At 41.6% G+C, this 252,774-nt stretch overlaps 1 protein-coding gene across 3 annotated transcripts; it reads left to right on the top strand.

Moving 5' to 3' along the window:
- Positions 1-30,257: 30,257 nt before the first annotated feature.
- Positions 30,258-246,370, top strand: SAMD5 (sterile alpha motif domain containing 5). 3 transcript variants are annotated; one of them, XM_054021825.1, is made up of 3 exons: positions 30,258-32,193; positions 113,416-113,494; positions 185,167-186,236. In XM_054021825.1, the coding sequence occupies exons 1-2, from the start codon at positions 31,711-31,713 to the stop codon at positions 113,446-113,448; spliced, it is 516 nt and encodes a 171-aa protein (XP_053877800.1). In that variant the 5' UTR covers positions 30,258-31,710; the 3' UTR covers positions 113,449-113,494; positions 185,167-186,236. The 3 variants fall into 3 exon arrangements, with proteins under 3 accessions (XP_053877800.1, XP_053877798.1, XP_053877799.1); XM_054021823.1 differs by lacking the exons at positions 113,416-113,494; positions 185,167-186,236 and adding an exon at positions 246,281-246,370; XM_054021824.1 differs by lacking the exon at positions 113,416-113,494.
- The last annotated feature ends 6,404 nt before the right edge of the window (positions 246,371-252,774 follow it).

Here is a 252,774-nt window from a genome sequence, read left to right as displayed (position 1 = left end):
GACTCCATTTAAAAAATCTCTTAACATAAAAAGTTCTCTCTGCGAACAGTGGCAGTTCCCCCCCGCCCCTTTTAATCAGCAGATATGTATCAGTGACCAGGATGTGGGTGATCATGCCCAGTGGTCAGAACAGGTGTCAGTGGCCCAGTGGTTGGAGACAAGGGTCACAGCCAAAGTCAGGAATCTGAGCTGTGGGTCAGAACCGGGTTATCAGGACCAAGACCAGGAACAAGCAGGAGCTGTCACAGCCACTTTGAGCAGCCACTGAATTGCTGCTGGGCTTAAGAGCCGGTCTGCTGACTCTTTCAATAAGTCAGGTGCAAGTAGGAAGCCTACTACAGGCCAGCTGCACTCATTAGGTTATCCAGAGATTGGTTCTGCTGCACGCCATGATTTCTGACAATATGTCCCAGGCTATGTAGCTAAAATATTGAACTGTGGTAAGCTTGGAACCCTTGACATAAAGGTTATATCTATGCACTTTCTTCAAACAGTACACCAAATTAAATGTAAATTTAACTACTAATCTGCTCCCCCTACCTGATTCTTTGTTCTCCTTTTCCCCACTGTTGATGATCCTCTAGAAATCTGGTGGCTGCTAAGATAGCGGCAAATAGAAAATAAATTATTTTTGCCACAGACTTGTCTGGGTCTCTGCAGATCATATTGGGCAAATCCTTTGGGGGAAAATTAAAGATGGCCTAGAGCAGAATAGACACTTTTGTTTTCTTTTAAACAGAGAACAGGAGTAATGAGTTTGCTGCTGCTAGGAAAAGCTGAAGTTGTTTATATAAAATAAGTAATCCAAACGTGCACCTACAACATAATGGACAAGACAGGCCAATCCACGCGCATGTGTGTGTGTGTCCCCCTTTTTTTAAAAATTCCAATTTCTATTTCAGGTAAGTTAAAACTCAGGCTTTTAAAACAACAGACGTTTTGTTTTTACACATGTTCTGAAGATCCAGGCCAGGGCATAATTGTGCCCAGGATGTTGGCAGGGGACAACCCTCCTCCTTGATCCCATGAGGCCCCCAACCCCATGAAGTTTCCAGTAGTATAATTCTGCTTCTACCCCATCCACTATCATGGGCAATCCAGCACTTAATCTGGTTGTGCTGCTTTGGTCTTATTCATACTACCCAATGGGTAGAGCCCTCCCAAATTCACAGTCATAGGATTTTAAAAATAATAAATTTCATGACTTCAGATATTTAAATCTGAAATTTCACAGTGTTGTAATTGTAGGGGTCCTGATCCAAAAAAGAGTTGGTTTTTTTTGGGGTCGGGGGGTCACAAGGTTATTGTAGTGGGGGGTTGTGGTACTGCTACCCTTACTTCTGTGCTGTTGCTGGCAGCAGCACTGCCTTCAGAGCTGGGTGGATGGAAAATGGCGGCTGCTGGCCAGGAACCCAGCTCGGAAGTCCCCGTGAAATCTGTATAGCAGGGGTCGGCAACATTTGGCACGCGGCTCGCCAGGGTAAGCACCCTAGCGGGCCGGGCCAGTTTATTTACCTGCTGACGCGGCAGGTTCAGCCGATCACGGCCCCCACTGGCCGCGGCCAGTTTTCACGGTCCACGATGCGTTTTTCCTGGCTGTGACTTTGGAAGGGGCCCTCCAATGGGACTCAATCTTTCCCAGAAACAGATTTTTGCTGGTGTTTTTAGTCTCAAAGGCCCCCTTCCCCATAAATCCCTACATTCCGTCTACACTTCTCCTCCCCGCTCATCCCACTAGCTCACTGTCTCTTCCTGAATTCTCTCTTTCCTCCTACCTCCACTCTCCATTCCCCATTCCCACACTATCCATCAACCCACCGCTTTCCCCCACCCTCCTCAGCCTTTGCCCCCACCACTCCCTCTTATTCACCCAGTTGCCCCTCATCCCTCCTAGTGACAGCCTCACAGTGCTCCTCCAGTTCCCTCTGCCTCCAGCCCGTTGCTCCCTAGCTCCTTCTGCACCGTCAGATTCTGCAGGTCCCCTGGGCCGCCCTCAGCTTCTGTGGCCCCAAGCTTCCTTGTCCACAGGAATGTCTACACTTCAGTGGCACAGTTGCAGCACTACAGCTACACCACTGTAGTGTAGTCACTTCCTACAGTGACAGAAAAGGTTTTTCCATTGCTGTAGTAAATCCATACCCTGGAGAGGCAGCACACAGGTCAACAGAAGAATTCTTCCATCTACCTAGTTGCATCTACAGTGGGGGTCAGATTGAGGTAACTATGTCACAGACGATCTGACATTTTTCACAGCACAATATAGCTAGGTTGACCTAAGTTTTAGGTGTAGACCAGGCCCATGTTCACGTCCCCTGCTTCCCACAAATTTTAGTGATTCTTGTAACAGCCCCCAAAAGGACCAAATGCAATCATTTTCTCCCTGTAACCAAATACTCCTAGATCAATATTTGCTAAAGTAAATATACATGATTTACAAAATTATTTCCTCCCCAAGGATTCCCCACCCTGGATCTGAGGGCATAAAAAGGAGAGAACCGCTCTTAAAAGCCCTGCATATAGCAATACTTCACTGGTTGGAGGACCTGCTCTTGAGAAGTATGAAATACTACTTTTCCACCCCAACCCTTCGTCCTCTACATCTCTGTTCTAGGGTCTAAGCCAACTGCCTCCAGGAAAATCTGCTTTTTGTTCACTCTAATGAACTATCATTATTGCCCTGTCCAATCAGCCTCCAAGCCATAAAATTGCTTTTGTTATTTATGTTGAAAGATTACCTTGCGTGCATGTTCAGCAGAGATTTCTGTGCTATTCTTTGGCCATATCATGCTATTTACTGATCAAGGTTCTTATAAGATACTTATCACGGTGGCATAAAGAGTCTTAAGTGTACACATAAAGATGTATTTAGCTCTCTTCCCTACTTCAGTCCACAGGTCAAAGAAGTAGTTTTGCATTTTCCTATGAAGATGCAGAGGTTTGTGGTCATCTTGGTATATTCCAAGTACAGAGTTCCAGATTCCTGGACCACTTGCCAAGAAAGTTCTGTGTCTCTCTCTCTCTCTCACACACACACACACACACAAGTTTCAGTCTAAAGGTTGGCACTTCCATTGTTTCACTGGAATGTACAATAGATATAATAGGAGGTCCTGATCACACAGGGTGAGGCTGTCTCAGATAATTTGAGCCAGTCAGACAGAGGGCTTTGAAGATGAATGAAACCTTGTATTTGATTTGGTATTTTGAATACAGGGTCAGGAAAGAATGCAGTGCTGGGGCGACGTGTTCTTGGCAGCCCGTGCTGCCAAGCACACATTTTAAATACAAGGAATTACAAGTGAGTGAGTGCTGAGGTCACAAGTGAATGAGGAAAGTCCAAATCCAGAAGGAAAAGGTGCAGTCTTCTTGTCACCCATAGATGGAAAATAAATCTTGATACCTAATAATTTTGTTAGTATCTAGGTTCCTACACTCCCACTGCTCTGCAACTTCAAAAGGCAGGCTCAGACCTTTCAAACAATATGGAGGGACACGGCTCCCCATTTGGGAAAACTCCACAATAAGACTGCTTCCAAAGGTGAAAAATACCTTAAGAACTTTTAGAAACAAGTTAGAATAACACTAATAATAATTTTCTCTCCATTCTACTCATCTGTTGAGTATGATAGAGGCATATCTTAGTCCAAAATGTCTTTAATTCTAATTATCTATCACAAATTGGTGAGCCTGGAATTCAGAAAAGAAAAATCACCAGATACAAACCTTTAATTTCTACGTTCTCTCTTGTGTCCAGGTCTGTTGTTCCTATAGTAGGATAATTACAGCAGTGGAATCCATGGCTGGGCTTTTCACATTCATTTATAGTCTACACAGTATTTAGAAATTTTACTGAGGTACCATAATGTGCAGGGCTTTCCAGCTTTTCCTGCTGAGGCCTGGATATGTAGGATGGGATTTTCAAAAGCAGCTAAGGAAGTTAGGCTCTCAATACCTTAGGTGCTTTTAAAAATCCTACCCTTAATTTGACTAATGTGCTGGAGATGACCAAGCTGCTGTCTTTCCAGATTTCTTTGTATGATGTAAAGGAACTCTCAGCCCATGCTCTACCACTGATGAGTTTTAATCTCATCTGGAGGTTTCAGACCTTTGGTTTTGGAGATGTCACAACAGGACTGACCCCTTGAAGAGGAGATGGGCCCAGGCCCATATCCATCTCTCACTAATTAGTTGCTCCCTGCTTAGGCTCTGAAGTTAGGGGGTCAGGTGATAACCAGTATCCAATTCCATATTGGCTGTGGGCATCTTACCATTATGACACTGTATGGCTCCACCAACACAAAGACTAATGATGAAGCAGATAATTTTTACCAACAAAGGCCGTCAGTCCTTAATGAAATTCTGAGAAGAGATGTCATTATGATCCTATTCAACTTTCATGCTTAGGTAGGAAAGGGGAAGTATGCTTGGAAGGTTGGCAACTGCTGGGAATTTGTAGCTGCCAATGATGCAGTGATTGCTGACGTGCTCTTCTTCCACCCACAGTTTCAGAAGCAGACCTGGTACACTCCAGATACTTTCACTAGGATTGTTATTGATCATGTCCTCTTGAACAATTGTTGGCGGTCAACAGTCATGATGTACAAATCCAGAGTCGGATGAAAGAATCCAATTAGTAGGTGACTCCCAGGTAGATGGCCTGGAAGTGGGAACTATAGGAAGTCCAAAGGCTTTTCTAGGACTCTGTGCTCAGGGCTCCTGGATGAGAGAGGTGATGGAAAGGCCTCTGGGAATGTAGCCTATATTGGACAGAGGAACCACTTTAATTTGGTATTTTGTCTACGTTTCTGTTCGACCAATAAATTGTTCAGCGAGGCAAGGCATAGCACCGATCTTCCCTGGGCCACAGAGCTAGGTCACTGGTTTGCAGGAAGTCTCCTGGATGCTAAATTTCAGTCTCCTTACACTCAGTCCTTTAAATCTTACCTAGGGTAATGGAAATGGCATTTCTACATGACTGTGTACCTACATGATAGAGTCTGATCACCTGAAGGATGTGCCACTCCCTTTATTTTGTGTATTTTATAGAGGTATAAGATTGTCAGTACCAGGAAAAATCATGGTCAAAGTAATTGTCACCAGATTAAGGCCAATTTTAGAGAAAGTAGCAGGCGAGGAAGAGTGCAGCAACAGACCAGGCCAATATCACATTGATTCATGCTCCAACAGTTGAAAAAGAGTGAGAATAGGGATTAAAGATTTTTGCTGTTTTCATCAACTTTTCGAAGGCATTTGATTTGGGTTGGAGGGAAGCATTATGGAAAGTAGCAAAATCAGATGGAGTTCCAGATAAGATAATAGCAATTATGAAAGCTATGTACAAAGACTCCAGCAGTGCCATAAGAATTGCTGGAAAATTGAGCAATTGGGTCAAGTCAAAGTTGGTGTTAGATAAGGGGGCATGAAATCACCATTGCTTTTCATCAAGTTCTTAAGTGGGACATAGAGAATGTTATCAGTTGGAGGGCATGACTCCTTATCTTATGCAGATGACCTTATTCAGCTGGCAAACACATTTGAATTAATGATGGCTGTGGGCATCTTACTGCCATCACAGCATATGATCCTACCAACATGAAAGATAATGATGAAGCAGATAATTTTTACAAGCAAAAATCAATCAGTCCTTAATGAAATTCTGAGAAGAGATGTCACTGGGATCCTATGCAACTTTCATGAATAAGTAGGAAAGTTTGCTACTTTGAAAAATATCTGAAGTCGACTTGGACTTACAATAAATGCCAACAAGATAAAGTGGTTGCATCTTGGAAAAGTGACAATAGATCTAAGTGTTGAAATGCAACAGCAGTGAAGTCATAGAAAAGCAGAAACTTATGTCTACCTAGGAAGCTTGATCAGTGCTGACGGTTCCATTAAGGATGAGGTTAAAAGGAGACATGCCTTAGTCCCAAGTGCTGCACAGAAATTGACGAAAGTATGGAATGATCAAAACATTGTGTTACCAAAGTGAAAATTTATCAAAGCTGTGTGCTAGCAGTATTACTCTGTGGCCTGGAATCAGCTGCATTAAATGAAACAGATATCAGAAAGTTGAAGGCAATAGAGATGAGAGTTCTTCAAAAGATGGAAAGTACAAAGTGAAATTATTTTTAAGACAAATTAAGAAGTTAGGCAAGTAGGATGTAAAATCAGGGCACTGTATTGGCTACAGTTGAAAAGATTGCAATGATGGGAACACTGCAAAAGATAAACAGATGATAGGATGTCAAAGAAAATAACGCAAATACACCCAAGATCAATCTGAACTAGAGGCTGATTACCAACTAGATGGTGGGTTGTCATACACAAGGACTTGACCCAGGTTAGGCTTACTAAGGGAATAAGACAAGGGCAGGAATGAATGGTGATGCTGCACTGCTCCCTGTGTCTGCAAAGATGCTCCAGGATGAAAAAAAGAATAATGGTATAAACCAAGATTAAAGCTAAACTGTTACCAGTGGCCAGTTTTCAAATATGAGAAAAATATTAAAATATGTTAATTTTCTATAGAACTTAACATCCAAGGATCTTTAATTATTATTACTATTATTTGTATTGCAGTGATGCCAAAAGGTGCTGAGGCCATTCATACCACTGCTAGGAGAGGAATTCTTCCTAGCTCACTGTTTCAGTAATCATACCCTGCTCTTTGAGTCCCTCCTGTTCTCCTTTGCATCACATATAAGCTTTTCCTAATCCTCTTCTCTAAGGTCCTTCATAATTCAGCACTCTCCTCCCTAGAAAATCCATTGTTTTATTAGATTATTTTTTTTTTTACTGCTGACTTTGGTCCACTAAAAAAGAAAACCTTTACAAACATTTAGTTTCCCACAAGGAAAGCATCTCCATGCATTCTTGCATGGCACAAACTCCCCCAAAACACCAGAAACCCACTATTTTATTCTTCAACTCTCTGTTGAAGACTTGGTTCTGTTGTGAGGCCTACAGAACTCTACCTGATGATAAAAGGCAGGTAACCTGGTGTGCTACATTAGACCACATGAAAATGTGCTTGTATTACTGCTATCTTATCTTTCCTTTTCCCCTCTCCAACCCATCTGTTTGTATCATGAATTTTGTCAGTTGCTAAGATTGTAAGAGCTTTTGGGCAGGGATCGTCTTTTTCACTACATGTTTGTACAGTGACAACCCCAGCTCCTGACTGAGGCCTCAAGGCACTACTGTAATACAAATAATAATAGTCAGAACTGGAACTCCTTATGCAAAGTGTGGAAAACACACCATAGAATACATGGTTCCTGAAGTGCTTAGTCTTATTTAAGAGAAAATGAAACAAATGAATATGGAAAAGCATTTAAGTCTCACAACACAAGATCCCTATGTTTGAACATAAGCAGTATTTTTTTATGAAGAGAGTCACCACCTAGTGCTGCTAAACACAGTTATGAAAGTTCTTTTCCTTAGCAGACAAGCAATGAACTTTTTTTTTTTTTTTTTAAAGAAATGTTATATCATTGCTTTTGTGTTGCAGGTTCTTTGAGAACAAGCATTGGTGTTTGTGCTGGGTACCTGAAAGGGGAGTGATGGTTTGTGCGCCATTTGTTATCACCTCTGTTCAGGGACCGATGATTATAGTGTAAATAAGTTACACTAAATAAATACCCACATTCCATATCACTGATTTCCCCTCTACTGGTAAACCAATCTGCAAGACCCTGAAATCTGCCATTACATGTCAAAGAAGGTGGCAATACTATAGGGAAGTTAAGATAGAGAGAGCCTAAGGCTAAAATTTTCAAAATTGGCCACTGGTTTTGACTCTCTTTATTTTTGGCTACTTAATTTGAGACACTTTGGTCCTGATTTTCAGAAGTGCTAAGCACTCACCACTCCCATTGACACCAATAAATTAGTGGCAGAGCTGAGAATAAAATCTAGAACTTCTGATTCCCAGTCCTGTTCTCTATCCACTTTACACTACTCCTCCCTTAGAAACGATGCATAAATCAAATCAAATTTTAACTCTTTAAAGCTAAAGTAGATTCACTAGTTTAAAATACTTTTTAAAAAAAACTACTATATGGATTTCAAAATTATTTTAGTGGGTAGTTGCTTGCCTATTTCTCCAGACAAGGAAAATCATACACTGGCTGCATTTACTGAAAGGGATAGGTGCTGTTAAGGCAAACACTCTATTCCCTGCTGAGCTTCTATGAATCATAATGCACAATGTAATTTGAGTGAAGTTTTTATTCCGTTGTAGAAATACATGCGTGATTGGGTGGCCTTAAAGTAATGAACTGTAGTGAGACTATGAAATACCTTACTCTGCTGCTTGCCAGCATAATACATTTTAGATTGTTTTCCATTATATTACCTCAGACTGCTAGACATTTGAGTTAATGTAGGTTTATCCTATTTCATAATTAAAAGGAGTTTATTTTGAGATATTTTCTTTCCAGCGCTGCAAAGGGTTATTTTATTCTCCTGGTTTTGTTTTTGCTTCTCCTGTGCATCTCTTTCACTGACTTTACATTTGAACACCTCTTGCTTTTCATGGGTCTTTAGTTCCATTAAGTGTCTAGCACTAATTAGGCTCTGTTGTCTAAACTGCACCCAACACTTCACTCAAATCAAAGAGCATTTAATTAGTTAGGCTGTAACCTGCAGTCTATCTTGCAATGTTAAACTCAAATAAACAGTTGAAATGCTTGCTCCAGCCTCATGTGAATATAAAAAAGTCTGTTTAATAGAGGACAATATTTCCATTTCATTGCTGCTGTACTATAGTGTGATGGAGTGACAAGGCCTCTCCACCCACTGCTGTTAGGGACTCAGTGTGTTAGTAGGGTGTTGGGAGGCCAAATCAGTACTTAGCCTAGCTCCTGCAAGGCATACCACATGGGCAGACAGCTCCACAAGGCTGAGCTCCTTACAGTATCAGGGCCTTAGACTGGCAGCTGCAGAATACTCTATACACCTAGGAGTTCCCATTGTGATGTTTATGGCCACCATTTCAAAAAATCTCAGAGCCTAACCTTTTTTGAAAATCTGGCCACTTATTCTGGTCCTTAAATGGGAGTTGAGCAATTCTGAACATCTGGTTCTAATTGTGGATGCTGAGCATCTTTGGAAATTGTGCCCCAATTGTGCCTCAGTTTCCTCGTTTATAATATTGAGATATCATCTGCTATGTTGCCTACTCTCACATTTCTTCATGAGTCTCATCGGGTTGCCAACTTTCTAACTGCAGAAAACCAAACACCCTTGCCCCGCCTCTGCCCCACCCCTTCTCCAAGGCCCTCCACCCACTCACTCTGTGCCCCCTCCCTCCGTTCCTCGCTCTCCCCCAACCTTGCTCACTCACTCATTTTCACTAGGTGGGGTTTGGGGTGTTGGAGGGTGTACAGGCACTGGGCTGGGGGTGTGAGTTTGGGAGTGGGGACAGAAATGAGGGGTTGAAGGTGCAGGAGGGAGCACCAGGCTGGAACAGGGGTGCAGGAGAGGGCTCCAGACTAGGGCCAAGTGGTTCGGAGTGCAGGAGGCGGCTCAGGACTGGGGCAGGCAATTGGGATGCGGGAGGAGGTGTGGACTCCAGGAAGGAGTTTGGGTACAACAGGGGGTTCCAAGCTGGGGCAGGAGGTTGGGGAGCAGTAGGGGCTTCAGGGTGTGGACTCTGAGTGGCGTTGACCTCAGGCGGCCCCGGCATTTCCCAGGGACGGAGGAAGTCCACATGGCTCAGGGAAGTGGCGACATGTACCGCCGGCTCCTAGGTGAAGGGGCGGTCAGGGGGGCTCCACGCGCTGCCCCCGCCCACAGGCGCTGCCCCCGCAGCTCCCATTGGCCAGAAACTGGTGCTTGGGGCAGCACCTGCAGGTGGGGACAGTGCGTAGAGCCCCCCGACCGCCCCTTTGTCTAGAAGGCAGAGGGACATGCCGCCACTTCCTGAGAGCCGCGCAGAGCTGGGCATGCAGCCTGCCTGTCCTGCTGGCATTGCGGCCAACTGGATTTTAATGGCCCAGACAGCTGTGCTGACCAGAGCAGCCAGCTTCTTCTTTTGACCAGGCGGTCGGGTTGAAAACCAGATGCCTGACAACCCTAGTGTCTCATGAATTTGGCTGGGACGTGAGTGAGTCTTGTGATGATGGAGAAACTTCAGGCCTCTGGTGAATTGCAGCTCTGCCTGGGGGGAACGTCTGCTTTGCCTGTTAGCCTGCCTCCTGGGAAAGAGCAGCCAATCAGAGCTGCTGTGAGAGACAGTCAGAGCTCTCTCCTGCCCACCCTCCAAGTGCCTATACCATTCTCACTGGAATGGAGCAGGTATCTCTCCTCCCTCCCTGCAATACCTGGCCTGAGGAGAGGGGTAAAGAACCCCTGGAGATACCCACCCAGACAAATAAAAAGACCTTCATTATTTATTATTATTTATTTATTTATTTACCATTCCCTCAATTTGTGTGTCATCTGCAAATATTATCAGGGAGGATTTTATGCTTTCCTTCCGGTCATAAAGATGTAGATATTTAATAGCATAGGGCCAAGAACTGACCCCTGAGGGACTCCATTGGAAACAGACCCACTTGACGACAGTTCCCCATTTACAGTTACATTTTGAGACATATCAGTTAGCCAGTTTTTAAATTACTTGGTATGTGCCAGGTTAGTTTTGTATCTTTCTAGTTTTTTAACCAAAATGTCGTGCAGTACCAAGTCAAAGTATATTACATCAACACCATTACCTTTATCAAACTTCTCATCTCATTAAAAAATACATATATCAAGTTAGTTTGACAGGATCTATTTTCCATAAACCCCTGTTGATTTGCATTAATTACATTACCTTCCTTAGATTCATAGATTCATAGATTCTAGGACTGGAAGGGACCTCGAGAGGTCATCGAGTCCAATCCCCTGCCCGCATGGCAGGACCAAATACTGTCTAGACCATCCCTGATAGACATTTATCTAACCTACTCTTAAATATCTCCAGAGCGGACATTCCACAACCTCCCTAGGCAATTTGTTCCAGTGTTTAACCACCCTGACAGTTAGGAACTTTTTCCTAATGTCCAACCTAGACCTCCCTTGCTGCAGTTTAAACCCATTGTTTCTGGTTCTATCCTTAGAGGCTAAGGTGAACAAGTTCTCTCCCTCCTCCTTATGACACCCTTTTAGATACCTGAAAACTGCTATCATGTCCCCTCTCAGTCGTCTCTTTTCCAAACTAAACAAACCCAATTCTTTCAGCCTTCCTTCATAGGTCATGTTCTCAAGACCTTTAATCATTCTTGTTGCTCTTCTTTGGACCCTTTCCAATTTCTCCACATCTTTTTTAAAATGCGGCGCCCAGAACTGGACACAATACTCTAGCTGAGGCCTAACCAGAGCAGAGTAGAGCGGAAGAATGACTTCTCGTGTCTTGCTCACAACACACCTGTTAATGCATCCCAGAATCATGTTTGCTTTTTTTGCAACAGCATCACACTGTTGACTCATATTTAGCTTGTGGTCCACTATAACCCCTAGATCCCTTTCTGCCGTACTCCTTCCTAGACAGTCTTTTCCCATTCTGTATGTGTGAAATTGATTTTTCCTTCCTAAGTGGAGCACTTTGCATTTGCCTTTGTTAAACTTCATCCTGTTTACCTCAGACCATTTCTCCAATTTGTCCAGATCATTTTGAATTATGACCCTGTCCTCCAAAGTAGTTGCAATCCCTCCTAGTTTGGTATCATCCGCAAACTTAATAAGCGTACTTTCTATGCCAATATCTAAGTCGTTGATGAAGATATTGAACAGAGCCGGTCCCAAAACAGACCCCTGCGGTACCCCACTCGTTACGCCTTTCCAGCAGGATTGGGAACCATTAATAACAACTCTCTGAGTACGGTTATCCAGCCAGTTATGCACCCACCTTATAGTAGCCCCATCTAAATTGTATTTGCCTAGTTTATCGATAAGAATATCATGCGAGACCGTATCAAATGCCTTACTAAAGTCTAGGTATACCACATCCACCGCTTCACCCTTATCCACAAGGCTCGTTATCCTATCAAAGAAAGCTATCAGATTGGTTTGACATGATTTGTTCTTCACAAATCCATGCTGGCTGTTCCCTATCACCTTACCACCTTCCAAGTGTTTGCAGATGATTTCCTTAATTACTTGCTCCATTATCTTCCCTGGCACAGAAGTTAAACTAACTGGTCTGTAGTTTCCTGGGTTGTTTTTATTTCCCTTTTTATAGATGGGCACTATATTTGCCCTTTTCCAGTCTTCTGGAATCTCTCCCTTCTCCCATGACTTTCCAAAGATAATAGCTAGAGGCTCAGATACTTCCTCTATTAGATCCTTGAGTATTCTAGGATGCATTTCATCAGGCCCAGGTGACTTGCAGGCATCTAACTTTTCTAAGTGATTTTTAACTTGGTCTTTTGTTATTTTATCCGCTAAACCTACCCCCTTCCCATTAGTATTCACTATGTTAGGCATTCCTTCAGACTTCTCGGTGAAGACTGAAACAAAGAAGTCATTAAGCATCTCCGCCATTTCCAAGTTTCCTGTTACTGTTTCTCCCTCTTCACTAAGCAGTGGGGCTACCCTGTCTTTGGTCTTCCTCTTGCTTCTAATGTATTGATAAAAAGTCTTCTTGTTTCCTTTTATTCCCGTAGCTAGTTTGAGCTCATTTTGTGCCTTTGCCTTTCTAATCTTGCCCCTGCATTCCTGTGTTGTTTGCCTATATTCATCCTTTGTAATCTGTCCTAGTTTCCATTTTTTATATGACTCCTTTTTATTTTTTAGATCGTGCAAGATCTCGTGGTTAAGCCAAGGTGGTCTTTTGCCACATTTTCTATCTTTCCTAACCAGCGGAATAGCTTGCTTTTGGGCCCTTAATAGTGTCCCTTTGAAAAACTGCCAACTCTCCTCAGTTGTTTTTCCCCTCAGTCTTGATTCCCATGGGACCTTACCTATCAGCTCTCTGAGCTTCCCAAAATCTGCCTTCCTGAAATCCATTGTCTCTATTTTGCTGTTCTCCCTTCTACCCTTCCTTAGAATTGCAAACTCTATGATTTCATAATCACTTTCACCCAGGCTGCCTTTTACTTTCACATTCTCAACGAGTTCCTCCCTATTTGTTAAAATCAAGTCTAGAACAGCTTCCCCCCTAGTAGCTTTTTCAACCTTCTGAAATAAAAAGTTGTCTCCAATGCAGTCCAAGAATTTGTTGGATAGATCTTTGCTTTACTTAGTCTTTAAGGCCAAAATTCTGCATTCAAATGAAATGTAAGACTTCTAAATATCTGTTAATCAACAAAACCCACAGAAGGATGTTCCTCAATTGATTTGTCTACATAAATCAGCCTTTTCAGAGAGAAACTATGCTGAAATCTGAAGACTTGCTCAAAATGTAGTTGCAATGGTTGGCTAACAGCTTCAGAATTGGCCTATTAGTTTGCAAAAGCAGGTTCTGCAACATAACAAGGAAAATAAATTAGCTAGCGTGTTAGATTCCCCTTTTAAAAAAATGGAAAAGCGCAAGTTCTGAGGTAGGGAAGAAAATTAATGCAAGCAAAACAGAATCCAATTTATAATGCTTAAATCAATTTATTCCAGTGGCATGCAGAACACTGCAATTCTCAAATAGCTTTGGTCCATTAGCATAGTTGAATATTAAAAGAAGCAGATATATTCATAGGGATTCCATTGAAAAGTACAAGAACAATATCAACACTGTAGCTTTTGTGCCCTGTGCCATTTTATAGTCCATTGCTGTTAGGACTGATTGCAGGAAGCCCTACTGCATTACAGAATGTTTTACTAGTCCTTCCCAGTAATGAAATCTGAGGAGGTAGTGCAACATAAGACATCACGTCTCCCCACCCAAGTAAAGCAAAGATCTCCCAAATTTGGTGGGACTGCATCATTAAAAAAAAATATTACTATTTTTTTGATCGATGGTAATCCCCCCGTCACAGGATGGCTGGTGCTTCAAGGGGATATGGGCCTCATCCCACCCATGACAAGGTCTGCTCACCTCCCCGGTTGGAATGATTTTGGTCACATGACAGGAAGGACATGTGACTAGCTTAAGCCAAGCACAGAGATATAAGGGAGAGGTCTGACAATGAGTAAGGAGCTTGAGTGGGGGTGTGAGGTCAGGTTACCAACTTCCTAATGGAACAAAACCCAACACCCCTGCCCTGCCCCTTTCCCGAGGCCCTGCCCCCACTTGCTCCATCCCCCTCTCATTTACTCCTTCTCATAACACAAGAACTAGGGGTCACCAAATGAAATTAATAGGCAACAGATTTAAAACAAAAAAAATGAAGTATTTTTTCACACAATGCACACTCAACCTGTAAAACTCCTTGACAGAGGATGTTGTGAAGGCCAAGACTATAACAGGGTTCAAAAAAGAACTGGATAAGTTCATGGAGGATAGGTCCATCAATGGCTATTAGCCAGGATGGGCAGGGATGGTGTCCCCAGCCTCTGTTTGCCAGAAGCTGGGAATGGGTGACAGGGGATGGATCACTTGATGATTACCTGTTCTGTTCATTCCCTCTGGGGAACCTGGCATGGTGGGGCCAGGGATAAGGGATTTGGGGTGCAGCAGGGAGCTCTGGGCTGGGGCAGGGGGTTGGGGTGTGGGCTCTGGGGTGGCACTGGGGATGAGGAGTTTGGGCTGCAGGAGGGGGCTCTGGGCTGGGGCCGAGGGGTATGGAGTACAGGAGAGGGTGCATGCTTTGGAGTGGGGCTGAGGGGTTTGGAGTGCAGGAGGGGGCTCCGGGCTGGGGCAGGGGGTTGTGGTGCAGGAGGGTGAGGGCTCCAGCTGGGGGTGTGGGTTCTGGGGTGGTGCTGGGGATGAGGTGTTTGGGGTGCAGGAGGGGGTTGGTGCCGGGTGTTGGGGGGGCAGGCTCCAAGAGGGAGTTTGGGTGCATGAGGTTTGGGATGTGGGGTCCCCGGGAGCCATGGTAAACACCACCGGAAGTGGCCGCCAGATCCCTGCAACTCTAGATGCATGGGCGGCCAGAGAGGCTCCTCATGCTTCCCTCGCATCCACAGGCACTGCCCCTGCAGCTCTCATTGGTTGCAATTCCCGGCCAACGGGAGCTGCAGAGTGGCCCTGGGGACGGGGCAGCACGCGGAGCCTCTCTGGTCGCCCATGCATCTAGGGGTTGCAGGGACCTGGCGGCCGCATCTGGGAGCCACGCGGAGCTAGGGCGGGCAGGGATCCAGCCTTGGCCCTGAGCCCCTGCTGCACTGTCAGCTGGACTTTTAACAGCCTGGTTGGTGGTGCCGACAGGAGCTGCCAGGGTTCCTTTTCAACCAGGTGTTCCAGTTGAAAACCGGATGCCTGGCAACCCTAGTGCCAGGCAGGACAGAAGCCTGAAGCTGCAGCTGACCTGAGTCAGAGGGGAGAGACTGAAGAGTGAGAGAGGCTCCTGCAGAGAAGATGCTGAGACACCAGGGTAGTTACTCCAGCTAGGAAGGGCTGGGAGTGGACTGCTATAGCAGGGAACTGATTTGAACATTGTAGATTTTATTTTGGGACTTGGAGTTTAGTTCTAAATTTCTGTGTTGTTAAATCCCTTCCAGACCCGAAGGAGGGGTGTTTGAAGCCAGTGTGTACAGCTAATTGAGGAGGGCGAGAACGGACCCCAGGTCATGAGGGTGTGCTCAGGAGGGAGACACCCTTTTACATTTGTCATAGTTCGCAGGATTGCCTGCGGCTGCCTTTCTTGCACTGCCAGCAGGTGGAAAACGTCTTCTACTCCTTTACCTTTCTAGACCCTTGCTCTAGAGCTGAACACTTTTGAACTTGGGAACTTGAAATACAGATTTGAATCTAACCTTTCAGAAAGCTCAACGTGTTCAGATTCAGATCATTATCAAAACAGGTTCTCATTGCCATGTATAACCCAAACCTTGATCCAGACTTGGATTAATGAGTTTGGTTCTGGAGCATCTCATTTATATACAGTAACTTTGCAAATGTAAAACAGCTAACTCCTTCCCCCTACTCTGAGCCTCAGTGACTGGAAAAAGATCACATGAAAGGCAAGAGCTGACATGAAGCACTGTCTTTTGGGAGATCTAGCTGGAAGGCTGACAAACTATTGTAGAGCTGGAAAAGGGTAGAGCATGACAGTAAGGTCACGGATGATTTATTTCTCATTCCTTCTCTGAAATAGGAACTTCTACTGGGGATTTTGGGAAATATTTGATTATTTAAAATGTTGATTATTTGGAGAGGAGCTTTCAGAAAAACACAACATGCTTTAAAATACCTTTGTTTTGACCTGGTCTGGTGATAGTTCAAGTTCAAGGTCAGAAGCCAGTTTCTAATCTGGTATAAATGGGCCAAACTCCACTGATATGGCACCCTTTCACACCAGCTGCCCAATATATTTTGCTTCCAAGGCTAACAGATGCATTGTGCTCAGTCCTGTGGGCAACTGATCAGTAATACTGACTGCTCTGAAGGAAGTTTTATCTGGTACTCCTTTGGAGAATCACCTTGACTCATTCTTGCAAAGAGGATGCCTAAACTTTTGACAGACATAAAGTCACAGAATGTACATTCTCGACCTTCTTTCTGTTGGTTGCTACTATATGTGGTTTGTGCTAGCATTTCCTATCTCTCTGTTGGGGGACAAGAAACATTAGATATAGTGTATAGAAGGTGAGCTATGGAAGATAGTAAGAGTCTTGCAGGGATGGTGCTCATCCCATTCACTACTGAATGCTTTTGTGTACGTGAATTCAGAAATGGGGGTTAGAGGAAAATCAATGACAGCGGAGGGGATAAAGTGGAGGTGGTGTCATGGAACAGCAAGGGGAGGATGATCAGCAGGGAGGTGAAGCTGTAGGGCTAGAGAGGGTAAAAAGCAAACGGGAAGGGGATGAAGGGACAGACAGGAGGTGATGAACAGGGTAAGTAATGAGGCACAGTGGTTCAGGTAAATATGGGTGGGAGACAGAGCAATGGCGACAGAGCAGACTGGGGGTGGGGTGGAGCAAGGAGAGTTAGGGGAGATAGATGAGGGGAGTAGAGCGTATGTTCAGGGGGAACTGAGAAGGGCCTCTCTTTGGCAGTAGCTGCAGTTGTGTCTAGTACCCAAGTGTAGGAGTGGCAGAAGTTAAGGGCCAGATTTCTAAAGGTATTTAGGTGCCTAAAGATGCAAATAGGCACCTCGTGAGATATTCAAAAGCCCCTAGGTGCCTAACTCCTGATTGAAATCAATGAAGGGTTTTCCATTGACTTCATTGGGACCAGGATTTCACCCTTTGATTTTACAAAGGTTCTGTCATACTCCTAAAAGTACCAAGAAGCTAATTTCTGTAGGTCTGAAAAGCCAGAAAGGGACATCTCGCTGGAAGAGGCAGCTTCTCTACTATCCCCACCCTCCATTAAGGGAGTTGGGATTTAGCACCACAATTGTTAGATCAGGCAGCATAACCTAATGAAGGAAACCATACCTCCAGTTTTATCAGGACAGTCTTTTTTTTTTTTTTTTCATATAACATCTTCTTTAAGAATGCCTAGCATGAAATGACAATCTCAACATGTTTATTCAAGACCTGTTCCTGTGCTTTCATATAATGCGTTCATTCATATCATGTGGTGAGTGTGTGTTCTAACTGAAACTCTGTTCCTCACTGGAAAAAAATGGAAAGCTGCTGAAATATTGTTGTTTATATATTTGTAATATGTGAGCTTGATAGATTACTCTCTGATGAAGTGACCAGCATGAAGAAGTTTGTATACGAGAAGATAGATAAGCAGAAAGTGAACACAGGTAATTGTGTGAGTGAACACTGTGTTGAGCTATTTAACTACTATGCTTCTGACATGATTTCTTGTGGAAATACTAGATTGTAAACTCTCTCTAGTAGAGAGTTTCTGCAAAGTACCTAGCAGAACAGAGCCATGATCCTCAGTTGGAATTCCTAGATTCTACCACAAAATAAATAAAGTCGAATTTTCCCTGTGTTTACCAGAAACAACGGCCCAATGGAATAAGCATTCAATTTGATGAAAAGTGTTTGGAATAAAGAAAAAAACTGCAGCAGTGTACATACTATCAACACTGTCTTTTTGCTCAAAGTGAATATTAAGTCACTTTTTTAGTGTTTCAAGACAACCCATTCAGAAAATACAGGTTTTCTTCCAGACAGGAGGGAAGGAAGCTATCTACTGGTCTTCAATGAAATAAAACAAGGCATGACCAAACATAATGGAAGCCCAATTTACATACAGATCAGCAGGGGGATGGGAAGACCACAGGAAGGGAAAAACAGGATGCAGTCATCCTGAATCTGGGGACAATACAAAGAGTTTGGAAAGATATTAGACGAGAGGAGAAGCCATCTTGGCACCCAGCACTATACAGACACAGGGGATTAGAGCTCTTGCAAACATAGAAAGAGGAGTTCTTCAACTAAAGAGGATGAAGTCTCTGTGAATGGAAGATTGGTAAGAAAATTACCATGAAGAAAGACTGCAGCTGGTTAAAGTAGGCCTTAGCCTTTAGAAAGTTTATTTTTATTTTTGTTTGCAATCCTTTCAAACTTTATACCTTCTACTTCGTATCACTTATGTGCTTTTGTTAATAAATTTGATTTATGTTTACAATAAACTAACTCAGTGCTCTGCTTGAATGGAATTTACTCCAATTAAGTTAAGAAATTTACTCCAGGGGGAATTCTGCGCCATTGCGCAATGCAGAAATTAATGGATTTTGTGCATAATTTCCTTTCCCTGACTGAAATGGGCTGCAGTGCTGCTGGCTATCACCAGGGGTCGCTGGACCTGGCAGAGCCCAGCTCACATATAGAAGACACTGGAGGTCGGGGGTGGGTGGGTGAGTGGGGAGGAAGAGGAGAGTAGAGAGTTCACGGCTGGGCTCAGGGAGGGATGCTGCAGGTGTCTGGCCTGGGGGGAGGCACAACTGGGCTTGGGGTGGGGAAAGGGCAGGTGTCTGGCCTGGTGGGACCACAGCTGCGGGGGGGAGGAAGGTGGGTGTCTGGCCTGGGGGGACCATGGCTGGGCTCTGATGGGAGGAGGAGGGCAGTGTCTGAGCTCAGGGGGTGGGTGTCTGGGCTGGGGGGCCCCTGCAGCTGGACTCAGGGGGAGGGGTTGTGGATGTTTTGCCCCCTGGCTGGGCTCTGGGGGGAGCTGGGTTTTCATAGGGGTTTCTTTAACTCTCTGCTCCTGGAGGAATTTTTGTGTATGTGTCTAGATTGTTACAGACACATACTGTGTGCAGAATTTGTATTTCTTTGGTGCAGAATTTTTAATTATTTGTCACAGAATTCTCCTAGGAATAGAAATTGCAATGTGCTTTTGTCTCTTTAAAGGAGCAAACAAACCTCATTATACTTCTCTGAGTGTTCCAGGAGAGGACAGGATCCTTCAGGACAGACAGTTTTGAGGAAATTCAAGACTGGAAGTGTGTTGGGGTGACTTGGCTAATGATAACCAAGGCTGGTGGAGACCAGAGCAGGGCTGCAGTGTAACAAGCACGCTGCTGGAGTCAGAGCTGCTGAAATCAGTGAATGGTTGTATGCTAGCTGGGAGTGTCCAGATAGGAAGCTGCAGCAGCGGAGGATTTTAAGGCACTCAGGGTTACAGGACAAGCAGTAACACAATTTCTCACCAGGCTGAGTTGAACCCCAGAACATGACAACCCCATCCTGCATCACGGAAAAGGACATTTCCAGTCACGTAATATGTTCCCTGCACCATCCATACTGTATGAGATCCAACAGATATTACATGCCTCTCTCACGGCAATAAGGATTGTATCCACACTCTTATAAGGAGCAACAGCAGGCATAAAATTATGACGAGATTGAGATAAATATGTGACAATACAGAAAAATCCTTAACATTAAAAATATCTTTTAAAATGTGTTAAGTCATGTCTCTCAAACAGCACCATAAACAAATTCCCTTATCCCTTATAAAACAATCTGAAATAATGCACTTTAACAGAAATAAATTGACTGATATGCTGTTTGGAAATTTCCCCAAGGGTCCAGCCAGGATGAACCCTTGGTCACTTATTGGTATACCGAGACAGTGAACTTCTGTTTAAAGTATATATAAATAAATGCTTTACATCCTTTACATTTTCTGAGCCAACCTGTCATTGCTTTGAAACATCCTTTCTGACAACATCAATCATAGTATATTGCATTATATCAATAATAGAGCCTGACATGGTGAGACTGGCCAAGAATTGCCTCCACTCTGGCAGTTTTCAAAATAGCACAGCTTACAGAAAAAAATAGTAAGAAAATAATTTAAGACATTGCATTTTCTTTTCCTTCCACCCTAATTTTGGGGCCAGATTCTCCTGGCACAGAATATTAATAACTTCCATTGACTCTTCTATGGCTACACATATCTTGCAGTGGAGAATCTGGACCCTACTGTTTGGTACCAACTTGTTTATAGGTTAAAAACTCAGTTATTGCTTTAACGGTGAATATTAAGTACTTGCTATCTACAACAGGCCTAACCAGACATGTGCAGGTTTTGGAACTTAGTACATCATCTAAAAGGTTACTAGAATTTCCAGCACAAATTCCAATTAATTTTCCCACCTTCATGACCTAATGAAGATTTGAAGAATAAAGTTGAAATTTTCCCTACAAACTTAAAAAATAAATATAATAAGCTATCAATCAACCTACAAATATTCAGTAGAATAATCTCTCTTTTTATTCAATTATAGATAAAATATGTAAGCTTTATGGTCCTGATAGTGCAAACACTTACACACATACTTAACTACTGTGAGTAGCTCCATTGATTTTAGGCTATTCACAGTATAAAGTTAAACATATGTATTAATGTTTGCAGAATCAGTTCCTATGTAAGTATTAAAGTATGTATACAATTCTGGATTGTGAGCTCTCTGTCCTTGGGCTGGATTTTATGCCCTCAAACATGAAGACGCTTGTCAAAATCACTGAGCGGTCTGTAATATAGGAGTGAAAGTTTGTTCCCTCAATCTGCACACATGAAGGACCCACTAGAAGACTCCAAATATGCAATTTTCCTCCGTCTACCTGGTTCTGGTGGGGTTCATATCAAACTGCAGCTTCAATCACCCTCTGATCAGAGAGAGTGCTCTCAATTCCCTTTCTGAAATTCCTGTTGAGCACCATAAGGGGAGAGGCCCCTTTGTTCTCTTTTATTTATAAAAACTAGGTGGTATTATTGTTTTCTTTCTATCTCCCTTCCAGGATGAGCCATCTCTAGCACTCTCATAGATGTTCAGCTTCTGGTTCCTGCCTACATTGGCAATGTCAGAAACAAAGGCACCCATTTCACATGTTGTGCACTTGTATAATCCTCCTTTTTACTGGACTAAGTTATCTGCATGCCATGTGTAGTTTTTAAATTGGGTTGAGGGAGCCAGGATGGAAAGAGCGTAGCCTTTTGACTCATTGTGCCCTCTTTCTGTTGTGCATCCTGGGAATTGTATAAAACATGTAGATGTGCCTGCTCTTAAATCTCAACTCATTTCTAATTTGTTATTTGGAAAGGCCCTAGATGTGAGGCCAAATTCTGCCCTTGTGGTATATGCAGAGCTGAAGTAATATATATTATATTACTTTAAAGTAAAATTTGACCCATAGTGCATAGCATAGATAGATGGATATTGAAATTAATGTGAAAAATTTGTATTTAATTCCTAAAAATTGCATCTAGCTATATGACTTTATTAATCCTTTGAGTACTAGACTAAAGCCCTGATCCTGAAACACTTATACATTTGCTTAATTTTACTACTATGCCTAGTCCCATTGAAATCAATGGGACTACTGAAAGTAGTGAAGTTAAGCATGTGCTCAAGTGTTTGCAGGATCAAGATCTCAGGGTACATCAGAATCTGCTCTGATCTCAGGAAGTGTGATGTCTTTGGGATGTGAGGTTATATAGCACACAACAGCAGGGCCATACAAGTGCCATTTCTATCATATATGCTAAACATCCATATAGCCTCAAATGGCTCAAAGTAAATTTAAGGTTTGGACTTAAACTGGCAAAAGCAATTAGCAGGTAGGATTTTCAGATGTGCTTATTGACCCAACTCTGTTCCCAGTGACACTGATGAGAATTTTACAATTGACTTCAATGGGAGCCATTAAGCCAAGCTGAGTGCATTTAAAAATCCCATCTGTATAGCATGTACTGCATTGCACAGGTGGAAACATTTACCATTTTTTTCATCCATAGACAGTTCTCCAAAATGCCATCTTGTCTGGGGGGTTCTAAGGCCCTTTGAAACTGAGGTTTGTTTGTTTTTTTAAATGAGAACCCTAATGAATATGGATTGTTAATGTGACTACCTTAACTATTATGGCTTCTGAAGGTTGGAGATTCAGATAAGCAGGCAGAATTTTAAACCTATGGAAGCCTGCCTTCCCCAGTCCCCTGCATTCTACTGATGACTCCCTCAAAAGATTCCCACTACCTGTAGTTGTCTTGTTCGAAGGAAGCTAACAAACCTGTTTTCTTTGCCTTCCTCCCTCCCTCACACTCTAGAATCTTCAGTGGTTATTTATCTTCTCAGAGAATGGGGACAGCACAAGCCTATGGGATATCTACTTCATTCTCTCTTTCTAGGGGAATGGTGGGCAGGAGGAAGTAAGGGAGTTCTTTTTCTCCTCATGTGGCATTTGCATACATGCTTGGAGTGGAAAATTGAACCGCCTGTGACCTTTTCATTCTGGCTACTCCCTACACTCTTGTCCGTATTGCCATATAACAAAAACGCTCTTGAGGAAGGGCAGACAAACAGAAATGCTGAACATACCATTGGACAACCTGGTCCCTTTGCACCTGGAAGAGCTGGTGTTCTCCTTCCTACTCTAAGGCTGGAGTGCTACAGCTGTCTGAGAAGCAGCACCTCCCTGTTGGTTCTGCAACTGCTCTGGCTCTTCCAGTCCACCCCATCCTCCTTGTCTGAGAAGAGAAGATCATGCTGCTGAAACACCTTTCCCAGGCCTGGGCAGGAGGTTTAAAATCTTCTCTGTGCTTCCCTTTCCGCTGCTTCTGAAAGGTAAGGGAAACCTAACATGCTGGGAGAAGGGACAGGGAGGGAAATCAGAAATGCTGTGAGAGGGAATGAATGCTGGCTTCTCTCCAGTCATCTTTTGCTGTAAGTAAATTTGTGATCTGCTGCTTTGTGCCATCTGTACCTTGGTAGGTTTGCAATTGTTTGTACAATGTAGCTCTGTAAAGTTTTCTGACATGTAATACCTCTCATAAAAACTGGGCTACCTTGAATTACCTTGCACTGGAAATGTTGTGTGCTGCCATCAGCTCAGAGCCTTGGAATAAAGGCATTGCAGAAAACTTGTGTTACACTTTCCAGAATAACAGGAGTACTTGTGGCACCTTAGGCCTGGTCTACACTAGGCGTTTATGTCGAAGTTAGCGCCGTTACATCGAATTAACCCTGCACCCGTCCACACCGCGAAGGTATTTAGTTCGACATAGAGGTCTCTTTAATTCGACTTCTGTACTCCTCCCCGACGAGGGGAGTAGCGCTAAATTCGACATGGCCATGTCGAATTAGGCTAGGTGTGGATGGAAATCGACGCTAATAGCTCCGGGAGCTATCCCACAGTGCACCACTCTGTTGACGCTCTGGACAGCAGTACGAGCTCGGATGCTCTGAACTGCCACACAGGAAAAGCCCCGGGAAAATTTGAATTTGAATTCCTTTTCCTGTCTGGCCAGTTTGAATCTCATTTCCTGTCTGGACATCGTGGCGAGCTCAGCAGCACTGGCAACGATGCAGAGCTCTCCAGCAGTGATGGCCGTGCAATCTCAGAATAGAAAGAGGGCCCCAGCATGGACTGATCGGGAAGTCTTGGATCTCATCGCTGTGTGGGGCGATGAGTCCGTGCTTTCCGAGCTGCGATCCAAAAGACGGAATGCAAAGATCTACGAGAAGATCTCTAAAGACATGGCAGAGAGAGGATACAGCCGGGATGTAACGCAGTGCCGCGTGAAAATCAAGGAGCTGAGACAAGGCTACCAGAAGACCAAAGAGGCAAACGGACGCTCCGGATCCCATCCCCAGACATCCCGTTTCTACGAGGCACTGCATTCCATCCTCGGTGCGGCCGCCACCACTACCCCACCAGTGACCGTGGACTCTGAGGATGGGATAGTGTCCACGGCTGGATCCTCGGACATGTTAGCGGACGGGGAAGATGAGGAAGGAGATGAGGAGGACGAGGCAGTCGACAGCGCTCACAACGCTGATTTCCCCGACAGCCAGGATCTCTTCATCACCCTTACAGAGATCCCCTACCAACCCTCCCCAGCCGTTACCCCGGACACAGAATCTGGGGAAGGATCAGCCAGTAAGTGTTGTAAAAATCTAAACATTTATTTGTAACAGAACAGGAATATTAACAATTTAAAAAATGGGTTTCTCATGATTAGTTTGATTAGCTTAACGGTTCAGTCATGGGCAGTGCAACTATTGAAAAAAAATCTAGCAATGTCCGGTTTTGCATGATTGTCCTGCCCAAGCCGCTCTACTGGTTAGTCACTGCTACAGCAGCTACAGTAAAATGCGGTCTATATGTCCGGGGATGGAGCAGAAATCCTCCTGTGACATCTCGAGGAAGCTCTCCTGGAGGTAATTGGAAATCCGCTGCATTAGGTTCTTGGGGAGAGCGGCCTTATTGGGTCCTCCGTAGTAGGACACGTTGCCACGCCACGAGACAAGCAAGTACTCTGGAATCATTGCTCTGCACAGCATGGCGGCATACGGCCCTGGTCTTTGCAGGCTTTCCCGGAGCATTCGCTCTTTCTCGCTGTCAGAGATCCTCATGAGGGTGATGTCGCTCATGATGACCTGCTTTGAATGAGGTAGGGGAATGTTAGTGTTGGGACTGCTTTGCCGTTCCTTTACAGAACTGTAACCGCTGGTTTGCAGCCACGCGGTGGAGGCGGGAGAGGGGCAGCCGAAAAGGATCGTTCCCGGGGACAGCCGCGAGGGTGTGGGACAGGAGCAGACTTCCTGCTTGCCGAATTGCTGGCAGCAGGGACCGACATTGATTTCAATGTGAAATGAGGCCATTGCTAATATTAAAGTTTTAAGCTGCCACAAGTCTACGGCTTACCATGTCTGCCTGCAACAGAAATTCCGTTCTCCTGAGAGGCTTCTCAAATGTGCTGTAGAAGACCCCAGGCACTGAATGCGAAGGCCGAGAATTCGACCTTGTGCTGAGTGCGCATGTGATAGGTGCTGTGCATGGTCTTGTTAACAGAGAAAGACTATGTTCTTTGTTCACAACTACATTTATCTTTCTGAGGAATTCACTCCCTTTTTCCCATTCCCACAGCCCCATCTGCGACTGTCTCACAACCTAGCCTGTCATCACACTCCCAGAGGCTAGCGCGGATTAGGCATAAGAAGAAGAGGACACGGGAGGACATGTTCTCGGAGCTTATAGCCTGCTCCAGAGCCCAGGCAGCACAGCAGACCCAGTGGCGGGAGAACTTGACCCGAATGCACCAAGCCAACATGGATCGGGAGGAGAGGTGGCGTCAGGAAGACCAGCAGGCGACTCAAACCCTGCTTGGACTAATGAGGGAGCAAACGGACACGCTCCGGCGCCTTGTGGATGTTCTGCAGGAACGGAGGCAGGAGGACAGAGCCCCGCTGCAGTCCATCTCTAACCGCCCTCCCCCGCCACCAAGTCCCATACTCCCCTCACCCAAAGTGCACAGAAGGAGAGGCGGCAGAGTCCCTGCTAACTCTCACTCCACCCCTGCAGAGAGCTCGAGCAGCAGAAGGCTCTCATTCCCCAAAATTTGACAAGTTCTTTCCTTCCCGCCTGACACAAGCCCCCGTCCAAGTTTCACTTTCCCAGTTCCATGTTTGGTTGATAATAAAAAATACGTTTCTGTTAACTACTGTTTCCATCATGTTCTTTTGGAGGAGGGGGGGATAGGGGGTTGGTAATTCGACAGGACAGTCACCTTTGGCAGGGTATATAGTCGGGGGCAGGCACAGCAGCAGGGCACATACATAGTGCAGTGATGCAGTGACTAGTTACCCTGGTTAGTCTGGGAGGTTGTTTTCATGTTATGTGGTGTGCGGGGGGGTGGGTTGCTCTGTGACTTTGTGGCAGGGGAGGGCAGTTACAGATCTTAAGCGGCGGTCCTTAGGCAGGATCACAGAGCCACACAGCAGGGGATCTGTAACCGTCCTCCCCCTGCCACAAAGTCACATAGACCCCCCCATACACACAGTCCCTATCAGGAGGGGTGACAGGCTCCGTTGAAACAACCATCCCACCGCAGCGGAGCCTGTCAATCCTTGAGTTTAGAAGCTGCATTCGCGCCACTACAGTACACCCGCTCCGCACCACAGTCTGCGTCCCAGTTTTAAAAAATTCCCGCGAATACAGTATTAAAGAAAACGGTGTGCTTTAACAAAGTAGAACTATTTTTATTTTGAAACGTGTGTTGGAAGTGGGGTGAAGGGGGTATGTAACTGGATAGGATAGTCAACATTAACTGGGTAAAGAAACGGGGGCAGGTTTAGCTTCTCAATACACAAACTTTAAAGTCACAGGTTACCCTGCTCACTCAGGAACTTTGCTTTCAAAGCCTTCCGGATGCACAGCGCTTCCCGCTGGTCTCTTCTAATCGCCCGGCTGTCTGGCTGTGAGTAATCAGCAGCCAGGCTATTTTCCTCAACCTCCCACCCCGCCATAAAGGTCTCCCCCTTGCTCTCACAGAGATTGTGGAGCACACAGCAAGCTGCAATAACAATGGGGATATTGGTTTCGCTGAGATCACAGCGAGTCAGTAAGCTTCTCCATCTCCCCTTGAGACGTCCAAAAGCACACTCCACCACCATTCTGCACTTGCTCAGCCGGTAGTTGAAGAGTTCTTTTTCAGTGTCCAGGGCGCCAGTATAGGGCTTCATGAGCCAGGGCATTAGCGGGTAGGCTGGGTCCCCGAGGATGACTATAGGCATCTCCACATCCCCAAGAGTTATTTTGTGGTCCGGGAAGTAAATACCTTGCTGCAGCCGTCTAAACAGACCAGAGTTCCTGAAAACACGAGCGTCATGAACCTTGCCCGGCCATCCCACGTAGATGTTGGTAAAACGTCCCCTGTGGTCCACCAGTGCTTGCAGCACCATGGAAAAGTAGCCCTTTCTGTTAATGTACTGGCTGGCCTGGTGTTCCGGTGCCAGGATAGGGATGTGAGTTCCATCTATGGCCCCACCGCAGTTTGGGAATCCCATCGCTGCGAAGCCATCTATGATCGCCTCCACGTTTCCCAGGGTCACTACCTTTGGCAGCAGTACATCAACGATTGCCTTGGCTACTTGCATCACAACAACCCCCACGGTAGATTTGCCCACCCCAAACTGGTTCGCGACTGACCGGTAGCTGTCTGGCGTTGCAAGCTTCCACAGGGCTATGGCCACTCGCTTCTGGACAGTCAGGGCTGCTCGCATCCGGGTGTCATTGCGCTTCAGGGCAGGGGACAGCAACTCACAAAGTTCCAGGAAAGTTCCCTTCCGCATGCGAAAGTTTCGCAGCCACTGGGATTCATCCCAGACCTGCAGCACTATGCGGTCCCACCACTCAGTGCTTGTTTCCCGTGCCCAGAATCTCCTTTCCACGGCATCAACATGACCCATTGCCACCGTGATGTTCTCGGCGCTGGGTCCCCTGCTTTCTGAGAGGTCTGTGCTACTCTCAGACTTCAGGACATCACCGCGTTGACGTAGCCTCCTCGCCTGACTTTTCTGCATCTGCCTCAGGGAAAGGTGTATGATAAGTTGCGAGGCGTTGAGAGCGGCCACAACTGCAGTGATGGTTGCAGCAGGCTCCATGCTCGCAGTGCTGTGGCGTCCGCGCTGTCACTGACTAGAAAAGTGCGCGAACTGATTTCCCGCCGGCGCTTTCAGGGAGGGAGGGCGGGAGTGATGGACGGATGACGACAGTTACCCAAAAGCACCCTGGACACATTTTTTTTACCCAGAAGGCATTTGCGGCTCCACCCAGAATTCCAATGGGCAGCGGGGACTCCGGGAACTGTGGGATAGCTGACCACAGTGCACCACTTCCAATGTCGACGCTTTCCCCGTTAGTGTGGACTCACAAAGTCGAATTACTGTCCTTAGTGTGGACACACACGTTCGACTTTGCAATATCGATTCCAAAAATTCGATTTAAGTAAAATCGAACTACTCTCGTAGTGTAGACAAGGCCTTAGAGACTAACAAATTTATTAGAGCATAAGCTTTCGTGGACTACAGCCCACTTCTTCGGATGAAGTGGGCTGTAGTTCACGAAAGCTTATGCTCTAATAAATTTGTTAGTCTCTAAGGTGCCACAAGTACTCCTGTTCTTCTTTTTGCGGATACAGACTAACACGGCTGTTACTCTGAAAACTTTCCAGAATGAAACATTGCTGTTGTCAAGAACAAGCTTCATTAAACTCAGTTATGACTTAAAAAAAAAAAAGCTTAAACAGGCTGAGTTTTTGTACTCTGAGCTCCAGGCTACACCCCTCCCCTTTTACACAGGGCTCACTGTGACAGAGGGCCCTGACCCATTGTTAAAGGGACAGCTCACATTTCTGTGCTTACATAACCAAATAGCTGTTCCCAAAAGCTCAACAGAAACAGAACTATTGGGACACCATTCAGAGGTACTATTAGACACCTAATAGAAATAATCTATTGCTCGATTCATGCTGGGTCCTCCCACGTGTGAGTTCTACCTGAGCCCTTCAAGTACAGAAGACTTTCACAAGACTCAGTAAATTTTTGCCCCGCAGCTGCACGTCCTTTCTGTGCAAGGGGGGTAGCCAAGTGCAAATAGCCGGTGTCTGACTGCGCCCTAGCCAATATGGAAACCACTGTAAAAAGCAACAGAGAGTCCTGTAGCACCTTTAAGACTAACAGACGTATTGGAGCATGTCGACAAAGTGGGCATTCACCCACGAAAGCTTATGCTCCAATACATCTGTTAGTCTTAAAGCTGGTACAGGACTCTGTAGCTTTTTACAGATCCAGACTAACACGGCTACCCAGGGCCGGCTCCAGGGTTTTTGCCACCCCAAGAGGTGCAAAAAAAAAAAAAAAAACTGCATTCGCAATCTGCATTGGCAATTCGGCGGGAGGTCCTTCGCTCCCAGCGAGAGTGAGGGACCGTCCACCGAATTGCCGCCGAACAGCTGGACCTGCCGCCCCTCTCCAGAGTGGCCGCCCAAAGCACCTGCTTGGCAAGCTGGTGCCTGGAGCCGACCCTGCGGCTACCACTCTGATACTGGAAATCACTATGTGCATGTCCTTCCAGCTCTAAACCGCTCCCCCCCACGAAGAGCTCTTAAATGCACTGCTGGCTTAGTCTATCTAAGGGCAGAACCCAGCCCTAGGCAGGGGAGACTTGCCGAAAGCCCCAGCACTGGGCTGCGAGAGTGACTGGTTGGAAGGGTACTAGGCGTCAGCACGGGGTGTGCGGTGGGGGAAGGGAGGTAGCTAGAATGGTTTGGGGATGGCTCTGGGCTGCATTTACACCAGAGGGCTTGAGAGGGCGCTGCCGGTCTAGAGTTGGAGAGAGCTGGAGAAGCGCTGGGGAAGACCCTGAGAGAAACAGACTGAAGCAGCAGGCCGGCTTCCCAGCGCCCATAGCCACTGACACAGAGGCACCCGCTGGCGGGGGAGAGCGCAAGAGGCGGCTGAAGCATGGGGACTTTCCTCTCCTCTACCCCCAAATTCCTAGAGGAAAGTTCACAGACTCCTCCAAAAAAACTCCCCACCCACCCGTGAGCATCCCTCTGCAGCTGCTTCCCGGGTGCAAAGAGACCCAAACCCACCAGCAGACAATGATAGTGTCACGGCTTCACCTCGGCTTCTAATTCCTGCCGGTAGCCGCTGCTCTCGGGAGAAGGGGGAACAGGAAAGAGAGGGGAGCAGCAGCAAGACCAGCTGGGGCCCCTAGCGCTGCCGCTTCTCTGCCTTGCACAGATCTCAACGTGTTTCTTCTTCCAAGCCTGGGGATCAAGTTTGGGGCTCCAACAGACGCCCAAACTCCTGCGAGCCGGGGAGACATTTTCAACCCCTTAGCACCCTGCTCCCTTCCCCGCCCGCAGCACACCCAGAGCCCACGCAGGGCGCTACATGTTTCCAGCTGGGGCTGTTGCTGCTACCATGCAAACGCGTGGATGACCTACCCCGCTGTCCCTCTCCGGCCCCGCCTCTGTTCCGGCAGTCCCGGGCCCTTGGCTCCTGGCGCTGGAGGAGCCCGGCGGCGCAGCTGACTGGGTCACTGCCTCAGGCGGGTCTGCTCCAGGGCGTGGAAGTTGGGGCTGGTTTGGAGCGAGGGGGGCGCAGGAGGCAGGTGTGGGCACAGACAGACGGGGAAGGGGGGGAGAAGAGAGGGCCGGCAACAGCTAGTGGTAGGAGGGGGCGAAAACCCCTCTGAGTGCCCGGGGTAGAGAGGAAATCTGCTCCCCTTGCTTCGGAGAGCTCCGGGCTGGGGAGGGAGACAAGCCCGAAGGGCGGTATCCGAGGAGCCCAGCGGGTGTCTCTCACACACACAGGGAAAACAAAACCCGTTAGAAACAAGAAGACAGCGGGGTGAGGCGAGTAACCTGCTGCAGCTCAGCTCATCCACCGCGAAGACAAATTGTAGCGGCCGCCGCTCGTGAATGCACCGGGCTGGCGGGCCGCCTTCGCCACCCAAACAAACCCTCAGCAGCGCCGCGTGCGGCTCCCTCGCCGACTCCTGCCTTTCTGGTGCCCGGCAACCTCGCCTCCTCCGCGGCTCCCCAAGCCACCCGGCGTCACAGTGCCATCCCAGGCACGAGAAAGTTGGGAGTGGAGTGAGCGTGGGGGCTGAAGAAGAGACTCCCCCTCCCCAGGACTGCGCGGGGAAGGTGGGATTAAAGGCGGAAAAGGAGGAGAGGGAGGGTGGAAAACTGTTGAATTTCTGGGTTTGCGCTAGCGACGCGTCTTGGTCATCCTTGCAGAGGTGAAGAAGAAGCGGGGAAAGTAACTCGGGGAAGTGACCGGGATTATTTTTTAATCCGAGAAGAGTCTTTTGAAAAGGAAAAGCAACAATTTGCACGCCCTGAAGAGCGAGCTAGTGGGAAGCCTTGCACAGACACATGCTGCTGGGCGAGCGGGCAGGATCGTCCTCTTCCTCAAGTCAACAGGGTACTTACTACATTTAAAAAAAAAGCACATAGTAAACAGAGACGCGTCATGCAACAGAAAAAAAGGAAGATGGGAATGAAGGAAAAAGGAAACTAAAATCAGGAGGAGGCGGAGAAAACACAGTGACAGCAAATTACTTCCAACAGAGAGTGTATGTCTGCCGTGACCCGGGATTTTAGGGGGTGCGCCCTTACGAATCACCCCTTTATCCAACCCAAGTCTCTCTTCTCCACTGACACAGGCTCCTCTGCTTGGTTGTAGGAGAGACGAAGGAATAAGAGGATTCGTTCAGCAGCGCCTGCGATTTGCGGCTGCTGCTTCTTTGGAGATTTGTTTTGTTCCTGGGGGATGTTGGTTTCCAGACCTTGACTTGTGCATGTTGCTCTTTTAATTTGATCGCAGATTTTGGTCTGCTGGTTGCTTGTTTTGCAAGAGAAGGAAAGGGGAGCCTGGCTTCGGTGTTAAAAGTTGCAGTTATTATTTTGCAGCTAACATGTGCACCAACATAGTCTATGAGTGGCTGAAGACCCTGCAGCTTTCCCAGTACGCGGAGTCCTTCGTAGATAATGGCTATGATGACCTGGAGGTTTGCAAGCAAATAGGGGACCCAGACCTGGATGCCATTGGGGTGTTGGTGCCCCACCACAGGCGCCGAATTCTTGAAGCAGTGATGAGGTTGAAAGAAGAGGATGAGACCGCTGCTGGTCTCTATTTCACCTTGGAGCCTCAGCAGCAGCAGCAGGGCTCGCCCTCTCCCTCCCCAGAGATCTACACTAGCCACCTGGTGGAGCAGTATGAGGCTAAGGCTTGGAGGGAGACTAGCCCTCGCCATCGTCAGGGGACCCCCAGGAGCCAGAAACTTGGGCCCCGCAACAGGGAGCTGGTGATTTACCCAAAACTGAAACTGAAAATCATGATTAGGGATAAACTCATCCGGGATGGGATCAACCTGAGCAAGCCCCCTTACTCCAACAAGGTAAGGGAATCCTGTATCTTTCCCTTCTCCCTATCCCTTGCATCAGTAATTCGTCTCAGCTTGGGTGCATCGGGGTCAAGAGTCCTAAACTGTTGTAGGAGCTAAACGTATTCCCCGTATTTAAGCAGTGGAATTGGAGAGTTAGGTGCCAATATTGATTAACTCTGTTTGGATCCAGGTACCAAATCTGCTTGAGTTACCTTCGTTTGTAGTTGGGATTTCTGGGCACAATAAGAGTGGATAAACCTGTTCACTGCCTAAATACAGGAACTTAAAGCAGTGGGGCCAAAAATTGGCTGGTTCTAGCAGGATCCAAATGCTTAGTTTAGGTTTCTGTGGTGCTGTTGTGGTGGGATGTATTGAGATCTTGGTTTAGTTTATTTATTTATTCTCTGTGGTAAAAGTGGCTAGACTAGTTCTCTAATAAAGTTTGGGGCTTGAGTTCAAAAATAGGCACAATCCAGTTTTATCCTCTATAATTCCCATATATAATGGGGGGAAAAATAGAGATCATCCATATTGGTGAAGGTAATTTTTTGGTGTCCGTTTCTGTTGGTTAATATTTTATGAAACGCCGTGTAAGGATGCTAGAAAATAATTCCTTCCGTTAACTTTCTTGCTAACTAGAGAGTGGTATGATTATTCATCAACCATTCCAGGAGTAATTTAGTCTGTGCACAGGGGGCTAACTCTATTTGAAAGGATAGAAAAGTACGGGTCTTGGAAAAGTACATTCCAATTTGGTGAAATCGCATTCTGTGAAAACTGTGGCTGTAACCCACTCAAGTTCCTTGAAAAAGTTAATATATTAAAGGAAGGTGAGTTGGCAGATATAAATTACTTGGATTGCATAAAGCCTTTGATAGTCTGTACTGAAAATATGATAAGAAAAATAAATACTCATGTAGTTAAGTGAAAGGTCATTCCATTGTTTTCTTTCACTGAACCAGTTTTTTTTAATCTAAGTGTTGTGATGTATGTTTACTTCACAGTTAAGAGAAAGGTCAGTGGTGAGTGCCTCGGGGAATGTATTTGGACCAGTGCTAGTAAATATCTTATTTAATGATTTCGGTTCTGATTTTCAGAAATACTGAGCACTTGCAATTCACATTTACTTCTGTTAGAGTTGTGGGTGCTCAGTGCCTCTGAAAAGCCTTTATTGGGAAAAAAAAACTGGCAGCTAGTTGTTGAAGCTTGCTGAAGAGTCTAAATTGGTTTGGTTAGTGAAAGCTATTAAGGATTGTGAAAAGCAACAGAGGGTCCTGTAGCACCTTTAAGACTAACAGAAGTATTGGGAGCATAAGCTTTCGTGGGTAAGCTCTCTATGAATGTAACTGCCACTGGGGCATTGGACATGAGGATGCTAAGTGAGACTCAACTATGGTAAGTGTAGGCTAATGCACACGATTAAAAATAATCTAAACTTCTCATATACATTGATGGACTCTGAGCTTGTGGTATTCTGTGGGTGGAAAAGACTTCACAGATGTCAAAGATAGCTCAATGAAGATGTTTGGCAAGTATGCAGCAGAAACAGTTAAAAAGCAAACAGGATGTCTAGTGAAGTGAGGTTCTTACCCACGAAAGCTTATGCTCCCAATACATCTGTTAGTCTTAAAGGTGCCACAGGACCCTCTCTTGCTTTTTACAGATTCAAACTAACACAGCTACCCCTCTGATAGGATGTCTAGATACATTTAAAAAGGAGTAGAAAATGTAATACTATATCTAACAGTATACACCCTCATGTGGAGAACTGTGTCAAGACTGGGTCACCTCATACTAAAATTTAGTTGAAATTGAAAGGCTCCAACTCACCTTCCTTTAATATTTTAACTTTTTCAAGGAACTTGAGCAGGTTACAGCCACAGTTTTCACGGTGATCAGAGATGTGTCACAATTTACAGATGAATGGAGATTGCTAAAACTAGACTGGAAAGAAGAGTTACTAGAAAGGAAACTTGTTATTCTGAAGTGTAAAAGGATGACTTTATGACCATTAAGTTGCAGTTATACATGCTAAGACTGAAAGGATCTTAAGCTTCAGGACTTAAATTGATCACTTGCTGGGGTCTGGAAGGAAGGCCTCTCCTTGTTTTTCCCATGTATAGTATTGAACAGTTGGCTAGCTCTATCGTGGTGTTGGCTTATTTTTATTCACCTTCTTCTGAAACATCAGGTATTGGCCCGCTCCTTGAGGCAGCATATCAAATTTGATGGACCAATGGTATGATCTGACATGGCAAAGCCTATATGAATTCTTGTATCGTGTGTAAATACATCATCTTCTGAAAACTTATTAACTGTGATTTGGGATGAGAGTGATATTTCTCTCATAAATTATGATTTGCCTGACTCTTCTTGTTTTCTAAACTGCCATCAAAGGTCGGTCTCTCTCTTTCTTAATCCTTCACTTGAATCTAGAACTTTTAAATAGTTGTCACAGAAAGTGTCACTGGAGCTGCATGCTGTCCATTTCCGCGATTATATTTGATCTTTACGAGCAGACAACATTTTCGCAATGTTCTATCTTCATATTATGTGGCCCATTTCTTACAAATAGAGCTTTTACTATATCTGTGTTGTTGGAACATTAAAATACTAATATACTAACACACACACAGCATCAAGGAAGTTCAAATCAATGGTTGCTGTTTCTTCTTTCATTCTCTCTTTATTTATGTGTGATGGGGTGCAGGTTAACTACTTGAGACCAAACCCTGCTCACCTTGTGCAAGTAGTATCATTGACTTTAATGGGAATACTTGTATAGTTGTATGATTAAATTGGTAGGGTTTTAGCCTCAAATGCAACATACTGAAGTATAAAGCGGTAGGTGATGAACAGAATAACAGCCTTAAGTTTAAATTTCCTAGATTTACGTCAGCTTGTCTCCCAACTTATTTACTCTTGGATGATATTTTTAGACTAGGAAAAGCCTCTTGGTTTTATAAATCCTCTTCATGAACCAGTTCATATCATATAATGTTAAAAGAAAGTATAGCATTGGCATGATTTAAGTGTATGTTATTCAACATGTTCCAAGTGTCCTCCATTAATACAATCAGTCTTCGCTATTCCCTTTGAGCCATTTGAAAAAAAACACGTTGTGGTGTATTACTCTGAACAACACCCATTGAATATCAGAAAATAATATGCTGCATCATACCTAATGTGGCAAATGGACTACTTATGACCGTAATTTTTTTTGGAAGTTTATTACTTTAGAAGAAGAAAATCTGATGTGCCTTTAGCAAAATTTGTGCTATATTTTTTGTAGATGATATATACAGTCTGCATTTCAGAAGAAATTGCAAGTATCATCTTCTAAACTAAACATACATTTTGCTGAATGAGTAATAAAACACAACTTTTCATGTGTTTTGTATGCTTATTTATTGCATATTCATCAAAAGGTGTGCCAATCTACAAGTAAATATGACCTGGTGGGTAGGGCACTGGCCATCAGGCAATTTGAAGTCTCTTCACAGCTCTCCCATTGTTCTGCTATGTGACATTGTGCGAGTCACTTCCTCTTGGTTTACCCAATTGTAAATGGAGGATAAAATATACTTACCTTTCCTAAGTGTTTTGTCATCTGTGGATGAAAAATGCTATATAAGAATATATTTATTTTTTGGATTTCTATTTGTTTCCTGAGAATACCTACTGCCTCCATTAAAAATGTTTTAGGAGGACCAAACATAAAATTTTATGCAGGCTGTTTTATAGGATTTTATTTTTAAATGTCTCTGGGAACTGGAAACACTACCACCACCTCTAGTTTATGTCCTTTAGCTTTTTTAGTGAACTGTGGACTTGGAAGACCCAAATTGAATATATATCTTATATGGCAATGTAGAGATGAGGGACTGTAAAGCCATCACTTGTGATATTTTTGTTTTTGTGTTTCAGGTGAAATATGTATCTGCACATCAGTAGAGATAAAGAATCTGGATGGTATTTCTTTTGAATCTGAACAAACAAAATTAGCCTCAAATTAAAAGTAGCAGTCATGACTACTTGACATAATTTAATATGACTTGCTTTAAGAAGAGTGTATTTTGAATTCAAGCCATCTGCCTAGGGTGATTTCAGCCATGCAGGTCTATCACTAACCATATTGTGGATTTACATGGGAGTTAGAGCAAGGAAGCACTTTTTCTAATTATTTCTTTATTTTTCAGAGATAAACTAACTGAGGAAAACTTCATAGAAGTAAAATTTTTGCTCTTGCTAATAATGCTCTTGAATTTTGAAGGCTACCTATTTTATTTTCAAGTCCCCTGTATCTGACTGATCACGTTCAGAAGTCACAAGTATCAGTGAGATTCTTAAAGAGGTGGTGGATTTCTAGTTTACAGTTGGGGCCCAATCCTGCAGCTGCTTTATACATGAAAACCTCACTGAGATCAATGGGGGTTTCCATGTATGGAGTAGCTGCCAAGTAGGGCAGTTGATTTGTGTGAAAACATGTCACTGGTTTAAAAAAAACAATTCTGAGAAATCTTTCTCTTCACAGAATTCACAACTGCAGTTTTTAAATTAATTTTGTTTTGATTGATGAGGGAATTACATGTGATACAAAACAACTATTGGGAGATGGCGCTAATAGTGAAAAGGAGCCCTAATGAATTGAAGCCCTGGAATCCATTACAGATTCATGAAATGAAGCTTGTTACTGACTTAACTTGCCTACCTTACAGGACTCAAAGAACCAAAAGCAGGCTCTGCAAGGAATCTGCCTTATGAAAGACAGGAAGGAAAAGTACAAAGTCCTTTTTTGAGGAGATAAAGGGGAGACGAATATCTTCTCTGGGGAGAGGGAAGAGTGCTAGCAACAACTAAATGAGATTAAATAAAGAAGATAGGACCTTTGCTTCATTAAATCCTTTTGGTGATATCAGTGCAAACCAGACTATTTCAACACTGTGTTTTGAGGAGTAGATTCATAGATTCTAGGACTGGAAGGGACCTCGAGAGTTCATCAAGTCCAATCCCCTGCCCTCATGGCAGGACCAAATACTCTAGACCATCCCTTATAGACATTTATCTAACCTACTCTTAAATATCTCCAGAGATGGAGATTCCACAACCTCCCTAGGCAGTGTATTCCAGTGTTTAACCACCCTGACAGTTAGGAACTTTTTCCTAATGTCCAACCTAAACCTCCCTTGCTGCAGTTTAAGCCCATTGCTTCTTGCTCTATCCTTAGAGGCTAAGGTGAACAAGTTTTCTCCCTCCTCCTTATGACACCCTTTTAGATACCTGAAAACTGCTATCATGTCCCCTCTCAGTTTTCTCTTTTCCAAACTAAACAAACCGAATTCTTTCAGCCTTCCTTCGTAGGTCATGTTCTCAAGACCTTTAATCATTCTTGTTGCTCTTCTCTGGACCCGCTCCAGTTTCTCCACATCTTTCTTGAAATGCGGTGCCCAGCACTGGACACAATACTCCAGTTGAGGCCTAACCAGCGCAGAGTAGAGCGGAAGAATGACTTCTCGTGTCTTGCTTACAACACACCTGTTAATGCATCCCAGAATCACGTTTGCTTTTTTTGCAACAGCATCACACTGTTGACTCATATTTAGCTTGTGGTCAACTATAACCCCTAGATCCCTTTCTGCCGTACTCCTTCCTAGACAGTCTCTTCCCATTCTGTATGTGTGAAACTGATTGTTCCTTCCTACGTGGAGCACTTTGCATTTGTCTTTGTTAAACTTCATCCTGTTTACCTCAGACCATTTCTCCAATTTGTCCAGATTATTTTGAATTATGACCCTGTACTCCAAAGCAGTTGCAATCCCTCCCAGTTTAGTATCACTGCAAACTTAATAAGCGTACTTTCTATGCCAATATCTAAGTCGTTAGTGAAGATATTGAACAGAGCCGGTCCCAAAACATACCCCTGTGGAACCCCACTTGTTATGCCTTTCTAGCAGGATTGGGAACCATTAACAACAATTCTCTGAGTACGGTTATCCAGCCAGTTATGCACCCACCTTATAGTAGCCCCATCTAAATTGTATTTGCCTAGTTTATCGATAAGAATATCATGCGAGACCGTATCAAATGCCTTACTAAAGTCTAGGTATACCACATCCACAGCTTCTCCCTTATCCACAAGGCTCGTTATCCTATCAAAGAAAGCTATCAGATTGGTTTGACATGATTTGTTCTTTACAAAGTAGTAGTGCTAGAGCAGATTTGTTAGTCTATATCTAATCTCCTAGAGTTTGTGAACAATTCTGCTTAATGGCTACTAAAATGTTACTTTGGTATGGGACAGGGGAGTCACCACTTTGTCAATATAAAGACAAGTGGGGACATATAACTGTGGAACACGTCAAGAGTAATTAAGTAGTCTATTTATCTTTTGTATAGTCTAAGTGACATCTAATAGTATAGTGAAATTTCATTACTGCTTCTAATTGAAATGAATGACCTGACCTGTTCTTGAGCAACTTTATTGAATTTTTCTTCCACTGAGAATTGCAAATACATAAAAAAATAAATTCTTTAAAACATACATACATTATTAAAAAATAATCCAAGCAATTAAGATGATTTGCTTAGCAGCAATAAACTTGTACTGATGTAGATTTCAATATTTATTAGAGTTCTCCTAAAACCATGTACTGTGACATAGGCCTATGTGACCTCATCTTGATTCACAATATTATTCCTGAATGTGATTATCAGCATGCTTGGAAGTGTATACTAAAAATAATATAACATTTGAGGTCATAACATTGGGAGTGCATACAAATGTTCAAAATCAATAAACTAGATTCAAATGAGCATCTTCGCAGACATCTACCCACATTTCCCACCGAAGTTTAAGATCTATGCTAATAATACTCAACTCTTCAATTATGCTATCCTATAATTAGAATTGTGAGTTAATCACTGTGATATTAGTTTCAATATGTTTAAGTCCTTGGTATTATAGAATATTTTTAGATATATAATATCTAATAGGTAAGGTTACTAACTATACACCTTTAAATTAAACAACTGTACTGGGTCCAGAAACTGAAAATTTGGTCAATGCTTTATAAAGAAGCAAATGCAATATTGTGCTTTGCAGAAGTGGGAACACTCACCCATGCTAGATTTAAACATGAATCTTCCTCTAAAGATCTGGTTGCTTTGGAATACCTGTATCAACTATGAGTAGTGGAATGTTCTGAAATATACCTTAGGGAAAGCTGCCCATTGACAAATGTAGTAGTGCATTAAGTAGTAACAATGTTTTCCTGGCAATAAATTAACAAAGCTGTAGGCAATGTTTATGAAATGAAAAGAAACCTCTGAACTTCCCTTTGACTTCTTGTTCACGCCAAGTGTGTGTAAGAATGTCAAATATATCACCTCACATGTATGGTATTAGATTCAGAACCATAATTCATAAAATTACAGCAAACATACTGGAAAAATGTTGACTTCCGTATCCTCCTAAAGCATAAAGGTAACAAGTTACAGTATATGAGTATGTAGTACACCTCTACCCCGATATAACGCAACCCAATATAACACAAATTCGGATAGAACATGGTAAAGCAATGCTCCGGGGGGGCAGGGCTGTGCACTCCAGTGTATCAAAGCAAGTTCGATATAACGTGGTTTCATCTATAACGCGGTAAGATTTTTTGGCTCCTGAGGACAGCGTTATATCGAGGTAGAGGTGTACTAGGCTGTACTTGAATTTAGCCTCTTTCTCAATATTGGTCAGCATAATCAGGCCTTTAGTATCCTTTGAAAATGTTTAACATGCAGTAAAACTTAATGGCTCTGATTATTCTATCTGCTTCAGGGGTGGGGACCTGGATAGGGTACATCAAGGTTGGATGGGGCATGAAAGAGAGGAAGTACTAATTCTGCAACATCCTGCCTCCTTTACTTCAATCCTGTGGTAGTCCCAGTTCCCGTAGTACATCAATAGTGGGCTCTCTGAAGCAGGAGAGGAAGAGAGAAGACATATGGGTAGTTCTATATTATATGGCATCATCCCCCACTTCCCTATGTCCCAGGGGTTTACCAAGTTTTTAAAAAAAACGCTAATCCCATCAGTGGGAAAGAATGGAGGATATGGAAGTAGTGTGGAGACACTCAGGGTGAAATCCTGGCTCTATTGGAGTCAATGGGAGTTTTCCATTGATTTCAATGGAGCCAGGAATTTACTCTCCAGATGTGTCTGAATCCCATGACATGTACATATTTAGGGGATACAAATCTGCTGCCTGTTCTGTGAGAGGAGGTGTGGTGCAAATCTCTGTATCTGATAAAATAATTCATAGGAGTAGTCCTCACAACTATCCTAGTATTCAAGCCCTAATGAATTCAACAAAAATTCATCCTTCGGGTATCCATCAACATCCAGGCCTTAGGAGCACTGACAGTCTCAGGGCATAGTAATCATGTCTCCTTTATGGAGAACTGTTAGACAGCCCCATTGGCATCAATACATAAGTTCACCAAATTTTGCATATTGGTCATCCAATCTTAGCTAATGCCATTTCCTTTCTTTTGGCAGAAGTCTCTCCAGATCTTCGTGCCTAGAGGAAGATAGAGAAGCTATTTATATAAAATTTATCTTGTTTTGCATTTTCCCATTTAAAGGGTGAACCCGCTTCCCACCCTGGAGCCACACTGCTATGAAAATCCTATTGTAATGGATCTGAGGAGCTTAGTACAAAAGAATAGGAAAAATTATCTGTATTTACCTGAAATTTTCCTTTTTATTACTAAAAAAAATTTTAAAAAAATGTGGAGATAAATGGATCATCCAGAGTAGAGATGGAAATTGCCATTCAAGGGTTTGGATTTGTTGTTGGTAGTTGGAATTTACTAAGACATTGTTGTGCTTTTTTCTCAAAATATATTTAACACACGATGTTATTTAGAAGAATAGATTTGAATTATTTTGGCATTGCAAGTTATCTCATTTAGAGGGAACTTCAAGAGGCAAGTAATTTCCCTGCTGCCAGTGACTGACAATTCTGGTCCTGCCCCCAAGCTGCAAGCTGGCAAGTACCCTGTGGTGACGACGCAGGAAAGGAAACAGAACGCCAGGTCTGTGGTAGCTAGAGAGCTTTACAAGCCTCTTGCAAAAAGCCTCCCAGGAAAACTTTTCCTGGGGTTTTTATTTCTCTCCTTACTTTGTTTACAACTCTTCTTAGTGGTTACATTCTTGCGCATAGAAGAGCCAGGCAGTATACATGCACATAAGATAACGAACCCATCTCTTGAGCGCGTGAACACCAGCTGCGAGGGTACAATCAAATCAGCCAAATAAGTTTCCCAAACACAAACGCTGGATTGAAGGTCACTCCTGCCTCGTAGCCATGGGAGCAGTTTGCCGCGCCTGTGGACTGGCGATTCGGGAGCTATGCATCTCTACATCTCCCCCTGTTTTATTTTATAAATGCGGTGTTTAAACAAAACACTCTCGCAGGGTAGCATACACAATGCCACTAGATTGGGTATACATTAAACAAAGCAGCAAAGTAAAACGTCAAACATCAAAACTAGGACCCCATACTATAAAAGGGTCTTCATCCACTCTAAGGGTGGCTATAACTAAATATAATCCTACCAAGGAAGAAAAACGTCTTGGCGGATGACTTAAGCATAGCATTTCAGCATATCAATTTGCTATTGCATACAAAACTATTATCAGCAAGCTTAAAACAGCACATTTCTTTCACTGTCTCACACCCCAGATGTTGCTGGGTGGTTTACAGACAGGAACAAGGCAGGTACTTAACAGACCTTGCATTTCCGGGGCAACGGCCAGGCAGAAATCAGATTGATTTAATACTTTTGCCAGGTGGACCCAGGTGTTAAACTGCAGCCGCTGCTCCATCTGGGGTTCGCCTTGGCAGCTAGGGGCCAACAGGAAACTCCCCAATACACACAAAATAAGGAGTGAATTAGCATTAAGGCAAGCTAACAATGTCACAAGGTGATTTTCTGCGGTAGGTTCTAGCTGCTGCTGCACTCGCAGCTGCTCGGCCTGCAATGAAAGGGCTTTAACCTGTCCCCAGGTTATGCGCTGCGGGGGCCCCCGCGGGGGGCGCTGGCAAGGACGCTCGGGATCTTGCAGATGTAGGTTGAACTGTGGAATGGGGTTCGATAGTCCCTGGTGTCAGGCCATCGCCGTGCCACGGGCGGACGTTACGCGCCGGGACCCACAACGGACCTGTAGGAAGAGAAACGGCAGCATGCCCTCGTCCCCATGTTATAAGGGGCACTGGGCCATGCCACTGAGGGTCTGGGGCCTTGCGATATTTAACAAAGGGGCGGGGCAAGGCCTGGTAGCTGCGAAAATGACATTCTGCTGCAGAGTAGTTGTCAGTCAAATTCAAATGATTCAGGGTAAAAAGCACTGCAGCCAGCCATTCCTGGCGGGGAGGAAGGCCTACGGGAATCTCCCCTTTCTGTTTTTGGCGGACCAGGGCTTGTTTGAGCGCACGATTGGCTCGTTCCACAATGGCCTGGCCTGTGGGGTTATACGGGATACCAAACGTGTGGACAATGTCCCACGTGGTACAGAAGGAGGCAAAGGCCGAGCTACAGTAGGCGGGGCCGTTGTCGGTCTTAAGATGGGATGGGTGACCCATGATTGCCATAGCGCGAATCATGTGATTAATAACATGACGAGAGGCCTCACCCTTCTGGGGGGTGACCCACACATAATGGGAAAAGGTATCTACACACACGTGAAGATACTGCCAGGGGGCAAAGGGAGGGAAATGTGTAACATCCATTTGCCAGAGCTGGTTGGCCGAGGTTCCACGAGGGTTAACCCCTACCTCCGGGCTATTGGAGAGAGAAGCGCAAAGGTCACACTGGCGAACAATGGCCTGCGCCTGATACAATGGGAGAGTGAACTGCTTGGCAAGGGCCTTGGCGGATTGATGAAAAAAGGCGTGGCTTTCGATTGGGGAGGAAAAAATTGAGGCCACCGATTTGACCGCCTGGTCGGCCACCGTGTTGCCTTCTGTTAATAGGCCCGGTAGTGTGGTGTGACTGCGAATGTGTGCCACAAACAGTGGGCTAGAGCGGGAGGAAAGGAGCTGTTGCAGGGTAAGAAAAAGGGCCAACAAATTGTCATCACAGGAGGGCGACACATAGGAACCTGGAAGAGACTTAAGAACATTAGTAACATAAAGACTGTCAGTAATCAAATTAAAAGGGTCATCCTGGAAGCATCGGCAGGCCAGGATGACAGCAGCCAACTCTGCGCGCTGTGGGGAGCGCTGAGGCAGGGTAAAGCGGACTTGCCAAGTGCCTTGCACCTGCCAGCTGACCGCACCTCGTGTTGGGCCGCCGTCCGTAAAAAGGGTAAGTGCATCCTTAATGGGGACGGTTGACAAGGACGGCCGGAGGTGAAGGCAACGTTGTTGTAGGAATGAAAGACGGGGGTCAGGGGGAATGTGATATTTAACTTCCCCAACATAGTCAGCAAGAGACAATTGGAGGGTGGCACTGCAAGAGACAGTGCGTTCCCAGTCTTTAGCCGGGATGGGGACAATAATGGCAACGGGGTCCCAACCCAAGAGGGTACGGGACCGTTCTCGCACTTTAAAAATCAGCTCTGCGGCCTGTTGAGGGAGTGTCTGAATAGTATGCGGAGGGGAGTGGGTCAAATAAATCCATTCAATTAAACGAAGACGCGCTGCCGCCCCCTCCTGGGCGAGGACAGCTGTCGGTTGTGAGAGTGTGGGAAGCAAAATGGCAAAAAGGGGCTGTTCCCTTTCTCGGCGGTCGACCCACACCTGGGCCAGGGTCTGGTTAATGAGGGTGACCGCTTGGCGCTGTTCCTGGGAAACGGGAATGATATCTCCGGGGAGACGGCCCTGCCGAAGGCCAGAAAAAAGAGGGGACAGCATGGAGGTAGTCAGAGGGCAAAAAGGACGAATCCAATTAAGGGACCCCAATAACTGTTGAAGCTGTACAAACGTAAGAGGGTTGGGCAATACCAACTCGGGACAAACTGGACGGGCATATGACTGGAGCATGCGGTGACCAAGATACAAAAAGGGTGGCTGACGCTGGATCTTGTCCGGTGCCACAACCAGGCCACACGCCGCAAGCTGGTGGCGCAGTTCGTCCAGCCAGTCATCAGGGAGGACGGGGTGAGCCACCAGGATGTCATCCATGTAGTGGTAAATTAAGGCATCTGGGTGTGCTGCGCGGAAGGGCCGTAGGGCCTGCGCAACAAAATGCTGACACAAGGTGGGGCTATTCAACATGCCTTGAGGGAGCACATTCCACTGATAGCGTGGAGTGGGCTGGGAGTGATTCAAAACCGGAACAGTGAAGGCAAAGTGCACCCGGTCCTCAGGGTGCAAGGGGATGGTAAAAAAACAATCCTTTAAATCTATTACAAATAACCGGTAATCACAGGGAATAAGGTTGGGATTAGGGGTACCACACTGCAGGGGACCCATAGGCTGTATAATTTTGTTAATGGCGCGAAGGTCCTGCAGGAGGCGCCACTTGCCAGATTTCTTTTTAATCACAAACACGGGGGTATTAAAGGGGCTAGTGGACTCCTCCAAACGTCCTGCCTTCAGCTGGTCATTAACCAAGTGCTGGAGGGCCTCCAGCTTTTCTAAAGGAAGCGGCCACTGCGCAACCCATACGGGTTCGTCAGTGAGCCAACGGAGGGGGAGGGCCGTATGCCTAATCATTGATATGGATGGTGGCAGTGAACTGTGTCAATAAATCACGGCCCCACAGGTTGAGGTGGACGGGGAGAATGATAGGCCGGATACGGGCGCGGCGGATGCCTTGGGGCGCCCTAACCTCCAACCATCGGGCACTTCGTTGTGAGTCCTGTGCCCCGCCCACACCCCAAACTGCCGGAGCCTGCTCTGTGGGCCAATGGGCGGGCCACTGCGCAGCGGCAATGACGGTAATGTCTGCCCCAGAGTTGATAACACCCTCGAACGGCTGATCGTTGAGGCAGTAAATGCGTTTGGGTTGGGGTGCTCCAATGTCTTTAACAACTGCTGCCACTTGTGGGTGAATAGTGCGCTGGTCGGTGGACCCGAAGCCTCCGGTTCGGGGAACGTTTCTTCCCCCTGCCGGAAGGGAGTAGGGCACAAGTATGAGTTGCGCCCAGGCATCTCCCTGAAACAGCCGTTTCGGGAGATGACTCCACAGTTGAACATGGATAATTCCACCATAGTCCGAATCCACCACCCCAGGCACCACAAACAGGCCCTGCTTGCTGGCGGACGAGCGGGGTAGGACAAGGCCCACCATGCCCTCCGGCAGCGGGCCCTGAATCTGGGACGGCATGAGGAGGACCTCCCCGGGGAGAGTGATATCCATATTTTCCTGATTAACAAGGTCAATCCCCGCACTGCCCCTTGTGGCGGCGGGGGCGTCGTGCACGGAGAGGGGCGCGGCCTTGGGTCTCGGGCTGGTCGCAGGCCCGCCTACTAGTTTCCCGGGGGGTTGTCTCGGTTAGCAGCCAAGACCCGGCTGTCACCCCCGGCCAAGCGACACTGCGCAGCCCAATGGTAGCCCTTTTTGCATTTCGGACACAGCGTGCGGGGCCTCTGGTCTGTCCGGGGCTTGGGTTTGTTTTTACACATGCCCCCCGCAGGGGCCCGACACTCCCGCCAAAAATGTCCGGGCTTCTGGCAGTTAAAGCAGTTCCCCTGAGGCTTCTGCCCCTTGTGCAGGGCAGCTGCCAGCAGGGCCATCTGATGGGTCTGAGTGCCTACGTCAGCACACGCCTGCAGCAATTCTGCCAGGGTATACCCGGGGCGCCCGACCACTGCCTGCATGGCACGGCGGCAGTCTGCATTGGCATTTTCGTAAGCCAATTTTATCATTAGTTCAGTCTGGGCTTGCGGGTTATCAATCTGCCTCTGGACTGCCTCTTGGAGGCGGTCAATAAACTGGTGGAATGGTTCGGTGGCACCCTGCCGAGTAACCGCAAAGGACTTAAAGGACTCGCCTGCAGCGGGGACCCTGCGGAACGCGCGACGGACACACTGGCCAATGATGGGAAAAGCTACCCGGGGCGTGCCCGCCGCCTGCTCGGGGATGCTCGAAAACTGCCCTGTGCCATATAACTGCTCAGCAAGATAAGCCCCCCCACCTTGCGCTGCTGCTGCAAGCGCCTCTCGCTGGTACTCGCTATCCCACACAACGTATTGCGCGGGAGACAGCACCATGCGACACATGTCTTTCCAATCTTGGGGGAGCAAGAAGTAACCGTTTGACACACCTTCCAAGATCCCCAGGGTGAAAGTGGACCGCACCCCGGTCTCACGAACTGCCTTGCGGAGCTCGCGCAGAACTGAGTAGGGGAGAGCCTCCCAGTCCACTATCTGCCCCCCATTTCCATTATCCCGCCAAGAGACGGGAAACGCCTCGAACCCACACTTGGATTCCTCATCGGTCAAGAGACCGGCCTCACGCGCTTGCCGCACCGCCGCGGCGACAGCGCCCCCCTGCCCGACCGGTAGGCAGGGGGGCGCCGCCACGGGCGGCGGCGCAGGGAGGGTCAGCTGTGGGCAGGAGGGGGGTGGCCCATCACCTGGGGGCAAAAGGGGGACCGGCTTGGGGCTGTTGGGGCCGATCCCCTCCAGTGCCTCCTTACAACACTGCCAGAGCAGCAGGCACTGAACTGGGGCACGGGGTTTACTATACAAGGTGATCCCAATCTGTATCCAATCAAAAAGCTGCAATGACCCGCAGTCTGGATACCAGGGGCACTGGCGATCTATTTCCCTTAGGAGGTCCTCAATATGAGCGACCGGGACAGCGACACATGATCGCTGTCGTATAATCTCTTGTAACTCTCTTGCGTGCTCCTTCTGGGCACTGGAAAGTTTCCCCCCCATACTCACGAATAAGGGGCGGCAAACAGCCGCGGGCGCGCTCGGCGTATCCAGCCGGTGAGTAGAGGGGTATCACGTCGGGGTCACCAGCTGTGGTGACGACGCAGGAAAGGAAACAGAACGCCAGGTCTGTGGTAGCTAGAGAGCTTTACAAGCCTCTTGCAAAAAGCCTCCCAGGAAAACTTTTCCTGGGGTTTTTATTTCTCTCCTTACTTTGTTTACAACTCTTCTTAGTGGTTACATTCTTGCGCATAGAAGAGCCAGGCAGTATACATGCACATAAGATAACGAACCCATCTCTTGAGCGCGTGAACACCAGCTGCGAGGGTACAATCAAATCAGCCAAATAAGTTTCCCAAACACAAACGCTGGATTGAAGGTCACTCCTGCCTCGTAGCCATGGGAGCAGTTTGCCGCGCCTGTGGACTGGCGATTCGGGAGCTATGCATCTCTACAGTACCCATTATAATGGATCTGTGAATCTTATTACTTGAAGAAGGAAAATGTTCAGATAGGCACAGATAAATTTTTCCTATTTCTCTCTCCTGAGAGTTTTTTCTTCCACGTGTAGGAGAATTTAGGACATTAGTATTACTACTATCATATACAGACTGAAAAAATTAAAGAGGAAAGCTTCCATTAAACAATTTGTGATTTAACAATTATAAAGCTTTAACTTTTAGAATCTCAATTTATACTATTATTAAATAATTGCCCAAACCCCCATTGTCTGACATCCCGTCTATAATTTCATGCAACTGTGACAAATGCTTAAAAATAAACCATCTTATCCATTAAAACGATAAAAAAATGTATGTAGGAACTGAAGGAAATTACAGGCTCAGTTCTAATCTGAGGCATATCCACATGCATCACTGCACTACTTGAAATGTGCAGTGGGAGATTGTTCAGTAGACAGGAATATCATTTATCACACATTAGAAATGAATATGTAATATCCCTTACATAAGATTTACTTACTGTTTTGAGAGCCCTACTATATCTAGGGAGAATGGAGTGAGCTAAGAATAGATTGGTAGCTTTAACTTTTGAAATTCTTTGTGTTGTCAGTTTAAATTAGACCCTTTACTCTGTTTTTAACATTGCTATCTGGGTCAATTTCTTTGTCTAGGATAATATGACATTTTACACTGATACACTTATCTTGACAAATGTGGTGTACTATATACTCTGCAGGGATCTCCATTTATTAAAATAGTGTGGCAGCATGATGTTTAGCATTGCCATGTTATTTTAAAAACTGCTCTGCAATAGGAAGTGGTGCATGGGCAAGTCATCCCCAATACTGCCACTCTGCTGGTGTGCAAGCTGAACTAACCTGAAGTAATGCTGATGGTTTAGGTTTTTAATACAGTATATTAACGTTACCTGTAGACACTAAAAGGTTTGTATTATTATTCAAATAAATTGCAGATTCTCTCTGGTATCTCGTTTGCGAATCCTCCACTCTTGACAGTTTCAGTGGGAATTGTGGGCAGTAGAAACTGTCAGCTGAGTAGTGAGGACTGTTCCTCTGATCTCATTCTGAAAATAGTCAAAATTACAGATGATTAAAACACACAACAAACACCAGTCCATCAAATGCCAATGAATGTGTTTTCTTCCTTATCCTGTCGGACACTAGACTCTGTCTGTGACAGGCTATCAATGTTCCAAGGATGGGGGACTCTCAGCTGAGTCCTGCTGCCAGATTTGGAGGGCCAATTTCAATGGGTTTGAGACAAGAAGTCCATGGGAGTTTTTCCAGTGATTTCACTGGGAACCAAGGTTTTCTCTGGAGCATTCAAACTGATATCTAATAACAAGCATATCCCAACCAACTGTAGCTGCTGTGGTGGGGCACAGGGAGAGAAATGAGATGATGATGATGATAACCGCAGCAACAAAAAAACCACTGCCAACCAACTCTGAAAGGTCTGAAACCCATAAACAACAACACCTCGAGTTGAACCAAGAAGAAAAGACAATAGCAATGTAGAGTCTTGACCATATTTCATATGTTCACACCAGGGTGGATTGATTTAAATCAGTCATATAAATAATTGATTTAAATCATGATTAAAATCAGCAAGCAGCAAACTGTGATTTAAATAATTGATTAATTGTTTTGCATTTTTACCTTTTTAGTTATTTTCCTAAAGAAAAGTTGATTTTCATTGGTTGATAACCATGAAACTTGTTGATTTGCAAGTAAATATAGCCTTTATACTAAACTTGGTACTTCTTTTTGCTAGCCAGAAGGATGCATTTTATCTATACCATGTACAGGAATTTAAATTTCACTGCTTTTGGAGGACCATGTTCTGTGCTCCTGCCATGGCCCCAGGCTGGAGGAGCTGTCAGCTCCCCACATAGCCCCGGAAGCCTGAGGAGCATGCTTTTCCCGACGTGATCTTGGGGCCCGAGGAGCTATCAGGAGGAGTTCTGTGCCTCTGCCAATTATGGGGGGGGGGCTGCCCTTTCTTGCCCTCCCTTGTGCATACCTCTGATCGATACACATTTATTTAAGCTATTGTGTAGCTTAAATTTTTGCTAGATTAATTTTTTACTTGTGATCTGTATCAAGTACTTATTGGATAGAAATTCAAATTCAATTAAAATGCACAGAAGTAGGATTTTTTTATTAAATAAAACTACCTTAGATGTACTGGATACATAAGAAAGAAGTTTATCAAACCATGTTTTGCATTGAAAGCAAACTAATTTACTAAACAAAGTAGTTGTTAGTGAACTGAACTGATCATTTCTGGTCACAATGTACTTCAAGATTTAGAACTAGTAGATTTTATCCTCTCACATCTAGTTATTTATTCTTCGATTGGAACAGAAATAAAAAGCTTTCCTGCTTTTTCAACTCTCATTTGACTTCTTAACTTTGAGTAAACTGTCATTGAATCGAAACTGGTTAAATAAACTGAAATAAAGAAAATATTGTCTCTGTACCTGCAGAAGAGGCCACTGCAGCCAAAAGTTGGTTTAGCCACTTGACAAACTCTGGTTCCAGGTGCTTATAGGTGACTTCCCCCCAGTTGAGTGGTTTGACTTTCTTTAAAACTTGGCAGCAAATGTCTATTACTCTAATTTTTTTGTATTTAATTTACATTATTTTAATAGTTTAACAAGTAGTTTAGGCCTTAACATGTGTTGTCAATTTCAAATTATATTTTAAATAGATTTATTTTTTAAGAAAACATGCATTTAATTTCAATAAACTGATTTAAATAAATCTGATTTTTTTTATCCACCTTGGTTCACACGTTAATAAACACATGAATAAGTTTCTGCAAAGTTTGCATTAGAGAGTTATGCTTGCAGTCTCCTAACTAGCTGTTGACAGTGGACGTGTGCTAATGATATCTGAAAATCCAGAAGCAGTGAGACATCTGATAGAATCCAGGACCTGTGAGCCAGTTTAAATTGCACAGTCATTCAAATGCTTCCCTTTACTGACAAGGATTGTTTTTGTTTTATTCATTGTTGAGTCACAGGCTGACATAGGGAGGTTGGATTACCCCCGAATGGGGAATTAGGGAGATCATTACTGGAATACAGTGTCCTCTTCTGGTGACCGTGTTTTTAAAAGGATGTTGTTAAATTGGAAACAATGTTCAGAAAACAGCTACAAGTTTAAATCTAAGATCTGAAAAGAGATTTTCATGAAAATTTGTTAGGTTTTTTTTAATTGGAATTCAAAAACATTTCACAGAAGTTGTAGAGTTGCAAAAGTTAGGAAATTTTCAGTCATCTCCAGTGAGAAATGTTTGCTTTGTACCAAGAAATCTAGTAGCAATGTTTCTCCCTTCTGACTCAATGGAGATGCTACAGGGCATGGATAAGTCTCCCTGTAAAGTTCCACAAGCAGATCCCATGGCGGGGAGGGATAGCTAGCCCGCTCAGTGGTTTGAGCATTGGCCTGCTAAATGCAGGTTTGTGAGTTCAATCCTTGAGGGGGCCAGTTAGGGATCTGGGGCAAAAATCCGTACTTGGCCCCCGCTAGTGAAGGCAGGGGGCTGGTCTCGATGACCTTTTGGGGTCCCTTCCAGTTCTATGAGATAGGTATATTTCCATATATTTATTTATTTTATTTAGTCCAGCAAAGTCTCTTCCATACTGACCAGAAAATGTCAGAACAAAGTGCCATAGGACAGGCAATACTTGTCCTTGAGAAGATCTATTAAAGGGGCTCATGTATCTGTTCTGTTCTAAAATAAATTTGAGAGGCATTAGGAGAGTCAGTACCCTTAATGTAATGCAATGGTTGCTCTTTAATCCCAGCCTCCATGGCTCAAATTCCATCTCTTGCCTCAGGCCAAACTTCACAAGCAGCTCATTTTAAAACTCTTCCTCTTGGAGGAACCATAGGTTTAATAAAAAGAAAACCCAGCAGTGGCCATGGTTCCTCAAAAACCAGTCAAGAAAGATCTGAAAAGCTTGTCATATTTAGGTATTAACATTTTGAAAAAGGAAAACAGTAAAAAAAGCTTAGGAAATATGGCTGAAATGATTTATATTGAAGAATCAAGAAAATATAGACAATTCTTTCCATTGTTTGTCCTGTTCAATGGAAATTGTCAGACTCTCCTTCGGAGGATCGGGGGGGAGATGAGGAGAGGCTGTTTTGAAATGGAAGATTTTTTATTTCTTTTTGTACAATGTTAAAAAGAATGATTTATACCTCAGGGATTAAGGTGAAACAGGAAGAAGTTGAAAAGGATACAGTTAAATATTTTCCATCCATTTCTAACACATAAACCTGCTTCATGCAGCCAGTGACAAGAAATTATAAAAAACAAATGGGATGTTTCCAGGAACGAGAGGCCTCTACATAGGCTACATCTGTCTTGTCCTTTTGGTCTTTCTCTAAAATGAAAGTGGCTCTAGTGTTTCCAGTATGGTGAAATCCTTAAAAGGATTATTTTCCTCCTCTTTGTGATTAAAAAACAAACAAAAACCAGAGAATTGAAGCAGTATTCCATAGCATATTTTAACTTCACAGATACCTTGTGTGCTAGTCTGATTACTCTCTGGGAACAGTTTTCAATACCCCTTCTTCCCCCCCATCGCCCCATAAAAAACCGATTCCCTCCTGTCCCCCCTCACCCTCCAAAACTTGTATCTTAATTTGCTGCACAGTTAAAGGAAATGGACTAAATTCACTGCTGACGTGAAAGGTTGCAACTCGGAAGAAATCAGTGGAATTTCACCCATTTAACCTGTGATGTATTGGGGTCCAAGGATTTTTCTTTCTCGCGCTCTCTCTCTCTCTCCGGTGCAGTGGGGCACTCAATAAATCATGATGGGTTTAGAAGGTTTTCCATTTGAATTTATTTAATTTGTGATACCATGATAATATGCGGTCTTATTGCCTGTGGAAAAGCTCATGCTGAGTTGAGTGGAAAAAAGATTATCATAATTATGGATTGTCCAGCTCCCTCACTGAAAGTAATGCCCTTAACATTGCTAGAAGTACTCAAATAGTATATTATAGCAGCTGTATTACACTAGTGTAACTTGTAATAAAATCAGGTTCTTTGTGTCATTTAGTTTTAAACTGTGGGGCTTATGTATCACCATAGGAATTTTTCAGGGACCAGAAATTAGCCCTAAGTAACTATAGTGTCTGAACTATGCAAAGTGTCAGAAGTATGTACAAAAGAGAATTTACATTACAAGGTTATTCATACAGTATGTTCCTTTAATTCGTGATCCTATGTAACAGGTAACAGTATTCTCTCCCTGTGTGTGTGGAGGGGTGGGGCTGGGGGCTTTATGTTGGCTTAAGGAACAAGCAGAAGACCTTTATTAGAGAACAAATTCATTTGATTGAACTTGCTTTATAAATCTTTAAAGTGACTACAGATGATGCAGCTGTTAATAGTATTGACTAGTGTTTTGAAAACAATGAAAAGGATGTAGTGCTATGACCCTTCTTACTTCCTGGATAAGAAAAAAATCTGTCTTTTAATACATAATGCCTGTGTATTAATGGAGCCTTAAGTTTAATATAGTTTATACAAGGCAAATGTAGGTTTCAGAGTAGCAGCGGTGATAGTCTGTATCCACAAAAAGAACAGGAGTACTTGTGGCAACTTAGAGACTAACAAATTTATTTGAGCATAAGCTTTCGTGGGCTACAGCTCACTTCATCAGATGAATAGAATGGAACATATAGTAAGAAGATATATATGCATACAGAGAACATGAAAAAGTGGAAGTAGCCATACCAACTGTAAGAGGCTAATTCATTAAGATGAGCTAGTGAAGGAATTTCAAGAGCCTTTTTCCACCAAGTTTTAATTTGATCATGGAAGAATTTTTCTCACTAATGTGACATATGTCATAAGATTTCTAAAATGTCACAAAGTTGGATTGAAACAACCAAATCTTTTAAATTAGCATCGCTTGCTACAGCAGTCAGATACTGTTTGTGACCCAGACACCCCCTTCTGCCAGCTGGCAGAATGTATAGGGTTTTACTGGGATCCTTTGGTCAGAGAGATGCATAGCATATCATTGAATGGTGTCATATAAGGTCTCTCTTCTACCGAGAGCCAGTAGCCCACTGGTCATCATCGTAATTACAAAATATATCCATGGATAATATTTAGAGAGTTATGTTTCTATACTAAAATTTATGTTGTTAAGGTCTTGAAATTAATCCGGTTATCAGGAGGTGACATACCTTGGAAATGTTCCTTTCAGGAGGAGGTAGCAGACACCTGTCTCCCTGTCTAGCTGTTTGTGTATTGACTGCCTCACACTGTGTGCCTATTTGCATACTGAGCCATAGGCAAAAGAAAAGTTGGTTCAAATCTACAAGAAAGGAAATCTACAAAATGAAACAAACAGCAGGGGATGTCCTGTTTATGAATAAAGACAAAGGATGGGAGTGTTTTACCTGGGGGGGAGGGAAAGAAACACACAATACCATTCACCTAGGGAGCAAGCAGATCACATGGCTGTGATCCTCCTTTCATGAGACAGACAACCTGTCTGTAAACCAATGCAAGGATTTTGTGTGAGCATTATTCTACAAGATATGAGTTTCTTGTTAATTAAATTTAGGCTCTAGAATGTGTTATGATTTTATTTCATATGTGACCATTTGTTTCCAATAGTTCTATTTGCTGCTACTTGACTCTCTATGCTTTGTTAAATAAATAACTATTTGATTTCATTATATACATATCCGAGTGCTGTGTCTGAAGCAGAGCAGTGATCTGAGGTGGATTTAGTAGGCTGAGGTGTACTGTTTCTTTGGAAGCAGTGAATTTGTGACTGTTGCAGGTGCCCAATGGAACAGGGGCTGGACACTCCAGGGAGAGGCTCAGAGGATTTGAGGGTTGTAGTGTGCCTGTTGCTAACAGAGAATGGGGCTTGTGCTGGTGGAGTCAGGGAGCTGACCCCCAACAGGTACAGACACATGAAGGGCCGGTGGTAGCAAGGTGTCTCACAGTCCTGGGTACTCTGGAAAGTGTCACACTCTTCTAAATTTTTAATTTTTTTACTAAGTATGTTTTCAGTTGTATCTATATGTCCTATCCATGATTAAATTACAATACACACAAAATAAAAAAATTAATTTCTTCACTTTAGTGTGGGATTTTTTTCCACTTTAATTAATTTGTAGTGCTGTTGGTAAATGCCATCGTACCGATATTCAGAGACTGAGGTAATCTATTCATAAACTGGCATGGTACAATATAGTAACAGTGCAAGTCTCTCTACTCCATCCCACCTATACACCAGAAAAGATGATCAAATGTCTAGGTGATATATAAGATTTAAATAGACAGCTAACCTGCAGGCAAACCTCTATGTGCTTGAGAGGATAGTTCATACCTCTTTGTGCCGTTTTAATCCTTGGCATTTCTGCTTAGACTACCAGAAAAGATACTGATAAATGTATGTATGTGGAAAGAGCTGCATGTAGCATGCCCTTTGTGATTGCCGCAATTATATAGAAGTATAGATGATATGTAATAATGTTATCCATACTGAGACCTTATCATTTTGTGAACACTGTGACCAGGTTAGTGAGGGAAAATGCTAGGAAATTCTTTAACTCAATATACATTTTGGTGGTCTTGATCTAACTTATATTTGGGGGCTATGGGAAGAATAAACAGGGAAGAAACACAATGGTTTCCCCAGATAAGAACACCCCAGCACATACTTGAAAGACAGGGGGCCAAACTGTCAGCTTCAAGGACCTTACCTCCTGTCTCCAAGGAAGGTGCAAGTTTGTTTTGCCAGTCTGTGAACTTAGAGATCAAAAGGATGCTAAACAATTAAAATGCCTCTGAGCAGTGGAAGGAGGTCACTGGTCAGAAGCAGTCTAAGGGGATAGCCTAAGGCAGAGAGAGACTGTGGAGGGAATCTAAAGAAATTGGTCGTTCCCAGGTCCAGGGGATTGTAAGATTTAGGGAAAAGGTAGGTATGAGTACAGCCTGGTTTAATGTTTTTAAAGTATATTTTCTTTTAAATGCTTTTTGTTCTAATAAATGATCCTTTGCTTTAAGGAGGCTGTTTGTTTGGTGGTTCCCACTGTCATTGCCCTAGAGTGAACAGAGCTACAGGGTCAGAGCCTAAGTCAGTCCTGCTCAGGCAATCCCTGTTAGTATAAGGGGACTGCAATCAGGGGCCTGATCTGAGAGCGGGAGGATCATATGAATCCACCCAGAGCCAGTTGACAGCCTGAGACTTGGGAAGGGGGTGCACTCAATGAGACCAGAGAGGGTCAGAGGCGCAGTTCACTCAGTAACTGTGATAACTTAGCAACTGGAAATCAAAAAGTTTAACCCTGAAAAAATAATCCTTTTTTTTTTCATTTATTTCCTCTGCTTGTAAGACATTCATTTGCTATTAGAGTAATAAAAATCACACTCTGAAATAGTCCTTTTCTGGATTTTAATGAATCTATTTTTTGTGAGTGGAGTTTGAAGCATTTCTCTTCTAGTATTTTTCAATTTTTTTTTTAAAATTCCACCTGAGACTAACCAAATTGGTGATAGATGGGGCTTGCCTTCCCTTTACTAGTTTAGAAGAATATGTTTGTGTTTTAAGGATTGTCCTGCACTCAACTATAACTGTCTTGGTTGATTCAGTTACAATCCAGCTGTCAGCTAACACAACTAAAAAGTTCTTTTGTAATGTAGACAGGACTTTAAACTGGGACTGTCCAAAATTTTAGCAGTTTGGGGAAACTGGTAAGATCCTGCCTTTACAGCAAACTAAAACTGTGCTTTACCTGTGTCTGAGAATAGCAATTTTTCCCTTAGCAATTGTTATAGTGTAAGTGTTGTGTCTCGAAATATGCATCACTTTTGTTTTCAGTAGATTGCAACTGACTTTGTTTTGTTATGTATTTTACAAGACTAGATAACTCAAATGAAAACTTGCATGCTTTCACCTGTAGCGTTACTGGTTCAACTCTATTTTAAATTGGAAGGAACTGAAAGTCATTGCCATCAGACATAAATTTTGGGGAAATGGAAGGAGCAGTGTGTGTCTCCTGGTTCCTAATGTAAGTGCCCACATTACAAAACCCAATAGCACAGCTGGTGCCTTTGTTGATAATTTCAGTACAGATGCTAGGAATGGAAATAAACCCAATTATTTGATTTCTTCTAATTAGGTCCTTTCATGTCAAGGTTACAGTGCTTTTTCAGGTCAATGAGAGGAAGTTTACAGTTCAATTTCTTATTCTGCTTCTGTCCTGTAGGTAAGGTTTTCAGACTCCAAGGCTATTAATTAGTATTAAATTCACCTAATACAGCAGTGGTTCTCAACCAGGGGTTTGAGGCCTCTTGGGGGGCTGCGAGCATGTTTCAGGGCTGCAAAGCATGGCTGTCATTTAGACTCATTAGGGCCCAGGTCAGAAAGCCGAAGTCCTGCCATGTGGGACTGAGCTCAGGGCTCCGAGTCTCACCACCTGGGGATGAAGCTGAAGCCTGAGCAACTTAGCTTCACAGTGTCCCCTATGCCATGGGGCCCTGAGCAATTGCCTTCCTTGCTACCTAACACGGGCCCTGGATTTTATATGTAGAAAAACAGTTGTTGTGGCACAGCTGGCCGTGGCATTTTTAGAGGTGGGGAGGAGTGCTCAGAAAGAAAAAGATTGAGAACTCCTGGTGTAGAAAATGCAGCCTCTGACTTATTGGGAAAAATAAAGGCAGATTGCCTCCACAGGCCTGATTGGTAATGATGTAAATTTGTGTGTGCCCAAAATGTGAATTTGGAAGCCATTATCTTGATTTCTGTACATGTATAAATGTCAATATCTAAATAGTGCTTTCATGTCTAGGTTGAAATTTCTATGCATTACTGTTTGTGCTTTTTATTGTTTTATCTGTTATGATAGTTTTGTATTTAAATACATCAACAGTTGTGTGTTTATACTTTAACTTCAAATACAGACAATAATTTGATTATGTTTTTACATTGTGTTAGGGATAATATTATGAGGCTGTCTGTCAGAAGATTTGCATAAAGAAGCAAATAAACTGAATAAATTCTAAATTTGCTGAATAAACCCCATTAATTTTCCTGGACCTTTTGTAATATGAAACTGAAGATGTTTAGAGTACCAAACTGAGCTTATTAAAAAAAAATTACTGTTCTGTTGTTTACATTGAAAGATTGTGAGGGGAGAAGGGAATGCCTTCCTGGAAGAATGTATTGCTATTGTCTAAACTGTTTAATTTATTGCAGGGATGTCTTATTAATTAAAAAAACTTTTTCTGAAACTTTTTTTGTTGTTTTAAATAATTATATGAATTACAAATAGCATGTTTATGGTGAGCAGTACACTGTAAGACCATTTTCACAGGTTCACATGTTGTACATTAACAGGTTTTAGGGATACAGTGTTAGTGGTAGAGAATTTTGAATACCATGGTTTATTCGACTGTAATTCTGTAGCAATATAAAATGTATCTTAACACTGATCCTGTTAACATGTGACTTCTGCATTACACATACATAGTCAGAGTTGATGAAATAAAGAACACTATGCAAACCACAGATGTGCCTCAGATGGTTCCCCACCCCCTGTCATCAACTAAATTTTCCGTTTATAAGATGATGTCCATATGCTTAATCATTGATAGACCTTGGTGTTTCATTAATTACCATGGTTAGAAAATATGGTAGGATTTAAACAGAGATAGTGTTGTGTTACAGAAATGTGTACTGATGCATGCAACAGGAGAAATTCATGTTTTCTTTGTGTTTTTTATCCTTTTTTAATGTATTTCATAAGCAGATTATAAAATTTGTTTTATTTTTTAAAAAGAATCTATTTCCAAGGGGTTTGAAAGTGATACTGTCAGAATATATGACTGACTGAAATGGTTCTCTGTCAGAGTGGGCTGCTCCTGAAACACCTGGTTGATGAATCAGCGAAGGCTACTATGGCTTCAGAGTTAAGTGCTACCTGTTTATTTTGCCTCCCTCCTGTGGTAGGATTTTCAAAACCAGGAGAGAAACTGCTCTAATCTATTTTGGGTATTTGGAACCTGACCCTGTATTACTGAAGTCAATACAAGTTTTGCCATTGATTTCAGTGGGAACAGATGAGGGAACAGACTGCACAGCACCAGTCAATCTAATGCCACTGTTCTAAATGCAATAATTTAGGATTGCATAATGCTGTCTGAAGAAGACATCTTTGTGGATGCTGCTCTTTGCCTCCCTCTGATTCTAGGAGGCTTTGCTTAGTATTTTAAAAATGTATGAATGCGAGGTGTTAGTCCCTGGTTATATGAGTTTATATCTGGAAGAGGGCTTGAGTCTTCTCACATTTCTTTGAAAAATGAGTTCTCTTCAGGGTGCCAGAACAAGGGATGCTCTGCAGACTGAGGAGCTATAGCTCCTCTTGCATTACAAGATTAGCAAGGCCCTCTCCTCTCCCACTTTATTTTTCTTCCAAAAGATCACTTCACAGAATTGTTGAGCAGCATGCTATCAAACAATGTGCCATGGCTGCGGCTGCTTTTGTACTTTTGTTTGTGAGGTAAGGGAGACAGAGTGAAACCATTACATGCGAGAAATCTTTAAGGGAATAAAGTTTGAGAGAGTGTCTCAAAAGACTATATGTAACAAGGCTGGCACCTGTACCCTGGTTATTTACTGTCACTGGGCAATTTTTCCTTATGCCAAGTCTAAAATAGCATAAAACATAGCAGAAGTCCCATGTCCTAGCAGCTGCTTTCTAATTTTCAGGACTCTGTTTAGGATGCTGTTATTCATACAGAATATAGTATGTACTGTGGTCCGACAGATTGTTCCCAGGTGAAGACCTTTTAAATCAGACAGACAATCAAGCTAGGATGAGACACTTCAACCTGTCTTTTGAAAATAAACATCACCAATCACTAGACCAAAAATAGCTGATGATGCAAAAAGCTCTACAGGTGATTTTGACAGTGATGGACTATTCAAAGAACAGTCACTGACAGGTTCACTTAATTGTCCTCTTATGAATAATGAAATGTCTCATAATTTAAAAAATAAATTGTAATAAATCAGATTTTTAAAAAAATATTATTTGAATTTTTAATACTTTTTTTCTAATATTCACAGCTTTTAAAAACTAAACACATAGCATCTTTTTCTGTTTGCACCAATTTATTTCTCATGTGCAAGCCAGTATTTGGGGACTGGGAGGGGAAGTGCAGGAAGGAGGGGTTGGTTTTATTTTCCATTATGAGCTGCAGAAATGTGCTGTCATGCTAATCTAATGTTTCTGTAACAGGGTGTCAGGATTTTCCTGTTGCCCCATCGTGTTAAGAGGTGTTGGAACCCTACGGGTTAATTACTGCTATCTCACTGGGGCAGGCATGAATCATTGGACCTCCCCCTAAATTGCCCTCTGGTAGAGGGAGCCGGAGGCAGACCCTGAGGGATGCAATAGTAGGAGATGCCAAGCTTGAAGAAAAGGCATAGGTTAGGATAAAGGAACTACAAGAGCAGCCAGGCTTGAGGAGAAGGTTTAGGCTGGGGGTTAACACTGTATTATTTTGGAGTGATGTACTTCCAGGAGAGGTGACTTTTTGACTCTAAAATGTGATGGTAGATTTTGTTTGGAGATGTGTGGTAGTTCAGGCCCATTTACTTGTCCTTTCAGTGCCAAATGGGAAATTCGTCAGACATTAGAGCTAAAACATTCACATTTCCTCTTTATTAGTAGTGTGATGACAGGAGTTAAATGGCCTCCTGCCAAAGAATCCGTTTTCTCTCCAGAGTTTCTGGTTTATTGCAAGAACGGCAGATGTAATTGTAACTTTGAGACCCTATGAGCTTAATTTTTATTTACACTGATGCCACTTTACATCACTCTAGAAGTGTAAAAGCACCTTAGTGGAGGAGCAAGTAACATTTACATTTACTTTAAGGCCCCTTTTTTGCTTCCAGAGCAGTGTAAAGTAGTATTAACGTAAATGAGAATTGGGCCCCTAGTTTCCCAAGTATTGTCAGTGGCTTTCAAATGCTGGAAAAATTTGAACAGACTTGTGTTTCCTTATATTAGCTTTGCATTTAAATCATAGAGCTGGATGTTGCTGGCAGCTAGTATCTGAAGGAGATGTCGGGGGTGGGGTGGAGGGGATGGTGAAGCGGGAGACTTATACAGTTTTATGGAGCCTCCTTGTCCATGGTATGGTACTATATGAAAACATGTTGTTTACCCTGGCATTGGCTGTGCAAGTTTCCCACACTTCCCCCTCAGTATGCCTAAACTATGACCAAGAGGGTATCACCACAAGGTATGTGAGAGCATGTTTCTATGACACTAAATTATTGGCCTCTCTGCTGAGACAATCAATAAACGTATCAACTGTTTCAATAGCTTTTTGTGCCAGGGACACTATTCCAAGGAATGTGACCACCAAGTTGTTCCACATAGGCCACCAAACAGCTCCAAGATGGTAAGGATTTTCAGTCACTTTCACCTCAAATCTGAGCTGGATTTTGAATGGCTCACTTGATAGGTTGGGCTCTTGCGTATTGTAATGATTCATGCAATGAATTGTGCAAGAGGAAGGGGTAGATTTCTTCCAACATTTTCATTCTGACAACTTTAGGTTATTGTGAAACTCTGTTGCCAGTTTTGTGCCTCTGATGATCTGATCTGAATGGTGCTGGTAAAGTGCTGATTTTTACTGTTATGATAAAAACACCAGTGCCAAATGCGAGCACAGTGCCCAGTGGGCCACTTCCTCAGAAGCAGTGTGACTGCTCTGTCATCACCAGTATAATATGGCCATAAACCTAGTTTCAGCTGTCCAGGTAGGTTTTCCCCTGTGTAAGGCTGATCCTGCACTGATGTAGAGCAGACATAGTAGCTTGCGCCTCACACACCCTTCTTGCTGCTAATTTAGTAGTGAAAAAAGAGCAGGGGTAGGGAAAAGAGGATCACACTATGCTGCACTTTCAGCACCCTGAACTTGTTAAAAGCTAGTGTAAGGTAGCACTGGAAAATGTCATGCACAGAAAACCACCAAAAGGAGGGCAATGTAAAGGAGGGCTTTAAGCAACTCATACGCACTATCTCCTGATTTGTGCTATAAGCATTTTGACCATTCCCAAGGATCTGACCTAATATGTATTGAATATAGTAGACTGCGCCATGTCCGTTCTAGCATTGCTGGCACAGTTGGAGCTGAAAAAAACAGAAATTCTCCTGGGTCACAGACAAATCACAATTAAGTCTCTTAACATTCAGACATACCCTCATTTGATCAAAACAACAAGGAGTCTGGTGGCACCTTAAAGACTAACTGATTTATTTCGGCATAAGCTTTCATGGGTAAAAACCTCACTTCTTCAGATGCATAGAGTGAAAGTTACAGATGCAGGCATTATATACTGACACATGGAGAGCAGGGAGTTACTTCGCAAGTGGAGAACCAGTGTTGACAGGGCCAATTCAATCAGGGTGGATGTAGTCCACTCCCAATAATTGATGAGGAGTCAATTCCAGGAGAGGAAAAGCTGCTTCTGTAATGAGCCAGCCACTCCCAGTCCCTATTCAAGCCCAGATTAATGGTGTTAAATTTTTAAATGAATTTTAGTTCTGCTGTTTCTCTTTGAAGTCTGTTTCTGAAGTTTTTTTGTTCAATGATAGTGACTTTTAAATCTGTAATAGAATGACCAGGGAGATTGAAGTGTTCACTTACTGGCTTATGTATGTTACCATTCCTGATGTCCGATTTGTGTCCATTTGTTCTTTTGCGGAGGGACTGTCCGGTTTGGCCAATGTACATGGCAGAGGGGCATTGCTCATTTGATATTAGTAAGACACAAATGTGTAAACCTTTGAAAAATTTCCCCCCGTTAGGCATGTCCCTGTAAAAACAAATGTCTGTGTTGCATCTCCCTTTAGACATATTGACTTAATACAGAGTCATTGGGAATAAGACTATCACATATTTTAATCCTAGCCTTGTTTTTTTTTTTTTTTTTTTCTGTGCATGTATGAATTCTGTGTTTTTGTTCTCTTCGCTCACTGGATGTGTAACTTGATGAGACAACTGCTTCCAGGCAATTGAAATACTTTACTAAATAATAACAATAGTTTGCACTTCTATGGCCTTTTTTAGCCCAGGATTGCAAGGTGATTTACAAACATTAAGGCCTGGTTCACACTAGAAAATTAGGTTGGTTTAACTATGTCAGTCAAGGGTATGAAAAATCCACCTCCCCGCGAGCTGTAGTTAAGCTCACCAAACTCCCTGTGTAGACAGCATTAGGTTGACTTAGCTACTGCCTCTCAGGTAGGCGGATTACCTATGCTTATGGGGGAATTCCTCACATCGGCATAGTGGTGTCTACACTGAAGCAGCTGTAGTGGCGCAATTGTGTCGCCGTTATGTGTTAAGTGTAGACAAGCCCTGAGGCCTGGTCTACACTGGGGTCAATGTAAGATACGCCACTTCAGCTACGGGAATAGCGTAGCTAAAGTCGACATATCTTATTTCGATTTATCTCCCATCCTCACGATGCGGTATTGACGGCCGCGGCTCCCCCCGTCAACTCCGCTACCGCCGCTTGCCCTGGTGGAGTTCCAGAGTCGACGAGAGCGCATTCAGGGATCGATATATCGCGTCTAGACGAGACGTGATATATCGATCCCCGATAGATCGATCGTTACCCGCCGATCCAGTGGGTAGTCTGGACCTACCCTAAGTCTCACTAGTGGCAGGGAAGTATTATTCTATCTGTTTTAGAGATGGGTAAACTGATGTAAAAAGAAGTTGAGTGATTTGTCCCAGGATATGCAGCAAGATAGAGTCAGAGCCAGGAGTAGAACTCAGGGTTCATCATGTCTCTGAGTTGCCTGCTCTTACCTGTGGTGCAAGAATGGTATTTGATCTTAACATGCAGGTGAATGAATGCCAGACACAAGTATGGATTTAAGCAGCAGCCTGCAACTTTACCAATTTAAATTTGGGAGGTGTGGGGGGGGAAAGCTATATACCTCCTACCACTCTTGCGTAAAGGTATTTAACTGAGCCCTGGGATTACTGAGCTCCTGCCACATAACTAATAACTCAAGGTAGACACTCCTTTCCCCACCACTAGGACTCTGCTCTCTTCTGAATCCTCCTGCTGTCCCCCATGAGAGGGGTAGTGGGTACCAAGGGAGGGACCTCAGTCCATAGAGACTTTTTCTCCCCTTTTCCTATAGGCACAAGATCCACCTCGGTGTCGTGTACCTCCGGAAGCTGGCTTTTTTTTTAGCTTTTATTCACACTGGACATTAGCTGCAAGTTGTGACAACCTAAACAGTCTCATCTTTCCTAATATTAAACTTTCTAATTCTTTTCCTTTCAATCCAGCTCTGCCTCTACAACAGTGCGAGGAAGGCAATAACACCCACTACATCATGGTCAATTTGGCCCAACAGGAAAAATTCTTTTCAGAACCCGAAACAGGTGATCAGTCAGACCTGAACACTTTTTCTTTAAACACTATTAAGTGGTGTTCAAGGCCAGTGAGTATTTCTAACCTTTCACAAGTTTTGAGCTGAGAATAATCATGAACAATATCTGCCCTAAAAGTAATGTAGGAAAGTTTGTAAGCCAGTGAAAATGGAGGCTGTGACCAGTAAGCCTCAGCGTGTTTCGGTAGGACCCCCCTGCTGAGCCAGCAGTAAGGTCCTACTGCCCTGTAATGGGGGCTTGCTCTATGGACTCCGGCCACTAGGCTGTGCTGCCCTGTAACGAGGGGTGCAAACCCTCACACCCTGAGTGATCACAGGAGGCTCCTTGGATGAAGAATAGGTAATACATATTGTTGCTTTGAAGTAAATCTCTATTTCCTAGGCATACACAGCTAACTAGTTGCATTGATTAGCATAAGGCAATTAACCATTCAAACGATTCACAGGTAGTTTACTACAAACATCAAACAGAAATAGAGACAATGGTATTACACCACAAGTTTCATCTAAAAGTTAATATCCTCTTTTGATGTCTGAATCAATAGAATATAGTAATGAAATATTACAGACAGGAACCAAAGTTTAGCATCTACAAGCTAATTAGATCACATTGTTGAACTTCTAATAAGATATAGGTAAACACAGACAAATACAGTTAGTATCTACTTCTGATTCTCTGATAAAATACAGGCTTACATTTCAAGAACTCTAGACTATGTATCATGGCTTTCCTAACTGTCTAAGGAATGGACCTGTTTACCATTTCAATACTTTTCTAACACATCCTTAAAGGTTGATTTTGGGTCACTTAGCCTGCTGGTTGCTTAACCCTCGCTGGCTCAGGGTGATAGAGGCTTAGAATAAAAATTTCTTCTCAACTTTAACTAAGGTATCACTAACATGTCATTTATAATCTCTAACCTTACTGTGATAATCATTCGTGTGGAATTTCTATTTCATACTATAAAATAATAGACAAGGCATAATTTTAACTGACATTGGTCATATTCTATTTCTAAAGACCTTTAGAGTAAACCTGCAAATCACAATTTACTTATCAGACAGTGTTAGAAGTTATGTTCCATAAAAAACATACCTGGAATGAAAAATATATTTCTTACAGATGTTAAAATAAACTTAAGGAGACAATGGAAACTGGAGAGAGCTGGAAATGGTTATCTAATAGGTTTTTTTTCTTCTCTAACATGTTTCCTCTTCCAGTAATTTGTACAAAACAGAAATTCATAAATGTGTATCTTACTAATATTTATGGCCCTCTTAACATCAACATCAACTGTCTAACACTCTGATATGATAAAACTCTTGCTTACTACCGGTGGAACACAGTAGGTCAGCCAAAAATAAGTTGTGTTTTTTAAATATATTTTGTCATTCGGCCAGAGGATTTTGCTAGATCCATTTGTTTAAAAAATTTACATTTTCCCTATCAAATAGGCTGTCCTACTAATATTCAAAATCTCCTTTTGAAGATATTTTGAGTGGTAATTACTAGCAGGTATTAGTCCTTACACATGGGTCCAAGTTGCATGTATATTGTTGTTGGCTTTTTGAAATTGTCAGTTGTTGCAGATTTTTTAATTGTAATTTGGAAACCCAGATGCATTAAATAAACAAGCAAGAATGCCAAGGCTACTCCTGGACCTGGCTTTTCTAAACCACAAGGCAAAGTGCGGCTGCTGCCACAACCACTCTGGCAGATAAAGTAAATGTTTTTAAAGTCATTTTGCTGGGCTACAATTCTTGGCAACAAAGTAGTTTTGAATACTAGTAAGGAAATTTATGGATTTCAATTATAGCTCGTAGTGTGTCATAATTTCAATTTTATACCCTGTGCAGTTCAGTGTTTTGGATTTTTAATGGATCTAGAGCCGTAATCATAAAAGTGATTCAGAATGCACCCAGTAATTACAGAGATTTGCTGTTGCTTTTGCATTAAAAATGATGATGATTTACAATCAACAAAATTGCAGTCTGTGGATGTAGTTAGGATACTCTTGCCATTATGCTGCTTATTAGTTATGGTCAGTGATTTAAGGCATAAGAGCTGCACATTAGAAAGCTGTAAAATTATTTATTCTTTAATAGATAACAGTAAATTTGAAACAGACGTTATATTAATTATAATCTTGTACATTAAAGAATACATATGTATTCTTTTGTCTCCTCTTCCAGTGTTTTAAATTAATTTCAAGTTAAAATGAAGTGATTGCATTATAACAAGCAATGCAATATAAATTTCATTCTTTTGATTTCTACTACTTTCTACAAATTTTAAGATTAGCTGCAAGAGTCACAGCAGTCTCAGAAAATAGAGTAGTAAGTCAAGTCCTTGCTCCTTTTCTCTTCCCCAAAATATATATTTCTAGTCTTTATATTAGGTTAGTTAATATGCTTTAAGCATGTGCATTTAAAAGTCATACCCAATTAACTGAAAGGTAGCATGTTAGATTTGTAAGCATAAATTGGTGTGATACTTTTTGGACCTCTTCTGGAGATCTTTACACTCAGTCAGGGAGAAACAGAAATATTTAAACAGCAAACTTTCTTTCAGTGGGTTTGGAGTAAGTCACAGAATACATAAGTTTTCTTCACCCTTCTCCTGCCTTGCTTCCTAAATATTCTTCTGCTCTGTTTTGGTCTCATTTTCCTCTGATATAACAAACTAAGGCCACCTTTAAGAACTGTTATTTCTATACTGGTACATTTTTGAATCCTAAACTGAAGTGAGTCAATGTTATTTTCCCAGAACATTTTAAAATTTTAGCATTAAACAAAGGCACCTTTCTCTTCTTGTTGAACTTGGTAAGATTAGGTGGCGATCTGATCGCTAACAGTTGAGTCACAAAATAAATCACACTGGTATAGTCATTGTTTAGACAACTATTCAGTAGAGACATTGACCAAAAAATACCATAACAGGAAAAATTCACAATTGTTGAATGACAGAAGCTTGTTTCTACAAAATTCTCATATTAGGAATGTCCTTTTTACTTTGGCCAATAACATCAAATACAACAATATTTACAGCACTTTCTTTTAGCCTACATTTTATTTTTGTAAAATCCAGAGTATATGAATAGTTTAAAAATTTACGATTATCCTAGTGGGACATTCCTGTACTTCTATCTTACTGTGAAAGCTTCCAAAATAAAGTCTATCTGTTTTCCTTCTAAGGGTATGTCTGCTCTACGGGATTACTCCAATTTTACAGAATTCGATTTTTGGCAACAGATTGTATAAAGTCGAGTGCATGCAGCCACACTAAGCACATTAATTCGGCAGTGTGCGTCCATGTACCGAGGCTACCATCGACTTTCGGAGTGTTACACTGTGGGTAGTTATCCCATAGTTCCTGCAGTCTCCCCTGCCCATTGGAATTATGGGTTGAGCTCCCAATGCCTGATGCGGCCAAAAATTTGTCATGGGTGGCTATGGGTAAATGTCGTCAGTCAATCCTCCCTCCGTGAAAGCAACGGCAGACAATCATTTCGCACCCTTTTCCCTGGATTGCCCAGGCAGATGCCATAGCACGGCAACCATGGAGCCCGTTCAGCCTTTTTTCACTGTCACCGTATGTCTACTGGATACTGCTGACAGATGCGGCACTGCAGCGCTACACAGCAGCATCCCCTTGTCTTTGCAAGTTAGCAAAGACGGTTACCAGCCATACTGTACCGTCTGCTGCTTTGCAAGTTGGCAAAGACGGTTACCAGCCATACTGTACCGTCTGCTGCTTTGCAAGTTGGCAAAGACGGTTACCAGTCATACTGTACCGTCTGCTGCTTTGCAAGTTGGCAAAGACGGTTACCAGTCATACTGTACCATCTGCTGCTGTCATGGGTGCTCCTGGCCGGCCTCGGTGAGGTCGGTCGGGGGCGCCTGGACAAAAATGGGAATGACTCCCCAGGTCATTCTCTTCTTTAAGTTTTGTCTATTGGAGAGTCAGTCCTGTCTAGAATATCAGGCAAGCCTACTAAAGAACCAGAGAGGCAAACGGCCGCTCCGGGTCAGAACCCCAGACATCCCGCAGAAATGATGAGCTGCATGCCATTCTAGGGGGTGCCCCTACTTTCTCTCCTCCCCCATCCCTCCCGGGCTACCTTGGCAGTTATCCCCCCATTTGTGTGATGAAGTAATAAAGAATGCATGAATTTGAAACAGTGACTTTATTGCCTCTGCAAGCAGAGATCAAAGGGGGGAGGGGAGGGGAAGGCGATTGGCTTACAGCAAAGTAGACTGAACCACCATTCTGCACTTGCTCAGCCTATAGCTGAAAATGGGAATCTGTGATAAGCACTAGGATAGAAGCACAGGCAGGACTGAATCTCCCTTTGTGTGTGGGCCTTTGGTTGACACTGACAAAATACAAAATGTCCCAGGATATGTATGTTGGGGGACAGTTCTGAACGGCAGCTTTATTTTTTTTTTATTTGCAGCAAAATGTAGAGGTCTAAGTATCTGATTGTGAGCCCTGGGAGCAAGGGGTAGGCTGGGGTAGGTGCGACCGCGCGGTGCTGCCGACTGGGAGAGCAGCCTGAGCAGAAGCCTCCAGATGGCATGATATTCCAAGTAGGACTGAATCTCCATTACACAAAACTTAAAGAAGAGAATGACCTGGAGTCATTCCCACTTTTGTCCAGGCGCCCCCGACCGACCTCACCGAGGCCAGCCAGGAGCACCCACGGGACGATGACGATGGTTACCAGTCATACTGCACCGTCTGCCGTCCGCAAGGCAAGACAAGGGGATGCTGCTGTGTAGCGCTGCAGCACCGCGTCTGCCAGCAGCATCCAGTAGACATACGATGACAGTGAAAAAAGGCGAGAAATGATTTTTTCCCCTTTGCTTTCACAGAGGGAGGGGGGGAGGGCTGACGACATATACCCTGAACCACCCGCAACAATGTTTTTGACCCTTCAGGCATTGGGAGCTCAACCCAGAATTCAAATGGTGTTCGGAGCGTGCGGGAACTGTGGAATAGCTACAGTCGTCAGTCGCCCCTCCCTCTGTGAGTGTCCATATGATTCTTTGGCTTTCTGGTACGTTTGTCTCAGCTCCTTAAGTTTCACGCAGCACTGTGTTGAGTCCCTGTTGTGGCCTCTGTCCATCATGACCTTGGAGATTTTTTCAAATGTTTTGGCATTTCGTCTTTTGGAACGGAGTTCTGATAGAACAGATTCATCTCCCCATACAGAGATCAGATTCAGTATCTCCTGTACGGTCTGTGCTGGAGCTCTTTTTTGATTCTGGGACTGCATGGTCACCTGTGCTGATCAGCGCTCCACGTTGGGCAAACAGGAAATGAAATTCAAAAGTTCGCGGGGCTTTTCCTGTCTACCTGACCAGTGCATCCGAGTTCAGATTGCTGTCCAGAGTGGTCACAATGGTGCACTGTGGGATAGCTCCCGGAGGCCAATACCGTCGAATTGTGTCCACACTAACCTTAATTTGAACCGGCAATGTTGATTTCAGCGCTACTCCCCTTGTCAGGGAGGAGTACAGAAATCAATTTTAAGAGCCCTTTATGTCGACAAAAATGGCTTCGTTGTGTGGACGGTGCAGGGTTAATTCAATGTAACACTGCTAAATTCGACCTAAACTCATAGTGTAGACCAGGCGTAAAGTTCCGAACACAGGGATTGTCCATCCAAGATGACAGAACACTTTAGAAACACACTTGGATCAGTCATATCTTCATTTAAATCTCTTTGGGAGTTTTGCACGAACACAAAGGGCCTGATTGTCCAGTGCTTTGCACCTTATTTATTCAATTACACCAATGCAAAGTGGGTATAAAAACATTACTAAATTAGAATACAGCATTTTATACCCATTTTGCATGGGGGGAAGTGACTTGACAAATTGCAAGGCAGGAGAGAATCGGGCCTCAACCCCTCACTTAGCCTCTCCCAACTATGTTTTCCATATGGTAAGAAAGGCGTGTTGGCTACACAGTGTTCAGGAATATAATATCCGTTCAAAACATGCAAATGTGCACTGTGTATCTGAACATGAATTTCAATACAGACACAAGGATTTCTTCCTTTTTGACCATGAATTAGAATTTTGTAAGGATCAAAGATGAGAGGAACTCCTATAACAGCAAAGATGAAATAAAAATTCAGGATATAGCTAACCACTTGTTGCCTGGGTTTAGGATGAAATTTTCATCATAGGCTTGGTATTGCATCATTGTAAGTGACCATTATGGCTGTTTAAATACTTTGGAAACGTTTGGCCACTAAGTGTACAGAATGGCAACTGTTGGAGACAGAATACTAGATTAGACAGACAGGTCACTAGTCTGAGTTATTGTAGGTCTTCAGTTACTTAAATCTATGGAACTTCTATTGAAGAAAGATATATAAAATACATTAGCAAAATTAGTGAAGAAGAGTTCATTTCTAAAATAAAACATTGCCCCTGTAATGTTTTATAGGCCAGGTTTTTGCTCGACCACCTGAGGATGAGTTGTTTTGTTTAGTTGTTGAATTAGTGCTACTTGTTTGTTGAGGCTCCTTCCTCCTCATACCAAAGATGATTACACTTGCTGAAAAATTGGTGTTCAATGTGTCAGAACATAACTCTCTCATATTTCTTACTCAGATATTTTTAACGCTTTATTTTCTGATCCCAGTAACAGTACATGCTGTCTGATTATAGAGATGGCTTACTAGTTACTGGCACAGGGCAACTACACTTGTAATTCCCCCTTATGGTCCACTAAGGGCATTTGCTCTTAGGCTTTCGGCTCCCCAGTTATCATCTCTCTTGGGTGGAGACACACATCCCTCTCTCTTCTGACCAGGGATTTTCCAGGTTGCACAGTTCCTTGCCTACAGTGAGTTCCCCAGCAAGTCAGACCATCTAAGCAGGACTGCTTTGCTTTCTCCTCAAAGGCTTGAAACAGTGTATAAGCTATAAGGTATCACACAGCTCTTCCTAAGCAAGCACATTTATTCTTAAGGTAAAAGCATTATAGAGAAAACATATTGAAAACCAATAAAAAAAATTACACACGTGTTATTAAGCTTACCAGAGATCACTCTTAATTCGAACAAGGGCTCTGGCAGGTGATTAGTCCTTCAAACCTCACATAGACATTTTTCTATGATTACAAGTTCATAACACCTTTTGCTCAGAACAAGCACTCCATGAATCTGCGAGTCCCTCCTTTATACAGTTTGGGCCTCCTATCCTTTCCTTGTATAACAGGTGATTTGTAGACAAAGGTCCCCTCCTCAGGGCGAAGCTTCAAAAGGCTGAGTTCTTGCATAAGCGGAGGGGGCACAATTGCATACACCTCCCTTCCCCTATTGATTTTCCTGACAAGCTAATTCTTGTCTGGAATGTTGTTTCAGATAGTCCTCTGAAGCTCATACCATTTCCCAGAGTCATGGCTCCAGTACTAGGGGTGCTACACACAATTACGCAATAATACGTAAACTTGCACCTTGAATATAGTGAACTCCCAAGATATATAAGGTTTAACTTAATTCAGTAAGGTTAGTCCAGGATATTCCAGGAAATTGCCATATCTGTCACCTTAAGCTTACGGTATAATAAACTTGAATCAGAAAGGATTAATAATGATGCTAGAACTGTAGGCAGACTTATGAATCTAAGTAGTTTCTGACATGTGTCAAACAAGTACTGTCAGGACAGATTTCAAGTCCATGAACATAGTGCCTCTGTCTTGTGCTTATGCATGGCCTTGGAATATTGCCATTCTATTGACTTGGGTTTCATTATATCATTTTGGGACTCTGTTTCTGGCTGGATATTAGTAGCTGATAGATGAAAAAGATTCACTAGGTCATAAAGGTCATTCCCATGTAAGTGAAAAATATACATAGCTGTGTGATGGGGTGTATAAACCAGACACTGGAACTGATGACCCAGATGACTCTGCCCCCCTGCACCCGCACAGCTGGACAGCTTAGAAGGGGGTAGACAGAGTAGGAGGACAGATCTATCCTGAGAGCTTTGACTGCAGAACTCTCTGCTGCTTGGAAGGGGCTACCAGTTGAGCTGAAGGTGTAGGTATTGTCTTTTTGCTACCTTATGTTGGGCTTTGAGACTTCGGGGAGAGGTGAATGATAGGAAGTAGCCCATGGAGGTAGCCTTGATGCTCCAGGTTGCTTGATATTATTGCCTCTCATGGAGCCCTGGGTCAGAGCACAGTGGAGTGGAAGGGCCTGGGCTCCCCTACCAACCACCCTTGTGGCAGACAGGGCATAAACCTGCCTTCCACGCAGCGCTCTCAGAAGTAAGGAAAGAGTAGAGGTGCTGAAAGCCCTGAGCCGAGGGTGAGCCACCTAGAGGAGTCAGGAAATGGACTTAAGGCTACAGGCACTGGCTTCTTCCTTGCCCCAGGGGTGCTCAACCCCCGCTCTGCCCAAGGCACAAAGGCCCCAACTTCATCCCTAGTGTCATTAAGGATGAATTTGACCGAATCTGTTTTTAATTATCACAGACAGTCCTTTGGATTTGAATTGGTGTATCAAACGTGCAGGATGTTAGAAATTGAATCATTCATAAACAGTATACCTGAGATACTGAAAGACAAGTAAATTATTGATTGTTATACAGTATTAAGATAATTTGTCAGCAGGATAATTTCAGCTCTGGAAAGGAAAGTGAATGCAGAAAGAAGAGTAGTTAACAATATTGGCAAAATTCTCCTGATCAGAAATTTGCTGTTGCTAATACTTGCCTAGAGAGAGCACAAACTTATTAGTTATGAAATAATTATGGAGATACAGCAATCTGGTTATTGGTTGTTTTGCACAGCAGATTGTGCTGGATGGGTCAATACTACTAATATTCTCTTGATTTCTCTGTTCACACTACACTTCTTATGTACCCTGTTTCCCTGAAAATAAGACAGTGTCTTATATTAATTTTTGCTCCCAAAGATGCGCTAGGTCTTATTTTCAGGGGATGTCTTATTTTTCAGAAATGAAAAATGCCTTATTATCGGTGGATGCCTTATTATCGGGGAGGTCTTATTATCGGGGGGATGCCTTATATTACAACGAGAGGCAAAACTGTAAGTAGGCCTTATTTTCGGAGGATGTCTTATTTTCGGGGAAACAGGGTAGTATAGGAAGGACAGAAAACAAACAAACAAACCCTTAAAGTTCTTACTGCTCTGTACAGCGGGAACATCTGTTGGAGTCATGAACTGCTTACTGATTGCATTTTGTAGCAGGGCAAAGGCAGATGATCTGATCATCCTCTTCTTAATTAGCTTGTCAAGTGTCACTGCAGTTTCAGTTAAGAAAAAGAGGTAGGGATGATTTTACTTTCAAAACAGCAAAAATAGCTGCTCAGATGTTCTTTTCACAGGTTAAGTAGGGTGACCTGTTTATTTGGTCTAACTTAATTTTATCCTGCTTAGTGCTTTCTAGTTAAGTTTTATATTAACAGCAGTTTTATGGCAGTCTGTTCAGCAGTCACGTCTTAGGTTTAATGACTGTTGTTTTTATTCCTCTGGTAATAATGGATGTGAGTAAGGGTACAAAATTTCAATCTGGATAGAATGTCATAACATTTGAGTTTTTCAAAACTTTTCCTGTATGTGACTCTTGTGAATTTGTGACTCTTTTTATCCAAATGTGAAACGATCAAACTTTGTCTGAATCTGTTATTTGAAACTCAGCTCGCTGTAGAAGTTATCCTTTGTAACTCTGGTCTTCAGAGTTTGTGATTAGGCTGGGAAGCTCCAAGGTGCATAAGTACTTTTCACTTTTGTGTTTAACACACATGTGTTTACAGCATTCAACTACCAAGTGGATGAAAACAGGAAACCGAGGAGCATAATGTATTATAATGATTCTGTGCTGCTCATGGCGTTTGTAGAGCTAACAATATAAAACGCTAATGATCTGAAAAGCAAGACAAAGTGTCTCTCTAGTAGCACTGCTTCTCTCCTGTAGTTGGAAGTTGCACTGAATCCTTCAGATCTGCTGAATGTTGGCAAGTTTGCAGTATGCAAACTGCTTTCTCCTTTTACCACCAAGTCCGTCAATTCCCCCTCTCCCTCGCCTCTAAGTGACAGATTGTGAGATATCAACAATTTGATGTTTTTATAGAAAAATAAGTCCGATATTTGTAACGATCACTACCACTGTTCGTTAACAGTGGGGGGGAGGGATAGCTCAGTGGTTTGAGCATTGGCCTGCTAAACCCAGGGTTGTGAGTTCAATCCTTGAGGGGGCCACCTAGGGATCTGGGGCAAAAAATCAGTACTTGGTCCTGCTAGTGAAGGCAGGGGGCTGGACTCAATGACCTTTCAAGGTCCCTTTCAGTTCTGGGAGATAGGATATCTCCATTAATTTATTTATAATGTAACATTTAAATTAGAGTTATCAATTAATCACAGTTTTAATCACACTGTTAAACAATAGAATACCAATTAAAATTTGTTAAATATTTTGGATGTTTTTCTACATTTTCATATATGTTGTATTGTGTTGTAATTTAAATCAAAGTGTAATTATTTTTTATTACAAATATTTGCACTGTAAAAATGATAAAAGAAATAGTATTTTTCAATTCACCTCATACAAATACTGTAGTGCAATCTTTTTGTTGTGAAAGTGCAACTTATGAATGTAGATTTTGTTTGTTTTGTTTTTGAGTGCAGTTATATAACAATGTAAAACTTCAGAGTCTACAGGTTCATTCAGTCCAGTTCAGCCACTCACTCAGACAACCAAGTTTGCTTACATTTACAGGAGGTAGTGCTGCCCTCTTCTCACTTTCTGGTGGCATTGTAAATAAGAACAGGCATTTGCATGGCACTTTGTAGCTGGCGTTGTAAGGTATTTACGTGCCAGACAGGCCAAACACTGGTATGCTCTGGCCACCATTCCAGAAGTCATGCTTCCATGCTGATGAAGCACGTTAAAAAAAATGTGTTAATTACATTTGTGACTCAACTCCTTGGGGCAGAATTGTATGTCCCCTGCTCTGTTTTACCCGCATTCTGATGCATTTCTGTCACCTTCACTAGCGTTGAATTTGGCTCATTTTATCCCTCTTTATTTCTTTTAAATTAATAGCAACAGCAACACCTTGATCACTTTTCAAAACAAAGTTGTTTCTTTCAGTTGTATGGATCCTATTATAAATTGTAATGTATAATAAATACTTTTTTGGAAGAGGAAATGTCACAAAATGGAATTACTAGGGCTCATCAGGAATTCCAGCAACACATTATTTACATTAGGGTTCTTTCTTTAATTATTGTTCATCTAGTCATATTAATGTCCCCTCCTCTGTTTCCCAGCTAATCAAAATTTTCATTTTTCTGCCCTAAAATGTGTCCTATAATATAGCCATTAGTCCTGTATGTATATGTGCATAAACCTGCAAAAATGGTCTAAACCACACCCCAGCATGTGTGTAGAAAGATAATTGCATGCAAGAATGAGTGTGCCTCCTGAGTTATTTTTCTCAGTTTACTGGTTAAACTATTGCTTGCAACAGAGTTTGTGAGTCATTTGTCTATTTATACTTATTTTCTAAATTTGTTACTGCACATAAGTGTATTATCTCAGAAAAATGTTCAATAGCACACTGATGATAAAACAAAAGATGAGCTTAATATATAAAAAGTTACGAGTTATGGCAAGAATAAATTTTTGTGCCGATTTAAAAGTCTTCAAAATTTATTAAAAGGGAATTCACACAATAAAGACCATATGTGTGAAATAATTGCAACTGGCATGAACTGTCTTGTAATTGTAGCTAAAAATAAAGGTTTACCTTATTAATGTGTGGAATATTAATTGTACATGAGTAGGAATGTAATTTGTCTGTAAGGCATGGTATTAGGTACAACTTCAGTGATTGGCCTCAGAAAACAAAACAAAAAAACAGCATGCAAATTTATGGGGCCTTCTGTAAGGGCTTTGATCAACCACAAGCACTCATGGTTGATCAGTTCTAAGACCAGTTCAGTACTGAAGATTTTAACTTGTGCATTTATTATTAGTTTAGTTTCACCACTCGTTAAAAAGTGGGAACATTATTTTACTGTATGAGCAATAAGCTTCACCAGCACATCTTTCATCAGAGGAACCTGGTAGATAAGTGATGTGTAGACCAGGAGTGATAAGGGTGGAAAAGTGATGAAAGGCAAAGTAATTTATTACAATCAATTAAATTTGTTCCTTTGGTTCTGGGAACAGGTGTAATAAATCATTAGTTGCTGAGGACATGCCACGAATGAGGACAGCGATGATATATTAAGTGGAGAAAAGCAGGCCAAACTTTAACACAGTCCCAAATATAAACAAACAGGACATAGGCAGATAGTCATTGTATAAACAAAATATTACCTGCTCTGTGAAGACTAGAAAAAAATCTCTAGGTTCCTAAAGTCCCATGACATGACAAGTACAGATTGCTATGAGTAACTAAGTACATTTTTGTGTCTAGAAATTTTGTTGACACACAGGTAGATCCTTCAGCATCTGTACTTGATGAATGAACTTCTCTTTTGCTCTCCAGATGTTATCTTCATCTGTTAGGTTCCTTGCATAGGATTAAGCCTATAACCTGCAAGTCTGAATTATCTGACAATTTTTTACTGCATGCTATCTGAATATTCCCTTGCTAAGCTCAGTGGGGGTTAGCTATCATCAGAGGTGACTGGAGTGCCACTTACTCTAGTATGGTTAACAGAAATTCTCCAAAACTCATTGGCTCACCCAGATGACAGATGTCTGTTCCCAAATCTGAGTTGCACTTCACCATGCCAGGAAAAACCTAGGCCATCACATGGAATGTCTCCATACCCTAAACTCTCTTCAAACTTCCTACTCTCCTTTTGCTCCTGATCTGCTGCACTATGGCGGCTAGTGGAACCTCTTCAGGCTTGTGTGTTGAAGTGTGAGCCATGGTTCATGAGTACCTGCATGTCCTAGTCCCTTCCTTCCTTCACCAATGCTCCTGTCCTCATATTTGAAACTAAATCTCTGCGGCTTACAAGTGAAATTTACCTTGGAGTGGAAAGCCTACTCAGAGCCTTTTACCTAAGCTCCATTCAAATGTGTAACACAGAGTTTAACTGGTGCATAGGACCCTTTGTGTGTTCTCTCCACTGGGGTGAATTTCATCTGAAAGAAAAAAAATTACAGCAGGAAAAAGAGCATTTTAAGTTGCACATCAGAAGCAGGAGCTGTTCCCTCTGATGGTTTTCTTTCCAAGCTACAAGATGTTCAAATTGACTGCCTTTCTGGGCTGTACAGAAAAAAATTCCAGATATTACACCCTTTAAATCATTTTCCTATGGTCTTTATCAAAAGAGACTCCAGTCCTGTATGTGCCAGTTTTGCAATTTGTTGACATCAGATTTTTTGTTTGTTGGAGATATTTTTGTCCCCTGAAAATGTACAATGTATCTGAGAAGCATGACCCCTTTCTCTCACCTGTTCTGCTGGAGTCAAATTTTCATACATCCCTCCAGACTGATGGAGAAACCCTTTCCAGCGCAGGTGGCTCTGGCTGAGGACAGCTTAGACTTAGGCCTTCCAGCCTTCAATCTGTTTACATAGACTGGTATATCCTGAGATGGTGCCCACCACTGGATCCTCAAGTCCCACTGAGTAGGCATGGGGAAGATGACAGATAATAGCACCCATATGAATTCTCCAATCATTGTTATGCCCATCTGCATAGCATGTTATGCTCTCTCCCCATAGTAGCAATCCGAAAAACTTATCTTTCCTTGAAGCCCCATTTGTATTACTCACTCTCTTTTACCTCAACTTCACTTGTCTCATAAGACATTAGTGTGAACTAATACATAACCCACTTGTATCTCCTTCTTACTCTGTGTAATCATCCTGTTTCTTGAAATCCAGATATCAGAAGCCAGCCATGTTTGGCTGTCTCTTCTGGGCCATTTGGCTCTCCTCTGAGCTGCTCAGCCAGTGCTTGTCTGCTACAGTATAAGATAGGAAATGTAATCTCTCATTAGTAACCTGTCAAGTAGATACAGAATCCTGAGGGTTCTCTCATTAGTCTCCCTCTGTGCCCTGAAATAAGAAGATTTTCTTCATAGTGGAAAAATATCAGCTATGAAGAGCTAACACATGAAATAAGCCACCTCTTGATGATGAATTCAAGACATATGATATGTCATATGGTGGAAGGAATGTAATAGAGATAAATAGATGGTGTTAAATTCTATATTAAATATATGAAATCTTCAGAATGGAAGACCCAAACATTAACTCCTCAAAGCCACATATGTGAAAATGCAAAGCATTTTTTGGGGAAAGGGTTAAAATAAAACCTTGAAAACATCAAAAATAGACATTGGTATTTATTTTTACTATATCCTAAATGTGCCTTATGATAAATACCAATTCAGTTTTTATTAGAGAAATTATAGCCCCAACAACAAGGAGCATTTAAAGAACTGAACAGAAAAAAAAAAAAAAAGAATTCTAGGGATGGGGGAAGCAGCAAAAATAGCAAATATAAGTGCAAGAATAGTGGATAACATATAATTTGTACGTGACCTTTTTTAAAATGGGACATCCTGTAAAACCTTTAAGTGCTGCGTGTTTAGAGCAGGAAAATGGGAGTTGTATATCTACTAAATGAAATGTAAGTCCCATGCACTGCTTAAGTCCTCAGTTGCATCCACTTGCATAGTAGGACTTAAGTGGTACACGGGACTTGTGCTGGCTCTCTGAATAAGACTGGCTTTCATCCACTGCACACATTAGGCGTGTTTTCTGCCCACCCACTCCCTGCCTGACAATAGCAGTCTTTACTTTTATGTCTGAGGCATGACCGGCTTGTAACAGGGAGAATGGAAGGAAGAAACTGAGGAGGAGAGTGAAAAGTAGCTAAGTAGGGAAAGGCTGTGAAAGCCCTAGGGAGAAGCATGTGCTACAGTTTAGCTTTGCGCTAATTGGCTGTTTAAGTGAGAGAAATTAATGCAGGTTTGGTCTTTTTTATTGGTAACTAAAAATAACTAAGTTTAAAGCCATATTGTCCCACTTATATAGAAAAGTGGGGGGAGGGATAGCTCAGTGGTCTGAGCACTGGCCTGCCAAACCCAGGGTTATGAGTTCAATCCTTGAGGGAGCCACTTAGGGATCTGGGGCAAAATCAGTACTTCATCCTGCTAGTGAAGGCAGGGGGCTGAACTTGATGACCTTTCAGGGTCCCTTCCAGCTCTAAGAGATAAGTATAAAATCTGACTTAGTAAATGGAATTGTGGTATTTGATGATGACAGTATTATGTATGTACCTGGAGGCACCAACTGAGACTAGGCACCATACAAATGCATAGTAAGAACTTACAGTCTAAATAGACAAGACAAAGTGTCATAGGTGCTGGAACTAGCACCCCATGGCTTGAAGTGGTTTCCATCAGATATGGGGTTTACAGTTTGGTTCAATGGCTCTCAGCACCCCCACTATGCAAATTATTCCAGCCCCCCTGCAAAGCATGGGAGAGGCACAGAAGTGAAAAGTGATTGAGCTGGAAATAGAACCCAAACCTCCTTCCTGTCTTCAAGTCAAGTGGCTTGTCAACCAGATCATGCTGCCTCTCTATGAAGCTTATAGAGCTAACTCATATGTGCTGTTAACCCCTCTCCCAGTTGAACAGCGCTGCGATTCCTTTCTGAGAATTGTTTATTTTATTTTTTGGCCAATGGGCCAATCTCCTGGATAGGTTGCCAGGATGTACAGCCAGCATTTGGGGTCTTCTGGGGCTTGCATCCCATCAAGTCACATAATGTTTATCTTGCTTGGATCCTATTGAAGCACTATAGGAAGAGAGATGTTTTCTGCCTTGGTCTGCACAAAATTAACTGGTCATATGCATTGCGTAGTGAGCTGACATGTTCCTTCCATTCCTATTTACTTAATATTATAATAAATATGGAGATAGGTGTATATATATCTGATAGAACTGGAAGGGACCTTGAAAGGTCATCAAGTCCAGTCTCCTGCCTTCACTACCAGGACCAAGTACTGTCCCTGACAGTTCCCCACATCCCATCCCATCCCTAAATGGGCCCCTCAAGGATTGAACTCACAACCCTGGGTTTAGCAGGCCAATGCTCAAACCACTGAGCTATCCCTTATATATGACATATTTTTTCTTATCAGGAACAAAGCCATTAAGCCACTATTCTCATTTTATGTTCACAAAATTTTTGAGCAAAGCCGAATGTATTTTTAGTGATAGTGCAATATAAACATTATGAGAGCATTTATGTTAATTAGGCTTTTTTATTTATGTTTTCAGGTGGGCAGAGGTTTATTAGTGCTTCCCCAGACAAAGATGGAAGTGCTATAGAACATAATTATAAGCTGTTCTGCTTGAGTTCTTGTCTGTGGTTTTGGCATTTGTTTTTGATAAACACAGATTTTTTTTTTAACTACTCTAGTGCTCAAAACCTGTGGTTTCAAGCTAGTATTTAGTGTTCCAGCAGTTGGATTTCATGGGATTTGAGAGAGGGCTAGTCCAGAGTTAATTAGGTTCCTGGCTTTTCAGACCAATCATATTTCTGAAGCAGAAAAATATACGCAAATTGTCCAAATTAATATTTTCTTTGGCTGAATGAAGAAAGAGCTTTTTTCTTTTAGGGGAATTGAAGATGATTTTAGAAATAAATTGTACTCTGTAAAAAATGTGTCTTTTTCACGAGGGGGGATTTCTGTTATTGCAAGGGTTTGGATATTTTGTGTAAAATAATTATTTCAGGAGTTATCCCCTAAAGGCTGCTAGAGTACTTTTTCACATCACACATACTCATTTCTATTCCACTGATGGAGTAGAATCTTCTGAGTCAGGACTTTAATATTTTAGTGGCAAACAGATTGAAAGATTCTAATGTATTTAATAATACCTAACTTTTATGTAGTGCTTTTTTATCAGTAGATCTCAAAACACTTTACACAAAGGCGGTCAGCATCATTTTACAGATGAGGAAACTGGGGCACAGAGGAGAGATGTGATTTGCTCAAAGTCATCCAGCAGCCAGTGGCAGAGCTGGAAAAAGAACCCAGTCTCCTGAGTCCCAGTCCAGTGCTGTATCCACTAGCCAATGCTGCCTCCAGCAGCTAGGTTTTTGATTAAAATTATACTAATAACTGGTAGTACCTGAAATGGTAATAGTTAGCACCAAGGTTGTCTCTCCTCCTGTTCAGAGCGCTTTGCAAACATTAATTATTCTAATTATCTGCAAGGTTAATATAATTATCTACAAGGTTATATTTTATTATACATTATAAGTATCATTAATATGCTTAATTACCTACAATGTTAATATAACTTTCAAATTCATCCAGAGATCAAGCTGTCCTTCCCCAACCACAACAAAGATATTAATGTTATGATTTGAAAAATATGAATAAAATCATGATGGAGTACGAAAGTAATTTCACTCGGCAGCAAATGTAGACTATCCTATTTCTGTTAAATAAATAAAATAAAGTTACCATTAAGGTTTGTCAGAGCTTTGCCAACTTGTGAAAGCAATGTACTTGTTTACTTATTCCAAGAACAACCTTAGGCGCTGCTCCTGCAAGTACTTAATTATGTGTCTATCGCTGCTCAAATGCATGGTCCCCTTTGACTTCGACTATTCACATGAGCAAAGTTACATGTGTTTAGTTACATGTGTTTGGAGAAGCAGGCCCTCAGTTAAGTGCCTTTTGTGATACTTGCAAATAGCTGGATCGTTGCCCCAAATGAGGGCTCCTGGAAGAAAGAAAGCTCAGTGAAATTTCCTGAAGCCACCTGTGAGAGCTGAACCACCGCTTATGTACAGATTTTCCAAGATCTGTAAGAGCTCGGCAAACCACTCAAAGTGTAGCACTATCTATGCAGAGGCTGTAAGACTGCATCAGCTGTGGTATTGGTTATCTTAGGGCTGGTGTACTCTACCATTTAAGACAATGTAACTTACGTCACTTAGGGGTGTGAAAAAGACACCCCCTCCTCCCCCGAGTGATGTAAGTTAGATCTACCTAAGCACTGTCCACACCACTACTCTGTCAGTGGGAGACACTCCCCCGCCAACATAGCTTCCACCTCTCATGGAGGTGGAATAATTATGCCAACGGAAGAGCGCTCTTTCTAGAACTTGCTTTTTTTGGGACAATTATTTTTATTTGTATAAATGTCCATTTTATTTAATGTTGGAAACAAATGGCTTAAAGTCTACATTTAGATCTGGTTTTTACTTTCCAGCTAGTTTTGCCAAAAGCCATTTCACTGGAACATTAGGAAGGAAATAAACTTTTAAACATAATTTAAGACCGGAAGAGTCTTTTTATGAATGTATTTTTATATCATGCTTTTTGTAAAAATGACATTATTTCAAAAATGAAATGCTTTTTAAAATACATACAGTATAAAATAGTGTATTACTGGGGCCAAATGTCAGGAATTTCATTGTTCTCTATATGTGTTCTATTTGTTCTACGCATTTAATATTTTTTGTAACCAGTTTAAATACTAATGGCTTAATTCAGTAAAATCTTTTAACAGTGCCGAAATCTGCCCAACCCCTGAAAAATCATTTCAGGTCTTGTACAACAATGCAAGTGCTTATATAATATTGCTTTGGGTTCCACAGTTTTATTTTAATACATTCCTGAAAGTATTTCTCTGTATGAGAGTTTCTTCTGTGGAAAATAGGATAGATGGACCTATAATTGAAAAAGTGATTCATTCATGCTTTACAGGCAGTTTTTTACTGAAATGTTTAAAAATGCTATTGCTGCCCTAGGGCCAGATGGGGATACCATTATTCCTGCTAAGTATCACCTCATTCCACAATTACTTCTGTTGACTTCAGTGGGCCTTCCAGTGGAGTAAATAACTATTCAGCAAGAATGGGAGGGGCCCTCAGAGGGTAAAAAACTGGGTAATTGAAATGCGTACAGGTGAGAAGCAGAATCACCATTTATTTTGAATATAGACTTAGTTTGTACTATCTTTACCCAATGCTATGGCTGAAAATTTTAATTCCTGCTCACCAAGAAATTGTTCCTGTGTCAGTGGCAATTCTAGTCCCTCCCTTCTTGGAAAGAACCCCTGTGTTGCAGACAACAGACACAACTACTATAAAAATAACATACTTGGGACAGCTGCAACTAGAACATCAGACATTCAGATTCCAAAACACACAATAGACAGTGATCATGTGAACTAAAGGAAAGCTCCTTTAGCTGGAGAATTAGCAGGTCCCTTAGCCTTCTGCTGGGATATCAACTAGAGGTCAACGTCACTCACTTGTACACACAAACCAAGTATACTACATCCTATGAACAGAGAGGATCAGACTCAGCAAAGCTGGTAAAGAGTTACACTCCTGCTCCAGCTAAGCTAATTGTACCCCAGTACAGATTTACTCCTACAGGCCTTGTCTTCACCAAGCAAAAAGGTGTATTTTTAACATGTTAATTAATGCATTAAAATCTTAGTGTACACAAGGCAATTTGTAGTTTTAATATGTGTTAACTAGTCAAGGTAAACCCTAGACTCCTCCATAGGCGTTGACTCGACCAGCTTACCGTGTGTGAAAGGTTCTGTGCCTTGTCTACATTAGACTTTTAAAATGTGTTAGTAACATGTTCTAACACACCTTGAAATTCTAGTCTAGACAAGGCCAAATTGGAGTTACTGGATCCGCAGGATTCCTAACCACCCTGACCATGTCTACTTATAGGTTATCGCTGCCTACTTGTTCCTTACACCATTTTCTGCTCCCTTGCCACTCTGATAATGAAGTTACATCTATTTTGTTTCAGTGGAATACAGGGTGACTGGCCCCTTTAAGGGGTGATGGGGGCCAGCTGCACCCTGTGCCATAATTATCTGCTTCCCAGCCTAAGTAGTGGGACTATGGAGAGTCAAGTGATAGCTGATAGATACCTGGCTTTATTAGAGGGCTGAGAGAGATCATTCTGGCAGTTGTAACCCCAGTGAGTGGGAAGGCTGCTGTGAAAGACCCTAGGCCAGGGGCTGAGAATGGTACTCCAGGGAAAACGGACTGAGGGGGGCAAGTACTCTGTACTGGAGCAGAAAAAACTCAGCCCATAAAGGGGCTGGGTACAGGGCCCAGAGAGTGAGCTTAAGAGAAGCCCCAATGGGCAGAGAAACCTGTTTTGCTTATTTGGGACTTTTTTGCTACCCTGGAAGGGGTTATGTTTGTCTGTGACTAGGCTAAGCCACATCTCCAGCACAGACCAGTGTGAGGAGAACTAAGGAGACTCACCTCAGGGTAGGGAACTGAGGCAGTGTGTGCCAGCAGTGCCACACTTGGCCAGCAGGGGGGCACTACAGGGCACTCATGTCCCGTGACAGCCACACATTGACAATCATTTTGGCATTGCATACTTGCATACCTTAGTATATATGTGCAATATGGCTGAGTTATGGTTACTGTGGAAACCATAACTTTTGTCCATATAAATTCTAAGCTTTAGGTTGCTTTAATGTTGTTTGCTATTAATTTCCTTTATCTTTTAAAAGAGAGAAAAAGAAATGTTCTTGCTTTTATTTGAATGTGTGAATCTCACTGCATGTTTTTATTTTAATGTTTTCCTTTAAGATTACACATTGAAATAAATCCAGTAGCCTTAGACTGACCTCTGAACTTAAGCATGTTAAAAATGAGCAGATATAAAAAGTCTCTCACAGTACAACATTTTCAAACCCTCATAACTTTCTTAGTATACCAGTATCAAAGGCATCTTTCTCCTTTGGACCTAGTCCTGGAAACATTTAGCACATTCTTATTGTTATGCACGTGAGAAGTCCCATTAAAGTAAAGTTTAGAGGATTGGGGCCTAAGTGTGTTGCAAGTCTGAAGTATTAAAATAACTCATTTATTAATTATCCATGTGTGTATGCATGGAGTGGGGGGAGCATCTGGAAAATATGAAGTGTGAAAAATTCCATTTTCCCCACAGTCTTATAACTCAAAACATCCCAAAAGAATTGTACTGAATTAACAGAAGAAAATGTATCTTCTGGATGAAAGCAAACATGAGAGATTTCAACCCAAACGACAACTTTTCCAGAAAGCTGTAGGAGCCTAAAAAACAGGAGTTAAGAATGAAACTGCCTCCTCAACCATAACTATAGAGTCAGTCATATATATATTTGATAAAGTTGGGAAGTTAATTATGGCATGTCAAACTCCATCCCTAACTCACACTGTTGAATAAAAGGAAAAGGAATAAGTGGTAGAATATCCTGAGTTGCAGCACGAACATCAGCCTTAATTCTAATGTCTTAGCTTCTTTATTTATTTAACACAGTGTAGTTTTCTTTGTACTTCAAAATTTGTTTTTATTGTAAAAACCTTCATAGCTGGAGCCTAAGTCTGCACAGGAATGTGGCTATTTCATGTTTCCACCTTCATCCCACCATGACCCTTTCTAGCCTAAATTTTAATGAACTGCTAGGGGTGATGGTCCTGCAAAGACAGATGATGCCATGGCTACTGCTCTTGCACGCAGATGTTTCCCCAGCAGTTTGGCCAACAGAAGCATCCTTAGGTTGAAACTGACCAGAGCTTATTTTAAAGCGTCTGGGCCTGTGAAAGAAAAAGAAGAGGCATGAAAGTGTGACTGGCCATACATGTTACTCTACATGCTGTGATCTTGGACAAGGTGAGCAGACGGAAGGAGAGCAGATGATATGCAATAGTGGAGAGTTGGGACTAAAAAAATCTCAAGGGGGAGGGAGAGGAAAAACATAAGTAAAATAATTTCAGCAAACCCCAAAGGACCCAAACTAAATGTTGAGGGAGACAATTGTATTTTAAAAAAGACCATATTGCTTAATTTTAAGTTTATGCTGTAGAGTGTAGGTTTATTTTGGTGACTAGTCTAAACAGTAGCAATAGTTAATTGGATAATTAATTGAAAGGAACTTGGAAATAAAATCTCTCTTCTTCAAAAGTTTGAATACTGTCTCTCCCCGCCCCCCCTTTGACAAATGGACAAGGGGAAAAAATCTTCTACCCACAAAATGAGAAATTAAAACACTCCATGGAAGACCACAGAATGTTTTATTTACCCCAGCGACCGGAATGGAATTAAACATATCAGAGGCTTATGACAGTGAATTTTGCATAATTTTTCACCAAGCTGATGATGTATCTGGAATGCATGAATTAGGGAGTGATTGATTCTGCTAAATTTGCATCTTTGCACCCTTCTGTGCCCATCCTGAACAGCTGTAAAGTTGAATGGATGCTATTATGTTAAATAACCTGTAGCAATGCTGCTTGCGGCTTACTAGCCATATTTAGTGCATCCTCTACTAGCTAGCTGAAACTGAAGTTTTGCCAGTAAATCATACTCTGATGGCCTTAAACCAAATAGCAGCTGCTATAAAGGCCATTTTGTAATCAGAGAGTAAAATGTGCTTATAATTTGGCTGGTTGGAACTTTTAAGTAGGAAATCAAATCACCCACCCCTTTTTATAGGGCTTTTCTCCGGTGGAATGCATCAGTTTCTTAATGGTTGATGTTTACAGATCAGATTAGATTTTGCTTTAGTACTCCAAAGAAAAAAGAACAAACTGTTAAGAGGGAGGAATAAGCTGATTTGCATTGTTGAAATAAATTGTGTGTCAGAGAAACAATTTTAAGCCTGAGCTTGAATATGTAATAACAAAGCATTCAAGTATTATATTGTTCTATGGGCAAAACTGTTGTTGTTGTTTGTTTTTAATTTAAAAAGACAAACCTTGAACAATTTTAAACGTGATTGTAGATTTTCCCTTCAGAATGCCCTACAGGCATTGTGCGTTTGTGTAATTAAGGGTGCGCCTATAACTAAGGCATGAAAAATACATCAGAGCCCCTAATATCAGATCTGAGACCACCTTTGTTTCTGACATGAGTTATGAATGCCAAAATGTAAAGTTATTGCATCAAATAAAAATCTCAAATCCTTTCTACTCCAGTATTTTAATTTCAGTTGCATTGTTTTTATAAATGAGTTTTCACTGTGGAAGTGCAAGCAAACACCTGAACTGTGTTACACAAAGATATTTGTGCACAATACTGCTCAAAAATATCAGGTAAAACATGATAGTCCTTAAAGGACAGTTCTTAGGAAGTGTTCAGGAGCAGGGCCTTGACTTTGGAGAAAGAGAAAATGTGCTTTACAGCTTGGTAGTTGGAGGACAAAAGAGAGCATTACATATTTTCAACTGTGTTTTTTCTTGGAAAACCTCCACCTTTTCCCTTATATTGCCATAGTGATATTTTGAAAGGCACACGCCGCCCAGTATGGTAGCTTTGAATATCCAGACATAGCCCCCATTCCTGATAAATTAATGGGAGCTGTGTGTTTCTGCATCCAAATCTGGAATTTGGCCCATAAAGCACTGCAGTAACAAAACAGAACAATCCACTGGCTTTCACCTTGCTTAAGACCTTATCTTTTTCTTTAAAGTGAGGAAATTTTACATTCTCTGGACAACTTGCCGGTAGTTGCACTGGCTTTGCATGCTTTCTTATTTTAGTGATGTAATGAAAGTAAGTACTGTATGTTCCAAATCCTCCCAAGCAAGTGTGATCGTATGTCCTATGCCATTAGATCTTTTCTTGGGGTCCTCTGGTAAGCCAATACAAGTTAGATTGGAATGTCTACTTCAGTTTTTATAGATCACTATCTTGGTGTTTTAACTGATCAAGTTTTGTAGCTTTATTATAAAAGAGCATTTCCTTTTGGTTGTTCTAATTTGGTTTTTCAACTCTTCATTCTTTATGTTTAATAGATTAATTATAATTTTCTTAATGGAGTGGAGATTATTATATTGGTTCATATAGGTGTCCTTTATTTGCTGTCTCTGAAGACTTTCTTTAGGATCATAGGTTTAATAATGCAGAGCTTAGCAAGCCATATCTCTGCTCCAGTGGATATACTAGACAGCCCTTTAGCAAAATGCTGTCAATGAACTGATATAATCCTTATATGCAAATGCATTCAGAAATCTTGAAATGCTTGTTCCTACCATTATATTGGCCAACATTAATTCAGGAGATCTATTTATTTACTTTTAGTTAAAAATCATTTTAGTGTGAAAACAAAAAATGTGGTTGAATTTGAAACCATCATGAAAAAGAACAGTGCACAGTTGAACATGATGCTGCAGTTGCATATGCTGTACTTAAAATGCTAAAAATATATAAAGCCTTCACTACTCTAATCCCCCTCTTTCACATGCACACAAAAATATCTCTAGCCAAGAAAAGCTAGTTGAGCTTTCAGTAACATATATTTTCCTGCTTTTGTGAAGTACACACTGTACTAAAAATTCTAAGCTGTGACTTTGATATAAAGGGCCATTTCATGTAAAAGGAAAGTAATTTGAATGTCTTGCCAAGCCATAGTAAAAGGAGAATGTAACGTGCATTTGTGTATTTAAAACTATATGTATTTTAAAAATAATTCAAAAGTCTATAGTAAGCTGTACAAATAGCCCAGAACAGAGTTAGTCATGAGAGCTACACACACGTATTAAATAAATTATTACAAAAGGCAAATTCATCAAACTAATAGACCTATTAAATGGATGGAGTTTCAGGAGAGAATCTATGTATTTGACAGCTCTTTACTACATACAGCATTTTGAAATAGTTACTTACACAACACTCTACATGGTGTGTTATACATTAGAGTATTTTAAAAAATACCTATAAAATGTTATGCTCTTAGTTTACTGCTTGTCAAAATGTGCTGCTTTGCACATAGCTTCCTTTAAGATTTCTGAACCTGGCCAGGTTACTTTAAGATTTTGTTGACACTAATTAATAGGGAGACTTACAATTTAATTAGTATTACATTTCATTTCATGTTGCATTACAATGGTTTGCACACTGTGTTGTTAAATAGATCATTCTGGACTTTCTTTTTTTAAATATACCATTTAGTTTGTTTCAGAGAAGATGATAAAGAATGCTAATTAAGGAGATGAAAAGCAGAGTTAACTGATTAATATGATAATCCCATGATTTGATTGAGGTCAGCAGTCACTTGGGAATAAACCAAGTGCTGCTAAATCCTGCATTATTTTAATAAGGGCTGACACATTAATATTGAGGTCCAGTTCAGATGGACTGACAATTTTTGTTAGTTTTAAACTTCAGTTTATACAAAAACAAACAAAGCTGTCCCTCCCTTACTTTGCTCCAATATCAGTTTAATGAATATTAATTTACCTGCTTACCAGAAAGTATCCCTTTGTAAGAGAGTGCTGGCATCTCAAAATGAGTGGTGTTGGGAAGATTTGGGAATAAAGGTGAACATGCACACATTTCTCCAAGAAAAAAGAGAAATGCAGTGTCCTACATTTACCAGTAGCTTTCTCCTCTTGACAATATCTTGCTCCCACGAATTCATGTCAAAACTCACTTTAGTTTCAGGAGGAGAAAGATTGGGGTGGTGGAGCAGCAGGCTTCTTGGCTGTTTTAAAAGCCAAAGTTCTTGAGCAAACCATGTTTCTCTGCTTTCCTTGCTGGTGGAAGCTATTTATTATAGAGAAGTGCTCTTCATCTTGGTAGGATTGAGGCGTGGGGGAGTGTCACCTTGTACAACATTGCATTGTACTACTTCCTGATAGCAACACAATCTATAGGGTAATGTTCCTGGGAGAGGATGGTTGTCCTGACCAGAGCTGGTCAACATTTTTAAGCTAAAACTTTTTTTTCCACCAAAATATTTCAAATTTGGGTCAAGCAAAAGATTTTGTGAATTTGTGTCGATATCACCAAATTGTTTCAGTCAGGGGGAAAAAAAACCCTGAAAAAGTTGAAATGTTTCATTTTGACATTTTCAAAACAAAACATCTCAATTTTTCCTTTCAAAATGACTTCATTTCAAAATTTCCTTCAATTTCATTTTAAAAAGAACAGTTAAACAAAGCTCAAAATTGAAATGAAATGTTTTGTTTTGGCTAGAACTATGGTAAATGTTTCATTTGCCTTGAAACACATTTTTTCCCTTATTGCTAGTGAACCAACAAATCAATTATTCACACAGCTCTAGTCCTAACCTCCACATGGAGGATAGCGATTGCAATGGTGGCCAGCTAGAGTGGGAATGATGGCATGAAAGAGAGGCAATGTGGAAAAAACATGACTGACTGCAAATCAGAGAGAGCCATACAAATGTTAAATGTTATTTAATGTGGTGACAATTTTACTACAGTGTTACACGTGGTTTGCTGTGCTACTGAGATCATCTCTGAGGTGCTCTGCATGTGTCTTGGGTTCCCAGATTGTTTGCCTCTGATTATGAGTCTCTGTCTTAAAGATATTTTGAAGACCAATATGTTAAACCAGTTCAACTTTGGCCCATGTTGGTAGTGAGAGGAATGTCGTTACCATTAAAGGATTGTTTGATGAACTGTGTGAAAGGAGTATATGATCTCAGTTTGGTTTTTAATAGACTTAGACCCACTCCTCAAAAATACACCATCAGACTTCCCCTCTTATCATTAGACATTGTCCCTCCAGGGCAGGGCGGAAGCACATGGAAGGAGTATTGTGGGGAAAGCATGCATTGTTTTCCCTGTGTGCCATTTGTTTTGTGGATAAATAGAAGATTCTGCTTTTCAAGGCTGTGGAGCCAGCATCTCTCATAAGCACTAAATTCACTTTAAAAAGGACAAACTCTCTAGTTGCTAAGTTTGCCTATAAATCTCATTTAAAAAAAAATTGTAGGGGGAAAAAGAAAGTCTAATCTCCTCTCACACAGAGTATCAGTGGGGAAAATGATTTCTCATTAGTAGGTCTGTTTTTAAAGTCCCACAAAATAGGGGAAATTGCACATACCCCTTTAAACTAAAAGGATATAACAAACAGAGTAATTGATTTAGTCTCCTCTCTGGTGGAGCAAAGTATAGCGAGCTACATCTCTTTAATGAAAAATCTATGAATCCTTGTCCTTGCACATCTTAAATGCACAGGGATGAGGGCGGGCAGGGAATCAAGTTAAGATGAAACAGGCAGTGTTCTATTACCCTTGATGATGTTTGGTTTGGCAGAGAGTTGCTCGTGTAGATTGATACTGAGGTTTGTTCTGTCCCGTTGTACTCTGTAACTAAGATGTTTTATTTGGAGGTGATAGAAAAGGGGTCGCCATAGGGCATGTTTGGCATATTGGGTTTGTACCAACCTTTCCCCATAAGGCCTGATTATGCAAAGTGAAAATAGATGTAAAATATTTTTAAAAATAATATGCCCTCTTGTTAAATTTTTGAAAAGTGCAAAATTTATAATTCTTAACATGAGTATAGCATTTATACTCTGCATTATAGAATAGGAAATGGAACAGATGTTGCAACAGATGTCACATTAGGGCTCTGAGGGGGGGAATAGTTATTCAGTTCAGTACTACCATGAGCCTATTGAAGGGAAAAAAATCCTACAAAATGTACGTCGTCTAGGGCCCAGTTAACTAAAAACTTAAATATGGTAGGCTTTGATTTTTGCAGTCACCCAGAGAGCAACAAGTTTCAGATTTATTCCAGCCTCAGAGTTCAAACCTATAATCCCTCATCACAGAAGGCCTGCCCCACATCTTCAGCTTGCTTCAACAGCTCCCAGATGGCCCACGAGGACTCTGCTTTCCCTCTGCATATGTCTGCAAAATGCTTCTCTGCAGCATCTCTAACCGGGAGCTATCTAGGGATAAAGCCTCTGTTTTGTGGGACAAGAAATCCTTATCAGAGGCACTGCAGAGAGGTGCTCTCTTCATGAGCTGGCAGAGGGTGGACAGGTGGACCTAGGTGCTGAAGGCTGAAGGGTGAATGCAATGGAGAGAAAAGGTCATGGGATAATGGAAATTAAAAGGGTGTAAAAGGAAGGTGGTAGGAGCCCCCAGAATTTACAATTTCCTGCCACGCATTCAGCAGTGCGGGTCACAGAATTCTTTCAGCTCTAACTAGAGGCTAATTTGCTTACTTAAGGGCTGGTCTACACTGGGGGGGGGGATCAATCTAAGATACGCAACTTCAGCTATGAGAATAGCCTAGCTGAAGTCGACGTATCTTAGATCGACTTACCTCCCATCCTCACGGCGCGGAATCGATGGCCGCGGCTCCCCCGTCGACTCCGCTTCTGCCTCTCGCCCTGGTGGAGTTCCGGGGTCGACGGGGAGCACGTTTGGGATCAATTTATCACATCTAGACGAGACGTGATAAATCGATCCCCGATAGATCGATTGCTACCCGCCGATCCGGTGGGTAGTGAAGACGTACCCTTAGTAAGGAAGAATTACATTGACCTCCATCTTTAGTTTTGTGTTATTTAGGTAATTTCCTTCCCATTCTTGTTTTACTGTATTTTTCTTGGTTCTTATTTGCATGACATGAGTAAAACACTTTGGGGTAAAAACTGAAATTATAATAGCTACACTTACATCCCTTCTATTTTATATTGAAGTGTATGCACACAGTATAAATACTTACATTGGCTCCAGCAGTCCTGGAAAGCCATGGGCTTTCATGACTCATGATATGCACTGGGTTATGCATGCGAGTTCTGGGGGGAAAGGTTCTTGAGCAAAAGGCAAAAATAAAAAAATATATTTTTAAAAATCTTGAATTGGGGAGGTGGGAAATTGCCCCCAGGGAGAAAGAGTTTGTTTGAATGAGCCCCGTGACTCCTATTCTCTGCCAAATATTCAATCTGAACTGCACAAAACTAGAGGAGGAAGTGAAGAAAATGTATTTTATTTCTGAAAGTTTAGCCATAAAAATGCAAAACATACCTTTGTGTTTTTAATTACCCACAATTGGTCATCAGAAGGGCATTGGTGTTGGAGATGGTGAGGGTTAAGGGAAGCTGCGAGTATTCTCACATAGAGCTGAACATGCCTGATTCTGGAGGAGCAGGAAGCAGGCAGCATTCTGATTAATTAAAAGCAGCTAGCTGTCAATTAGATGGTTATGAGCCAACTCTGTTGAGAAAGGGCACATGATTTGGTTGTTTATATAGAGATCATATGATTGCAACCAGCACACTTTCACAGCTGCTATTGGCAGCACTGAGCACAGTGGCACGTATCTCCAATTTTGGGCAAATGACCCATTTTCCATATCATCTCAAATCAGCTAGGAAGGAGATGGGAGAAACTATGATACTTAAATTTTGCATCTAAAATATTTAAGTAAAATGCACACTTCTAAATAAAACTGTGGTATAAATTAGACACTGACAAGATGAATTTATGAGTCTTGTGCCATGTATTAGTGAGAGCTATCAGGCAAAATGAAGAGTAGTGGAATATTTCTACATAACAGCTGAAAACTATTTCAAGTGTTTGCATTTTTTCATAAATCAAATATCCCAAGAAGTATGATATCACCATAATCTTCTGTATTAGATCCTTAAACTCGTTCCTTGCAAAGGCAGTATATGACCCTCAGAATAGGGGATGTGGCTGATATTAAATTGATGCTCGTTATTGATCACTTGTTGAGTACAGTTTAATTACATAAGCTAATTAGCTCTCAAGCCTTCCTTTATAATATCAAAAATATGCTTTTATATTTGTTTAGTGGCCAACACCAGCCATTCAGTTCCACTGCCTTATAGATTTTTGTGCTTTGTGCCCCAGTACAGTGAGGATACAGCAACTGGGGTAGCAGTAGCTCTGAGGCTCTGCTGTCAGTCGTCGGACTTTGAGGGGGCTCCTTTCAGCACCCATACAGCATCCCTGCTCTCAGCACATTTGCTCTCTTTCCATAGAGAGTAGGATTTGCCCTCTTGGGCTTTCCTACCAGAAAAATGACAATTATATTTTATTGCAAAATGTAAAAGACTGTTTACTGTTACCAGGCACTTTTGAAGAATGTTTATTCAAGTGAGTAGCTTTTGGACATAGATTCCCCCCCCCTGCCGCCATTTTTGTTTCATAGAGAGTTGGAGATGGACACAGCACTCTAATTGCTATAGTCAAGTGCATCATCCTTCAGAAACATGGAATGCAGATCTTTCTCACCTGGTTCTGATGAGATATGAGGAGAGGAGTATTTGAGGAGGCACTGTGAATACATTTTAAGAACTATATTCTGCCTTCAGAAGCATGTGGGCAGCCCTCATTGACAACGTGAATTCAGTAGGAAATGTGTTCGTGTGCATTTGAGGGCAGAATTTAGCCCTGACTTTGATTCTCTTTTAAGAGTTCAACTAGCAATAGGTCAAATTGATCTCTGGTGTAGAAGTAACTTTTTATTTAGTATGCATAGTAAGAACATTCATATTTGCATGAAATTCCTGAAAGAGTATCATAGGATGCTTTGCAGCTGATTGCAGCCTGCACATGCAAATCCACATAGCCTATGTAGAGCATTGTTTTGTAATGTACATTACATACAACTGTAGTGAAGGCTTCTGAGACCACAAACCACTATTGCATTACATATGCTTTTGAAGAAATGCTGTGTATTGTATTAACTTTCCACAGACTTTGGAGACTGGAGTTTATCCTTCAGCCATTTCTACTTCTGAGCAGTCACAGCTGCTAAAAAGTGCCTTCCTGCATCAAAAAATAAAATGTGGTTATACTCCGTATGCCTTTATGCTTCTTCACTGCTCAACTGTATGCCCAGTAAATCTCTTCATTAGATTGCTGCTGCAAATGATTGTAATTTATAATATCATTGTTTGGATGTGTAATACAAAAATAAGTCAGTGAGGGAGTTTTCTCTTTTGGACATTGAGACCCTGATTATTATTATTAATAATAACCTTAGCTTGGGGAGGAGCCTTGGGGTGGGAGGAAGATACAAGTAATGAAAGAGAAAGTTAGAAGAAAAGCAAATATACTGAAAGAATAATTCCTTCCCCGTGCCTCCTCAAAAAAGAGAAATACAAAATAAAGGGAATAGAATTAGAATGAAATAGGTGGCCAGAGGGGGAGGGGAGCATGGAAACATGAAGCTATAAAAATAACTTCTGATTTGATTTAAAATATTTTTGCTGCATTTGTAGTATGGACAACATCATCTAACTTTACTGTGTGGAAGAAAAACATTCTGCAATGGCTTAAAATACTTAGCTATACATATTTAACATGTTGGAAGTGTTCTCAGAAGGATGTTTCCCATGGGTCCTTTTTTGGCTGTCTTTTTCAGCAGCATCTGATATGGAGAAAATGATTTCCTCTTTTCCAATATAAGTTAAATCTCATTACTTGTAACTTCAAGCAGCAAGCTGACTTGCAGAAATACAGGCTGAAATCTGTGGCAGATGGTAGATAAATACAGTGGGCCTAATTCTGTTCTTAGTTGCATTGCAATAAATGCAGACTAACTCTATTTAAATACAACAGTTATTCTATAATTACACCAATGCATCTGAGAGCATAATTCTCCCCAGTATGTTTTTCTTTTATCAAGAACTAAAGTAAATAATATAGCTAAGATAGTCCATTAATTATTGGGCAATTGTGGCCCTCACTTGAGCCTAATCTTTCCTTCTTGAAAGACATCTTTTTGGTTTAAGTTACACATCCTTCAAAAATACATAGGGCCAAATCCTTAAATGATGTAAATTGACATCTCTTCATTCAAGTTAATGGAGTTACATTGATGTATGCCATCTCAGAATTTGGCCATAAGGTCCAGTACAAGGAAACCCCATAACAATGAATCCTTCTATGCCATAAAAAGTTGCACTTACATGGAAGAGCAGATGCATACTGCACTGAATAAATGACAAATGCACATATTTAAATAATGTAAATGTTACATTTTATGACACAATTGTGCATTCTTTTTACTTTTGTAATTTGAAGGTAGAACAGATGGTGAAAGTTTAGTTATACGTGATGTGTTCATTAAAGTAACCTGGTCTGCTAAAAAATTATTCTGCAAAGCAAGAGACTTTAGTCATTTATGACACAAGTGTTTTTTTCCCTCCACTGAAATGAACTGGGAAGAAGTTGAACTTTTGAGTTAGGAGTCCAGTGCATTGCAGCCAAGTTCTTAATTTAGCTTTACATATAGATTATATGAGCTGAGTGTTTAAGTGACTATGATCCAGCACATACAGCCTGATGGAGATGTTGAACATTTTGATTACTTTTAATTAAATGTCAAACCCTTTCTCTCCTGTGTCCTTATTAGAATCTGAACATGGGTCTCCAGAGATGAAATGCACTAACTAGTTTCACTATTTAACTGCTTAAAATTGTGTCTTACTATAGTAGCTTTACTAGCCTTGTTTGAGGATAAAGATCATAATTATGATGATGCTCTTTCTTGGTACCATTCATTGAGGATATTAATTTAGAAGGAGTGTATCAAATTAGTATCCCTTTCTAGCATGTACTTACCATGGCAAGCCCCATGTGGGATGAAAGTTCGGTGTTTGTATGGCAGCATGGTATATGCAGGTTGCACACTTACTGCATTACTGACCTCACAACAACAGTACATCCCCTCTTGATAATGAGGCTTGATTACTTACTATAACTCCCTTGTAGCTGAGATTACAGTACTGCCACAAAGGGTATGTCTACACAGCAATTAAATACCTGCAGCTGGTTCAGGCTCCAGAGCTAAAAACTGTTGTGTAGACTTTCAGGCTCTGGAACTGCGCAAAGGGTGAGAATCCCAGAGCCTAGGCTCTGTCCAAGCTGAAGATCTACACAGCAATTTTTAGCCCTGTAGTGTGAGTTCTGAGCGCCTGAGTCAGCTGATCTGGGCCAGCCACAGCTGCCTCTGGTCTTTTATTCCAGTGTAGACATACCCAAAGTTACCTACAGCTTCCTCAGGATGCAGCAGGGCTTTATTCACTAGTTTGTGCCAATGCAGTTGTGTTACACCAGTGTTGCCAACCTCAAGAATTCTAAAACCACTAATAAGACCCCAAGAAATCATGAAATTGGCTTTAAAATCACAAGATTAAAGTAAATATATAGAGTTCTGGTTCTTTTTTTCCTTCTGGGTTTTGTTTTCCTTTTAGTTTTTAAGGTTTTGGGAGTACTCAGGTCACATTTTCACATTTCTCTTTTCGACCATGAAAAGAAACAGTTTTTTAATTAAAGCTCAGAATCTCACCTAACCCAGGAGCTGATGCTTCAAGACAAAAACCCCAAATATTTCAAGACTTGTGATAAAATTGCAAGAGTTGGCACTATTGTTAACACACCATGTGTTCTTTACATGGGCCAGCTGTAAAGAGGCAGACACAGTTGGTTTTAAAAACCCTAAATCATTTGATCAATGGTTATATTAAAAAATCTCCTTCTTGAATTTCTCCTCATTGGTATCTAAACACAAAGGTGGGTAGAGATCATTGCTTTATGAACTGCGAGCAGGTTTTGCTCTGGTCGACCCCAGGGAGTAGGAATTGTGCTCCTGACATCTGTCTCAGATTTCTCTCGTCACTTTTTAAAAAACAAAACTAGGGATGTTGATTAATCTCATGCGATTAACTAAAAAAAAATTAATTGCAATTAAAAAAATTAATCACAGTTTTAATCGCACTGTTAAACAATAGAATACCAATTGAAATTTATTAAATATTTTGGATGTTTTTCTACATTTTCATATACTGTATGTACTCGTTCATAAGCTGAATTTTTTTAGTAAAAAAGGGAAGCACCAGAGAAGGGGGTCGGCTTATGAACGGGTATAGAGAAGGAGAGGTGAGACACAGCCCCTCCCCCCAACAGAGGGAGGAAGGAGAGGCAGCACAGCCAGAAGGGAAGAGGCGGGGCCAGAGTCTCTCTGCTTCTGGCCACGTTGCTCTCCCCCCAGCCTCCGACGCAGCTGCAGCTCCGGGGCTGGCAGGCTGCAGCCGTGCTGCTTGGCCCCGCCCCCCAGAGCAGGTTGTGGTTGCGCCACCTGGCCCGGCCCAGCCCGCTGGAACATACTGTGGACGCGCCGCCTGGTCTGGCCCGCCGGAGCAGGCTGCGGCCGCGCTGCCCAGCCTGCCAGAGCAGCTCCAGATAGGTCAGAGACATCCTCCCCTGGCCCTCCCCAGATAAGGTGAGAAGGGATGGGATGGGGAGAGTGTGGGGGTCCCAGGCTAGGGATGGAGTCATGTGGGGGGTTGTCACAGGGGTTACTCCCCTGACTCTCAGCTTCTCCCCCCGAAAAAATTTCCCCACCAGTTGCTGTCCTGGCCCGTCAGGGTAAGCTGCTGGTGCACCAGGACACTTTGTTTACTTAGGTTTACCTCCGTGCCTGCGGACGCTCGAGGTAAACAAACCATCTCGGCACACCAGCAGCTTATCCTGATGGCCCGGGAGCCAAAGTTTGCTGACCCCTGAATTATAGGGTCAGCTTATGAATGAGTTATAACATTTTTCTATTTTTACTTATCCGTCTTGGGGGGGGTCGGCTTATGATAGAGTATATATGGTATATTGTATTCTGTGTTGTAATTGAAGTCAAAGTGTATGTTGTTTTTGATTACAAATATTTGCACTGTAAAAATGATAAACAAAATAAATAATATTTTTCAGTTCACCTTATACAAGTACTATAGTGCAATCTCTTTATCGTGCAACTTACAAATGTAGATTTTGTTTTGGTTACATAACTGCACTCAAAAACAAACAATGCAAAACTTTAGAGCCTACAAGACCACTCCTTCCTACTTCTCGTTCAGCCAATAGCTAAGACAAACAAGTTTGTTTACATTTACGGAAGATAATGCTGCCCACTTCTTATTTACAATGTCACCAGAAAGTGAGAACAAGAGTTCGCATAGGACATTGCAAGGTATTTACATGCCACATATGCTAAACATTCGTATGCCCCTTCATGCTTTGGCCACCATTCAGAGGACATACTTCCAAGCTGATGACGTTCGTTAAAAAAAATGTGTTAATTAAATTTGTGACTCAACTCCTTGGGGGAGAATTGTGTGTCTCTGGCTCTATTTTACCCTCATTCTGCCATATATTTCATGTTATAGCAGTCTTGGATGATGACCCAGCACATGTTGTTCATTTTAAGAACACTTTCACTACAGATTTGACTAAACAGAAAGACGGTACCAATGTGAAATTTCTAAAGATAGCTTCCGCACTCGACCCAAGGTTTAAGAATCTGAAGTGCCTTCTAAAATCTGAGAGGGACGTGATGTGGAGCATTCTTTCAGAAGTCTTAAAAGAGCAACACTCTGATGTGGAGACTACAGAACCCAAACCACCAAAAAAGAAAATCAACCTTCTGCTGGTGGCATCTGACTCAGATAATGAAAATGAATATACGTCAGTGCACACTGCTTTGGATTGTTATTGAGTAGAACCCATCAGCAGCATGGACGCATGTCCTCTGGAGTGGTGGTTGAAGCATGAAGGGACATATGAATCTTTAGCGCATCTAGCACATAAATAACTTGCAGTGCTGGCTACAACAGTGCCACGTGAACACCTGTTCTCATTTTCAGGTGACATTGTAAACAAGAAGTGGGCAGCATTATCTCCTGCAAATGTAAACAAACTTGTTTGTCTGAGCGATTGGCTGAACAAGAAGTAGTGACTGAGTAGACATGTAGGCTCTAAAATTTTACATAGTTTCATTTTTGAATGCAGGTTTTTTTTTTTTTTTACATAATTCTGCATTTGTAAGTTCAATTTTCATGATAAAGAGATTGCACTACAGTACTTGTATTAGGTGAATTGAAAAATACTATTTCTTTTGTTTTTTTACAGTGCAAATACTTATAATCAAAAATAAATATAAAGTGAGCACTGTGCACTTCGTATTTTGTGTTGTAATTGAAATCAATATATTTGAAAATGTAAAAAAATCCACAAATTTTTAAATAAATGGTATTCTGTTATTGTTTAACAGTGAGATTAATCGCGTGCTTAATCGCGATTAATTTTTTTAATTGCTTGACAGCCCTAAAAAAAACCCCAAAACCCTCAAGCCTTTTTTCTTCATAGAAACCACCCAAAATTGATCACTGTTTTCCTCTTATTAAATCTTTCTCCCTTCATGTATGTAATATCCTTTCAAAATATAATCCTTGAATTATAATATATGAAAATTGGGGAACATTTTAGTTCTTTTTATTGTACTTTTTGTGTGTGTGTTGTGCACAAATTATCCAAGCACTTTAGGGAGGGAAGGGAGTGCTTTATAAATAGTAATTATTATTATTATATCTATTACAGAACTACTGGAATTAAGACTTCTCAATTATCTCAACTGTAAGGGTACCAGTAGTCTCCAGACGCATCGTTATTACAGTAATTAACTTGTTTGATGCGGCATCTAGCGCCCTTGGCTTTGCCTTAGGCTGCTGACTGACAGATCAGTTATCATCAGCTGATACTGACCAACTACTGAAGATTTAATGCATTACATTTTCATGTGCTCTACAGTTCAAGGTTTTCCCGCAGAGATTATCAAATACATCAACAGATTAAAAGATGGCCTTCCTGTTCAAAATCACTTTGCACTAACTCAAAAATCTCTGCCTTTATGTAATTACTTAGTTTGAATAGTATATCTTTTTTAAATTAAATTGACTAGAGGGGGACATAATGTAAATCAGAAAACTAACGAATAACATAGGGGTTTTACATTCTTAGGTCACCAGTGGTGCTAGCCCTTGGCAATAGTGGTAATAATGATTAACTTCGATAGCCCTGATCCCTGCACTCTTTGTTCAACCTAAAACTCCCCATTGACATCAATGGTTTGAGTGCCAGATCAGGCCAAAAATATTTTTACATAATTTTATAACTTTGTCTTCCACATTTAAAATATGCTCTTCTATATTCTGAAATTAATCTATTTTTTTACTTTTCATTTTAAAATTAATATTGCAGTTTTGTAGCTTTCGGGGTATTATTTTTTATGTAAAATAAACAGAATTGTTGACAGTGCAAGTTACTTTCTTACATAAGCAGAAAAAGTGGATGTCACGTATAGAAGGTAAGGGGATACAAAAGAGTCAAACAATGTAAATTATGGGTCAAAGGTATTACAACAAATGTTATATCAATGATTTATTTTTAACCAGTTCCTCCCACTTGGTCCATCTTTCCTCATACGCTTCAGTTGTTAATCTAATACAGGCAGTAAATCATTCAGTTTCTCTTAATTCTGCTGATGCTTGTCAAACACATTTCTGTGCTGGGTATTTGTTTTGAGAACAGTAGTAATAAAATACATTTATTGGCTGAAGTTACAAGGATCTAAATAGGTATATTTCCGTAACACCATGTAATAGAAAAATTGATGTAAGGATTATTTCAGGGATATATCCCACAAATTCATAACTTAGATCTGAAATTTTTCATTTTGGAATATTTTTGCAGGAGATACATGTTAGTTCCCCTTACCACAATGTTCCCTTGCACATATTGCAATGCATTGAGCAAAAATATCTAGTCACAATTTTCTACTGGTATTTTCTCCACTAGCTTTTACTGTCCTCTGCATTTGTGTCAGAACTGAAATATGTCCAAAACTTGTAATAATATATTTCTCCTTAAAGACAAACCTCAGGACAGGAGACACTGGATGTGGTTTAAATTTTATTCCTAAATGTCTGGGAGTACTTGGCAGTCAGTGCAGGTAATTCAACAATAATTTACATATACCTGCCAGCAGCCCCCCTGTCGTCCCGATCCTGAATGAGTGGGAACCAGATTCATGTGCAAAGATAAAGTTTCTTGATACCTTAAATGACTGCTTCTTGGAGCAGCTAGTCCTGGAACCCACAAGAGGAGAGGCAATTCTTGATTTAGTCCTAAGTGGAGCAGAGGATCAGGTCGAAGAGATGAATATAGCTGCACTGCTTGGTAATAGTGACCATAATATAATTAAATGTAACATCCCTGTGGCGGGGAAAACACCACAGCAGCCCAATATCGTAGCATTTAATTTCAGAAAGGGGGACTACACAAAAATGAGGAGGTTAGTTAAACAGAAATTAAAAGATACAGCACCAAAAGTAAAATCCTTGCAAGCCGCATTGAAACTTTTTAAAGACACCATAATAGAGGCTCAACTTAAATGTATACCCCAAATTAAAAAACATAGTAAGAGAACCAAAAAAGAGCCACCATGGTTAAACAACAAAGTAAAAGAAGCAGCAAAAGGCAAAAAATGGCATCCTTTCAAAAGTGGAAGTTAAACCTAGTGAGGAAAATAGAAAGGAGCATAAATTCCGGCAAATGAAGTGTAAAAATATAATTAGGAAGGCCAAAAAAGAATTTGAAGAGCAGCTAGCAAAAAAGTAATAGCAACATTTTTTTTAAATACATCAGAAGCAGGAAGTCTGGTAAACAACCAGTGAGGCCACTGGACAATCGAGATGCTGAAGGAGCACTCAAGGACAATAAGGCCATTGCGGAGAAACTAAATAAATTCTTCGCATCAGTCTTCACGGTTGATGAAGTGAGGGAGATTCCCAAACCTGAGGCATTCTTTTTAGATGACAAATCTGAGGAACTGTCACAGATTGAGGTGTCACTAGAGGAGGTTTCGGAACAAATTGGTAAACTAAACAGTAATAAGTCACCAGGACCAGATGGTATTCACTCAAGAATTCTGAAGGAACTCAAATGTGAAATTGCAGAACTACGAACTGTAGTCTGTAACCTGTCATTTAAATCAGCTTCTGTACCAAATGACTGGAGGATAGCTAATGTGACGCCAATTTTAAAAAAAGGCTCCAGAGGTGATCCCGGCAATTACAGGCCAGTAAGCTTGACTTCAGTACCAGGCAAACTGGTTGAAACTACAGTAAAGAACAAAATTGTCAGACACATAGATGAACATAACTTGTTGGTGAAGAGTCAACATGGTTTTTCTAATGGGAAATCATGCCTCACCAGTCTACTAGAATTCTTTGAGGGGGTCAACAAGCATGTGGACCAAGGGGATCCAGTGGATATTGTGTAGTTAGATTTTCAGAAAGCCTTTGACAAGGTCCCTCACCAAAGGCTCTTAAGCAAAGTAAGCTGTCATGGGATAAGAGGGAAGGTCCTCTCATGGATTGGTAACTGGTTAAAAGATAGGAAACAAAGGGTAGGAATAAAGGGGCAGTTTTCAGAATGGAGAGAGGTAAATAGTGTGTCCCCCAGGGGTCTGAACTGGGACCAGTCCTATTCAACATATTCATAAATGATCTGGAAAAAGAGGTAAACAGTGAGGTCGCAAAATTTGCAGACGATACAAAACTACCCAAGATATTTAAGTCCCAAGCAGACTGCGAAGAGCTACAAAAGGATCTCTCAAAACTGGGTGAATGGGCAACAAAATGGCAGATGAAATTCTATGTTGATAAAACCAATTCTGTGGAAAAAATGGTATGTGATTATGTAATTTAAAAGGATGTATCATAATGCATCTATACAAGGGGACAGAATTAAAATTGCACAGGCAACCTTCATTCTGGAATTTCCTAGATTGTGAGTGCTTGTCTTTGCTTCCTTAATACTCCTTTAATGCAGTTTTTATGTGTAATTTCCATCATGTAGCATCATATTGACAGCCACAGGGTTCATCAACAGGGTTGAAACCTTTAGGTCTATCTCACCGACTCCTGCCACTTGAGTTAACGGATTGCAGTAGTAGGTTGTCCTCTATGTGGACTAGTGCTAGAGGGGGATGAGACATGTTGCCAGTGAGTTTCACAGATATTTGCTGACAGCAAACAAATGTTGAGACTCAGAACTCTTGGGTTTCATTCCAGGTTCTGGAGGGGGGTGTTTGTGAGTGATCATGGACCCTTTTGCCCCTGCCCCCATGCCTGACCCCTCTCAAGCCTGTTCCTATCCCAGTCCTATCTCTCTCTCATCACAACTCCTTATCTAGCCAGTTCCCGACATCTCTCCCCAGGCTTCTCATCACAGTCTCTTTGCCCAGCCATTCTCAGTCTCCCTTCTTTGGACTCCCAGCTTTTCTCCCCATCCCAACTCGGTTCCAGTCTCCCTCTCTGGGCTCCTCATCCCATTTCCCCCCATAGGTTCCTTGCCCCAGTCTTCTTGCCCAGTCTTTCCCTCTGCCTCCCTAGCTCATGATCCAATCTCTGTCTCCCCACCCTTGGACTCCTTGGCCCTGCATACTCCCTTGGCACTGCCTTGGTGCAGTTCTTGTTTCTTCTGCATTTCAGCGTGATGACTCTTTCACACTGTCTGGGATCCAGAAGTGGGAGCATTGGGAGCACAGGAGAGAGACTCTCCCTGCTGTTCTGATGCTGGGCACCACAACAGCTCGAAATAGCAATTGCAGAGATAGTCTTGCTCAGCACCTTCAACCCTGGGACAGAGCATGGTCAGTGTAGACAGAATTTTCAGATCATTTAGTTACCAAACTCTGTCTCTACTGCACATGTGGGAGGTGTGACCACATTTAGGCAGTTGACCACTTGACCACATTTACGCAGTTTTTCATGGGATTAGTAAAAGGCACATTCGTGACACCAAACAACCCCTGTGACAAATTTTAAGTCCATGTTTTTTACTAGCTCTTCTTCTCAAAAATGGCTGAACCATTTTTGCTGAAACATTCCAGAAAAAAGAAGCCTGGAGCAGACATCCAGGATGGAAAATTTCAGCCTTCACATTTAAAGGTATACGCAACTGAAAAAAGGGTCTTCTAATGGTCAATTCTGGCAACTTTAACTGCAAGTATTGCTAACAACTCCACCTATAAAAGTAGGAAAGTCCCATAATGGGGTTTTGGACTTGCTATTGAACAGCAGGGACACTCCACCCAAGAGTTGGCTGCCCTTCTGATGACCTTCAATCATTTGTCACTTCAGTGGTAGGTGAAGAGATTCTTGAATTTATATAGTTTGTATGAAAGCCTCTGTATAATTAAAAAAATATTATTTTCTGCAAAATGGAAGCAGGCTACATTCTTGATCAGACAAAGCTATTAAATAAGGTTATATATAAATATTTTGGCCCAAATCTAAACATACTCTTAGAAGATGGTTTCTTTTTTGCACGTGTGTTTTTTGCCTATCTTGGTGATTTTAACTTAAGAAATGGTTTGTCACATGATTGTATATTTCCACAGATGTTTGTCTACCATTGTTATTCTCAGATCCCCTCATCAATGCCATAGCAGAAAATCAAGAAATACCTGGATAATTGTGATATCGCACAGTTTGTGTATGTGTAGAAGAGACTTGAGACATGATTCATTTTAGAATTGTTCTGTAACAATAAAGTACATCCTCGTTAAAATACCTTTCATAATAGCGAACCTTTGGCTATAATGAACCTGGTCCCTGGATCCCACCTTGAGCCCTGCCGCAGTGACATGGCTGGAGGAGTTGTCAGCTGCCCCCATCCCTATGGCGAGGCTCTTTCGCTATAACAAACCCCTGCCTATAACGAACAAATGGCTTGGATCCCAACGGGTTTGTTATAACGAGGGTGTACTGTCTTCGCCCGGCACATATGGTACTGTAAGTCAGTCTATAGTTACCTACCATATTTTAGAATGGTGATGTTAATCACACAGCTGGACATTTAGGAAGCGTTTTCTCAGCTATAAGGTTGATAATTTTCTTTAGGATTAATTAGTAGCGTTATGAATCGAAACAATTAAATTATCTTCTAACAGTACAGCTGTCTAATTAATGAATCTATTAATTAATCAGTACATTCTCCAGATGTCTATTGAGATACTATCCCCTGAGTAGCAATATTCGTTGTTGGGTGTTTTAACCATGACTTACTCTTCCATTTATTTAACTGTACAGTAAAAAGGGGTTAGAGTTATTAAAGAGGTAGAGGTGTAGCTTTCCTGTGAGTAAAAATCTATTTTTAATTATTCTCTGTTACCTTTCCCATTCAAGCACCTGACATGCTTGCGAATGGATAATGCATGATAAAATCTAAGGAGTTGTTACTCAAATGTGCTCCTTTTCCCTTATCCTAGAAAAAGCTTTTGCACGAATGAATGTTAACATATAAAAACATAATGGCTTAATTATTTTCAGTTTCTAAAAACTACTTAACTGATACCTGTAAATTGTGATCTTACCAGAATATTGCTACTACCAGACTATTTTTACCTACTTGCATTTGTTTAGTATTTTTCCCACTCATGTCTTTGATGCTTTGCCAAAGGTCACTCTCTTGTATAAAAGCACATTTCGTCAATAAACCATGATCCAGGGAGCAGCTGGATCAAGCCACCTGCCTTCTCTATTTGAATATGTGTGAGCATGGGGAGGGCAACAGGGTGTTGGGCTGTAAATCTGTCCTCATCCACAGATTAAAGCCTGGCCCTTTGCAATTGTTAGGAGAGGACAGCACACCTGCGTGACAGCAGAATGAACTGTACCATGCTGAGAAAATGTCAGGTAATGGTAATTACTCTCAAGGTGTGTCCAAATTTGTGTGCTTCCTGCAGAGGTGTGAGTTATAAGCATGCTGGATCTTGGTAAAGTCTGGCAAAGACTTCCTGTCTGGTGTAGGTTTGATTAATATTGTTTATTTAATAACAGTGGCTGGTATTTTGGCCATTTACTGTCTCTTTATTGCATTTGCAAAGCATTTTTTTGTGATTTGGTTTGACAAAAAGAGTTTATTTATGCAGCCTAAAGTGCAGGTTGGAGAAGTGATGAGTGTCTGAAGTAAGGTGACCAGATAGCAAGTATGAAAAATCAGGGCACTTTCTGTTTTGGGTGGGAGTGTTATAGTTGCCTATGTAAGACAAAACCTCTAATAGCAGGATAATATTGAGATGTCTGGTCACCCTAGTCTGAAGTGCCAGCCTGTATCTCCTGCAATTTCTTTTAAAAGGTGAGAGTTCTCAGAATTAAATAGTACACACATGCGTTTTAGAATATTATGTTCACTTACTAAAATAGTTCAGTTTATTTAGTAATGAAGACTTAGTTGTCTAAAAGTAATGAAATTACTTTTGATCATTTCCCCTCTCTCCTGTGAGAGCTGAAAGGTGATTCTCTTACTCAGTTCTAATTGCTCTACAGGATCAAATGTAAATTCTAATGCAATGTAGTTAATTTTTTTGCAAGTACTTTGATGCTTGCTCCTTCACCTCTTGCCACCCCCCATCTCTTCCTCCAAAAACTCCCTCCTAATTTAACAAGTAAGAACCTTGAGAAATTTAAACTAAATTGTTGCTAATCTTATTTTAAATCCTAGAATTCAGTCTAAAGTTGTTTCTAAGCTGCTAATGTACAGTAAGTGAAAATGGCTTTACTCAAGGTACATTTCATCAAGGTTCCATACACTTCTGCTCACCTAAATTATTGCAGAAAGTTTCAGGATTACTTTGACCAGCAGGTTTGGTTTCTGGGAATGAACACAGGGAGGAAAGGGTTGTGTGATAACTCTGTACTATGCTATAGGCTCTGCCATAAACGATTGCTATGTACATCGTATTGGCAGGTCTCTATTATGGAGCAACCTGTATTTACATTACAGCTGCTATCAATAGTTGTGTCACTGTGAATACCAGAGCAAAGAGACTTAACTGGAGTAGGAGAAAGGATTCTGAGCAACTGGGGGGTGGGGGGAGTGGGGAAGAGGAATATATCTGAAATCTATTAAAGGAAGAAAATAGAAATCACAACACTATACAACTCCTTTGAATAGGCAAGAAGTGTTATCCATGTCAAGGGCAGAAGCTTGATTATTTTTTTTATCATCTTTAAAAACCATAATTCTTTTATTATTAATTAGAACAACAAAATCTGACCCATCCATTTAGTGAAACACTTGAACCATTTTTTCTGCAATCCCATACTTAAACCACATTCTGATTTTTCCTAGTAGATTTAGCATCCTGTCTTTTGTGTAACCTATTGCTACTTTTAGACCTTGAAAGTCATACCCTAATATTTTTTTATAAAAATCAGATTTATTTGCATACTCAAAAAAACTAAAGGATTGCATACTACTCATTGGAAAACATTAATTTTCCCAAATGCAAATTGAAATGCTGCTAGAGAATTCCTTAGCTTGCTCCCTCTCTCTCTTATATGGGGGAGTATTTTCTTAGTTAATCAGCTCATAGCAGGGGAAAACAATTTGTCTCATACTATTTGTTTACTTATCCTGACTAACTTCATCTCAGTAAGTAGTTTTAGCAGTCTGCACAGTTGCCTGTTGTGTTAACTCCATATGTTCTGTGGTTTTAGGAATATATTGCTAAATAACACTTCAGTAATTAAGTGACCTATGAAATAAGCAAACCTGGTAAATGATAGGAAAACTCATTTCCGTGCCTTGACTAATTCTATCTCAATTACATATTGTATTGCAGAAGTTCTCAAGCTGTGGTCTCGTGACCATTGGTCTAGTAAATATTTGCTGATGGTCCTTAGAGAGAGGGCTAATCACATGGTTCTGGCTCTTCTTGTTTCCAGCTGCGATATTGTATTACAAGACTGCTAAAGCCACATTGCCAGCATTACTCTTCCATGTAAGCATTTGCTGTAGTTGCCAAAGGGATGCTATGTAATTGTGACTGAAGAGGGAAGGGTAGGCTATGTGATTATGAAAGGAAGGAAATTGGCCCAGGAGACAGTCCCCCTATTAAGATCTGGTCAATGATAAGAAAAAGTTTGAGATGTGCTCATATCAGATCAGAACTCAGTATTACATTTTCTCAAAATCTAGGGATACAGTATTACACGAAATCTATAATGCCGAAGAGATTTTCAAACACGCAAGGTCCATTGACTTCCTGTGAGGGATTGGGCATTTCACTGCCCTTTGACTTTGAAAATCACCCCCAGTCTTGGAGTTCCAGCTCTGGCTCTGCCATTGACTTGCTTTGTGACCTTGACTTGACCTCATTGTGCCCCTGCTGTATTTGTATGTGTAAAATGAGACTATTTCCCCCCAACCTTTGTAAAGTACTTTGTTGTCAATGTTGTCATTGTTGTTTTATTATTACTCTCCTTACTATTGTTATTATTAGGAAAGGTGTGTTTTCTGTTTCCTATTGTATAATGGAGAACATGTTCTCCAGAATTTTGGTGATATCCAGGCTCTTCCATAGCTTTCATGAAATCTACCGAAGACCTGTGTTGTTTATTATGTCTTCCTAGCTAATAAAGAATACATTAATATAGCTGCCTCATACAGAACACACAAACCAGGCAATTTGTTGTGATTTCTTTTAGCACCTGTTGTGGGCTAAGTTTTATAAACAGCTGAGAGCATAGATTGAAATATACCAGAAAGGGAAAATTGTTTCAAGACATGACAGTCTTTACACTCCCTTCTAATCTCTTTCAAGCAGTTAAGTTTCCTACCACTCAGTTGGCTTCAGAAAAAATAAGTTAAAGCAATTGGTGGTTGCAAGTAAAACTCTTATCTTATTTCAGCAACAAAGAGGAAGAATGATACCAATTATGAAAGTGGCTGGAAGAATGTGTTCTTGATGCCTGAATAGGAAGAAAGCAGAGTCTTTGAAAACAGAGACACTGTGGTATGCTAGCAAACTGTCTGGATAGGTATGAGTAAGTTCAGAGCTAGGTCTCACTGAAATGAGGTCATCCAAACAACGCCTTTGTTTGCTGCGTTTCACAGAAGGATGTTGTGAAAGTTCCTATAACACCTGACGAATGACACGTAGAGGTTAGATAATTTGAACTATATGGCTTTTGCCATGCACACTGATAGTCCTTTTAATTTGAGCTGATTTTTCCTCCTTGAAGCCTAACTAGTTGTATTTATGTAAAGTATTCATAGATTATCATATTAACTTTTGAGCTAAGGGTGAAAAGGCCCCTTAGCTAAAAGATATAAAACTGATTCAGACATACGGCTTCAGAATCAGATGTATACACTTCAGCTTTGAGAACGGGCATGCTTTGTCAGGCAGACTCAGGCAAAGAAAGCATCACACTTCTATCAACAATTCTAACTGGGGCGGGGGTGGCAGACTTGTGGCCTGATTTCTCAGAGGAGCTAAGCACCCATAAAACTCATTTAAGTCACTGGGAGCTGTAGGTGCTCATTATCTTTCAAAATAGGGCCACTAGTGACTATTAAAGTGAGGCACACAGTTACATGGTCAGATGAACTGAAAATACTGGTGTAATTTCATACTAGGCACTTAGGGCCAGATTTTTAAGGTATGTAGGTGCCTAAGGATGCAGATATGTACCTAGCGGGATATTCAGAAGTGCCTAGGCATCTAACTTCCATTGTTTTCCATGGGACTCAGGACCCTGGGTATTTAGTGGGATTTTCAAAAGCACCTAGGGGTCTGAGTCCCATGGAAATCAAGGGAAGTTAGGTGCCTAGGCACGTCTGAATATCCCACTAGGCACATATCTGCATCCTTTGGCACCTAAATACCTTAAAAATCTGGTCCTTAGTAAAAAAAAATAACTTTTACTTTTTCTTTTATGTGCATAGCATCCATTATGTTTTGGGAACGTTATCGGCATGTAAGAAGGTTGAGTTTTTGCTGGACCTAGGGGACTTAGATGCACAACTCCCATTGAAAGTCAATGGGAAGATCTATAGCTAACTCTTCTAGGCCCCTTTGAAAATCACAGCCTATATTCTTCACTCTGAAAAACTTAGAATCTGAAGGTAGCAAAGAACAACCAAGCACATGGCTCTAATAAAGTGCAACAGCAGTTTTTCATGTCCAGCATACCGTCTCTGTATGCTGATCTATTAACATACTTCTCCAATCATTCTGAGCCACATTCTTCCTGCAGTTATGTGTATGCACCTCTCACAAATGTAAATGAATGTGCTAGGTAAACATCTGAAAGCAAACTGTTTGGAAAAGTTTAATGAAGTGTTGTAGCTGTGTCGGTCTCAAGATGCTAGAGAGATAAGATGGGTGAGGGTAATATCTTTTTTACTGGATCAACTTCTGTTGCTGAGAGGGACAAGCTTTCTCTGCACAGATTGCTAGCGATGATGATGATGAGCATTTTAATACTGACACAGGGCCGCCCAGAGGATTCAAGGGGCCTGGGGTCTTCTGCAGCGGGGGCGCCCGCCGCCAAATTGCCGCCGAAGACCCGGCACTGGGGCAAATTGCCCCGCTTGCCCCCCCCTCTGGGCGGCCCTGTACTGACATGTTTCAGTAGTTTTATATTTTTTCTTTATGCTTCAACCCATCTTGCATTATCTTTGTGGAATAAGTAGTTGTCCTTCAAGGCAAAGATTTATAGCTCCAATTTGAAAGGACTCATAATCTCTCTTTATCCTCAAGAAGATTTTATCAGCAGGTAACTACCTTGCTCATGTGTCAGTCATCTATTTCATTTTTTTGTTGAGACAATAGAGAAAGAAGGAAGGCATGTTAAGGTGCAGGTTATACTTAATCTTAAAGCTTGAGTGGTAACAGTTCTGATTTATAGCATTAGTGAGAAGATGAGTACTGTATGTAGTATATGTATAGACAAGAGAGAGAGCTCACCAATTTACAAAAACGTTATCAGAGGATTTTCTATACCTTGTGTCCTTTGCATGAGTACAGCTGTGTTAACAAGTTGCCTTTTTTTTTTTTTTAAACATATCAGGAAATCAGTGCACTGAAACTAGCCTTTGACCATCAGTTCCCTGGTGATCTTTTTCAAATGCCATCAACTGTGAGTGTCCAGACAGTTTGTTCCTTACGATGTTAGCAGAACAGTCAAATTATGCTGGAGTGTACTTGTAGCATTTCAAGTCCAATGACATTTGAGAGCTGCTGTCATTGTGGAGGGAGATCAGTGGATGTCACTTTTTGTTTTGTTAGGAAGCCAAATAATTACATTCTTGAATTAAAGCAAAAGTGAGATTTCAGCTGTTATTAGTAGAGTCTCAATTTCTGTACATGAAGCAGAGGCTAGCATGATGTGAAAAGCAGTGACAATTGTATTGGTTTCCTTTAATTTTTTTATACTGTCTTGCTTCACTCTGAATGTTTTTATTCTATTTTAACTTTTATTTAAAAAAATAATAATAAAAGAGGATTTTAAAATGTTAAGGTACAGATAAATGTTGAAGCTTTGTGGTGAAGTCAATCAAATCTATGTATACATAAATGAAAAATAATTTGCTCAGTAAAAATAAAATAAGGAAATGCAAAAGTTAAAATTCTAGCAACAATTTTGTATTTTCTATATTATATTTGTAGTCTCAAAGTGTCAAGAACTGTAATCAGAGCCACAAATTTAACCTGTACAGTACAGACCCGTTTACGCGCGGATGTCGGGAGTCAAGCCGTCACGACCGCGTGTTAACGGACCGTGGGTTAAGAGGGCCATGCTGAAATACCTTAAGATATCTATATATACACGTATAATAATCTAGGATTATATACGTATTCACAGCGTCCCAAATACTGCAGACCTATCTGTTAATGGCGCTTTGCAAGAATATAAATTCAAATGTGTAATCTAATAAAAAGATTATTATTACTACACAGGGGTGAAAGTAACTCAGGACACTTACTGGTATGGGGTGGGGGCGGCTCTGGCCCCCGGAAGGGGCAGGGCCTGGAGTGGAAGGGGCAGGGCTAGGGGTCAGTATCCCCTAGCCAGCCCTTCCAGGCCGCCTGGTCCGTGCCACCCGGGGTTCCCGTGGCGATTTAAAGGGCCCGAGGCTCCGGACGCCGCTGCTGCGGTAGAGGCATCCGGAGCTCTGGGCCCTTTTAAATAGCCAGCCCCGGGACAGCTGCTCCCTTTGCCCACCCCCATTCCCCCCGTCAGCAGCCGAGGGGGGGGGGCAAAAGGGGCAGGGACCTTAAAGCGCTGCAGGGTCCTTTGCCGCGGCAGCGCTTTAACATTGCTGCGCCCCCGCCCCTGTTGGTGGCCCAGCGCAGCCGCTTTAAGGATGGTCCTTTGCCACGGCAGCGCTTTGAGGATCCTTAAAGCGCTGCCGCAGCTAAGGACCGTCCTTAAAGCCCTGCCATGGCAGTGCTTTAACGTTGCTGCCCCTTCCCTTTTCTCCCCACCCCCCCCCGGGTACAACACATTTCCGCTCTGCACTTCCTGTCAATTTCTATGTCAGTGAGTTAGTGAGCAAATCTGTAGTGCTACATTGCAAGTTCCTGTACCACAGGTTAACGAGTCCTGTGTATTAAATAGGTAGCACTGGGAGGCATGGCGCTACCACACGTTAAGCGGATTCGTGCGTAAATGGGTCTGTACTGTAATGCCAATTACAGAATTGTATTATTTATTATTATTATAGAAGTAGTATAGATATGGAATGAGACTAAGTTAATATTGCTTTTGGAACTTTTAACGTTTCTATATTCTGGCTTTTTGGCATGGTAACACAACAGAAGATTGTATTATTAGCATAAGCTTTTGCAATTAGTGTCCTTGCTTTTTTGTTGTTGTCTTTAATAAAAGTTGCTGGGGTCAAAAATATTACCAGTGCTTAATAATGTTTACACTTAGGTCCTGATCCCACAAGCTGATCTGCATAGATGAACAGATGCATGGAGTCCTATTAACTTCAAAGGAACTACACACAGGTGTAAGTAAGGGCCTTCCCATGTGGATCTGCTTATAGAGACTTAAGAATTTTCATTTTTTATGGTGAATGGGGAGGAGGGTCAAGTTCTGATTGTCTGGCTTGAGATGTTTTCTATTGGTTTTCATTGTGATGGCTTCCCCTAAAGGAATGGAGGAGAGATATTCTAGGTGGGGCTGGTAGCACAGCCAGTTATTAATTATTGTTGCCCAATATTTCCCATTATAAGATTCTGTTTTCATTTGCTTAAACTTTGCCAAACTTAAAGCCCTTGGGCTGAAACTTTCCATAGTGGGTGTCTGCCTCCGGCTGAAGATTTTTGGAAAGTTTGAGACAAAACTGTTCTGCCATTTCTTAGACCAAGTCTAGGGAAAAATACTTAGTTCTGCTAATTAAAACAAATTCTGGAAACTATTCCATGGTTTGGGACTTGAAATTTAGCAGAGAACATAGTGGTCTATGTGATAGGGATGTGTCTTTTGCTGTTCCTGTGAAAATCTGCACAAATTTGGCCAAATTATAAGCTTTTATAAATCTCAGTTCTCACATGTTAGTAGAGACAACTTAGAGGTTAGCAGCTAAAATATCTGAACATTCCATCCTCATTGAGTGTGACTGGGCTTCTCACAGCTCCTGGTGGTAACCAGACTGGGCATGTGCCATCCACAAAGGGTGACTGAGCATGCTTCAGGTGACAGAGGTGAAGGTGGACTTTCCCTGTAATTGCTGCTCTTGGGCCAGGATGTGATCAGGCACCAAAATTGAAAGCAGAGAGCCTGTCTCTCCTATGCCCTCACTGACTCCCCAGCTGGTGCCCCGGCAGCATTGAGGAGGAAGCCCCCTGACAAGAATGCAGACGGGACAAGAGCTGGGCTGGGGGAGATGAAAGGAGTATATTTGCACAAGAAGCCTGGTGAGACTGGAATTTGGGGCAGCGGGGATGAGGGGGAAGACGTTGCTTGTGAGTTTAGGAGGAATGGGATTGGAAGCTGGGTGTGAAGGAGATTGGGATTGGCTGGGCAGTGAGATTGGGAGCTGGGGGGAGCTGGGGTTGAAAATGGAACCCATTGCGCCAACTTTACACCGTTACAAATTATAGCAAAAGTAACCCACTGCCTCTTCAGCATTCCCACAGTCCCTGTCAGCATGAGAAGCAGGAGAGCATCAGGGTTGAAAAAAGAATGTGGTTTTCCCCCCTGGCAATGTAAAACACTTCTTTTGTATCTTTTCTTTTTTTCCTTTTCTCTCTTAGTTGCTTTTTTTAAATTTCAGCTTTCCATAAATGAACCCATTTGTACTCAAATGTGCTGTATTAGAATGCTGCTTTTGCGTGTTGAATTATATGTGCTTTGACATAATATTTCAAGAGCTTGACAGGCATGTCATGCTTGATGATTAAAAAAGCATCAATGAGGTGGGTACTTGTCATGATTGGATCGCAGCAGACTCCATCTTTAGTCAAATGGTAATGGAATGGCTTCAAGAGAAATACATGAAGCACAATGTGTTGGAACAAATTACTGATCCTTGCTGACGGAGAAAATAAAAAATCAAAATCTCGTTGGGTAATAAAATACAAATATGATAGCACTCCTTGATATTTTTTTAATCCAGGACATAAGCAAGTAATCAATGTGAAATGAAAAGCTACATATGGCACAGAGTGGTTGTTTCGCTTTAAGTGAGGATTACCCAGTGGAGTTGTGACTGAGACAGAAAAAGGAATATAGAGTGAAATGTTTATTTTGTATTTATGCAGTAATGTGACAGGAATAAGCTAGCCAGATTTCTTCCTTGTGCATTGTCAGGGTATTACCTCAGTATCGAAGTTATTGACCTGATAGTATTAAAGCCTCCAATTCAGCAATGTATCTAAGCACACGGTCAACTGTAAACTCATGATTAATCCCATTGAAGCCAGTGGAACTACCCATGTACTTAAAATCAGGAATGTGCATCCTAAATATTAGGTATTTAGAAATTTGGTCACCCTTTTTAGCGTACTCAGAAGAGGAGGGCTCCCCACTTGGACAACCGGAATCTTTAGCCAGGGGCTCTGAATATTAACATGATCCTGAATAACTTATGTATAGTGTACTATGTTATCATTTTATTGTATCTTTGCCTTAATAAAAAATTTTCAACAAATTAGGCATGTGCTTAAATACCTTGCTGACCAAGGGCCTCGATTTTCATGCTCTTTCAATGAAATGCTTTATTTTTGTTTCAGTTGATCAACTCAGATAGGTGGTATCTGAAAGCTTTAGGCCAAAATTCATATGGGACAGAGCTTTAAGGTCTTTATAAAATGTTTCACAAATAAGCTAGTTTTCTCAGTGAAGTCTTTTACATGGATTTAATTTTGTAAAGGCAAATCAGCTTAGACAATAAAGGTTTTTAGAAGTTGCATCTTATGGGCTGTAAGTGTGTTAATTAGTTCATCTCTCTCTCTCTCTCTCTCTCTCTCTCTCTCTCTGGAATTCTTTATATGTACATCTGGGGAGAAATGCATTGCAGCATCATTGCTGCCTTGGGGTCGGCAAAGCTTTAAGACAATCTTAGCCCTGTGAAGTGTTGCTTTATTCCTCAAACATATATGTGAATTGCAACAGATGTGTTTAAGGGCAAATTTTTCCTTTCAAGACTTCTCAGCAGGCCATGCCTCTAAAATTCTTCTTTTCCCCAAATTTGTTTCTCTGTGTATAAACAACAGCATTTGGCATATGATGAGGGCTTGTTGTACCTTCAGCTTCCACCGCTTTGCCAATGGCATGAGGTGATCTGCCTCCTCTTAAATGGTGCTAAGGGAACTAACTTGGCCAGACAGCATTATTGGCGCAGAGATCAGCTTTGCTTCACTTGTAACATGATTGTGCACTTTAGAGTTTTCAGGCAAAAACAGCTGCCAGAAAGGAAGGGCTGTGTTTGTGATAAAGACCATTTCATGAAGACAAGAGTTTGTACATTGCCTCTTTCTGCTGAATTAGCACTCAATTATGCTAAAGAGTGAAGGCTTTAAAGAACAGCCAGGTCGAACCATAAACTGGATATTGGCAGCACAATAGCAGAGCGCAAATCTCATTCTGGCCTGCCTGTGTTCTGCCAAGATGTGCACAGCTACTTTCTAGACACACTATGTGGAATTCCACCCTTTCAGCTGATCATAGGGTGACTAGATATCAAGTGTGGAATAATCGGGACAGGGGAGGGGGGATAGTTGCCTGTATAAGACAAAGCCCCTAATATTGGGATGTCTGGTCACCCTAGCTGATCATCAACTTGTCTTGTGTTAAAGTATTAATTAAAATATATTGGAAACAGTTAGTTTTAGAGCATGATAAAACATGATCAATACCAATCTAGATTGACTTTAAGAAGAAACTTTCTACCATAGGTAGGTTACTAAATATGTCCTTTATGGGATTTCTACACTTTCCCTTCAATTTTCTAGTAGTGGCCACTTCTGGAGACAGGATACTAGTAGAGATGGATGGATCTCTGGTTTTATCTGTCATGGCGATTCCTATCTTTAATATAAATTTGTAATAAATTGCATGTAAATAAGTTACCTTCAATTAATTTTCTTCTCTGCACTTCGCAAGACAAAACACAGTCCTTCCAAAGGGACTAATTCACTAATGGGCAGCATGAAAAATCCTGGCTGTGAATAAAAGATGATTGAAGGAAGAAAACTTTTTATATATAGTTTTTAAAAGTATCTGAAATCACTTAAATTCTATTTTGTTTGCACTTTTTTAAACCGTAGGGACTTATAAGTGCAAGTAACATTCTTTCACAGTTGATATAGATCCCCAGGCAAGTTTTCATAATGGAAATTTTGAGATAATTTTAACTATAGAGAAACAAACTGTGCAGCTATAACTTTTAAATGTATAATAAGTAGACTGGAAGGATTAATCTAGTAAAACATAAAGGATAAAAATATTGTCTATCTTAAAAAGACTTGTGTATAATCACTGGTGAAAAATGATCTTATCCCGTTTGTGGGAGATTATATTGGACTTTCTTGAAGGGAAGTATCTCACTGGTACTGGGTAAGCAACATATCAAAACTGCTATTCCACAAAAACCCTTTTATTTGAAATTCTGTTCTTTTTGGTGGTAAATTATTACTATTTAGTAGGAAGTGTGAATGTGATTCCATGCCCATAAGTACTCTATAGAGAATGCAAACTTTAGTACTCTATAGAGAATACAAAAATACTTTTTCTAGGATAGGTGCCTTCTTTTTATTTATTTAGTTAGTTTTATTTATATCCTTTTTTTGTGTTATAGCATTTCATAGTCTTTTTTTTTTACTGTTTCTTAAGTGCATGTTAGTTTTTCCACTGTAACTTCTTACATTTATGGGTCTATCTCAGACTTTCTTTTGCAAACATTTGCTCTAGCTTAACAACATGAAGTTTAAAAAAAATTGAGCTCCTTTTTCAATTCTAAGTGTACAAAGATACAAATATACAGTTTTGTGACTTAAGACGTTCGGGGTTTTTTTTAGGAAAAAATCTACTATCAGTTTTTTTAATCAAAAATTGAAGCTTCTCTTTTAAATGTAATTATAAAATATGCTCTTATTGAACTAAGTGCAAAATATAATTGACTTTAGTGGAAGCAGGAGCAGGCCCATAATGGGTAGGAATATTACAGGAGAAGGGAGGAAAATGGACCGTGCAGCATCTCACGCTGAACTGGTTCCCCTTTTCTCCAGAGGCCGCACTGGTTGCTCAGCAGGAGAGCCGCAGAGAGACTGCTTAGGCTTTTCCAAAAATGAAGCAGCCTGTTACCATGGTTTCATGAACCTCAGAAGTAGCCCTTCTAAAAGGAATGAAAAACGCACAGTCTTCAGGTTAAGCTGCAACAACAGATTTTCCTTGTGATAGTTATCTGGCCTCCAGTGGAAATTATAATCCAGAGGAGACTACCATCTCATAACTACAAATGCTGCACTCTAGTGTCATAAAGATACCCTCACTGAGAATTTAGCATATGTAACAAGTCAGATGTTTTTATGTCATGATTTTTGAGAAATGATTCAGCATATTAAACATTAGGATAACTTTCAAATTGGAAAACCATCAGTTTTTCAAAGTCATGTGTCAAGCAGCTTGTCTGACATAACCTTTTTTTTTTTAATTGTCCTTTTGAGAGACTACACATAAATTGTTATGCTGACAAGAACTTTTCTTTCACAAAGCTACAGGTGCAGTTAAAATTGAGCTTACAGTGCAGGGATTGGCAACCCTTGGCATGTAGCCCGTCAGGGAAATCCGCTGGCAGGCCGGGATGATTAGTTTACCTGCAGCGTCCACAGGTTCGACCGATCGCAGGTCCCATTGGCTGCGGCTTGCCGTTCCAGGCCAATGGGGGCTGCGGGAAGTGGCAGCCAGCACATCGCTCAGTCCGTGCCGCTTCTTGCAGCCCCCATTGGCCTGGAACGGTGAACCGCAGCCAGTGGGAGCTGCGATCGGTCAAACCTGCAGACGCTGCAGGTAAACAAACTGTCCCGGCCCGCCAGCAGATTTCCCTGACGGGCTGTGTGCCAAAGGTTTCCGATCCCTGTTATAGTGGAAACTCTTACAATTTGAATTACAGTGACTCCATTATCACAAGTAGATTAGAAGATGGGCTCATATTTAGATGGGGAAAATGCAGAGAGGAGAGGGATGTGGGAAAGAGGAGGTTTTGCTTCTGACAGCTTTAAAACAAACTTTATATTAAATTGTATGTACATGCTATCATATATGGATTTTTTTACAGTTCTGTAACATCTTTTATCTAAGAATATAAAAGCTTCATGAAAGTTATGTTTTTTGTTTTGTGTTTTGCTTTGTTTGTTTGTGTGTATGTGCTGGAGTTTTCATAGACTTACATGGCACGGAATATGGGCAGACTTATTTTTACTGTAACTGGAGCCCTGTTAACTGGTTTTATTGTTTGTTTATTTATTTATTTTCCTGACTTGGGTTCTATTCATTTTCTTACTGATTTTCACAAAGAGTTCTACTATGCAAATATGTAAGTCCACAATTGACTGGAATGGCTCTGAAGAGTTCACTGTGGTTTCTTGTGTGAGTAATACATCTTTGGAAAACAGAATTAGGTCATTGGTACACACATTTTAAAACTGATTTGATTCAAGCTGAGGAACTGAAACAGTTTCTTTACCCCCTCAGGGTGGGAAGAGTGTTCTGAGCCCTGGGAACTCTCTCTTGACTTTTCATTTTAGGTCGTGTGTCATGACTAGTGTGCTTCCTAGTGTCCTTTCAGTTGAAGATGATTAGACCTAGCTCCCTACAGAGATAATACACTTGCTTCCAGCTTCCCCAGGGAGCACCACTTTCAGTTCCTTCTGTGAGTGAGCATAGGGCTGAAAATGAATTTTCAACTGGCATCTCCTTATTGTAATTTTTTAAACATACATCTGAAATTAAACACAAGCTATGCAATATATTTCTCTCATTGTGCTTGGAAATTCACTAATTTTAATAATGTTAGAATTTACACTTCTTTAGCACCTTTCATCAAGAGTGTTAAAGTGCTCTATAAACATTAATTAAAGCCTCTCCTAGCCCTATGAGTTAGGGGAAGTGATTTACCCATTTTTACAGATAACTGAAACATCAGGAAAGTTGAAAACAAATTGCCAAGAGTCAGTATTAATATTAACCCCCCCTTGCTTTTGTCTAGATGAGACCCTTAAAGACTAGGTTCTTATTTATCCTGAGGCCCCTTTATACCACACTGGCATTATAAAGGGGTCTTAAAATGGGCGTAAATATAACTCACACACACTTTAAGGCTCCTGTACACTACCAGAGTGGGGTGAAGGGAGTCTTGGTGTAAATGAGAATCAAATCCTTAGTGTTAAAATCTCAGTTACACTGGTATAAATTCAAAATAGTTCCATTAAAGCCAATGTAGTTACTCTGGATTTACACTGGGATACTAGAGTAGAATTAGATCCTTAGTGTTGTTTGAATATAATGTTTCTTACTTAATACAGAGATTCTGACAGGAAAAATGTCTCAATATAAACAAAACTTTATGACAGTGAGTCACATAAGAATTTCACCACACTTTTAAAATAAATGTATGAAGTAATGCCATATGTAGTAAATGTCATGTTGTTTAACCATATTTTAATACAATGAGGTTCAGCCTGAGTCCAGGAGATAGTAATCCCATTAAAGTCCTGTGTGATTACAAAACTATTTTCAGGAAGGGGAAAAATGACTTGATAACATTTGGCAATGTTGAAGCATTGGACCTTGTTCCAGAAACTTTTATTTCTTTGGATCCAATTATACAGGAAGGGAACCAGTCTTGGCACGTCTTCTGAGAGGTTACGAAAGATCTCTTGGTCACTTTGATTGGAAGAATTTTTTGACTGAGACATCTTGCTTGAATTAAACAGTTCCATGGAATTTGTGAATTATGCCTGGAGCATTCACAGAAGTGACTTCATCTTATGTTTCATCATTTCAATAATGAGCTTAAATTCACTGTTCTCTCCACTCACACTGATGTCACTGTACTTAAGTAAACATATAAAACATACAGGAGATGGGAGGGTGAAGGCAGACATCGATCTGTGAATATTAGAGGGAAAACTAGAAGTTACTGACCATTATGGTTAAAAGTGATTGAAGAAATAAACAGTAAGGAAGTTTAGGAAGTGTGATATTTCTCTATCTACAATATTTATAAGGACTCTTTTACTAAAGTATCTGAGCATCCCACAATCTTTAATGTATCTATCTTCTCTACACCTCTCTGAGTGAGGAATGTATTATTATTCCCCTTTTATTGATGGGGAACTGAAGTTCAGAGAGGCTCAGGGCCAGATTTTAAAAAGTATTTAGGTGCCTAAATATATGCATGGGTATGTATAGGTACATGTGGGATTTTAAAAAGTGCCTAGGGTACCTAGCTCTTGCTTATCTAGTCTGCTTAGCAGCTTCTGTAAACCCTTCTAGACATCCCTTTAGGCACCTAAGTATATTTGAAAATCAGGTCTCAAGTGCCTTGCCCAACACCATATAGGAAGTTTGTAGTGGAGCAGGGAATTAAACCAAGGCCTCCCCAGTCCTGGATAGTACCATAACCACCAGAGTATCTTTCTTCTCTACAGCTAGTGCCCTATTTATAACAAGAACTCTTCATCAACTTCTTTGGTGAAGCCAGTGAAATGGCTTGGTTGGTCAGTCTCATCTAATTGGGGGTAGTCACTGCTAAATTGCAATGCTTTAAGAAAGTTCTCTGGCTCTACCCAAAGCCTGAGGATCAATGATTGTTTTACCACTGAGTGGCTGGATGCCTGAGGTCAGGATTTTGGTCATTGAGCTACATACATTTACTGCATTTGGATAAGATAGGTTTTTCATTTAACACACAGTCACCTAAATAGAAAATACAATTAAGTTTTTATGGTATTGTACCAAATGTAGAAGTTAGGCCAACTGCTTTATATAAAGTTTTTAAAATCTTCCATTTAAAAAAACTGGAGAGTTAATTAAAACCATAGTAATATTTATGTTTCAAAATATATTTCTCACTGTACTGAAAACCACATTTTCTCCATTCATAGTCTTCAAATCAACAGACAGCATATTAAATCAATTACATCCTTTTGACCAGTTCTGCCGTAATAAGTATCAGTGGCTATGTAAACTCTAGTAATGTAGAAATATAGAGCTCAGACCTGAGGTCCATCTAGTCCAATAGTCTTCCTTTGACTGTGGCCAGTACCAGATGCTTTTGAGGAAGATGTAGGATCCCCACAATAGGCAGATACGGGATAATCTGCCCTCCACATTAGGTTGTATTCTGATCTCTAATAGTTAGAGATTGGTTTAATTCCTGAAGCATAAGGTTTAATTTCCTTCAAAAATGTTATCTATAATTGTTAAACATGGATATTCTTGATATCCAATCCCTTTTTGAGTTTTAAGTTCTTGGTCTCAACAAATTTGTGGCTTTGAGTTCCGCAGCTTAATTACATGCTACATGGAAAAAATATTTCCTTCTATTGCTTTTGAATTTCCCATCATTTAATTTCATTGACTGTCCCCTTGTCCTTATGTTGTTGGACAGGGAGAGCAGGAGATCCCAATATACCTTTTCCATTCCACTCATTACTTTATTTTTACCATGGCTCTTTTTACTCATTTTGAAGGCAAACAATCCCAATCTCTTCAGTCTCTTCTCACATGAGAGTTTTACCACACACTTGATCATTCTCATTGTGGAACTTCAGAGGGTGTTTAAAGAAGAGCACTTTATATGATTTTACCTCTTCATAGTGCACTAATTATAATACTGCCCTTTTGAAGTAGGTGAGTGGATTTGGAGTTGCTCCATAATAATATATGAATATTGTATTTTGACTTGATTATTGGGATGTTTACTGTCTGAATACATTGGCTGAATTTAACAGAGAGCTGTTGGGAGCAACAAGGAGGAAGAAAAAAAATGGCTCAGGGTAAGGCACTTCTGTACAAATACTGGAGAGCTGTTACGGGATGATGCCAGGACAGAAAAAGGCCTACAAAGACAGGAGATCAAAAGAACACTGGCAGGTTAAAAGAACACACCCTCAGGAGGAGCAGAGGAATTGCTTAACGAGACTGTGGGTGTCTGTAGAAGTTAGACACCATCAAGGTTAGAGATAGGTTACTATCGGGAGACAATAAGCCTTCAGGAAGGATAGATATATGAGTAGACTGTTTTTTGTTTTTAAATCCTTTAAAAAAATACTTTTGTTCCTACTGTTAAAATAAAAAATATTTTGGTTTTAAGAAGGCTGTCTGGTCACTGTATACTGGTCACAAACTCCTGAAAAGAAGAACCACTGGTGCTTGAACCAACTTGAACCTGCTAGATAAGGATGGTTGGTACACAGGGTTTGGTCTAGAAATGGGAGAATTGTGAAATTCTGCCCTGGGATAGGTTAAAGGTACAAGGCCTGACATCTTAGGGAGTGCATTCAGAGAAACCTGGATGGAGACAGAGGTGTAGCTAGCCCTGCCACTATGACAGTAGGTAGATTCTCTCACATGATGGTACAATCCTAAAATGCTTAGTTTTCAGTTGGAAATTTCGAACTGAAGGTAGCGGAGGTGTTGTCTGAGTAAGGATGTCAGGACTGGGCCTTATGTAAATAAAGCAAAGAGAAAAGCCATTATTGAAGGATTCTAAAACTAGCAACCCTCAGATACTTGATATCAGCAAGAGGTGCACCACTTGAGGGTTACCTGTGTCATATTAGAACCAAGTTATTTTATGAAAATTATGAAAGTATACAGCAAAGAGTTGGTTGCCTTTAATGAGGTTAGAATGGGATCCTGTATTATAGTAAGCTAATGATTCTACTCTAAGATTTCATATGTATGAAATTCCATATTTCAGTTCTAATCATTTGAGGAAAATAATTTATTATACATGTGTTGTTATGATATGATCATTTGACTTCATTTTCTTGCAGGGCTGTAACATATACTGCTGTAAGTATTCTGTGTAATAAAGAGTTTTGTAAAAGATTTAGTCTGATGAGGTGAGTGTCATTTTTCAAATGCCTTGCCTAGATTAGTTTTTCCAGGGAGTCCAATAACAGGTATCACTTACAACTTATTTTCAAGCCCCTTAATAATAATAAATAATTAATAGTATCTGTACTGTAGAAAATGATACATGTATTATAGTATGCTGAAAATTCTGCACTGTAAAGTATGAACATAATTTTCTCACTTATTAGATACTTTCCATGCAGTGCACAAATCTCTTATGTGGCTGATGTTGTGGTTGGCCCTATTTTCATTTATATTTATTACATAGCTTTGTCTCAAGAAAATATTTTGATTGGATGGTAAACATGCCATGGGGGTAGATAATCAACAGGAACCACACAATTCAGCTGAAATTGCTGTTCAGAACTTTAAACTATCTACTTCATCTCACCGCAATACAAGAAGGGGAAAAAGTCCCCCACATTGAGACCCAGGACAAAAGCAGTATGTCTGCTCCAGGGACATTGTTTTTGTAAGATAATCACCCCTTAAGGGTATAGTAGCATTTGGCTGCATTATATTCTTTTTAAACATTCAGGGGATATGTTTCTACTTCAGTAACCTCCCTTACCACCACTGCTTCTGCTATACTGCTATAAAATTAGATGAGACCGAAATTAATATCATTACCAGGAGCTTGAGACAGCTGTGACCGGGTGCCTGGAATGGATCACACTGAGAATGCTACACTCAGGGCAGACCACAAGAAGCAGGGCAGGCACCCCCCCAAACTGGTGGTTTATTCCATAATTAGATTCACCAAACCAATAACAGAAGCTTCTGTAGCACCACACTGGTTAACAAGAAGCCAAACACCATCCCCTTTAGGCATTCCTGCCATTGGCTCCCATCCAGACAAACATGTTTAATATAGTGAGAGGTTACTGAAAACCCAATTCACCATATCTGTGAGTCTACCAATCCCAAAGGATCAGACGCTTACCCCCAGATTAATATATATTTCAGATCTTTCCCAAATATCACACAGTCAGCCAATCCTTAATAATGAACTAAAGATTTTATTAATAGAAAGAAGAGAGTTATTGAATGGTTAAAGAATCATATACATACAAGTGATTTTCAGTATTCATAGACCAGGAAAATAGCATTGATGGAATAGACTGCTGGCTTGCAAAAGTCTCACTGGTAACTTCCAAAAGATTGGAAGGTCCTCAGTCCATAGTTCAAAATACTCCTTTTAGTTGTAAATCCACAGTCCAGAGAATTGAAGCAGGAATGAGGAAAAATGGAGATGTCTCAGTTGTCTTTTATATCCTCTGCAATGTACATGGAAACTTACTGTCCCAAACAAAGCTCACAGCCCCTGTGTATGGAAAGTTACTGACAAAGATGTAGTCCAAGGTCACATGTCCACATCACACACCCTTACATGCTTTGCTGAATCACAGCCACTGGCTCCTTGCTGTCTGAGGCATCTATAAGAAGACTCATTGAAGAGCTGATTTCCCTTGATGGACCATCACCACCTGAATGGTCCCTCCACAATTGAATGGTTCATCAATGGGCTGGCTAGATGGGGATGTAAAACTACCTTGTGGGTGTCCTCCAAGAACAAACACATTATTCATAATTTTAGATACAGATGTGATACATGGATTTAACCAGGATAATTATACTTGATTGTAACTTTTTCATTGACTCCTTACATGATACACTTTGTACAAGATTTGTTGCAGTTGTATAACAGTGGTATCAATAATGATTTAAATGGTTACCTTCCTTCTCATACAACAATAGAACAGCTAAAACTTCTTTTCAGGCTCTTGAAAATAGCACTAGAAATGCTTGTACAAAAATATATTCACTTAGCAATCATTGCATACTGTGGTACATCTAATGGAGTTAAAAGTTTGTAGGATAGTTTGAGATCAAGTATGTCAGAGCTATCAGGCTCAAGATTAAGGATGCTCTTCACATGGCTGTAGTTTGCTTTTGCTCAGTTAGTCTGAGTGTGTGGGTAATTACTCCATCAGTCATTGAATAAGTAAGATATTGTGAATTCCACGATTCTACATAAAGGATGGTTTTGTGATTAAGGAGCTGGATGGGGATTCAAGAGATGTGGGTTTGGTTCCTAACTCTGCCACAGGCTTCTTAAAGGACTTCTGCATCTCATGTCATCTCTCTGATCGTCAATGTCCTATCTGTAAAATGGGGATATTAATACTTCCTTACCTCTATAGTAGGTTGTGGAGAAGAGCGTTCATGTCTGGGAGAGATTCAAGTACTACAGTGAAGGTGGACATATAATTACCTAGGTAACTAGACAACACAATTCTCCTCATGGCATGCTCTAATGGAAAATGCCCTCAAAGCCACAACAATCCATTATTTCAGGACATTTGGCAGCCATTTTATCTCTTGTCTTTGTACAGTAACTCCTCACTTAAAGTTGTCCTGGTTAACATTGTTTCGTTGTTATGTTGCTGATCAATTAGGGAACACGTTCATTTAAAGTTGTGAAATGCTCCCTTCTAATGTCGTTTGGCAGCTGCCTGCTTTGTCCACTGCTTGCAGGAAAAGCAGCCCATTGCAGCTAGCTGGCGGGGGCTTGGAACCAGAGTGGACTGGCAGCCCCCCTATCAGCTCCCTGCTCCCCTAAGTTCCCTGTGCTGCAACCGCCCAGCAGGCTATCAATTGCAGGCTATCAACTGTCAGCAGTTCAGCTGTCCCTCCCCCCACTGCCATGTGCTGCTCCTGCCCTCTGCCTTGGAGCTGCTCCCAGAGATTCCTGCTTGCTTTGCAGGAGGGAAGGGGGGGCTAATGTCAGGGTGTCCCTCTCCCTCCTGCTCCTGCAGCCCACTTACCCCTTCTCCATATAGAGCAGGGAGTGGACATGGATGGAGAGAGACAAAGAGAGCTTGGGGGGCAGCAGCTGCTGTCTCAACTTCCTGATCCACTTAAAAAGACAATGCACTTAAGAGTGGGTCAGCTTACTTAAAGGGGCAGTGTGTATCTCTCTCTCCCACACACAAGGTGTGTGTCTGTCTCTGTCTGCTATGCTGTCTCCCCTCCCTCGTGTTCGTGCTGCCTTGTGTGAGACGCTACATTAACAACAATGTGTTAACCCTTGAGGGCTCAGCCGAGTGCTAGTACATCATTTAGCAGTAAGGCATTCCCTGGGAAATATCTCACCCTCTTCCACCCTCTAACTTTATCACCTCAACCAATCTTCACAATCATCATAGCTGTGAACAGTATTAAATTGTTTGTTTAAAACATATACTGTGTGTATATCTATATAATATATAGTTTTTTGTCTGGTGAAAAAAATTTCCCTGGAACGTAACCTCCGCGACCCCCACCCTTTACATTAATTCTTATGGGGAAATTGGATTCACTTAACATCATTTCGCTTAAAGTTGCATTTTTCAGGAACATAACTACAACATTAAGTGAGGAGCAACAGAGGGTCCTGTGGCACCTTTAAGACTAACAGAAGTATTGGGAGCATAAGCTTTCGTGGGTAAGAACCTCACTTCTTCAGATGCAAGACGTTAAGTAAGGAGTTACTGTACTTTGTTTGAACAGGGTTCACTGAAAAGTTATCTTCAGCCTGCTTGCTTCTCTCTCTCTCTCTCTCTCTTTTTCATTTGGGGGAAATCTGACTGTTTTTTAAATGAGCACGCTCCAGTCTCCAGGAGAAGGTATTCTAACCCAGCATTCTCTAGCCAAGAGAATACAAGCTGGAGGCACCCATCCTTTCAAAGTGAGAAGCTGCAGCTTTTTAAACCTCTCTATCCCTCTGTGTACCTAGTTCTCCTTCCTACTCATAGCCATGGCTGCCTCCTAACATCTCCCATTGTACCTTTCAGTACTGCTATCTATCCAGTCCCTTCCCACTCCACCCACTTTTGCCTTTAAAGGTGTTCCCTGTTCTTTTCCCTCTTGCTCCTAATCACTTCTGCTCTCTTACACAATGGCCCTTAGCAGTGAGTGAGGAAGGAAGGTGATATGCACTAATGCCACATACTGAAGCAAGACCCCCTGATTTTTACCATACCTAAGTACTTTGCGTATCTTAAATCGACTCCCCCCTGTAGTGTAGATGTAGCCTTAGTAAATATACCTACAAATACTGAACTCATTTCTAAAACCAATATTTACTGAATACTGTATCTTATTGCAGTCAGGTAATGAAAATGCTTATTATAATGCATACAGACATGGATGCAATGCTAAGTAGAAGTCTATGCCGTGCATTTCCCATTTTAGTGAGGTTTTCAAAATCTCAGCTTTAAGATCATAAGAATGGCTATCCTGGGTCAGACCAATGGTCCATCAGCCCAATTTCCTGGCTTCCAACAGTGGCCAGTGCCAGAGCTTCAGAGGGAATGACAGAACAGGATAATTTATCAAGTGATCCATCCCCTGTCGTCCACTCCCAGCATCTGACTGTCAGAGTCTTAACCCACTGCTCTGGGTGTCCCTATGTCCCTGACCATCTTGGCTAATAGCCGTTGATGGACCGATCCTCCATGAACTGATATCATTCTTTTTGAGCCAGGTATATTTTTGGCCTTCACCACATCCCTTGGCAATGCATTCCACAGGTTGTTGGTTGTGTGAAGAAGTGCTTTTTTGTTTGTTTGTTTGTTTGTTTGTTTTAAACATGCAGTCTGTTCATTTCATTGGATGACCCCTTGTTCTTGTGTTACGTGAAGGGGTAAATAACATCTCCTTATATTCACTTTCTCCACACCAGTCATGATTTCATAGACCTCTCTCATATCACCAGTTGGTTGTCTCTTTTCTAAATTGTACAGTCCCAATCTTTTTAATCTCTTCTCACATAGAAGCTGTTCCATACCCCCAATCATTTTTGTTGCCCTTCTTTGTACTTTTTCCAGTTCTAATATCTTTATTGAGATGCAGTGACCAGAACTGTATGCAGTATAGGCTCACCATGGATTGACATAGTGGCATTATGATATTTTCTATCTTATTTTCTATCCCTCTCCTAATGGTTCTTAACATTGTTAGCTTTTTTGACTGCCGCTGCATTAAGATTGCATTAACCTAGATTTTATATTAAAATATTTTGTATGCAGAAAGTTAGATTATGTTAATACATGAAATGTCTGTGTTATTATATTGGTCTATTTCCAGTGTTCTTATTTTATTTTATTTATTTTGCATTATGGCTTTAATTAAAGATTTGTTTATAGTTGGTTAGCAAGGAGATTGTTTAGTTAAATTTTTTTGCAAATACAAAAATGTTGGTTTTCCATTGGTTTCATAAGGACTTTATTTCTGGTTTTTATTGTTCTTTCATAATAAAAACATTGTACAAAGCATCATTACATTTAACTCAGAAATTTCTTTTAAATAAAGCTGAAATAATTCACAGGGTTTCACAAAAGTACTCATGGAATGTTCCACTTCCACCACCCATTCACAGTGCCCAGCTGCTCACAATGTATCTATCCCAACTCTTCCCTCCATGGGCTGACATGTTTAGGCATCAGACTCAAAATATTAATAACAGGCATCCCTGACAGCATTATCCCAGGTATTCACATTTTCTATGGGATGCCTGGGTGGCTGCTTGCACTGCCAAGCAAGTCTCTGCACCTCTGCCTCCCACCCATTGTTAAGACTTTCTTCCTAGCTCTCACAAATATTGTGCAGAACACAATATGCAGTTATAATTATCAGAAGGTTTCTTCCTGTGGCTTCTAACGTATTTCATAAACAGCACCATCTGCCTTTCTAACGGCCCAGTGCACACTCGACCACCATTCTGCAGCTACTGAGGCGAGAGTTAAAATGTTCCTTCCTTCTGTCAAAGTGGCCTTGTGTGTGACTCCAATAGTTGATCTCCACATGCTGAATTGGTTGTCTACAAACTAGTAATGTTCTGCGGTGGCTATCACTGTCTGATCACCTGATGCATATACACTGTATTGCTATGAGTTGCATACTGTGAGTTACCTGATATGCATCAAAAAGCTTTGGATTACACATACCTTAAATCTCCCTAGCAGCAGTTTAAGCTCATTATTTCTTGTCCTACCTTCAGTGGACATGGAGAACAATTGATCCATCCTCTTTATAACAGCACTTTCGGTATATGTAGACTGTTAGCAGTCTTCTTTTCTCAAGACTAAACATGCCCAGTTTTTTTATCCTTTCCTCATAGATCAGATTTTCTAAATCTTTTATCATTCTTGTGGCACTCCTGTGGACTCTCTCCAATATACCCACATCTTTCCTAATGTGTGGAGCCCAAAACTCAACATGGTACTCCAGCTGAGGACTCACCAATATCAAGTAGAGTGGCACCATTTCTCCCATGTCTTACTTACAACACTCCTGTTAATACTCCCCAGAACATTAGCCTTTTTTCACAACTACGTCACATTGTTATCTTATATTCAATTTGTGATCCATCATCACCTCCAGATCTCTTTTTCAGTAGTACTGTTGCCTAGCCAGCTATTTCTCGTTTTATGTTTGTGCATCTGATTTTTCCTTAAGTGTAGTATTTTGCACTTGTCTTTATTGAATTTCATCTTGCTGATTTCAGACCAATTCTCCAATTTGTCTAAGTTTTAAATTCTAATCCTGTCCTCCAAAGTGCTTGCAACCCCTCCCAGCTTGAGGTCATCTGCAGATTTTATAAGCATACTTCATTATCGAAGTCGTTAATGAAAATGTTGAATAGTACCGGACCCCATTATTTGTGTCCTCCCAGTTTGACATGAACCATTGATAACTGCTCTTTCAGTAGAGTTTTTCAACCAGTTGTGCAGCCATTTTATAGTAATTTAACCTAGACCATGTTTCCCTAGTTTGCTTATGAGAATGTCATGTGGGACTGTGTTAAAAGCCTTACTAAATTCAAGATAAATTGCTTCCCCCCATCCACCAGGGCAGTAAACCTGTCAAAGAAGGAAATTAGGTTGTTTTTGGCATGATTTGTTTTTGACAAATCAATGCTGGCTGTTATTTATTACCCTATTATCCTCTAGGGGCTTACAAATTGATTGGTTAATAAATTATTCCAGTGCCTTTCTATTTATCAAAATTAGACTGCCAAGCTATAATTCCCCGGGTCTTCTTTGTCCCCCTTTTTAGAGATCGGTACTATGTTTGCCTTCCTCCAGTCCTCTGGAGCCTCACCTCACGAGTTCTCAAAGATAATCACCAACAGTTCCAAGATTACTTCAGCTAGTTCCTTAAGTATCCTAGGTTGAGTTTCATCAGGCCCTCTTGATTTGAATATATCTAAATATGCTTTAACCTGTTCTTTCCCTATTCTGTCTTGTATTCCTTCCCCTTGAATTAACCTTTTTAGCGAAGACTGAATCAAAATAGGCATTCAACACCTCAGCCTTCCTGATTTCGTCTGTTATTAGCTCTCTTTCCCCTATAAGTAGTGGACCTACACTTTCTTTCATCTTTCTCTCGCTCCTAATGTATTTATAGAATCTCATCTTATTGCCTCTTAAGATGCCTCTTATTGATAGGTGTAATTCATTTGTGCCTTAGCCCAATATGAATGTACTTGGACGTACTTTAGTCTTATAATATTTTACAAACAGCAACCAGTCTACCCTAGAATTCTAGAATAGCTTTGAAAAGTTCTTAATCTTTTTTTTCTCAACAATTCCCCCATACTGAAAAGAAGTAAAATGTGCAGAACTCATAGTCAGTAACCAATGAATATACAGAATAATAATAGTAGTCACAATGTAGAAGACTAGTTTACTACTGCACCTGAACCCTCCCTCATGTGATGCACTTATTGTCTGATGCCTCTGATTTTTTTTTTCCTTCCACATTACCAAATTAGGGCTAAATTGAGGTTGGTAGAGAAGGCATTGACAGCTCCTCTTGTAAATTCTTTCCAACCTTTGTGAAAAATCGAATCACATTTGACCTTTCACAGTTGGGATGATTTCTGTCACCTGCACATTTTTGCAAAGATGGATTTGAACACTGTGGTTTGGAAGAAAAATTGGCTCTGTTGATCCTGTGTGCCATATAGCTCTCTTGAAATTACATATGAATTCTGGTTATGTGTATGTTTTTATATGAGACAGCATATATCAGTGCAAAAGTTAATTGCACCAATACAGTTAAAGTTGCAAAACAGTTTCTGTTAACCTATTTTCACCATACATTAATTTGTTTTTTGTAGCAAGTACCTTTGGAGTAAAACTTCACCTGGATAGCTGGAGCAAAAGCATTTCAGCTGTGTGTGTGTGTGTGTAATATATCTATAAACATGCTTTTAGACTCTGCTACAGCAAACATAACAAAAATTTGAAACTTGACATAGTGTAAGTATAATCCTTATTGATGACTACGGCCATTGAGCATTTTGCAATGGAAACAAAATTAAATTATAAGCCATTTTAAAAAAATCTCTTCTGATCATTCCAAGTAGGACAAGAGCAGCTGCCTCCTTTTGTCACCATTGCACATTCTCCTTGCTTGCCTGGAAGGCAGAGAGGCTTCTGCTGGGTAAATTTTCATCAGGGGACTGCATGTATCTAGATGAAACATTTTATAATAAATACTGCCTTAAAAAAGAAGTACCAATTTAAAAATTACACTTCTTGGTGAGGGTGTTTTACCTCTTTGTGATATAATTTCCAAAATTACTATAATGGGCAGAGATGATGAAAGACAAATATGGCCTCTGCAATAGGAACTGTATGGGCAGACACTTGTGCACACGTGGAGGTTCACGATAAGAAATTAAGTGTAAAGAAACTCTTAATTGAGTTATTGTTTAAATACACTGTTTCCAGCTGATATTTGATTTTTAAGGTTCAGTAGCCACATGTAGAATTTTCTTTTTCAGTTTTCCTGGATTAAATGTCTATCAATATATTACTCAAATGGTATCCTATAAAACATATAGGATGTATACTTTTACAGAGTTACTATTACTAATGTGTGTTCCTACTTTTTGTGATTTCCACATTTATCCTGTGGTGATATACATTTTTTTGCATTTAATATTTATGTATGTCCATATTGTCTATAACTTTGTCTCCACATGCTCCAAGAAATATGTCACAGGCAGAAGAATGCTCTGTTAACAGTGTTGATTCATGCTATTAGGTTTCCAATGAATCCACAGATGTTTAATACTTTGGGGACTGGCCAGTTGTGGAACCACTAAGTGAAGCTGTGGATGGTTTCTGGCCTTTAGACAGTGGGCTTTGGCCAGAACTCTTGAGGGGGCAAAAAATCCATTTCTGCTTTGCACTGGCTAGGGCTACCATACGTCCGGATTTCCCCGGACATGTCCGGCTTTTCGATCTATAAATAGCCGTCCATTTCTAAAAATGTCCAGGATTTCCCCCGGTCGGCTATTTATAGATCGAAAAGTGGCGGCCAAGCACCGCTCGGCAGCCAAAGCCCCTTCCCGGCTCCCCCCATCCCCTGCAGCCTTAGCACGCCATCCGGCCCGGCAGCTGTCTTCCCCCTCCTCCCCTCCCCCGAATGCTCCGCCCCCTTCCCTGCTTCCCGTGGATCAGATGTTCGCGGGAAGCCTGAAAAGAAGCAGGGGCAGGCGGGCTGCAGCAGGTAAGCTGGGGGCGGGGGGGGGTGGATGCAAGGAGGAGGGCTCCGGGGAAGCGCGGCGCGGCTCCCTCCGGCCCCGGCCGGCCCCAGCGGTTCCGGCCCAGCTTGGCTCGGGCCCCGGGGCACCGGCCAAGTGTGGCGTGCCAGCCCAGCCCCGGCTGAGTGGCGCTGGCCCCAGCGGCTCGGGCCCCAGGGTGGTGGTCCCGGTTCCGGCCGAGCGCGCCGGCCCAGGCCCCAGCGGCGCCAGCACGGCCCCAAGCCCTCGACCCCGGCCGGAGATCTGGTCGGAGCGCAGCCCGATTCCTGGGCATTTGTTAAAGTCGGCCCTGGTCAGGGGACAGGGAGTGGGGGGTTGGATGCGTCGGGAGTTCTGGGGGTCCTGTCAGGGGGCGGGAAGCAATTGGATAGGGCATGGGAGTCCCGGGGGTCTGTCTGGGGGCGGGGATGTGAATATGGGGTGGGGGTGTGGATAAGGGTTGGGGCAGTCAGGGGACAGGTAGGGTCCTAGGGGGGCATTTAGGGTGGGGGGTTCTCAGGAGGGAGCAGTCAGAGGACAAGAAGCAGGGAGGCTTAGATAGAGGGTGGGGTCCCAGGAGGGGGCAGTCAGGGGACAAGGAGCGGGGGGGGCCACTAGGTTAATGTATACCAACTTTTTCATAATTAATATATATGTGCAATTAGACATATAAATTAATGATTAGTCTAATGTGTTGTTTTAACATGTTAAAAGATAAACATATTTTATCGTATAACTTTAGTTTGTGTCTTATTCTATCACCTGAGCAGCATCTATCCTCCCTAACTCAAGAAAAAAATATTTAGTTAGTTCCCACTTCATCTTCATGTTGTTAATAATCATACCTCACTCTTCATATAGTACTTTTTCAGCTCTAGATTTCAGAGTGCTTTGTAAAGGAGGAGAAATATCATTATCCCCATTTGCCAGATGGGAAACCTGAGGCATAGAGTTTAACTGCAGTTAAGTTCTCTTAGCAGGCCAGTGGCAGAGCCCAGGCTTAGAACCCAGCTTTCCTAAGGGCCAGTCTAGGGCCATAGCTAATAGGACAAACTGCCTTTGTTGCGTAGCCACTCTTACACAAGTCTCGTGTTTGCTGATGTTTTTCTTAAAATCCCCAACTCCTGGAGTTATGATTGTGAAAATCTCAGCTTTAATTTTTTTCAAAAGAATTAAGTTTCTAGCCCTTGAGATTCATGTTTTCAAGCTTTTTTTTTTTTTTTTTAAAAGCCAATCTTCTGATTTTATTATTTTATTTTATTTTATTTTTGACCCTGAGTCAGGATTTTTTAATGCGTGGGGTTCCACAACATTTCTTTTTCTAACTGTCTCTCCTTATGTGTGTGCATTTGGCCCATTGTATAATATATTCTGTTTATGTGCTAGCAGTGGCTGATGGTGATAAATGTATTGTTGGATTGTAAGTCTTTGCCGTCTGAAGAAAATTATAAAGTAGTTTAATGTGTCTGGTACAGAATGCATTTCACTGTGGAGAATCTGGGTGGTCCTGTAAAGGGAAGAAAATCATAGCCTGTCTTGAGTAGCTATGTTTAAAGGGGGCCATCTCCTTGCTGTTTCTAGAGGGGATAGAGAGAAAAAAGGCGAAATCATTTGATTCATGAATAAAAGTCAAGCAAGGCTGAGAGGGCTCCTTACTCCAATCTTCACGTTTCTTCAGCCCCAAAAGTGGTCACGGGCAAAGAGATTCCTCTTGTAATTGTGTGTAGCAATAATGATGCCAACATTATAACAACTCCAGACTATTGTTCTGATTCCTGGTATCAGCAACAATTTACACTGAGATTCCCTGCCTGATGATCTGGAGTTGCTAATTATATGGATTCATGCATATACTTACATTTAAAATGTAAGGCCTACTGAAGGTGGTGGGGCTACTCAGATGTTTAAAGTAAGTGCAAAGTAAGTCTGTAGTATAGGGGCTTTAAACTATAGGAAATGTCAATGTAGCAATCAGGATGATTAGGTAAGAGTTAGGAAAGGACGGGGATTCATTTTCAGTGCAGTGTGGAAGGATGGATTTAGCAGCAGGGTTCTGATTAAGGTTTAATGAGCTGTGAGGCTAAAACACCATTCCGAATGTTTACCATAAAAAGTGATCTTGGATTTACTGTATGTACTTACTGGCTATATATATATATTACATACTCCTTCTGTGTAAAATTAAATTATTTTAGTATCATAAATATATTAAGTACAAATAAAATAAAATAAATATTCAGAATAGTAGTGGGGTCTAGAGGAAAACATCCCAATTTTTTTTGATAGGTAAACAGGTGCTGAGTGTGTGTTCCTATGGAAAAAAAAATAGGAAGTGAAGAATTTGGAACTACTTCAGAATGGGTGTGTGTTTAAAAATATGTATGTGGATATAATAACAAGAATGCATATGTATGTACTATACTTTATTGACATTCAGGTAAAGTTGCCACTCAAAAAAAATGTAGCAAAAAATTCATTGTTACACAATAGTTAGGAAAGTGTTTTAATTAAATGTTTGTCTCTAAACAATTAATTTGATTGCTAGCTTGAGTGGCTCAGGAGCTTCTATATGAAAATAGTTTTTTTCTGTTTTCTATCAAAGAACAAATGGTTTAATACATAGTAAGCTGCTTTGGGATTTCTCCTTTCTAAAGCTTTAAAGACTGATTTGGTCTCTAAGGAAATAATTTCAGCTGCATCTCACATTTGTTCTCACTTGCTCCCAAGGTATCTAGCAAGTGAATTAAGGTGATACTGTAGATTAATTGGTTGAAGAAAACATAATATTGTATTTTCAATACAACTCCCAGATTCTTTACCCTATCTGTTTCACACGTACAAACCATGTGAGTAAAAAGCAGAACTGAAGCCATCTGTCTTGGAGGCACTGTTTTGCTGTTTCTTAAGCAACATGAAGTTGTGGGGTTGGGAGTGTTTTTTGTTTGTTTGCTTGCTTTCTTAAAGAGAAGTTATATAGGTCTGTATATTTGGAATCCTTGTTTGCCCTCAGAAAATGTTGTTGTTCTCCCTCTCCCCACATTTGTATGTACACATCTGTGTCTGTGATAAGTTCCTGAACACACAGTGTTGTAGCTCAAGCACATGGCTCTAGTGGAAAAAAATGAGCAAAAATACTATTATTTTAACTACCACAGGAGCATTGTTTAATTGGCAGTGTATTATACTTTCATTTGCCACATTAACTTTACCAAATCAGTGAACATTTTTTCTACTTTCTTATGTCAGCCTTTAAAAGGCGTCTCAAAGCATAGTTATTCTTGGATTCTTTTTGCCTTTTATATTTCCTCCTTTTAGTAATGGTGTATTTATTTTTCATTGCTTTTTTGCATGCAGGCTAAAAATACACTAAATTTGCTTTTATGGGGTCCTTGGATTGAGTCAGTGGTTTGGGTTCAGGTCAGATTCATTTCTTTCAGTACTTCCGTCAAGTTGTATAGCAAAATCCCCAACTGACGTAGCCGCACTATAAGTTGAGCTTCCAAATTCTCTGCAATATCATATATTCACCAAGACACTGTGTTATCACTGATAGGAATACTTTTCAATTTTTCAGCAAACTTCTCATCCAAAATTGTCCGCACCATATCCACAGATGCTGGAAGAATAACTTTTTCAGCAACTGTATGGGCCATTTTCTCTTCTGCCACACGATATGCAACCAAATATGGTGCTAGGTGTGCTTTATTATTCAAGGTGGTTGACCGGCTGAGAACCTGACCTGATAAGTTAAGTTCCCGTTGCTTCCTCATTTGAAAATAGTCCAGTGGTTTATCCACGAGTTCTGTATGTTTTGTTTCTAAATGTCTCCTCAACTTTGACAGCTTTAAATTCTCGTTTGCAAGCACTTCGGTGCAAATAACACATTGGGCTTTGGTTCTTGGTTTGTTTTAGCACAAGTGATGAAGCCATATTTCAAGAAATCAACACTGTACTGCCTCGGCCATGACTTTTTCTTTTTAGTTGGCTGTTCAGATGAGGTGGAAGCAGCCTGTTGGTTTTTACTGCTAGAATTTTCTAGTGTGCATGGTGTGCTTACACTTTTCTGGCAGATGTTGATGGATTTGATGGTTGTGTTTCTGAACTTCTTTTTCTTATTACAAAATGATCCATATTTATCAGCTTTTGGGGGGTTATCAAAAATCTCCACACAGCAGTGGGTGGATCGGAAAAGCAATTTAGCTTACCTCTGGTGGCTCCCAGTTAGCAGTGCAGCATGGGTGCTAAACCTTATCATAAATCTTTTTTTAAAATCTTCTCTAAAGAAGAGAAGGGTGGAAGCTATTTATCTGCATGCATGACTATTGTGGGGCAGATCCTCACCAGGTGTAATTAGACATTGCTCCATTGAGTTAGTATGATTTATGTCAGCTGAGGGTCTTGCCCACGTATTGGGTCTACAAATAAATAAATGCCCACACAAATAGCTAATTAAGGATACAACTAGCCTTTTGCATAAAGGTAGGATTTTCAAGAGTACCTAAATAACTTAGGAGCACAAGTCTCACTGATCTTCAATGGGGGCTGTGTTTCTAAGGCGCTGACAATTATAAATACCCCCATTCTAAGTCACTTTGCATGTATATCTCAATAACTGAGCATTCAATCAGCAGGACACTTTTATTGCAGTATTTATTGAATGAATTTGAGCTTCCAACTTTAAAATTTGGCCCAGACAGTGTGGAGCGTGTACAAGTTGATTTGATTAATGCAAGAACTCTTCTGAATCTTCATGACTGGATTTCTAGTGAGCATACATGGCATGATGTGTTTTATTCATTTCTACCATGACTTTCATATTAATAATAATACTTTGCACTTACATGATACCTCTTCATCCAAGAATTCATTGCTTTACAAACTTTAATCAATTGAACCTTTTTCTCAAAACCCATGGGACATTAACTAAGGGCTTGTCAGCTAAGAGTGATCATGAAAGGAGGTGTGGGGATGAGAGTTTAAGAGGGAGAGGATTCAGAGCTCTGTTTTAGCCCCTTTGAGTTTGCGCTGATGGCCAGACATCCTCAAGATAAGATGATGTCTAAGGAGATTTTAATTTGGACAGAAAGGAGAGAGGCCTGGAATAGTGAGGCAGATCAGAATATGAATCTTGAAAACTTCACCACCTGGTTGAAGTACCAGCATTTTGACAAGGTAATAGGTACCAGAATGAAGCAGTTGGAGCAGTGCATTGGAATTAGATACATAGTTTACACAACAAACATAGCTTTCCTTTCTGCCAACATTTAAGTCAAACTCAGTGACTCAAATGCTAGCAGAAAGTGAACACAGAAGAGGCAGAAGCCCTGCCGAGGATTGTTCATTGAAATATCTGAATGCATGTTGCTCTGCTTACCTAGCTGTCCATGCTGCTTTTCAGACTCAAACCAGCAGAGCCCAGGGTTCCTATCCTAACTCAGAATTACCGGTTTCAGAGTAGCAGCCGTGTTAGTCTGCATCCGAAGAAGTGGGCTGTAGTCCACGAAAGCTTATGCTCGAATAAATTTGTTAGTCTCTAAGGTGCCACAAGTACTCCTGTTCTTCTTTTTTCAGAATTACCAGACTCTTGAGTCAGAGCAGAGCCACAGGGCCTGATTTCTCACTCCCTTGCAACTTGTGTATTCATTGGCACCTGTGCAAAGTGGGAACACAGACTTCAGCAGCATTTTACACTCATTCTCTGCAAGTGTAGAAACTACTCAGGATGCAAATTGCAAAGTAGCAGAAAAGCAGGCTTGCCCTGTTACTTTGACACTTGCAGTTAATTATTTTCACAAACTTGTAGTTAGAAAGCATTTATGAAACAGACTGTCTCTCTTCTAATCTAGGCAAGGGTATATGTGCATCTGTCTTCATGGTATCTAAGCACCAAACACAGTAATTAAGAGCTGCAGAGATGTGCACAATATGTGCCTTCCAATCTAGGCGGAGGTGCGCAAGCAACTCAGCGCAGCTCTTGCCCGCAGGCATTCCCCCCACCCCAAGCTCCCATTGGCCAGAAATTGGGCTTGGGGTGGGGGCAGTGCGCGGAGTCCCGTGGCTCCCATGCCCAGAAACCGGACCTGCTGCTGTCCCCCTCCGTGGCGCAGCACAGTGTCAGAACAGGTAGGCACTAGCCTGCCTTAACTGGGCAGCACTGCCGACGGGACTTTTAACTTCCCGGTCCGCAGTGCTGACCAGAGCTGCTAGGATCCCTGGGTGCTGAGCAAGGGGCGACCCAGTGCCTTACATGCTGCGACCCAGTACTGGGTTGCAACCCATACTCTGAAAACCACTGGTCTAGGTAATACTTAATCCTGCCATGGGTGCAGGGGACAGGGCTAGATGACATCTTCAGGTCCCTTCCAGTCCTATGATTCTATAAACTTAATTTTTATTAAACAAAACAACCTTAAATGTTTTTCATGTTTCACACTTACAACTAAATGATTTATTAAAGGAACAGAGGGATTATGTCAATGAAGTAAACTGATCATTTCAGAGCAGCCTGGGAAAATTTTTCCAAGTATGCCTAAGTGAAAGTGTCTGGAGCTTAAGTTTCTACTTGAAAATGAGACAACAGTCTCCTAAATTACTTAGGCTGTCCTTCAAACTTTTAAAACTAATATATCTCATCTCCTCCCTCCTTGTTTTTATTCATCGACTGGAAGAGCGAGACAATTACCAGGTGTTGAAATCAACATTAGAGGCTGCACTCTGAAGAATGTTGTTCCTTCTTTCCACCATGTCCTGCTTTGACAGCAATATTGCTCCTTTCTAGTTGCACACTCTACTCCTTCTCCCTTGGTACATAACTCCTCCCCCGGCCCCAACCCCGAGAAAAACAAAACTAACTAATCCAAGACATCTGTTCATGTAACCTACATGCCTTTTGCACTGCAGCATTGTACTTGTTTAGAGACAGAGGGACACAGATGATAAATCAATGGATTTCTGTTTGTTTGTATCTCATTTTGTGTACACACGCAAGGAGACAGAGCAAGGCCATTTACTTGACGTGCCCAGAACCATCCAGAGGCAAGGGCTGGTAATTACTGGTCAGAACAGTGTTTTTCCATGAGCTGGAGAGTAAGTTTCCATGGTAGGTGGAATCATAAATACTCATAATTTGAGAATAGAGCCAATTAGAGCTCAAGTAGGAAGAAGCTATAGAGCAGTAAGAGACCACCCTGGTGGGCTCAGTGGATGATCCAGCTGAAATACATGATTGTGTCTCCTGAAGTCAGATGCCAGATCCCAATGCTTGTGTTGAGTTTGCCAGTCTCTTGCACCCAGTAGCACAACCCCAGGGTCCCCCACAGGATCAAGCTGTTAATACTGTATATGACCTATTGTGCCATATTTATAAAACTTGGCCTTAAAAAATAAGGTATTTCCCTCTGATTCTTTATATAGAAAAGCAGCCTTTAACTCAAAGTTTTTGATAGAGGCTCATCAGTAGATCTCAAAGTACATTACAAAGAAGATTAGTATAATTCTCTCTCATTTTACAGATGGGGAAACTGAGGCACAGAGAGGGGAAGTCATTATTATTTATCATTTGTATTATCATATCACGTGGAATCCCCAGTTATGGACCAGGACCTCATTGCGGTAGGCACTGTACAATCACACTAAAAAGACGTTCTTTGCTACAAAGAGTTTACAATCTAAGTGACTTGCTCAGGTCACCCAGCAGGCTCATGGCAGAGCCAGGAATAGACTTCAGGTCTCATGAGTCCCAGTCTAGTGCTCCATCTATGAGACAGTTAAATGCTGTTGGTCCCATATGTTAGTGATGAGAACTGGCACTATGGAGTTCTAAGAGACAGTTCTCTATTTGTTGATTCTAATGACTTTGTTATGCACTAGAGCAATGCTTGAGCAGTTGTCACTAAAATATTGAGAATGTTATTCTTCCCATCCATTTTTGGGTAACACTCTTAAATATGGTGTTAAAAATACACCTGAAGGCTAACACATGTCTCTGTTTTGTGTCTTTTACTCTTTCTTGTTTTTATTATACCAGATCCTTTCATAAATTTTTCCTCTTCTGTCCGTTTAAAATGTAAAATGATTATATTTCATAAAGGTACATAGAGTTGTACAAGTGTCTTTTATGACAGCACATTCTTATTATGACTTCCATATTGGACAATAAGAATGTACATACCTGTGGATTACATGTATAATATGATTTTGTAACATATGGATACCAGTGGTAAGCATATGGTTACTGTAGCTCATGCAAAAGAGGGAGCTGTAATTCACGTGACATTATTCAGACAGCATACTTCAAGGATGAAACATCACATTCCACCTACAGAGCTGTCTACAAATGTTAAATGATAATATATGCATGATATAAGACATTTAGAAACTTTGCACTTAAGTTGCTCTGAAGGCATTTGAAATACAGTTGCTCTGGCAGCATCTTGAATGGAAGCTGCTGTAGCATTTGCATCGGGGAAACAAGTTTCCTTTGGTGTCTGAGAAAAATGCTGCAACAGATATGAACAACTTATTCTTTTGACACTCTCAACATTTAAATACAAATACTATTATCCCTTGTGATATGATTTACTGTAGCTTTGTAATTATTCTGGGTTGTCGTGGTGGGGGAAGAGCCACAAAAAAATCTTAGTTTGAGTGAATCTCACAAAAATTCAAAGCTTCCCCGCCTTATCTCAACCTCTCCTTGACATTGAATGTGCTCCTCAACGAGACTCCTGACCCAACTCAACCTGGGGCTCATTCTCTCTTCCTCCTTTTGGATGCGTCTGTCATCCCAGGTCTTTTCGTAAACTGTGCATCCTTTGGGGAATCCATCACTTGAGTAGCAGCACACACTTTATTAGTTTGAGACTAAAACAAATAAATCTGAGTCATATAAGATTTTGGTGAGGGATCTGTTGTCCCCTCATCATATGCCCCCCCCCAAAAAAAGAGTATCTAAAAAATTCTCAACTTTTGATAAACAGAGGGTTTCTCCTGCTTGGATAACTTAAACATCCCAGTGCAATTTGATTAGATTTCTCTCTCTATTTTTTTTTAAAAAAAGGAAAGAAGTAATCACATTTTGAGATAAAAACAAGCATGAGAAGGGTAGTTTTTCCAAGAAAATTATAAGTGCCTGAAACAGGGGCTTATAATAGAAATACCTTCTTAACCATAACTGCTATGTTGCCCCTGTGATGCTATCATCTACATGCACACACACCACTAGCTGTAGCAGATGAGACTGTGTTTTGTTTAGTTGTGCTGTGTTTTGTTTAATAATGCTGCTGTCACTGTTAGTCTTTAATGCCGTTTGTTTTATCAGTTACTCTGTTATACAAAAGCATTAGCTTAGCTTTTAATTTAGAGTTTAGTTGTGGTTAACCTGTAAGAACCTGTATTATTTTGTGCCAGTAAGCATGTGAAAATTCCCACTTTAGATGAACTCTGTCATATGCTTTGACATCAGAGTTATGTCTTCATATTTTTAAGTAATTGGTGAACTTTTACATCACATATGATTGGACAGTACCAAAGGGTTATGCTGATATTGAGCCAAATTGATTCAGATTGTAACTCCATTGACTTTAATGGTATTACACCAGGTATGAATTCAGACAATTTTCTTTCGTTGCTTGATTTTTCCAGGCACAGATACAGGAAGGAATAGGGTGGATATAGAATAGTTGATATCTTCTTTGCCTTTCCCATGATTCATTTTCCTAGTAAATGACTTTCATTGAAGGAAATGATATAATTTAGCAGCTCCCTGGCACAGTTCTTCATACAAACAAAACAGATGGGGGTGGGGGAAGAGAGGTGACATAACTTTTGCCCATTATATCCCTGACAGCATTGTTTTCATCAACCATGTCTGTGATCTGAAAACATAACGGGGCCACTGTGATTGAAGCTGCGGGGGAGGGGAGGGAGTAGGGAAGATTTTTAAAAAGGATGGCAGTGACCAAATAACATTTGGGTGTTTGTTTGTATTCTGTTGATTATTTTATAAAGGTCATGATAATCTTCAAATAACTCAATCAACCCCGCCCCCTGAAACAGCAAACCATCAACCCCTCCACACAATAGTTTGTATAGTGTACTGAGGTAAATTTAGGACACTTACAATGGAGTAGGCAAGTGATGATCTTACTGTTTTGTTTCTTTAACTAAAATCATAAATTATAGAACTGATGTCATGGTTGGCCGTAATACAGATTGTTTTAGGGCTCCTTTTATTGAGGCCTGGTTAATACTAGAAAATGAAGTTAGTGTATCTACATCACTTGCATGTGAAAAATCCATTGAATGGAGTAGTTAAGATGACCTAACACCCAGCATAGACAGTGCTAGGCTGATGAAGATGGGTTACTTATGCTGATGGGAGAATCCCTCGGGTTGGTGTTGGCAGTGTGTACACTTGAAAGGCAGCAGCTGTGTTGCTGTAGCATTTCAAGAGAAGACAAGACCTTACCCTTTTCAGGGGTCAACGTACTGTGCTGTACATAGCCTTGAGAGAGCAGACTTGCTTTTATACTGTTAACATTGGTAGTTGGGTAGTCTGTAGATAGATTTAACACCAGACCAGAAGAATGAGGTGTCTGAGATGATCTTCCGGAACCAAGATGTGTTCTCGACAAAAGTGGGTCGAACAATCGAGACATATCACCACATCGTCACGAACCGTGGGGCCAGAGTAACAATGAGGCCCTATTGGGTGCCAGCGGCAAAAAGGGAGGAAATAAAAGCAGAAGTAAAAAAATGTTGAAGTTGGGGATCATCGAAGAATCCCACAGTCAGTGGTCCAGCCCAATCATGCTGGTGCCCAAACCTGATGGCACCACAAGATTTTGCAACGACTTCCGGCGACTAAATGAAGTATCCCAGTTCGACGCGTACCCCATACCTCGCATAGATGAGCTAGTGGACCGTCTGGGTAATGCCCGGTACTTGACTACCTTAGACTTGACAAAGGGGTACTGGCAGATTCCCCTTGCAGAAGACGCAAAGGAAAAGACTGTGTTCTCTACACCAGAGGGTCTTTTTCAATATACTGTCTTCCCTTTTGGACTACATGGGGCCCCAGCTACCTTCCAGCGCCTCATGGACAAGCTATTACACCCGCATAACAGTTATGCTGCTGCCTACTTGGACGATGTGGTCATTCATACCCCAGACTGGGAAACCCACCTGGAGAAGGTGGAGGCAGTCCTCGATACCTTCAGGCAAGCTGGCCTTACAGCAAATCCTGCCAAATGCGCTGTAGGGTTTACGGAGGCCAAATATCTTGGCTACATTGTGGGAAAAGGTCTGGTAAAACCCCAAGTGAACAAGTTAGAGGCCATCCAAAATTGGACCCAACCAAGTCGCAAGAAACAAGTCCGGGCGTTCCTAGGTGTGGTGGGGTATTACCGACGATTTATCCCCCACTTTGCCACAAGGGCAAGCCCCCTGACAGACCTAGTGAAAGCCCGTGGACCTGATCTCGTGAGATGGTCTGACGCAGCAGAGGAAGCATTCACAGACCTACGGACTGCCCTCTGCAGTAACCCCGTACTGATAGCCCCTGATTTCACCAAGGAGTTTTTCCTGCAGACGGATGCATCGGAAGTAGGGTTGGGGGCCGTTCTATCACAGATGGTCTGGGAGGAGGAACACCCAATTCTATACCTCAGTCGGAAACTCTTTCCAAGGGAACAAAAATATGCAGTGGTGGAGAAAGAATGCCTCGCTGTAAAATGGGCCATGGAAACATTGCACTACTACCTGCTCGGGTGCAGATTTGTCCTCGTGACCGACCATCCCCCTCTTCAATGGATGCAGTGGAACAAGGAGAAGAACACAAGGGTGACCAGATGGTTCTTATCCCTCCAACCTTTCCAGTTCCGTGTGCAACACAGAGCAGGGAGCAGTCATGGCAACGCTGATGGTTTGTCACGTGTGCAGTGTCTGGCATCCCAAGCTGTCCAACCCCTTGGCATTGAGCAGGGGGGAGGGATATGTGACAGACCCAGACCAGTGGGGTACAGGAGTCTGGTAGAGGACAAAACTGGTCACTGGATGAGTAGTTTTCTGTTCCCTGAGTGACCAGAGCAGGGGCTGCACTAGAGTAATAAGGAACCTGCTAGAACCAGTTAAGGCAGGCAGACTAATTCGGACACCTGGAGCCAATTAAGAAGAAGCTGCTAGAATCAATTATGGCAGGCTAATCAGGGCACCTGGGTTTTAAAAAGGCGCTCACTTCAGTTTGTGGTGCGAGTGTGAGGAGCTGGGAGCAAGAGGCGCAAGGAGCTGACAGTGAGAGGGTGTGCTGTTGGAGGACTGAGGAGCACAAGCTTTATCAGACACCAGGAGGAAGGTCCTGTGGTGAGAATAAGGAAGGTGTTTGGAGGAGGCCATGGGGAAGTAGCCCAGGGAGTTGTAGCTGTCATGCAGCTGTTACAGGAGGCACTATAGACAGCTGCAGTCCACAGGGCCCTGGGCTGGAACTCGGAGTAGAGGGCGGGCCCGGGTTCCCCCCAAACCTCCCAATTGACCTGGACTGTGGGTTCTTCCAAAGGGGAAGGTCTCTGGGCTGTTCCCCCAACCCACATGGTGAATCTCTGAGGCAAGAAAATCTGCCAATAAGCGCAGGACCCACCAAGATAGAGGAGGAACTCTGTCACATTAGACAGACACACACACCCCTCAAGTTTTAGGGTTGAATACATTTAGCCCCTCTTCTAAGGCATGGCTCAAGCCCCTCCCTGATGTTTGCTAATCAGAGTGACTTCTCCACCCTTGGGTTGGGTCTGAGCTCTTTGTTGTAATGCCATGCCTGGTGCCTTCACCCAAGGTGACTCCTGTCTGTGCTCAGGACACAAGTAGTGCTGTCCCTTGGGAAAATTACTACTACTACTATTAAGAAGGAGGAGTATGGCCCAGTACACAAGAAACTACAATAATACAAATCCCAATAAATTAAATGCCACACCAAAAAAACCCCAAACCCCACAGTGTAACAAATGGGGGCTTTATGGAAACAGGCTCTAGGGAAGCAAAGGGTTAAGGTCAACTAATAAATGCAAAACCACTAATTATCCAAATTTTCCATCTCCCCACATTCACAACTGTAACGCGACCACCAGCTCCCTTTCTGGCATCTTTCCAGGCAGATGCAATGCGTAGAATGAGTTCAGAGATGGGTGTAGCAGCTCTGCAGGCAATGGCTGGTTTAAAGGAAAAACTGTAGTGTTTACACCCCTGGGCAGGGTCTTCTCCTGGTTCCCTGGCCTAGAGTCCTGTGGAGGTCTTAGCTAGCTCTCAGTAACCGGTGCCATATTGGATCTCTGTCTTTCTTGCCGCTGGTCTCCGCAGGGCTGAACCTACCTGACCTATGCACTAGATTGCACAGTAGTTCATACACTACCTTGGTGAGGAGCAGAAGTTAGAGACTCCTGGAGCTGTTCAGCGTCTCTCTTAGCCCCAAATTCAAACAGCCTGAAACTGAAGTGAGCTCTTTTATCTCTGGGTCAGGCTGTCCCCTCCTACTGAGGGTCTAAGCAATCCTGGATCCTCACTGGCCCAGTAAATGGTCTGTAGGCCTCACCCCATCCAAAGCCTCCCTATTGGCTTTTGCAGGAGTTTCCAGTCTATTTTGTCCCTTCCCAAGATTCTAAGCAGGCTGGGAAATGGTGCCTGGAGTCACTGATGTCATTCAGAGGTTAGGTCTCCTAGAGGCTTAGTCCAGTGTTCCAGGAGCTGACAAACTCCAAAGGGGCTTGCACACATTTCATACAAAAATGCACTTAATGCAATATTGTCATAGTGGAGATGGAACTAAGTGTGTACAATGCTGTGATTTATACATGGGCTTAATTCTTACAGTGGGAAAGGTCCACAAGGCTTACTTCCTACAGTGCCTCTGTCATGCTCAGTGACAAGGCATTTGTTTCAGTAGCAGAAGAGATGCAAGTTTCATCATCAGCAGTGATTTCTCCCCAGTGGGTGTACTGCTGAGAGAGGCACTGAGTTTGCTCTTGGATTGTCACAGGTGAAATGTGTTAGTTAATGAGTTTCTTCCAAGTCAATTAGCAGACAGAAGAATCTTTTCCATCTGTGCCTGACTCTGCTAGGCTTTGCTATTTCTCACATTTTAATTGTGAGAGTCCTTGCTAAATCTTAAACATTGGGTTCTGGCAATTGCCTTTTCTAAATTTATATATATAGAGAGTCAGTTTTATTAATTGTATGGCCTGTTTTCACTCATCTTTTTGTTTATTTGATTTTTTTATATTTATATTTCCCACTAGGGCAGAGAAAAAGGTCAGGGTAGACAAAGCCTGTATGTGCAATGGAACTCTAACAAGGAGGCAGAACTAATGGATTCAGACTACTAATGTCTTGGAGTAGATAATCAACAAACAAAATTAACCTTGAATTTCTACCTACTTATTTAATCTATCAGTGATATGTATATTTGGATTGCTTGCAAGTGAAAACAGCTCCTGGCACATACTGACCTGCATGGCTGCTACAGACTTTCTCAGAAAAGTAAAGTACAGTGTTATTTACCCATCAGTGTGACATAAATTAATCCTTTTGAAGTCGTCTTCTTCTTGTGTTACCCTTTTCCTGGGTGGTAACTGCTGCAAAGGAAAGTTTTAACCTGATACTAGAATACTTGAAAAATTCAGTTGTTCTCTAAAATATACGGACACTATCCAAGACTTTTTTTTGCATTTTCTTCCTGCAAATTTAGCACTTTGAGTTTAAACTGATTTTGTAATTTTGTATTTTGTACAGCACCAGACTCTATTAATCCTTCTGATGTGTGGTCTTTAGATTTCTTCACACATCAGGTCTGCTGAAGTAGTGAAAATTAGACCTCGTTGGCATTTCACATCCTACAGAGACCTGCTGACACACTAAATTATATTTAGCGTCAGTAATGTATAGCATTTTCAAAGAGGACAGGACAAGAAGAGTTGCCATTTTATTCAAGAAGATCTTTGAAAAAAGTCTAGTATAAAAACCACTTTACTGACTGTACTGGAAAACAAATATTCTTAGAACTAAATTGCATTCTGGTAAAAGGCAAAATATTGGATGATATATTATAACTTAGAGAGACAAGGTGGGTGAGGTAATATCTCTTACTGGACCAACTTCTCTTGGTGAAAGAGACAAGTTTTTGAGCTTACAGAGAGCTCATCTTCATATCAACCCTGCAAACAACATATTATAACTTACTCTATTTGTCTGCTAGCAACATTGTTCCAGTTACTTTCTCTTTGGAAATGTTTTTTCCACTTACAAAAGAAAAACAAAAATGATTTTGTAAATTAATTTTTGCCTTAAAATCCACTAAGGCAGTATTATTTATTTTTGTTACTGAAAATCTTCACTCAGTGAAATATAGCCAGCTTAGGGATTCCTTTGAAAAACTTGATAATGAATGTAAGATGAGAGTGACTGGTGTGTGATTGTGTTGATTTTTCCCTTCTCTTGAACTCCGTTTGAAATTCAGCTCTCCACAGCAGAGCCACATAGGACTATTTTGAGGATTGTGCGCTTGAGTAACTGTGCAGGCTTATGGGCAACTGGCAGCAGGTTGTCATGGCTGCCTTTAGGCTAAAAAACTTGGGGATCTTGCTCCCTCTATCTGTCAATCACCCCCCCGCCTAATATGTATAAAGTGGTGTTCTCTGTAGATTAGGTGCAAAACCATTGAGCAGAAAAAACATATATGATGTAGAGTTTTTATTATTTTTTCCTTGATTTTTATATATATGTGTGTGTATGTATGTTACTAAAAAGTATTTGCTCTGTGATACTTCCATTCATACTTAAATCACCAAGCCCACTTGCCTGGTTTCTTATCATTTTATTTTTTGATTGGCAGCTCTGATTTACTGTGAATCCCAACTGCATTTAATTCATTATAATCATATGAAACCAAATTCTGAACAACTTCCAAATGAATATTTAGTTTGCTTCAGCATTCACACAGGCGGCTGCTTCTCCACCTGAATAATGTACGTACACACATTTTTCACTCCTGTGTGCTCAATGTGAAATGGTCTGGTTTTAGAGCTTTTCTCTTTTGGGTTGCCAACATGATTAACTTGTAAAGGGCAGGGGCGGAGCAGGAAAATAATTCCATTTTGTTTGAAATTTCTAATTTTTGTTTTTGTTCCTCATTTGGATGAAAATGAGACCTTTTGAAAATTTTAAGTGAGGAAACAACAGAGACCAGCCCAACCCAGAACAGCCAGTAGCTCAGTAATTAGAGCACTTATCTGGAATGTGTGAGCCTCAGGTTAAAGTCCTCGGTCTGAACCAGGCACAACAGGGACTTGAACCTGGTTCCTCTGGGTTATTGGTTATTCTAGAATGGGCCTCTCTCTCTTTCACTTTGACCAGAAATTCTAGCCCATACCGGAGAAAGCTTCATCGAAATTGATATATTTCTGTGAAATGTTTTGGATTTGTCAAAAAATTCCCCACCAGCTCGGTTAATTTGGTATTTTATTTAATTTTTTTTCATTGCAACTTCCTACTTTGTAAGCATTACATATTGACCTGTATTCATTTATTTAACTTTTTTTTATTTGTTTGGGACTGGCAATTTGTTCAGTGTTGCACAAGATACAAAAAGAGAGAGTCCCTAAAGATGTTACAAACGAAAAGACGGGCATAAAGAAAACCAGACACACTGCAAAATCGAGAAGAATAATTTAGGGCCTAATTTAGGGTCTACTTACATTGAGGACTTTACTCATGGTGGGCAAAAACCTAAGTTTTTATGGAGGTCATGATATCTAAATATGAAACATCACACTAAAACAGTTACAGACGTCTAACAATATAAAGTAATTCTGAATTAGGGCTTTCACAGCGTGTTTCCCTGAGCCCCTTGTTCCCGAGCTTCATAGCAAATATGGTTCACAGTCTTTACAGATCACTTGTAATGATGTAGTGCCACCTGAGCTAAATCCCACATGTAAATTAATACCATTGTTAGGAGAAAACTGGGCCTCAGAGAGGAATTTAATTAGGACATTTCTGTCTGGGTGGGTGACTCACAGCCTCAGTGGAAGGCTCAGTGTGTTTGGCTTTCAAAGACGATTGGCCCAGATCCGCAAAGGTCCTTACATGCCTATATCCCAGTTTTAGGTGTGAGTGCAATCCACAATCAGCTACTGCCTTAGCGGGCAGGTTCCTTAATTTACTTGGTGCCAGAGGTGACGCGTAACTGTTGATAGTGAGGGGTGGGGACAATTTAAAGGTTCTAGAGGGGCACATGACTGCATTGCCTCTGGATCTAGAACAGAAGTTTTTAAACTGTAGGGTGCACCCTCCTAGGGGGGCACAGAGGAACATTTGGGGTGGTGAGCGTTGATGCCAGGCAGCTCAGGCTGGCAACACCATGTGGCTTGGGCCAGCACCACGCGGTAGGGCACAGGCCAGCCCTGCACAGCTGTTGCTAAATTGAAGGCAGAAATCTGGAGGGTGGGTGGGGGGACATGACCCCATATACCCTCCCCCACCCCCAATGCATTGCCTCTGCTCAGTGCCTACATTTTTGCTGTATATGTTCCTTAGATGCCTATGTTTCTGCCTCTAGTATGGGCACTGCTGTCCTGCTATAGGCGTCTGGATGCCTAAGCTGCAGAGTGATCTATAAACCAGGGGAAGATAGATGGAGGAGCCCCTCTCTCCTCTATGAGGCCCAATCTGGTTGATATGCTCAGATTGGGTCCTATTCAAAATCTGGGTGGGGTGGTGGCTATAACTTTTAGCCCAGTGATTAGAGCACTGATCTGGGATGTAGGAGACCCAGGTTCCACAATTTTCTGCCTGGGGGGGAGAGAGAATTTGAACAGAGGTCTGCTACTGCTCAGGTGAGTGCCTTAGCCACTGGGCTATGGGATATTCTGATGTAGGCCGTGTCATTCTCTCCTAATTGAAGCTGTATCTAAATATCTAACTATTCATAGGGGCAGAGACAGCGAATGACTCTACAGCCTGGTAGTTAAGGTACCCATCTAAAAGGTGGGAGATGCCGAATCCAGCCCCACTGCTCCAATGACTCCTTAATTTCCAAGTGACAGTTTCAGCAGGAGAGACTCGGGGAGCTCACATCAGAATGTCCCATAGCTCAATGGTTAGAGCACTCTCCTGAGCAGTGTGGGAGACCCCGTTCAAATCCTTTCTTTCTCCTTCTGGCAGCGGGGGAAATTGAACTTCGGACTGGTGCATCCAAGGCAAGTGCTCGAGCAATCGGGCTAAGAGATATGGTTCTTCCTCCAGCTGTTTTGTGTGGAGTTAGGTGCTGCCACCCTCCATCTCAAAAGAAATGATTCAGGTGCCTAAGTTGTCTGACTCCAAGAGGTTTCCAGTTGTGGATCACTAGAAGAGATAGGCGCCTTCCAGAAGCCCAGAGTTAGGGGCCTATCTCTGTCAGGGGGTGGGGCTTAGAACACACCCCTCTTTTCAGCATCTCCCATTGGCTATGTTACACACACAATTTAGGGACCCCACCCCTCCACCCTCTCTCATGGATACTCAGGGAGTAAGAGACCCAACTTTACCCCTCCATGGGCTTGGGGCTAACACCCATTCCTGGTGGACTCAGGGCTCTATGTGTTTGCGAGACCTTTTCCCAATGAAAGAGCCTTACGCAATAATCTCCTTAACCTCTCTTTATTAACAGTTGCCAAAACAGAGCACACCATGCTCACCACTCCTGAGTATGCAGGTGATCTACCCCATATTGGCTTGGCAAGATTCTGGTCATCTGTAGCGCTGGTTGCTGCAGTGTCTTCTGGCAGCTTTAATCTTGAGCTGTGCTGTGTCCTGGAGGTGAATTCCAAAGAACTTCCCTTTGGGCCCCAGTTTATGTAGTTAAAACTTGGGTCCTACTTAGCTATACCTTAATCAATCATTTTAAACTAAAGTCCTACAAAAGTGTTTTTCACTAATCCTAGCACATTACAAAACAATCCTTTAACCAATCAGACCCCACCACCTTAGTTGATTCAAATCTTGTGAAATTAGTTATGCAGCAGTCAGAAACAATTGAAGAATCAGAGAGAGACTATACAGATAAACAATAGAGAAGTAGGGACCATAAAGACCAAACAATAGAGAAGTATTGATTTCACAATCACAACTGTTGAAAAGTGGTTTCTTGCCAGACAAGATGTTTAAAGAAAACCTTGTTTGATAACATTAAGATCTGTTTCTTTATCTGGTGATGGAGGGTACTATTAGGACAGGAGTGCCTTCTTAACAGCTCGATATTACATTGTTTTGATGCGATAGATGGAATGTAAGGATGTGACTCTCTGTACCTTACCTCATGGCTGCCTCAGACCTTACAGCTAGCTTAAGCGTTCTGGCTTTTGTGGGTCACATTCTTAGGTACCTGCCTCTCTGAATGCATTGTGTAAGCAGCCTAGGCACCTAATTAAGTGTTTGTGGCTCACATTATTGTTCCAGTGATTTTTCTAGGTGCCTGCAAGTTACGCACTGTGATTCTGAGTGTCAAAATGCCAAAGTCCCTTTGTGGATCTAGGCCATTGTGACCACAGGAGGAACAGAACAAAATCTTAGGGAACATACATATCTATGCATTTGCTGAAAGCATCAGGCAGTGAAGGTTCACCTACAATAGTCTGGCAGTGGAGCTATCCTGCGACCCCTGCCTGTGCAAAACACTGATGTTTGAGACAATGGAAAAAGTAAAGAGCCCAAGCTGCTGGGGAACAGGGACATTTTCTCCAGCTTTGGTGCAAGATGTTATGTGGAACAACCCTTTTTCCATCTCCTTCACATTCATCTCACAACCAATGGAACTTGCTTAGAAGGACTTGCATGGATTCCATTTAGAGTGCTGCCGCAGAGGCTCATCTTTCCTTATAATTTTGTGCGTGTGCTTAGCTCATTTGAGTGAGTTTCTTTACCTCTCCATCTGCATGTGCGTGATATGATTTGGTCCCATGGTTGGATCTGAATACACTGCAAATGAACTTTAAACCACCATGAATTTGCATGACATGAATATCAGCTTTAATAGAAATCAAATCTGAATCCATAGCCAACTTTCAACTAACCCAAAAATTAAATGAGGGCCACTGATAGATGAACACTGAGAAAGAAAATGAACATTGTGTGAGTAGGGGCAGTGCTTGCATCATTTTTACCCTACCTCATTAATTGAGGCAAATCTTTGTCCCAACAGTATTGAGTTGGGCTGTATCAGACAAACTTTTGAATACAACTTCTCCCCCCCCCCCACTTCCTCTATGTGAGGCTAATCTAAAATTTGAGGTACAAAATCTGTGATTGCAAGTTCACATGCCCATATTCACAAGATATGTAGCGATGCACATGTTCATTCCCTATTGCCAGAAAGAGTCCCTAAATGAAACCTTTCTTGTAATTTCCTATGCTGTATTTCTCTCTGTCATCTGTATGGTAACCTAAATGCCACGTACGCTGCAAAACTTTGACACAGGCATTTGTCAGACTGTCAGACGCTTGCAATAAGATTACAGAATACATAAGGGATGTTTTAAAATGATTTGGTCCCTTCATTTTTAATAATTTTACATATGATTACCTACTAATTAACTCAAAATGGTGCTGCAAGCATCATCTTTATATTGCACTAGAGAGATGTGGTACATTTATGGTGTTTGGGTGGGAGGTAAGAAAGAATCTAATACATTCTTACTCATAAACTTTCAATAAATTATTCCTCCAGTTTTTATAATAAAATACCTTCTTTCAATCAAGATGTGGATGAGTGAGTTGTCTGAAAATGGCACTGTATTCCTAGCCTTTACTGAAAGAAAACAAGGTGTTTGGGATAAAATCAGATTTGATGGTAATTATTTCTCACAGGCCTTTTGGAACCCTATCTGTAGGCAGCTTAACACTAACGTGTTTCATTTATATTCTCGGTGCATTGCTCCATTCTAATCCATTCGGATCCTAGACTTACTGAAATAAAAGATGTGTGTTTCTATTTAAATTGCACTTTTCTGTAGCAGAACATTAAACAGAGTAGGATGTGTTGATATGTACACTTGGCAATGGCCCTTTGTTTTTTATTTCCTGAAAATTGAAAGACTGCAACCCAAGGCCTAGATCAGCGGTTCTCAAACTGTGGGACAGGACCCCAAAGTGGGGACGCCAGGGCAGGTGTTAGACTTGCTCAGGGCTGGGACTGAAGCCTGAGCCCCACCGCCTGGGGCTGGAGCCCAAGGGCTTTAGCCCTGGGTAGCAGGGCTCAAATTATAGTCCTCCCACCTGGCCTGGGGCGGTGGGGCTTGTACTTTGGCTTTGCCCCCTGCCCAGGGTGGTGGGGCTCGGGCAGGCTCAGGCTTCAGTCCCCCCTCCTGGGGTCATGTAGTAATTTTTGTTGTCAGAAGTGGGTTGTGGTGCAATGAAGTTTCAGAACCCCTTTTGTGGGGGAGAACTGGAGGTGAAAATCTCTGAGAGAAGATCCTTCCCACTTCATGGAGGTGAGATTTGCGCTTCCTCCCAACCTTTGGATGAAGTACCAGAAACTTGTCCCAGGGATCTGTGGAAGGTCAAGGACATCATTAACTCTGACTTATTGACCCTCTCCACCCTGAACTGTCTTTTACTTGGAAATGATAATACACTGTGTGGCTGTATTACATTGTCCCTTGGTGTTCTGTGGCGCTAATACGATGATGCCCCCTCCCAATGACTTGCCCATTTCTCTCAATGACCTATCCAGCCTCTACCACCTTCACCCACAGAGAGACTCCAAAACAGCAAGGTGTAGCGCTATGGAATGGCAGAGCCTCCTTTATCCTCCTTGAAAGGTCTCCCTCCAGGCACAGATCTGTGGGGGTGGAACCATTTGAGTCCAAGAAAGGTAGGATAGCTCAGGGGTGAGCTGCACCTGTGATCTCTCCCCTAGTCCTTTTCCATGGACACCCTTTCCAAGTGACAGGCCTCTCTGCCTGCACTCTTTCCAGAGTGGAACTCCACACTTTGCCCCACTTTAGACTGGATCACCTGTCTACAATACCCCTCATGCTCACCGTCCTGCTATCACTGCCTCATACCTCCCAACAAACAGTGCCTCATACATGCAGTCCCTCACAAGTGCACCCCCGTTCCAGGAGATAAATTTCATGACCTTCACTTCTCCTGGTAAGATCCCTGCGGCTGTACCTCTCATAGACTGGACCCTGAGATGTCACCCCCGCATCTTTCCAAGTGTGGTAACACGGGAAGCCCATCTGCCATTGATACCTTCAATGAACTCCTCTCCAGGTGCCTGTGACAGGCAATTGATTAAAGTGACTCCAAATAGCTTCTCCCAAAGATATAGAGCAAACAAGCTTAAACCACATCAGGTTTGCAGTTCATCACCTCTCTCAAAGCTTAGGTGAGCCCTGCTGTCTCAGAGACATCCTGCAGAGCCCCTACCTTGTATCTGCAGCCCTGTTGCCTGCTCTGACTATATCAATATCCGTCCCTGAGAACTACTGCCCACTCCCTGATCCTTTTCCTCTAGGCCAGGGGTTTTAATAGCTTAGTGTTCTTTGAATGTAGTCTCTGGCTTTGGAACAATAGCCCCGTCACTCTTCCGGTGAAGGGCAGGTAGGGATTTCCCAATGACTAGCACACCCACTATTTCTCTAAGGGTATGGCTTAACTGTAATTAGAAACCCGTGGCTGGCCCATGCCAGCTGACTCAGAATTGCAGGGCTTGGGCTAAGGGGCAGTTGAATTGCGGTGTAGATATTTGGGTTCGGCATGTAGCCTGTGGGACCCTCCCTCCTCACAGGGTCTTAGCGCCTGGGCTCCAGCCTGAGCCTGAACATTTACACTGCAATTAAACAGCCCCTTAGCCTGGGCTCTGTGAGCCTGAGTCAGCTGGCCTAGGCTAGCTGTGGGGTTTTAATTGCAGTGTAGATGTACCCTTAGAGGCCCCTGGTATTCTCTTTGGAGATACCTTGTGTCTATCATTATTTCATTACCGGCTTGCTTCTCCTGTGGTTTAATTCCATGCAGTCAGCCAGAATACTATCATGCAAGTAAACTGAGGTACATACTGTTCATATGAAATACTGCAGCTATCCCCCTCCACAGAAGGTTTTTAGACTGAGTGAATGGTTGGTACACACTACACACTGACTTGATCATTATTTAATTCTCAGTTTAAAAAATTAAATTATACCTAACCTGTATGTCTTTTCATTTTAGGTTGAAACCAATATTTATTGATCTGTACCTTCCAACTTACCATTTAAAAATTAGTTGAACATTAACCTTGCCCAAACCCTTTTCATTGTGTCTCTACCTCAAGCTTTGTGTCTTATAGTCCATTTTACATTGGGGGTGGGTGGGATGTAGGATAGGGTGAAACCTGGAGATGGGAATATTGATGGACGGGGGGGGGGAGGGAGGGAGGAGGAGTGGCTTTCTTTAACATGGTGATGTCAACTGTGAGTACTCAGAAGTCTGTAGTGATGTTGCCAGTAGCCTAAAGTTGTGGAATGGAGAGACTGTAATCAATGTTGAGAAGTATTTCAGTTGCTACATACTTTTGTTGGTGTTCAGAATTCCTGAAGGCTAGCCTTTGGCTTCAGACTTCCTCTTCTTCTCTAGTGTGTGCTGTGGAAATGCAAACTCCTACTATTTTCATGAAATAACAGATATTCAGCAAAATAAAACTAACTGATCTGTTGGTGTCTTTTCTGACAGCTATGCATTAGGACCTGAGCCTGTCCTCCAAGTGCACTGAATGCAGTCTCTCTCAGGGGGCACCCATTGCCTGGCAGGATTGTGCCCATAAACTGGAAATGCTATTTTAAGTTAAGATCATTTTAAAATGGGCAGAGTATAATTGACAAAATACACAATTTGCCAAGCATTATAAAAAGAAATACCCATTTTTTCCTAATAATTGTGAATTTCTAAATGTATGACACGTCCTTCTTGTGGCTAGTAAGCCTATTTAATAGGAAGGACAAACATGATGCTGCATTTTCATAGTTTGGTCTTTCTTCTTTATAAGTTTTTATGCAAACAAGTTTTGCTTTTATTGTTAAAGGTTGTAGAACAGGAATATATCATTAAACATTGGGTCCTTCACTGGCTTATAGATTAACACTCTCAAAGTTGGGGGTGAGGGAGGGAGATGGGTGGGACTCTTCCTCAATAACTGTGCTGTATTTATGTCCTTAACTTAAAGAACTCATTCCATAAAGCAAAATCAAATAGTGAAATTCAGTATGCACAAATGAAGGTCCTGATCTTTCGTAACACAAAATTCTTATGGAAGTTGATAGTAGTTTTAGGTACATAAAGATAGCAGGTCTGGACAGACTGAAGGTTACTTCCTAATGTTATTTAATCATAGAATCATAGAACTGTAGGGTTAAAAGGAACTCAAGACTCGTGTAGTCTAACCCCCAATAATATTTGTATTGCCAATAGCCAAAGTCCCATTGTCCTAGCCACTATACTAAAATTTCACCAAAAAATGGTCCATTTTCTTAAGAGTTTGCAGACTAAGCATAAGACAAGAGACCAGCTGCAATAGACAGATAGGGGAGACAAGGAAACTTAACAAATTCTTCATGTGCTGTGTGTGAGACTAAAATGTTTTGCAATTATTTTGCCATATTATGTTTTTGTTTTAAAATAACTTTAAAATAATTTGATAACCATAGAAAGCCACTTTGGGATTATATAATTAATGCTTTTTATTTTTAAATAAAGGGTCCTGCCAATTATAATATATAAGAATTTCTATTCAACTTTTTTTTCATTTATAATACAATACATATTTATAAACTTGGAAGGCAACCCATAAATATGCATTATAAGACAGTAAGCTTACCCAAGTTCTGTGCAGAAAATGGTTCATAGGGCTCAGTTATACCACTTGCAATGCTTGGGGAAAATGAACGATATCTGTACCCTGCATTAAAAGGCATGCGGTCAGATCTGGTAAGCCTGTAATTTGGGCTACTCTTTCCTTTTTAAAATAACATTTTGAGTGCAGATTCTGTACCCTCTGAGCCCTTGCTTTTGAGGCATAAAGGGGCATTAAACTGGTCAGAAATAGACCCTCACCCCAGAGAAAACTCCCAAAACAGGGCCAGTGAGGAAGTGGAGTAGGTGGCCCTATGGTGTCCTCCCACTTGTACCATGTGGTGTAGGGGTCATGCTGAAGGAACATCAAGGCAAGTATTCTGGGCTGCAGAGCAGCCTATTGGCAGCTGTGGGAAAGATGAAGTAAATTAGAGAAGACCCCACAGATGCTGTGTACTGGGCCCCCAAAGCAGCCTAGAACATCTAGATCAGTGGTTTTCAACCTTTTTTCATTTGAATGGTGGTACAGACCCCTTTGGAAATCTTAGATATAGTTTGCAGACCCTCATGAGTCCGCTGACCACAGATTGAAAACCATTGTTTTGTAGTAATGATAACCTTTCATAGACCCCTATGACATAGAACAGGCTGCAGACCCCCAGGGGTCCATGGACCTCAGGTTGAAAACCACTGGCGTAGAAGATTCAAAAGTGGCTTTGTTCCCCGTTTCTCCTTTACTGTGCCTTTTGAGCTGAGGTTCCTGAGAGACCCAGCTCCGAATCTGCTCCACTTTTTTTGATGTCTTCTTGGTGGAATATGGCAGGCCAATCAGAGACTACTTTTTCACATTTTTCCCCCATCTACCCCCACCTTCCTCTGTCTCGAAGGTATGATAGTTTAGAAATTAAGCTGGTGACAAGATCTGGACAGGGGATGGTTGAAGAATAACGTGAAGTATTCCCTTGGAGTCTGACGCAGGAGCAACAGAGTTCACAGTTGTGCCTTTTTTTTTCTTTTTAGGGAGGAATGGTTGGAAATAGGCATTATCTAAAATTACAATGCTCCTGCATACCCACTGATCAGCGTGTGGGTCATGTGTTCCCAACCCATAGCGGAGTCTGGTGCAGCCCTAGCTATGGATCCTGACTTTTTAGTTCAAGCTGTAAAGATTCATGCTTTTAGTATTATGGTCCTTGGTTCAGTCTTCAGTGTGTTGGCCACATTGGCAGCCCTTAAAGATATGGGGGTTCATCCAGCACTTGAGCAGCTACGGGCTGCAGGGGCTCGGGATAGGCGGTGGAATGTGTAACCCACTGTTCAGTGTATGTTTATGTATTCACCTCAAAGGGTATTTTTAAGATGGTCGAAAAATGCGTTGATTTAAAATGAAAAAGGAATGTGATGCCTCAGGCTGGATCTGTGCATCTGTGTTTTAATGATATGTCCCTGTTAATCATGTTGTTTCTGTGAGTGTTAGACCGGTGACTTGCGGGAAAGTCCATGTCTATGGAGCACTTTGAAAATGTAGAGGAAATTCCTCTCATTGCATGGTAAATATGCTGCTAATGTCACCTGAAAAGGAATTTTATTGATGCTGATGCATTTAAAGTTGTCTCAAAGTGAGTAATTTCGGAGGGGGATAGGAAGGAAGGCGACTCTTTCTTCCATCTTTGTGCCTAACTCCTGTTAACTGTAATAGCAATTTGTGTCAACAAAGCTGAGAGAAAAGACCATCTCAACACCGTACAGTATGGACCCTTACATGCATGGATTGTCCTTTTAAAGAAATAAAAAAATAGATCATGGAATTTTAGATGCTTTAGGGCTTGAGTAAGCTTACTGTGACCTTCATAAAATTAGTTAAAAAATTTGAATGTTTTGTTATAAGGCAGGTTAATTCTTAATGGATACATATGATTGTGATGCCCAACTAGTACTTGTATCTGCTTGCATGAGGGGCTGGAGAGGGAAAGGGTAAATTTCAGAAAAATTGCCCTGAAAATAATAAATTAAAAGACTTTTTATAGTGGTCAGTGGTAAATTCCACAGAATCAGCCACTTTTCCACTATCCAGGATCCCCAGCATAATTTAGAGCAGCCTAAAGCCTGCTGTAAATTACAGCAGCTAGAGCACTCCCCTAGGGGACTGCTTCTCTGGCTGACAATCACCAGAGCATAGTGTGTTCTGGCTCTGTCGTCGTTTCTCCCCTTTCTAACTGTGACAGATGCCTTGAAAAGGCTGACAGAGATTCCCAGCTGCCTTCTCACTGCACTTCCAGTGGCACAAAGGGAATGTTATAGGGTCCAGGATGGGTTATATTGGTTCATTTCATTACATATATTTTTGTATGATAGGATCTATTAAATGTGTCACAGCTTTAAAATGTAGCCTTTTTATAGCTGTTTTTACAGGGTTTATTGTATTCTCTGTACACTTGATTTGGAAAACAGCTTTTAGCAATTTTTTTTGAAAGCACAGGCATTGCAACAATAAACGTTTTTATTAGTTGTAAGGGGACTTTATTATACTATTGTATAAGACAAATGGGTGTGTATAAAATAATTTTAAAGGAAATGTTGGATAGCTTAGAGCAGCGGTTCTCAAACTGTGGGTCGGGTGCCCAAAGTGGGTCTCAGCCCCTTTTTCAATGGGGTTGCTAGGGCTGGCGTTAGACTTGCTGGGGCCCGAGGCTGAAGCCCAAGCCCCACCGCCCAGGGCCAAAGCTGAAGCCTGAGGCCCATTAGGGCAGCAGGGCTCAGGCTTTGGTCCCCTCTCCTGGGGTCATGTAGTAATTTTTGTTGTCAGAAGGGGGTCATGGTGCAATGAAGTTTGAGAACCCCTGACTTAGAGGTCTTCAGAATCTTTTTGTGATGATAATTTCTATTTAACTTTCTGAGTCCAGAGTAGAGGGCTTCAGGAGTCAAAGGCCCTGTAAGATTTTCCAACTTTACAGATTTTTAGAGGCAGTACAAAGTTGGGATTTACTGCAGTTATAGTAGTCTTATCATGCAATAAAAATAACATATTGAGATAATTCTGCTTTGCTAATACACTTTGACAGATTGAGGAGCTGAGTGCTAATCAAATGAGTACTTGCTTTTGTATCAGGCAAAGTGATGAGTACTCCTATAATCAGCACTCCACTCCTTTGCTCTGCCCATATGCTTCAGACAGAGCAGAGGAGAGCAGCACAGGTCAGATTAGAGGCGCTACCAGAGCTGTCATGCACATGCCCATGCTACAGTAAAAACAGCTCATTTTAATGTTTGTCCCATACAACACCTGTAAGAGAATGTTCATTTGGGAGGGTGAATGAGGTCACCTGTATTTCTTCTCACAATGCACAGTCAACCCGTGGAACATTTTGTCAGAGGATGTTGTGAAGGCCAAGACTGTAACAGCGTTAAAAAAAGAACTAGATAAGTTCATGGAGGATATGTCTATCAAGGGCTATTAGCCAGGATGGGCAGGGATGGTGTCCCTAGCCTCTGTTTGCCAGAAGCTGGGAATGGGCGACAGGGGATGCATCATTTGATGATTACCTGTTCTGTTCATTCCCTCTGGGGCACCTGGCATTGGCCACTGTTGGAAGACAGGATACTGGGCTAAATGGATACTGCATACTGACTAGGATACTGGCTAGTCTGACCCGGTATGGCCATTCTTATGTTCTTCCTTGCTGCACATTGTAGCCAATACTCAGACAACCACAGTTGGTGTCTTGTGATGGCAAGCACCTTTGAATACTAAAATGCTACATTGCATGCAAATGAAAATTCCAGTGTACCTTGGTCACTATCCTTTGTTTTAGAAAACATCACTGCGGGTAACACTTCTTCCTAAAACTTACAATATTTTTAGACTGGTGGTTGATGCTCATGGAGAAAAAGCAATTTAACTTGATTGCTGTGAGTACAGCAGCATCAATTTGATAAGCTTGTAAATAGAATCTCCTATTGCAGGGCCTTGCACACCATCTGAATGAATTGTACCTGATACTGACACCATAGCTACTAAAAGATTAGAGGAAATTAAGATGAGATTCTGACAAAATGTTTCAGGTGTCATTGGTGAAATCTTGCAAGGCATCCTTCCCCAGCTATCTGAGGGCTGGGATCTACCCTCAAGTCAGCATGTACAGCTGCCATTGAAATCAACAGGAGGTTCATTGTATGGCAAAAGGATTGGTCTGGGGCAACAAGAAGAAATAGGAGCCAATTATTTTTTTTCATTCAAGGCCCATATTATAGATTTTGTTTTTAGAAAGGTTTTATATTCTTTTAAATGGGTCTCCACAAAAGTTTAAGCATTCAAGTTTTGCCATTGCTTGTAGTCAATAGTAACCAGGATTTTCTGTAAAAAGCAACAGAAGGTCCTGTGGCACCTTTAAGACTAACAGAAGTATTGGGAGCATAAAGGTCCTGTGGCACCTTTAAGACTAACAGAAGTATTGGGAGCATAATGCTTATGCTCCCAATACTTCTGTTAGTCTTAAAGGTGCCACAGGACCTTCTGTTGCTTTTTACAGATTCAGACTAACACAGCTACCCCTCTGATACTTGACAGGATTTTCAGCTCACTCTGTGTCTTTCACTCTCTATAATGCTTGGAGGAAGGGAGAACCAATGTGTATTGATCTAATCCAGTATGGAAAATATTTTGCAGGTGTCATTAAGGCTTCTTAGGAATGGCTTTGTCATAGCAATATGACACAGGACTGAAACCTCTGTTTTAAATAATTGGTCTTTGCACCGCTAATGCAGCAAGGCAAATTCATTTAAACTGCTTTTGTAATAGATACCTTTATTTGCAAAAACAGGGTTTGCATTCACAAATGCGTATCTATGCACACTTTTATATTGGGAGCTGTATTCCTACTCTTGTGCCCTTAAAATACAAATTATTCTTGGGTTTGTTCCCAGAAGGCATATTATTGAATTGTATCTTTGGATATTTCTGTGGAGTGATGTATTAATTTGATGGGATAAATGGGCACAGAGTCAAAGGTGATAACCTGGCCCTATCACTGTACAGAGTTAAATATGTTAACTAAAGAGTTAAATATGGCTGAGGGTTTTGAGTACAGAAACCTTGGGCTGCTTAGTCCCATGACAACAACAACCATTAAAAATATTTATAACCTTTTATTAAGGAAAAAGAAGAGAATAACAATTAAAGCATTTCAGATGTAAATGATTAAGACAGACTTTTATCAATATTCCTTATTCCTTTTTCCTTTAATTGCGGACAGATTTTTCTTTTTTTAGGAAAAGCCCTTTCTGACAACCATTGTAGATGTTACCTGTCTTTTTGGGGAAAAAGAGAAAAACTCAGTACCTCTGTGTCGTCCTTCAGGGCACAGTTCACCCTGCTGTGTATCAACATTGGTCTTTTTTGTCTTTCAGAGATTAGGGTAGTGGTGCTTTGTTCTTCTGGCAAAAGCGCCCTTCAATCCCACCCTTTTCGGGATGTTGAAGTCCAAAGGTAGTCAGGAACAAGAACAAACACAACTCTAAGCCCATTTCATCTCACAAACCTTTATTTGGGCCCAGTCTTCTAATCAGAACTTGTTCCCAAAACAGTCTATGCTTCTGCCGATTTCCCTTCCCAGGTATCAGAGAAATGTAGGACTGGAGGGGACCTTGAGAAATCAAGTCCAGTCCCCTGTACTTTGGCAAGACCAAGTAAACCTATATCATCCATGTGAGGTATTTGCCCAACCTGTATTTAAAACCTCTAGTGACAGGGATTCCGCAACCTCTCTTGGAAGCCTATTCCAGAGCTTAGCTAACGTTATAGTTAGGAAGCAACAGCCGGTCCTGTGGCACCTTTGAGACTAACAGAAGTATTGGGAGCATAAGCTTTCGTGGGTAAGAACCTCACTTCTTCAGATGTTATAGTTAGGAAGTTTTTTCTAATATCTAACCTAAATCTCCCATGCTGCATACAGCCTTTCACATATTTGAAGGTTGTTAACAGGTCCCCCCTCAGTCTTCATTTCTCAAGGCTAAACATACCCATTTTTTAACCTTTCCTCATAGGTCAGGTTTTCTAAACCTTTTATCGCTTTTGTTGTTCTCTTCTGGACTCTCTGCAATTAGTCTATATGTTTCTTAAACTGAACAAAGTACTCCAGCTGAGGCCTCACCAGTGCCAAGTAGAGCTGGACAGCTACTTTCCATGTCTTACATACAGCATTCCTGATCATCTACCCCGAGAATGATATTAATCTTTTTTGCAATTGCACCTTGTTGACTCGTATTCAATTTGTGATCCACTATAACCCACTATAACGGCAGCCAGTACGTCCCTCGGCCCGCGCCACTTCCAGCAGCTCCCATTGGCCTGGAGCAGTGAACCGCAACCAGTGGGAGCCGCGATCGGACGGACCTGCGGATGGGGCTGGTAAACAAACCGGCCCGGCCCGCCAGGGGTTTTCCCTACACAAGCGGCGGCCCCAGTTTGAGAAAAACTGATTAAAGAGCTCCTCATGGAGCCATATTTGGCTTTTTCTTATCTTTTCTTTGCATTGGAAAAGTTTACAGTTGTGTCTTTAATACTGTCTCCTTGAGAAACTGACAGCTCGCCTGAACTCCTATTTCCTTTAGATTTTTTCCCCAGGATTCTCTCCCATGAAGAGAAACAGAGCTCTGTCCTCCTTCCTGGTCAGTCCTGAACTGAGCCCAGGCCCCTCTCCTTTTACCTCACTTCTCCACACCTGACATTGGCTGCAGGTGTAGCTGGGTGGGGCCAGTTGGGTTCACAGGCTTTCCCTAACTGTTTCATTACTACCAGGGAGCCTGCCTGTCAGCCTACTTAATCCTCTCTCCCAACCTTGATGATGTGGACCTCTGCCCAGGAGAGACGGTCTGGAACTGTTCTTTTTGCTGCTGCTGTCAGGGCCGGCTCTGGCTTTTTGGCCACCTCAAGCAAAAAAACCCAAAACAAAACAACAACAACAACAAAAAACCTGCGGCATGGCCAGAGCACGGGTGCAGGGGGATCGGATGGGGGGGAGGGAGCGGGTGGGAGAGAGAGAGAGAGAAGGAGGCGGCCAGGGCTACAGCAGGGGCGGCCCCTCCCGCTGCACCACCGCCTGCCGTGAAGGCTCCGTTCCGGTCGGCGGGGAGGGAAGGAAGAGGACTGCTCTGCAGAGTGCTCTGGTTCTCCGCGCCGCTGCCCCCTACAGGGCGGCCAGAGCGGAACAAAAAAAAAAAAAAAAAAAAAAGCAAAAGCGTCCGTGCCGCCCTAGGATTGGGCGGAATGCCGCCTCAACAATTTGCCACCCCAAGCACCAGCTTGCTCAGCTGGTGCCTGGAGCCAACCCTGGCTGCTGTTAAAGTCCAGTCCTGTTTTCTTGAAGATAAAACAAGACAAACTCACACAAAAAGAGAGATGAAAGAACAGCAGAGATGAAAAATGCAGATTCTGTCTCTGGTGCTGATTTTGACTTGCAGGCTCACTGTTGGAGATGCACAAGCCCAGCACAAAGTCTGATCAGGCACTCTGAGACCTGGTAAACTTGTACCAGCATTAGTCTGTTTAGGGCTTTGCTTTAAATTGTCTCTCTAGCCATGGGCTCATCGCAGTATTGAGAAAGAGACATTCTAGGCTTGCTAAGCCAGGCTCTTATTAAATAGAAGACACAGAGAGCGAGAGAGAGAAGAGAGAAGAAATAAGACTGGGGAAGGAAAACAACACATGGTGGGATGGTGAACGAAAGCAGGAATGTTCCAGGTGTTGTTCAGGACTTACCGAAGCTGGTAAAAGTAATGTTGTCATTGTTTTCTCTCTTGCTCAGTCTGGTCAAGAACATCTCTCAGAATCAGGACAATGGAAGGCCCCAAAGTTTCACCCAGGATCCCAGGAGATGATGGAGGTTGTAGCTAGGATAATGGAGCTCAACTCCTTTCATAGAATATCAGGGTTGGAAGGGACCTCAGGAGGTCATCTAGTCCAACCCCCTGCTCAAAGCAGGACCAATCCCCTGACAGATTTTTGCCCCAGATTCCTAAATGGCCCCCTCAAGGATTGAACTCACAAGCCTGGATTTAGCAGGCCAATGCTCAAACTACTGAGCTGTCCCTTCCCCCTCTGTTTGTCTAACCTGCTCTTAAACATTTCCAATGATGGAAATTCCACAACCTCTCCCCACCTGTCCTCCAGCCACTTTGTGACTTTTTACCACTTTTCAACATTTAAACTTACAATTGGGTATAACTAGTAGGCCCCAGTTATTACAACAGTGATAACAGGAAGAAGCCAACACCTTATGTTTGTTGTTAAAAAGTATTTGGTACAGAGTATGGAAAGTATGACTACAGAGAATGTTTAAAAATGATTTAGGTATGTAATATCTGTGTACTGTACATCCAATATGTTTGTGAATCTTATATCTGTGTATATGTATGTATGACATATATTACATGTAGTATATTTCTTTCACTGTCTGTAAAGGTATGAGCTCCCTCTAGTGCCCATGCCTTTTCTTGTGGTGTGATAGAAACTTGTATAGATTCTGCCATTTTTCACTGTCCAGTTTCTTGGATCTCCAGATCACTATCTTAAAATGGGTAGTATAAAGTTAAGATAAAACCTTTAATATTACACCTTCCACATCCTCCCTTGTACTCCCATTTCTCCCATAGACACCTCCTAAGGGGCACGATTGCCAGGGAATGTACTAGGATACAGGATAGAACCACAAGAAAGTTAACCCAAATACAAGTTCTAAACTGAATGTAATAGATTATATAGCTGATCAGATTAGTAAATGACTCCTTCAAAATAATCTTTACTTGCAAACAGCTTTGGTCTTATATGTGTGGTAATGCATGTTGTGGAAGCATTGGTATTCCTGGGACAGAAATGAGGTTCTTTGTGGTCCAGAAATTAGATTTTTCAGAGCATTTCTGGGTCACCATTCCTTTTACAAAACTTTTTGTTTGCTTGATTTTTTTTAATATGGCTGCTGAAGGTAAAAAACTTCAGTTACACGAAGTGCTTTAAAAATACAAACATCACCATATAAAATTAAGAAATCAATGATCGTGTTTCTTATAAAAAAAAACCTGACTCCCTCTTGATGGATAGCATATAAGCAAGCTTGCAAAATTGAAATTGTTGTTGTTTAATTTTCTATGCAGCATTTTAACTGCAAACAAATAATGTTGCTACAGATTATTAGGGAACCACATTATAATTTGGTGTAAATGCAGAAGAATTTTAGAGGGTGTTATATAGAAGGAATGGGAAAGATGTGGGAATGGACTATGCATTAGTGGTAGCTAAATTGAGAATAAAAAAGAAAAAAAAAGAGAACCGAAAAACAGAGATGCCCACGTTGTGTAGCATTATGATGCTAAAATAAATGATAACATAACAAGATACCAGGCACTTGAAAAAGAAGATGATGGAACAGTAGAAGGCAAATGGAAACATGTAAAGGAAACTTTCACCAAAACCTCTGAAGAAGTGCTGGGGTTGATAAAGAAACACAACAATGAATGGTTGTCTGAGGATACATGGCAGAAAATCGAAGAAAGATGTAAAATTAAACTGAAACTAAATCAAGCAAGAACAAGAACACAGAAATAGTGACTCCAGGAGGAATGTGCCACAAAGAAATAGAGGTCAAAAAGAGTGCCAGAAGTGACAAACAGCATTTTATAGACAAAATGGCAACAGATGCACAAATTGCTGCAACGCATGATGACATGAAGATACTGTGCAATATCACTAGACAGGAAGAAGAAAACACCTATTGGTCAGTCCAAGACAATGGGGGCAATTTAACAACAAAGACTTCAGAACAATTAAGTATATGGTGGCATTATTACAGTCAATTACTGAATGGCAAGCCAGTAGTTAAAACATAGAGGAATGCAAAGATCTTAGGTTCTAATTTAACATCATCTCTAGAATATAAGTGAGAGGGACAGTCAATCTGTTAAAAAGTGGAAAAGCAGCAGGTCCAGACAACATCCCAGTGGAGGTACTTAAGGTAGACTTGAAGAACAGAGTAGACGTTTTGATAGGCCTCTTATAAAAAATATAGGAAGAAGGAAAAAATACTGAACGAACAGAAAAATGGTCATATAGTGAAGCTGCCAAAGAGAGGAGACCTTAGTCAGTTCATAAAACTGGAGGGGTATTCAGTTGCTGTCCATCCCAACTGCTATCCTAAACAGACTGAAGAAAGCAGTAGAATCAAGGCTATTACAAAAACAGGCAGGTTTCGGACAGGAGAAATCATGCATAGATCCAATAATATCCCTACATATCATCATAGAACTGTCGATCAAATGGCAGTCACCAATCTATATGAATTTCAGAGATTTCCAACTGTCTTCGACTCAATGGATAGAAGAGTCTTAGGGAAGTTGCTAAGTCACCAAGGATTCCTCCAGAAATTTATGAATATTTTTCAGGGCTCTTAAGAAAATATGATCTGTCAAGTAACACATAATGAATTGGCCAAGCCATTCAAGGTAATTACTGGCATCAGACCAAAATATCCTGTCACCCAATGACCTTCCTACTGGTAACGGATTGAGTAACAAGAAGGACCACACAACAACCAAGATATACAATGGACTTTCACACAGAAACTAGAAGATCTTGACTTTACAGATGACATCAACCTACTGTCCCATACCCACAGAAATACGCAAGCTAAAACAAATGATCTCCAGGCTTATTCAGTTAGTGCTGAAAATCAACACAGAGAAAACTAAAACCATGAGAAGTAACACACAACAAGAAACACCAATAACACTTTCTGGGATTGACATAGAAGAGTTTTGACATTTCATATATCTTGGGAACATCCTAAGGAAAACAGGAGGAATAGATGAAGATATTAAAGCTAGAATAGCGAAAGCCAGACATGCCTTTGCAATCCTAAAGCAGATTGGAGAAACAGAAACCTTTCCCTGTGAACTTAACTTTGAATATTTAATACCGCTATAAATTCTGCCTTACTATATGGCACTGAAAATTGGAGTTGTATCAAGACCATATTATCCTAACTCCCTGGTTTTATAAATAGCTGCATTAGACAAAGCCTTAACATCAGATGGCTAGAAAAAATCCCAAATGAAGAGCTTTGGAGGAGAAGGAAACAAAAACTGGTAGGACAGGAAATTATGAAACAAAAATAGAGAATTGCTGGGACACACATGGAGGAAACAACATGACAAGACAGGCACTGGACTGGAATCCCCCCATGCAAGAGACGATAAGACAGATCAAGGACAACTTGGAAACATACACACCCCCACCCACCCCAGAAGCAGAACTGAAAGTCATGAAGATGATGTAGTAAGAAGCTAAGACTGACGCAAGGGATCATTAAAAATGGAAAGCAGTGATGAAGGTCATATTTTCCACATGGAATAAAGAGGCATAAGTCATTATAATTGCAAATGAAACTTTGTGATACAAATAAGTAATTAATTTCCTTATAGAGGTCCCACCTTGCAGAAATATAACATTTTGGGGAGGAAAATGCCAAATAAGGCAGATAATGTTTCCATACAGTAGAACATCAGAGTCACAAACATCAGAGTTATGAACTGATCAGTCAACCACACAGCTCATTTGGAACTGGAAGTATGCAATCAGGCAGCAGCTGAGACAGAAAAGAAAAAAAGGCAACTATAATACAGCAGTACAGTACTGTGTTAAACATGAAATACTAAAAAATAAAGGGGAAGTTTTAAAAAAAATTGACAAGGTAAGGAAACTCTTTCTGTGCTTGTTTCATTTAAATTAAGGTGGTTAAAAGCAGCATTTTTCTTCTGCATAATTAAGTTGCAAAGCTGTATTAAGTCATTGTTCAGTTGTAAACTTTTGAAAGAACAACCATAATGTTTTGTTCAGAGTTACAAACGACCTCCATTCCCGAGGTATTTGTAACTCTGAGGTTCTACTGTATTATATTTCTTTATATGTTGAATCTGAATCCTTCTTGTGCTGTCAAATGTTGCTTAGAGCATGAACATGGCAATGCCATCCTTTTCTATGTTGGGCTGCTCTTTGCCTATCCGCTATGTTGTTAAATCTTGATAGGCATTACTAAAAATGCCCACTGTTCCACAGGGGATAGTTTTACATTTATCAGCAAATAATAATAATAAAAAAGGTTCTTAATGCAAACCTTCTTAATGATAAATATTTAAGGATCAGTCAGAAAAAGCAAAACAGTTCAATTTTATACTGAACAAAGACTATGGGTAAATTTTTCAAAATAGCCTAAGTCATTGCTGTGTCACAATGCCTAACTGATTTAGGAACCTAAATCTTATTTTCAAGAGAGATTTAGGCTCTTAGTAGTCTAAATCCCTTCAACAATCAATGGAGTTTAGACAATGATGTGCCTAAATCCCTTTTGAAAATGAGATTTAGACTACTAAATCAATGAGGTGTTGTGACACTGAGCATGGTGACGCCTACATACCTTTAAAAATTGGGGCCTTTGTTACTTTTGAAAATTTTAACCCATAAACTGGACTTGTGCTCACATGGGCAGAGCATAATCTGCTATTACTACACAACCTTGTTGTGACGGGTCTGGTCACAGAGCCCCTTTGGGACTGTCACCTGAAGTGCTGGAATTACCTCTGAGCCCAGTTTCCCTGCCAGTTTGGGATTCCAGAACCTGCCTTGTTCAGCCAGTCATGCTAGCCTGCTGCAACACAGACGCGGGTCTGGTCCACGCCCCCAGAGCTGCAGACTTTAACCAAAAACTGCTCAGCAGGTTTCTTATCTCCAGCACCCAGACCCCAGTTCCCAATGGGATCCAGACCCCAAATAAATCCGTTTTACTCTGTATAAAGCTAGTACAGGGTAAACTCATAAATTGTCTGTCCTCTATAACACTGAGAGAGAGAGAGATGCACAGCTGTTTGTTCTCCCAGGTATTAATCGCTTACTCTGGGTTAATTAATAAACAAAAGTGATTTTTATTAAGTATAAAAAGTAGGATTTAAGTGGTTCCAAGTAATAACAGACAGAACAAAGTAAGCCACAAAGCAAAATAAAGCAAAAACATGCAAGTCTAAGCCTAATACATTAAGAAACTGATACAGTTAATATCTCACGCTCAGAGATGTTCCAATAAGCTTCTTTCACAGACTAGACTCCTTCCTAATCTGGGCCCAATCCTTTCCCCTGGTACAGTCCTTGTTAGTTCCAGCAGGCATCTTGGGTGAAAAGTAGGGGTTTCTCATGACTGGGACCCCCCCTTGTTCTGCTCTGCCCCCTTTTATAGCTTTGGCTCAAGGTAGGAACCCTTTGTCTCTCTGGATTCCCCCCTCCCGCCCCCAAATGGAAAAGCACCAGGTTTAAGATGGATCCCAGTATCCTGGGACATGGTCACATGTCCTGTGAGACTTCATTCTTCCAGGGCTGGCCCACATGTACCCAGGGAGATTTGCAGGTAAACAAACCCATTCACAGTTCATTGATTCTGAAGCATCCTTAACAACTTCCACTTAATGTGTGTACATCAGTAATACAAGCTTATATCTTATTCTCATAACTCCAAACATAGAAATAATACACACAAACAAATAGAATGAACACACTCAGTAGATTATAAGCTTTGTAATTATACCTTACAAGAGACCTTTTGCATAAAGCATATTCCAGTTACATTATATTCACACTTATAAGCATATTTCTATAAAACATATGGAGTGCAATGTCACACTTCTACCTGAAGAGTAGTTGAAAACCAACATAGATTGATTTAACAGGGAAAGTTTGCAACAGGTGAAATGGAGTCTGCTTGCAGAAATATTTCCATCTCCAGTCAATCCATTTGGTAGACTGATGATGTGGACCCATTTGCTTCAGGACTAGTGGTGAGATACCTCCCCATCCCCTCAGCCCATTGTTGCTTGTCTACATAATGGGATCCAGGGGCCAACATCTCTTTTGTGTACCTTTTCTCTTTTCCTGTGGTCCAGATGACATGACAGAAAATAAAGGACAATGCACCTGTTATACTGACAGTCTTACATTGACTAAGGGCCAGGGTTCTGTGACCTAGTAAATTAGCAACAAAGTCAATATGGTATGTTATTTTATTTAACATATTTGCATTATGGTGGCTCCTAGTGGCCCCAAATAAGGACTTGAGCTCCATCAAGCTAGTCATTGCATACAAACATAAAACAAACAAACATCCTGCATCCAGACACTGACAGCCTGAGCTTTGCTGCTTTGCTTTGGAAAGTCTATATCTAAAGAAAAAATTTTATGCGATGTGGGTTGGCATATTTCTGGATCTAAGCATAGGTCTGTAAATAGGCCTTATTCCAGTAGTTGGCTGAAATACAGCTATTGGTACATGGATTATCACTCTATCAGTGCAGGCAAAACATGTCTTAGAATTTCTTCTGGAAATTAAAATCACTATACTGAAAGGCTGAGTATCCTGGGTATATCAGAAGGAAAAGATTTCTGTCCAAACAGCAAATGTTCTCTAAGAGTGCATCTGTGAAGCTTCTATCTGCTCATACACATGGCACAGCCTTGAGATCTCACTTATAACATGCCCTTTAGAGCAGGGGTGGGCAAACTACAGCTCGCGGGCCAAATCCGGCACATCAGGGCTTTGGATCCGACCCGCGGTAATGCCACCCCCATGGCGCCGTGGGGCTAAGGCAGGCTCCCTGCCTGCCCTGGCCCCGCACCACTCCCAGAAGCGGCCGGTACTATGTCACTGCGACCCCTGGGAGGGGTGGGGAAGAGGACTCTGTGCGCTGCCTTCACCTGCGGGTACTTTCCCCGAAGCTCCCATTGGCCAGGGTTCCCCATTCCTGGCCAATGGGAGCTGCAGGGGAGGTACCTGCAGGCAAGGGCAGTGCGTGGAGCCCTCTGCTCCCCCTCGCCTGCCTTAGGCGTGCTGCGGCCACCCCGGCGCCGTTCAAGGTAAGCAGTGCTGGACTGGAGCCTGCACCCCGAACTTCTCCTGCACCCCAGCCCCTGCGCACCCTGCACCCCTCCTGCACCCCAACCCCCTTCCCTGAGCCCCCTGCCACACTCTGCAACCCTGCTGCACCCCAAACCCCTGCTCTGAGCCCCCAGCCCCCTCCGGCACTCCATACCCCTCCCTGCACTCTGCACCCCTTCTCACACCCCGCACTCCCTCCCACACCCCAACCCCATGCCCCAGGCCTACATTCATGGCCCTACATGCAATTTCCCCACCCAGATGTGGCCCTCGGGCCAAAAAGTTTGCTTTAGAGCCACTGAAAGAATTGCCGTTGTACCCTATACCTTAAATTAGCCTTCTTGGCTAGTCACAATCCAAAATTGGCATCCACATTTCTGTCAGCTAGGTGCTCTGTTGAAAGTGAAAGTTTTAACCATAGAACATTCTAAAATATTGATGTGCTTTTTCTTCATGGTCAGATGCATTTATCCTGAATGCGACTGTTGTTTCAAACAGTGAGCTCTTTACGAGGAGGGTCTTTCCCTGCTTGCTATTGATAGGTAGGTCTGATTCCGCCCCCGAAGCTGACAGCAGGTTGAAAACTCTGTTGTAACAGGATTGTGGACCTTAACATTCCAAAAAAAGGATTTTTTCTGCTGAACTATAGATATCCGTGCTAATATTTTCTCATGTTATAGCTTACATTTTTGTAGCATTTTTCAGCCCAAAATATTTTAGAGATTTACAAAATATAGAGTGCAAGCAACAGTAATTGCTATAAATCATTTGAAATGGCTGCCAGTAACATCTTGAATCCTTTACTATGTTTCTGAATTTTCTTGGTTTCCTAAGGGGGGGGAAGAACTCATGTGTTTCTTCAGTCTTATTCTTTTCAAGGTGTCACCAGAATATGCAACATAAGAAAAAGTAACTAGAAGTAAATGACTGCTGCTTGATTACATTTTAAAGTAATTTGGAACTGTATGCAAAAATTTGCCAGTAACTTGTTACAGTGATAACTGATTGCCTATTAAAAGTTACTTTCCCAGCGTTGCCACTGGCAAAACTAGTTGCCTACTACAAAGTGTCTGTATAGTAAACAGGACATTTTTCCCCTCTTCTGTAGAAGCTTTAGTTGCTCTGATAGCAAACAGCACAGGCAGGTACTTTGAGAGAGAATCCACTATGGATAGCCCCTGCACAAAAAGGATGCTTTTTGTAGCTTACCTCTCTGGATTCCAAGAAGATATGTTTACATCCTGTTTAATACCTTCATATGCCTTTAACCATTTGGAAGTTACATGCTGTTCACGCTTTTGTTTCCAACTGTGTACTCTAGATTTTGTGCAATAAAATGTTCCACTCATCCAGTGCAAAATTACTAGGTATGCTAGAATCTTAGCAGCTGGGTTTTCTCTGGGCAGCATCTTTTCTAGCAAGGGAACTTGGTGGCTTATTTTCTCTTGTGTGGGATCTCGTTCAGAAGTCTGATGGTCAAATGAAACCAGGCCTCATGCTGCCCTTTGCTTAGCTTCTCTGCAAAGAAAACTCTGATTTCCTGCTGTTTCTGGGATTACTGGAGTATAGGGTCAGTAAAGACAAACATGGTTACAAACCTCTGGGTGTCACAAGGTTGATCTCGGAGAGCATGTTATCAGTCCTGAAACATGGTATGGAAGTGAACACTTACATGTCATTATGCAGTTTCGTAATATAACTTTTCTTGAGAGAGAGAATAGGAAGAAATTTGTTTGTCATTCGCTCTCAGAATCCCACTGCATAACAAAAATCGAGAGATTTTTCTTCGGACTACACAGTTTATAGCCACAATTCCCTCCTTGCTTCCCTCTTGCTCCAGGGGGTTAGTAATTGGCTGATGACCTATACCAGCAGCAGATTATCATCTCCTCTCATGCTGGCTCTTCACAATAGGGGAGGAATAGGATGTGATGTGCCAAATTGTCTTTTATATTTATTTTATAGGCACAGACCCAAGCTCCAGATCGTCTGCTCAGCAGCACAAGGTTAAGGGGGGTTCTCACTACTTTTCTGTCTCCAACTGTGGGCTCATAACCTGAAACAACATCTAGCCTTATGATTTGAGGCAAGCCTTTGCTGAATTAGATCTGAGGAACTTTGAGTCTATACAGTAAATATGCAGTGGTTATTTTGGAATGACTAGGAATTGAGGTACGCACTACAATACAGCTGTAATAATCATTTCCATAATAAACATCAGAGTTTTAGGGTGTGAGATTTCACTGGGTTTTTGAGGCATACAATTTTTGCTTTGAATGTTAACAAAGGTCTTTTAGCAAGGGGGTAAATCTATAAAGTAACTTTGAAAAAAAATCTTCCTTTTGTTGTTGTTTTAGCCTGAAGAAAGAACTGGTTTACCAATGAAAGATGGCTAGGAGAAGATGTTACATGTATCTGTGCACATATTTAAAAAGACAGTACTGATGACTGTTGTTTACACCACAGTTTAGATTTTATGCTCCTCTATTTTTGGGATTGTCTGGCCTCTGGCATAGTCTCTGGCATAAATCAGAGCACCTTCAGGGTTGTTCTGACTTATAAAGCAGCTAGAGTTGGACCAGGGATTTGGCCCACTGTATACAGTCTGTGATTGTGGCAATAACAGCTCATTCTTGCTATTTGATTTGTTAAGAAAAATCACCTATAGTCCTATGCTCTGTGCAAACATATTGACTTCTAAGGAGTTCCATGTGGTACAAAGTCAGGGCAGAATTTGGCTCAACTTTAGATGTTTTTATTTTCATTCAAAGGGTGGCCTATTTGAAATGACTTTATGCTCTGTGCTGTTCATCTGTTTTACAGAGAGATGAAGCTAATGTCGCACTTCATTGTGATATCATGGTACTTCATCTAGATTTTCTTAGCAGATAGGCAAAGCAAAAATTGGTATCTCTTTTGTAGAACAACTTTAAGGTGCTAAAACCAATGCTTATGTCAAACTAATTTTTACTGTTATGTTAGTAGGGCAGCCGTAATAATGAAATAAAAAAGGCTTCAGAGCTAATGGTTTCATCTTTAACTTTTTATTCCCAGGTCTGTTCTTTATTCCTGTAAAATAAAACAATCTCCACTTTATTACTTTATTCTTTTTTTTGTGGGGGTTGAGATGTTTGTAGCATAGCAGCTCACCTTCTCAGTAATCTCCTTGACTCTTTTAATCTGTCATGTACTTACAGTGGTTAATCTTTTAAAGTGTAGATCACTTGATAGAAAAGCTTGGAAAAATTACAGCATATATCAAAGTATTGTGTGTGTCATTTAAAAAAAAAACATTATGCCAAATTCATCCCTTGTGTAACTGCAGTGAATCAATGGATTAATGAGAGCCATATTGTTCCTGGACCTGTTTGTCTAGTTTAATATACTTTCAGATATTTCCAGTGGCTATTTTTGCACTTTTTTCATAGTTGTCCCACTTATCCTGTGTTCATTTCTCAGATCTCTGTGCAGTGCTAGTTTTCTGACTTCATGTTACAGTTCTGTGTGCCTTTTCCTGACAGCCAGTGAATTGGTTAGGTCTTCATTCATGCCACCAAGAATAGAGGTAACAATACTGCATGAACCCCTCATGTCTGTTGATATATAGCATACATCCTAAGAATGGGGACACATTTTCCTGGTCTGGTGGCTGCATGCTGTTCACATCAATTTCCCATTAAAAGGTAATTTAAAGGTATGGCCCCAGGCAGACACAGGAGAGAGTTATAAAAAGAGTTTAATTAACAGTTCAGAGTAATATAATGTAAGGTTGACTAGTTTGTAACCAGCTCATTTTTTGTTAACATTTGCCATTTCCTTTTACTTGCAGATCAGACCAGGTTTTCTTGTTTAGTTAGAAATATGGTAAATCAGGGCTTCTAAGAAACTTTATTTTAAGTGATTTGAGGCTAGATCAAGGTGTTACCAAGAACCCTGAGTAAGGGGCAACATGTAGCTATGCTGCCCCCACATCAGACTGGGGGTGGAAGAATATAAGCTGTGCCACCCCTATATCTGGCACCACTTACCTCACCTAGATGCTAGCTCAGCTGTGCTCACTAGCTAGCATGTCTGGAGAGATTAGAGCCAGGGTTCTGCTCATTCCATGCCCACCTGTATGGGAAAGCGTATAGTGGCCCTGAAGTGACTGCTCATCTCCTAGTGTACAGACCAGTAAAGCAAGCAAGTAGCCAGTGCAGGAGAGAAGCAAGGCAATTCATGATTGGGCCCTTGATATTTTGGGTGGGTGTTACTACTGTTCTAAAATATAGTTACATAATCTGTGCCAATGTCCTGAAAAGAAATAACAATTTCCTGTTGCTCTTCTAAGTATATGTTCCCTCTTCTCCTCTATTATATTGTAGATGTGACTATCTTTGCAAAGATTTTGCTTTTGTTTTCTTTTTCTTGTTTGTTTTTAAGTGTGGGGTTTTGCACATAGGCAGCCAAGTCAAGCATACTAGAATGTGACTTCTAACAGCCTTCAAAGCAGAATGATTTTCTGTCACACTGGCCTGACCTTTTCCTGGAAAAATTTATTGCCTAAAGGGAAAAAAAGACATGTAGGGGGATCTGAAGTGCTCTCTTCCTTCAAGCTTTAAGGATACACAGTACTTGTTGTCATTTAGCCATCCACCCACCTATTTCATTCTAAAATGCCAGCTACAAGTGCACCGATTTGGGAACATGACACATCTTGCATGCTTGGTGCATTAGGTCTACAAGCCTGACAACTGTATTCTTCAACAGAAATCTCTTTTTGTTACCTAGCTCTAATACCGGCTCTCCTTCAATGACAGCCATATTGACTTTTTCTTAAGTTTCATTTCTTACATAAATCACCTTCGAGAAATACCATGGAAGCAATGACTGAACTCTGGGCTGCTTTGCTTTGTAGTCAAATATATTGGATTGCTCACAATTAACAATGTTGTGCTGGGATACATTGCACATAAGTAAAACAAACAAACGAAAAGCAGGTTGATTGTTACGCTTGGCACCTGTGCAATTTCTTTCTACTTCAGAGAAAATACGGTGTAACTCTAAATATTTAGCCTGTAATTCCATTTGGACCTGCCTCTTAGGCATATTATAATGCTGCAAAAAAAAGCAAAGCATTTGATCAGCCCTTTACAGGTTCTTGCAATGACTACATCCCGTGGAAATTGCTGTGGAACTAAATCAACTTTTGCAGTACCTAATTATCACCATTGCAACATTTCTATAATTTGTTAATTGCAGCTGTGCTTCTCCTATTCCCTCCAGTTGTCATGTCAGGTAAACAGAAACTTTACAAAACACCTCCCTGGTTTACATTTAATTAATTAGTTTTCATTCTGCACCAGCGATGGAAAGCTGCAAAGGTGATCAAAATAAATGTTAACAATAGCTTTCTAAAGAGCTGTGTAGGCTTGTAAGGCAAATGGTATTTTATGTACCTTTGGTTTAAATATATAAACACAACATAGTTAAAACCGTTGAACTGTGTTTTATGGAATCGTCATCTTCATTTTTTGTTGTTGTTTTTGAGCGCTCAGATTAAAATGCTTAAATTACATTTCCCCCAGATAAGAATGAGAAATATCCCCTATGATTCTGACAGTTGGGATTTTCCACAGTGATGTGTTTTTTGCCACCACACTCTGACTTGAAGAGTCTATGGGGTTCATGAGTTCCAGAGAGTGGGTGAAGGAAACTTAAAAGCTTTATTTTTGAGTTGTATATAGATAAACTTGTCTTTCAATGGAGGAATATTTTATAGTTCTCTCCCCTTAAGCAAGGAAAGCCTTGTAATATTTAATTTGGTCCATAGCAGTCCTGTACATACCCTTGTTAGAGGGTATGCACCCACATTGCATTACTCCCAGGGAGTAGGAGATGAGTGTTGCTGTGAAAGTGGAGTTTACTGTTACTTGTTTCCTCTATTTCTTTGTCAGATTGAGGGTTATATGGTGACTTTAGGTGCAACTCTAAGCAAGTAGTGCAAAAGATGCACCACCACAGAAATAGCCCTATGAGGTATTGTGAGTCAGGATATACCTCTGAGCCACAAGTCATCCCCTGTTTTTTGTCTGTTCCCAGGCAGTAGTTACTTACATCTGGCCTATACTACATTAGTCTTCCTTCAGAACTGGCTCAGCCATTTTGGCCAATGAATACAGAGAGTTAGAGTCAACTCTTTGTCTATCTTCCCTGTATACCTGCTCTGGGAAGTAGTGGGTAAGTAGTCCAGGTTATTGCTTATGCACCCAGATCCAAAGTGTAGGTAGCCCATATAATGATATAACAGGAAGGAGGGAAGATTTCTTAGTTGTGCAATCATTTATTCAAGTCACAGTCTAGTCCTTTAATTATTTTGGGACCAAACCTGCCAAGTTCTGAATGCAGGATAGATCTGTGTCAAATTGTCACCTCCATTTTGTAATAAGATCTTCATTTTGTTTTATATGTTGAACTCATTTCTGACCTTGCCTAAGACAGCTACTCTGCCCAGGAAAGGTGCTTGACACTTCATTGAAACCGTATCACTGAGGGTATGTCTACACTGCAATGTAAGAGCTTGGTTAGTGGGACCTGGGTCAGCAGACCCTGGGTCTGAGCATTTACACTGATTGCCAACCTTAAGTAAGAATTTTTTAACCTGGGCCTGAACCCAGGGCTCCAGTGTCCACACTACAGTACAAAGATCTGAGTCCAACCAAGTGTATTCCATGCTTCCTAGCGCCCTCCCAAAATGTGGCTTCTCTAGCCCTTTGTTCATGATGCAGTGTGAGAAAATTTGGCTGTCACATTGCGTGTTACAGGAAGCTTTAACGGGTCACCAACACTGTGACGTTGTGCAGTCTATATGGTTTTATAAAAACTTGATAATAAGTCAATATAATGTAACTGAGCTGGTTTTAGAGAAAATACGGTAATAAGTGAATGTAACGTAACTGGGATATGCTTCATGCAAAAGGTCTCTTGTAAGGTATCATTACAAAGCTTATAATCTACTGAGTATGATCATCCGATTTGTATAAATGTACCACTCTTGTATCTAAAACTAGAAATATAAAATGTAACTCTGAGGGCCTATTGTAATTGTGTAAAGTGTGGACCATTAATGATGGTTTGGAATCTTGATGACTCCCATTGTCTGCAGATGGCTGTATTTACCTGTGAGTCTTCCTGTATATGTGTGTGCTGGCAAGTGAGTAATGAAGTCTTGCAGTGACATGTGATCATGTCACCTGAACTGGAATCCATCTTTAACCTGGTGCTTTTCCAGTGAGGTGGGGGTGGAAACCCAGAGACAAAGAGTTCCCGCCTTATGCAAAAGATATATAAAGGGGGGAAGAGAACAGAGAGGGAGAGGAGCCATCATGAAGAATCCCCTAGCTACCACCTGAGCTGCAACAAGAGCTGTACCAGGGGAAAGGATTGTGCCCAGGCCTGGAAGATGTCCAGTCTGAGAAAAACTTACTGAAGCATCTCTGAGGGTGAGATTATCTGTATTTAGTTTGATTAGGCATAGATTTGCGCATTTTATTTTATTTTGCTTGGTGACTTACTTTGTTCTGTCTGTTACTACTTTGAACCACTTAAATCCTACTGTCTGTATTTAATAAAATCACTTTTTATTTAGTAATTTACTCAGAGTATGTATTAATACCTGGGGGAGCAAACAACTGTGCATATCTCTCTATCAGTGTTATAGAGGGCGAACAATTTATGAGTTTGCCCTGCATAAGCTTTATGCAGGGTAAAACGGATTTATCTGGGTTTAGACCCCATTGGGAGTTGGGCATCTGAGTGCTAAAGACAAGCACGCTACTGCGAGCTGTTTTCAGGTAAACTTGCAGCTTTGGGACAAGTGATTCAGACCCTGGGTCTATGTCTGGAGCCAGACGGGAGTGTCTGGCTCAGCAAGACAGGGTGCTGGAGTCCTGAGCTGGCAGGGAAAGCAGAAGCAGGGGTAGTCTTTGCACATCGGGTGGCAGCTCCCAAGGGGGTTTCTGTGATCCAACCCGTCACAGTACACATCCTGCCAAGCTGTCATTTTGGTCTATGCCTCCTCGCAACCAGAGCCAGCAACATGGAGGAATCACCATTTGAAAAACTTCTCTTGCTTGTGCTTTCACTCTTGTATTAGGAAATGGGCAGAGCTTCTGTGAAGCACTGGTGGACATTTTGGTGTTGTTTTCTGACCCGTTGAAGGCAGCTGACAGAGCTAATGATGTAGCAGGAGGAGGAGAACACAGATGTGACAGACTCAAGCTGGCAGCTGCTGCTTATGACACTTGGTATAGCCACTGATGCCCCCTATGTAAACAGGCACTTCTGGAGCAGTGCCACAAGCACAGACTTGTGGAACCACATCATCATACACACCTGGATGACCCGCATTGGGTCCTGAACTTTTGCATGAAGAACACAAAACTCCAGAAATATTGCTAGCAGCTCACCCTGACCCTCCACAGTAAAGACACACACATGAGAGTGGCCATGCTGGTGGGTTGCAATAACTGTCTGGAAGCTGGCTACCCCAGACTCATACAGGTCTGTTCCCAACCAGTTTGGTGCTGGAAAGTCAGCAGTGGGTAAAGTGGTGGCAAAGGTTTCTGAGGCAACCAGGTGTGTAGTTTACCCCAAGGTGTCAGGCATTAAACATGTTTCTGAAATAATTGCTGGCTTTGAGAGAATGGGGTTTCCAAAGTGTGCCAGGGCCATTGATGGGACTCGTGTGTCCATAGTTCGCCCTCCTCAAGGAGCACATGGCTATGTAAATCACGAGGGGTAATGTTCCATAGTTCTGCAGGCCCCTGTGGACCACAGAACCCGATTTATGAACATCAATGTTAGCTGTATTAGAAAAGTTCATGATGCCAGGGTTTTCCAACAATCAAGAGTCTTCATTCATGGACAGATTGGGGCACTATTCCCACCACATGACATTGTCATAAACAGGATTACTGACACCACTGTAATTTTGGGGGACCCCATGAACCCCTTTTTGCCTTGGCTTATGAAACCATACCCTGATCTCAGAGGCCTTGGCAAAGCAGGTTTAATTACATTCTGAGCAAGTGTAGAATGGTTGTGGAATGTGTGTTAGCAGATTGAAATCCCACTGGAGATGTCTGCAGACCCATCTGGATTCCAGTGTCATCAATGTTGTCCACATTACTGTGGCTTGCCTGTGCACTTCACAATCTTTGTGAATCTAAAGGTGAGACATTTCCCCCTAAATGGATCTATCACAGAGAGGGGCTGCTGAACCAGTACACTCAACCAGAAAGTGCAGTTACCCTGGCTGGAGCTGGATGCATTGGGGCAACAGAAATCAGGGATGGTTTGTGCTCCCACATTATGGACTTGGCTGGGCCAGTGGAAGAGTGAGAATAGTATCTTTATGGATGCATTTGGGGAGGTGTTAATTGCTTGTAGGGGAGGGGTTGTATGCCATGTATTGTCCTTTTGAAAAACCTGACCACTTATGAAATGGGACATGGGGGGAACAGTATGGATTAATGTAAATAACTGTTGTGTGTCCCACCCCGTTTTCCTTTCCTTCCCTTCCTTCCACAATTGCTACACATTTGGCACTGGGGCAGGGGGTGGAAGCATCCATGGGGGAAGGGTTCAGCATTGAGGACTGCAGGGGGCACATTTGCCCTGTCCAGTCACTCATGGAGCCTTATCGCATGAGCCACCCAGGCACAGAGTTTTCCAAGCTGGTCCTGGAATGCAGGCCAAGGTACCACAGAGGGGACACGTTATTGTGGCCATTAGAGACAGCAGCCACTCAAACAGTTCTCTCTGTTGTGCTCTATCTTTCTTCACTTGACCCCCATTCCTGTTCCAAGAACTGCGAAGTAAGTGCCTGCTCTTGCACCGCTACCCCATCCTCAAGCTGTGAAGCAAACCTAAGCATCTCCACTTCCCTGTCGGCATGTCTTTCCTCTTGTTGCAAGTGCCTTTGCCTTTGGTCCTTGATCTGCTTGTTGGTCCTGTCCAGAACTTCAACCATAAGTCCATTATGGAAATGCTGCTTCTTGGAATGGTCTGTGAGGGTATGATGAGCCAGGCTTCTGCAATATGGCTGACCTGTAGAGGTACATGAGCCTGTAGAGGTTTAGGGGCTTGTAATAAGACAAGACACAGAGACTTATTGTTTCAAATAGCTCAGTGCAGGAGTACAGAAAAATCATTTTGGAATTTCAAGGACAGAAAATACCTGGAGGAAGAAGGGGTAATCACTAGCAGCCAGCATGGATTTACTAAGAACAAATCATGCCAAACCAGCTTGATTCCCTTCGTTGACAGGGTAACTAGTTTTGTGGATGGGGGAATGCGGTGGACATAATATATTTGGACTTCAGCAAGGCTTTTGATACAGTTCCACATGACATTCTGATAGGTAAGATGGAGAAATATGTGCTTGGGAGAACTACCATTAAGTGGATTCATAATTGGTTAAACAATCACAAACAAAAAGTACTATTAATGGAATGATGTCAGACTGGAGGGAGATCTCAAGCAGGGTCTCACAGGAATCTGTTCTGGGTTTGGTGTTGTTTAACATCTTTATTAATGACCTGGATGTAGGAATAGAGAGCACACTGATCAAATTTGTAGATGACACAGAGCTGGGCAGGAGGGTGTTGCCAACACTTAGGAGGACAGAGCTGAAATTCAGAGGAATCTTGATAAATTGGAGAACTGGGTTATAAAATTCAACAAAGACAAATGTAAGGTGCTACACTTAGGGAAGAAAAAACAAATGCACAAAATACAAAATGGAGGATAACTGGCTTGGTAGCAGCATTGCTGAGAAGGATCTGGGAGTTGTTGGGTCAACATGAATCAACAAAGTGATGCTGTTGCAAAAAAAAAAAAAAAAAAAAAAAAAGGCAAATGCAATTTTAGGTTTCATTACCAGAGGCGTAGCATGCAAGTCATGTGAGGTGATGGTACCGTTCTTCTTGGCACTGGTTAGGCCTCAGCTGGAGCACTGTGTCCAATTTTGGTCACCAATATATAGAAAGGATGTAGAGAAACTGGAAGGGATCCAGAGGCGAACAACAAAGATGATCCAAGGGATGGAATGCAAGCCATATGAGCAAAGGCTAAAGGAACTAAGTATGTTTAGTCTGGAAAAGAGGAGAATAAGGGGGGACATGATAAATCTTCAAATACTTGAAAGGCTGCCATAAAATAGATGGAGAAAAGTTGTTCTTTCTTGCCACAAACGGCAGCACAGGAGGCAATGGATTCAACTTACAGCATAGCTGATTTCGATTAAATCTCAGGAAAAGCTTCCTAACTGTAAGAACAGTAGGACAATGAAACAGACTGTCTATGGAGGGTGTGGAAGCTCCTTCACTGGAGGTTTTCAAAAGGAGGCTGCATAGCCATCTGTCTTGGATGGTTTAGATACAACAAATCCCGCATCTTGGCCAGGGATTAGATTAGATGACTCTGTGGTCCCTTCTATAAACTGATTCTATGATTTTTTTAAACTGAACATCAGTGTAGTGGCATAGAGCTGCTTCATATCACAGAAGCTTCTTGGACACAGCCAAGTTAATCACAGTGAAAGAAATACGGAAAGAATGGTAAGCTAATCACAACCTTGTTTTTCTCCCCAGTAAAATGGAGTTTGTGGGGAGGCTGGTGGTCGTGCTGTGCTACATAAGCCTTCTCTTATCATTTCAGGCATTGCACGTTTTGGAGGACGTAACAGTTTTTGTGTTGCCTGATTGACCAAGAGAGCTTTTATTCCAAGCTGCTGGTGGGAACCCAGCTACATATGCCACCGAAGCATTCAAACGTTTGGTGACTGAACAGCACGTCTACAAGTGGAATATGCTGGTGAGCTATTGAGGCGGCCCTGAAGAATACAGCCTTCCCTGAAATGTGACCACATATCAGGAGTTCCTGCTACTGGAAAAGTTTGCAACTAGGATTGGGTCAGAATTCCGGAGGGAATCAACAGGATGCGGCATTAGCATCTACACAGCTTTTAGTGCCTTCCCATGGCTTCCGAGACAGCATGTTAGGACTGCATGCAAACAAACACACACAACTCCAGTGCTACCCTGCTTCTCCCCCAGGCAAATTTCTGGACTGAATTCAAACCCCCAGTTATATTTGGGACTAATAATTTTGTCACCCAGAGTATGCATGAACTATCTGTAAGAGAGATCGACTACATTTGAAAATGGAGTACAGTTGAACCTCTTCCCCTCTTTTTCCCCCCTCCCCACAGTTCAGTCTTTTCAGGTGACTTGTGACATGGTTGGGTTGGCACTGAATGGTGTCTGTACCTGAAAAGTAATAGAAGGTTCTTATTTTAACAAACTGGAATGAAATAGCAAACATTTATGCCTTCCCAGTAAAAATTCTGTTTTCCATGTTTGTTTTACTATTTGCATTTCTCAGTCTCCATTCAGAATTCCATGTGGTTGACATACCAAGATGCTGGTACACCTCTACCCTGATATAACGCGACCCGATATAACACGAATTTGGATAGAACGCGGTAAAGCAGCGCTCTGGGGTGGGCGGGGCTGCGCACTCCGGCGGATCAAAGCAAGTTCGATTTAACACAGTTTCACCTATAACATGGTAAGAAATTTTGGCTCCCGAGGACAGCGTTATATCAGGGTAGAGGTGTATTAGCAGCTACATATTGCTACCTGGGGCTTATAATATTTTTTGCATTGGTTCATAGAGTGGAAATCCTTCCTGTTCCTGTATTAATAAACTAAAAAATGGAAACTTAACCAGGCACTTTGTTTTTTGTTCCTAGCAGACTGTTCCTCCGGGGTGGGAGGGGGCATTAAAAAGCTCCTCCAAGTATGGCCCCCAGGATATACTGCAGCTGCTCTTGTGACAAAGCCTCCTCTAGGACCAGTTTTATCAGCAATTGCTTCATTTGGTGCTTGCTGCAGGCTCCCATCAATTCCCATGCTGGCTTCTGGGACCAGCAGGCACCATCCCAGCTGACAGGTCATCATGTACCGCTCAGTGTGAGGCACAGTCCCCAGCACCCAGTCAAACTCATCATAAAATGGACACAATGTTGGCGAGTTGCCAGAGGTGTGGTTGTGGTCCCTGTTTTTTTGTTACTTGATGTAGAGCCACTTAATGCAGTCTCTGCACTGGTCATCAGTCAAGTAAAATTCCAACATGACCAGCTTCTCCACTATTTACTGGTATGCATGGTCATATCTAGTACTCGTACTAAAATCAGTCGTTTTGCTGGCCTTGCTTCAGCGATTCATGAAAATCTGGCAACCATGATGAAGCGTGCTTTGTAAAAGACTTCTGGTCGGTATCCATTGCAAATGCCAAAGGTTCTGCTAAGGTGTGTTTGCAGCTTGGCAGTCAGAATAAAATGGAAGGGATAAACGCCAAGCTGCTGTACTAGATCAAGGCGAGGGGCTTCCGTTTCCCTGGAGTCAACAGCAATTCTTGGGAGAGAGAGAGGGAGGACAAAGAAAGTTGGCCCATAGCACTGTGGAATACTATGGGGGGATTCCAAGGACCTCAATCTGGGATGGGGGAACTGCGTCTATGCTGCAAAATAATAGGGCTTGGACTCTGTCCTGCCTTGGCACGGGCTCACACCCTTCTCCTTCACGGGAGTCTATGCATCTGAGCCAGAATCTGAGAGATTTGTGTGTAGACGGAAAGAGGGGTTAGGGCTTGAGCTTGAGTCTGAGCCTGGGCTTACATTACAGTATAGACATATCCTGACAAGCCATCGCAGAGCAATCTGAATTCATCAACCTTGATTGTGTCTCAACTGCTAGCCCAACCCCAGGGTCACCAACATGGCCAGTGGATGTGCGGCTTCTCAGCCTAGGCATGTGGCAACAGGAGACAGAGCATATATTTAAGTCTTTGTGAATGAGGCGTGGGAGGGTCAACCATGGCCACATGCAAGAAGGACTGCCTGGAGGGAGAGAGAGAGCGAGAGAGTGAGAAGGTAGGAGGGACTATGCCTAGCCTGAAATGCTGACAAAATCTAGGACTCACAGAAGGAATGGGATTAGATTAGGGGAGGGAACATTTTAGGATATGTGTTATTTTGCAAAGTTCTGTAACTCTGTCACTCCCGTCCTGCAACATTGGGTGCCTTACAATGCCTTGCTGAAGTAGCTCCCACCTGCTCACAAACAGCCTTCCTGAGTGTCTGTATGTAGCTGCAACTTGACAGCTACATCCTGGCTCCTATCAGCCGTGGATGTGCTGCAAGGTGACCCGCCCCCCCATTTTCTGGATTCTCCCCCGCCCCCAGAAATGTATGTCCTGTACTGCCCAGCCCTCTCCTGGCCAGTACAAATATATGAAGCCTGTTATTCCTTTAAGGGAATAATGTACCAGCTTATTATCTTAAATAGAGTTACCAAGACACGTCAACTTAAATACAATGGATTGGAAAAAACAATAAAACAAGTTTATTAAGTATAAAGAGAGAGATTTTAAGTGAGTATAAGTAATGAGACATAAAAGTCAGAAATAGTTACAAGAAAAATAAAGATAAAATGCTTATATAACTTAACAAACTATATTAGATTCAAGCAAAATTTCTCACCACATGCACATGGTTCCAGCAAGATGACTGACCAAACTCATCAAGTCAGGACCCCTCCCCCAAAGTCCAATAGCGGTTTCCTTTTGTCCTCTCAGGTGCAGAGAATGTGATGGTCAGGGAGAGAGAGAAGGGTGCCTTAGGGTGTTTGCCCCTACTTTTTATAGTATCAAGACTCCTCTTGAAAAATATTTCCAGCTGGGAACTAGGAGACAAAGAGTGTGTGAGGAAGCATGGTCCCTGATGGATTTTTTTTTCACCTGTTTGAGCTTTCTTTCTTTGTTCTCCCTTGCTTGATGACTCTATTTACTACTTAAATGCAAATTAAGGCTTGTTTGACTAGTTTGGTGATACGTGAGTTTTGAATATGCAGTCTTAGCATCATACGGGGAAAGCTTATAACTTCGCATACAATGTTGCCACACATTTTATCAGAACAGCAATGAGCAGCAAATTCTGAGTTTTCAAATGATATCTTGTACAGAAATTATTACAGTAGGGTGTGAACACCCGGGTGTATTTTGTCACACTTTTCGGCCACACTGTTCCGAAACATGTTAAACTAGAAGCCACAGTGCCCACACCTAGATGGAGTTCTGGAAGCGTATGTGTAAGCAGTTGGAGGGGGGACAGGTTGGGAGGTCTGAGGCACTGGTTTGAGGGACTAGTGTGTCTCAACTGCAGAGTCCCACTACCCAAGGAAGGGCTTACACAAGAGGTCTGAGCTGGGGAGCATGCCCTGGAGACCCAGAGCTAGAAACAGTGACTAGACTTGGCCCAGACCAGTAGGCTGGGAAGCACATTGGACCCGACAGCAGGGTCCACTTACAGCGGGCTGATTACCGTCCATGGGGAGACTGGGCCAGGTTGTAACACTGAGCAGTGAATGCCCTCAAACGCGCACTGATTTTCACAGCAGACATTCAGTGCCTCATAGGTTTAGGCCCTATATGTGGAGTTCTTGCATTTTGCCAGATGTCCTGACCTTAGTTTTTTAGCAGTTTCCAAAGTTTTATTTGTTCTTGTCCATAGTTAAAATTGTTCTAATTTAGCTGAGTAAGTTCAAGCGTATTGTGTCTGTTGTCAGAGATACAGTAATTGCTAGTTGGTAAAAGAAACTTTTACAGGTTCACTGCCTTTACATATTGCATGAAGAAGACTGCTGGGCTTTTTCAAGTTGCTAAGAGTACACAAAAGGGGTCAGACGTGGTCACAGAAGGAGCAGCAGTTTGATAGACAAGGGCTTACACACTGCTCCATGAGCATGGTTTCTCTAAGTTAGATATATCTATCTGATCTGTCATATCTTTAAAAAATGATGGAAATACAAAAAGATAAAGGTTTTATGGCTTTTGCTTTCACTTTGGAAGACCAATGGGTATCTGAGTACCGTGTGCTGTCAGATGTACTAGGATATCATATGTACAGAAACCTTACTATTATAACTTGCTGTGTTTCATACTGTTAGGTACAGATCCCAGAATATGGCAAATATAGGCGTCAGGAAGACCATACTGCTCAGTTAATATCATAAGCAGCACTGCCACTTTAAACACATCTTCTGTTCAAGTAGTCATATGTGGTGGTTTTGAACAGTGACTTAGATAAGGATAGTGTGTTCTTACATAAACCACACAGCTCTTTTAAAAATGAACTGAAAGACTGACAAGGCTCATCCGTGGAGACATTTAAATTAGATTAGAAAAAGCACTGGAAAGTTAGTCGGGGGAACAAGTCTGCACTGAGAAAGGAATGGACAAGATGATTCAGTAGGGCTTTTTCTACCTCTCTTTTATTATTATTTATTAAATAAATTATTTGTATTGTGGTAGCACTTGAAGGCCCCAACTTTTGCAGTTTTGATGTTTTGTCCTTCCTAAGGGAAAAACTTTTTTTCGAGGATACGTGTTCCTGGAAAAGGATTCCCCTTTTTCAGCTAGCTCTAGTTGAAACAGAGGAGGCAGAAACGTGGCTGATGGCACATAATCCTCTTTCTAGTGTTTAAAATGAAAAATACATATTTCTAACCTAAATGTATGTTTCTGAAGATTTTGTGCCAGTTCATTGCAGCAATATGGTAAGAATTTGTGGTGAGTAGAATCACTGAAGAAACTATAATGGGATTCAAAACTCTGTACATTTTTAATGACCTTCCCTCCTGTCCAGCCAGCTCAGCATCAACTGAGCATGTTTTTAGCACATTTGGATTGATATGATTGGCACTTCATAACAGGGTAGATAAAAAAGGAAATAAGCTAGATTTATAATATAAAGCAGCAATTATGTGGAAAAAGAGAATAATACACATATATTTAATTTTTCTCTTTGGCCAACCTAAGTAATTTAGTTGTGTTTCTTCATCTCCTCTTTATTTCCCTCTCCTTCTCCTCCCCTCCCCGAAAAGTGTGGCTTTCCTTTCTCTGTCTCAAGATAGACAGTCAGCAGTATGATCATGTCTGTGTTGGGAAAATCCATCATATTAGAAAACATGTCAGATAACATATTTCAATTAACATGATGTTAAACATGCCTTAGCACTAAGGATTTGTCTACATGGGGAGTTATTCTAGAATACGTATTCCTGATTAACTCCCTCAACTAATTCAGAACAAGACACCTTTTATTCTGGAATAAGAGCATCCACACAAGCTGATAATCAGGAATAGCTATTCTGCTTTAAATGCACACCCTTCCTTATCCAAATTAATTTTCCTGTGTAAATAAACCCTTAAAGATAACCCACAAGGTTAACCACAAACAATTAACATATTTCTAAACATGATGTATCCTTGCCTATACTTACGCTTGGCAGAAGTCAATGTTTATTTTTTATAATGATGACAGATAATATTGATATTTTAAGCGTTTTTTAAAATTTGTATCTATTTAAATTTCCACAGTTGTGGGAAATTATGGGAGCATCAGACATTAAGGAGTCAGTCAATTATTATTTGATGCCAGTAGAGGTTGAGATTCAAAAGGTTAAAGCTTTATGACAGTTAAAACACAAATTGTCAACATTGCATGTCAAAATATGCAAAGTAAATACTATTAAATCAAATGCTAATAAGTTCTCAAACAGATTTTTTTCTTACTTTGCCTGTCTGTAAATTTTGATTATTATGATGGAAATACGTTTTTATTGGTTTGTGAGTATATGGTGAAATTGACATTTACCAATCAAACTCTAGTCCTTCTAAGCCTACCTAGACTAGATACATATGTTAATTAAAATGTGCTAACACATTTCTAACATGCCTCATTTTCCCAATGTTGATGAGGCCTCTATAAGTCAGAGGGCAGTGGCCTCCCTTCGACACATGGGAAAGTGGATGCAGAAGACAAAGGACTTTATCTGGGATTTTTTCCCCCCCTTTGATCTGCCAACATGACTTTTACAAGTGAAATATTTTGTTTTCATTCTTTCCTTTGTTAATGTATGTAAGAATTATGCTGTTTCTTGCATCTGTTTTAGATTTATATTTTCTTTATTGGGATCTGTACACTGGAATTCTTTGTCTGAGGGAATCTTTCATGTTTAAGGCATTTTTGTATACTCGGAGGACAAGAATTTGGTAAGAGTCTCTTGTTGACATGATCTGTGAGGCAGAATTTACCTTGCCATTGTCTGGGCTGTAGAAGTTAGTTTGTGGGATTTAGAATGTGATTGTGTATGGAGTTTGGAGTGATTTTTATTATTGTTTATGATTTATTTATGGTAGCAGCCACTGTCACAAAGCTAAGCACTTTTCAAACATTCAAGGGGGGCATTCCCTGCTCTGCTGATCTCATAATCTAAAGAGAAAGAGAAAAGGAACAGAGGTCAAGGGAAAGGGGAGAAACAGTAAGCAATTTAGAGCTTTTAAGTTGATAAGTAACTGAAGTTTGATGCAATAGAGGATGAGGAACCTGCGGAAGGCTTCAAAGAGGGGAGTGACATGATCAAATTGACAGGTGAGGAAGTTGACTGTATCAGCTGCATTTTGTTCAGAGAGTAGGATGTTACCGAAATCAAGGTGGGACGTAATGAGGGCCTGAACAAAAGATTTATCTGTAGGAAAGAAAACGGTAAATCTTGAAGTTGTTAAGACAGAAGAAGCAGTAGAATTTGAGTATGTCTCAGGTGTGTGGGGAAGGATGGAAAAAGAAGTCAGAATTAACCCTGGGATTTCAAACCTAAATGATGGCAAGGATGATAGCTATTATCATCACTGATAGAGAAGTGGAAAAGTGGAGAAGGTTTGTGAGGGCAGATAAGGAGTTCTACTATGGCCATATCAAATCATAATCAAGTACTTTAATAGTTAAATTAAATTATTTAATGTAATGTCTTTCATCATCCTGATCTATCGGATTTGCAACCTACACAGCATATACAAGATCATATCCCCAATTCTTCAACAGAGTGGATCAACACTACACAGGAGTTTAGGGAAAGCAGTAAAGAATACTCTATCTAGTTGAAACTACAGGACGAGTTTAGGTAGGTGGACTGTAGTTACGCAAACTGAGTTAACAACCTAACTCTTGAGACCAAAGCCGTGTGAACTTTAATGACCATGGCTTTAAACTTCAGTCAAACAAACAAAAATAGGCACTTACTGGAACACAGTTTCTCCAGATACTGTTGGAACATTACTTCCATACTGATCGCAAAGGAATGAGTGAAACCTCACATTGTGTCCTGGGTTTTACTAGAATGTGTTACCCTAGTAGTTATCAAGCCTACTTAGCTTATGAGATACAAGATCTCAGACCAAAATGCTTTGGGTAATAAATGTGTATCTTATTAAAAATGTTCACCCCAGAAAAAAACGCTCTGTAGCACATGCACATTGCATGAAATTTGTTGCCAATATATGGATAAACCATATACAGAGCGGATTAACCAGGTCTCATTGTGTTTATAAAAATGGAGGTTGGCAACCTATCCCTTTCATTTGTATATCACAGATATTCTGAATGCTAATAATGAACTTCTTTCTGGCATAAAATCGTATTCTAAGCCTTAGTCTTCCTAGAATGCGCTCTGAAGTGAGTGTGACTGAATGTTACAGCAAAGTGAAATGTGCTCTACTGCAGGGGTTCCCAAACTCTTTGTCCTGAGGCTCATCTATGCAGCTGCAACAGGCGTTATAGCCCACTATTACCACTTCTTGAGGGAAATTATTTATTGTCATTATTACATATATATAAACTATAACACTGTAAATAAACAATACACATGGTTCCTTTTCATTTTAATGTAAACAGTTGTAATGATAGAAATCCCTAGCAATATGCATTTAAAGAAATGCTTCAAAATCTTTGAAACCAAACAGTTTTAGTAAAACTACACTTTAAAAATATTTTGAGATCAAAAAGTAGTGTTCGAACAGGGAAAACACAAGGTATAAATTTACAATGTATAAAACTGAACAGTAAACAACACAACAAAACTGTAAGAACACATTGTATTATTATTGATTTAAAACAAAATAGTTGTCCAACGTTAAACATTATATTGTTTTTTCATTTTTTGTATGTAAGATCTGAATTTCTGTCTGTGTAAGTAAAGACCCAATCTTACTCTCTACTAATTAGAAAAGACTCAAATATTGTAAATAAAAATATAAAATAACAGCTGTATTACAACACGCCGAGGCAACAGGTACTCATCTGATTCCAGTAAATGAGAATCCAAACTTCAAGAATGAGCCATCATATTTTCTTACCACTTTCTTTATTTTTTTTGGCTGTCTCATTTTGTGTAGCTGTAGATGATCCGGGACTTCCATTATCTTCTTCACTAGTGCACCCTTCTCATTTTTGAAAAATAAATCGATCCATGCCAGATTGAAATACTGCTTGCTGTTTTTTGCAGTTGTAAATGGCGGACTGTGTGTACGTTGCTAAGTTACCTTGCAATGAAATGCACCGTTGTACTCGCGAAAATTAAATTTGACATATTGCATCTTGGTTTTTTAAAAATAAATAAAGTTTTTTCTATGCTGTGTCCAACATGTACATCTCAAAACATTACATTTATATAGCTTTTACTTAGATTACATGAGTCACATGGAGTTAAAGATTTTCTAAGAGCTTGACTGGAGAATGCAGTTGCGCCAGCAGACCACCCGGGACTGTGTTGCGGCCCTGCTTGGGTTGTGGCCCACAGTTTGGGAACCCCTGATCTACTGTACTATGTGCTTTTACACTGACTTTTCATTCCTCCTGTTATCATAGAGTATCTCTTGTTTTGGCTCACATCTCAATGTGCTGTAATTCTCCTCAGTGGTCTGGGGTGTCCTTGCGTGGTGACCTTTTCTAATTCTTAAAACAACATTACGCAGAGAAATAACCCTTAAGCTTATGTAATGGAAAAGGTAGGGTATACCCTTCTTTACAATAATGGTGTTTGCTTTCAAAGACGTCACAAAATGACAAGCAGCTTTGCATTTAATGCTGCACCTGCTTGTGGTGACTAGAAGGTGATGGTTTTATAGGAAATAGTGACCACTGAGGGAGCACTGTCATAATGCTCTGAGAACTTGCCTGTTATCTTGTGACAGTTATAGAACCAGAGAGAGAGAGAGGTACACCATCACCACTTTTCTGGTAGCAACCCCAATTCTTATAGTCACATGGCAGTTACCACAAATGGAATAAAATTATTGAGCATGGACGTGTGCTGACTTACATCTGGTCTGAATTTGGTTCATTATCTTTTTACTTTAAGGTTGGAGAGAATTCACAGAGCTTCCATCAACCTCAACTAAAGAAACAATATAACTCAAAACATTTAAATAGATAATCCCCCCCCATGACAGAATTTTGGCTGCAAAAAAATTCAGCTCCCCAGATTCTGGCCCATATTGGTGATTTCTTTGCTTTGAAGCTTGCTCAATGGCAGATTTTAAAGTGTTAATAACTCACCTGTTTTTGTTTTTTTTCTTTTTTAAATTCTTCTTTCGGGGTATCCACCGCAGAAGTGTTGGATCCTCTATTTTATCTGCTTTGCCCATTCCTCTCAACATATGGCCCCAATTCTCAGTCTGTTCAACCCTGCACTGATCCCAGGAATGAAGGGGTCAGGTAGCAAATGTGGCTTTCTGGGGACAATCTGGCATCAGTTAGTGCAGCCTCAGGGATGCTGTAAGTACACTTCAGTGAGCCATGAGAAGCAGAATAGCTGGTGCTCCAGCTAAATCCCTTCCTTGTCCTTTTTTGTCCCAGACACATCCTTACACTGAAGGGTCTTCCTGCTCTATGCCAGCAGGGGAGCCCTTCACAAAGTGGGTATTTCCTCAGGGCTCACTTCCACTCTCTTGAAGTTTCTTCTGTGCTGCTGGAGCAATGCAATGAGGCTTCAGCAGAATGGAGGATCAGGCTCCTTCTAACTGGGAACCTGTTTAAGTCTGTGAATACCAGTTGGAGCTTTTCCTCAAAATTACCAGCAGAGAGGGGAACTCTGCACTGATTTACTCCATCCTGACTAGGATGGGGGGAAGGGTGTCACTCCCCAAGCTCTGAAGGGAATCCAGCCCAATGCAGCCTATTGTCCTACCCCCCTCTGTTTTATATACCAAGCAAAAATTGTCCAACAATAAAATCTCTCTCTATTTAGGGTTTCAAAAAGTGCAACCTCTGACATTTAATGGTGTCTAATTCTGCAATATTTTTAAATAAAGTTTGTAAACACAATTTTTTCTGCCATTAGTTCTCAATGTCAGCTAGTGTCTCCACTCACCATCTCTCTCTCTCTGTGGCTTGATTGCCCCTTCTTATGGAAATACCTCTGGGTCAGAGTATTTGAATATCAAGATTTATGTGGAAGTGAATTTTTACATATATGTTGTTATCCTCTGGATAAGGGGCTTCAAAGTGGAATAGCAATGTTGGCCGACTGGAACAACAGAAGTGCATGTGTGGGCACTTCCACAGTAATGAAAATCAAATTTTGTTACACTTCAGTAGAAAAGCTCTTGGCAGTTTAAATGAGAGTATCTATTCTTCTTTTCTGTTTTGCATGAGTTAATGTTACCAGTGATTTAGGTGAGACTTTGTATGTGTTGGTTAGGTATGAGTTTGGAAGCCTGTTTTTTCCTTCATATCTGGGACTTTAAGAGGTTGCATAATGGAACTGATGCTATGATCCATAAGTAGTGTATTTGTAGGTATCAGAAATGTGAAGCAAAAGCAGAGAACAGGAGGCATAACTGGAGGTGATATACTGGACAAGGTTCTTGAAACAGGAGAGTGGAAACAGCAATTACACAGTGAAAAGTTGGTTCTTGCAACAGAATAATGGCAATTATTCCCCAAAGCGAATTCTGAAATCCCAGTTATTTGTGATATCTGGTAAAATACATATGAACTTTGAAGTAGCATTCAAACTAAAATATACTATTTGTGCAGGCATATTACGGCGATAAGTTGGGATCTTTAGAAAGCTTAGAAGAGAATGGACCCATTTCTTAAACATTTTATTCCATTTTCATACTTATTTGCATTGTGCAAAGGCCTCTGACAAGAGCATGTGCACATACAATGATAGACAATGCTTCCTGACCTGTAGTTCCTGCCCCCAAATGCATCTATGTTCTTGGAACAGCTTCTCCATGGGATTTTAAGAGATGGTTAGGATTAGAAGAAAAAATTTCTACCCCAAACTCTTCCGAGTGGATGTCCACATGCTGTGCCCAAAGTGCGAAAATTTGCCCCTAAATATTGAGGAGAACAACAAAAAATAATCCATCCAAAGTTTTTTGAAAAGCACATAAGGATTGTTCTGAATTTTTATCATAACCTTTCATGACATGGGATAAATGGTAAAACGTCACTGTCATTTAAAAAGTAACAACCCCCCCCCCCTTTTTTTTTTTTTTGATACAGAGGCACAAAGAAAAAGCATATGGGTATGTTTATAAAACATATGGATACCCAGGTGTAATGAAAACCCAAACAAAGTAGTTGGCTAGAACCCCTGAGGTGCCTCACATAAAAGAGTTCAGTGGAATGTTGCCAGTTTTCTTTTCTCTCCAAGAACAAACATTCCTTTATATCACAAACAAGTAAAAACAAATAAGTCAGACAGTATAAATCTGGTGGTAGGGCAGAAATAGTCACTGCTTGATTCTCTCTCTTCATACTGGTGATTTTTGTTCAGCTCTTGGAATACAATAGCCTTTTAAAAAAATAATTACATTTAACCTCACTGGTAGTTGCCTTATGGCACACCGTTAATAGAGTTGGGTTCACTCAATCTTGGCCATGGTTACCCAGCTGATGTTTCTGCAATGCACTGAGGACACTGCCATAGTAACCCACCTTCTTATAATGAAGATCTTATCCTGAAAAAATGTTTTTGCTATACTTTACACTGTAGTGACTTTATTGCATTTGCAAATAAAGTTTAAATGGCTGAATTTAGAAACATAATTCACATATTGCTTCCCTACACTCGATGCAAATTTTTGTTAGTTTTGTGCTTCTGTAGTGATGTGTTGTGTCTCTATGCTCCTCTTTTATGATGGTCATTTAGACACATCAGCGGTGTAAAGGTAAACACATACTTGTAATAATTAGAATAGATGAACAATTGTCTTTAGGTGAACATGGCATCAGCCAAGTAGATGACTTTAAATCCACATGAATCAAGTGCTGCAGTATCTGCAATATACATGACGTACCAAGTACTTCTGCTGAGTCTTCTTCAAAGCTAAATAGGTCTCTTCAGTGGTTACAAATTAGATATAAACTTTGGTATAGTGCAGGGGTTGGCAGCCTTTCAGAAGTGGGGTGCTGAGTCTTCATTTATTCACAGTAATTTAAGGTTTCGCGTGCCAGTCATACATTTTAACGTTTTTAGAAGGTCTCTTTCTATGTCTATAATATATAACTAAACTATTGTTGTATGTAAAGTAAATAAGGTTTTTAAAATGTTTAAAATGCTTTATTTAAAATTAAATTAAAATGCAGAGCCCCCCGGACCGGTGGCCAGGACCCAGGCAGTGTGAGTGCCAGTGAAAATCAGCTCGCGTGCTGCCTTCGGCACCTGTGCCATAGGTTGCCTACCCCTGGTATAGTGCATTATGTAAGAAACTGCAGGGCTTCTTCGCTGAATATTCCAATTTTTCAGAACACACACCACAAAATAGTTTTATGTTCTGGCATAGAACTCATGCATCGTGATCTGCTTAATTGTGATCAGATCAGGAAAAGGGAAGGAAACAGCTTTTTATATTTTTTGTAGATTGTGTTGGAAGAACAACTATTGGAGTTTTCCATCAACACCACCTGTTCAGTGGCGCTGGAACAGTTTTTATAGTGGGGGTGCTGAGAGCCACTGAACCAAACTGTAAACCCTCTATATAATGGAAACCACTTCAAGCCACGGGGTGTGGCAGCACTCCCAGCACCCCTAGTTCCAGCACCTATGCACCTATGTAGTGACTAGGGGACAGAGTTGCGATTTTCAAAGGCAATTCAAGGAGTTGGCACAATAATTGAAAAATTGAGGTCCAGTTTCCATTATGTTCCTTTGAAAATCCTGGTGCTGGTCTTTAGTTATACTGGCTTTATGTAGCCCTTTAAAATTGGATTAATTGGGCAAAGAAATAAAGCTTGTTTCTTGCCAGTAAATGGTGGCTATTTCCCACCCCCATGAACAAGGTCCATATTTTAAAGGTTGGTCCTGAAGTAATACAGTGTGGGATAGCAGTGGGAGGACTGAAAAATTAATCCGAAATACAGATGTGTCCACACAAACTTATTTCCACGCTAACTGGTTTGAAATTAACTTAGTCCACTTTTAAAGTTGATTATCCAATTTTCACTAACTGGCCAGTTAAATCAAAAGAAGAATTGCATTAAAATAACACCTCATCCCTACCCTCTGTGTAGACAAGAATTTACGTGGGAAAGAGAAACGTTGATGTTTACATTTACAATTTTCATACATCTCTGCAGTCAAATAGTATGGTTTATAGTGTGCCTCTACAGACAGCATTGAAGTGTGTGTGTGCATGTGCACATACACAGGAGGGGCCACATACCTACTGCAACTCCAAGTGGAAATGTGACTAAGGCAGATGCAATTCCTCTGGGTGCACTGGGGCATGCACAAAGCTGCAGAATCTGCTACTACTCTGTACAGTATTATATGATGGGGTTGTCTGCCAGAGCAGGGGACTGGAATCAATGACCCAGGAGGTCCCTTCCTTATACAGGTGTTTTTATACAGGTTGCAGATGGAGGCAGAGAAATAGCCCTTGTCTCACTCTTGCCCAACCCCTTAAGGTATTTCAGATACATTTTCAGATTTCTATAGTGCCTCAGTTTTGATATTGGAGAAGATTTATAAATGATGCTGTCAAACATCATTTATTAGGGAGGCAGCTTACCATGGAAAAGTGTGTCCAACTGTTAGTGTGAAACAAATAGCCAAATGACACTCGGCCCCAACCCGTGACTGAAAAGCAATTGGGCACCGTAGGCTTCATGTCACAATTTGTTTTGCCATTTGTTGGACGTAATTCATCTAATAAAGAGAAACTGCCCCCTCCCCCCACCTTTCTTCTTTTGAAATGGAAATAAAAATGAAATCCAAGCCCAGTTCCCCAGACAGCCCTGGCACTCTTTGAACACTAAAGGCATTTCTAGTGTTTGTTGTAAACGAGGTAGAAATAATCTTCTTAAAGGCAAGTCCTGCCTTGTCCTTGTTTGTGTCACTCATCTTAACACGTTTGGTGTAATTTGTTCTGAATGTCACAAATGATCTTTGCCTTTATTGCATATTAGTTGGCACTGGGTTTGGTTGATATTTTTCTCTCTAGATTTCTACTTGAATGTCAGACTAAGTTTTGAATTTTACAGGACAAATGGAAGGCCTTTCTTTGTTATGGTAAAGTCTTTTACAATATTGGGTTTGGGGATACACAAACAAGATTGGAGAGAGAAATGCAGTGAAACCAACTTCAGGATTTCTGTGGATTCAATACATTTCACTCTCCAAACTAGGTTTGCTGCACTTGGAAGGGAATCCTTCCCCTTCTTCCATAGCCCCAGACACAATGGAATCAATGTGATTCTGCTACTCTAAGGGCTGGAAGGGTTTGGGGAGCCCATGCAAGGTATCCATACCATTTCCATCAGAACAGCCCCACTCTGCAGGTGTCCCTGTATATCCCAATGAATTAGGTTTGAAAGGTGGGGTAGGTGATGGTGAGAGCCAGGCCGAGGCGGTGCATCTGTTGTTAAGTGGATTCACCAGATATTACATATCCATCCTAGTACCCCAGAGAGTGAGGGCATCAGGGGTTGGGGGCTACTGTTGCATCAAGGGAGGATGTCTTTTCTCCTAACCCCCCTAGAACATTAGGATATTCTGGGTCAGTGTGGGAGACTGGATTTTAAGCCCTTCTTACTGTAAAGTATTCCAGACACTAAAAGAGTTTGTCCTATGACCGTTTAAATATAAATTAAAGTATTAAAAAACAAACAGGAAAGAATGGAAAAGCTGGATAGGACAATGGTTTTATATAAGGCTATGAATGAAGGCAAATTTTAAGATGACTTGCTTAGCCAGTTCTTACTAATGTATTTGAATCTTTCTAGCATGTTGCTGCATTTACTCTTGAATTTTTAGGATAAGAAATGCTAAATAATTTATAGTAATTTAAACTATTAGACTATTGTCATGCAAAAATAAGGATTATTACAGCACCTGGTATTGTAACAGGCAGTAGCATCAATGTTTTCTGTGACTTTACCCTTACAAATATATCATTGATTTTACTTAAGGATTTGATCCTTTGTGTGTTTGTCTCTTTATAGTTGCCATTGTTGGTTTCTCAATGGATGAAAGAGCTCTCATTTATGTCATGTCAGATGGCTAATTCAAGCCAGGAGTTGAAAGATATGTGTGTTCACAAACGTAACCACAAACACTCAAAACACCTTTCTTCATCCTCTTTTCCCTCCCTCTAAACGTGGACTTCCTTGTATTAACTGGGTGGATGGGGGGTAGGAAATGAGAATTGAATTAAGGCAGAATGTCGTGCAAAGGAAAGGAGATGAAAGCCAGAAAAAGATAGGCACTTGTATTGTTAAACTACATTCCCTTTGAGTCAAAGCATAGTTCATGATCTGCTGATATTACTTGTTCTACTAAAGGATTTTGAAAATCTCTGATACTTCACACCAGTATTGTATTTGCGGTCATTTGAGCTGAAGTGGAATACAGTGGCTATCAATTTTTGTCATCTTTGTTCAACCTGTAAATGGATTTTTTTTATTATTATTATTAATACTAATTAAAACACTATGATATGAATATGCCCATAAATCCAATCTTTGATATGCATGTGAGACGGTCGGAAATATATTTTGAAATACCTTAAAGTTAATCACACATACTCCCTCCCTGCCCTTTTTTTTTTTCATCAAGAAAGTTATCCTTCCTATTGTTGTTGAATTCCTTTTGGCATACTAAACCAGTTTTCAAGTATACTTCAAGGATAACTTTAGCTCTTGAAAATCTCATCAGTAATTTGAAAGATGGTGAAAGTAGCAGAAGTGCTGTATGGGGATAATAGGCCTGACTTAACAACAGAGGCTCAGTTCTAATCAGAATTACAATCAAATTATGTTTAGCCTGAAGCATTCCTGAAGCAGAGCTCAAAGGCATGTACTCTCTTCTCAGTCTATGAGCACAGATTCCATTGACGTCAGTGACTTGTGGACAGCGTATGGCTCTGAAGTTGCACTTACACATTCTTCTCCCAGTGCTGGAAACTTCCATTTGCTTCAGTGCTGTGTGTAGAGGGTTTGTAGGACTGGAGATTTAATAAAGAAATGTCCCCTTCCAGTTTAAATATTCTTCAGATCACCAAGTACTTTGAGTCCCCCCCCAATTCCCTTAATCAAGGTCTTAAATAATTTTTCCACCAAAAAAGACTTGATAGCTATTTTCATATATAAACATATGTATGTAAATATAGGAGCATTGCTTTTCAGTACTAAAAGTTGTATATCGTATCACTGGTTTCCTACACAGGTTACATTAGTCTTGGTTGTTGGATCCAGCCAAGCGGTGCTTGATGCTGACCCCAGGGGCTGACAGGGGCCTCAGGATCACTCTAATTTATGGCATCTGCAAGGATTCTCAAGGGGCCACTGTAGCCATGGATTGCTTATAGGGTTGCCACTTGTTAATTGCTGGAAACTTGACCCTCGAGGCCCCGCCCCGCCTCTTCCCCAAGGCTCCCTCCCTTTCCTACTTCTTCCCCCAAGGCCCCACCCCTAGGGTTACCATTCGTCCGGATTTACCCGGACATGTCCTCCTTTTTGTTCTAAAAATAGCGTCCGGGCGGAATTTGTAAAACACTCAAAATGTCCGGGATTCCCCCCCTCCCCCGGCAAAGCAGAGCGAGCAGCTGGGAGGGCTGCAGGAAAGTCCCGGGCTGGACTCTGGAGCAGCTGTAGAGGAGCCGGATCCGCCCTGCATTCTGAGCCGGCAGCTCTCCCCTGCAGCCCGGTCCAGCAGCACTGTGCAGGGCCAGGGACCGGGTTTTGTTGTGCTGGGGAGCGCAGCCATGTGTCCGGCTCGGCTTGCACAGAGCCCAACACCCTGTTCTGAGCAGCAGGGTAAGGGGGCCAGGGAGGTTCTGGAGGGGGCAGTCAAGAAACGGGGGGAGGGGCTTTTTGGGGGGAGTGGAGAAAGTTTTGGGCAGTCAGGGTACAGGTAGGGGGTAGGGTCCTGGGGGGCAGTTGGGGGGGGGGTCTTAGGAGGGGGCAGTTAGGGGACAAGGAACAGGGAGTCTTAGGTAGGGGGTGGGGTTCTGGAGGGCAGTTGGGGGGGGTCTTAGGAGGGGGCAGTTAGGGGACAAGGAACAGGGAGTCTTAGGTAGGGGGTGGGGTTCTGGAGGGCAGTTAGGAGCAGGGGTCCCAGGAGGGGGCAGTCAGGGGACAAGGAGTGGGGGGGTGGGGAGCTGGGAGTTCTGGGGGGGGGGCTGTCAGGGGGCAGGAGTGGGGAGAGGGATCGGAGCAGTCAGGGGACAGGGAGCAGAGGGGTTTAGATGGGTTGGGAGTTCTCGGGGGGGCTGTCAGGGGGTGGGGAGTGGTTGGATGGGGCGTGGGAGTCCCAGGGGTCTGTCTGGGGATGGGGGTGTGGATAAGGGTTGGGGCAGTCAGGGGACAAGAGGCAGGGAGGCTTAGATAGGGAGTGGAGTCCTGGGGGGCAGTTAGGGGCAGGGGTCCCAGGAGGGGACAGTCAGGGGACAAGGAACGGGGGGAGGGTTGGGGGTTCTGGGGGGACGGGAAGTGGGAGGGGCAGGGGCGGGGCTAGGGCGGGGCTCCTCCCGTCCTCTTTTTTGCTTGCTGAAATATGGTAACCCTACCCACCCCCATTGCTCACTCCTCTCCTCCCCTCCCATATTGCTCACTGAATCATCGTAAGGAGCCTGCCTCGGGTGACCAGATGTCCCAATTTTATAGGGACAGTCCTGATATTTGGGGCTTTTTCTTATATAGAGGCCTATTACTGCTCCCCCCACCCCCGTCCCGATTTTTCACACTTGCTATCTGGTCACCCTAATGCCTGCCTGCCAGCAGAAGACGGCTCAAACTGAGCAGGGACTGGTGTGGGTTAATAACACGGTGCCTCCTCCCACCCCACAGTAACCGGACTTTTGGTTCAGGTGCCATTTCGGGTTGCCAGGTCCCCTTTTCGACCGGACTTTCCAGTCGAAAACTGGACACCCGGACACAGAAGCCAAAAAACGGACTGTCCGGGTAAAACCTATATAGGTGGCATCCCTAATTGCGAGAGTGCAGTATGTGCCAATCATGCTTCCTCCTGCCCCAAGACACGTCCTTAACCTGGGAGGGCCAGCAGGAATACCTAACATCAGCATGAGCTCTGTGCCACTTGAGGTTCTCCAAATAAGGGAATCCCCAGGAGACCACCTAGATCAGCTTTAAGGTGCTTTGAGCTGTCAGAGTGGTGAAAAGTAGTCTCATTTGGGCTGAAGATCTGGCCCACTGATTCTAACATTTTTTGTTTGTTTCACTACAGGGATAGATATTGGAGATTTGCATCTGTTAAGCAAATTAAGGAATGTGGTTTGAGTCTATTAAATCTAGTGCGTCAAAATTATTTATGATTACAGGGAGTTAAGACTTGGAAGTAAAACAATACCAAGGAAGAAACAGAACAGATGCAAACGAATGTTTAAACATGAGAGCCACTTCACAGAGTTAAACTAAACTAAAACCTGGGCACACTTTAAATTGCCTTTGAATTTGGAGAGTAGAAAACTTGGCCTCAGTGCAATCCTTGAACTTCACATCAGCTCTTTTTCAGGTATTTGGTACAATACTCGCCTTGTCAGAAAAACTGTCATGTCCTCCAGTCAGCTAGCACGCTATTTACAAAGCAAGAGCGAGACTGAAAAAGAATGGAAGGAATTCACTGACTGAAGTAATTTTTTTTTAAAAGATCATATTAATCAAGACATTTATGAGTGCATCTTACTATGTAAGATTGTCTCATTTGCATTTTATGTTTCTGAATCATAGCTCCAAAATAATGTGACTTTATTTGACTTTTAAGATGTGTCTTAAACTATTTAATTAAAACCACTATTGTCATATGCCTCTTAGGTATTTTTTAAAGGAAAATCAGTAGATCTACAAAGAAATAATCTTTATCACTGAAAAAAGTAAAATAATTCTTCAATATTAATTGTATATATATTTAAAGAACTTCCTATAGACAACCTTCTACTATAAAACAGCTGAACATTTCATAACAACTGGTATAAAGGATACATCTTTATGGTTGGCTGATTAACTGCTGGTTTTGTTTCCTGCCAGACCTCTTGCTACAAGTCATAAATCTTAATGTTATGCTCTTCTTTTTCAGGGTTCTCTTTTCATTCTTTTTTTCCTTGTCTCTTCCTGATAACCTTTGCACTACTGTGATTTTTTTTCTCACATCTGATATGAGCTATTTCAAACAGAAGGTTGAAGCTTGGCTCTCTGTAGAAAATGGTGCGAGTGCACCATTAAAAGGTGTCAGAAAGATGCCTCTGGATCTGGTTGTTAAGTGAGGCACAGGTACTGAAGAGTAATAGAATGAAATGTTCTAATTCCTTTTTTTCCGTTATAGTCTGTCTGATAGTCCTTCCTTTTAGATTCCCACCCTCCTTTTATACTTCTGTGTCTTGTATGTGACTAGTTGTGAAGTAGAGTTATATGTAGTTTACTCTCCTATAAATGATGTATTGTTGGTTTAGGAACAAACCAAATGTAAAAAAACAATAAAGGAAAATGTAGCCATTGGATGTTTTTCATCCTAGATGTTATCTATAAAAGGTTTTAATTTGAAGTTGAGGATTGCTACGGAATTTATCCAGATTATGAATTTTTCTAGTAGGATCTGAAAGAGCATATAAATTAGGGGCAAATCTTGCTCTGGCTGCATTGATGCATTAATAAGGGAAGCGGGGATGGAGAGATCCTTTCTTTAGCCCCTGCTCAGAAGAAAGACGAGTCCCAAAACTATTGCTGGTGCAATTGCTAGGAAAGGAATGAACTAGCCAGCTCTGGCTAACTAACATGCTCTGGCTGGGAAGCACATAGAGTTTTTTGTCAAATGAGTGGCAGCATGTACCCCCTACCATGTCCTGTGTTATCTGAGCCATCCTGCCCTGTGCCAACAGGATTGCTCTTGTAATTAATGTGCAGCTGGTTTTGTTCAGCTACTCCACTGATCCAAGAGCAGCTTGTACCAGTCAGGGCAGTATTTCATCAGGTGTATATGTATAAAAGATCTGTTCAGCCAACACGAAGTGCATTAACTTCTTACACAGATCATGTCACATCCCCAGATAAATACCTGCAAAATTACATCCAGAATTAAAACTTTCTTTAAAAGTACAGCTTTGTGTTGAAACACAGATTAGAAAAAAAGCATTATCATGACTAAGATAGAACAGTAATCTTGATGGGATGTTCAGAGTATTACTCTGAAAAGACAAAACTTTTTAAAAAGGAAAATTGTGACCTTAGTTTAGGCCCAAAATGAGGGGCTTTGTCTTTTGTATCACCCTCCAACTAGTAAGTATCTACTTTTGAAGGCTCTACTTCACAAAAGAGAAAAAGGAACTTTTTAGTTCCTTCCTCCCTTTTCTCCTTGCAGACTTCTTGTGTTTTTTTTTTTTTTTGTCTCCATGTCTCAGAAAAGAGAGACATATTTAGAATCCAATATGTTAGAATACTGTACTAGAGTTCTCAAGTTACATTCGTTTGTCTCTAGTGATGCTATCCCCATTTGTATGGAACTAATAATTTTGAATGATGAGTGATTTCAATGACAAATACCCATTTCCAAGCAGTTATCTCTCAAAAGAATAATTAAATTTCTTACCTATTAAATATTGTACTTATGTTTTCCAGAAATTTATTATTCATTGGTTAAAATGTAAAATCCATGTGCTTTAAGGGAAGAGTTCATTTCAGCGTGTTTTCTGTAAAGCCAGATATTTCCCCCTATCTGTTTCATAAGTAATGACAGAGTGCAAAAAGAGATTTTTTAATTTTTACAGCTATAGCGAGTTGCCTAGTCACATTAGAATCAGTAGAGGCTTACCAGGGATAATTCAACACTGAGGAGGCCACACCCATTAATAAACATAGAACTCACGGTATAATTACAATATCTGTAAGGAACTTTATACAAACGGTGACAACTCATCTGCACTGGATGTTTACCTATGGGGGCCTGATCCTGTGAGACGCTGAATATTTTTTACATGGTGCTAGGTGCCCTTAGCCATAGGTAAGGCTACAATTTAGTCGTGGATATTTTTAATAAAAGTCATGGACTGGTCACAGGCAGTAAAAAAAAAAAAGTACAACCTGTCCATGACTTGTACTTTATACCCCTGACTAAATCTTAGCTGGGACCGCTGCTGGGAGGAGGCCAGGGGGAGCCGCTGCTCAGGGGGTGGAGCCAGCGCACCAGCTACTGGAGGACTGCTGCCAAGGGTCGCCGAGCTGCAGCTGCTCCTGCCACCCTCGGGACTGCTGGTCGGGCGGTCCCCGGGGCCAGCTGCACCAGCCGCTGCTGGGGCGGTCCCTGGGGCCAGCTGCATCATCTGCTGTTCGGGTGGTCCTGGGGCCCGCTGCCCAGGGCAGGAGCCGTCTGAGCAGATGGCCCCGGGGCCAGCTGCTTGGGCGGCCCAAGGTTAGTCACACTGGCTGCGGTAAAAGCCATGGAGGTTGCAGAAAATCATGGAATCTGTGACTTCCACGACCTCCATGACAGACACAGAGCCTTAGTCATAGGCGCTGGAACAATTTTTGTAAGGGGGTGCTGAAAGCCACTGAAAAAAACAGTAAACCCCGTATATGATGGAAACTACTTCAAACTAAGGGGTGCTGCCGCACCTCCAGCAACCTTAGTTCCAGCACCTATGCCCTTAGCTTGCACTGGTGGCTATGAGAATTGAGGGCACTTGGAACCTTGCAGGATCCTGTCCTCAGGGAGAAGAACAGAACCAATTTTTTCCTCCAAAGCAGATGCCAAATTTGATTCATTGTAATGCAGATATCAGGATATTTTCTGGGTCAGATCACTGTGTTCACCCTCTAGCATTTGCCTAGAGGGCAGGAATCCTTGAACAGTTCTTCACCCCATCCTCTCACCTGCTGGCACATTGAGCTGCCACAGCACAACAATATCAGCTAGAGCAGTAGTTTCCAAACTTTAACAACCTGTGAACCCCTTTCACTAAAATGTCAAGTTTCACGAACTCCCTCCTAAAAATGAATATTTCTAGGGATTTTCTCCTTTATCTGAGTATAAATTATAAAAGCAGTGATCTTGGAAATATAAAATTTGACATGCTTATTACACACTATTTATTATTAATTATTATCATTACAGTATTTTTATTACATTATGAAAACAGCAACATTCTTCCAAGATCTGACTTTTATAGCTTGTATCACTTTGAATAAGCCTGTTATAAGACAAGGCTCCTATGTTTCATCAGGAGTATCAGATGTGAAACAACATGAAGGTATTTAAGAAGCCAACTCAAAGAGTTCCTCCTACACAAGCATTCAGGTCTTAAGCAGTACAGGCAAACAGCGCACATTACAACAAAGCTTAAACTTGTTCTTCATAATAATTTTAAAAACAATATTAGCTGCCTATTTAATTTTAAAAAATGGAAAGGGAGGTGGATATTTTTTGTTGTTCTTATAAGGAGTCTTGAAGTTTATATCTCCTCAGTGGGATAGATCTGCTTGCTTTGATCTGCTTCGCTCTTGGAAGTCCAGGGGCACCAGGCTGCTGGCCCCGTGCTGCCTGGGATCCCTAGGTACAGCGGTGTCCGCCATTAAGGATTTTTTTCCCCAAGAACCCCCTGTAACATTTCGCGAACCCCCAGGGGTTCACGAACCCCAGTGTGGGAACCACTGAGCTAGACCATTCAATGTACTATTTCCAAAAAAAGAAAAGAGTTTATTATTTAAAAAAAGAAAAAGATAAAGTAACAAACAAAAAAAGAAAACATACAAACACTTCATTTTATTCTTGAAGGAATTTGAGGCAGGTATACTTCTATAATTACTTTCTGTTAAAATTGCCTGCCCCACCTCCTTGTTTATAGTTACAAAAATTACACAGGAAAAATCCTGTTACAGTCTGTGACAGCACCAGAACCTCTGTCACTTAAAACAAATCACCTCTGCCTCTTCTTTTAAATATATTTTGACCTAATTGGCATCTCTAATGAAGTGGGGTGGGGGTGTGTGTGCTCACGCACCCTTTACTCTCCACATTGTAATGGAAATGCAGTGCGGGATAGGAGGGTGCCCATGTACAATCTTTCACCTCTGACAACATGTACTGCATATTGCACACAGCTGTCATGGTAATGACAAGTCTGGTGCACCAGGATAATTGGGTACTTGAAGAAGATTCATAAGGCAATATGCTGCACAGCACTATGTTATGCCCTGGGGCAAGGAGAAGAAGAGAGAGAGGGTACCAGAGAGGGTTGGAAATGTGTTCTTGATAAATAATAATCTAGTTATGACAAAGCAGTGTTGTCTACAAAATAGCTTCCTACACACCCTTCTTTCCCACAGAATTATTTTGAGGAGTTTCAAAGTTGTCTTGTACTACATATAAAATTGGGTTCCATTTTATAAGCAATGGAATCAAAATATCTCAGTGGAAGCCAAGGGAATAAATTTCATGTCTATTACAGGCCTTTCAATATGAGGAACTTTGATGTCAAAGCAAACTCTATAATCCTGCCATCTGACAGCTCATTATTAAGAAACAACAAGAACTGACTTTATTACTTTAGTATATAGTTGGCTCATCTGCAAATTAGAGTTTTTTGTTCACTTGTGACAGTTTGTGTTTGCTTTTGTGGCATGTGTCATGGAGTGTTAAATGGGATTGCATTTTAAGAGTTTAATGCGATAACAATTAACCTCTGATCCCTTTTTCTAAAAAGTCTCCTTTTCAGTTTTATTAAAGATATTTATCATAAAAGGGTGATAGGGATTAAATGCTCAGAGACATCTTATTAGTTTTGTTTACTGTTAGTGAGTTAGGTAGCCTATCACTACCACATATTTAATAGAATACACTCATTCAAATGTCATCATGTTTTCTTTTTTAAAAAAGAAAGGAAGTGTGGTCTACTAATTAGAACATGGAATTAGGAGTTAAGACATCTGTCTGTGTCATTGACTTCCCTCTGTGACCTTTGGTAAGTCATTTAACCTTTCAGTAGAATGGGCAATATAACACCTGCTGTACTTCACTAGGGTGTTAAGAGGCTTAATTAACATTTGTAAAGTGTTTTGAAACCTTTGGATGAAACATGCTATAGAAATGCAAAGTATTATTAATAATAATAATAATTAATATTAAATACTGCATTTTGTCTGAAGACTTTTTGTGGCATCCTATAAACAGATGCTTCACCAAAAAAATCTGAAGTTCCAAGATGACAGCTTATTTTGCAAAACTCAGCCTTCAGGAGGCCACTCAATGGTAACAAGACTGCCCCTCAAAGCAGTCCCTTCATTAGGATGCTGAAGTTTTCCCCTCCAAAATAACATAACAGAAATAATATTTGAGTAGTTATCTTATAGCCTTGCAGCTGAAACAGCTGGTGAGGAATATGTGCTCTGCTGATTCTGTTTGCTGTTTGTACAAGAGAAGTGTTGTTTTTTTCAGTGAGCCTTGTTATCCTCATGTGATCCTATATGTGGCTCATGGCTCTTTGAAAGACACACTCAAATATTCACAGCCTTACAAGGGTTGCCGTACAATCTAATTGAGCTCCCACTGCAGTCAATGGGAATGTTTTCAGTGACACGGGTAGTTGTAGTATCAGGCCCTATAGGTTTGATGTTGCAAGATACTTAGCATTCTCGATTCCCACTGCCTTCAATGGGAGTTGGGGGAGCTTGAGACCTTTCGGGAGGTTTTGCCACCTTGCAAGACTGAGCCAGGTAAGTGCATGAAGTGGAGACTTTTAACTCAGTCAAAGCCATTATACAAATGAATGTCTTGATCCCTTTGACTACTGAGCTGCTCTATTATCACTGAAAGTTGATGGCTTTTGATTAAGCCTGTTTTCATTTGTTAGTTATCCAGCTAGATAATCTTGCTTTAATCCATGTCAAATTGTCTTCATTAACATATTAGACAGTCCCATCAATGCCTAGCACTGAGCATGCAGGCCTTGTATGTGAAGATAGGTGGCCTTTTGGGTACGAATGCCCTCTTTCAATTATTGGGCAAGTTTTCCTTATGTTAGACAATAATCTCTTTTTTACTTTTTTTGAGATCCTCAAACCTAGATATCTTTCGGATGGTTATTTTCAGTGTACGAGTGAAACAGAGAGTTCAAACAGGATTGTTTCATATCAGTTAAAATTAGGTCTGCGTGACTCTCTCGAGTAGCTCAGCTACCAGATCAGTTATGGCCGATCATTTTATTGGTTCAGGTTTTGCCTTTGCATTTGATTGGTTCAGGCCAGATCATCCTTCTGGCCTGCCCCTGAGTTCTGACTTTTGGATTTAGGTATTGTAAGAAAATCTCACTATTAGGTAACTAGTGTTGACAATCCTGTTCTGGTATCTAGAAGGTTTCCCGGCTGATATTAATGTCCGTGTACTGTTTTTAAATGTGTCTAGCCCCAGACTTGGTTTAGGAAAATTTCAGCCAGTTTTGTAGCATTAAAAAAAAATTCCTTAGTGCATAAATAGAGAAAAAACTGGTAACAAATGTAATGTTTTGTATGACATAAAATTAATGTTTGATTTAGAGGTGAAATAAAAAGTCAAATAATGGAAGAAGTTCATAGCAAACCAACCATAAATGCATTATTATCATGAAGCCATTACATAGAAATTGATTTTTGAAATCATTGTTACAAACACTAGTCCTCATAACCCCCTGTGTCTATGCAAAATACTGTGAGCTAAATTTTGCCCTAATGTACACCTGTACAACCTCACTAAAGTCAGTGGGATGTGGGGTTGTAACCAAGGGCAGAAATGTAGCCTTATCTAGCTGAAAATAGCTTTCAGCTGAATTAGTCAGAACAGCATTACATACATGACTGGAAGAAGAAGGGCAAAGATGCACATCTGTTCTGTTTAGAGAGGAGTTCACAGTTTAAATTCCAAGATTCCAACAGAGTGTCTGTCTGCACAGTGCTTTATTACCAAGCCTATGGGAATCCATTGTAGTTCTTACATGTTGTCAGTTCTGTCAACATTTCCAGTACCCTGGTGCAGAGAGCTGTCAGTGTCATCCTATATACACTCTACTGCATTGGTGGGGGGCAAACCCTCAGTGATTCTAGGTGCCGCTCAGGATTTAGCTCTGAGAATTGAGAACATTGTATATTAATTCTGATGATGTCTTCTGGATGGGTTTAATGGAAAATTAAACCATCTTATTTTTTGGTTTTGTGCTAGTTTCGTGATATTTCAGTTTGGTTGTGTTAATTATATTGAAATCATCATCAGCAGCAGCAACGTGACTTTGTCTTGCTGGAATACGGTTGCCAACTTTCTAATCACACAATACCAACCACCCCTACCCTGCCTCTGTCCCTGCCCCAAGGCACAGCTGCTGCCCCACCCCTTCTCGCTCCATCCCCCCCTCCCGCCTTCCCTCCCTCGCTCGCTCGCTCTCCCCCACCCTCACTCACTTTCACCAGGCTGGGGCAGGGGGTTGGGCTGTGGGACGGGGGTGAGGGCTCCGGCTGGGGGTGCTGGCTCTGGGGTGAGGCTGGGGATGAGGGGTGTGGGGTGCGGGAGACGGCTCCAGGCTGGGACAGGGGGTTAGAGTGCAGGGGGGCAGTATGGGCTCTGGGCTGGGGGTGCAGGCTCCAGGTGGGGCCAGAAATGAGAGGTTCAGGGTGCAGGAGAGGGCTCTGGGATGGGGCAGAGGGGTATGGGGAGTGAGGGCTCCGGCTGGGGGTATGGGCTCTTGAGTGGGGTCAGAGATGAGGGGTTTGGAGTGCAGGAGGGGGTCCAGGCTGGGGCAGGGTGTTGGGGTGGTGCGGGTTCAGGGAGGGAGTTTGGGTGCAGGAGGGGACTCTGGGCTGGGGCAGGGGATTGTAAAGTGGGAGGGGGTGCTGGGTCCCGGCAGCGCTTACTGTAGCTCCCAGGAAGCGGCCGCCAGATCCCTGCGGCACCTAGGCGCATGGGTGGCCAGGGAGGCTCAGTGCGCTGCAATCGCATTTGGTCGCGGTTCCCAGCCAATGGAGCTGCAGAGCTGGCACTCAGGGCGTGGGCAACGTGCGGAGCCTCCCTGGCCTCCCATGTGCCCAGGGGCCGCAGGGACCTGGCTGCCGCTTCCGGGAGCCGCGCGGAGCAAGGGCAGGCAGGGAGCAGGCCATAGCCTCAGGCCCCCGCTGTGCCGCTGACCTGACTTTTAACAGCCTTGTCGGCAGTGCCAACCGGAGCTGCCAGGGTCATTTTTGACCAGGTGTTCTGGTTGAAAACCAGACGCCTGGCAACCCTATGCTGGAAAGGTAGGTGGGTTTATTTGCACATACGTGTCATCCATCTTCATGCCATTGTTTGCCCCTTTTCTGATGTCCTTGTTCTTTTCCATTCTTTTTATGTTCTGTTCTATATAGGTTCTTATACCACCCTCTTCGCCAAGTATCTAAGTATTAAGGGACATAACTGACATCTGTCATGTACGATTTGTCCTCTCTTTCATCCTCTCCCCAGGGGAGAATTATATGTGCAGTGCAGTGTTTTGTATTGGTGGGGGATTTTTTTTAAATGTACACACTGCTATGTGTTTATGTTAGACAAGGCGAAGTAGGAGTAGTGCATCTTGCACTTGGAGTGGAAGGTGGTGAGGTATGTGTGATGGTCCTTAGTTCCTCTAGGAGTTGGTCCCACAGTTTTAAATTGACCTCTTACAAAGCTCTCTTTGCTGCACAGCCTAATTTAATTCTTATGATACAAAGTTCCATTGAGCCAGAGGAATTAAGTTATTGACCACAGACCTCATCACGAGCTTTAGGCAATCATTTAGATAATGTGGGCCCAGGCCATTGAGTGTCTTGAAGAATGCAGCCTTCAGAAAGTGGCAAGATTTGTCCTCCAGAGGTCCAAGACTTAGCCTGCAAGATTTAGGAAAGCTGCGCTGTATCTGAATCTTGCTCTTAAAGACTTAGAGTGAAATTCTGCTCTCACACCACTTCATCCCCAATGCTCTCAGTACTGTCTATGATGCCTGCCCTGGGGTTTTATGGGTGTAGCCATGAGCAGAATTTGATCAATTGTCATATCATAGGATAGCATTAGTACCTTGTGTGAACATAGCGAAGGTTGGTGACGTTTGAAAGTGGGTAGACCCATAAAAGAAACAGGAGAAGATAATAGCCCAGATGTTCAGCTGTGCCCAACGTCCACTGGAAAAGAGCTGGCTGCATCTCCATGATTCCGGGACGAGGTCTATGCCAGCCCTGGGAATGCTGAAAAAGGTGTGCCATCTTTGTGTAGTGTTCTACCTTTCATTCAACAAAAACAGAAATGATGGACATGCTGCATTTAAGCCATAAGCGACTTTGTTGTGGGACTTGGGATTCTCTGTCCTCACGTACTTGTGCAAAGTTAGGAAATCTTTTAAGAAGTTAGCTAGATTCCCATTTAACAATGCTTACGTTTTTGTTCTGTTCTTTTCTTTTTGTTCCCTCACTCTGGCTAATTATAAACAGAACTGGCCTGTGAAAGAAATTAAAATTCTGTTACTTTTACGGATAATTTTCTCACCAGATTAATTTATATAACTAATAATCCTGATCTTTAAACATTATATAGTGGGTGTGAAAAATGTTAATCACATGGGTATATTGCTCACGTTAGACTTTTTTTAGGCCTGTTGTCTGTATCAGAAAGTAGTTGAAAACAGGGCCGCCCGGGGGGGGCAAGTGGGGCAATTTGCCCCAGGCCCTGGGCCCCGCAGGAGCCCCCACGAGAGTTTTTCGGGGCCCCTGGAGCGGGGTCCTTCATTCGCTCCGGGGGCCCTGGAAAACTCTTGCGGGGCCTGGGCCCCTAGAGCTTCTTCCGCTCCAAGTCTTCGGCGGCAGGTCCCGGGGCGGAAGGACCCCCGCCGCCGAAGTGCCCTGAAGACCCGCGACGGGGGGTCCTTCAGCCCCGGGACCCGCCAAAGTGCTGGGTCTTAGGCGGCAATTCGGCAGCGGGGGCCCCCTGCCACCGAAGACCCCAGACCCCCTGAATCCTCTGGGTGGCCCTGGTTGAAAAACATTACTGCTTTCATTGTTAAGAAGCTGTTAATTTCTAATCCTGAAGCACAGCCTATAAAATCTATAATGTAATTTAAATTTACACAATAGCAAGCGGTAAATCACAAAGTACTGTTTAGTAACAGCACAATATTTGACATCTAGGTTACAGTGTTTGCTACACTGACCAAAAGATGTAGAAATAATCTGTATCCTAATATTTTCATTTTAATAAAAGCCAAAGGAACAGGAAGGGGTGAAATGAGTTGATCTTTTTAGTAACTAATTGTTAGTAAGTTTTATTAAAAAAAATTAATGTTAACGTTTGTTGCAGTGGCTAGCACTTTATTTGATTATCAGCATTTTTCAGCATTTTTGTTCAGGGATAGATTCTCGGTCCTCCATCCTCTCCCCGTTTTCTTTTACAAGCCATTATTGCATCAACATGTTCTGGAAATGAGGGTCAGGCTTCATGTAACATCAGGCTTCCACAGGCGCTAGGAGCCTTGGGGTCATTTACATATCTAGCAGATTTCCACATTAGTCTGTGTTCTACAAACAATAAATGTAATATGTGTCTGGACATGTTTTTTTCTTTGTTTGTTTTATAATAAATCCTTATAGATCACATTTTACCCTCCCATGGAAGAACAAGCAGTGGGGCAGTGAGTTTTACTTCATGGAGTTGCTTCCTAACATTCCCCTGGGGGCTGATGAGCATGGGGGTGGGGGAGAGGGAGGGACTATGATGATGGCATAAACACAGAAAAGGTCCATATAGCCCAGTGTCCTGTCTTCCAACAGTGGCCAATGCCAGATGCCCGACAGGGAATGAACAGAACAGGTAATCATCAAGTGATCCGTCCTCTGTCACCCATTGGGAGGGCAGGGGATAGCTGTTCCTCTGTAAAGGTCTGCCAGACCCCTTTCTTCTCAGTACTACAGTGGTAACTCCCTCAAGTTGCGTTCCCCGTGGCTGCTTCCTGCCATGGCCATGAAGAAAAAGTCATAGTGGGAAAACTGCAAGATATGGATATCCATTGGGCTCAGGGAACATATGCAAAGTAAAGATACTCCCTGGCTATTCTATCTCCTGCCATGGATATGCCCCTCCCTGACATACTGCGGGTTGACACCTGGAGTAGTGATAAATTAGAACATAGGGAAGTATGCTGCAGAGCCACTGCTCCCCTTTCCTGTGTCATGCCATCCCTGGCCCTTCCCACGGCAGTTACAACTGATCTGGTTCACTTTCACTTGTATTATACAGGAGCATTGAGTCCAGTACCAAGAAAAAGGATTTAGAAATATAGTTCTGACCTAAAATTACAGTTTAATTGTTAGTCTCCACATGAAGCAATTTCTTTTCAACTTTAATGAGTTGGGTGCATTTGGTGAAGGGACAGGCAAAGAAGGGGAAAAGACAGCAGGAAAGGGTGGAATTGGGACTGACACCAGGCAGGTAGTATGCAGTGATGTTGTATCTGTGTTGGTCCCATGATTTTAGAGAGCAGGGCCAGCCCAAGACCCAATGGCACCCCAGGTGAGGAGTGTCTTTGGTGCCCCCCATTTGTTAAACTTTTGAATCTCATTTTTATTGCATTTGTAGCCCATTTCCTGATTTTGATGCATGATTTATCCCTGTTATATAAGACAATAAATTTGTATGCTAGGACCTGTACAACAAAAACAGCACCCCGAGCCCAGTGCCCCCCAAGCCCAGCACCCCAGGCAGTCATCTGGGTTGTCTGCCCCTACTACCAGCCCTGTTAGAGAGACAACGTGGATGAGGTTATATCTTTTATTGGACCAACTTCTGTAGGTGAGCGAGACAAGCTTTCGAGCTTAGACAGAGCTCTTCTCATTTCTGTGATATCCTTGATATGCATGGCAGACTCTATAGTAATAGAAAATTGATTCTTAGAGGAGATGGCTAAGGCTCCATACTACTAGGCTGCACTAGTTAAGGCAGTATTTAAAAGTGAGACACAATGAAGCACTGTATCTTTTAAGAACAATATTATTGGGAATGATGATGGTAAATGTGATTTGCTAGTGGGAAATTGAAATCACTGATTAAATTATATATCTGGCTAATAAATTCACTGGTAGAACAGTTCACAGCAAACACCAGCACAGCACAGCCCTCAGGCATAAATAAAAGTTATCTAATTGATGAGGAAGATAAATCAGGATAGAACCAAGTGGCTTGTTAATGTGCTTGTGTAGAATGTTCTAGCTAGAGGGAAAAGGTCCTTGATTCTTTCATGCATAAAGCAATCCTGGGTGCCTGATTCCTTTACTTACTGAAGTTTATGCCCTTAAAGTTTATTTTGCTTGTTGGTTTTTGGAAGCGTGTTTGTAGAAGGAGGGGCACAAGCACAAGTCTTGCATTGTAGTTAGATCACAGTGAACCCATTTCTTAAGGGCAGTGACGGGTCAAAATTAGATGACTCCTTTCAAGCCTTGTGCACTGGTAAGACCAATGCCTGGAGGAAAAGGGTGTGCAGTTAGACGGGTCATCCTTTGAATGGGAAATGAGATCTGGGTCAGTTCTTCCTACATTTGATGGCTGAAGGGTGTTGCCATTAAATGGCACTCTCAGAAGAGAGTAGTGGACAAGCCTAGTGCCCTGTAAAACACTCCCCTCTCAATAAAATAGTTTATAGAGTCCTAGCTTGTGTGTGAGCTATTGCAGAACTATGGTAGCTGCTTCAGCCCACATGGTCATATCACTTAAAGTATACATTGTTTATACAGAAGGCAATGGGTCTGATTAGCCAGTCTTGGAGATCCAACTCCAAGAGAAGTCAATGGAAGTGTGGCTACCTAAGTACTTTTGGCTTAGGCTCAGAATAAAGCTAAATTCTGTCCTACTGTACTAGTATCTTTTTAGGTTTTGATTCCATTCGTGGGCAAATAGTCATGCAAATAGTCAATATTCACTCCATACAGTATTATGTCAAATCTGCTACTCTTCATGGATGTCCAAGTGCAGTAGTTGACTTTTCAAGATACTGCTTGACATATTTTTAATGTGTTATGAGAGGCTCTCAGGGAAAGAGAAAGAAACTATGATCATCACAATTTTTCAGAATAAAGGAGGAAAAACAAATAAATAATTTCACTTAGGGTAACTATGTATTAAAAATAGGGACTCCTACTTTAAGGACCCTCATCGGATAGGCAAGCCCTTGTCATCGGCAATTCATTGAAAGTATTCACAAATTTCAAGTAAAATTTTGTTCATCTTTCAGAAAAAGATTAAATTTCTCCTCTCAGTGACACCTGGTATAAATCCAGAGTAGTTCCATCAAATTTAGTAAAGTTACTTTGGATTCACACCAGGAGTAACTGAAACCAAAATTCAGAGTAGCAGCTGTGTTAGTCTGTATCCGCAAAAAGAACAGGAGTACTTGTGGCACCTTAGAGACTCCTGTGTATGTGTGTATATATATCTCCTCAATATATGTTTCACTCTATATGCATCCGAAGAAGTGGGCTATAGCCCACGAAAGCTTATGCTCTAATAAATTTGTTAGTCTCTAAGGTGCCACAAGTACTCCTGTTCTTTTCTGTGAAACCAGAATTTCTCCCACAATCTAACTGATGACTATTAAGTCCAGTGGGTAGGCACTTCAGACTGATTTTATTATGCTGCTATTCTGGGGTGGCATATGTATTCAAAATGGCACTTGCTGTTTTGCAATTTTTATTCATGGTCTTTCTGCAGATTGCACCTTAAACATATATATTCATGTTCAAAAAGGCTGCTGTAAACTTAAGTCAGCTTCAGTAGTAATCCTAGAAGAATTTTCAGTTGGCTGTAGTTAAATCAGTACATAGGCCACCACGTGTCCCGCATACATCAAAATGTGAAAAAAGTGTTATTATTGTAGTATTGTAATTGTAGATGAGGACAATAACAAAAAGCCCTTCAGACTTGACATTGATAAACTCTGAAAGACACTGCTGTCTTCACCACTGGCACTTTGGCTTTTCATACTCTGAGAGCAGGGCGGTGCAGTGCAGGCAGAGAGAAAAGACATTCCTGATCTGTGAGACTGAAGTGACAGGGGTTTGCCAATAAAGCTGGAGGAAGCATTGGATCCACTTTCCATCTCTCAGTGGAATGGATTAGGAAAAGAAGCAAGGGTTGCTTTTATTGAAACCACTGCCTCCCTCTCCAGGGATAGACTAACCGAAGAATCAAGATAAGCTTATTGAATCACTTCACCTGCCTTGTTGAGCTGGCACATCAGTTAAATGGATGCTGGTCAGCATTGCAGGGCTCCTCAGCACAGTGTCACTGATTTCTTGTCACCATTAAGTGTGGCTTTGGGCTCTGATGAGTCTGTAAGAAGAAGCAGATGGATCTTGTGAAGAACGATTGTACAGCACAAGGGGACTGGGTGAGGTGTGTCTGCCCTGAAAAGCCATCTGTCAGCCAAACCTTATAGGCATAACGGCACATGTGGGACAGCACCAGGTTTTTGCCTTTGAATTAAATAATTCTCTTATGTCTTACAAAGTGTTCACCTATCCTGTGGATGTTCATACATAAAGTTTATGCTTAATTATGGTATATATATATACATCTTATATCCAAGTGTAGATAAGTAAATCTAGGCATCTAAAATCATATTTAAGTGCCTAAAATAAATGTCCTGATTTTAGAGATGCTGTGCACCAGCAGCTTCTCTGTGTGAACACATACATGTGTGTGGATGGGGGTGCACGCATGCTGAAAGTCACCCATAATTAGAGAGCCTGTGTAATGTTCATTTTATCAAGAAATTCCTACAGTACCCTTAAATGGTTACAGAGTAGCTCTAGAAATACCACTGTGCTGGGGAGGTGGCTCCTTGCGGGCTCTAAATATGAGTGGCATAGAAGGGGATGATTGGAGATGGTCATGGAGGAGGCTGATGGATTCTTGCTTATATAATTGGAAACCCCCACATACAGTATGTGAAAAGCAGGAGCCCACTGACTACTGTAGAAAATGAGGAGAGCCACAGAGTCTCCCTCCACAGTGGGAATGGGTTCAAGCCCACATCGTTCCCTGCACAAAGCCTGTTTTCTCTGCCTTTGTGTGATAGGTGGGATGCATTTCACCCATAATGAATATAGCTATCCCTTCAGTGCTAAATTGCATTCCTTACTGTGAATGACAGTATTAGAAAGTCTCCTGAGATTATTGTCAGGGTTACACGGTATCACATGCCTTGACATTCCTATTCAAGGAATTAGAACTACAAAGAGAATGCCTGATGAGTTTATTAAATCAAATAAGCAGATTTTTAATTCTCATTGAAAACGACTAAATAGCTCACCTTTTTAACATTTTAAAAACTAAATAAAAATCTTCTGCTATCTTTCAGAAAGATTAAGGTAATGTTCATATTAGAAATATTGGGGGAATTGAGGTGTCTTGCTGTATGATTCAGACCCTTTGCATTACAAACAGAAAGAATGCCAAGATACATTTTGTGTTAATCAGTCAAAATGCAAAAAGTAAAAGCTAAAACCCTACACAACAACAGAGAATATCCCCTGGGGGATGTTTCTGTGGAATTGCTTGGGTTTTGCCATTGCACAACCCAGCTGTCCACCTATTGATTTAAGTTTAATTATATGCTCTTTAGTAATGCTTTACATATTCATTGAAATGGTTTCAGTGCTTAAGTAAGAAGGATTAGGGACAGAAGTGAGGCATATATTTTTTTTCTTATTTTGTATCTTTATAAAATGTACAGAAAAATGAGTGGTCATATTCTAGCCAGCATGTGGAAAGCTGTAAAAGCAGAATTAATATACGCTTGTATTCTGGTCTGACTCTGCACATAATACAGTTATAAAAATACTAGGGTATACTTCATCAGTATTCTAAAACACTAAGGATAAGTCCCATTTTCAAATATCAGTGGGTGTCAGATGCCTAGGCTACATATTATTAGTACCTTACTTATTAAAATAGTATTTTAAAATTTTTCTACTCAATAAAAGTCAATGGGGGGAAATTTGTATGTGCAAATAGCTTTCTCAGTCTTTCAGGGCTTCTGGACAAATATGTGTTATTTAATCAGGTCTCTTGTTATATAGACATTTGACCATTTTTCTAGATAGTATGCTTGTACTTTTTTCTTTGTGATTATCTTTAGTGATGATAGAGTCCCAAAATATTAGGAAATAGGTAATGGAAGGATCCAATGTACTTTTTAAATAATGGATGAGTCATGTAGGATCATTGTGCAGTTTGTGTGATATCTCTGTCAATAGCTCTTTTCTGATCCATCTATTTAAATAATTTGGTTTATAATCTACCTCAAAGAATAATATTGCCCAGCAAATGCAGTAAGGCCTAAGGTTATTCACTAACTCATGCGGGGAAAAAAACTGAATTGAAAATTTTTTGGTTTTTGCTTTTTTACCATTTGTATGTTTGAATTTTTCAGCCTAATTCTGTTTATTCTTGGAGGAAGTAGACAAATAATGTCTGAATCAATGTATGGAATTAAAATGTAAATACCCATATTCTTACCCACTGCCTTCTGAATAATTAAAACCTATTTCTACTTATAAAGTCCATGTCAACTAAGCCATGAAGCATGTCAGAGAATGCAAATATTGTGCAGTAAACAAACACCCAAGGCACTTTGCCTTTAAACAACCTAGGTGTTTTATAAACTACAATTGCATTTCCTAAAATGTCTTATTGCAATTATATCCTGGGTTGTTAATTAAAAAGGAGAATAACTATAAATGGTAAAAGATAATTTCTCAGTGAAAAGCTTTATCGGGCTTCTAGAGAAGGGCAATCAGGCAAAAAGTCATTTGTGAGAAAAGCTCTTCTGACACATTGAAAGGAAATGAGACATTTTGATCACCACTTGGGGAAGTGACTTTCATCCTCAGCTGGTACAGAACTGTAGCTAAAATACAGTGAACCACAAAGGAAATACTATAGATGCCATATACTACTGCTAAAAGATTGAGACCCAGCTAGGCAGAGAGGCACTCTTTTTGGCCCTATCTTTGGGCAAAAAGGGTGTGTTTTTTCAATTGTGTTCACTCAATGGGGCTAACTTATCATGATTAAAAAGTCCTCCTAACACTTGTTAGGATGTAGGTTAACATGTTTGAAGTTCTTTTATATGTATAGTTAACATGGATTCAAATTGTCCATAGTATTGTAATATGTTATTTGATTGCCAATTAATACTTGTTACAGTACCATTTACAATAGTTAGTTAAGGTTTTTCCGGACTAGACATGTATAGCTAAGATGTTTGTAAATGCTAGTGTAGCACTACATGAATGTTTGTTCCAAGACACGCTGGCAATCGATTACCTCAAGTTAAAAACTACCACTGACTCTTCATAAGTGTTTATTCAATGACACAAACTTTTGTTCCTGATTGTGGTTGACCCAAATAGCTGGGGGACTACCCCAAGCCAAGGGAATTCCCACCAATTGACCTGTGAGTGGTTTATGCTTCCTTGTCCCTGAGCAGCACAGATGGAATGGAAAGGGCCAGGTAATCTCGCTAGTAAGTGCTTCAAAGAATAGATGTAGATGCAAATGATTGGACTCTTGTTTGTAACCATTAAATATAGTAACATAATAGTGTGTTGGAAAAAGAGGGAGTAGAATAGCAGGCAAACTTGTGGTGTTACAGGCAATTATATGAAAGATTTGAATTTCTTGAATAGCATTGTAAAACAATGAGAACACTAGTTCATGTATTCATTACAGAAGCTAAGTTTCCATTTTATATAGTGGGGTGGCCAAACTGTGGTTCGTGAGACGCATGCAGCTCTTTTACAGTTAGTGAGGCTCTCAGAACCCTTCACGCTGCCTCCCATTCTCCACCTATCAGATTGTGGTGGGAGCTCAGGGCTTCTGCCCTGCAGTGGGGTGGTGGGGCTAGAGAGTTGCAGAGGCGACTGGTGCCTGCTGAGAAAGGGGGGGCAGGGGGCACAATTTAAAGGTTTGCCTCCCAACAGCTTGTGACATGCGCCCCACTCCTCCCGGCATACATCCCCTCTTTCCCTCAGTGGCCTCTTCCTTCAGATGTTAGCTCCCCGTGGAGAGGCAGGGGCAAACAGCTGGAGCTGCAGGGCAGGGCCTCTGCTTTAGCTCCTTGGGGAAAGGCAGCAGCACAAGCAGTGGCTCTCCCCGCAGCTCTGTAGAAACAATCCAGAAAAATATAGAATTCTCCTTCGACCAGTATTTTCTGTTTTACAAGGAACAGAATGGAAGCCGCGATTCTTTCATTTGTGAAGATTTCCTGAGCTACCACAAATTATTGTGCTGCTGGATTTGTGTTGCGGTGTTTGAGAATATCAGAGTATTATTTTCTTTCTCCCATATATCCATCAGATTGTCACCACAGTACACTCCAACTCTGTATCTGATGTTAGATAATAAATCTGGTAAGGTACAGTGTGTTTGTGGGTGTTTTTTTGTTCAGAACTCTGGCTCCTCTGCAGATACTCTGTGTGTTCATCTCTTTAATGTAACAATCTAGGTGTGATTTTTTTATTCCCCAAAAAATCCTATAATCAGAATTTTCTCTTTCTGAAGAACACTATCAGTATACAGATGTTTGTTTTTTTTCTCTCTAGATTGATATTCTTAAATGTCCACACATTAATCAAGCTGTGTTTCAACATTTTATGAAATGGTAGCCATTTTTTTCTCTAAACATTTCTCTGTTTTATTAGTACAAACCACAAGGTTGGTAACTTTGGAAGATTTTGCTCCACTCCAGTGTGCCTAAGTTGTTAAATATGTATTTTTTTGCACATGGCGTTCATTTAGCTCCACAGAGACAGAGGAAGCTGAATCCAAGAGGTGTTGACAAAGGTGACCAAAGTGATGGCCCAAGAACTGCTTTTATAAATCAGTTTTTGTGTGAGTCTTATTGGTTTAAATAATTCATATTAGTCAAAAGGGCTGTTGAATGAATTGAAACAATGTAAAAATTGTAAAGAAATTGCTCCCCAGCCAGACTGCTCAGAAAGACAGCTTCCTTTGTGACAAATAGTCTTGGAAGAATTCGATTTTTATCGGTAAATGTTAATTTCACTGTACACACATAAGGTGATGAAAAAATATTTCCATTTCCATTAATGATAGTCAAAATTTACAGAGAGGCAAAGTAAGAAAAATGCTGCTAGAATTTCGTTTCAGGCTAATACTTTGACATATGATGTTAACAGTTTGTGTTTTAACAGTTGATAAAACTTATACTTTTTGAATCTCATCATCTGCTGTCATTAAATAATTGTCTGACCACCTAACATTATCTGACTCACCATAACTGTGAATATTTAAACAAAATCTTTTAAAAAATGCTTAAAATAAAATCATCTGTCAAAATGCTAAATAAAATCAAATTGTGACAAGACTTGTGATAGACAAGCTCCATCTCATGCTTTTCTTCCTCAGGCTGTTGAGGAAGAAATGGGCTGGGATAGTAGCTTTGTTGGATATTTATGTGAAGAACTTTATATTCCATTATGTGCTCTACTTGATGGAATATATGACAAAGAATATAGAATGCTCACTTATAGGTACTTGTTCATAAATATGAACAAATAATAAATTAATAGTCAAATTGTAGCCTCCTTCTAGAGGAGAGAATGGGAGCTAGGAAACTCTCTCAGGTTTATCTTATGATGTTTCCTTTACATTGTTGCTTTTGTGTGAAAACATTTGAAGGCACTTACAAGTGTCTTGGATGTGATCTCCCTCCATTGTGGATCCAGAGAATCCAAGGGGAAAGGGGACATCTTTTAGTAGCCTTGCTACCATTGAGCAGGCATCTTGCATTTATGCAAAACACTCCTCTCTGAGGGATCAGGTTGTAAGTGTAGAATTTAAGTTTGTCAAAGAAAGTTAATTTAGGCTTTAATATCTGAGCAAAGATCTGCATTGAGGGAGAGGAGAATATTGTGGGGAATGGTTCCTTCCTATGTTGCCCCTATTGTCCACCTCCAAAAACCCAACAATGTACCATAATTGCAGTAAACCCACAGTGCTTCCACAAGGGTATGGGAATAATGTAGTGGGCGCATCTATATTATTATTTATTTTATTATCTTAGTGCCCAGTCATGGACCAGGACCCCATTGTGCTAGGTGCTATACAAACACAGAACATATGTATCTATATAACCAATCTGGATATTTATCTTTGTTTCCTAACTCTCCTCTCCATGACAGAAGTCATATCTCTCCCCTTCTATTCCTCCTATTGGAGAGATGCCAGAATCAAGAGCCCTTTAGAAGTAGAGGAGATTATCTGGAATTTAATCTGAAATATATTTTATTTATTCTTATTTTATTAAATAATATTTTATTAAAAATAAAATAAGGTACAGTAAATCCCATTATTCAACAAACAAAAGATGGAAATAAAATGTTACTCCATCTTGATAGTAATAGGCTAGAAAGAATTGACAGACATGACCTTTAATATCCTTTGGCTTAAATGAGATGAGACCTTTAATTAAACCAAAAATCCTTAACCCTAAATTCCTGTGTGCTGTTAAGATAGTCATTACACCATTTTGTTAAAGCTAGCTTCAAATACAGTAAATCCTCACTTAACATTGTAGTTATGTTCCTGAAAAATGCGACTTTAAGCGAAATGATGTTAAGTGAATACAATTTCCCCATAAGAATTAATGTAAATAAGGGGGTTAGGGTCCAGGGAATTTTTTTTTACCAGACAAAAGACTATATTATATATACACACACAGTATAAGTTTTAAACAAACAATTTAATACTGGTACATAGTGATGATGATTGTGAAGTGTGGTAGAGGTGGAAGAGTCAGAGGGTGGGATATTTCCCAGGGAATGCCTTTCATAGATTCATAGATTCATAGATTCTAGGACTGGAAGGGACCTCGAGAGGTCATCGAGTCCAGTCCCCTGCCCGCATGGCAGGACCAAATACTGCCTAGACCATCCCTAGTAGACATTTATCTAACCTACCCTTAAATATCTCCAGAGACGGAGATGCCACAACCTCCCTAGGCAATTTGTTCCAGTGTTTAACCACCCTGACAGTTAGGAACTTTTTCCTAATGTCCAATCTAGACCTCCCTTGCTGCAGTTTAAACCCATTGTTTCTGGTTCTATCCTTAGAGGCTAAGGTGAACAAGTTCTCTCCCTCCTCCTTATGACACCCTTTTATATACCTGAAAACTGCTATCATGTCCCCTCTCAGTCTTCTCTTTTCCAAACTAAACAAACCCAATTCTTTCAGCCTTCCTTCATAGGTCATGTTCTCAAGACCTTTAATCATTCTTGTTGCTCTTCTTTGGACCCTTTCCAGTTTCTCCACATCTTTTTTAAAATGCGGCGCCCAGAACTGGACACAATACTCCAGCTGAGGCCTAACCAGAGCAGAGTAGAGCGGAAGAATGACTTCTCGTGTCTTGCTCACAACACACCTGTTAATGCATCCCAGAATCATGTTTGCTTTGTTTGCAACAGCATCACACTGTTGACTCATATTTAGCTTGTGGTCCACTATAACCCCTAGATCCCTTTCTGCCGTACTCCTTCCTAGACAGTCTTTTCCCATTCTGTATGTGTGAAATTGATTTTTCCTTCCTAAGTGGAGCACTTTGCATTTGTCTTTGTTAAACTTCATCCTGTTTAACTCAGACCATTTCTCCAATTTGTCCAGATCATTTTGAATTATGACCCTGTCCTCCAAAGTAGTTGCAATCCCTCCCAGTTTGGTATCATCCGCAAACTTAATAAGCGTACTTTCTATGCCAATATCTAAGTCGTTGATGAAGATATTGAACAGAGCCGGTCCCAAAACAGACCCCTGCGGTACCCCACTCGTTACGCCTTACTGCTAAGTGATGAACTAGCAATTGGCTGAGCCCTCAAGGGTTAACTCTCACACTCTACAAGGCAGCAGGAATGGAGGGAGGGGAGACACCATCGCAGACAGAAACAGAGACACATACCGTGTGTGTGTGTGTGTGTGTGTGTGTGTGTGTGTGTGAGAGAGAGAGAGAGAGAGAGATGCACATTTCCCCTTTAAGTACACTGATTTGTTAATTAGATCAGCTTGTGGAGACCACAGCTGCTGCCAGCAAGCTCCCTCCGTCCTGAGCCCTGTCGTGTGTCCTCACTGCTATATGGAAGATGGGGTAAGCGGGGTGCAAGAGCAGGGGGGAGGGTGACACCCTGACATTAGCCCCCCTCTTCCTCTCCTCCCCCCCACACAGCAAGCAGGAGTCTCGGGGAGCAGCTCCAAGGCAGAGGGCAGGAGCAGCACATGGCAGTGGTGGGAGGCACAGCGGCTATTGCTAGCCTGCTGGGCAGCTGCTGCACAGGGAACTTAGGGGAGCGGGGAGCTAATAGGGGGGCTGCCGGTCCACCCTGGTTACAAGCCCCCACCAGCTAGCTGCAACGGGCTGCTCTTCCTGCAAGCAGTGGACAAAGCAGGCGGCTGCCAAACGACATTAGAAGGGAGCACTGCACAGCTTTAAATGAGCATGTTCCCTAACTGATCAGCAATGTAACAACGTTAACCGGGAAGACTTTAAGTGAGGAGTTACTGTATTATGACTAAGAAGTGTAACTTTTAAATCTAGTTAAATTCAGGTTGGTTTTTTACTTTGTATTGTTTTTAATCAGTATAATTTAAATTCATTAGCACAATGTCAATATGTCTAGGCCAAAAAACGGACCTACCTATCACTGTGCAACTAAACAAATTTAGTTATTGTGAGACTCCAAGTGGGGGATTCTTGCAGAGATGATCTTCAGTATTAAGCTACAGTCAAGATATGCTGATGGTTCTGTCAAGGTTCAGTATTTTCTCTATTTTAAGCAATATTGAAAAGAATGCACAAACAATGGATCAGCCTTTAATGCTACAAAATAAAAATATGCTATACATTTGGCTGAACTACTGTGAAAAATGATAATATAATCATCAAAATCATAGAAATAGAGGGCTGAAAGGAACTTCAAGATCTCATCTAGTCCATCCGAGGCAGGATTAAATATACTTAGATCACCCCCAACAGGTGTCTAACCTGATTTTGAACAGCTCCAGTGTTGGGAATTCCACAGCTTCCTGTTCCATTGCTTAACTGTTCTTATACTTAGAAAAAAATTCCTACTATCTAATCTATATCTCCTTACCTGCAAACCAAGGGCCAATTGTTTTTTATCCTATCCTTGGTGGACATGGAAAACAAAAAAAATCACTGTCCTCTTTGTAACAACCGTTTATGTGTCTTCATTTGAAGACTGTTATGTCCCCTTCAGTCTTCTCTTTTCTAGACGAGTATGCCCAATTCTTTCAATATTTCCTCATAGGTAAGGCTAAGATTTAGTCAGAGGTATTTTTGGTAAAAGTTATGGATAGGTCACGGGCAATAAATAAAAATTCATGGCCTGTGACCTGTCCATTATTTTTACCAAAAATACCCCTGACTAAATCTCTATTTCTGGGGCCCTGCTGCTCGGGGTTGGGAAGGTGGTGGGAAGTGCTGGGGGTTGACTGCTCTGCTGCTGCTCCTGGGGACTGCTGTCTGGACGGCCTTTGGGACCCCCAGGACCGCTGCTACTTGGGCAGTCCCCAGAACCAGCCACACCGGCCGCTATTCTGGCAATCCCCGGAGTCAGGTGCCCACGGCTGCCCGAGCAGTGGCTGGTGCAGCTGACTCTGGGGACCGCTGAAGCAGCTGGCCCTGGGTCACTCCTGAAGTCAGCCGCACCAATTGCTGCAGAAGTCGCAAAGGTCGCGGAAAGTCATGGAATCTGTGACTTCCGTGACCTCCATGAAAGAATCGCAGCCTTACTCATAGGTCATGTGTTCTAAACCTCTTATCATTTTTGTTGCTCTCCTTAAGACTCTTTCCAATTTGTTCATATATTTCTTAAACTGTGATGCCCAAAACTGGTCACAGTCCTGCAGCTGATTAGAGCAAAACATTTACCTCCCACGTGTTACATACGACACTCGTGTTAATACCTCCCAGAATAACTTTTGCCTTTTTTTCAACACCATCATATTATTGCCTCATATTCAATTTGTGATTCATTAGAAATCTGAGATACTTCTCTGTAGTACTACTGCCTTGCCAGTTATTGCCCATTTTGTGTTTTTGCATTTGATTTTTCCTTCCTAAGTGTAGTACATGAAATTCAGTAGAACTAAATGCAGTCTTACTGATTTCAGACCAATTCTCCAATTTATCAAGATGATTTTTAATTCTAATTCTGTCCTCCAAAGTGTTTGCAACCCCTCCTAGCTTTGTCATCTGCAGATTTTATAAGTGTACTTTCCACTCCATCATCCAAGTCATTGATGAAAATTTTGAATAGTACTGGATGTAGGATAGACCCATGTAGGATCCCACTTGATATGTCCTCCCAGTTTCAGAGCAAACTATTAATAATTACTCTGAGGATGGTCTTTCAATTACTTTATAGTGATTTAATCTCTAGACCATATTTCCCTATTTTGTTGATGAGAATGTCATGTGGGACTGTGTTAAAAGACTTGTTAAAGTCAAGATCTATCACATCAACTGCTTTCCCTCATCTGCTAGGCTGGTTACCCTGTCAAAGAATGAAATTAAATTGGTATGTCACAATTTGTTTTTGGCAAATCCATTTTGGCTATTACCTATCACTTCCTTATCCTCCACGTTTGAACAAATTGATTGTTCCAGTATCTTTTGGAGTCCTCAGCATTAGACTGACTGCTCTATAATTCTGGGTATTAAAGTTAGGCTTATTGGTCTGTAATCAGAGGTGAAAGTAAGCTGGTACGCCCCGGTACGGCGTACCAGCAAGAGCCAGTTTGCCGTACCAGGGCGGCCCAGCTTCCCCAGGGGGGAATTTTCCGGCCACCCAGTTCTGAAGGCAGCAGTGCAGAAATCAGGGTGGCATGGTATGGTATTGCCAATCTTAATTCTGTGCTGCTGCTGACAGGGTGCTGACTTCAGAGCTGGGCATCTGGCCAACAGCCACTGCTCTCTGGCCAACCAGCTCTGAAGGCAGCGCAGAAGTAAGGATGGCAATACCACAATCCTTCTAAAATAACCTTGTGATCCGCCTGCAACTCCCTTTTGGGTCAGGACCCCCAATTTGAGAAACACTGGTCTCCACCATGAAATCTGTATAGTATAGGGTAAAAGTACACAAAAGACCAGATTTCACAGAGGGAGACCAGATTTCACGGTCCGTGATGTGTTTTTCATGGCTGTGAATTTGGTAGGACCCTATTTGTGAGTCAGAGATTATTTTGGCTAGTTCTTTAAGTAGTGTAGGATACATTTCTTCAGGCTTTGCCAATTTAAATACATCTAATTTATTTAAATATTCTTTAATCTGTTCTTTCCCTATTGTAGGCTATGTTCCTGCCCCCCCTTGTTGTTAATATTAATTGTATTAAGCATCTGGTCACAGTTAACTTTATAGTGGAGACTGGAGCAAAAAAAAGTGAACTTAGTCTTAATGTGTCTTTATTATTAGTCTGGTCTCTTATTTTTAAGGTTAGTGATGTTTAAAACATCAGGGTTGGGTGCCACACAGTATCATTTTTAAATTACTGATGTGTTTTTCCATAATTATCCCCCACTCTTCTTAATTCTGTTTTCAGAATTCCAAAACAGCATATTGCTGAAACAAAAGGTTTTGAAATAAATCTGGAATTTTGTTTTTATTCATCACCAGCAGTACCATCAAGGATGGACTCATGTTTTTTATTTGTTTTAACTTTAATATATAGTGTACCTATATTTTTAACCACTCAAGCATTTTGGTCCTCCTATTTATGGTTTATGTGTTTATGGACTTTAACATTTCAACCCTGAATGTTCTTAATTGCAATCACAAAGATGGTGATGCTTAGTAGGCAATACAAGATTAATCATATGTGAGTTGCAATTTTCCAGTCTATTTTTGGCAAAACTTCTCAATATTTTATGTATTTATAATTATAGCGTTCTTAAAAGAGAACTTGTCTGGTACCGACAAATGTTATATGTAGTGGTTTTCCCCTCTTCTTTTATCTTCTAATAGAATACTTCTGGGGATAATGATGTCTGCAGTTCATCCAAGAGTAAAAAAAGAATAGTATTAGGTTAGCCAAAGTTTACGCAATGAAAAGTATTTTCCTAACCTTCAACAGTAAGTCATTGCTCATTCATTGCCTTGATCTACTTCACAGTCATCCTTTGTGAACCACTACATTTTTAGAGACCTTGATCACATTATTTAGAGAAAATGAGGAATTTAAGAATGTTTGTTTTTGGAGAACTCTTACATGGAGAGGGTTTCTTGCTCTTTGGGGATGCTGGAGTAATAGTTGTTTCCATATGTTCAAGCTGGTCATATAGTCCCAGATCCTTAAGGATACTTAGGCACCTAAACCCCAGATTTAGCACCATTGTGAGCCACAAAACCCCTCCTTAGCTGCCACCTAACCCTGTAGGTGCCTACATTTTGAGGGTAAAATTCCCTAGGTGCTTATATTTCTGCATCTGAGCATGCACGCTGCTGCCGCCATCTAGGCATCCAGACGCCTACCTCCCACCTAAACCCCAGTGTGATCCTCAAACTGAGGAAAGATAGGTTCTTCTCCGCCTATCTTTCCAGTGGGGCCTGATTTGTTAGGCATGCTCTGAGGAAGCTTAGTGGATCAGGCCCCATTCAAAATAAAGAGCGCGTTCACAGTTGTTGCTCTAGCATCAAAAGAGAGAGCAGTGCACTATGAGTAGCTATCCCACTGTGGAACTCACTACTCTTTGTATCTAGGAGTTGTGGGAATGGGGAGTGGATTACAGTGCATCATGGGTGCGGGCTCAACATTACATCAACAAGGACAAGTGCAGAGTCCTGCACTTAGGACAGAAGAATCCTATGCACTGCTACAGACTAGGGACCGAATGGCGAGGTGGCAGTGCAGAAAAGGACCTAGGGGTTACAGTGGACGAGAAGCTGGATATGAGTCGGCAGTGTGTCCTTGTTACCAAGAAGACTAAGGGCATTTGGGGCTGTATAAGTAGGGGCATTGCCAGCAAATCGAGGGACCTGATCATTCCCCTCTATTCGGCATTGGTGAGGCCTCATCTGGAATACTGTGTCCAGTTTTGGGCCCCACACCATAAGAAGGATGTGGAAAAATTGGAAAGAGTCAGCGGAGGGCAACAAAAATGATTAGGGGGCTGGAGCACATGACTTATGAGGAGAGGCTGAGGGAACTGGGATTGTTTAGTCTGCAGAAGAGAAGAATGAGGGGGGATTTGATAGCTGCTTTCAACTACCTGAAAGGGGGTTCTAAAGAGGATGGATCTAGACTGTTCTCAGTGGTAGCAGATGACAGAACAAGGAGTAATGTCTCAAGTTGCAGTGGGGGAGGTTTAGGTTGGATATTAGGAAAAACTTTTTCACTGGGAGGGTGGTGAAGCACTGGAATGGGTTACCTAGGGAGGTGGTGGAATCTACTTCCTTAGAGGTTTTTAAGGTCAGGCTTGACAAAGCCCTGGCTGGGATGATTTAGTTGGGAATTGGTCCTGATTTGAGCAGGGGGTTGGACTAGATGACCTCCTGAGGTCCCTTCCAACCCTGATATTCTATGATTCTATGCAGTATTTTCTGTCCCATCATTCCATAGGCTTCTATGTTTCGTGCTGTTTTTCAACAGCCCTGTAAACTGTGCGCACACCGTCTCTGCTTGAAAGCACTGCTCGCTAGCCTGGTGATCAGTATTACGAACACAACGCTGCTGATCATGCAGTACTTAATGAGCTTTAAATCTGAACAGGTATCCATGGAACCTGCCCTGCTGTGTGCCACAGAAAGAAACAATTCCTGGTTACTTTTAGCATTCATGGTGGACTGTCACTTTTGAGCTTGGGAAACAAGCACAGAGTGGTGGGACTGCATTGTTATGCAGGTCTGGGATGATGAGCAGTGGCTACAGAACTTTTGGATGCGCAAAGCCTCTTTCCTGGAACTGTTTGCGGAGGTGGTCCCTCCCCTCCAGCATAAAGACACCCAGGGCCGGCTTTAGGCCGATTCAGCCAATTCGGCTGAATTGGGCCCCGCGCCAAGAGGGCCCCGCGCTGCAGCTGTTCACCCCGCCCCCAGCTCACTTCCCCCTCCTCCCCTCCCCTGCACGCCCCGCCCCGCCCCCTCCCCTGCTTCCCGCGAATCAGAGATTCGCGGGAAGTCTGAGACTAAGCAGCAGGGGCGGGCCGGCCGGCAGCACGAGGTAAGCTGGGGTGGGGGCGGGAGAAGGGCTCCGGGGAGGCGCGGCCCGTTCCCGCAGGCCCCAGCACGGCCCCCGTGGCCTGGCTCCGGCCCGGTCCCCGCGGCGCGGCTCGGGTCCCCTGCGGCGCGGCGCGGCTGGGCTCGGGGCCCCTCGGCCCCCCTGCGGCGCGGCTAGGCTCGGGTCCCCCCCGGCCCCCCTGCGGCGCGGCGCGGCTGGGCTCGGGTCCCCCCCGGCCCCCCTGCGGCGCGGCTGGGCTCGGGGCCCCCCCGGCCCCCCTGCGGCTCGGCTCGGGGCCCCCCCGGCGGCGCGGCGCGGCTGGGCTCGGGGCCCCCCGGCCCCCCTGCGGCGCGGCGCGGCTCGGCTCGGGTCCCCCCCGGCCCCCCCTGCGGCGCGGCTGGGCTCGGGGCCCCCCCGGCGGCGCGGCTCGGCTCGGAGCCCCCCCGGCGGCGCGGCTCGGCCCCCCCGGCCCCCCCCGGCGGCGCGGCTCGGGTCCTGGGGCGGGGCTTGCAGCAAGCCCCGCCCCCCAGGAATCGGGCCCCGCTCTTGCTAAAGCCGGCCCTGAAGACACCAAAATGAGAGCTGCCCTCTTGGTGAAGAAGCACCTGGCAATCATGGAGTGGAAACTGGAAACTCCGGACTGCTACCAATCAGTTGCGAATCAGTTTGGCGTCGGGAAGTCCACCATGGGGATTGCGTTCACACACATGTGCATGGCCATTAATCACATTCTGCTGCGAAGGACTGTGACTCTTGGAAATGTGCGTGAAATAGCGGATGACTTTGTGGCAATGGGTGACACACCCCTCTCATCGGTCAGCATCTCTCATTGGCTAGCTTAGATGGCTCCCCATCCAGAATAGCTTTTGTGGATCCCATTTTTAGGTTTTTCTCTCTCTCCCCATACATTGTACTGGGAGCCTAGGTACCTAATTTAGGCTTTGTGGATCCAAATATTGTTCCAATGATTTCTGAGACACCTAAAGGCTACTGTTGCAATGCTGAGCATTGCAATGACTGAGTTGCTTTGTGGATCCAGGCCATAAGGTTGGATCCACTGCCCTCTGAAGTCACTGGGAGCAACTTTCCATTGACTTTGATGGGCATTTCCAAGATTTCTTAAATTCTCTGTTGTTTGTGCTACTTCCAGAAGGAGTGACTAAGTGATAACGGGAGAACATACAATTTCTCAAAATATACATTGTGAAAAGAATAATTTCAATATTGATTTAAATTTGAGATCAATCTTTTAATGACACACTCAGGTAGATTTTCAGAGTGGTGTTTGCTGTATTTGGATGGACAGACACCACTATTCATGTTGATGGAATCAAGTTCCTAAATTCTCCAGCACCATGCTGAAAAATTACCCCGTTCACTCACAGATTTATAGGATATGATATTATTCCAGTTTAGTCATGGGCTTGTGTTTTTAACTTTCACGTGAAAATTACTAAGGGTATATTAATGGGGAAAAGTATATTTCTTTCATAATCATTTATATATTAAAACAACGTTCACTTGGAGTGAATAGCTCAGGCTTGTTGAAATATTTTTTTTTTGTTGGATTAAAAAAAATATTCCAATCAATACCACTGTGTGTGAGATAAATTCAGATGTAACAAGTAATTGTCATTAATCTGGCATGTTGGAATTTTAAAACTTTTTTTTTTAAATGAGTTCTCAATAGAGCATTAAATATGTCTAATAACTTTTCCTCTGAATGAAGAAATGTCTACAGTATATGCAAATGTAGGGTAATACATCCATTGTTCTGCTGCTTTTCTGCCTAGGGGGCACTTTATGAGGTGTCAGTTATTACAGGTGTTTTCATTTCAAAATATAATTTTCCCTAAAATAGTAACAATCACTGCTAACAGCAAAACAAAGCCATGCCAATATCAGCAGCATAAATGAACTCAAGAGCCCTTCTCATAGGGATAACTGGTGAGGAGACACATTGCTCTTGGCATTTTATATGTGTTATATTCTTTTCTGTAAGAGGTGAGTATAGTGCCTCTCACAGAGCCAATGTGAGAGGCACTGCAGAGTGGTGAAGCTACTATTTCCATCTGCACTTGAAAACACATTTTTGTGAGGGGTTCAGGGAATGAGAACCTTTCTACCACCATACACCCGCTGATCTGTATGCAGGCCAGCAAAGGTTGGAGGAGGAGGCAATGAGAGTTGTTAGGGCAGGATTGCGGCAGGAGCACAAAATTACTTTTACTACTAAAATGTGCATTTCTGTGTATCTGTTAGATGTGTAGCCAAATTGTATTTTGTTATAAGATTTTTAACTAAATTTAGGGAAAAAAAATCCCAAATGAAGCTCTTTAAACTGGAATTAAGGCTGTAGATACATATAAATTACTGCAAAGGGAGAGGGACTGTAAAAACACTCAGCTATAGTTCATAGTGCTTGTCAGCTGTAGATCTCAAAGTGTTTTACAAAAGAAGTCAGTGTCATTATCCCCATTTTACAGATGGGAGACTGAGGTATAGAGAGATGAAGTGATTTGCCCAAGGTAACCCAGCAGGCTAGCAGTGGAGCAAGGAACCCAGGCCACCTCTCTGTGTCCCAGTTAGTGCTATATCCATTTGGCAACACTGCTCCAATTGTTTTGTTTTTTTTCCAATAGGCACTAACATTGCTCTGGAAATTTATGTGAGACTATTTTTTAAAGTAAAATGTCTATTTCTTCTTACCTCATTTCCCCACCATCCACTTTTCCCCTCCCTCTGCTTTATTCTTTAACTCCTCTTCAGTTTCCCAGACAATCTTTTAAATCTATCCCAGACCATCTTTTCAATTTGAAACCTACCCCTCCTCTTTCTTTGTCCCCAAACTTTTCATCTTCACTGCTCAGTGAAATGATACCACCATTGATAGTCTTCCCCTCATGCCAGTCAAACTTCCATCAATTGAGCATGTCTCTCAGGTGATCTCCACCTATCCTAAACTCCTGCAGCTCTCCTCCTCTGTCCCATTATGGGAAGCTACGAGAGGGAAAGGGGGATTGTCCCCACAATTCTAACTTGCAGGATTTAAGTTCAGAGTGCATCTGTTTCATACCTTTTTCTCCAGTCAAATGAGATTTTGCAAGAACCAGTGTTAGGTTTGCCAACCATTTTGAATTTTGAGAGGTAGCCCCGAATTCTATGGCAATGACCCTTTTCCTGTATTGATCTTATTAGGAATCGCAAATGTCTTTAATTCACAGAGTAAATGCTTCCCACCCTCATTTATAGGAATAGCACAAATAATAGGTTACATGGTGTCTTTGTGCACACAGTAAGAATCCAGTGAGAGTAATCTTAATTTGGCTGGACAAACTGGCCCACTTCTGACTCCCTTTCATACATAGCACAGGCAGTCATCCCTGAGTCCATTCAGTGCAGTTGCAGAGCCTGTAAACATGGCCTCTGCTGACTCCTTTTGCTAATGGAGGTGAATCCAACCCTCTTGCTCCATCCACTGCTGCTCCTCATTGAAAGAAGAAGGGGAGAAGGTGATCCAAGGGACTAATCTGCTCCCAATTCCTCTTCTCCCCTTCTCTTTCCAAGAGGGAGCTGAGCTGGAGTCCATCTTTTCTCCTTTCACAACAGGTGGCCATGGTTCCAGGTTCCAGAGCTACAGTGAGCTGCACCAGGAGCTTTGGAATCACAGAGGGGATTCTGAGGAATCCTCTTGTAACACATATTGGACAGCCACTGCTTTAGGATACTAATATTTTGCAAAGAAAGTTAGATGCATCATTTATGGGTAAGTGCTATAAAATATAATAGGGATTAATCTGAGAGGGTTAGAAAATACTCTAAAAACTTAGAAATAGAGAACTGTAATTTTCTATCAATTTCTATTAGGATTTATTATAGTTTCCCATAAGAGATGGTTGGTGCCAGGAATGAAGACATGCAGTGCACCTGCCCAATCTCCAGACAGCTTATGAGCACAGTGAGCCACATCAGGGCCACCTGATTGACCACTTTGCTTGATTGGCCAAGGAAGTCAGCAAGACTGCTCTTAAACCCAAGAGCAACAGCTAATCTTTGGCTACTCAATTCACATGCCTGTAGCTGTGTTCTCTCCTGTGCCTGTCCTGCTCCTAGCCTTGCTTCAGCCCTAATCCTGCCTTGTTCCCAGCCTTGCTCCTGACCTCAGTGTGCTCCAGCCATGCTCCTCTAGTTGGTTCCTGACTCCAAATCTGAGCCGTGGCTCTGATTCCTGGTCCCTGACTCTGACCTTCAGCACTGTTCCTGGCCTCAGACTCCAGCTCTGACCCCTAGGCCTGACCACCTCTGTTCCAATCCCTAGGCCTAACTGCTCATATCCTGTGACAGTTGGAAGCTCAAGAGGATGTGAAAGTAAAGGTAAAAATTGGACTTGATTTCCCAGAAGAAAATGTTTGTAAATATGTCTGGCAGCATATTTTTTGTCAATGTGGCATGAAGCTTTGAGCCAAAGTGTGCTATTTTAAAATAAACTAAGCAAAATCTTAAATCAACAAAAATTGTGTCTGCCCAATATGGCATTGGAAAAACCATTTTCAGTTTCAGGTGATGTGTCGAAGGAAAAGTGAAATTGTTTCCTATAGTGGTAAGGAACTCTTCTAAAGGCGTTGAATTTCTGTGATGATGCAGATGAATCAGCAGATGCAATTTCCATAAAGATTAAATCAAACATGGAAGATCATTCTTTGAAATGCCACTAACAGAACATCAGTGAAGTATAAAAATTATCATTCTGCCTTCACTATTTAGAAAGCTGCTCAGCACAACCTTCTGCAGACTAATTGCAACTGTCATGTATTGCACAATACGACCACAACATCTGTTTAACAATCCGATGTTCCAGTGAGTTTTCTACATCCTCCAAGTGGTTCAAGGTTACAGTAGCTTGGTGTACTGCATTATAATCCAACAACGGTTACATCTTCAGAAGAACTGGAATAGTGAGTCCATTTTTTATCACAATGTTCTCTTTGGTCTGAAATCTCTGCTCAGGAACGTAGACTTACTGATGACAATTGCCTCTCTTCCTGAGAATATAATGGTGGTTGTTGCAGTTATGTGAGCCTAGTAATCATAGCAATCAAAATGCTGGAAGATGAACCCACACTTCTACTGAAATGTGCAATGAGGTGCTAAGGTTAAGAAAGAATATGAAACCACCGGTGGATCACAAGTTTTTTTGTTTCGGGGTAACGATTATACAAAGGAAACTAAGGATGTCTGATCAGGAAGTTACTCTCTTCAAAGCAACTAACGTTTGAATGTATTCTACATATAGTTGAAAAGAGATTTCCATTTGAGACCTCACCTCTGAAGATTTTTCAGCGCTTGGAGTCAAAATCTTGATGGCAGTAAAAAGATTGATGGCAGCTGCAGAAACTGTCAAAGTGCAGTTTGACGGAGAGTGCTTGTAGGACATGCCTATCCATGCCAGAAAGCAGTTTAGATCATGAAGAACCCGTGGATTTGTAGAAATAGGATATGTGTGAAGCTATGAAATCAGAACTCTGTGTTAAAGTGATCTACACAATGGCCTGTTGTGACTTTGACTTGTTTTTTAAAAAAGATCTCATAACAACCATAACGTACAAAAGTATTCCTTTTAGATGAAGACAGCTTAAGGCTGTTCCTTGATAATTTGAATTTCCTGCCTAACTAAATGAGTTGCAGGCTGAATTCCAAGAAAGCTGAAAACTACTCTCTTTCATTGTTTGAATTTGTGTTATCAATTACTGACCATAGATTTAATGAATATCATATTTGACTTTTATTTTGATATAAATGTACAAGGACTTATGGATGAATACCTCAGAAAGTTCATTTTGACATTTAAATTCAGCATATAATATGTAATGTTCAGATTGATTTGGAGTTTAATTATATAGAATTATGCTATATATATATTTTTTTCTTGTCATTAACAAACTTTAAAAGCAAACTAAATTAAATACCCTAAGCTTGAATTCTTTAAACCTGATCCTATATGTTCTTGAGATTTGGCAGTCCTATTCAATTCACACTCTATTTTCCACGCACCATTAGCCACTTTGCTTTACACATAATGCTGTGCATATTTCTGTGTACTGCTGCTTCTTCTCCTTATGAGATCTTAGCAGGATTCACATTGTATATCAGAGTGAGGATCTGGGATTGGTGGAGCTTCTGCAAAGAGTGTTCTTCTATGAACCACAATAGTGCCATTGCTTACCCCCTATGTAAACAGTCCCAGCCTCAGCCTAATGTTTGGCCTCAGTGTAAGCAGTCCCAACCAGAGTCTGGGTATTGGAGTTGGGAGCAATGAAGGATGCAGTGCAATGCCTTGAATTTCCTTCCTCAGCCAGAAAGCCCACCCATAGCATGAGGTATCACAACTGAACAGAACAGGCCAGTGGGTCTTTGCTGGAGCTGAAAAGAGTTTATTACTGGTTATTTTTCAATTGTGTATGTGCCGAATGCACCTCTTAGTTGAATGGTGGGGGGTCATTCAACAAATATTATCGATATACGTTATTTTTATATTACTTCCCAACACTACCTTTTATAAGGCACACCTGACCTGTTCAAAACTGTGTGAAATGTTACCTTAATGGGTTAGGGTATCTGTCTTTTGAGTGAGATTTGCCATTTCCCCCCTTTTTATTCTCCACCTTATTTAGAGCAAGCCCATTTGCCACCTTCAAGGGATTGAGTTACACAGAGGTGCTTGCTGCAAGAATTTCCAGTGTAACATGCCCATCAGGAAAAAATACTGTGATGTTGTTTGGTGTAGAATCCAACTCAATAGGCTGTAGTAGTAACTTAGTACCAGTTGTGAAAGTCCAAGGCAAGGACAGACTCAAGAAAGAAAGTCTAATGTGTAGACAGAATTCTCCTAGCAGTGTGATACGATACAAACAGAATACCAGATATCTAAAGGGTTTACAATAAGCCCCTACAAACTGCATGCAATGTACGATAGAAGGTTTGGAGAGATGTGCATGTTACTGATAACCTGGTGAACATCAGGTGTTTTAATTATTTTCTTTTCAATGGTTGTGCACTTTCAGGCTTCTGAAAGTTCATTTGACTTATTATCTGGTTGAATGTGATGAGTTCTACAGGCAGCTTTGCACAGCATGCCATTTTAAAATAAACTAAGCAAAACCCTGTCCAGAGATTACCGTGAAATAATGGAGATCAGATATAAAGCAATTCTTTGAACTACAGTAAAATGTAATATTTCAGAAACCAATATTAGATTTGAGAAAAGGGCATGTAGCAGACATAGCCTGTTTTGCTTTGTAATTGAAATTTCCTGGGCATCTGAACAGCCATATGACCCTAAAGAAGAGAATTAGTGATTGCAATCATATCCAGCTAATCAAGCCTTCTGAAATGAGCTATATTTGAAAATTCTCCACGTACACAGGATGTTTCAATAAGATTCTAAAATTTTCTCACACATTTCCATAGTGGTTCAGTGTTACACATTTGCTAATATTCCTTAATCTCATTAAATGGAACATGGAGGAGGGGTAGTTTATTGGGGGAAGAATAAGATTGGAGAGTTCTGAAAGCAGCAGTTCAGCTGCTGGTACCATTTTTTATGAATGTGTGTTCTGTACATTGCTCTAATGAAATGATTGAAAATGCTCTGAGGTACAAGCTTAATGTAGCTTTCGAGTTAGAAACAATGCCTGATCCCATGAGAGAAATACACACAGACTTCCCTCCATCCCCCCCCGCCCCCCAAAAAATTGATTTTTCATTTAATGGGAAGGAGGATATTGTGTTAGATGTGCCTGAATAAGAACCTTTATTTTTTTAAAAAGTTCATTTTTAAGCAACAGACTTCTGTTTCAGACATCTTAACTCTAACCTACATAAGTACACAATATGTTTTCTTCCACAGTCATGCTGTAAATCACACTCACACAGTAAAAGAATAATTTCTGTAGGTATAGCCTGTTAGGAGCAATGTTTTAAAATGTTTTACCATAAGGAGTTATTTAAAAATGATTCAAACATCTCTGCTTATTGGTTCTGAACTGTAATTTAACAAGATACTTTCTTTAAACATATTGTGTGCTAGGTCTTTTTAATCTTAACAATTGTATCACTGGAGGAAGAGGGCGTTTGTCTGCCTTTGCCGCTTGACTGCAGTAAAAGAAAGAGGCACCAGTTAATATTGCTTTATTTGCACTAGAGCATATCTGACTTCATGGCAGTTTTTCCATGTCTAGTACTGTGGATTGAGCAAGGGGCTAGAAATCAGGGATTCCTGGATTCTCATTTCAGTTCACCCACTGATTTACTATGCAACCTTTTTGGCCTGTGTAATGCAGAAAGTCAGTCTAAGATGATCACAATAACGGTCTCTTCTGGCCTTAAAATCTATGAATAAAGTGCTTACCGTCTCTGTACTTCAGTCTCCTCATTTGTAAATTGGGTTAATACGTGCCTTTAGAGCTCATGGAGGGTGCTAAAGGATTATTTAAAGTTTGTATAATTCTTTGAAAAGATAAAGGAATAGTACTATATAAATTCTTAAATACTGTTATGGACTTTTTCTTTGAACATTTACTAAAGCACCATTCAGCTGTCAGTTTGAATCTAATACAGTTAACACTTATATCGATGTGATATATAATGCAGACATTTCTCTACACACTCATAAGGGATTGCTACAAATTAATTTACATAGTAATCCACAGGGGTCTCCTGTGCTCTGTGCATGTTTGTGGGTATGTGTTAAGGTATTTGTGGGCTGGAGAGGCAGATAGATTCATGCTTGTTAAGTCTCAGAGTCGCTGCCTTTCTCCCCTGCTAGCAGTGCGCAACGTGCTGTGGTTTTGTGATTTGGAACTACAGCACTGAAGGAACTGAGCTGAAACCACCAGTCTAATTTCACTTTGGTCTTTTTTCACTTGACTGATCAGAATGATTTTCAGTCGCTCCAGTCAGGGCTGGAGTCCCAGAGGTGAAAAGTCAGCGAGTAATCCATTTAGCCACCAAATCCTCCAGGTGGAACTTGAAAACTATAACAATTTTTGTTTTCTCTTCTCTCTTACCATAGCATTGCCATAGTTAATGTTGTGTCAGAACTTCCATTTTAAACTGTGCTTTGCAGGAAGTTTAGAATTTGCTAGAAACATTTCCTACATGCTGAAATTTGGCATCAAAGGTTGCAATGTAGGAACCTTATTTTTTCATTTTGGCACCAATTTAAAATGCAATGGTATTGATAAACAATAGAATTATTGGTCCAGAATGTCCCCCTTCCCCTCTCCACCACCTCCCCCCCCCCCCCCGCCCGCCCCACCCCACCCCACCCCACCACGAGATCCATGCACAAAGGAGAACTTGTGTAAGTGAGCTTCCCTTTCTGTGTGGAAAATGGGGGCTCAGCCACATGTAGGGCAACTTTCTCTTCACAACCTTTCCATACTGTGTGGGGATCTCTTCGCCCTGTCTGGGATCTGTGCTGGTCAAAGGGATGTGTGTAAAGAAGGTACAAAGCTGGCAGAGGAAAACATTGTAAACAAATATACTATCAACTTAAACATCATTTGTTATACAAAAGACGCAATTCTTTTTATGCTATATGTTACCAGCAGCTCCCTAGATTACTAGATTATTAAAATGGGGGGGGGGGGAGAAACCCATCTCTTTATTCTTTTTTGCTCAGCTTTTGCATTTCTTTCAAGTTGGACAACAAAAATCTATTAAAACAGCTTCACTTTTGTTTACAAACAATTTCCGCTTTCAGATTCCAAGTCCTGTAATGTTTGTACTACAAATACTGTAGGGAAAATGACAGGTTTCAGAGTAACAGCCGTGTTAGTCTGTATCCGCAAAAAGAAGAACAGGAGTACTTGTGGCACCTTAGAGACTAACAAATTTATTAGAGCATAAGCTTTCGTGGACTACAGCCCACTTCTTCGGATGCATCTGTCTCCCAGATGCATCCGAAGAAGTGGGCTGTAGTCCACGAAAGCTTATGCTCTAATAAATTTGTTAGTCTCTAAGGTGCCACAAGTACTCCTGTTCTTCTTTTTGTAGGGAAAATGTTAGTTGTTTTAAATCAACTGGGGACATTACAATTATTTTTAAAAAAACATTTCTACCATTTTAGATTTTGGAAAAGCTTGGTTCTTGGGGCAAATTTGAGTTGACTGTCCTTTTAAAAAATGAATATGGTAAATCACTTAAGTGCATCTTTAATGTAACTGCATCCAAAAACCAATGTTTTATCATTGATATTTTAAAAAATAAAATTAAAGAAAGAAACCAAACAGATAATTCAACCAGCTGAAACTGATTACATAGAGTCTCTAATTTGAGCAATGGAACATTCTGCGCCTTCTAAAAGCAGCAAGAGCATGCTGAATGTAACTAAAATCCTGACTGACTGCAGTGTTTCTGACTCTTGCAATTTTATCATGAATCTCGTAATATTTGATATTTTTATTAAAACCCCAGCTCCTGGAGTCAAGTGATTTTTTTTTCTCTTTGGAAAGGAAAATAAGTTGGTAGCCCTCACTTGTGCAGAAAAGCTTGAAAATGTGGACTCTAAATGCTCAAAAACCAAAGGGCTAATAAAAAACAGATTTTTTTTTAATCACACAGTTTTAAAGCCAATATCATGCTGTTTGGAGCCTGATTCATAATTTATGTTTGGGGGTTGGCAGTATTGTAATTGCTGAAGGCTTGAGGCACTAATGAGATTGGAATGTTACATTACTTTTACTATTTTATTGCTACAAATGAGCTCAGAGTAGCATTGTGGGAACAACAGCGGAATCAGAATGGACAATGAGAACAGGGTGCATGGAGGAACGGGGAAATCTGGGAGACAGAGAGACACAGGAGAGGAGCTTTTTCTGGACAACATTTCCATTCATTTTCCTTCCTCTCATCTCAACTGGGTTCTCTTTCTCCCCTCATTTTCTTTCTCATCCCAACAAGAAAACATTAGAGGATTAATGACCTCTCTGTGCCCTGACAGCATGATAGCTCTGGATGCATAATGATGTTAACCCACTCATCCACCCACCCCCAGTCATTGTTATGCATTATTCTTCTTGCTCATTTCAAGTGGGCATCTTGTGAGGGGACTTTTTTCAGGTTCCACCCCTTCCACTTCTCCCCAAATTTTCTAAGTGTTGAATTTTCTAAGCCTGTTTAAAGCCTTTGGTAGCTGTGCAGCCCTTAGAAAATGTACCCTCCAAAGCAAGAAAACTCATGGGTAATTTTACAGTGATGGGCTTTCTGTGGCTCCTGTGTGACTCCCATAATTTTACCCTACATTTCCAATACATGATGTGAAGTCCATTTAATGATATGCTCAGGTATTAGTTCTCTTAAAACAATTGTGCTCAAGTATCAGAATGTCAAAACAGTCTATGTGCTTGTTTTTTGGGGGGAGGAAATTTTACTTATTGATATTTTGAGTCATTAACAATAATAAATCATTACAATTCCATTGACTTGATACGAATAGGTACATATCTTAATACCAGGCACAAGATAACCACCGAGTTTTTATTTCAGAGATTGAGCACTATGAAAAAGGGACAATTATTTGAAAGACATTTATCAGTGCTGAGACTAATGCACAATAGGAAAGCTGACTAAGCATTCCAGAAATAAAAGCCCATTGTTTACTACGAATCTTTAACTAACTCTTGGTGTTTTGAAGAGAGATGGATTCAATTATTTTAAAGTTGACAAACTGTGATCAATATTCAATTACTGGTGTGTTAATTAGCAGATGATAGTTTGTCTCTATTATTAGCATAGGCTGTATGCTGATGAACATCTTTTTGTTTTGATTGCTTGGCCTCCTGTTATTCGTGACTGTCATTGTGGAGTCACAAGGCATATACTGCTAGATTTTTTTAGAACTTTTGATTATTACTTGAACCACCATATTCTCAAGTGACGTGAAATTTCTGTCAAAAATTGGATTATAAATGTTTACAGTTCTGTGTGCTCAGTTAAAATATAGTATCGTGAAGTGCTTCTTTGCATTAACATACTGAAGGCAAAATCATAAGGGGTGCAGCAGCACCTTTCTGTTAGGCCCTATAACTGCTCACATTGTTGACTCTGGCAAAACTCCCATTGACTTTAATGGGAGCAGGCTTGACTCCTTAGTGCTCATTGTGACCAGGAGTTTCAAGTGTGAAAGTGACCATATCCTAATTTCCAGTCTGCTATCTATGGTCATGCTTCAGATATTAGCAACCCTAGGTACATAATGAAAACAAAGTTCGTATATTTCCCTCTGTACATACATTGATGATATCTTTCTAGTTAGATATCAAAGTGAGGACAAAACAAGAACCAGGATTATTACTCACTGTTACATAACACTAATGAAATCCTGGGGAATTACATTCTCTCCTGTCACTGGAGATGTTGCCAGGATGAATAACATTAATAAAACAAAGCTGCTAAATTTAGGACATGATGTTAATCTATTGTCTGTTCCTGAAAGCTCAATTATTTAGGGTGATGGAACATTAATGCAAAGTTTAATGGCCTGTTGAGTCAAGGAATATTGGTAGAGAGACAGTGTTTAATGTATTACAACTTCATTTTTACCTCCCAAATGTTGGTACATGTCGGTGAGCTATATTAGCACACTTCCAATGAGCCCATCAATTTTTGCAGAATATATATTTTACTTTTTGTAGCTCTTTTGGTTGTAAGGAAAACTTTCCTAATGCAATAGGACATATTGCTCTCTGGCCTACTCTGCAGACAGAGAACCTGAAATAATAGTTATGGTGAAGTTTGAATGGCCCAACATTCCATTTGAAAATTGACTCTGATGCCCAATGATGAATATTTATATGCTAGCATTTTTAAAAATACCCTGTCTAATCATTTCATTAGAAATACCCAGTAGCTCTGCAGCAAATCTTGAGCATCACCTTTCCATCCCCAGTCTCATCCCTGGCAGTTCTAGTTTTATTGTGTATCCATTTGGTTGATACGTCTTTTTTTTTCAGGGTTTTATTCTTATACCTCTAAAGACACATTACACTACTGCTTTGTATTTTTGAGATATTAAATATGAATTAGTGCAGATTCAATCCAGTCCTGCTCATTTTTTTCTTCTTTGTATTGTGGTTTTGTCTCTCTCTTTCTAGACAAGAAAAAAACCTTCATTTCAATCAAGGTTCCACGCTAAAAAGGGAAGGGCGGCTACGTGAAGGTGAGCAAGAGCAAGAGTGAGTGCTTTTGCTCATCAGAAAACCGCTGATGTGTGACACACTCCCTAGCGTCAGTACATTTTCAGACAGAGCCTTTTACCTGGCTGCTAAATCTTTCTATCTCTGTGCTGAACTAAACCCTTCTGTATTCTTCCCACCTCATTGTGCTTTTTCAGTACAATTTAGCTGGGCAACACTTAATTAAACTCCATTTCCTCTCTTTACGCTTCAGGTGTTGTTATTCAGCTCCCTTCAAGAGGTAATTTGTGGCTGTTTATTGAAGCTATGAATTTAATAATTTCAACTCCGTACTGTTGCAACGCGGCTGTAATGAAATGTATTGGCATTTCTTATTAACAGGATTTTTCCTCTGTAAGCATGTTGTTTAGCCAGTGAATAGGGAAAAGGGCTGATATTATAGTCTTTCAAAATAAAAAGCAGCAACTCAGTTTAGCAAGATTAATCTATTTACCTTGCCTCCTTCATAAGCAGTTATAGCCACCTAGAAAACAGAGCTACAGCATTGTAATTGGTCGTTCTCTGGGGAAAGTGCTGTTGGTCATAACATTATTTAATTCACCCAAATAAATATTTCTGGGGATACCACAATGACAGACAAAAATTCAGCTACACATCATGGTTTCTGCTTCCAAGATCATTAGGTACCAGCTGAGCCTCAGGAACACCAGTTCCAATCTTTGGAGATGCCGTCGTCCCTGCTGTGATTTCATTGCAACAGTAGCTCTTTTACCTGATCTAGAGCTGGTCAGATAATGGGTATTTTTCTGCAGAAAATTTTGACTTCTCATTAAAAATTGAAAAAAATTGTGGGTTTTGGGATTTCAGGTTTTTGCTGGGAAGTCTAAATGTTCCACACAAAACCCCCCCACTTTCCATGGATATTTTCATTTAGTCAAAACAAAATAAAAAAAGAGTTTTGATTAAAAAAAATTTGACCAGCCCTACTTAATACATTAGATGGCTCACCTAACTATTTCAGGTTGCCTCTCTGGCTAGAGATTCTCAGAAATCTATGCATAGGCCATGACTATGATGTGCTGAGTGCCCTCAGTTGCCCTTGGTTTCATCTCACAGAACATGCTCAACACTTCTCAGGAGAGGAGTCTATTCACCAAAACATTTCCTTCCACTCCCTTACCAGCAAGGGTTTATCACGTTATCCAGTTTTCTCAGAGGTTCTTGGCCCTAAACTCAGTGTGTTCACCCATATTACTTTCATTGCACTACACAGTTGCACCATAAATCTTGTTTCTTATGGTTACGTCATATACCCTCTGATACATCCTGATTAGCTCTGATTTTTGTATAATTTGAACATACAAAGGCTTCCTCTTACTCATATTGTACAAATAATTTCTTCTCTCTTGGCATTTAGTGTTAATTCAGAAGTTTGCATGGGATTGAAAAGAGTTGTATGCGCAGTATAGCCAAATGGGAAAAAGGAAAGTAATATGAAAAAGGTTAGGAACCACTCAAGTGAGCGATTTTCAACACATACATTCCCTTGTGTGTGTTTTTTTAATCTTGAGAAAGTGGCAGGGTGGGGGAAGAATCAGTGCATGGGAATATGGTGATTATACAATAATATTGTTCTAGGCTCCTTTAAATTTAAAAGCCAGAACATATGCAGTGCACCTGTGGAAGATCTAGCAATTCTGACAACATTGCAGGGGTTGTGCAGAATTTTTGCAGGAAGAATTCTTGATTTTGTTCACAATGTATTAGCCACACAGAGAACTTATCATTAACACCGAGGTTTTTTTTTTTCTTGTTCCACCTTTATTTTATTTGTTGCAAGGAAACCTCCACTTTTCCTTAACGTGTGAATTCTTCTCTGTCATTGAAACAGTTGCTGAGAATTATCATGTTTAGCATTCATTGCTCATGACATTTGTTTCCAATGTTCCACTTATCTAGACAACCTGGTGCTATGTATTGAGTTTTTCCAGCAACAGTCTTGGTTGTCTGAGGAATGAGGACTGAATATCCTCACTGGCACAAAATACATCCAGAGAGCATCCCTTTTCCCATGTCCCAAGAGTTCCTCCTTTTGTACAGGCAGCTGGAAAGGAATTCCCAAGCTGCTTTCATAAACACCTCTCTCAAAGGATATGTTTGCATTCCTGTGTTTGGAAAACGCTGGGGGCAGAATTCACTGTACTCACTTTGCTGTTCAGGAGATCTGTGAAACTGAATGAATGTAAACTAATAATAAAGCTTGTGTTACAGAGTTTGTTACAGTGTTAGTATACAGTGTTATACAGTATAGTCAATAATATTGTATCCATTGTGGAAAACTAATAACTCATTGATTATTAATTCCTTTCATGATGTATGTACAAGCAACCCACAAGAACTTTACATATGGGCTGGAAAATTGTGATTAAAAGGTGCTCAAACCAAGCACATCACAGGGGAGGTGATAAACAGATTTTCTCCAGCGAAAGGAAAGAGGCCAACACTTCAAACCAGGTGTGATCAAATTCAGTGAGCTGGTGATTTGTATCAGAGGTTGCAGAAAAAGGTTGCATTGCAAAAATCACCAACTGGGGAGAAGACAGCAGGTCTACATCAGACACCCTGGTGTCTACACCCAGCAGGGAAAGGAACATTATCGCAGATACCCTTCAGGTCAAAGGCTTACTGTACTTTAAAGAGAGGGGGAGAGAACCTAAGGAGACAAAGGAACCAAGCACTCAAAGCTCTGAGAAGAGTTTGGTCAGCCATGCTGGAAAAGAGACTTGGCGAGAAACACTTATGTGAACAAGAGACTTAAGTCAGGTTTTAGTCTTTGAAGCATATTTTTACTTGTTTGCTTGCAGCCCTTTCTACCTTTATTCCTTATACCTGGTATCACTTAAACCTATGTCTTTTTGTTCAATAAACTTGTTTTACTTTTAACATAAACCAGTTCAGTGCTGTGATTGAAATAAGAATGTTTGTGAAACACCAAGAAAGTTAATGAGTTGTACTGTATTGTCTCTTCAAAGGAGCAACAAACCTAACTTCTGTGAGTATTCTAGGAGAGGGCTGGACATTGCAGTGAGATATCTTTGGGGAACTTTGGAACTGGAATGCACTGTAGGGTATCTGCAATGCAAGGTAAAGACTGGCAGAGTCTCGAGGCATTTGCTGGTGAGGCAGACGGGCTGGTGTGACAAGGAGCTGACACACAGTCTAATCTCCAGCAAAGCTCACTCTTGCTGAGGCACAGAGTTCTGGGTGTCCTGAAGAGCATGTCACAATCACTTTCCCACATAGATGTCTCTTCATACAGATGCTGGTTGTGTGCAATAAAAACTGTCTCATACAGGTCCCCAGATCATCTGAATTTTGTGTCATAGGCTATAGATAATTTCTAGACATGCTACAAGTCTACCCAATAGCAATTTTAATCTGAAATAAATGTTGGAAGGAAATAGTCCTGAGGCTATTCCTGTGCAATATTATATCTACTATGCAGTTTCTTATGGGTCTACAAATTTTTCACAGATGAGAACATAAATTCATTACACGGCAAGACTCTTTACTTTTCACTCCTTATTTTAGAACCTGAAGGCTTATCTGGTAAAGAAGGCTTAGCTAGTACTATGGACTTTCTCATTAATCAAATGTTTAGGTTGGTTGAAAGTGTGAAATAAGGCAATTTACTGTCACCAGTACAAATAAATGAAATTAAGTTGGACAAGCTAACCTATAAATAGGCTTATACTTCTCCCTCTTGGAAAAAACAACAACAAAAACAACATCCCTCTTTAACTTATGTGTTTTTAAGACTACAGAGTTTGTGGCCATTTATTGTATTATTTATACATATACATACAAATACTGACAAGTGCTTATTTTAAAATGTACTCTAAACAGTTAGCAGAAGAAGTGTATGTTCTTTCTCCATTCTATGTAATGAGGAGATGAATATTTGCTGGTAAAATTCTTGCCATTTCTGCTTAGTTACTACTTTAAATCCTGAAATTAGGACCAATTTTTGAAACTGAAGAGCACTGGGAAAAAGATTGCTTACTTTTGATATTTTTTCTTTCCTTAGAAGAAAGTATATTAAAATGTTACATGAAAGTTATTGGCTCCCCACATTAAACTATAGCATCATTCTTCTTTATGCCAAACTGTAAATTGTTCTCAGGCAAGCTGGTTTAACAAAAAGTAGGTTGATGAGTTGGGAATGAGGGTTGTGGAAAGCTACTAACTAGGTTAAGCAAATCACACTGAAAATAGTTTTAACTGTGTATCCATGGAATGATTTCCATTAGTTGCATGGATGCAAGAGTTATGGCTGGATATAGCTTCCCCTCCCTCAAAAAAACCCCAACCTTTTCTGTGTCAGATTATGTCAGTGGTGACCAGCAAAATGGTGGTGGTAGCAAAAGTGAAAGCTCTGTTTCCCCTGCCTTAGGAGTCTTCCTATTGGCAACCTGACCAGTGTAAAATCAGGAAATGATCCCTCCTATCCGTGTAATGTCAGAAAATGCTCATGGTAACAAGCTGATATTCAAGTATATAAATTCCTTCTACTCTTAATCTCCTATTCTCTAATTATGTGTTCAAGCTACCTTTTTCTAATCCCTGGCACCATAGGTTTCACTCTCTGGTGGATAATATATACCCTTCCGAATTTGCTTCCTACTATACAGTAGCTGAGTTGAATATTGATGCTACCTCCATGTTTTCCCCTCCGTGGTACCCTAATCTGCACCAACACCGCCTACAGAAGAGGAGGACATACCAGCTGCTCTCTCCTTCCTATCCCTGCCAGGGATTCTGTGCTCTTCCAGGGTGGTCTGTATATAACTGCTTCACTCCTGTACACTAGCTGTTGTTTAGAGGAGGAAACACCATTGGAGTAGGAGTGGAGAAGCAAGAAGTTTGAAGGGTATTATGAGGTTTGTGGTGGGGGAAGAGTGTGAGTTCAAGATTTGTGGGGGCAGGGAGAAGAGTGAGTTGAAGAGGATGAAAACAGGGAGAATATTGAGAAATTGGAGGGAAGATGTACTGGAAAGGGAGGAAGGAATCATGGAGATGGGTAAGAAAGAAGGAAGGCACTACTTGGAAGGGGGCTTGAATGAACTTTGATGAGGGACAGAGATCACACAACAGGAAAAGTAAGGAAAGTGATGGAGTGGATGGGAGGATGTAGGAAAATGAGTGGGAGGGGAACTGGCACTATAAAGTGAGGAAAGATATGAGGAGACAGATCAAGGAAGAAAACATTCAAGGAAGGTGAAATACAATAAATGAAACAAAAATTGTTTTAAGTAAAAAAACTATAAATAAACAATTTAAAATATTATTTAAAAAACCCAAAGGGATATGGTGATTTGGGTTGGGGGGAGAGAGAGAGACACACACAAATTTACTAAGGGCAGTGCATTGTCTATGGAAGATCCTGAGTAGCCATCATATATCTCACCATTTTAATTTTCTTTTGTGAATAAATTCTCCCACCTAGTTTCCCCCAGACATTTCTTTTTTAAATAATGTGTGGTAGCACGTATGATTGGTCAAACTGTATAGGGAATCATGATCTGTGTCAAGGCCCTTAAACAACATAACAGAGCAATTGCTGAAAACAGAATGAAGGAGCTATAAGGTTTTTTTCAGGAAGTGGGGAGCAGGTGAGTGGTTTTCACTCAGAAAGCTGCAGAGATAATTGGGATTGCTTCAGCAGTCTAGTTTTTACAAGTAGTGGGAGCCCCTACACTGGGTAGGTTTCTATGAAACATGTATTGTTTGATGTGAGGGTTAAAGTTTATAAACCAAGCTATTTATTTTTAGAATTCTCCCACTGATGATCAAACAAAGCATGACAAGACATTAGGGCCGCCTTTTACCCCGGTGTGTTTGGAAGGATTTTTTTCTTATGGCCCACCTGTCTACATATCGGGCTTTCTTGCTGCCCTGATAGTTATCTCACATCTGCTCCATTCAGAAACACAAACCAAGATTTTGTCAGGAACTGACTTATTATACTTTGCTCCAGAACTAAGCCAGCTCAGCTGTGTTATCTGCTGAGATGTTCCCCTGTAATATATAGAGACAGTCCTGTATAAAAGGGGAATTCAAGGGCTGGCTGCCCTAATAGTAGAGGTACCCAGAATTCCTAGGCATATCACACCCCAAACACAGCTTCAGTCTACCCTAATCTCTGCCAAAGCAACAGCTATCTTGTCTGAGCAAAACAAGGGGCTATCATATTTGTTGGTCACTGAGCCAACTTATGCAAATGTGTAATTTTTACATCTATGAGTAAGTGTTAAGGCCCCTTATCATGATCATGACAACACATACTGTCCATTAAAGTGCTAGCTAATGACACCATAGGTGAAAATCAGAGGCAATACTGTTGAATAGGGGGGGAAAACTCATATTCTGTAATTTATCTTTCATCTAAATAC

The sequence above is a fragment of the Malaclemys terrapin genome, chromosome 3 (genome assembly GCF_027887155.1).
Source record: "Malaclemys terrapin pileata isolate rMalTer1 chromosome 3, rMalTer1.hap1, whole genome shotgun sequence".
Classification (NCBI taxonomy): domain Eukaryota; kingdom Metazoa; phylum Chordata; order Testudines; family Emydidae; genus Malaclemys; species Malaclemys terrapin.
The sequence above is the reverse complement of the archived record's forward strand: the minus strand, read 5'-3'. Positions and strand labels throughout refer to the sequence as shown.

Coding starts and splice junctions, on each gene's coding strand:
- SAMD5 (XM_054021823.1), top strand. CDS start 31,711: ATGTGCACCAACATAGTCTATGAGTGGCTGAAGACCCTGCAGCTTTCC. Junction 32,194..246,280: donor AGCCCCCTTACTCCAACAAG/GTAAGGGAATCC, acceptor CTCTCTTTCTAG/ACAAGAAAAAAACCTTCATT.